Genomic DNA, 288,358 nt, shown 5'->3' with positions numbered 1-288,358 from the left:
AGTGTACGCGACCATTACACAAAGTTATAAAAAATTTGATTTGTGTTCTTTGCCTTATTTCACAGAGAAATTTAATTTGACAGTGATGTGGTTTGCCGTGCAGGCTGGCTGCACTCCTCTTGCGTACTGTCTGCGGGTGTTTCTGTGTAGGCTGGTTGCTTTTGGCTGCGTGCTGGCTGCAGTATCTAGTGTGAACATGCCCGTGTGTGTGTACTCCTTTTGGCTGTATCGTCTCCCTGTGGGTATGTCAGGTTGGTTGCACTCTTGCGTACTAGCTGCGGTGTCCCATGCATGCTAGTTGCTAGGGATAACGTTCTGTATCGCAGCTTGGTATGCTGTGGTTTCTGGTTACCCCTGACCTGATTTGGTACCTCCCTGTTTGGTTCTGAAGGGGTTAACCTCCCCTGGTTTCCTGGGTGTGTCCTTTCAGGTGCGCTAGTTAGGCTGCTATCTCTGCCTTTGTGCATGGAGTATTGAGGTCAGTCTTGGTCAGTCTGATTTGTCTTGTCTTGTTGGTGTTTCACCCTTCTGCTCTGTGTAGTCTGTCTGTCTATGTTTGTCTTGCCAGGTTTTGCCTTTTGCAGCTGACCCAAGGGGTCCTACCATCTACACCTTGTTGTGTTCCGCCTGGTTCTGTATTGTTGTCTTCTGGCACTGTACCTTGCCTTGTACTGCTTCTGGTGTTCCTGTATCTGTATAGCCTAGCAGAGCTTATCTGCGTCTGATCTATGTTCCTGTTACTGTCTGTCTGGCAGTCCTTACTGCTTCTGGTGTTCTGTTCATGTCTGTCCATGTCTGCCTTCGGAAGAGGGCTCCTGGTTTCCCTGGAGGGGGAATACCCATTCTCTGTCTCTGTGCAGCTCTTCCTGGGGCCACTAGGCCACTTCTATTGCTTGGGGCGCAGGTGCCTGCTTCTGTCTCTCTTCCGTTTTTCCTGCCTGTCTATGGACTCTTTGTACTGTTAGTACCTTGTCTGGTATCTCCGTGAAAAGAATTACTTCATCATGAATCACATTTCATTGTATGTAGCACCACTCAAATGCTGCATTTATTGCTGATGGCAGCATCTGACATTAACCCCTGGTGTGATGATGTCATCATGTTATCACTCTGGCCAGGTGCGGTGAAGTCACCTTCAATCAAGATGGGCGCGATGGCCTCTCCGTGAGCAAATGGATGAGGTGAGAATATTTTTTTTTCACCGCCGTTTCAAGAAAACTAGATTTGTTACCACGAAGCATGAGCAAATTCAGCTTAGTGGTGAATCACATTTTTCCTGAAATTCGGAACGAAGTCAATTCGTTTGACTTCAATTGACTATGGTCGCACATTTCCAGCATGTATCAGGTTAATAAATTATTTTGATTACACCAAAATCTGCAAGTGTGCATCTTTATGGGGACACTAAGGTAGCTGTCACCTGAATTCTTATATGCTTTCTTTAATGTGACCAGTAGTGTTGAGTGAATCGAGCTTCGGATCATAAATCTGGAGTCGATTCGGTCACAGACTTTGGGGGTCATTTTTTAAGACTGACCTTTTAGATGCCGGTCTTAATAATGCCCCTGCACTGGCTGTGGATTGCTAAATTTATGTGGAGGTGCCAGCCTCTCCATAACTACGATGCAACCAGCACCAGTTCTTAATGCAAGACAGCTTCCTAGCTGGTTTTCATGTAGACCATTTTCTATGCCTAAAACAGTGGTGGAAAATGATGTATGAGATGGGCCTGCCAGACCATCACCTTCCCCACCCATGCCAAGCCCTTTTTTTTTAGACCTGGCGTGAGCAGGGAAAAGTCACAGATTGCAACGTATTTCAGGCTTTCAGGCTAATAAATGACCCCCTTTGATTTTAATGCTGTCTCTGTACAGCATTAAAATGTATTGCCTCTGTGGAGGCAAAATTAGTTTTAGCCGAAATCGCCCAAGACTTCGTTGAATGAATTTGGTAATCACATCTGCGTCCTAAAAAACAATTTTAAATAGCATTTCGAAGTTGGGTTTTGGTACCGAGGTACAAACCGGTATCAAAATCAACTTCGGATTGCTAACTTTAAGGCCCCTTGCAGACGAGCGTGTCCGGATAAGGTCCAGATGTGATGCGGCAAACCCGTGTGAGTAGGTACCTGATTGCAGTCAGTTGTTTAGTTTTTAGCGCGCGGGTGCAATGTGTTTTGCATGCGCGTGATAAAAAAAACTGAATGTTGTACCCAGACCCGGACTTCTTCACAGAAGTTCAGGTTTGGGTTCGGTGTTGTGTAGATTGTATTATTTCCCCTTATAACATGGAAAACAATAGCATTCTGAATACAGAATGCGTAATACAATAGGGCTGGAGGGGTTAAAAAAATTAAAAATAATTTAACTCACCTTAATCCACTTGTTCGCACAGCCGGCATCTCTTCTGTCTTCTTCTTTGAGGAATAAGACCTTTGATAACGTCACTGCGCTCATCACATGGTCCATCACATCATCTTTTACCATGGTGACGGACCATGTGATGAGCGCAGTGACGTCATCAAAGGTCCTTTTCCTGTGCACAGCAAAGAAGAAGATGGGCTGTGCGATCAAGTGGATTAAGGTGAGTTATATTATTTATTTATTTTTTAACCCCTCCAGCCCTATTGTACTATGCATTCTGTATTAAGAATGCTATTATTTTCCATTATAACCATGTTATAAGGGAAAATAATAATGATCGGGTCCCCATCCTGATCGTCTCCTAGCAACCGTGCGTGAAAATCACACCGCATCCGCACTTGCTTGCGGATGCTTGAGATTTTCACGCAGCCTCATTCACTTCTATAGGTCCTGCGTTGAGTGAAAAACGCAGAATATAGAACATGCTGCGATTTTTATGCAACGCACAAGTGAAAATCACTGCTCGTGTGCACAGCCCCATAGAAATGAATGGGTCCGGATTCAGTGCGGGTGCAATGCGCTCACGTCAAAAACTGCACCCATGCGGAAAACTCGCTCGTGTGAAAGGGGCCTAAATGTTTGTAAAGATGCAGAAATGAATACTAAATTCAATTACCAAAGTCTTGAGGGACTTCGGGTAAAACAAATTTTGCCTACATCAATGCAATACATGGTCTCCATACATCATTAAAACCAAAGCATTAGAACAAATAAACTTCGGATCTATGATTCGAAGCTCGATCTGCTTAAGCCTAGTGGCCAGGTGTAGTCTGCAAGGTTAAAACGGGAAGAGGTCCTAGCAGAACATGGTGGAAGCAAGGGGGAACTCCTAAGTGTCCATCTAGGAGCTCTCTAGTACTTTATTTGTGGTCCTGGGCAATAGACACTGGTTGCATAAGAATTTGCTGACATATTACTTTTTCAACTGTGAACTGAACATTATATAGTATTCAGTTGAAACCAGAAGTTTACATACACTAAATAAAAAGACACATATGCATGTTTTTCTCAATATCTGACATTAAATCAGAATAAACCTTTCCTGTTTTTGGTCAATTAAGATTACCATAATTATTATTATTTGCCAAATGCCAGAATAATAAGAGAGAGAGAATGTTTTAAGGCATTTTTATTACTTTCTGCAAAGTCAAAAGTTTACATAGATTTTATTAATATTTGGTACCATTGCCCTTAACCACTTCAGCCCCGCTAGCTGAAACCCCCTTCATGACCAGGCCACTTTTTACACTTCGGCACTACACTACTTTCACCGTTTATCGCTCGGTCATGCAACTTACCACCCAAATGAATTTTACCTCCTTTTCTTCTCACTAATAGAGCTTTCATTTGGTGGTATTTCATTGCTGCTGACATTTTTACTTTTTTTGTTATTTATCAAAATGTAACGATTTTTTTGCAAAAAAATGACATTTTTCACTTTCAGCTGTAAAATTTTGCAAAAAAAAAGACATCCATATATAAATTTTTCACCAAATTTATTGTTCTACATGTCTTTGATAAAAAAAAAATGTTTGGGCAAAAAAACAATGGTTTGGGTAAAAGTTATAGCGTTTACAAACTATGGTACAAAAATGTGAATTTCCGCTTTTTGAAACAGCTCTGACTTTCTGAGCACCTGTCATGTTTCCTGAGGTTCTACCATGCCCAAACAGTAGAAAAACCCCACAAGTGACCCCATTTCGGAAAGAAGACACCCTAAGGTATTCGCTGATGGGCATAGTGAGTTCATAGAACTTTTTATTTTTTGTCACAAGTTAGCGGAAAATGATGATTTTTTTTTTTTTTTTTTTTTTTCCTTACAAAGTCTCATATTCCACTAACTTGCGACAAAAAATTAAAAATTCTAGGAACTCGCAATGCCCCTCACGGAATACCTTGGGGTGTCTTCTTTCCAAAATGGGGTCACTTGTGGCGTAGTTATACTGCCCTGGCAATTTAGGGGCCAATATGTGTGAGAAGTACTTTGCAATCAAAATCTGTAAAAAATGACCGGTGAAATCCGAAAGGTGCACTTTGGAATATGTGCCCCTTTGCCCACCTTGGCTGCAAAAAAGTGTCACACATCTGGTATCGCCGGACTCAGGAGAAGTTGGGCAATGTGTTTTGGGGTGTCATTTTACATATACCCATGCTGGGTGAGAGAAATATCTTGGTCAAATGCCAACTTTGTATAAAAAAATGGGAAAAGTTGTCTTTTGACAAGATATTTCTCTCACCCAGCATGGGTATATGTAAAATGACACCCCAAAACACATTGCCCAACTTCTCCTGAGTACGGCGATACCAGATGTGTGACACTTTTTTGCAGCCTAGGTGGGCAAAGGGACCCACATTCCAAAGTGCACCTTTCGGATTTCACCGGTCATTTTTTACAGATTTTGATTGCAAAGTACTTCTCACACATTTGGGCCCCTAAAAAGCCAGGGCAGTATAACTACCCCACAAGTGACCCCATTTTGGAAAGAAGACACCCCAAGGTATTCCGTGAGGGGCATGGCGAGTTCCTAGAATTTTTTATTTTTTGTCACAAGTTAGCGGAAAATGATGATTTTTTTTTTTTTTTTTTTTTTTTTCATACAAAGTCTCATATTCCACTAACTTGCGACAAAAAATAAAAAATTCTAGGAACTCGCCATGCCCCTCACGGAATACCTTGGGGTGTCTTCTTTCCAAAATGGGGTCACTTGTCGGGTAGTTATACTGCCCTGGCAATTTAGGGGCCCAAATGTGTGAGAAGAACTTTGCAATCAAAATCTGTATAAAATGACCGGTGAAATCCGAAAGGTGCACTTTGAAATATGTGCCCCTTTGCCCACCTTGGCTGCAAAAAAGTGTCACACATCTGGTATCGCCGGACTCAGGAGAAGTTGGGCAATGTGTTTTGGGGTGTCATTTTACATATACCCATGCTGGGTGAGAGAAATATCTTGTCAAAAGACAACTTTTCACATTTTTTTATACAAAGTTGGCATTTGACCAAGATATTTCTCTCACCCAGCATGGGTATATGTAAAATGACACCCCAAAACACATTGCCCAACTTCTCCTGAGTACGGTGATACCAGATGTGTGACACTTTTTTGCAGCCAAGGTGGGCAAAGGGGCCCAAATTCCAAAGTGCACCTTTCGGATTTTGCAGGGCATTTTTTACACATTTTGATTGCAAGGTACTTCTCACACATTTGGGCCCCTAAATTGCCAGGGCAGTATAACTACGCCACAAGTGACCCCATTTTGGAAAGAAGACACCCCAAGGTATCCCGTGAGGGGCATGGCGAGTTCCTAGAATTTTTTATTTTTTGTCACAAGTTAGCGGAAAATGATGATTTTTTTTTTTTCTCTTTTTTCCTTACAAAGTCTCATATTCCACTAACTTACGACAAGAAATAAAAAATTCTAGGAACTCGCCATGCCCCTCACGGAATACCTTGGGGTGTCTTCTTTCCAAAATGGGGTCACTTGTGGGGTAGTTATACTGCCCTGGCAATTTAGGGGCCCATATGTGTGAGAAGTACTTTGCAATCAAAATCTGTAAAAAATGGCCTGCGAAATCCGAAAGGTGCACTTTGGAATATGCGCCCCTTTGCCCACCTAGGCTGCAAAAAAGTGTCACACATCTGGTATCGCCGTACTCAGGAGAAGTTGGGGAATGTGTTTTGGGTTGTCATTTTACATATAACCATGCTGGGTGAGAGAAATATCTTGGCAAAAGACAACTTTTCCCATTTTTTTATACAAAGTTGGCATTTGACCAAGATATTTCTCTCACCCAGCATGGGTATATGTAAAATGACACCCCAAAACACATTCCCCAGCTTCTCCTGAGTACGGCGATACCAGATGTGTGACACTTTTGCGCATCTAGGCTGCAAAAGTGCCCAAATTCCTTTTAGGAGGGCATTTTTAGACATTTGGATCCCAGACTTCTTCTCACGCTTTAGGGCCCCTAAAAAGCCAGGGCAGTATAAATACCCCACATGTGACCCCACTTTGGAAAGAAGACACCCCAAGGTATTCAATGAGGGGCATAGTGAGTTCATAGAAATGTATTTTTTTGGCATAAGTTAGCGGAAATTGATTTTTTTTTAGTTTTTTCTCACAAAGTCTCACTTTCTGCTAACTTAGGACAAAAATTAAAATCTTTCATGGACTCAATATGCCCCTCAGCAAATACCTTGGGGTGTCTTCTTTCCAAAATGGGGTCAGTTGTGGGGTGTTTGTACTGCCCTGGCATTTGAGGGTCTCCGCAATCATTACATGTATGGCCAGCATTAGGAGTTTCTGCTATTCTCCTTATATTGAGCATACAGGTAATGAGATTATTTTTTCCGTTCAGCCTCTGGGCTGAAAGAAAAAATGAACGGCACAGATTTCTTCATTCGCATTGATCAATGTGGATGAAAAAATCTCTGCCAAAAAAAAAGGAGGGGAATGGCGTCTGCCAGGACATAGGAGCTCCGCCCAACATCCATACCCACTTAGCTCGTATGCCCTGGCAAACCAGATTTCTCCATTCACATCAATCGATGTGGATGAATAAATCATTGCCGGGATTATTTTTTTTATATATATATATATATATATATATATACAAAGTGCTTGCCAAAGCATAGGAACGCCGCCTCCTCCTCAGCTCGTATGCCTCGGCAAACATATCTGTCACTGCAGAGGAGAAAATCCCGTCTTGCAGCGCCGCATACACCGACTTGCGTGTAATCTGACAGCAGCGCAATGCTTCTGTCAGAATGCACATCGGTGCTGCAGCTAGTTCATCGGTTGGTCCACCTGGAAGGTAAAAAAAGAAAAAAAAAAAAAAAAGAAAAAACCAGGCCGCAACGCAATAATTTTATTAACTTTGGAACAGAATGCATAAACTTTAACTTTTTGAACTAAACATTAACATTTTGCTTACTGGTGTTTTTTTTTTTTGTTTTTTTTTGTTTTTTTACCTTTATAGAACAAACCTCTCCTCCCCCATGGGTCAATGTGCAAAGCGCAAATCGCCCAAAGATGTGGCGAAGTGCGTTATGCACTTTGTCCCATGTGAAAGGAGACGTTTGCAGCAGCTGTGTGAGTGAATGGGCCCTAATAGCCCTGTGTGCCTATCCTGGTGAGATGTGATCCCTATGCTAGGTGTACCTGTGTGTGGTACTTTCGGAAACAATCCCCTAAGCATAGGGCAGGGTGGTCAGGACAGTCAGGACAGAAATACCGGGTGTCACGCCTTATTCCACTCCTGCTACAGACACGACATCTTTTTCGGGGTGACGGTTGGGTTGAGGTACCAGCAACGACATTGGGGAAATGTCGCTCGTGTAGACGGCTAACTACACTGGTGGATGGGGCCACGGAACCTTCTGGATACAGGAGGTTCTCAATGATCTCTTCCTGAAATTTGAGGAAGGATCCAGTTCTCCCAGCCTTACTGTAGAGAACAAAACTATTATACAGCGCCAATTGAATCAAATATACAGACACCTTCTTATACCAGCGTCTGGTTCTGCGGGAAACTAAATACGGAGACAACATCTGGTCATTGAAGTCCACCCCTCCCATGTGGAGGTTATAGTCGTGGACTGAGAGGGGCTTTTCAATGACACGGGTTGCTCGCTCAATTTGTATTGTCGTGTCTGCGTGAATGGAGGAGAGCATGTAAACGTCACGCTTGTCTCTCCATTTCACCGCGAGCAGTTCTTCGTTACACAGTGCGGCCCTCTGCCCCCTTGCAAGACGGGTGCTAACGAGCCGTTGGGGGAAGCCCGCGCGACTAGTTCGCGCGGTACCACAGGCGCCAATCCGTTCTAGAAACAAATGCCTAAAGAGGGCCACACTTGTGTAAAAATTGTCCACATAAAGATGGTACCCCTTGCCGAATAAGGGTGACACCAAGTCCTAAACTATCTTCCCACTGCTCCCCAGGTAGTCAGGGCAACCGACCGGCTCCAGGGTCTGATCTTTTCCCTCATAGACACGAAATTTGTGGGTATAGCCTGTGGCCCTTTCACAGAGCTTATACAATTTGACCCCATACCGGGCGCGCTTGCTTGGGATGTATTGTTTGAAGCCAAGGCGCCCGGTAAAATGTATTAGGGACTCGTCTACGCAGATGTTTTGCTCAGGGGTATACAAATCTGCAAATTTCTGGTTGAAATGGTCTATGAGGGGCCGAATTTTGTGGAGCCGGTCAAAAGCAGGGTGGCCTCTGGGACGGGAGGCGGTGTTGTCACTAAAGTGCAAGAAACGCAGGATGGTCTCAAATCGTGTCCTGGACATTGCACCAGAGAACATGGGCATGTGATGAATTGGGTTCGTGGACCAATATGACCGCAATTCATGCTTTTTTGTCAGGCCCATGTTGAGGAGGAGGCCCAGAAAAGTTTTAAATTCGGAAACTTGGACTGGTTTCCACCGGAAAGGCTGGGCATAAAAGCTTCCCGGGTTAGCGGTTATAAATTGTGTGGCATACCGGTTTGTCTCTGCCACGACTATGTCTAAGAGCTCCGCAGTCAAGAACAGCTCAAAAAATCCCAGGGCCGAACCGATCTGAGCTGTCTCAACCCGAACTCCAGACAGGGCGGTGAAAGGGGGAACTACAGGTGCGGCTGAAGTTGGGGGCTGCCAATCAGGGTTTGCCAGCACCTCTGGGATTCTAGGGGCTCTACGGGCACGTCTTTGCGGTGGCTGCGACGGGGTCACTACTGCTCGTGCCACCGTACCAGCTTCAACTGCCCTTCTGGTGCTCGCTACTTCACCAGGTTGTACGGCAGTGCTGGTACTAGGTCCAGGATGGGCTGGTCTGCTGGTGTATGCCTCACCACGTAATCCGGCAGCACCAGCCCCACTCTGATGCTCTTGAAGCGGATCCTGCGCAACCTGCGGTCTAGCAACACGGGGCCGGGTACGCCTGGTTCTATCAGGGACCTCAGCCTCCTCGTCCGAACTTTGGGTCAGAGAGCCGCTGCTTTCTACAGGTTCGTATTCTGACCCGCTGGATTCATCAGATGAGGGTTCCCACTCCTCATCCGACTGGGTCAGAAGCCTGTAGGCCTCTTCAGAGGAATACCCCCTGTTTGACATGTGGGCAACTAAATTTAGGGGTATTCCCTGAGACTACCCAGGTAAAAAAAGCAAGCCTGTCTTACAAAGGGGAGGCAAACGAAGTACCGGAGGCCGCTGCGGTTGATAAAAAATATCAAAAGTGATTTTTTTATCGCTGCAGTGCGTGTAAAGTGGATGTGCAGCGATCAAAAAAAAATTTTTTTTTGTCACTGCGGTGGGGCGGGTGTGGGCGAACGCACGTGTGGGCGACCGATCAGGCCTGATCGGGCAAACACTGCGTTTTGGGTGGAGGGCGAACCTAAAGTGACACTAATACAGTTATAGATCTGACCGTGATCAGTTTTGATCACTTCCAGATACTATAAAAGTACAAATGCTGATTAGCGATACGCTAATCAGCGAATAACGGACTGCGGTGCGGTGGGCTGGGCGCTAACTGATCCCTAACTACCTAACCAAGGGACCTAAACTATACCTAAAACCTAACGGTCAATACCAGTGAAAAAAAAAAGTGACAGTTTGCACTGATCACTTTTTTTCCTTTCACTAGTGATTGACAGGGGCTAGAAGGGGTGATCAAAGGGTTAATAGGGGTTCAGGGGGGTGATCTGGGGCTAAGTATGTACTGTTGGTGTACTCACTGTGAAGCCTGCTCCTCTGCTGGATCCAACCGACGAAAAGAACCAGCAGAGGAGCAGGCAGCCATATAACAGATCATATTTACAAATATGATCTGCTATCTGGCACTGCGATTGGTTTTTTTGAAAATCAGCAACCTGCCAGCCAATGATCGCTGGCTGGCAGGTCCTGAACCCAAGCTTTAACTTCCTGGCTGATGTCTTGAGATGTTGCTTCAGTATTTACACATTATCTTCTTTCCTCATGATTAGAGATGAGCGAATTTTAAGAAAATTCGATTCTGCCGGTTTGCTGAATTTTTCCCCAAAATTTGCTAAGATCCGAATTTATTTGTGGTGAATCGCGTTAAAAACAGATATTTCCTGGCTGCAGAGAGCCTTTATAGAGGTGTCTGCTGTGGTAGTGAAATAATACTGTGAGTCAGTATGACATACAGATGACAGGCGTTGCTCTTAGAATCACTGCAGACTTCACTTATTTGGGCAGTCACGGGGTCAAAACTGACCAAATAACTCAGCCTTACAGGTCGATGTTAACGCCAAGAAGAAGCGCACTCATTTTACACTGTTGTCAACTGATTCCACATAGATTTCTACAGAACCTGTTCTATTAAAAGCTTATACAAGTAGAGCCCCCCCCCCGACAGAGTGGAGAGGGTGTCAGCAGTAAGCTTGTGTTGACATCACCGTCAGAACAATAACCTCCAAAAAACTGATCCTGTATGTGGAGCATCCGCCTTCACTCTGTTAGCATTTGGTCAGTAATCCATCAGTATTGCTAATACCAACAAAAACAGGAGTGGATCCAAAACAGTGATGACACGTGAATGGAATATTTGCATGTCTTCTGTGTTTTGTACCCACTCCTGCTTTTGGCTACCAAATCACAAGCCAATTCTTTTTTTTTTTGAACGGGGGAGAAAAAAAAACATTTATTTCACAAACAGGACATTAACACACATACACTACAACACAGAAAGGGCAAAACCACAAGATTTAAAAGACAAACTGAATAAAAAAAAGTGCTTCATCAACAAGAATGGATTAACGACCAGTGTCGGGGTGACCACGATGGTAATGCATAATGATCATGAATTGTATGGGGTTATGGCTGATAACTGGAGGACAGTCCAGAAAACAAGCCAACTCCAGCTTATTCCTCCAGTGCAGGCTACACAGTCACAGCTGGAAGTTAACTGGTAGGTACAGGCAACACCCGAAAATCTTCATAAATAAGCCTTAGTATGTGCAGGTCTCACACCCACTGAAACAGAACGGTAAGAAGCGATATAATATGTAGTAAGCACTGCAGGGATCATGTCTAAGACATGTAAGACGTCCAGGGGGTCCAGAATAGAGATGAACAAATCGAAGTTGACAAAGTCGAATTCGTTTCAAATTTCAGGAAAATACTATTCTGAACGATTGCGAATTTCCTCACGCTTTTGTGGTAATGAATCGCAATTTTTCCTAACATGGCAGCTAGCCGGCTACAATGGCGGCTATAATGGTGGCTACGCATGTGAGGACATAAGGCAAGGAACTCTGGGAAGGCGGGATGCCAATCAGCAGCCAGCCCTGTGATGTCACAGCACTATAAATATGGGGGCCATCTTAGAGTTTGCCATTAACTATCGTACTTTGCTCAGGAACAGATGTGTATGCAGGCGCTAGGGAGAGTGAAAGAAAAACTAATTGTACAAAAAAAAGGAAAGAAGTGATTTACTAGTGCAGGGAAAGGATAGTGAGAGGAATCATTTCACAGGCAGGAAGAGACGTGTGCAGATGCTAGGGAGAGTCATAGGAAAATCCTCATTGTGAAAAAAAGCGATTTACAAGTGCAGGGAAACATTACATGGGGATGAAGATAGTCTCATAATACAGCTCTGTCATTCCAGCAATTAGTTATTGGGGTGCAAGTGCCATGTTGAAAAGCCTTTAGTGGCTTTTAGCTGGGATAAAAAGATAAATATATACTCAGGTCACTTTTGCTGTTAACTGCGATGATATCATTTAGTGGCCTATTTCAATACAATACGAGAAATATTTGTGCAGGTCACTTTTGTTTTTATTTGCGCTAAAAGCGTTTATTGCCATATTTCTAGAGAAAAAAAGAAAAATAGACTAAGTTCATATTTGGTGTTATTTGCGCCAAAACCGCTTATTGCCATATTTCACTACAATACGAGAAAAATAGGTGTTATTTGCGCTTAAAGTGTTTATTGTCATATTTCTAGAGAAAAATATTCAGTTCACCTTTTCTGTTATTTACTTAGCTAAGCATCTCTGGGAACTCCTTCAAGACTGTTGGAAGACCATTTCAGGTGACTACCTCTTGAAGCTCATCAAGAGAATGCCAAGAGTGTGCAAAGCAGTAATCAAAGCAAAAGGTGGCTACTTTGAAGAATCTAGAATATGACATATTTTCAGTTGTTTCACACTTTTTTGTTATGTATATAATTCCACACATGTGTTAATTCATAGTTTTGATGCCTTCAGTGTGAATCTACAATTTTCATAGTCATGAAAATAAAGAAAACTCTTTGAATGAGAAGGTGTGTCCAAACTTTTGGTCTGTACTGTACGTAGTTCACTTTTGCTGCTATTTACACTGAAATAGTTTTATTGCCAATTTCAAATCCTTTAGTTGCCTATCTCAGTAAAAAAAAGAAAAATATATTTGCCACTTTTAGGGGTGTTTTAATTTGCTTTTAATTTATTTAGTTCAGCTAAAAGTATGGCAGACAGAGAAGTGCCGGGCCCTGCACAGGAGAGTGTCAGAGGTGTAAATGATTCTAGCGCAGGCACAGGTTGCAGCGTGCACCGTGCCACTCTGTGGTATCATGCTGCTGCTGTTGGTGCCATGTCCACAATATGTCACATGCCACTCTGTGGCCTCCTGATGCTGCCATCTCCACACAAGGGCAGACATGTGCAGCTGGTTCGGCTGCACAGGGGTCCAGTGTGGGAGGAGGGCCCTTTCTGACCGGCAGCAGGGCAGCAGAAGTGATGATGAGCGCTTCCATTGTCCATCTCTATATTCATTTGCATTGCCGTCCTCAGGACAGCGATACAGATGAATGGTGCGGCGGGCAGGGGAGAGGAGTCTCCCTTGCCCGTTCCTCTGATAGGCTACAGGCCTAGTGCCTGTAGCCTATCAGAGGATGGTGCAGACTGGGTGCGATGACGTCATCACGCTGCCTGAGCCGTGCAGCGCGGGACACAGGCCGGAAGAGGCCTCCATCACATAACTGAAAGCAGCATGGAGGTAAGTATGTAAGTTTGTTGCTTTCATTATTTGTTGTATAGTATAGCAAGAAGGGGGTGGGGGCCAGATATACTGGCACATTGTGGGGGGCCCTATGAAGAAGGGAGGAAGAGCACTAAGAGGGCATCTACTGGGGGTCCCATATACTGGCACATATTATGGAGGGGCACCATGGGGGCATCTACTGGGGGCCCTATATACTGGCCCACATTATGGGGGGAACTATGGAGAAGTGGGGGGAGCACTATGGGGGCATCTACTGGGGGCCCTATATATTGGTACGCATTATGGGGGGCACTTGGGAGAAGTGGGGGGGCACTATGGTGGCATCTACTGGGGGTCCTATATACTGACATGCATTATAGGGAAGCACTATGGAGAAGTGGGGGAGAGAAGTGCACTATGAGGGCATTATATAGGGGCATATAATACTGGCACCCATTTTGGTGCCACTATGGAGAAGGGAGGAGAACAGTATTATGGGAGCATCTATGTGGGGCAGTCTATAGGGGCATTTTATGCTTGCATATTATGGAAGGCACAATGGGGACAGGGAAGGAGCACTATGGGGGCATCTTCTGGGGGGCACTATATAGGAGTATTTTATACTGGCACAAATTATAAGGGCACTATGGGCACATAATCTCAACTTTTGGCACTAAGTGTTTTTTGTAGTGGCACACAGTACGGTCATTGGAACACATGAGGGCACTCTGGGGACATTGGCTCTACTGGGGGCACTAAGAGGAGGTATTTTCTTTTACTGCCACACAACGGGGAATTTTTTGCACTGGCGCACATTATAAGGGGAGCGTTTTTCTACTGTCACACATTATAAAGAGATCTATTAGTATCGGGGCATTATTGTCACACACACAGGAGGTGGGGTAGTGACCACTGAACTCTACCCTCACTGCTGTCCCTGCCTACTTGCCTCGCAAGTCCTAGCGACAAGGGACAACTGGTCGACAAACCCTTAGCTAGGATAGTGCAGGGAAGACAAACAACACATAAACAAAAAGGTCAAACAAGCCGTGTCAAAACCAAGAGAGCAGAAAATGAAAACCGGAGGAGCAAGCAGAGAATCGTCAGGACAAGCTGAAGTCAAAACAGGAGAGCAAACCAGAGAATGAGAAGGATGGGAAATCGGAAGCCAATCAGGAACAAACAAACCAGGTGAGTATTATGCAGGAAAGACCTCAATCTGAGGCCAGCAGATTGCCTGTTTACATAGAGCGCTGGTGGAGTCATGTGACGTGACCAGCGTCACATGACTCCTGAGTTCTGATGCAGCTGAGCGCCGAGTGATCAGCTCGGCACTCAGCCCTATTGCAGTTTTCATGGGAAACAGGCGACGCCGCATCCGCGTTGTGACAGTACCCCCCCTTCACGCGGGGCCACCGGACCCAAGGCCCCAGGCGACAGCTTCTCAGGATGTTCCAAATGAAATTTTTTGACAAGCCTAGTGGCGTGAACATCCTTAGCTGGTACCCAGGTCCTTTCCTCCGGTCCATAGCCTTTCCAGTGCACCAGATACTGTAAAGAGTTGAGGATTCTCATAACATCCCAAATTTTTTAAACCTCTAATTCCTCAGACTTATTAACCAGTACTGGCAGCGGAGTGGGCTGTGAAGGAACAACAGGAGTAACACGTCTTTTTAGCAGAGATTTATGGAAGACATCATGGATGCGGAACGAATCAGGTAACCATAATTTAAACGACACTGGATTGATTTCCTCCGTAATCTCGTATGGACCTATAAAACGAGGTGCAAACTTTTGGGAGGCCACCTTGAGAGCCACATTCTTAGAGGACAGCCACACCGGATCCCCAACCTGAAAATCCATCCCCCTAGAACGTCTCTTATTAGCTTTGATATTTTGATTATTTTGAGCCTTCTCTAGGTTCGACTGAACCCGGGCCCAAACTGTGCACAGTTCAGATGAGACCTTATCCGCCTCAGGGTTAGATGAAGAGACAGATGACCTAGAATGAAAACAAGGATGGAAACTGTAGTTACTAAAGAATGGGGAGACACCAGCGGAGGAATTACCATGGTTGTTAATCGCAAATTCTGCCAAAGGAAGGTATTTAACCCACAACTGTTGATCACCAGAGACATATGACTTGAGAAATTGTTCCACAGACTGATTAAAGGGATTCTGTCACCAGGTTTCACCCCCTCCAGATAAAAATATGGTTATGTTCAGGGAGCTTTAACCATTCCTAATGTGGTCTTATAAATGTAATCTGTAGGCTCATTTTGCTAGAAATACGCTATTACTAACCTGTCAGTCATAAAAATAAAGTGCCCAAGAGGATGTCAATAGCTCCAAGCTGCAGCCCTCACCTGCTGCCGTTCGTGCCCAGCTCCGCCTCATAATCTTCTGTGACGCCTCCAGCTCTTCCTCTGTAACATGCTGTGAAGGCCCCCCTCCTCCCTCCTCCCTCCCCCCTCCTCCCTCCTCCCTCTGTAACATCGCTTTGAAAGACTCCTGCTCTCCCTCCCCCCTCCTCCCTCCTCCCTCTGTAACATCGCTTTGAAGGACTCCTGCTCTCCCTCCCCCCTCCTCCCTCTGTAACATCGCAATGTTAGAGCAGCAGCAGGAGGAGGGGGGAGGGAGGGAGAGCAGGAGGCTTTCAAAGCGATATTACAGAGGGAGGAGGGAGGAGGGGGGGGGGGAGGAGGGAGGAGGGGGGCCTTCACAGCATGTTACAGAGGAAGAGCTGGAGGCATCACAGAAGATTATGAGGCGGAGCTGGGCACGAACGGCAGCAGGTGAGGGCTGCAGCTTGGAGCTATTGACATCCTCTTGGGCACTTTATTTTTATGACTGACAGGTTAGTAATAGCGTATTTTTTTAGCAAAATGAGCCTACAGATTACATTTATAAGACCACATTAAGAATGGTTAAAGCTCCCTGAACATAACCATATTTTTATCTGGAGGGGGTGAAACCTGGTGACAGAATCCCTTTAAGTCACTCCGTCTACCCATTACTCTCAGGATGATAGGCAGACGAGAAAGACAATGAGATTTGGCAGAAGGCTCTTCAAAATCTCGACACAAACTGGACACCCCTATCAGACACAATGTTCTTGGGTACACCGTGCAAACATACAATTTGTTCCACAAATACAGAGGCCAGAGTCTTAGCATTCGGAAGTTTAGCAAGGGGGACAAAATGCACTGTACCATCTTTCTGAATCTGTTGACCACTACCCAAACCACAGTTTTAATCTCAGCAGGTGACAGATCCGTGATGAAGTCCATAGAAATATGGGACCAGGGTCTACTGGGAATGGGTAGGGGTCGCAGTTCGCCAGCAGGACGAGACCTAGGGGTTTTGGACCTGGCACACACCTCGCAGGCCGACACATAGGACTTGATATCCTTGAACAGGGTGGGCCACCAATAATACCTGGATACCAGCTCTTTAGTACTCTTGATACCAGGATGTCCACACAAAACAGAGTCATGACACTCACCCAACAGCCGGAGACGGAACTGTTCAGGTACAAGCAACTTATCTGTTGGTGTGAGTGCCGGAACCAGATGTTGGTCTGCCTTAATAAGAGCCGTAAGATCTTGGGACACGGCTGCTAAAAAGACACTAGCTGGCAATATGGTTTCAGGCAGTGCGTTCGTGGGTTGGAAAGTACCGAAACTCCAGGATAGAGAATCTGCCTTCACGTTCTTGCTTCCTGGCCTGAAAGTGATGGCGAAATTAAAGCGTGTGAAAAAAAAATCTGGCTTGACGGGGATTCTTAGCAGACTCAAGAAACATCCGATTTTTGTGATCAGTAACAACGGTAACACAATGTTTAGCCCCCTCAAGAAAATGTCTCCACTCCTCAAATGCCCATTTAATGACCAGCAAGTCACGATTCCCCACATCATAATTTCTGTTGGTTGGAGAAAATTTTTGGGAAAAGAAGGCACAAGGCCTTAGTTAGACTAGCGGGACCTTGAGAGAGGACCCCCCCCCCCCCCCCCCTCCATCCTTAGAGGCATCTACCTCCACAATGAAAGGATCTCTCTTGATCCGGCTGAATCAAAACTGGGGGTAGCTGAAAGCCTTCTTAAGTGTCTCAAATGCTTCAGTAGCATCAACAGACCAGTTCTCCAGGTCCGCCCCTTTTTTGGTGAGGTCAGTCAAGGGCCTAGCAATTACTGAAAAATTCTTTATAAATCTACGGTAATAATTAGCATTGAATTAGAATTGATTCTTCCTCAAAACCTCAGTTTCACATGAGGCACATGACTCTCAAAATCAGGGGAAAAAAATCAAAACATCATCAAGGTAAAAAATTACAAATTTACCCAAGAATTCCTTAAAAATATCATTCATAAAGTTTTGAAACACAGCTGGCGCATTGCTGAGTCCAAAAGGCATATCAAGATATGGGCTGAGTTCCGAGCTGATCACTCGGTGCTAGGCTGCATCAGAACTCAGGAGTCATGTGACGCTGGTCAAGTCACATGACTCCACCAGCGCGCTATTTAAACAGACAATCTGCTGGCCACAGATTGCCTGTTATTGAGGTCCTTCCTGCATGATACTCACCTGGTTTGTTTGTTCCTGCTTGGCTTCCAATTTCTCGTCCGTCTCATCCTCTGGTCTTGGCGTTCTCTCCTGGTTTGACTTCGGTTTGTCCTGATGATTCTCTGCTTGCTCCTCCGGTTTCATTTTCTGCTCTCTTGGTTTTGACGCGGCTTGCTTGACCTTTCAATTTATGTGTTGTTTCTCTTCCCTGCACTATCCTAGCTAAGGGTTTGTCGACCAGTTGTCCCTTGTTGCTAGGACTTACGAGGCAAGTTGGCAGAGACAGAGGTCTCATCATCTTGTGAAAACATCACGAGTTCCCAGTCATCATGGAAATTAAAAGGAGGTCATATTATATTTTATTAATTTAATAATAAAATATTTAATACATTTACTAATAAAATTTCAATTTTGCCTACTACAGGAGAGAATCGGCCAGTCTTCTGTTTATTCAACGACGTGGTGTTGCGATGGAGAAAGTATGCAAAGAAAACAATTCTTATCCACCTGGAGACGAATCCTGTCAAGATTGCTGCAAGTACTGTATTGGCTGCTCATCGACCAAGATACTTCTGGGGGAAACCTGCTTGGCATGAACAGGCCTCCAGACAAAGCTTAAAGATAGCTTGGAGCCCGGAAGAGTCGCAAAGTTACTCAAGATTCAAACCAACCAACCAGGCCCCGGTCTCTTTGTCTGGTGAAAACATCACGGGATCCCAGTCATCATGGAAATCAAAAGGAGGGCATCTTGTGGTGCACAGAGATGGAGAGGGTTTTCGGATTCCCCCTGCACTATACGGACGTCTCAGAAATGAACCGCTGCTCCTGACAGCTGCTCCTTGGAAGGTCTTGGAGCGTACCGGTTATTCGGCATCTATTCGCCCCACTGAAGGATTATTTTGAAAGTGTGTAGAAGTCGACACTGGGCCCCCACACTGCAGATTTATCATGGAGAAACTGGATTTTACAATATTAAATTATTATTTTGTGCATTAGCAATACTGATTGATATATTGAGAAAATGCTTAGTGAGTGAAGGCGTATGCTCCCCAGACAGGAACCGTTTTTTATGGGTTATTGTTCTGACGGATCAGAGGAAGGGCAAATTAATCAGTAATGTCAATGCAAACTTACTGCTGACACCCTCTCCACTCTGTCGGGTAGGCTCTACTTGTATAAGCGTTTAATAGAACAGGTTCTGTAGACATCTATGTGGAATCAGCTGACGAGGGTATAAAAGGAGTGCGCTTTTTCTTGATGCTAACATGGACCTGTAAGGCTGAGTTAATACTTGAGTTATTTGGTCAGGTTTGGCCCCGTGACTGCCCAAATAAGTGAAGTGTGCAGTGATTCTAATAGTGATGCCTGTCATCTGCATGTCATACTGACTGATAGTATTATTTCCTACCCCAGCACACTCCCTATGTGTGTTACTGCAGGGCACAGTGTTCTACACCCATATAAAGGCTCTATGCAGCCCAGAAAAAGCAGTTTTTTATTGCGATTCGTCGCAAATATATTCGGATCAAAGTGATTTTTTTCTGACAATTCAGCAAACCGGCCAAATAGAATTTTTGAGAAATTTGCTCATCTCTAGTCCCGAACATTGTGGACAAGGTCCGAGATGAGAGTCGTCCCTGTGTACAATACTGGATGTTATTGCTGGCATGGTCCATGATGAATCCCAACACTCGGATTCGGTTATCCTTACTGAGGAACTTTACAATTACTTTTCCTTCACAATGCGCTGATGCCACAGATGCCGTCACCTTGACGAGCTTGGTTGCTAATAAGTGGATTCTAAAGAGCCTGAATAAATGCGATTAAAGACGTTGGAATAAATTGTCCACTTCTTCCAATGTGACCTTGTCCTTTGATTCATGAATATCATTTCCTAAAGTCTTAAAGACCTCTGCGTGGATGGCATAAGAAATGTCCATGCGAGGTTCGACGGGGACAGAGAAAACAAGCTCTGTGGCCAACACTGATCCAAACACATCCTACCCAGTCCACATCGCTGCTAGCCATGTAAGGTCCTGAGAACTGATCATCAGATTACCGAAACAACAGTCAAAGTTTCTTTCGAACCATGTCCCTACGATAGCCGTGAGCCTTGGAGCCGTTATAGAGAAAGAGCGGGAGGCAAGTAAATGTCTCTGGTAACACATCCAACAGATCGTCCTCTGTGTACATCACCCAGAACCAACCTGTCCACACAATCAGGTGCTTGCCTTGGTGAGTGGAGGCTTGGATGAAATCTGTATGAGCATAGCCAGTGGATCTCTGTCCTTTCCTTTGAGTCCAGGTAAACAGGAAAATGTGGCTTTTAGGTTCAGCTTTGAGCCCCCTTGAATGGAAAGACCCTTCTGCTTCTTGGCAGCTATGTGGGCAGACAGGTGCTTGGAATACTCTTTCAGTCTGGTGTATGAGAAATTATACATCGATGTCACACTGTACAGAGTCCATTGTTTTTGAAGGAGCAAAGCAGCCTGTGCTGGATCAAGAGTTTCCTCCAAGGGGGGTGCACTGCAGGATTTTTCTTTTAGACAAGCATCACAATGCAGACCGTCGATGTGCAGAGGTCAAGCTTCCGGGAGGATACCTCGAGCTGTGAAAATGACTGCTCCTTCGTGCCGATGACCTACTTCGGAGGGTTAACACCCCATCGGTAGGCGTTTGCATATCCTTGTGATAAATGATGTTCCCGTTCGCTGACTGTAAACAGAAATCTTGACAGACAAATGCATCAAACTTTGCCGCCATCTTTCTAGGCGCCACGTCTTCAGTCCCCTGACCAGCCAGATTTACCAGCATCTGTTCCAGGACTTGAAGCAGTGAAATGACATTGTTCATCCCGTAGTCCTGGTAACTGACAAATAATGTGGCCTCCTCAAAGGGCCTGAGCAAATGGCATGTATTACACATGAGCTTCCACTGGCTGACATCGAAGTTACACAGGGGAGTACTCCTGTCTGCTTGGATCATCAATAAATCATTTATGGCCTTTCTCTGTTCTTATAGTCGGTCCAACATGTGGAGCGTGGAATTCCAACGGGTGGATATGTCACATATCAGCCTAATCAGCCTATGTTTGGGGATGCCGATCTGCAGCTCAAGGGGGGGGGGGGGTTTGCGGTGTACGAGTGGCTGAAGTGCATGCAAAGTTTCCTAGCCATTTTTAGGCAGATGGGTGGAAGACGTCAGGAACCGCTTGACAACCAGATTGAACACATGTGCCATGCAGGGCGCATGGCTCAGCTCTCTTTGACACAGCGCCGACACCATGTTCTTCCCGTTATCGGTCACCATGGTTTGAGTTGTCACAGAGAAAGACAGGATTCAGTTTCTTGATGAAGGACACGGAGCTGTTTCTCCCCGTGTGACTCCATTCACCCAGGCAAATGAGGTGTAGAACAGCATGACACCGCCGTGCCCTGCACATGTGGTATGCTGGAGGAGCACTGTGAATTGTCCCTGCAGTGGAGGCTGAGGACACAGTGGAGGATGAGGAGGTAAAGGCAGACATTGTCGCAGAACCAATGGCATGAGAATGTGTAGACGGAAGCAGCGTCACATGACCAAGTTGCTGGTGTGTCTGGGCAGAAACCACATTTACTCAGTGACCTTAAAGGACATATATTGTCCTTAACCCCTTAAGGACACAGGGCGTACAGGTACGCCCTTGTGCCCTGGTACTTAAGGACACAGGGCGTACATGTACGCCCTGTGCATTTTCGATCACTGCCGTGCGGCTGGCAGTGATCGGAACCCGGTGCCTGCTCAAATCATTGAGCAGGCACCTAGGCTAAATGCGCGGGGGGGTCCCGTGACCCCCCCATGTCGGCGATCGCGGCAAACCGCAGGTCAATTCAGACCTGCGGTTTGCTGCGATATCTGCAGTTTATGATCCCCGCGGTCCCTGACCGCGGGGATCAGAAACTTTAGGATTCAAAACTTTGTCCAGTATTCCTCCCCCTGCACCCCTGAGTTATTTGGGCACGGTGGGAGGTGCAGGGGGAGGGTTGCGGGCGGTGCGGGCGGTGCGGGAGGCGGGCGGTGCGGTAGGCGGGATCGCGATCCCCCGCCCGCCTCCCATTGCGTAATCGTTGGCGTCTAGTGGGTATACCAGGGTGCCAGCACATTGCTGGCACCCTGGTATAAACGGCTGACATCGGTGATGCGATGTCAGCCGTTTAACCCTTTCCATACAGCGGTCCGTACAAACCGCTGTATGGAAAAGGTTAACAGTAAGAGGGAGCTCCCTCCCTCTCCCATCGGGGGGCTGCTGTGCCTTTGCAGTCCCCCGAATGGAGAGGGAGAGAGCTCCCAGGCAGCCCCCCCAAGCCCCGTCCTTACCCTTCCCCGTCTGCGCAGTTCTGACCATAACTGAGCAGACGGGGAAGGTTCCCATGACAACAGGACGCCTTCTCAGGCGTCCTGCTGTCCATGGTTCTGAACAGATCTGTGCTGAAAGGCATAGATCTGTTCAGACAAAGTGTAAAATACAGTATAGTACTATATATTGTACTGTACTGTATTATGTAGACATCAGACCCACTGGATCTTCAAGAACCAAGTGGGTCTGGGTCAAAAAAAAAGTGAAAAAAGTGAAAAATAAAGTAAAAATCAAAAAACACATTTATCACTGATTAAAAATGAAAGAAATAAAATTCCCTACACATGTTTGGTATCGCCGCGTCCGTAACGACCTGATCTATAAAACGGTAATGTTACTTTACCCGAACGGTGAACGCCATAAAAATAAAAAATTAAAAACTATGATGAAATTGGAATTTTGCCCACCTTACTTCCCAAAAAAGGTAATAAAAGTGATCAAAAAAGTCGCATCTATGCCAAAATTGTAACAATCAAACCATTATCTCATCCCGCAAAAATCATACCCTACCCAAGATAATCGCCCAAAAACTGAAAAAGTTATGGCTCTTACACTATGGAAACACTAAAACATGATTTCTTTTGTTTCAAAAATGAAATCATTGTGTAAAACTTACATAAATAAAAAAAAAGTATACATATTAGGTATCGCCGCGTCCGTATTCACCGGCTCTATAAAAATATCACATGACCTAACCCCTCAGATGACCACCGTAAAAAAATAAAAATAAAAACGGTGTAAAAAAAGCCATTTTTTGTCATCTTCCGTCACAAAAAGTGTAATAGCAAGCAATCAAAAAGTCATGTGCACCCCAAAATAGTGCCAATCAAACCGTCATCTCATCCCACAAAAAATGAGACCCTACTTAAGATAATCGCCCAAAAATTTAAAAAACTATGGCTCTTAGACTATGGAGACACTAAAACTTTTTTTTGTTTTAAAAATGAAATTATTGTGTAAAACGTACATAAATAAAAAAAATTGTATACATATTGGGTATCACCGCGTCCGTGACAACCTGCTCTATAAAATTACCACATGATCTAACCTGTCAGATGAATGGTGTAAATAACAAAAAAAAAAAAAAACGGTGCCAAAAAAGCTATTTCTTGTTACCTTGCCGCACAAAGTGTAATATAGAGCAACCAAAAATCATATGTACCCTAAACTTGTACCAACAAAACTGCCACCCTATCCCGTAGTTTCTAAAATGGGGTCACTTTTTTGGAGTTTCTACTCTAGGGGTGCATCAGGGGGGCTTCAAATGGGACATGGTGTCAAAAAAACCAGTCCAGCAAAATCTGCCTTCCAAAAACCGTATGGCATTCCTTTCCTTCTGCGCCCTGCCGTGTGCCCGTACAGCAGTTTACGACCACATATGGGGTGTTTCTGTAAACTACAGAATCAGGGCCATAAATAATGAGTTTTGTTTGGCTGTTAACCCTTGCTTTGTAACTGGAAAAAAAATATTAAAATGGAAAATCTGCCAAAAAAGTGAAATTCTGAAATTGTATCTCTATTTTCTATTAAATCTTGTGCAACACCTAAAGGGTTAACAAAGTTTGTAAAATCAGTTTTGAATACCTTGAGGGGTGTAGTTTCTTAGATGGGGTCACTTTTATGGAGTTTCTACTCTAGGGGTGCATCAGGGGGGCTTCAAATGGGACATGGTGTCAAAAAAACCAGTCCAGCAAAATCTGCCTTCCAAAAACCGTATGGCATTCCTTTCCTTCTGCGCCCTGCCGTGTGCCCGTACAGCAGTTTACAACCACATATGAGGTGTTTCTGTAAACTACAGAATCAGGGCCAGAAATAATGAGTTTTGTTTGGCTGTTAACCCTTGCTTTGTAACTGGAAAAAAAATATTAAAATGGAAAATCTGCCAAAAAAGTGAAATTTTGAAATTGTATCTCTATTTTCTATTAAATCTTGTGCAACACCTAAAGGGTTAACAAAGTTTGTAAAATCAGTTTTGAATACCTTGAGGGGTGTAGTTTCTTAGATGGGGTCACTTTTATGGAGTTTCTACTCTAGGGGTGCATCAGGGGGGCTTCAAATGGGACATGGTGTCAAAAAAACCAGTCCAGCAAAATCTGCCTTCCAAAAACCGTATGGCATTCCTTTCCTTCTGCGCCCTGCCGTGTGCCCGTACAGCAGTTTACAACCACATATGAGGTGTTTCTGTAAACTACAGAATCAGGGCCAGAAATAATGAGTTTTGTTTGGCTGTTAACCCTTGCTTTGTAACTGGAAAAAAAATATTAAAATGGAAAATCTGCCAAAAAAGCGAAATTTTGAAATTGTATCTCTATTTTCTATTAAATCTTGTGCAACACCTAAAGGGTTAACAAAGTTTGTAAAATCAGTTTTGAATACCTTGAGGGGTGTAGTTTCTTAGATGGGGTCACTTTTATGGAGTTTCTACTCTAGGGGTGCATCAGGGGGCTTCAAATGGGACATGGTGTCAAAGAAACTGTCCAGCAAAACATGCCTTCCAAAAACCAAACGGCGCACCTTTCACTCTACGCCCCGCTGTGTGGCCGTACAGTAGTTTACGGCCACATATGGCGTGTTTCTGTAAACGGCAGAGTCAGGGCAATAAAGATACAGTCTTGTTTGGCTGTTAACCCTTGCTTTGTTAGTGGAAAAAATGGGTTAAAATGGAAAATTAGGCAAAAAAATGAAATTCTCAAATTTCATCCCCATTTGCCAATAACTCTTGTGCAACACCTAAAGGGTTAACAAAGTTTGTAAAATCAGTTTTGAATACCTTGAGGGGTGTAGTTTCTTAGATGGGGTCACTTTTATGGAGTTTCTACTCTAGGGGTGCATCAGGGAGCTTCAAATGGGACATGGTGTCAAAAAACCAGTCCAGCAAAATCTGGCTTCCAAAAACCATACGGCGCACCTTTCACTCTACGCCCCGCTGTGTGGCCGTACAGTAGTTTACGGCCACATATGGGGTGTTTCTGTAAACGGCAGAGTCAGGGCAATAAAGATACAGTCTTGTTTGACTGTTAACCCTTGCTTTGTTAGTGGAAAAAATGGGTTAAAATGGAAAATTAGGCAATAAAAGGAAATTCTCAAATTTCATCCCCATTTGCCAATAACTCTTGTGCAACACCTAAAGGGTTAACAAAGTTTGTAAAATCAGTTTTGAATACCTTGAGGGGTGTAGTTTATAGAATGGGGTCATTTTTGGGTGGTTTCTATTATGTAAGCCTCGCAAAGTGACTTCAGACCTGAACTCGTCCCTAAAAATTGGGTTTTTGTAAATTTCTGAAAAATTTCAAGATTTGCTTCTAAACTTCTAAGCCTTGTAACATCCCCAAAAAATAAAATATCATTCCCAAAATAATTCAAACATGAAGTAGACATATGGGGAATGTTAAGTCATCACAATTTTTGGGGGTATTACTATGTATTACAGAAGTAGAGAAACTGAAACTTTGAAATTTGCAAATTTTTCCCAATTTTTGGTAAATTTGACTTTTTTTTATGCAAAAAAAAATATTTTTTTAACTTTATTTTACCAGTGTCATGAAGTACAATATGTGATGAAAAAACAATCTCAGAATGGCCTGGATAAGTCAAAGCGTTTTAAAGTTATCAGCACTTAAAGTGACACTGGTCAGATTTTCAAAAAATGGCCTGGTCCTAAGGTGTAAAAAGGCTGTGTCCCTAAGGGGTTAAACATAGTTATAGCTACTGACAAATATTTCCCATAAAGGCTGTTTCACCAAAAAAATGGCACCAATTAATGGCTAATCAACGTAATTTGGTTCATACAGTAGAAAATCTACACCCATCAATTTTCCCGTATTCTTTTTCCTATTAATACACCCCAAAAAAATAAATATATCACAATTCACAGCAGAATGGCTAATAGAACATACGTATTTATCCTATTAATATATCCTGTAAATGGCTGTAGTACAATGGAACTTCACAGCTGATCAGAAAATATTATTTTTTGCCACTAATACACACTAGTGTTGAGCAAGCACCAAAGTGCTCGTTTGCTCCAGTAGGACACTTTGCGATGCTCGGGTGCTCTACAGAGCACCTGAGCACACAATGGAAGTCAATAGGAGAACCTGAGTAAACTAGGTACCTCTGCTCTGAAGAGGGGTGAATGTCGGGACTCTTGTTCGGCTTAGGAGTCCCTGCTCTGACTCCATATATAGCTATATCTATATATGAAGTCAGTGCTTTGGGACACCCAGTGTATTTAAATATAATTTAGCCACTATTTCTGTAACATTTCTGGCAGGATTTAAACTCACAACCTTCTACATTACAGCCAAGAACCTTAACCACTCCACTATAGAGCTGTATAGCCGGATATAAAAAAAAAGTGGCCATGCAGCTCTATAGTATAGTAGTTAAGGTTCTTGGCTATAATGTAGAAGGTTGTGAGTTCAAATTCCATCAGAAATAGAGGCTAAATTTAATTTTAACATATATATAAGTTTTTAGCCATAATATATTCACATATATTATTATATATTTAGAATAAATAATATATGTAAATATATTATGGCTAAAACATCAGTAGCAGTTTCCCACATATTATGCATTCATATATTTTATATATATATATATATATATATATATATATATATATATACAGTACAGACCAAAAGTTTGGACACACTTTCTCATTCAAAGAGTTTTCTTTATTTTCATGACTATGAAGGCATCAAAACTATGAATTAACACATGTGGAATTATATACATAACAAACAAGTGTGAAACAACTGAAAATATGTCATATTCTAGGTTCTTCAAAGTAGCCACCTTTTGCTTTGATTACTGCTTTGCATTATCTTGATGAGCTTCAAGAGGTAGTCACCTGAAATGGTCTTCCAACAGTCTTGAAGGAGTTCCCAGAAATGCTTAGCACTTGTTGGCCCTTTTGCCTTCACACTGCGGTCCAGCTCACCCCAAACCATCTCGATTAGGTTCAGGTCCGGTGACTGTGGAGGCCAGGTCATCTGGCACAGCACCCCATCACTCTCCTTCATGGTCAAATAGCCCTTACTTTCAAAGTTTTCCCAATTTTTCGGCTGACTGACTGACCTTCATTTCTTAAAGTAATGATGGCCACTTGTTTTTCTTTACTTAGCTGCTTTTTTCTTGCCATAATACAAATTCTAACAGTCTATTCAGTAGGACTATCTGCTGTGTATCCACCTGACCTCTCCTCAACGCGACTGATGGTCCCAACTCCATTTATAAGGCAATAAATGCCACTTATTAAACCTGACAGGGCACACCTATGAAGTGAAAACCATTTCAGGTGACTACCTCTTGAAGCTCATCAAGAGAATGCCAAGAGTGTGCAAAGCAGTAATCAAAGCAAAAGGTGGCTACTTTGAAGAACCTAGAATATGACATATTTTCAGTTGTTTCACACTTTTTTGTTATGTATATAATTCCACATGTGTTAATTCATAGTTTTGATGCCTTCAGTGTGACTCTAAAATTTTCATAGTCATGAAAATAAAGAAAACTCTTTGAATGAGAAGGTGTGTCCAAACTTTTGGTCTGTACTGTATATATATATATATATATATATATATATATATTATTATTATTTTTTTAATAGTAATTACACATTTATTTTGTGCCATACATTTTTTACAATTAAAATATATACATTAAATTTAGCCTCTATTTCTGAAATATTTCTGGTGGGATTTGAACTCACAACGTTCTACATTACAGCCAAGAACCTTAACCATTACACTATAGAGCTACATGGCTAGTTACTTAAATTTTTTTATAAATATGAGACTTCTGCTGTATAGTAATACTACTGGTAACTGGTATTCCTATACAGCAGAAGTCTCATATTTTATTTTATTTTTTAGCAACTGGCCATGCAGCTCTATAGCGTAGTGGTTAAGGTTAGATTTAAATGCACTGACTCGAGCATTGCGCTCGAGCACACGCAATATTCGGCCAAGCATGCTCCCTCAACACTAATACACAACAAAAAGGGCTGTAATTTTCTCACTTCAACACGTTGTGGCTAATAAGCCCTTTTTCTTTTTCCCCACTAATACACACCAAAAAGGGATTTAGAACATGTCCGCAGAAAAGCAAATATATATATATTTTTTTGGAACTAATACAAGACAAAAAGGGCTTTAGAACATATAACTGCACTGCAAACGGCAAATATATATTTCTTTTGCCACTAATACACAACAAAAAGGACTTGAGAACATATAACTGCACCGCTGAACAGCAAATACATTTTTCTTTTACCACTAATACAAGCCAAAAAGTGATTTTGGACATATAACTGCATTGCTGAATGCCAAATATATTTAACTTACATTCTTTATCATAACAACCAACGATTTATGCAGGAAAATCATGACAATTAACAAGGGTTTCCCAAACTTTTGCATCCCACTGTACACCTACCTCCTGGAGAGTGTTCTTGATCTGGCCAACTGTAGTGTAGGGTGTTTTCTTCACCAGGGAAAGAATTCTTCGGCTATCCACCACAGTTGTTTTCCGTAGTCTTCCAGGTCTTTTGGTGTTGCTGAGCTCACCGATGTGTTACTTCTTTTTAATGATGTTACAAACAGTTGTTTTGGCTACGCCTCATGTTTTTGCTAACTATCTGATGTTTATTTTCAGCCTAATGATGGTTTGCTTCACTAATAGTGACAGCTCTCTGGATCTCATCTTGAGAGTTGACAGCAACAGATTCCAAATGCAAATAGCACACTTGAAATGAACTCTGGACCTTTTATCTGCTTATTGTAATTGGGATAATGAGGGAATAACACAAACCTGGCCATGGAACAGCTGAGAAGCCAATTGTCCCATTACTTTTGGTCCCTTAACAAGTGGGAGGCACATATGCAAACTGTTGTAATTCCTACATCGTTCACCTGATTTGGATGTAAATACCCTTAAATTAAAGCTGACAGTCTGCAGTTAAAGCACATCTTGTCCGTTTCATTTCAAATCCATTGTGGTGGTGCATAGAGCCAAAAATCTTAGAATTGTGTCGATGTCCCAATATTTATGGACCTGACTGTATATTTGCCGTTCAGTGGTGCAGTTATATGTTCTAAAGCCGTTTTTGGTGTGCAATAGTGGCAAAAAAATATATGTATTTGCCGTTCAGCAGTGAAGTTATATGTTCTAAAGCCATTTTTGGCGTGTATTAGTGGCAAAAGTAAAATATATTTGCCGGTCAGCAGTGCAGTTATATGTTCTAAAGCCTTCTGTGGCGTGTATAAGTGGAAACAAATAAGGGCCTATTTTCCGTTCAGTGGTGCAGTTATATGGTCTAAAACCCTTTTTGTGGCGTGTATTAGTCGCAAAAGTAAAATATATTTGCTGTTCAGCGATGCAGTTATATGTTCTAAAGCACTTTTTGGCGTGTATTAGTGGCAAAAGAAAAATATATTTGGCGTTCAGCAATGCAGTTATATGTCCAAAATCACTTTTTGGCTTGTATTAGTGGTAAAAGAAAAATGTATTTGCTGTTCAGCGGTGCAGTTATATGTTCTCAAGTCCTTTTTGTTGTGTATTAGTGGCAAAAGAAATATATATTTGCCGTTTGCAGTGCAGTTATATGTTCTAAAGCCCTTTTTGTCTTGTATTAGTTCCAAAAAAAAAAATATATATTTGCTTTTCTGCGGACATGTTCTAAATCCCTTTTTGGTGTGTATTAGTGGGGAAAAAGAAAAAGGGCTTATTAGCCACAACGTGTTGAAGTGAGAAAATTACAGCCCTTTTTGTTGTGTATTAGTGTTGAGGGAGCATGCTTGGCCGAATATTGCGTGTGCTCGAGCGCAATGCTTGAGTCAGTGCATTTAAATCTAACCTTAACCACTACGCTATAGAGCTGCATGGCCAGTTGCTAAAAAATAAAATATGAGACTTCTGCTGTATAGGAATACCAGTTACCAGTAGTATTACTATACAGCAGAAGTCTCATATTTATAGAAATTTTTAAGTAACTAGCCATGTAGCTCTATAGTGTAGTGGTTAAGGTTCTTGGCTGTAATGTAGAGTTCAAATCCCACCAGAAACATTTCAGAAATAGAGGCTAAATTAAATGTATATATTTTAATTGTAAAAAATGTATGGCACAAAATAAATGTGTAATTCCTATTAAAAAAAAAAATAATAATAATATATATATATATATATATATATATATATATATATATATATATACAGTACAGACCAAAAGTTTGGACACACCTTCTCATTCAAAGAGTTTTCTTTATTTTCATGACTATGAAAATTGTAGATTCACACTGAAGGCATCAAAACTATGAATTAACACATGTGGAATTATATACATAACAAAAAAGTGTGAAACAACTGAAAATATGTCATATTTTAGGTTCTTCAAAGTAGCCACCTTTTTCTTTGATTACTGCTTTGCACACTCTCAGCATTCTCTTGATGAGCTTCAAGAGGTAGTCACCTGAAATGGTTTTCACTTCACAGGTGTGCCCTGTCAGGTTTAATAAGTGGCATTTCTTGCCTTATAAATGGGGTTGGGACCATCAGTTGCGTTGAGGAGAGGTCAGGTGGATACACAGCAGATAGTCCTACTGAATAGACTGTTAGAATTTGTATTATGGCAAGAAAAAAGCAGCTAAGTAAAGAAAAACAAGTGGCCATCATTACTTTAAGAAATGAAGGTCAGTCAGTCAGCCGAAAAATTGGGAAAACTTTGAAAGTAAGGGCTATTTGACCATGAAGGAGAGTGATGGGGTGCTGTGCCAGATGACCTGGCCACCACAGTCACCGGATTTGAACCTAATCGAGATGGTTTGGGGTGAGCTGGACCGCAGTGTGAAGGCAAAAGGGCCAACAAGTGCTAAGCATTTCTGGGAACTCCTTCAAGACTGTTGGAAGACCATTTCAGGTGACTACCTCTTGAAGCTCATCAAGATAATGCAAAGCAGTAATCAAAGCAAAAGGTGGCTACTTTGAAGAACCTAGAATATGACATATTTTCAGTTGTTTCACACTTGTTTGTTATGTATATAATTCCACATGTGTTTATTCATAGTTTTGATGCCTTCATAGTCATGAAAATAAAGAAAACTCTTTGAATGAGAAAGCGTGTCCAAACTTTTGGTCTGTACTGTATATATATATATATATATATATATATATATATATATTATATGAATGCATAATATGTGGGAAACTACTACTGATGTTTTAGCCATAATATATTTACATATATTATTTATTCTAAATATATAATAATATATGTGAATATATTATGGCTAAAAACTTATATATATGTTTAAATTAAATTTAGCCTCTATTTCTGATGGAATTTGAACTCACAACCTTCTACATTATAGCCAAGAACCTTAACTACTATACTATAGACCTGTAAGGCTGAGTTAATACTTGAGTTATTTGGTCAGGTTTGGCCCCGTGACTGCCCAAATAAGTGAAGTGTGCAGTGATTCTAATAGTGATGCCTGTTATCTGCATGTCATACTGACTGATAGTATTATTTCCTACCCCAGCACACTTCCTATGTGTGTTACTGCAGGTCACAGTGTTCTACACCGATATAAAGGCTCTATGCAGCCCAGAAATAGCAGTTTTTTATTGCGATTCGTCGCAAATATTTTCGGATCAAAGTGATTTTTTTCTGACAATTCAGCAAACCGGCCAAATTGAATTTTTGAGAAATTTGCTCATCTCTAGTCCCGAACATTGTGGACAAGGTCCGAGATGAGAGTTGGTTGGTTGTTATGATAAAAAAAGTAAGTTAAATATATCATATAGGAGACACACACAGTGATATTTGAGAAGTGAAATGAAGTTTATTGGATTTACAGAAAGTGTGCAATAATTGTTTAAACAAAATTAGGCAGGTGCATAAATTTGGGCGCCACAAAAAATAAATTAAATCAATATTTAGTAGATCTTCCTTTTGCAGAAATTACAGCCTCTAAACGCTTCCTGTAGGTTCCAATGAGAGTGTGGATTCTGGTTGAAGGTATTTTGGACCATTCCTGTTTACAAAACATCTTTAGTTCATTCAAGTTTGATGGCTTCTGAGCATGGACAGCTCTTTAAGTCACAACACAGATTTTCAATTATATTCAGGTCTGGGGCCTGAGATGGCCATTCCAGAACGTTGTACTTGTTCCTCTGCATAAATGCCTTAGTGGATTTTGAGCAGTGTTTAGGGTCGTTGTCTTGTTGAACGATCCAGCCCTGGCGCAGCTTCAACATTGGTCTCCAGAATCTGCTGATACTGAGTGGAATCCATGCGTCCCTCAACTTTGACAAGATTCCCAGTCCCTGCACTGGCCACACAGCCCCACACAATGATGGAATCACCACCATATTTTACTGTAGGTAGCTGGTGTTTTTTTTGGAATGCTGTGTTCTTTTCCCTCCATGCATAACGCCCCTTGTTATGACCAAATAACTCAATTTTAGTTTCATCAGTCCACAGCACCTTATTCCAAAATGAAGCTGGCTTGTCCAAATGTGCTTTAGCCCACCTCAAGCGGCACTTTTTGTGCTGTGGGCGGAGAAAAGGCTTCCTCTGCTTCACTCGCGCATACAGCATCTCCTTGTGTAAAGTGTGCCAAATGGTTGAACGATGCACAGTGACTCCATCTGCAGCAAGATGATGTTGTAAGTCTTTGGTGCTGGTCTGTGGGTTGACTCTGACTGTTCTCACCATTCGTCGCTTCTGTCTATCTGAGATTTTTCTTGGTCTGCCACTTCGAGCCTTAACTTGAACTGGGCCTGTGGTTTTCCATTTCCGCAATATGTTCCTAACTGTAGAAACAGACAGCTGAAATCTCTGAGACAGCTTTCTGTATCCTTCCCCTAAACCATGATGGTGAACAATCTTTGTCTTCCGGTCATTTGAGAGTTGTTTTGAGACCCTCATGTTGCTACTCTTCAGAGAAAATTAAAAGAGGAGGGAAACTTGCAATTGACCCCCATAAATACTCTTTAGCATAATTGGATTCACCTGTGTATGTAGGTCAGGGGTCACTGAGCTTACCAAGCCAATTTGAGTTCCAATAATTAGTTCTAAAGGTTTTGGAATCAATAAAATGACAACAGTGCCCAAATTTATGCACCTGCCTAATTTTGTTTAAACAATTATAGTACACTTTCTGTAAATCCAATAAACTTCATTTCACTTCTCAAATATCACTGTGTGCGTCTCCTATATGATATATTTAACTGAAATTATTTTCGTAACAACCAATGATTTATACAGGAAAATCATGACGATTAACAAGGTTGCCCAAACTTTCGCATCCCACTGTATGTGTGTCAAAGTCAACAATCAAGAGAAGAATTCACCAGAGTGAATACAGAGGGTTTATCACAAGATGTAAACATTGGTGAGCCTCAAAAACAGGAAGGCCAGATTAGAGTTTGCCAAACGACATCTAAAAAAGCCTTCACAGTTCTGGAACAACATCCTATGGACAGATGAGACCGAGATCAACTAGTACCAGAGTGATGGGAAGAGAAGAGTATGGAGAAGGAAAGCAACTGCTCATGATCCTAAGCATACTACCTTATCAGTGAAACATGGTGGTGGTAGGGCATGTATGGCTGGTTCTCTTGCATTTATTGATGATGTGACTGCTGACAAAAGCAGCAGGATGAATTCTGAAGTGTTTCAGGCAATATTATCTGCTCGTATTCAGCCAAATGCTTCAGAACTCATTGGACGGCTCTTCACAGTGTAGATGGACAATGACCCAAAGCATACTGCAAAAACAACCAAAGAGTTTTTTAAGGGAAATAAGTGGAATGTTATGCAATGGCCAAGTCAATCACCTGACCTGAATCCGATTGAGCATGCATTTCACTTGCTGAAGACAAAACTGAAGGGAAAAGTAGAGGCCTGGCAGATCATCGCCAGGGATGAAACCAGCGTCTGGTGATGTCTAGACTGTAATTGACTGCAAAGGATTTGCAACCAAGTATTAAAAAGTGAAAGTTTGATTTATGATTATTATTCTGCCCCATTACTTTTGGTCCCTTAGCAAGTGGGAGGCACATATGCAATCTGTTGTAATTCCTACACCGTTCATCTGATTTGGATGTTAATACCCTAAAATTAAAGCTAACAGTCTGCAGTTCAAGCGCATCTTGTTTGTTTCATTTCAAATCCATTGTGGTGGTGTATAGAGCCAAAAATTTTAGAATTGTGTCAATGTCCCAATATTTATGGACCTGACTGTACTTTTCTTTTGCCACTAATACACAACAAAAAGGGCTTAAGAACATATAACTGCACCACTGAACAGCAAATATATTTTTATTTTGCCACTATTGCAGCCAAAAAGGGCTGTAATTTTCACACTTCACCACACAACGGCTAATAAGCCATTCTTTCCCCGCTAATACAAGCCAAAAAATGCTTTAGAACATATAACTGCACCACACAAGGGCAATAAACACTGTTAATGGTTGTATCAAACAGCACTTGCACCCCAATAATGAGAACAGTTTGCTGGAATTACAGAGGTGTATAATGGCAATTTGGATCCCCAGTCAATGCAGCAAGGTGTAATAGCATTTTTCCTATTACCCAGGCTGTAACCTAGCCTACTGAACCCTGCTCAAAATAAATGCTGTGAAATGATTCCTTCCTATCCTTTCCCTACACCTTGAATAATATTTCCCTGAACTTGCAAATCGTTTTTTAGCACAATTACGTTTTTTATAGCACTGTCCCTAGCGCCTGCCAACGTTTCTCCCTGCACTAAGTACACTGGAAAATGGCAGAATCCAAGATGGCTGAGGCTATTTATTGGGCTGTGACATCACATGGCTGGCAGGCTGCTGATTGACTGCATGCATGGCATTATGGATGATCCCGCGATCCCAGAGTTCCTTGCTTCATGTCCTCACACTTGCAGCAGCCATTTTAGGAAAGAATGTGATTCGTTACTACGAAGCGTGAGGAATTTCGGATTTGTGAGAATAGAATTCTTCCTGAAATTTTGATCGAATTCCACTTCATCCACTTCGATTCGCTCATCTCTACTCATGATGCCATCTATTCTGTGAGCAAAACATAATGCTGCTACCCTCGTGTTTCACAGTTGGGATGGTGTTCTTAGACTTTCAAGCTTCTCCCTTTTTCTTCCAAACGTAACAATCGTCATTATGGCCAAAAAGTTAAATTTTTGTTCATCAGACTACAGGACGTGTCTCCAAAAATGTAGGTCTTTGTTCCTGTGTGCATTTGCAAACATTAATATGGCTTTTTTATGTTTCTTTTGGAGTAATTGCTTCTTCTTGGCAGAGTGGCCTTTTAGCCCATGTTGATAAAGTACTTGTTTCACTGTGGATATTGGCACAATCTTACCAGCTTCCACCATCATCTTCATAAGGTCTTTTGCTTTTGTTCTTGGGTTGATATCCACATGTCGGACCAAAGCACTTTCATCTCTCGTCTCCTTCCTGAGCGGTATGATGGCTGGACATTCCCATCTTGTTTGTACTTGTCTATAATTGTTTGTACAGATGAAGGAGGCACCTTCAAGTATCATGAGATTGGACCCAAAGTTGAGCCAGACTTATGCGAATTTACAATGCTCTTCCTGATATCTTGGCTGATTTCTTTAGACTTCCCCATGATGCTACACAGTGTGTTTCAGGTATGCATTTTAATATATCCACAGGTGTGTCTCTAATTAACTCAGATGTTCCCAACACATGACATCATCATATGGGCAGTCCAGAATTCTTTAAAGGCATAGTAATTTTAGTGTATGTAATCTTTTGGCATTGCAGAAAATAATACAAATGCCTTAAACATTCTCTCTCTCATTATTCTGGCATTTTGCAAATGATAATAATTATGGTAATCCTAATTGACCAAAAACAGGAAAGGTTTATTCTGATTTCTTGAGAAAAACATGTATATGTGTCTGTTTATGTAGTGTATGTAAACTTCTGGTTTCAACTGTAAATTCCAATATGTAGCCTTCACCACTAGGGAAATATAGGAATTATGCATAAAGCTGAACACTACTCATACACTCCGAGGGAAATACATTAAACATAACATGCTATTTTGTTACCATAAGATTGAAGTCTTGAAACCAATAGCAGGCAAAGCGAACAACATTTTGTCTTCAGTCTACAGTATATCAGCAAAAGCATCAAGACTGGCCTCCAGCTTTAGAATACAGATAAGAAAGATGATGTATTGTCTATACTTAACTGGGAAATAAAGTACATTTGGTCCTTGAACTCTCCCATGTTATGAATGTTAGCTATGTTGTTTCCTGGGTAATATTTATTACATATGATATCACATGTATTCTTTGTCTTACATCTTATGTCAACATATGAAATGTTAATGAGACTACATTGACAGGCTTATTTATACACCTTTGATCAACATATGGCATGGCTATTTGGGAACCTTTGTGCCCTGGGCACATGGCTTGAATATGCACAAGAAATCTTCAGTGAGGAAGCAATGGTACAGATTTTTGGTACATCATTTAGACAAAAAGTGTGCCAGCTCCAAGGTGATTTAAAAAAAGTGGTGATAGTATAAGGCCCTGTGGCCTATTGTGTCGCAAATAGAAATTTTTGTGTCACTTCTTCCCTTTAGACTTAAAAAGAAAAAAAAAACACTCAAACAACATCACAGGTTTAGCTAGACTTAACTATCACTGCCTGTACAAGATTCTAAAAATCAAAATAATAAATCTTTATTGAGAATCAAATGATAAAAATGGGGAAGGAGGGAGCCCATGAAGTGCAAATAGTGCAGACTAGCCCTCATGATTGAGAGGACTCTACAGGTACCAGAGTGCCAAACTATGGCGAAGGTGGACTATCCAGGGATATCTTGGTGTCAATGGTAGCCTATGTGTAGACTGAGCAACTACCAATTCTCAGTTGCTCTGAAACTACACCACAGTCCCTATACAGAGTTGCAGGTCTAGACATAAAGCACTGCCCATCACATAAAGTTGTAGCGACAGCCACAACATTTTGGTGACTATTTGGTACACTACTACAGTGAGCGCCTAGGATTAACCAAGATTTGTTTCAATTAGATCTCAAAGATGAGCACATTATCATCAAGAGATCATATAGTTGCTGGCACAAAAACAGTCACCCTGCAGGAAATCACAGATGCACACTAACTAAGAAAATCCCCCTAATCTGTCCCTGCAAAACAGTGACTACAGCAGAGTTCTATGATGTAGAGAACCAAACCGTAATGCAGCAATAAGAGAGTATACTGTTTGGAGTAACTACAGCAGAGGGTGGCTATTGGATTTAAGGTTCAATGTGTTTCAAAGTTAATATCATCAGGAGCCAGTTACCAAGTGTATAAACTGATAGGCACAGCGATACAGACAGCCAGCCACACTAGTGGTGTGTAATGAGGCATGCAGCACTAGTTTGGTCGTGAGCAAGCGCACCGCATGCCTAGAAGATAAGAAAGAAGGCCCACCCACTGGGTTTGACGGGAGTAGCAGCGATCGCTAATAAGAGGTGGGAAGTGGGACGAGCCCTTGTGAGCTTTGCCCCCTCAACTGGCGCTCGGCATGTACACACTACCGGCCAAAAAGAAACAAAAAAAAAAAAACACTGTGACAGCGGTAATAAGAAGCGGCTGAACCCTGCAGCAAGGTGGAGAATGTAAAAAGGAAAGGGGGGAGGAATTGAGAACATGAACAGCCCAGAGAAAGGGGCTGGACTGAGGTGTGTATTGGCTATAAACACTGTGACTGTTTCAAAGGATAAAAACTAGATGTTTAATACCCCGATGCATCATAGTAAAGAAATGATAAAAAGGATCAAAGATTAATACACAAACCCTATAAATACCAGTGCGCTAAATGCATCACTGGAAAAACAGATTGATGAAAAAGAAGAGACTAACAAGAGGAGGGCTGACAGAATAGATAAACCCATCCAGAAGTGGCACCCATCTAGAAATCTATAAAGGGGGTGCTTACCAATCATGCATCAATCCCCAAAGTGGGGGGACATGACACATAAAAAGTGCACCCATATAATAGATAGAAGAGAAGCCTACTTGTGGTGAACATGACCAGAAAACGGCTTCAAAATAAGGGCATATCGATGCAAGTGCCCGTAAGAAAAAAGTCAGCCCTCTAAAGCAGAGTGGCCAAGACCGCCACATATGCAAGAAGGTATCTAGCTCAATTGTCAGCCCCCTAGAAAAACTGACCGGACAGCCACATAGGCCTGTGAAAGTCATGCTCAGTGATCTACAGAAAAATGTGTGGCCCACCCAAGGATCCGGAAACACCAATGGACCACCACCAGAAATAGGCGACCTCATATAAACGATTATATGAAACATGAAAATGATACAATCTCGTTGTAACAGCGACTGCTGTGCCATGCTGTTCCCTTGCTTACTGCCGTGGTCCCGGGTGCCGTGCTCTTTGGTGATTGGTGGCCAGTGCTTTCTAGTTACCGCTGCAGTCCAAGACACTCTGGGTGAGTGATGTTGCTTCTGAAGATTCCGCTCCACAGCTTTCATTCAGCCCTGCACACAGCATGAGTTCGTCTGGTTTTATAAGTCACTGCTCTAAGGCGGTACGCATAACTTCCTGGGCCGGGCTGGGTTGGGTCATGTGACCTTGTTGACCAACCCTGCCTCTCCTACACATACTTAAGGTGCTCAGCCGTTTTCCCAGATGCCTGAGTGTCAAGGTCCTCCTAGTCTGTTGCTAAAGAGCCTGATAGCCACTTGTGTTCCTGACCTATACTTCGTCCATGGACTCCGCTTATCGTCTGATCCCTGCCTGCTTGCTTTGTATCTCCCGTTGCCGACCCGGATTGCCTGACTTGTACCTGTGCCACCTGCCCTGACCTTCTGCCTGTCTGACTACGCCTCTGCCTCATCCTTTAGTTCCTGCTTTGTTGCTCCTGGTAACGACCCTGCCTGTCTACCACGCCTGTACTGCTGTACCTATCTTAGGTATCTTCTGGTCCGCCTGGACCAGCTGCTACTGACTCTGGGACTGCTCTGGAGTGGCATCTGGCAACTACTCTATTGGCCCAAGTCTATCCTCACCATCAGAGGCTCTAGCGAAGACTATTTAGTTGCTTACTCACGCCCCTCCAGGGTATAGCCAGTCAGTAGCACAGTGGGTTCACATCCGCTGATCCATGACACTCGTTGAGCCCAATGGGTTGGGCAGTATGGAGGCGAAATCCATTGCGCCTTCTTCTGTAGTAGAATTTGGTCCAGATCACAACCCCGTGGTGATGGTCGAATCCTCTCAATGCCATGAAACTGTAATTGGAGGGAATCCCCTCCATGACAGGCATGTACGTGAAAAGCTATCGGGGTGTCTATTTAGTTTTGGACATCGCTGAGATGCTCGCCAATCCTTCACCTGAAATTGCGGATGGTTTTACCCACGTATTTGGCCCCGCACCCACAAGAAATTAGGTAAATTACACCTGTGGTGCGACAATTAATGAAAGAACATACGTCAAATATTTTAACAGATGACATGCCTTTAAATGTGTTGCCCGTGCCAATAAATTTGCACGCTACACAATTTCTGCATCTATAGGTGCCTGTGAGGCCATGGGCCAGAAAAGTATGAGAGGTGGAAGATTCGTAGAGGCTGTGCACCAGTCGATCACGGAGGTTACTGCTCCGTATAAAGGTGATAGAAGGAGGATCCTACAGTGTGCTCAATGTCCGGATTTGCTTGTAATTAGCCCCAATATTGCTCAAGGATGTGTTGCACATCGCGATGAGCAGCATCAAAAGTGCCGACAATCTAAGTGGGGCCTCCCACCTCCTCTTTCTATTTGGGGTTGAGAAGCTGTTCCCTGTTGCTACAGAGGGCATGCTGGTACGCTAACTTTAGTACCTGAGATGGGTACCCGCGCCGTTGGAACCTATTTCTGAGGTCACTAGCGGCTCTCTGAAAGTCTGAGATGGTAGAACAGTTGCGTCTGACCATCAAAAACCGACCCTTTGGGATGTCACATTTGAGAGGTTGTGGGTGCCAACTGTCCCATCTCAAAAGATTATTGGTGGAAATGGGTTTGCGATAGAGATCAGTTACGACACAACCGTTGGGTTCTTTAATGATCCGTAGATCTAAGAAGGTGATGGTAGTGTCATGTATTTCGGAGGTAAAATAGAGGCTCAAGTCATTGGCATTAAGGGCCCCCATGAAACAAGGAAATATCCTCCTTCGACCCTTTCCAGAAGATGAGTATATCGTCGATATACCGAACCCAAAGATTAATCAGAGTGGACCACTGTGTTAAATCTTTGCCAAATTCGATCTCTCTCTCCCACCAGCCCAGGTTAGCAAAGGTAGGGGCACAAGGGCTGCCTATGGCAACCCCTCTGAGCTGGTGGAAGAGGCGACGATTAAAGGGCTTCTGTCACACCCAAAACTATTTTTTCATTTTCGGGCATATTAAAATCCTTATTGTACAACTATTCCCTATATAGGGCTCTTACCTTGTTCTGTGGCTTGTTTCATAAAAAAATCAAGCTTTTAAAATATACAAATTACTTTACTAGCAGCAAGTAGGGAGTCTACTTGCTGGTAGCCGCCGCATCCTCCTTTTAAAAAAGCGCCCCCTCCTCCAGTTGATTGACAGGGCCAGCGAGCGCTCTCCTCCTTCGGCTGGCCCTGTCTGCAATTCAAATCCCACGCCTGTTCCTTACGTGTGTTCATTTGGCGCAGGCGCTCTGAGAGAAGGACGCTTGCTTCCTTAGCACTTCATCAGTGGCCTGCGCCGATGATGTCTTCTCTTTCGGGTTTAGAGGTGACATCATCGGCGCAGGCGCACTGAGGGAGTGCTGAGGAAGCGAGCATCCTTCTCACAGAGCGCCTGCGCCGAATGAAGACACGTAAGGCACAGGCGCGGGTTTTGAAATGCTGACAGGGCCAGCCGGAGGAGGAGAGCGCTCGCTGGCCCTTTCAATCACCTGGAGGAGGGGCTTTTTTTTTAAAAGGAGGATGTGGCGGCTACCAGCAAGTAGACACCCTACTTCCTGGTAGTGAAGTAATTTGCATATTTTAAAAGCTTGATTTTTAATGAAACAAAGCCACAGAACAAGGTAAGAGCCCTATATAGGGAATAGTCGTACAATAAGGATTTTAATATGCCCAAAATGAAAAATAAGTTTTGGGGGTGACAGAAGCCCTTTAAATAGAAACACGTTGTGTTTCAATATGAGCTGCAGTAAGGATAGGATAAGCTCATTGTATGGACAACGTTGATCTTCCCTTTCCCTGAGGAATATGCTGATCTTATCACATCCAGTCTGATGGGGGATGTTACTGTACAGGGCTTCAACATCCAAACTAGCCAGATACGTGCCATATTCCATGTAGACGCCATTGAGTTTTTTTAGGATGTCCATGGAATCCCTCACGTATGAGGTGAGGTGACGAACGGATATGAGATAATATCAACGTAGGTACCCACATTGTGTGTGACACTATCCGTCCCTGCCACTATGGGTCTACCCTTGAGGGGATGTGTTCCCTTGTGAATCTTGAGCAGAGTGTAGAAACAGGCGATTTTCGGGTGAGGGAGTAGCAGGAATGCAAATTCCGTCTGACTGATGAGACCCTCATCAAGAGCTTTCTTAAGGATGCACTTTAATGTTTTATGATATTCATTTATATGGTTTACAGAAATGATCCAATAGCATTCCTTATCCCCCAAGATGGTCTCACACATGGTAACATAGTCCCCCGTGTCCATAATAACGATATTGCCCCCCTTGTCACATGGATTATTAACAATGGTAGGGTCACGTTCAAGCGACACGAGGGTTTTAATCTCTGTCGGGGTTAGATTATTTGGCCCACCTTTAAAACCCTTCAACTGAACAAGTTGGTCGGTGACCACTTTTAAGAAGGTATCTATAGGGATGTTATCATTAATGTGGGTCATTTTAGAAGAGACTGATCTTAAATTGGCAAATGGACCCTGGCCTCTATCTCTTTCCCCATCTTTCAAGTGGTCCACTAGGGTTCGTACGTCCTGTAACTCAGTGGTCTCTATCCCTAGTTCCTCACACTGTCAACGGTCATGAGTGGCGAAGAATTTCTTCCACTTAAGCTTCCTGCCAAATAAGTGTAAGTGTTTCACTTATGGGTCGTGCTATGGGCAGTGTTCATGTCTACCACTGCAACTCTGTATAGGGACTGTAGTGTAGTTTCAGAGCAAATAAGAATTGGTAGTTGCTCAGCCTATACATGGGCCACCATTTACACCACGATATCCCTGAATAGTCCACCTTCACCATAGTTTGGCGCTCTCGTACCTGTAGCGTCCTCTCAATCATGAGGGCTAGTCTGCACTATTTGCACTTTGAGGTCCAGAGGTAACTTCTTTGTTTTATTGTCTAGCCTTTTTTCATGGGTGCCCTTCTTCCCCATTTATATTGATTGATTTATTATTTTGATTTTTAGTGTCTCGTACAGGCAGTAATAGTTTTCTCCAACAGACGCATACCCTTTGACTATTCGTTAATTGATTAGACAAACTTAACAAACCTCTTTATAAATTTGGCACAAGGTAAGAATGTAACAGGCACATTATTGTTGTGCATAATGGTACTAGCTTAATATACCTACCCCAATTAGTAGAATGAATGCAGGAACAATAGAAAAAAAGTTACAGTAACAGAGAAACCACTTACCTTACCTATGCATCCTGCTTTCTATACAAAATTAATCCCTTCTGGACATCCGTCATACTATTACGGCACAGCAGGAAGTGACTTCCCTGCAATGACAGGGAATGGTGATCAAGCTGAACCCCATTATTTAACCCTTCAGATGCCATGTTCAACAGTGATTGTGAAATCAGTTAGGTAAGGCAGAGGGATGCAGCCAGTCGGAGCACCCATAGTGAAATTGCGTCGGTTACCATGACAGCGTGGGAGCTGCTGAGGCTTCCCAGGGCTGTAATAGTAACCTTCCTTATAAGCTGTGCATGAGGCACAGCTAAGCAGAGAGTGCAACATAATCCTATTCATCCTAATAGATCTCTATTAGGGTGAATAGGACAAGGTAGCAAAAGATCCCATGTTATAGCCCCCAAGGGGCTAATAGTCTATATATGTAAAGAAGGACGTATGTATGTATGTATGTTCTGCGATCACTCAAAAACGCAACAATCGATTTCAACAAAACTTGGTATATACATCCTTTGTTACCTGGAAAGAAATATTGTGGGGGTCACAGCTCTCTAGCACGTACCGTTCCTGAGATATTCCCAAAAAATGCAAATAAGGCACATCACATGACCTACATTAGCCAATAGAAGCCTTCAAGTGTTTCTCTTCATATCCTAACTGCCATACACACGGTCACATGACCATTATCAGCTAATAGAAGCTCAGGGGCAGGTAGGGTGGCCATTCAGGCCAACCTCAAAAGAAGGACTTAAAAACCCTGCCCCATGTCCCACTAAACCACGCCCATCCCACTCCGCAGCTGATGGGGATTTAAAAAATGAAGGTAAAAATCAACTTCTGTCAGCTGCAGGGGATCGAGGGAGGGTGAATTTCTCCCTGCAGCTCATGCTCAGACAGCACAGTGCTGCTGTCTGAGAGTGAGCTGTTCAAAGAACATCCCTGTGTCCTTCCAGGCCCTTCGTCGGATGGAGAACAGGGAGTCTGAAAGCCGGACTGTCCAGCCTAAAACCGGGCCTCTAGCCACCCTAGAGGCAGGCTGCTGTGGAGGTCACAGTTAAGGGGTCGGTCCGCTATGGAGGTCAGTGTTAACCTGTTACGGACACAGGGCGTACAGGTACGCCCTGATGTCCTGGTACTTAAGGACACAGGGCGTTCCTGTACGCCCTGTGTATTTGTGATCACCGCCGCACGGCGGGCGGTGATGGGAACAAGGTGCCTGCTCAAATCATTGAGCAGGCACCTTGGGTTAATGCCCAGGGGGGTCCTATGACCCCCCCCCCCCCCCGTGTCGGCGATCACAGCAAACCGCAGGTCAATTCAGACCTGCGGTTTGCTGCGTTTCTGGGTTATTCGGGTCTCTGATAATACACCACCAATCACCGTCCTGCGATCCTCAGGATCGCTGCTGATTGGTTGGCGGAGCGGCAGTTTTGAATTGCCGGAGCTCCACTCTCCGCTCATACCGGTCCGTTTTTTTTGTGCCATCAGCCACAAATCAGTGTTTTTTGGTGAGGTAGGGAGAGGCAGGGATAGTGAGGGAGAGTTAGGGGAAAAAAAAGTTTTGTTTATTGGGTTGTAGCACCAGATCGGGTGTCTGGGGTCCACAACACTCAGTTGTGTGACCCTAAACCCCCTAGGGGTGCTGCAGCTTGCCCCCCGCCCCCCCCCCCCCATGCACACTTTTTTGGGGTGCAATAATTTTTTTGCTTATTTTTGCTTGCGCTGACTGTGTCCGGCACTCTTAGCGTCCGGCCACTGCTGGCGCATTTTCTATTTTTTTTTTGTTAGTTTTTTTTTTTTCTGTTAGGTGTAGGGCAAAGTGAACACCCGTCCCCCACACACGCACACTGAATAAAGTTTTACACGCACACACACACACACACACACACACTCCCCTATGGCCCACCAGACGTTCTCGGCCGAGGAGGCATACGCCATGCTAGGGACCCTAGCCTAACAGTTCATTGTTCAACACCCGGGCTCCTTTTTGGCTATGGTCGGTGGCTGCACTCCGGTCAGTGCAGCCGAGATGAGGACGTTTTGGGGCCTCATGCGGCACATGGGCCTAGTCAAAAAACCTAGTGTCAGGCATTACTGGAGTAGGGACGTCCTCTACTAGACCCCACTTTACAGTACGGCCATGACACGTTCCCGGTTTGAGGCCATACGGAAATGCCTGCATTATGCAGATAATGCAGCATGTCCCCCCCAAGGTGATCCTGCCTATGACCGCCTGTACAAAATCAGGCCGGTCATCGATCACTTTGGGGCCGAATTTTTGGAGGCCTATGTACCTGGAAGGGAGGACGCGGTTGATGAGTCTCTCATTGCTTTCAAGGGGAGACTCCTTTTCCGCCAGTATGTTCCCTCTAATTGGGCGATGTATGGCGTGAAGCTGTTCAAACTTTGTGAGAGTACCTCAGGGTACACGTACACGTACAAGATTCCCGTATTCAACCTCCAGAATGTGCCCCCACTCTGGGTGTTAGCGGGAGACTTGTGTGGGACCTTATGCACCCACTTCTAGATAAAAATTACCACCTGTATGTGGATAACTTTTATACTAGTATCCCCTTGTTCCAGTCCCTCGCCGCCAGATCCACGTCCGCTTGTGGGACCGTGTGGAAAAATCAACGTGGCCTCCCAACCCACCCCCTCCAGGTACCTATACCCAGGGGTGAGGCCCGTGCCCTTATCAGTGGAAACCTGTTGCTGGTCAGATAAAAGGACAAGAGGGATGTCCTTGTACTGTCCACAATTCACGGTAATGGCATCACTCTTGTCCATGTGCGAGATACCGTGGCAACGGTCCTCATGCCCGATTGTATTGTTGACTACAATCGGTATATGGGAGGAGTTGATCAAGTCCTCAAGCCTTATAATGCCATGTGCAAAACCCAGGCATGGTACAAAAAATGTTGTGGTCTACTTGGTACAGGTTGCCTTGTACAACTATTTAGTGCTGTCCTGGAGCGCTGGCAACACAGTGAAATTCCTTCAGTTCTATGAGGCAGTCCTCAAGGCCCTGATCTTTTCTGACCAGGAAAGAGCAGGCCAGAGTACCTCGGGAACTGGAGGTGCAGAGTGTGTCACAGGAGGGGGATACGGAAGGACACCACCACTACTCAGTGTGACACGTGCCCCGATCATCCGGGCCTCTGCATTATATGTACACTTTCATTGAGTACTACATTTATATTCACTTTCCCCAATTTTAATTCCATTTAGCCAAGGAAAAAAAAAAAAACTATGGTTCTCAGACTAGAGACACTAAAAGAAAAAGATTTATTTTTTAAATATTTTTTGTAAAACTAAAATGTTTTTTTTTGGTTTATAAAAGGATAATATAGTGTAAAACCTAAATATATAAATAAAAAGTAGACATATTAGGTATCGCCGCATCCGTAAGAATCTGCTCTATAAAAATACCCCATGACCTAACCCCTCAGATGAACACGGTCAAAAAAATAAAATAAAAACGAGGCAAAAATAGCAATTTTTTAGCAAATTTTCAATTTTAAACCTTTTTTTTCCAGTAACAAAGCAAGGGTTAACAGCCAAACAAAACTTAATATTCATTACCCTGATTCTGCAGTTTACAGAAACACCCCATATGTGGTTGTAAACTGCTGTATGACCAAACGGAATGGTGCAGAAGGAAAGGAACGCCGTATGGTTTCTGGAAGGCAGATTTGGATGGCCTTTTTTTGGCACCATGTCCCATTTGAAGAACCCCTGATGCACCCCTAGAGTAGAAACTCCATAAAAGTGACCCTATCTAAGAAACTACACCCCTCAAGGTATTCAAAACTGATATAACAAACTTTATTAACCCTTTAGGTGTTCCTCAACAGTTTATGGCAAATGGATATGAAACTTCAGAATTTCTATTTTTGGTAATCTTGCCTCACAAAAATGTAATATGGAGCAACCAAAAATCATATGTACCCTAAAAATAGTCCCAACAAAACTGCCACATTATCCCATAGTTTCCAAAATGGGGTCATTTTTATGGAGTTTCTACTCTAGGGGTGCATCAGGGGGACTTCAAATAGGAATTTAAATAAACCAGTCCAGCAAAATCTGCCTTCCAAAAACCACACAGTGCACCTTTCCTTATACGCCCTACTGTGTGCCCGTACAGTACTTTATGGCCACATATGGGTTGTTTCTGCAAAGTACAGAATCCGGGCAATAAATATTAAGTTTTGTTTGGCTGTTAACCCTTGATTTTCCATTAACTCTTGTGGAACACCTAAAGGGTTAAAAACGTTTGTAAAATTAGTTTTGAATACCTTGAGGTGTAGTTTCTAGAATGGGGTCATTTTTGGGTGGTTTCTATTATGTAAGCCTCACAAAGTGACTTCAGACCTGAACTGGCCCTTAAAAAGTAGGTTTTTGAAAATTTCTATAAAATGTAAAGATTTTCTTCTCAACTTCTAAGCCTTGTAACGTCCCTAAAAAATAAAATGTCATTCCCAAAATGATCCAAACATGAAGTAGACATATGGGGAATGTAAAGTAATAACTATTTTTGTAGGTATTACTATGTATTATAGAAGTAGAGAAATTAAAACTTAAAAAAAAAAATTTAAATCCATTTTACCAGTGTCATTATGTACAATATGTGACGAAAAAACCATCTCAGAATGGCTGACCACATAAAGTGACACTGAAAACGGTTTGCTGGTGGCTCACCTGGCCAATACAATGTGTAGGTGCTCTAGGTTTGACTGATTCACCCAATCAGGAAGGAAGGTTATGTAATAAAGTATATGTGGAAAACCGGCACTCTTCACCTGGTAGTACACTACAAAGAGCAATGTAGACAAGTTGGTGGGTATAAATATGTATTTATTGAGTATCAATATCACTAATAGAAATATCACTAATAAAGATATCAAAATGGTGTGCATAAATTCGATTTAAAATTCAGTGATAGTGATCACTTAAAAATGGAAGATAAGAGGTAAAAGGTAAAAATAAAAATAAAAATCAGGGGTAAAAATATATAAATATATAATTGCAATTGCAATAGTGGTGGTGCAGATATAGTCATTTAGCACAGAGTTCACCTTCAATCATTTGCTGTCACTCTGGGTAGGTGTCCCAGTTGGTTGGTAACAGTAATAGCAAAGTAAAAAAATGAATGTAAGGAAAAAATGTAGCGAGGTGGAAGTCTGTTACTTGTAGTTTGTCCCTGTTGGGGATAATAAAAGATTTTGTGCAGAACAACATATGCTATGCAGAAATAAGTAGCAAGATGAAAGTCTGTTGCTGTTAATGTTTCCCTGTTAGGGATTGTTGGCCGGTCACTGGTAATAAAAATAAAAATAATATGCAGACAGGAATGGTAATATACCAGTAGGGTGCTGTACCTAGTGTGGCGTCCCACATAGTGAGGAGGGCTGAACCCTGACTGTGAGTTACCTTCTCGGTGAGGAGCTGGTGTCTCTGGTATTCATGCATCCTTACTGCGCTCTGTGATGGCCACTTCGATGTTTCGGCGTCCCACTTGGATATGACGTCACTTTTTTGATCCAATAGAGGGGTAATGACGATTAATCCGGAAGTTCTTCCAGGATAGTTTTATGAGCAGGTTTAATCGGAATTGACAATACGCGTTTCGAAGGTCTGAGCTGCCTTCTTCATCAGTGGTAACCTGCTAACTGCCATTGTGTAGGTTTTTATACTCTGTCTTTTGATATTTCGAACAACTGGACTGGATTTCGATTGTTTGGACGTGATGTTCCATATGGTGAAGGTTGTGTCCTTCTTTTCTCCTCTCTGGCATTTTTGATTTTTGATTGGGTGATGTTTCTCTTCATGTGGGGGTGATCTCCTGTTAGGGATTGGCATATTTGGATAAGAATTCCATGATTATACCGATCCTGTGTTTTTTGCTGCGTTTTTTTATTTTTTGCTGTGTTTCTTTTGCTGTGTTTTTTTGCTGCTGATGCGGTTTTTTTTTTTGTTTTGGTCAGTATTATTAAACAATATAGTTCAGTCCCATATCCAATTGAAAAACACACATGAGTACTGGAATGCCACTAATTGTTCTATCTTAGTATAATGTGTATCCAGATCTGAGTACACAAAGTGCTTCACGTAGGTGACTTCTCCTATCCAGTTAATAGTCCTTATAAAATGTATCCAGTCTCCATGATGTTAGCAAAACATTGTTGTGATTCATTCGATTCTGTTAAATGGCTGGAAATGTTCTTAGTATATAACCGGGTGCATTAATTTCTTATTTAATGTATTGCCTCGTAACTTTTTACCCACTATGTGGGCTTACCTTTGCCTGGTTCTCAAGTTCGCTGGGACTAGTGAATCGACTTTTGCTCCAGGTTGGTATACCACTGAGGAAGGGGAAAGCGTCTCCCCGAAACACGTCTGGTGAATATTTGGAAATATACCCCATTCTCCGTGGACAAAAGTGCACTATATATAAAGAAGAAGAATAAGGATTTTCTCTACCTTAGAAAGACCTCAAACACGTCATCAACCTGTGCCTGAAGTACGTGACTCTCATAACGAGTCAGCCCTCGGAAGTAACTGCGAAATACACGTGGGACACGACGAACTCCATAGCCGGGACGCCGGCATCCAACACGGAGCAAAAGTCGATTCACTAGTCCCAGCGAACTTGAGAACCAGGCAAAGGTAAGCCCACATAGTGGGTAAAAATTTACGAGGCAATACATTAAGCTAATAAGACGGAGAAATTAATGCACCCGGTTATATACTAAGAACATTTCCAGCCATTCAACAGAATCGAATGAATCGCAACAATGTTTTGCTGACATCATAGAGACTGGATACATTTTATAAGGACTATTAACTGGATAGGAGAAGTCACCTACGTGGAGCACTTTGTGTACTCAGATCTGGATACACATTATACTAAGACAGAACAATTAGTGGCATTCCAGTACTCATGTGTGTTTTTCAATTGGATATGGGACTGAACTATATTGTTTAATGCGTTTTTAGTGAAGTGGTGACACATACCTTCCCTCTTGAAATTCATTTATAGGAGTTATATTACCTATTTCGTGAAGGCTGCCTATACAATATATCCTCCCCCCTCTCATTGTATTGGGAATCACTCCAGTGAGGATTCTTGGATTAGCGACCTCTATCCAAACGGCACCCATTTTCCTATATATATCTCACCACTATATTTTATTACTTTCTTGTATTTTATTGTTGTCTTGTAATATATTAACTTTTTATTCTATGTTTTAATAAATTTGTCCATATTTTCCGTATATGAGTGCCCATTCATACTCTTTTTTACATTAGCTCCTAGTAAAACCCTGACCAAAATCCTGACTGACTACCAGTATGAACAGACCTCAGAGGTAGGTGTGTTCATACGCAGGAATACCTATAGTCCTATCTAGCCCTATAGTACCCTGGCACTAATGGCAGGGATAAGACTACCTGTTCATCCAAAAGGAAGGACAAATAGTAGTCTCCATCAGGCCTAATGCAAACAAGAGGGAAATGCAACACGCAGAACCTAAACAAAATACAAAAGGGAAAGGAAAGACTTAACTTCAAAGGGGCTATGGAAGCACCAGGAACTCAGCCAAGATCTAACCAGCAAATATCCTTGCCTTGCATAAGAAAAATAAAAAATACACCTTAATAGTACCATATTCACTGGATTACTGAAGTTTCTATATTGATACTATTGAGGGCTAGGAACCCACGACCCCAGCAGCCACACAACCAGGACAAGAGTGCCGCGCCATCCTACCTACCTATAGATATTTTTCTACCCATGCCTTTCTGCAAATTCAATTAAAGACTCCAATTTTTCACAATACAGATTCAGGACACTCCACACGTCTCCACATCCTGTCTCAAAAAACCCTTGGCCTACTTCCGTTTCATTGATGACATCCTAATAATCTGGACCAACTCTAAACATGAACTAATAAAATTTCATGAACAATTCAACAAATTCCATCCCACCATAAACCTGACCCTCAACTATTCCCACACAGAAGTCAGCTTTCTGGACACTACCATAAAACTTCAAGACAGCTCAATACAGACATCCCTGTATCAGAAACCTATTGATCGGCCTACATACCTCAAATGGGACAGCTTCCACCCCAAACATATTAAAAAGTCCATCATCTATAGTCAAGCCTTCAGATATAACCAAATCTGCTCCAGCCCATTAGACAGGGATGAGCATTTACAATATCTGAAAAGGACATTTTTACACCAGGGCTATCATCCTGCTTCAATTGAAGATCAGATCACAAGAGCCACCAAGATCCCCAGAAGTCAACTTCTCCAATACAATGAAAAGAAACAGAACCAGCGCATACCTCTGGTTGTGATCTACAACTAGAGGTACTGAGAAAAACTGCCCAAAAATTACATCATGTCCTACGTAAGGATGAACGACTAAAAACAATCTTGCCAGACCCCCCCCTTACTAGCTTACCGACAACCTCCAAATCTAAGGAACATTCTGATCAGATCAAGTTCAAGGCCATGTACCACAAAAAAAGGAACCCATCCCTGTAATATAAGAAGATGCAAAACCTGTTCCCATATAATAACAACAGATAAGATCCGGATCCCCAATACACAGCAGGAATATAGGATCCCTGGGACAATCACTTGTTCTACATCTAATGTTGTTTATCTGATTCTCTGCACTAAATGTCCTGTTAGAGGCCTCTACGTTGGAGAAATCGGACAGAGACTCAATGCAAGGATGAGGTCCCACCGCCACACAATTAAAGAGAAGAAGCTACACTTTCCTGTGGCTAAGCATTTCTGTAGCCCAGGACACAATGTAGAACACATGAAAGTTCTCATATTAAAAGGTAACTTCAAATCCCAAAAAGCTAGAAGAATTTGGGAATACAAATTTATAACACTGCTTGACACTTTGAATACTGGACTGAATTTGTCCCCAGGATTTATGACACAGAAGAAGATCTAAAGAGTCTTCTATAGACATAGTCGGGGCACCAGGTCTCTGAGATAACATCAATTTAGAGACCATGAAACTTTCACACCCCTTTTCTGTAAGATATATAAGGACTCATTCTCAAGATCTTTAATATGTTGTTCTGTTTTTTTTTCAAATGTCCATTCATTCCCCCCATGCCTCTGTTCTTATTGTATATACAGGTCCTTCTAAAAAAATTAGCATATTGTGATAAAATTCATTATTTTCTGTAATGTACTGATAAACATTAGACTTTCATATATTTTAGATTCATTACACACAACTGAAGTAGTTCAAGCCTTTTATTGTTTTAATATTTATGATTTTGGCATACAGCTCATGAAAACCCCAAATTCCTATCTAAAAAAATTAGCATATCATGAAAAGGTTCTCTAAACGAGCTAATAACCTAATCATCTGAATCAACTAATTAACTCTAAACACCTGCAAAAAAATTGTGAGGCTTTTAAAAACTCCTAGCCTGGTTCATTACTCAAAACCGTATCATAATCATGGGTAAGACTGCCGACCTGACTGCTGTCCAGAAGGCAATCATTGACACCCTCAAGCAAGAGGGTAAGACACAGAAAGACATTTCTGAACGAATAAGCTGTTCCCAGAGTGCTGTATCAAGGCACTTCAGTGGGAAGTCTGTGGGAAGGAAAAAGTGTGGCAGAAAACGCTGCACAACGAGAAGAGGTGACTGAACCCTGAGGAAGATTGTGGAGAAGGACCGATTCCAGACCTTGGGGGACCTGCGAAAGCAGTGGACTGAGTCTGGAGTAGAAACATCCAGAGCCACCGTGTACAGGTGTGTACAGGTGTGTGCAGGAAATGGGCTACAGGTGCCGCATTCCCCAGGTCAAGCCACTTTTGAACCAGAAACAGCAGCAGAAGCGCCTGACCTGGGCTACAGAGAAGCAGCACTGGACTGTTGCTCAGTGGTCCAAAGTACTTTTTTCGGATGAAAGCAAAGTCTGGAGGAAGACTGGGGAGAGGGAAATGCCAAAATGCCTGAAGTCCAGTGTCAAGTACCCACAGTCAGTGATGGTCTGGGGTGCCATGTCAGCTGCTGGTGTTGGTCCACTGTGTTTTATCAAGGGCAGGGTCAATGCAGCTAGCTATCAGGAGATTTTGGAGCACTTCATGCTTCCATCTGCTGAAAAGCTTTATGGAGATGAAGATTTCATTTTTCAGCACGACCTGGCACCTGCTCACAGTGCCAATACCACTGGTAAATGGTTTACTGACCATGGTATTACTGTGCTCAATTGGCCTGCCAACTCTCCTGACCTGAACCCCACAGAGAATCTGTGGGATATTGGGAAGAGAAAGTTGAGAGACGCAAGACCCAACACTCTGGATGAGCTTAAGGCCGCTATCGAAGCATCCTGGGCCTCCATAACACCTCAGCAGTGCCACAGGCTGATTGCCTCCATGCCACGGCGCATTGAAGCAGTCATTTCTGCAAAAGGATTCCCAACCAAGTATTGAGTGCATAACTGAACATAATTATTTGAAGGTTGACTTTTTTTGTATTAAAAACACTTTTCTTTTATTGGTCGGATAAAATATGCTAATTTTTTTAGATAGGAATTTTGGGTTTTCATGAGCTGTATGCCAAAATCATCAATATTAAAGCAATAAAAGGCTTGAACTACTTCAGTTGTGTGTGATGAATCTAAAATATATGAAAGTCTAATGTTTATCAGTACATTACAGAAAATAATGAACTTCATCACAATATGCAAATTTTTTTAGAAGGACCTGTATATTGCTGTTTCTTCATATATTCTTGTAGTACGCCTGATGAAGAGACTGGTGATGTCTCGAAAGCTCGCTATGTAACATCATTACTTCTATTTTTGTTAGCCATTAAAAGTTATCAAACCTGCAATACTCTTATTTTGTTTCTCTTAATGAGAGTACTACTAAACTACTCCACATCCTAACACACTATTCAACAGGCTAAAATAAACATCACAGCCACTGGATGGCCACATTTAGACACCTATAGCATAAACAACTCCTAACAGAGTATCACGAAATCTTTTTTTTTTTTTTTTTTTTTTTTTTTTTAACCTGATCATGTAGCATGGAGCCAAGAGGAAAGGTAAGGAAGGATACATTTTCACTTTCATGTTTTGCTGATGTCTTATATCCCCTACAGTGAACTCTTTACCATGACTTGTGAGTATGCTGAAATTAGGCATATTACAAGTTTAGGATATATACTTTTCAGCATTTTAAAACCTTTACTAAAATGTTTTCCATTAAAGTATTATCCTCTTTTTTTCCACATTTACTTTTTCACCTGCATACTTTGCCTCTGGCGTCTCATGTTAAAATTAGATAAGCTTTTATAGCAACTTTGAGAAAATTCCTTTTTTAACGGGAAGAGTACATTTAACACAGGAAAAATAACTGTACTTGTGAAAGAGTGGCTAATTGAAACCCTTGTCATGTCACAGCGCTGGTGTACAATGCAGACATATTCAGTCTTGTAGAAGACAAGGTTAAACTGTAAAAAGTACAGAATGTTTAATAGTGGTAACTTAAAGGTGTTTTATCATCATATACAATGAGGGCATAGCGCTATGATATGCCCCCATTGTCTGATAGGTGCGGGTCCCACCTCTGAGAACGGAGCAGGGAAATGAACGGAGGGTACACTGCGCATGCGCAAACAACCTCCATTAATTTCTATGGGGCTGCCTAAAATTGCCGAGCGCTGGCTCGACTATTTCCGTCTGCCCCATAGAAATTAATGGAAGCAGGGGCCGCACATGCTCGTGCTCCTATTCACTTCTATGGGAGCAGCAGGAAGCAGCGCTTGGTGGTGGACGGACCCTGGGATATCCGGGGTCCTCCAGCTACAGCTCTCCCCGCTCCGTTCTCGTTGTAGGTGTGGGTCCCAGAGGTGGCGAGTGATATGCTCCTATTGTCTAAGATGGGAATACCTTTTTAATTATTCCTGACCGTCTATCTGTATTAGATTTGATTAACTACTTTATTGATTGATTGATTAATTGATTACTTCATTAACAGAGTGTTTAGCCCAAGGGGCCCTGGAAAAAAACCTAAAAGTGGCCCCATGTTATAGGCAGGACTAAATTGATAGAAGGCAGGGCAACATAAGTAGGCAGGGACAACAGAAGTAGACAGTTCCGGCAATAGTGCAGCACAACGTACCGCCGCAGCAGAATCAAATACCACAGTGCAGCACAATATACTGCCGCCCTCTCCACAGTATTCAACTGTATCATTGTCCTGAGGACATGGTAATCCAATTGAGTTCAGGAGGGTAACTGTGGCCGTTGAGCACCAGATCATTATGTACCTGGCTTGCGGCCATCAGGAGAGCTTTTGTGGCCCCCTGGGCATCGGCCCAACAGGAAATTTCCATATAGGGCCTATGGCCAATCCGCCCCTGTTTACCCCCTTCCTTATCAGGCCAATTTGTCAATTAACAATGGGCCTATCAATCTGAAACTATTTAATTTCGGAGCCAAACTACATGTATTTGATATTATTTTTCACATGTCACATTAGACTATTCTTTCGTGTCATTAGATGACTGATATAATATTTTTTTAAAATATTGAAGGAAAAACTGTAAATGTATATTTCTCCTTATCAATTTTTCCCAACTGTTACAAAAGATTTCAAGACAAAACATTTCTAAAACCATTATGTATGACAACTGGATTTTGACGGCCTATTTTCTATTCTTGATTCTATGGCACAGAACCTCCCGAACAGATGTTGTATGCTGTTAAAACATTAAAAACTCCTTCAAAGTGACAATTTTTTTTTATGTTGACCTCCTAAGGTCTGTTTGGGAAATTTGAACATTTGTTTTGGCTTTTTTTTATTTTATTACTATAAATGAAAAAAATATGCAAGCAATTGTATATTTTACATCCGTCCCAAAAAATATATACCAAACATACAGTGTCTCACAAAAGTTAGTACACCCCTCACATTTTTGTAAATATTTTATTATATCTTTTTATGGGACAAAACTGAAGATATATAACACTTTCATACAATGTAAAGTAGTAAGCATACAGCTTTTATAACAGTGTAAATTTGGTGGCCCTCAAAATAACTCAGCACACAGCCATTAATGTCTAAACAGCTGGCAACAAAAGTGAGTACACCGCTAAGTGAAAATGGCCAAATTTTGCAAAATTTGCCATTTTTCCTCCCCAGTGTCATGTGACTTACAAGGTCTCAGGTGTGAATGGGGAGCAGGTGTGTTAAATTTGGTTTTATCGCTCTCACCCTCTCATACTGGTCACTGGAAGTTCAACAAGGCACCTCATGGCAAATAACTCTCTAAGGATCAGAAAAAAAGAATTGTTGTTCTACATAAAGATGGCCTAGGCCAGTGATGGCGAACCTATGGCACGGGTAACAGAGGCGGCACTCGGAGCCCTCTCTGTGGGCACCCGCTCATTGGAAAAAGTCTATGGCGTACCAATATGCTTTAGACTTTTCCTGCCATTCATCAGCACAGGACGCACAATGAACAGCACAGGCGGCTCACTGAATGTAGGCTATTAAGCTATTATAGCTAAATTATAAAGTACATGGAAGATATACTATATTGGTATTCAGGTTAAATTGCCCTGTTGGCACTTTGCGATAAATAAGTGGGTATTTGGTTGCAGTTTGGGCACTCGGTCTCTAAAAGGTTCACCATCACTGGCCTAGGCTATAAGAAGATTGCCAACACCCTGAAACCAAGCTGCAGCATGGCAACCAAGACCATACAGTTGTTTAAGAAATCAGGTTCCACTCAGAATAGGCCTCATCATGGTCGACCAAAGAAGTTGAGTGCATGTGCTCAGCGTCATATCCATAAGTTATCTTTTCAAAATAGATGTATGAGTGCTGCTAGCATTGCTGCAGAGGTTAAAGGGGTGGGGGGGGGGGGTCATCCTGTCAGTGCTCAGACCATACACCGCACACTGCACCAAATTGGTCGACATGACTGTTGTCAAAGAAGGAAGCCTCTTCTAAAGATGATGCACAAGAAAGTCCACAAACAGTTTGCTAATGACAAGCAGACTAAGGGCATACATTACTCCAACTGTGTCTTGTGGTCTGATGAGACCAAGATAAACTTATTTGGTTCAGATGGCGGCAACCAGGTGAGGACTACAAACACAAGTGTGTCTTTCCTACAGTCAAACATGGTGGTGGGAGTGTTATGGTTTGGGGCTGCATGAATGCTGCCAGCTGTACAGTTCATTGAGGGAACCATGAATGCAAACATGTACTGTGACATACTGAAACAGAGCATAATCCCCTCCCTTCAGAAACTGGGCTGCAGAGCAGTATTCCAACATGATAACGATCCCAAACACACCTCCAAGACGACCAATGCCTTGCTAAAGAAACTGAGGGTAAAAGTGTTGGACTAGCCAAGCATTTCTCCAGACCTAAACCCTATTAAACATCTGTGGGGCATCCTTAAACGGAAGGTAGAGGAGGGCAAGGTCTCTAACATCCACCAGCTCCGCTATGTCGTCATATGTTAGTGGCTTCAACCTCCACTTTTCCTCCTCCGCCCCCTCCTCTACTTCCACCTCAGAATTATCTTCTTGCAGCACCAGTCAGTAGCTGGAAGCAGTGTAGCACTGCAGTGGGGAAGCAGAGTAGTTCTATGGGCAACCGAGGACAGGAGATGAAGGGGACACACAGCAGTTCCAACAGAGACAGGGCAACACTCTCTAAAGCCTAGGACAGTTTCATGACACCCCACCAGCACCCTCACCCTGATGCATAGCTTAGTGTCTCAAGCAGGGGCGGACTGACCGGCCAGCCGGGATGGGGGCCCGCCACAGAATAATATGTGCAGCGACTGCTTCGGGTCTATCCCTGCAGAGCTGACAGGCACACGCTCTGAGCTATGAGGCCCTGGTGTATTTAAATCTTATTTAGCATGTATTTCAGAAAAGTTTCTCCTGGGATTCAAACTCGCAACCTTTCACATCAGAGGCAAGGCATTTACCCACACAGCTATGACAGCTTTATTACTAGTTACTTTAAAAAAAATTAAATTATATATATATATATATATATATATATATATATATATATATATAAATATATATATATATATATATATATATATATATATTGTGGGGGATCAGCTCAAACAGTGACTTCAGGTGTCATTTAAACAATAGTCTTTTATTTTGCTCAAACACGGCTTTAAACAAATGCTCGCTTACTTCAGCGGGTAAACACAAAGAAACACAGTTCATATGAAAAATGGTCTAACTCACAGTCCTCTGTAGCTCCAGAGTTCCACCACTTGCTGGAGAGGGGGAAAAAAAGATTAGGCCACGGCAGGCTTATCCACAGCAACACACCACACACCTTTACTTCCAGTCTGTTACACTTCCAGACTAGGAACCACACCCCCAGCTCTCCTGGGATTCCTGGCTTAAATAGGCCAGCCAACACCTGGCCTGGATACGTGGGAGTAGTCATCCCACCCTGCTCTTTGACTACTCCAATGAAACCCGGCCCGGATCAGCTGCAGCTAGCAGCTAAACTACCTCTAGCAACTGTCAGTAACCTAGGGTTACTGACGAAACATTACCGGTTCATTTCACTGAGGCCAGGCACCTCGGTGACACGTATCTATCATCTATTATGGCACCTTGTGCCTTCTCACATATCCCCCCCCCCTCTGTCCAAAGCTGGGGGCTTGGACATCTCGAGCCCCCAGACTGTGTACCCTGGACAGGGCGTCCGCATTCCCTTGCATCTTGCCTGGCCTGTGTTCTACTGAGAAGGAGAACTCTTGAAGTGCAAGGAACCAGCGGGTAACTCGGGCATTATTCCCCCTCTTCTCTCGCATCCACCTTAGGGGAGCGTGGTCTGATACTAACCTAAACCTCCTTCCTAGTAAATAGTACCTCAGGGAGTCTAGTGCCCATTTTATGGCCAGACACTCCTTCTCAATGATGGCATAATTCCTTTCTGCTGGGGACAGTTTTCTACTCAGGTACATCACTGGGTGCTCTTCTCCATTCACTACCTGAGACATGACTGCACCCAGACCCACATCGGAGGCATCGGTCTGAACCACAAACTCACGGGAGAAATCCGGGGCTATCAACACTGGTTGCTTACACAGGGCCTGTTTAAGCTCTTGAAAGGCCCTTTCCGCTTCTGGAGACCACTTCACCATAGCAGACTTTGTGCCCTTTGTCAGGTCAGTCAGGGGAACCGCTATTTCTGCGAACCTGGGGACAAACCGCCTATAGTAGCCCACAATACCCAGAAATGCCTTGATCTGCTTCTTAGTTAGTGGACGGGGCCAATTCTGAATTGCTTCTACCTTGTTAAGCTGGGGTTTAATCTCCCCTCTCCCCACTACGTAGCCCAGGTATCTGGTTTCCTCCATGCCTAGGGCACATTTGGCTGGGTTTATCGTAAACCCCGCCTTCCTTAGAGCATCAAGGACGGCCTGAACTTTTCTGAGATGGCTTTCCCAATCGCGACTAAAAATGACAATGTCATCTAAGTACGCCGCGGCATACTCCTTATGGGGCCGTAGTACTTGGTCCATAGCCCTTTGGAAGGTGGCAGGGGCCCCCTGCAAGCCAAACGGCATTCTTACATACTGAAAAGACCCCTCAGGTGTAGAGAACGCAGTCTTCTCCTTAGCCTCTTGCGACAGTGGGATCTGCCAGTATCCCTTAGTGAGATCTAAGGTGCTAATATACCTTGCGGGGCCTAGCCGTTCGACCAGATCATCTACCCTGGGCATAGGGTAAGTATCAACTGTGGACACTTCATTAAGCTTGCGGTAGTCATTGCAGAATCTCCACTCCCCGTTTGGTTTTGGCACTAACACTATGGGGCTGGACCAGCCACTTTTAGACCTTTCAATCACCCCTAGCTCCATCATCCTCCTAACCTCTTTGGAAATCACGTCCCGGCGGGATTCAGGGATCCTATAGGGTTTTAAGTTCACTCTCACTTGGGGATCTGTGAGGATCTCATGTACTGTCACATTGGTACGGCCAGGGGTTTCTGTGAAGAGATCCGTATTCCTCTGCAGCAGTTCCCTAAATTGTTGTTTTTGGGAGGGGGATAGGGTCTCTGAAATTTTAACAGCTTCAATGGTGGACCCTTGTTGAACCACCAGGCAAGAAGCTTCAGGTGGGTCTCTCTCCTTCCAGAGTTTGATCAGATTGACATGGTATATCTGGTAGGGCTTTCTCTTCCCTGGCTGGTGTACCCTATAATTGACCTCTCCCACTTTTTCCACTATCTCGTAGGGACCCTGCCATTTGGCTAGGAATTTGCTTTCGACAGGAGGGACTAACACTAACACCCTATCTCCCGGATTAAACTGTCTTAGACAAGCGGACCTATTATATACCCGGGCCTGTGCCTCCTGAGCCTGAAGCATATGTTCCTTTACAATGGGCATCACCCTTGCCATCCTCTCTTGCATCTGTGCTACATGCTCTACTACACTTTTGTAGGGAGTAGCCTCACTTTCCCACGTTTCCTTTGCCACATCCAAGAGACCTCTGGGGTGTCTGCCATATAGTAATTCAAAAGGTGAAAAACCTGTGGAGGACTGGGGCACTTCTCTAATAGAGAACAGTAGGTATGGTAACAGACAATCCCAGTCCCGCCCATCCTTCTCTACCACCTTCCTCAGCATGGCCTTTAGGGTCTTATTAAAACGCTCCACAAGGCCATCCGTCTGAGGATGGTATACGGAGGTTCGCAGCTGAGTGACTCTTAGAACTTTGCACAGTTCCCTCATCACTTTTGACATAAACGGGGTCCCCTGATCTGTAAGAATCTCTTTGGGAATACCCGTTCGGGAGAAGACCTGGAACAACTCCCGGGCAATATTTTTGGACGTGGGGTTCCGTAGGGGAACAGCCTCGGGGTACCGGGTAGCGTAATCAGCGATTACGAGGATGTACTGATGCCCCCTAGCGGACTTCACCAATGGGCCTACCAAGTCCATTGCTATCCTTTCAAAGGGGACCTCAATGATTGGTAAGGGAACGAGAGGGCTACGGAAGTGTGCTACTGGGGAAGTGACCTGACAAACTGGACATGATTGACAGAATTCCCTAATCTCTCGGTAACACCCCGGCCAATAAAATCGTTGTAGGACCCTCTCAAGTGTTTTGTCTGCACCCAGGTGACCACCTAATACATGGGAATGGGCCATGTCCATAACCATACGTCGATATGGTCCCGGGACTAGTAGCTGCTCTATCACTTCGTCCCGTATCTTGGTCACCCGGTATAATAGATCCTGATTCAGGGCAAAGTGTGGAAACCGTTGGTCGACCCCGGGCTCTTGCGGAACCCCATTAAGGACCTCCACATTCTCTTTTGCGTCCTGCAGGGCAAGATCATAATAGGCCTTTTGGGGCTCCCCAGTTAAATACGGGGCCAGGACTTCAGCCCACTGATCCGGTGGTAGCTTTTCCCGGTCAGCCACCCGCTCGAACACCGTGAGGAAAGCCTCGACGTCATCCTCCAGGGTCATCTTTTGTAAAGCTTCCCTCACAGTCCTCCTGACACGGTGACTATCATTCGGAGTGGGAGGAGTTAAACTCTCCCGGGTGCGAACGGCGTCGGTCAGAACGGCCATCTGCTGGATGAGCAGCTTGTTGGTCTCTTGCTGGGCTTGCATGGCATCCGTATGTGCTTTCTGTTGCTGCAAGTTTGCCTGCACCAGGTGCTTAATCACTTCCTCCATGGCAGCTGGTGTGGGTTGGCTCTGTGTTGCAGCTTTGACCCAGGACATGTAATTCGACCGCGGGTTTATGCCCGCATCCGACACCACTTGTGGGGGATCAGCTCAAACAGTGACTTCAGGTGTCATTTAAACAATAGTCTTTTATTTTGCTCAAACACGGCTTTAAACAAATGCTCGCTTACTTCAGCGGGTAAACACAAAGAAACACAGTTCATATGAAAAATGGTCTAACTCACAGTCCTCTGTAGCTCCAGAGTTCCACCACTTGCTGGAGAGGGGGAAAAAAAGATTAGGCCACGGCAGGCTTATCCACAGCAACACACCACACACCTTTACTTCCAGTCTGTTACACTTCCAGACTAGGAACCACACCCCCAGCTCTCCTGGGATTCCTGGCTTAAATAGGCCAGCCAACACCTGGCCTGGATACGTGGGAGTAGTCATCCCACCCTGCTCTTTGACTACTCCAATGAAACCCGGCCCGGATCAGCTGCAGCTAGCAGCTAAACTACCTCTAGCAACTGTCAGTAACCTAGGGTTACTGACGAAACATTACCGGTTCATTTCACTGAGGCCAGGCACCTCGGTGACACGTATCTATCATCTATTATGGCACCTTGTGCCTTCTCACAATATATATATATAAAACTTCTACTGTAGGTAACTTTGATACCTAGTGTACATACACATGACAGCTGCCCCAGCACACTGTGTAAGGAAGTAGAAGAGCTGGGGTGTGTTGAGGCAGCTGTCATGTGTATGGTCGTACACTATCAAAGTTATCTACAGTAGAAGTCTTATATATATTTTTTATTTTTTTTAAAGTAACTGGCTGTATAGCTCTTATGGCTGTGTGGTTAGGTACTTTGCCTCTGATACAGAAGGTCATGGGTTCGAATCCCATCTTAAACTTTTCTGAAAAACAGGCTAAACAGGAACACGAGCACCAAATCTTCAACACTAGAGGCTACTGGGAACACAGGAAGAGGAAGAGGCTGACATGGAGGTAAGTAGAAAAGTTTTTAGTTTTTTTTTAAATACCGGACTGTTACTTTACTGCCATGGGGGGGGGGGGGGAGGCTATTGGCGCCATGATACTGGCACATGGAGGGGGGAGGAGAGAGGCACTTGATACTGGCATATTAGGGAGCAGGGAGAGAGGGTGGCACTATGATATTGGCACATGGGGGGGAGAGAGGCACTTGATACTGGCACATTAGGGGGCAGGGGGAGAGGATGGCACTATGATACTAGCACATGGAGGGGAGGAGGAGAGAGGCACTTGATACTGGCACATTAGGGGGCAGGGGGAGAGGATGGCACTATGATACTGGCACATGGAGGGGGGGAGGAGAGAGGCACTTGATACTGGCACATTAGGGGCAGGGGGAGAGGATGGCACTATAATACTGGCACATGGAGGGGGGGAGGAGAGAGGCACTTGATACTGGCACATTAGGGGGCAGGGGGAGAGGATGACACAGTGGCACTATGATACTGGCACATGGAGGGGGGGAGAGGCACTTGATACTGGCACATTATGGGGCAGGGGGAGAGGGTGGCACTATGATACTGGCACATGGACAGGGGAGGAGAGAGGCACTTGATACTGGCACATTAGGGGCAGGGGGAGAGGATGGCACAGTGGCATTATGATACTGGCACATGGAGGGGGGAGGAGAGAGGCACTTGATACTGGCACATTAGGGGGCAGGGGGAGAGGCTGGCACTATGATACTGGTACATGGAGGGGGAGGAGAGAGGCACTTGTTACTGGCAAATTAGGGGGCAGTGGGAGAGGATGGCACTATGATATTGGCACATGGGGGGGCAAGAAATGGACATGAATCATGAGGGGCAGAAATGTGAAATTTGGGGGGATGGGGGGGGCGCCAAAATGTAGATTCGCTACCGGCCCTGGATAGGTGTATAGTGTGAATCCAGCACAGTAGTGTGTGTGTGGTGTATGTAGCAGAACTATATGTGACAGAGGCATGTATAATGTGCACAGCACGCCTGTGTATGTAAAATGTGTAACACAGTGATATATAATGTGCCACTCAGAGCTGTGTTTGTAGCAGAGCTGTGTACAGTACAGACCAAAAGTTTTGACACACCTTCTCATTCAAAGAGTTTTCTTTATTTTCATGACTATGAAAATTGTAGATTCACACTGAAGGCATCAAAACTATGAATTAACACATGTGGAATTATATACATAACAAAAAAGTGTGAAACAACTGAAAATATGTCATATTCTAGGTTCTTCAAAGTAGCCACCTTTTGCTTTGATTACTGCTTTGCACACTCTTGGCATTCTCTTGATGAGCTTCAAGAGGTAGTCACCTGAAATGGTTTTCACTTCACAGGTGTGCCCTGTCAGGTTTAATAAGAGGGATTTCTTGCCTTATAAATGGGGATGGGACCATCAGTTGCGTTGTAGAGAAGTTTGAGTTCAGGACCCGAACTTGACCCTCAACACGAACCCCATTGAAGTCAATGGGGACCTGAACTTTTGAGCACTAAAATGGCTGTAAAAATTTCATGGAAAGTGCTAGAGGGCTGCAAATCAAAAATTTGCATCAAAATGGGGTTAAGAGCATGGCAAGTGCTCTGCAAACAAATGTGGATAGGCAAATGACTTTGAATAACATAAAGTACGCAAAAATCAAAAATAATATACTTGATCTTGGAGGACGAGGTCCATATGGAGTAGGAGTATATATTCATATATTGTATCACATATGGAGTAGGAGGTTTAGGAGGCGGTGGATGTGGCGGTGTAGGTGGAAGCGGCGGTGGAGGAGGAGGAGGTAACCTACACTGCTTTTTGGTTTTAAATGTATTTTTTTATTTTTATTAGTGTACACCCCAAAACATTGGCAAATATAACCTGTGATAACCCTCTCCAGTTCGTGCTAAACACACGTTCAGACAATACACTGGCTGCAGGGCAGGCCAGCACCTCCAAGGCGTAAAGGGCAAGCTCAGGCCATGTGCCCAATTTAAAGACCCAGAAGTTGCAGGGGGCAGAACCATCAGTCAGTTCGTGTACGCGTGTGCAAACATACTGCCCCACCATGTCGCACGTCCCCCTGATGTTCACGATCCAATTGGATATCTGCTCTATCAACTTTCGATGTTCTTTTCTGCGCCTACCATGTTGATCACGGTTAGCGGTGAATCAGGGTTCCACTCCGGAGAGGGAGCGTGAGAAACAGAGACCACATTCAAGGGAGATAAATGGATGACAATTATTTGTGATCGAGCGGAAATGTGGGAGAAGCTATTAAAACGGAAGAATTGAAGGAAAAGAGGGCGCACACAGCAATTACCCACTCCCGACTCGGGGAGGTAGTGACGATAAATAACAATACATGACTCTTAAGAAGCCCTGTTATTTGAATGATTAATTCAAAATTACAAAGAATGTCACTGCTGTATTTTGTATTAGGACAGGAGAGGCCCTGCTGCCGCTTTGTTGACTCTAGATAACTTCTGCCTGATCGCACGTCCCTGTGACGTCCACCATTCATTTGGATATCTTCTCTATCACTTTTAGATGTTCTTTTCTGAGCCTACCATGTTGATCACGGTTATCAGCGAATCAGGGTTCCACGCTGGAGAGGGAGCGTGAGAAAGAGAGACCACATCCAAGGGAGGTTAATTGTTTCAAATTAAATTTGATAGAGCGGAAATGTGGGACAAACTATTGAAGCGCAAATGTGGGACAACTTGTTAAAGTTTAAGCATTGAATGAAAGGAGGTGGTGCCCATCAATTAAAGAATAATTTCTGAGATTTTATTCCCTGTCACCTATGCAGAGCAGGGGTTTCTATCCGGCAAAATTGGTAAAATGTCACCTGACAATGTAACAGACAATTTTTTAAAATTTATGTTCCTGTCACCTATGCAGAGTTGTTCCCGTGATGTCCACCATCCATTTGGATATCTTCTCTATCAACTTTCGATGTTCTTTTCTGAGCATATTTGTCTACTAGGTAGAGCGGTGGTATATCACACACAAAAATTTGTGAATTTCACCCGAAAATGTAACAGACAAATTTGTAAAAATTTTTAACCTGTCTACTAGGTAGAGCAGGGGTCTATCACAGCCAAAAATTGTTGAGTGTCACCCTAAAATGTAACAGACAAACTAGTGATTTCTTTTTTTATCTGTATACTAGGTATAGCAGTGGTATATCACATCCAAAGATTGGTGAATTTCACACAAAAATGTGATAAATTAGTGAAATTACATAAAATACGTACAAATTAAAAATAAAATACTTTATTTATGAGGTGGAGGTCCATATGGAGTAGGAGTTTGAGGAGGCGGTGGACATAGCGGTGTAGGTGGAAGCAGCGGTGGAGTTGGACGAGGTAGCCAACACTGGTTTTTGGTTTTAATTATTATTATTTTTTAATTAGGGTGCACTCCAAAAGAGTGTGAAATATCCAAAATACAAGAATAAGCAATTGCACTGTAGTATAACAATGGCTGGTTAAGGCCGGTATACATGTCTATTCTGCACAAGGAACGGACAAGTCCTGTGGGATCCATGCCTGGGTGCCACCCTGCTGTGAACAAGGTTCCTCCATCTCCTCCTCCTCATCCTTCACCTCGTCATCCTCCAGAACTGTGCCCTGGCTGGACAATTGTGTACCTGGAATTTGTGGGTGCAGGAACCCACCCTCTGAGTCACTTGTGAATGACTGGCGGAAACCCTACGAAATGATCCCTCTTCCTCCTCCTCCTGTGCCACATCCTCTTCCATCATCGCCAGCAGCATTTTTTCAAGGAGGCATAGAAGTGGGATAGTAACGCTGAGAACAGCGTTATCAGCACTGGCCATGTTGGTGGAGTACTCGAAACAGCGCAACAAGGAACACAGGTCTCGCATGGAGGCCCAGTCATTGGTGGTGAAGTGGTGCTGTTCCGCAGAGCGACTCCCCTGTGCGTGCTCCACGTCTGCACACTTTCGAAAGCCCCAGCAGTTGGTACCTTTGTTTTGTCATCATCTGAGACGTGCTGCGATGGTCCTCCCATGTACTCATCTTGAAACATAAGTGGGGAGCATCGGTGCACTCAATCTCTTCCACTTCTGGGGCAGGGATAGGTGGATGGACATCGGCTGCAGGTGCCAACTCTGATCTTTCAGCAAGATACTGGGTGGGAGACAATGTGAAGGAACTGGAGGCACTGTCAGCAACCCAATCTACTATCGCCTGTACTTGTTCTGGCCTCACCATTCGTAGAGCCGCATTAGGCCTGACCAAATACCGCTGCAGGTTCTGTCGCCTACTCGCACCTGAGGAAGGGGTTTCACATGTGTGTGTAACTGGCACAGATCGACCACGTCTTCTCCCTGCAACAGGAGCTGCACCAGCAGCACCATGACCTGGGCCACGTCCCTTATTTGACGCTCTCCTCATATTTCTCAAATTTAGGATCTTGCCCTAAATGGGTGTTTCACACATGCAGATGCAGCAAGGGCTGTAAAATTGTGTATTTTGCCCAAAAAGGGTGTTTTTTAAAACCCAGAAAATTATAGCTGTATTTCTAGCTTAAATTGCACATTGAATAATGCTGCAAAGGCACCAGATGTAGGATATTGCCAAAAAAGGGTGTTTTCTTTTAAACCAGATTATTATTGCAGTATTTCAAGCTTGGATTTATATGTCACAAAAGCACATATGCAGTGCTGGTGCACTGAGCTTGGATAAAATGGCCGCCGCTGCCCACCTAACTAACAGACGAATAAAAGTTATTTTTCTCTGTCACTGGGCTCAGTGCAGGGTAAAAAGATTGTGCACTGCACCCACACAACTAAATCTATGTAGATTGCTAAATTCAATTGGAGCTCTGATTAAAGATTCTGTCCTATTCTCCCCCTCACAGCAGCAGCATTCTCTCCCTACACTAAGCACAGCAGAGTGACGTGCAGCGCTACGTGACTCCAGCTTATATAGAGGTTGGGTCACATGCTGCACTGGCCAATCACAGCCATGCCATTAGTAGGCATGGCTGTGATGGGTTCTAAGGTCACACAGTTAAACGCTTGTTGATTGGCTGCTGTGCAGCCTTTCAAAAAGCGCCAAGAAAGCGCCGAACTCGAACCCAAACCCAAACTTTTACTGAAATGTTCGGGTCCGGGGTCTAAAAATCCTAAAGTTCGCTCAACCCTAGTTATTATCTCCCTCTTCATCTGTATGGACTCCAGTGATCTATAGATGACCTGTCAGTGACTATATACTGTTCATTCTGTGTATACTGAGTCTGCTGTTTGCAGGTTAGTATTCCCTTTCTCCATTATTATAGAATGAAAATATCTGTATGTCTTTTATCTGAATATTTACTCATCTCGGGTGCTGCTGTTGCAGGAGAATAGGAGTGGTAGTGTTACAATGCTCTGTAGGGTCAGTGCAATGCAAGAAGGGGGTACCCTTTGTTGTCTAGGGACGCACCTTGGTTCTGGGGCTCATGCCTGATGGTAGTTGGAGTGACTGTGACGTTAGGTGTTTGGAATGGTGCAAGGCAGAATATGGTAAAGTGTGAAAGCCAGCGTATGGTGTAGGATAAAAAGAGGTAGAAGAATAAACATCTGTGTTTACTGTAGCACAAAATGGGAGTTGTAGTACATCTAACAACAGCAAAACACCGTTCCAACTGTACACAGTGCTATTCTCTCCCAGATAGCAGTGCATGGATTCAGGCAAAGATGGGAGTTATGGCCCTGTTTGTTGTCTATCTTGCCAATGTCTCTCAGTAAAATCTATGGCAGTTGACAGTACTTTTGCAATTATGCCTGTAATGCACATAGTTTCATATAGGCTGAATGATACAATTGGCTGGATAGTTCCTTATATGTGCAACTGTAACTGTATTACCCTGAATGACTGTTGCCTTACTGACTGACTGAAAGTTTTCCTTTCTCTCATTATCTTTCTTACTGTAGATCTTGTAGCAATTTTTTCAGAGATCTGTCAGTCTCTGGAACTTAAGGCCTAAGAAGAAGGAGCACATGGACTTTGTCTTACCTCTACGAGCTCCCTGCTCAGACTCCTAGAACACCGTAGGGTTAGGTTTAACAGAAACCCAGCCACCACCTAGCAACCTGCTGCAAATGGCTGTGTCTTGTGTTAATTAACTCTATCACTACCATGTATAGCTATGCTGGGAGTATATAACATTATATTACAGCTAAGAACAAACCATTTGCAGGTACTCCCTGTACTGGGATATTGCATATAATGCCCTCCCGCATCACTGTAGTTGTTCTGTGCCACGTATACTCACCATGTGCTCATTCATATATTATCTAAAATGGTGGATAGCATAAGATCGAAGGGACTACATGGAGCTTCATTCTTTCATATATTTTATATAGAGAATATGGACATGGTCAGGGCTGTGAATGGGCACACCCCAATATTGCTGCTGGATCTTATTCTGTAGGATACATGGCTCCCAGCACCATATTCGCGTCATGGTGTATGTTAATTTACTGATGATTATATAGCATGCAGACCTTGCAGTCACAGGTAGCTAACACACTTTCAGGCAATGTTGGACCTAAATATTCATGTGTAGCTGGTGACTTCAGAGTATTGCCTGTCTGCATCTAGATGAGCAGACTTCATACTTGACTGATTAATTATTATGCCATATAACGCATCATCTCCCATCACTGCCGATAACATACTATGTGAAGGGATAGTTTTGTGGTTTTACTTTGTTTCTGTTTATAAATGGAGCCTCCTGCCATCACTATGGTGATGGTCGGGGTGACGCCTATTTGTAGCACGTCGGTGAGCAGAGACGTCATAGCGGTCCGATGAAGTGCTAGTCCAGCGTGAAACGGCTGTCACCGCCGATCCCCGGTAATGGGCTTGTTCCGCTCCCCTGCCTGTCTGTTGTCTTCATTTATGAAGGAATAAAGCCTTGAAGTTTTATCAGCAACTTGGTGAGTGACGCATTTATCCTCTCTTTCTTCACTGCCTGTATTCAGACCTTTTGTCCTGGTATGCTGCGCCCCACAGAAGAGGTTGCTTAAATGCTGAATGGTCGGGGTCTTACCATTTATTGGTGTTGTCTCAGCTAATCGAAGTAGTGCCGCCGTTTTCCACTGTGCTTTTTATTCATTGATAGTTTTCCATCTCTCTCTTTCTCTCTAAGGCCTCTTGCACATCAACGTATTTTCATTCCGTGTCCGTTCTGTTTCTTTTGCGAAAACCATTAATTTCAACGGGTCCGCAAAAAAGAACAGAAGTTACTCTGTGTGCATTTCGTTTCCGTATATCCGTTCCGCAAAAAATAGAACATGTCCTATTATTGTCCAAATTACGGACAAGGGTAGTACTGTTCTATGAAGGGCTAGCTGTTCCGTTAAATACGGAATGCACACGGATGTCATCCGTATTTTTGGTGGATCCGTTTTTTGCAATCACTAAATACATATGGTCATGTGCAAGAGGCCTAAGGGTCTGTTAGAGTAAGCGGTCCTTAAAGTTGCCTTTAACAAAAATTAATTATAAATACCAAAATAAATCAAAAACCTAAGTGTGGAAAGGATTTATTCCACTAGCCTATGTTTGCAGGATAGGCAACCAAATATTTAATAGGCTGTTAGGGCAGTATCCTTGATTCTAGCCCTATTATTGTTACCCTGCCTGCAAACGGAATAGCCGCCCCGATAGGGGCGACCCTGTGTCTTGTGCCTCCTATTGATCCCTAGTAGGCCCTGGCGCGGGTGCTGGATACAGCAATATGAAATGCTGTCCCTAAATTGAGACCTAGGCTAATATAAATATAAAAAAAATAACAAACAACATGCATCAATAGCCCCCCAGTGAGGTGGCAAGAGACCACCTATTTACATACAGTGCAAGAAGAGTGATAGTACGTGATATAACAAATAAACAGGTCATGTGTCACACTGACACTCCTGACCATCCTGTTCCTGCATCTGTTATAATAAAATATTATTAGCACTGTAAAAAAAACGAAGAATAGATATTTTCATGGGTCCTTGAAGTTTATAACTTGGCCAGTAAAGGTAACCATTTTAGGTATGGCCCCCTGATGTGAAAGGGTAACCATCTCAGTTATGTCCCCTGGTCGGCAGGAGTAATTATTTCAATATTACCCCCTTGTATGGAGGGGCAAGCATCTCGGTATGACCCATGTGAGAAATGGACAACCTGTCTTATAACTTTTATTCTATTTATTCTACTTTTAATCTATATTCTGTGACTCTATATAGCTTCATGCCATTCTGTAAGATTGTCTGTATGATGCCATTCAGTCTGGACCTGTAGGAACTAATCCTTTGATAGGATTCAAATTAGAGCCTCATGGTAATTCCTGACACGTCAGACATATTGGCACCGATGCACAGCAGACATTTAGGTGCCTTTCAGATGGACAAACAGAAAATGAAGAAAATATATCATAAGCTCATCTCTGGTACAAATCACCTATTAATTATTGTAATAATTGCATTCCATATAATCTGGGAGTTATAGGGAGTCCCAACATTTCCCTCCTGACAGCCAGCATTCCTGCGTAATAAGAAACTCTTATTATGGGACCCCTTAGACCGGTTATATTTGGTATCAAAATGATCAGCCTGATGTAATATACGTTATTAAAATATGTTGGGGCCTGAATATCCATTAATGTGGATGGAAAGTCATGTTTTATTAATATTTTATGCTTGCCAGCCGAGGGATAGGGGTGGAGCACACACCCATAATGAAGGTCTTCCTAGAAAAGCTGGACCAAGGATGGGTCCTCTCACCTCCACGCTCTGCCGATGGGGGATAAAAATGTGGGATTTGGAGCCTTTTATTGACACAATTAGGGAATATGATCAACATTGGGTTGTGTTCCACATCCTCCTGTCCCTGGAACCAGAACGGACTCAATTCGTTGAGTAGTAAGAACTTTTCTGTTTTTTCCTTTTATTTTTAGAACTATTTTGTGCACATTTATGTATGTCTCTTATTTCTTTTAATTTTTATAACCAAGTGCTGTACTCTTTTAACTACATTAAAGCACATCTTTAATGGCTTTGCCTTGAGGCCAGAATGAGCCCAGTAATCTCTTTTTCTAAGTGTATGAGTGTGGTTTGCATTACCGTGTATTTGCTATAAGTGTGGCCTGTGGTACTATGAGCCTGCTTGCAAGTTGAGCACTGTGGGGTTTTCTATGAGCGTTTAATTAATAGGTATATTAACGTAAATGTCATTGATGGTGGCAGCATGTTGGGGTGCATGAAAGGCTGTGTTGGGGTGTGATTTAGGTTCAATCTGAGGCCTGTGGGCAGGGGTGAGAGAGATTGAGTGCATGGAAAAGATCGACCCTTGGCAGTCACACCCGGAGTTATGAGACAGCTGCCTTCTCTAGAAGTCTCAGGCTAGGCCACCTAGAGTGAAACAGTACAATGATGTCATAATTATAAAAACATATTCTGGTGCTAATGCTACGCTTATTTTGTAAATGTGAAATTCTTGGCAAATTCATTTTTTACAAAATTATTTAGGCCCATCTGCCGGCATCCAGGCGATCTCTATAAGATGGGAACCTAACACTAAATACTACCTGTTATGTGCCATACTGGCCACCATAAAATTCAGGGAAAGCAGGTTCCACATGCATTCTGGGTCCACTCTGCCTTTTACCATTTTTGGTATGCAGGTACCTAAATGCATGCCGAGCCCACTTTATACCTCTCCCGGTGCCAGACGGCCTCCAATGAATGCAATGAGAGCAGGCTATAGCTTTATACTTAATCTAAATAAAATCAGCCTATGGGGCAGACAGGCTGGCGAGGGGTGCAAGACTAACAGGAGTCAGCCACACCTCTGCAAGAAACTGCAAGAAAAAGGGGTCAGTCATCACATCCCAATGTGCAGGTTCACGTCGCAATGGCTAGAAACACAAAGAAAAAAAACACAATGCCATCTCAGGTATGACTCTGTAGTGTGGAGGGGTGGCCATCTCGGTATGGCCTCCTGGTGTAGAAGGGTAGCATCTCAGGTATGGCCTCCCTTATGTTGAGGGGAAACCATTGTAGGTATTGCTTCCTGGTATTGAGGGGTAACCATCTCAGCATGGCTCCCGGGTGTGGAGAAGTATACATCTCAGGTTTGGCTTTCTGGTGTGGAGGGGGGTAGGCATCTCAGGTATGTCCCCCTGGTGTGGAAGGGTAACCATTTCAGTATCATCCCCTTGTGTGGAGGGGTAACCATTGTAGGTATGGGCCCCTGAGGTGGAGAAGTAACCATCTTGGTATGTACCCCTGTTGTATAGAGCAGTGTTTCTCAACAAGTGTGCCTCCAGCTGTTTGGCTGTGCAGGCATGCTGGGAGTTGTAGTTTTGAAACAGCTGGAGGCACACTGGTTGGGAAACACTGGTATAGAGGTAAGAATCTCAAGTTTGGCTCGCTAGTGTAGAGGGGAGCCCATCTCAGGGATGACCACTAGTGTGGAGGATTAACCATTTCCAGGAAGGCCCCATGGTGTGGAGGTGTAACCATCTTAGGTTTGGGCCCCTAGTGTGAAAGGGTTGCCATCTCAGGTTCCCAGGTTGCCGTCTTCCTTCCATTGCCAGATTCTCAACTTCACCCCATTGACTGACCATGAAGTCCATTGGATGCTTTCCGGCATAAATGTTGGGTTACGAATGGAAAAAAATGCTGCATGCAATGTTTTTTTTGTTCAGTCGACATTTGTGCCTGAACAGGCAGCCGGATCTCCTTGACGGAGATGTGAACTAGGCCTTAGGCCTCATGCACACGGCCGTTGTTAGGCCGTTCCGTGCATTGGGGACCGCAATTTGCGGTCCCTAATGCACGGGCAATATCCATGTGGCGGCCGGGACGGATCAAGATCCATTCAACTTAAATGGGTCCATGATCCATCCGCACCGCAGAAAAATAGAACATGTTCTAGTTTTTGTGGTGCGGAGGCATGGATAGAAACACCATGAAAGCACTCCGTAGTGCTTTAGTGGGCTTCCAATCTGTGCTTCCGTTCCGCACCACATCTCCCGGATTGCGGACCCATTCAAGTGAATGGGTCCGGATCCATGATGTGCAGTGCCCGTGTATTTACGGACCCACTGGATGAGGGCCGCAATACGGCCAAGACCGGGCAACGGCCGTGTGCATGAGGTCTTAATGAATTCACATGTGGCAGTTTTGTTGCAGAAATTGGTAACAGTGTTTATCTTTATGGGGCTTTAAGTAAACCATGTGTTTGCTGTCAAAACAGCCCTATTAAGATAATGGAACTGATTTAACTCATAAAAATGTATTTAACAAATTTGCCTATAAATACCTTTTATGTTTGCATCCTAATTTTTTAACCTGTGTTATGTCTGTCCGAGTGAGTTACATTCTAGGGGTATTTGCAGTGTCCTACTGTTATGCTTTGAATTAATGCAGCATAGAATGAGCCTAAGGGGTAATTCGATGTGATTTATTTGAATAGGGAGTACTTTGCCTAGAAACGGATGTAGAGCAAGATAACATCTATGTTCTTTCCACAATAGGGAACATTTCAGTTATAATTTTTTCCCTATAGCTGTGTGAAGATACAAGTAACACTACTCTCCTCAAAAGCATAGGCCTACTGTTCAGACTGTACATATCAACCAGCTTATAATTGTCATGTTCAGGATGGTTTAATGCCTTCAAGCCTCAGGAAGATATAGGTATAAAAGGTAAAAAGGTTTATTCAACAAATAATAATACAAACGAGTGGAAGAAACATATTAGATACCTATCTACAATGTGAATATCTTAAAAAATCTAATATCTATACATAAAGATTTAAAATAGGGAAAACAGGCTTCAAAAACATAACTTCAAAAATACATAATAGCCACGAAAACACATATTTTTCTTAAATTTAAATTACTCCTACTGCATATTACATGATAAACTAGCAATACTGTGACAAATACATAAAACATATAAGTTAGCATTACTACAATGGCTTTTATGAACAGACATATAATCACATCCATTACTCATGTACCGACCAGTCTTCTGCTTCTACATTAAGACCATTACCTTTATCCACATATGTAATGATGTATTGTTCCAAGAAAGAAAATTGTATTTTATATAAGATATATATAGAAATAGCCACTTCCTATACAGTTATAAGGATGTGTATGTAGCCTCTTGTGTCCCAATGCAAAATGGTAACCAGTGCTCCCCCTATCCAAACTGATACATGCTATGGATAGTAGTGCTGTCCTGTCCCAAGTGCCAGCAGTGATGTAATCCCTCGTTGCATGGGACTTAAAATTATAACATCATTTTCAAAATATAGATGCAAATAATGTGAAATAGTACAAAATACATATAAACAGATAAAAAAAAAAACAGCATCTGTTAATAGTCCATACCTGTATTGCATATTGTTATAGCTGTTTTTATTACATATACTTTAAAGGCATAGCTATGTAAACCATAATACTCTTACTTGTATAATAAAAAAATAAAACATAAGATGGTCTTTTGCACCACCAGAAAGGAGGTATGTGGGCACATTAGGGAATTTTCTCATGTCTGATGTAGGCCTCTAATACTTTCATGAAGGTTTCTGCTAGGAGCAGTCTGAAACAATAACGCTTGAAAGCTTGGAGAAATCGATTTCCCATCTGCTTCCTTGCCCCTGTCAACAGGCTGCAGATTGTGTTTTTTTTTTCTTCCCCAACAAATCATCATGATTTGTCAATGAGATCTCAGTATATCATTTGCTGCTCTTGCCTTTCAACATGCGGCAGAAACAATTTGGTAATATTGTTATATTAGCAGATCAGAAATAATACAGTTACTGAATAGCTCAGTCAGACAGCCCCTGGATCACCGGGCTATTTTTTTGTTTAAAAAAAAGAAATAACGGAAACTTTGGTAGGTGATTGGCCACTTAGTGGCACCGGGGGAGGATTGTGAATAAGCGCTTTTACATTCCCCATCAGCAGCCCTTTCTGTTATTCAGATGCAAAGCTTTGCAGAATAGCCTGGTGATATGTAAATTAAAATTATTATAACTATTTTATTAAGCAAAGCCGAGGAGTATGTGTAGCATGTCTATAATGCTATAATAACATTTCAGTAATGGTTTGGTAGATTTTTGTAGAAAAATAACTGCAGCAACAACCACATAAGGCCCTGGAAGGCTGTTCTGGCAGAGAACAGCCTGCCTGAGTTCTCTGGATCCAGCATAGCTGGATAGTGCCGTGTGCCCGCTGCTCCCTATTGACTATAATGGGAAGTGGCAGGGATCTGTCTACTACCTGGCATATTAGCCGGGATTCTGCCAGAGAAAAAAAATTGCTGTACGCAAGTTTTTGTCCAGCTGAATCCTGGTATATATGCTAGGGAGTGGCTGAATACCTGCCGCATACCATTATAGTCAATGGGGTCCACCGGGCACACGGCACTATCCAGCTATGCCGAATCCAGAGAACTCAGGCCAGAACAGCCTGTCAAATCTATTTGCTCCATGCATGAAACTAGCTTAAGTTTCCATGTTTTTTCTTTTGTGGTTTTCTCTAAATTGCAATCATAGTTTGTAACATAGGCACTGTTTGCTTTGGTTCACACACTGCTATTTTTGCTGCATTTTTCAATGTGTGTCCTAGAATTAAAATACATATTTGTACATTATGCATTGTATATTATATTCAAACCTACAACCATGATGATAGGAAAACTGCAACAACATGCAAAATTCAGTTTATATTTTGAATCAAAATGTAGGAATCCAAGGTCTATCATATATTATATATTCCTAGGATTGTGTAAAAATTGTATTATGATTTGTGAGACGTCTTTTTTGGGAACCTCAGCATTTATTTTATTTTATACCAGTTAGTGCAGCCTGGGTCTTCTAAATTGCAAAATCGAACTCTTGTATGAAAGCTACATTTCATGGAATGATAGTATAACCAGCCAGGGACCATGTTTGTCAATGTATGTACCTAAAAGTCCCTGCCCAGAAGGGTATAAAATAAGTAAATACAAATACTTTTTTAAGGAATGTATTAGAAATCCTTTCCTCATTATATACTGCTGTAATTTTATATTCAATATATAGTACAAAAATAGACATATTTTAATATGTGCCTAAGACACTTAGGAATGCATAGTGATTTAGAAAGATATCTTGTGAAAAAGGCAATATTAATAAAAAAATAAAAAACACAATTTTCTATAATAAAATAGAACATCCATAAAATTGGAAAATATCTGCCTCTACATAAGTGGATCTGTGCAAACTAAAAGTAACCAAATGAGACCAAATGAAATCTTGTTCATAATAAGAATACAGCTAAATGTTTTACAGAATATAACAACCTAATCTCACAACTTGCACCAACCACACATCATTATTTTGTGGCAAGACTAGTCACTATGGTTTTCCATGCCCTAGTCTAGCAGATGGATCCAGATGAGAGAGAGAACGGCTAGGTCTGGGCATTCTAACTCCATGATTTCGAGTATTGCTCTTAAGTGGACTAGGGCCTACAGTAACATGCTCATTCTTCAGAGAAGAGGAGGTCTCACTGGTGCCACCACCACAAGTCCTGCTAACATAGGTTGCTTCTTTAGATGCACTCAATAATTGTATCCCCTGTTGCATAACATTCACAAACATCTGTGCATTTTGCTGGTGATGTTGTGACATTAATAGCAAATTTGAGGCAATTTTTTCCAAGATTGCATTCTGCTGCATGATGAGTTCTGAACTGGACTTCTCTGAAGCCACAATCTGCTTGAGGGATTTACTAATATCCTTCACATGACCATTAAGGACATTTAACTTCCTGGACATTGTTTTGCGGAACTGGGTCTGTTCCGAGTAAATAAGCGCTGTGTGTTCACTGATATCATTCCTTATTGGTGGTGGTACTTGATCACTGTTGAAGGTAGACATCATGGGCAGTTCATTGAACGTCTCATCAGAAACAGCCTTTTGAACGTTTGTGCTATGTTGCTCTTCTTTTGCAGGTTGTATATCTTGTAACATGAAGTAATCTTTCTGTTTGAAATGGCTTGAGAGTGGAGCCATATAAATTTCAGCTTTTTCTTCTTCTTCTGTGTCACTTAATTCTGACTTGTCTTGAAGAACATCAGTCAACGCCATACTGGTCGATACTCCTAAATAAAAGCAACGAAAGAGGTTATATTTTAACTTAATGGATTACTTAAACATAAACTAGAAATGTACTTTGGATATTGGTTTAAATTATCTAGTTAATACATTTAGCATTTTAGTATCAGATACATTTTCTGTAATAACAGCATGAGAGACATTAAAGGAAGTTTAAATCCCAAAATAAGCGTTATTTTCTGGAAAGAATAAAGGCAGTTTTCAAATAAAACACATGTTCTTAATGTCCGACACATTCCTCCTTGTGAATAAACTTCAAATACTGTACATTCAGTTCTGTATTTCTATACTTTGCATGTATGTAATACATTCAAACATAAGTAGTCATCATAATTTTATGTATGTTATTTCATATCTCAGAATGCTATGTTTTAATACCCTCCTGGCTGAAGTTATTGACCATCAGACTGTGCGCATGTACATATACTATAGGATCAAGACAAGAATTTTAAAACCTTTACAATACATTTACTTTGCAATTTGTTCACATTTTGGAAATATTATGGGAGGAATTTATCAAACCCTGTACTCCAAAATTATGTCTTCAAAAAGTTGCAAATAGGGGCTTTGCAGGTTTTTGGGGTCATGTACAAAAATGTTGCTACCTTTTGAGCCCTGCGCCTTCCAGTACCAATTCTAGATGTGGAGTGAAAAGTTGGTTGGGATTTCACAGTAGGTCACTTTTGTGTCACATTTATGAAGGGCAACTTTTTTGGAGGAAAAAAAACTCCACATGAAAATGAAGCCTTTGGTGTAATGAGGACATCACCATTGCTCTTGTTGCACCCAAACTCCACTACTTTCTGTGGTGTTGCTGTAACGCTTGGGCCAGGCAGTGGCAAAGCAACCTGAAAGGGGCTGGTCAGAGAAAGGAGTGGAGCTGTGGAGTTTGGGTGCAATGAAAGCAATGGTGACACCCGAATTGCACCAAAAAGATTTTTAATTAAGAGAGGTCTCTGATGACAGATTCCCATTAAGAATTAAAAAGCTAAATGTTGTGAATAGAGTCCACAAATGGCCTTAAATTAAAAATGTTATACTTATTATTTTCCATCCACGTTCTCTGTGCACTACTGGTCCAGTCCTCCTGCTTCTACTTTTTTATAAGCTGAAGTGGGAACATGCCTGTCTACAGCATATGACTGCTGCAGCCAATAACTGCCCTCATCAGTCTACCACTAAGGACAGTGATTGGCTGCAGCAGTCACATTCCTTAGGCTCCATTCACATGTCCGCAATTTCGTTCTGCATTTTGCGGAACGGAATTGCGGACCCATTCATTCCTATGGGGCAGCACGATTGCGGATCCGCACTTCTGGGTCCGCACTTCTGTTCCGCAAAAAAATAGAACACGTCCTATTCTTGTCCGCAAATGCGGATAAGAACAGGCATATTCTATTAGTGCCGGCGATGCGTGGTCCGCAAAATGCGGAACATACATTGTCTCTTTCCGTGTTTTGCGGATCTGCGGCTCCTTGTATCCGCAAAACACGTTGCAGACGTGTGAATAGAGCTTTACACTGAATGTAACAGAGACAGTGAAGTTCAGGTGTATGGCATATCACCACTGCAGCCTATCACTGTGGTCACAGTGGTGGACTGCAGAGGACAGTGATTTGCTGTATACTGGCAGGCAGCAGAAAGAGGACAGGACTGGAAGCTCACAGAATGGTGCTAGAAAAGAAGGTAAGTATATATATATATATATATTTATTATTTTATTTTAGACAATTCAGGGGCTTGTCTGAGATTTTTAATTATCTCAGACAACCCCTTTAGTTTCTGGTGATTCCTTTAGTGTAGTTATACAGAATGTGGTTGCAAATCACTAGGCTACAGAAAAATGTAACATAAATTACATTTTTAATTACAAAGTATCTCACAGTGAAAGAAAAGCTTAACTGCATGGTCAATTTATGTTTGCTACACCATACGCGCATGCATATATAGAGATATATACTTTATTGTAATAAATAATGACCTCCTACACACTTTAACATTCATTGGTGCAATATTCTTTAATATATTCTATGAACACTATGGGGGCAAGTCATCATGAGGGGAATATTTTAAGTCAGTTTCACTTGAGTCTGCGCTGGAGTACTTTGAACCCAATGTATTAAATGTCACACTTTGTTAAATTTAGTGTATCTTTAAACCTAACACTTTGTCCAGAAAAGTTCATCCAGGTTTTTAGACCACCCCCACCGGAGTGAGTTTGTGAGAAAAAAAAATCGAAAAAAGTCGCAGTGATAAATCTGGGGTGAAAGAAAATAACATAGCTAATGGAGTCCACATTTCTACCTGGTTTTAAAACTGAAACAAATGGTGTAGAAATGCAAAAAAAATTTTTTTTTTTTGCATAAGTAACTATATATATCCAGGAACCTGACCAGGAAAGGGAGGAGCAAAGGTGCACAGAGCGGCTTGCACCCACCCTTAGCACAGTGGTTAGCACTGGAGCCTTGCAGCAAGTTTGAATCTACCAAAGGACAACAGCTGCTTGGAATTTGTATTTTCTCCCTGTGCTTGCATGGGTTTCCTCCCACACTCCCAAGACATACTGATAGGGAACTTAGATTGTGAGTTCCATTGGGGATGGCAAGTGATGGCAATGGCTGTAAAGTGCTGCGGAATATGTCAGCGCTATATAAGTGAGCAAAATAAACAAAACTTATGGATTAAAAGCAACAGATCGCTAATTGAAAGGTATCATTACATTCAACTGTGCTAGCCCTTCAATGGTTTGTGTCTGGTTTAACTGTGAATTTGATGGTGACAAATTCCCTTTAAGAAGTTTGTGCTTTAATACACAACACAGGATCGGATGAAATGCTCTTCAGATATGATACTGAGCTGAAACAGAGCATTTCTGTACTAGGGCTAGAATAGGATCAGACGATCTATAGAAATCTTTTGTCGAATTGGATAAGCTTGAGAGAAAAATATAATATTGATTTTTGGCAACTCTTACAATAAAAAATTGAATTTTTATTATGAGGGGAGAAAGTCTTGCTGCTTTTTCTTAAGCAAAACATAACCAAACATAAAACTAGATTATTTTGTTATCATTTGCTTTGACAAGGACACAGTCAAGTGTTGATTTGTTACCAGCAAGAATCATCTCTTTTATGAAGGAACATATGTATCATGTTCTGAGCAGAATTAAGGTTACAGGTGTTATCTCTCTGCTATTATCTCGCTATTCATTGCAGTTCTATAAACATTCTTTCACTGGAAGTTTTGGAAACAGTGTGAATCATAGAAAAGAAAAATACAAGCACATACTTTAATCAATTGCAAAGCTCCAAGTGAAGAAAACACGACCAGACTGATAATAGAAGTCTGGCCAAAACACAATCTCCCTTAGCTATTCCGAGTTGAGAAAATCAAGATAGGTTCTTGGCAATGACAAAAAATGTAGGAATAGGGCAGATAACGGTTATGATACAATTCCACGGCCCGAGCCGAACCGGGTGATAAAAAAACGTAAGTACCAATGTTTATCTATTCTGGAGATGTCTTTTTTTTTCTTCTTAAAAATGACCCGTACATTCAGATATTCGATATCAGAAAATGTTGATAGTTCTCTGTGAACCTATTTTCGATTATGCTCAAGGGCAATGGCTTTCTATGCAGATGGTAATAAACATTTTAGTTGTAACTGTTTTATTAAATAGCATAAAGTGCCAAGCAAACTTTTTTTTTTCACAGCTGTTGAACTTCTAACTGCAATATGAATGGGGAATCAAAACTCCCAGCTAATTAAATTAACCGTTCTGTTAAATAAAGCAAAACTTTGTCATGAAATACTAAACAGATGTGTCGCTGATTTGTTCTGCAGCCCCAGAGTATGACTATGTTGCTTTCAGGCCAAGGAGATGATGTGGATGATTTGACATTACATTGATTTTTATGTTTTCCTATTTCTCTGCTATTACCCTTCTGGATATGTTGATGGCCTACTCAGAGAAAGGGGTATAAATAAACAAGGGCCTGCTTGAACAAAAGTCATGACCTGGATAGTGATAACATGTAATGGAATGCAGATGTGCTCCCCTCTTGTGCTTACCGTTGCCTTCAGATTATCACTTTTTCTGAGCAACGTCAGAAGAAGCTAGTACTTATTAATAGAAAACATAGCGCCTGCTTCAGTAGGCTGTGAAAGAGTCATCCTTGATATCTGACGTTGAATGAATTGTATCTGCTTTTAGATGCATCGTAAGTGCCAAAACAGGTAGAAAACTTGTGATGCACGTACTTTGGTGTCATGCCACTATGGCATTTTTACACTAACTTTACTCATTTGCTTGCATTAATTTTCAGAATGCATTAAAAATATATATTGTATCACTATGTATCCTTTCTTGTTTCTTGTTGAAGTATAAAGAGAAAATAAAATACGTGGCGTAAGTAGAATAAGTCTTATAAAAAGAGTCTGCCTTCTGACAGCTAAATAAAGTGGAGTAAAGATGAGCACACATTTGTGAAGTTTAGGATTTTCAGAAGATTTCAAGCAGCACCTCAGGCCATTCTTGTGCTTGCCAAAACAGATTACATTGATGCAAGTATAAGGTCACTTAAGATAAGTTAATGTTCGCGGTTCTGCGAAAATGGTCTACTAGCAGAGTCAACATACTTAGCTTTTCCATTCTTTTCTCACAAGGCTGTAGAGTGAAACTGACTGTTTTTAACCAGAGATATAAGCATTTGTAGGCATTGGAGTATTTCAATAGACTGCTCCTCATTTCAACTGTCTTCCATGAAGGAAATTAATGCCTAGCAATGTCTTCAACTAAGTAAATAACGCCTATTCATCAGAGCATATATATGCATGATCATACTGTGTGCATATAAATATCCTACAATTTGTCTTCAAAGCTCTGATCTTCAGGATTGCCAATACAGAGAAGAACACCTATATAAAGATCTAAGTCTATTTCTATTGACTGCTGCCTCTGTACAACATAGCATATTGTACACACTGGGTAGAGGCATCAGTAGTGTTGTAGGGTGTCTTCACAAAATTTGCCAAATTGATCAAAATACCACACTTGGTATGATGAATTTGGTGCAATTCTTCCTCATGTTTCCACATATTTCCACATTTACACCCTGTATCTTAGACACTTTCATTGTGTCCTCTGTTGAATGAAGGCCCATGGAGCAACCAAGTGTCGGGAAAGAAGTGTTCCTTCCCAACAGTCGGCTGCTTGCTGAGTGAAGGAGACGCTGCATTTACATGGTGGTGATTGGCAGTACCTGGATGAACGACAGGATTACCTGATGAGCAAACGTTTTGCCAGATTATTGGGAACAAGCTTCCACAGTAACGGTCATTCCCGATAATCTGGACGATTATTGGTTTGTCTATATCCTGCAGTCATAGTACATGAGGGTGGCCATATGCATTACACCTAGGTTGACTAAACCCACTCATATTTGTGGGACTGGTTGTCTATCTAACGAGTATGAAGTGCTTTGACGACATTCAGCATATGTCAACCAAAGAATCGATTGAGCATGTAGATTTTTAATATGCCCACTCTTTTGTTCTCAAAGGAGATGAGCTGTTTTCATTGGTTTCTGGCAACTGTGGTCGGCAGCTATGAATATTGTATGGCTGACTTATGATTTTTTTTTTTTTTTTACTTTCGACTACATGTTCTACTGAGCACTCGAGCACAATGGAAGTCAATGGGAGAACCCCAGACACCCCCTGCTCTGAAGAGGGGAGGGTGTCAAGACTATAGTTCGGCTTAGGAGTCCCTGCTCTGACTCCATAAATAGCTTTGTCAATATATGGAGTCAGTGCTTGGGGACACCCAGTGTATTCAAATCTAATTTAGCCTCTATTTCTAAAAAGTTTCTGCTGGGATTAAAACTCACAACCTTTTCTATTAGAGGCATGGCACTAAACCACTCAGCTATAATAGCTGCATAGCCGGTTACTTAAAAAATAAAAAATAAATATGAGACTTCTACTATACTGTACTTCTACTGAGACCATAATATATTTACACATATTATATATTTAGAATATGTAATATATGTAAATATATGTAAATATATTATGGCTAAAACATCAGTAGTAGTTTCCCACATATTATGCATTTATATATCAGAAGTATGAATATATATATATATATATATATATATATTCATATATATATATATATATATATTTTTTTTTAAGTGACTGGCTATGTAGTTATATAGTGCAGTGGTTAAAGTTCTGGGCTATGATGCAGAAGCTGAGAGTTAAAATCCTGTCACAAACCTTTTCAGAAATAGAGGCTAAACTTAATTTAAATATATATATATATATATATATATATATATATATATATATACATATATAAGTTTTTAGCCATAATATATTTACACATATTATTATGTATTTAGAATATATAATATATTATAATATACGTAAATATATTATGGCTAAAACGTCAGTAGTAGTTTCCCACATATTATGCATTCATATATATGATTTTATATATATATATATATATATATATATATATATATATATATTATTTTTTTTCTAGTAATTACACATTTAGTTTGTGCCATACATTTTTTATAATAACAAAAAATATAAAATATATAAATTTAAGTTAACCTCTATTTCCAAAAAGGTTTGCAATGGGATTTGAACTCACAGCCCCTGAATCATAGCCCAGAACTTTAACCACTACACTATATAGCTGCATAGCCAGTCCCTTAAAAAAATAAAAATAAAAAATATATGAGACTTCTACTGTCTAGGTCTCAGTGGAAGTACAGTACAGTAGAAGTCTCATATATATATATATATATATATATATATATATTTTTTTTTAAGTAACTGTCTATGCAGCTATTATAGCTGAGTGGTTAAGTGCCTTGTCTCTAATGCAAAAGGTTGCGAGTGCGAATCCCGGCAGAAACTTTTCTGAAATACAGGCTAAATACACTGGGGTGTTCCCAAGCACTGACTCCATGTATGGACATAGCTATATATGGAGTTAGAGCAGGGACTCCTAAGCTGCGGACTCACACTGGGGGATTACCTCACTGTACAGTGATCTTCTGCATAGAAATAGATGCTAAATTGGATTTAAATGCACTGACTTGAGCATCATGCTTGAGCACATGTGGTGTTCAGCCGAACTCCGCAATGTGCCGAACATAGTGATGCTCGAGCCGAACTAGTGTTCAGCCGAGCATGCTCGCTCAACACTAATGACAGGTCCCCTTTAACTGCTTGAAGAATAAGTCGGATGAGGAAAAGATGTCTCACCAAGCTGAACAATAAAATAGTTAGAGGATGAGGCTATTGAAAGTATAGAGAGATTTCAAGAAAATCTATGCATATGTTTAATGGACCATTAGAGAAGCAAATTACTGAGAACGCAAAAACACAAATGCAATCGCACTCTGCAACCAGCACTCTTCCCTGCCTCTATGCTGGATGTTGAATGAGGCATTAATGTACATTTTGGCCAAAGCGTAATAAGCCACTCACCACGTCAAGGTCGCCTCCATGAGTGGTCCCTAACACTAGTTCCTGGCTGTCATGGCCCATAACAGGTAGGAACTAGTGTTAGGGACCACTCCTGGAGGCGACCTTGACGTGGTGAGTGGCTTATTACGCTTTGGCCAAAATGTACACCGATTTCTTTGTATCAGTGAAATAATTAGTGCAAACAATTCCACAATTTAACCAATTCAACCTGAGAACGTCATTAAGACTTAATCAGGAAGAAGTTATTGGACACAGTGAAACCATACTGTAAAAATAACGACCTGCTGGAAGCAGAAACGTAGTACATCATACTGATAGTGTTGTCAGTTAGTGACACTTCTGTTTTATAGAAAGTAATGTGTAAATGATGGACCCTGGATGGCAACATCACTATGGACATAACAAAAGCTCTTCTTCTGACAATATATATATTTAGATTTCCCTCCCGCACTGAACACCTGTATTGTTTCTGGGTACAGATGGTATGGTATCCTAGACTACACCCATCAACTAGTAGGTCACTCCTTAGATTGCCTTGAAAAAGTATTTTTACTCTTTGAACTTTTCCACATTTTGTCATATTACACCCACAAATTTAAATGCATTTTATTGGGATTTTATGTGATAAACCAACACAAAGTTGCAAGTATGTGTGAAAAGAAAATACATTGATACATGGGTTTTAAAAATATTTAATAAATAAAAATCTGGAAATTGTGGTGTGCAATTGTATTCAGCAATCCTTTGTCAAGATTTTGTAAGACCACCTTTTGCTGCAATTATGGCTTCAAGTCTTTTGAAGTATTTCTCTACCAGATTTGTACATCTAGAGGCTGAAGTTTCTGCCCATTCTTCTTTGCAAAATAGCTCAAGCTTAGTCAGATTGGTTGGAGATCATCTGTGAACAGGAATTTTCAAGTCTTGTCCACAGATTCTCAATGGAATTTAGGTCTGGACTTTGACTGGGCCAATCTTAACACACAAATATGCTTTTATCTAAATGATTCCATTGTAGCTCCAGCTGTATTTTTAGGGTTGCTGTCCTGCTGAAAGGTGCAAGGGTCAGGAGCGATGCATGCGACGCGGGTGCTGGAGAGTGGGGTAAGTATAATCTATATGAGGGGGGCAGTATGGTTGCAAAGCTAAAACGTAAAGGAATTGACGGAAGGGCACCACCAGGAGTGGAGCGAGCGGCTTTATTTGACTCAATACAGGAAACCTCACCCGGCCCGGACATGGAAAGGATTGACAGATTGATAGCTCTTTCTCGATTCTGTGGGTGGTGGTACATGGACGTTCTTAGTTGGTGGTGCGATTTGTCTGGTTAATTCCGATAGCGAACGAGTCTCCTCCATGATAACTAGTTACGCAACCCCCGGCAGTGAGGATTGTGTTGACCAGACTCTTGGATCGTGAGACTAGACTTGTAGGTGAGGGCCTGCTGGTGAGCTGACCCTCTAAAAAATTATATGCGAGGGCCTTCAGGTATGCTGACCCTGTAAAATATTGTAGGTGAGGGCATGCTGGTGAGCTGACCCTCTAAAAAATTATATGCGAGGGCCTTCAGGTGAGCTGACCCTGTAAAAGATTGTAGGTGAGGGCATGCTGGTGAGCTGACCCTCTAAAAAATTATATGCGAGGGCCTGCTGGTGAGCTGACCCTGTAAAACATTATAGGTGAGGGCCTGCTCGTGAGGTGACTCTCTAAAAACTTATATGCAAGAGCCTGTAGCTGAGCTGACCGTGTAAAACATTATATGCGAAGGACATACACTCACCTAAAGAATTATTAGGAACACCTGTTCTATTTCTCATTAATGTGATTATCTAGTCAACCAATCACATGGCAGTTGCTTCAATGCATGTAGGGTTGTGGTCCTGGTCAAGACAATCTCGTGAACTCCAAACTGAATGTCAGAATGGGAAAGAAAGGTGGGTTACAACAGCAGAAGACGCCACCGGGTACCACTCATCTCCACTACAAATAGGAAAAAGAGGCTACAATTTGCACAAGCTCACCAAATTTGGACTGTTGAAGACTGGAAAAATGTTGCCTGGTCTGATGAGTCTCGATTTATGTTGAGACATTCAAATGGTAGAGTCCGAATTTGGCGTAAACAGAATGAGAACATGTATCCATCATGCCTTGTTACGACTGTGCAGGCTGGTGGTGGTGGTGTAATGGTGTGGCGGGTGGTTTTCTGGGCACACTTTAGGCCCCTTAGTGCCAATTAACCATTGTTTAAATGCCACGGGCTACCTGAGCATTGTTTCTGACCATGTCCATCCCTTCATGACCACCATGTACCCATCCTCTGATGGCTACTTCCAGCAGGATAATGCACCAAGTCACAAAGCTCAAATCATTTCAAATTGGTTTCTTGAACATGACAATGAGTTCACTGTACTAAAATGGCCCCTACAGTCACCAGATCTCAACCCAATAGAGCATCTTTGGGATGTGGTGGAAAGGGAGCTTTGTGCCCTGGATGTGCATCCCTCAAATCTCCATCAACTGCAAGATGCTATCCTATCAATATGGGCCAACATTTCTAAAGAATGCTATCAGCACCTTGTTGAATCAATGCCACGTAGAATTAAGGCAGTTCTGAAGGCAAAAGGGGTTCAACACCGTATTAGTATGGTGTTCCTAATAATTCTTTAGGTAAGTGTATATGCGAGGGCATTATATGCGACAAATATGCATGTTGATATGATGGAAGAGGAAAGTAGAATGAAAAAAGGAAGATTCAACCATATACCCTTGTTTGTGGTGGAAGGGTTGCATGTATTCAGTACATTATGAACAACACATTCAAAGTGCCATTATGTTCATCAGCTTTCCTCTAGTGGAGTCGAGAAGTCATGGTGAATCCAGGCCTTGTTTATTTTTATAAAGTCGAACTGTCAGTTGACAGGCCGATATGCTTATCTGTTATAATGCCACCAGCACCACTAAATACCCACTCAGACAAAACCCTGGCGGCAGTGCAGGCCAGCACCTCCAAGGCGTATTGCGCCAGTTCGTGTCACGTCTCCAGCTTGGACACTCAGTAGTTTTAAGGCAAAGAGGGATAATTGAGGATGCTGACACGGTCTGCTATGTACTCCTTCACCATCTTCCAAAATTTTTCCCTCCTTGTGATACTAGGCCGTGCATAAGGGTGAGGGTGCTGGCGGGGTGTAATGAAACTGTACCAGGCTTTGGATAGTGTTGCCGTGTCTCTGTTGAAACTGCTGTGTCTTCCCCTTGTCTCCCCTCCTCGGTTGGAGCAATTTTTCAACAAGGATCTACTGGTATTGCACTGTTTTGCTCGTCCTCTCCACCAGAGGAATAAGAGATGAGAAGTTCTCTTTGTAGCGGGGGTTTGAGAAGGGTGAACAACCAGTAATCCGTGTTGTCTAAAATGCGTATAAAGCGCGGGTCATGGGAAAGTAAGCTTAACATAAGGTCAGCCATGTGTGCCAAAGTACCAACAGGCAAGACTTCACTATCACCATCAGGAGGATCACTCTCAATCTCCTCATCTTCTTATTTCTCTTCTGCCCACGCTGAACAGATGGAATTAAACTTCCATAGGTACTACCCTCTGTAGCGGAGGCAACCGTCTCCTGCTCCTCCTCCTCTTCATCGTACAATTCGCTCTGAGAAGACGAACTGAGGGTGGTCTGGCTATCACCCTGTGTAATGTCTTCCCCCATTTCCACCTCTTCCACATTAAAAATGTCGTCCTTAATTGCGAGCAGCGAGCGTTTGAGTTGACACAGAAGTGGGATGGGGACTCTGATAATAGCGTTATCGCCGCTCACCATCTATATTGATTCCTCAAAGTTTCTTAAAACTTCACAGAGGTCAGATATCTATGCCCACTCCTCACTTGTGAATAGCGGAAGCTGACTGGAAAGGCAACGACCATGTTGCAGCTGGTATTCCACTACTGCCCTCTGCTGCTCACAAAGCCTGGCCAACATGTCGAGATGCAGCGTGTCCTCACATCGCTCAACAGCTGGTGAACTGGCAATTTCAAGTGCTGCTGCAGCCTTGACAGACTGGCTGAAGCTGTCAATGACTTGCGGAAATGTGCTCAGGCAAATTGGGGTAGGTTTTGAGAAACCGCTGAACCACTAAGTTTAAGATGGGCTAGGCATGGGATGTGTGTGAGCTTGCCGAGCTTCAAAGCTGACACCAAGATATGGCCATTATCAGACACAACCATGCATGTTTCAAGGTTGAGTGGCGAGAACCACAGCTTAGTCTGGTCTTTAATACCCTGCCACAGCTCTGCGGTTGTGTGCTGTTTGTTCCCTAAGCATATCAGCTTCAGCACGGGCTGTTGCCGCTTCCCCACTGCAGTGCTACACTGCTTCCAGATACCGACTGATGACTGACTGGTGCTGCACGCAGATAATTCGGAGGTGGAAGTGGAGGAGGAGAAGTGGAGGTCAGAGCCACTAACGCAGGTGCAGGCGGAAACCCTGACCGACGTAGGGCCCGCAATCCTTGGCGTCAGTAGCACCTGTGCCATACCAGGGTATGACTCGCTCCCGTCCTCCACAACATTCACCCAGTGTGCCGTCAGGGATATGTAGCTTCCCTGGCCGAATGCACTTGTCCATGTGTCAATGGTTAAGAGGACCTTCCCAGTAACTGCGTTGGTCAGGGCACGTGTGATGTTACAGGACACATGTTGATGTAAGTTGGGCAGGGCACACCTTGAAAAATAGTGGCGGCTGGGGACTGCATAATGCGGGATGGCCACTGACATGAGGCTGCAGAAGGCCTCAGTGTCCACAAGCCTAATTGGCAACATTTCCAGGGCCAGTAATTTGGAAAGCTGCACATTTAGTGCTATGGCCTGTGGGTGGATGGCTGGGTATTTGCGCTTGTGTTCAAATGCCGGGGGTAAGGACATTTGTACACTGTGCTGGGACACAGAAGTCGATGTGGTCGCTGATGGTGCTTGCGAAGGTTCAGGTGCAGGGCGAGAGGCCTGCGCCTTCGACAGGTGATTGGCCAGCATGTAACACAGGGGAAGGGGAGGCAGTGATGTGACCCGCAGACACAGATTCTGGACCCAGGCGTTCGGCCCACCTATTACGGTGCTTGGATGCCATGTGGTGGATCATGCTGGTGGTGGTGAGATTGCTAGTGTTCATTCCCCTGCTCATTTTTGTATGGCACAGGTTTCAAATTACAATTCTTTATCGTCCGCACTTTCCTTAAAAAAGAACCAGACTGCGGAACACCTACCCCTTGGCAAGGGAGATTTCCACAAAGGGGTGCTCAATGGAACAGTTGCGGGCCTGTTTGTTGTGGCCCGCATTCTCCCTTTTGCCAACCCACTGCCTCTTCCAGCCTGATGCGGTGCTGTGGATCCCTCCCCCTCTGTTCTGCTGTCCTCACTCGGCTTGCCACCTTCCCAGTTTGGGTCAGTGACTTCATCGTCCACCACCTCCTCTTCCATTTCCTCACTCTGCTCATCCTTCTGACTTCTTGACCTAACCACTACCTCAGTGATTGACAACTGTGTCTCATCCGCTTCCTCAACCTTTTGAGACAGTAATTGCCCTTGAATTATTGACAACTGTGTCTCATCATCATCCACCTCATTAAACAGTAATTGCCGTTCCCCACCGTCATATTCTTGTGATTGTGGATGCTCAAGAGTTTGGGAATCAGGGCACAAAATCTGTCCCTCTCCAAGCGTGCTTGGCGAGGGGGCCAAATCAAAGAGTGGTGCAGAAAATAGCTCCTCGGAATATCCGAATGTGGGATCACTTCTTTGCCCAGACTATTCATGGTGGGAGTAAGGAGAATCAGGGTGAGGATTGGGTTGAGCAGACTCTTGGTTACTGAGACTGGACTTGGTGTCAGAAAGGGTGGTGCTTAACCGACTGGAAGCATCTGCTGCAATCCAACCGAACACCTGGCCGCACTGGTCTGAATTCAAGAGTGGTGTCCTGTGCAGCCCTGCTAACTGGGACATGAAGCTAGGTATTGTGGATGATTGTTTTTCTTGTGCTTTGGCAGCAGGCACAGTTTCACCACGCCCAGGGCAACGGCCTCTGCGTGCACCCGTCCCTTACTGCTTGCCTTCTTCGTATAAAATTTTATATATGATTGAAAGTCTGTCACATGTACAGTAGTGTAGGATTTGGAAGTGCATCCGCAAACAAATTTAAAAAGGAATTTGGGATGTTGAAACGTCACACAGGAGATATCCCACAGATAATGTTAATGCTGTCACAGGTATTTGGGATGAGGAAACGTTATACAAGAGAGGTACCATGGGTAATGTCACTGTACGCAGCATCTAGGCAAAAAAATTACACTATATGGCGCAGATAAACTTTTGAAGCACACATGTTACACTGCTTTTTAGGATGCGCACACTTTACACATGAGATGTGGGGCAGCTAATGTCACTGTCCGCAGCGGACACCGTCTATTGAAAAAGTACACTGTATGTCACAGATAAATTTTAGAAGCGCACATGTTACTCTGCAGATGTGGCACTGGCAATGTCACTGTCCGCAGCAGACACCGCCTACGGAAAAAATAGACTGTATGTCACAGATAAATGTTAAAAGCACACACGTTACACTGCAGATGTGGCGCTGGTAATGTCGCTGTCCGCAGCAGATACTGTCTACGGAAAAAGTACACTGTATGTCACCGATAAATTTTAAAAGCACACACGTTACACTGGAGATGTACCCCAGGTAATGTCGCTGTCCGCAGCAGACGCCGTCTATGGAAAAAGTATTTTTGGACGCGCACACTTTACACTGGAGATCTGGCGCAGCTAATGTCACTGTCCACAGCGGACACCGTCTACAGAAAAAGGACACTGAATGTCAGATATTTTTTGGATGTGCACACTGTACACTGGAGATGTGGCGCAGCTAATGTCACTGTCCGCAGCTGACACCATCTACAGAAAAAGTACACTGGATGTCAGATATTTTTTGGTGCGCACACTGTACATTGGACATGTGGCGCAGCTAATGAGGCTGTCTGCAGCAGCCTAACTTTTGTATTTAGGATTTTGCTGCCACACACAATAGTCCTTAAAATAACTTTTGGGTCTCTGAAAAGTTTTGGTTGTAATAATATTATTAAATCACTCCCTACAGAGTTTGTCCCTTCCTCAGCACAGCTCTCCCTGACTAAGAATGAGCCAAACATGCATCGTCAGGTGCTATATTGCACCCAATGATGCGTTACTGCCAGACAATCACTGTAATGCCATCAGCCAACATGGCTACGGCATTACAGTGAGGGCAGCACTTACCTGCAGGTTTATTAGCTGCATAGCAGCCAAGAAACGTGCGAGGCGGAGACTCGAGCATTGCGCTTGAGCACATGCGGTATTCGGCCGAATACCGCCATGTGCCGAGCATCGAGATGCTTGTGCCGAACAGGTGTTCGGCCGAGCATGCTCAATCATCACCAATCTTGATGAACAAAAGATTCAAGGAGAAAATCTTTACCGATATAAATTAAGTAATTTGTTGAGAACAAAATGTCTTATTAACAGTCAATGGAAACCAAAATCATCAACCATTTGAAGGATGGATTTCAAATCACCCTAAAAATCTGAGCAAAAAGTTCAAATTGTAGGCTGATCTGATTTGTGTGAACTTCATTATATCGACTGATAATGTAACTAAGTGGTGTATATTTCCCCCACTTCCCTGCATGCATCTGACTCAGGACTTCAGTGAGCTCCTTGATAGTGATGCCATAGTGGCATCAGATGCACTGATACAGAATGTTTCAAAGGTTCTCATTTGAATTTATCTCTGGTAAATGTGAGAGACAGTCAATGGCATCAATGCCTTCATCATCCAGGAACTGCCTACATACTCTGTCCACACGATGCCTGGTACTGTCCTGCACCGAAAAGAATACATGGCCCACTGTATCAGTGTAAGGACTTACAACAGCTCTGTGGATTTCATCCTGGTACCAAACAGCAGTTACGGTACTGTTGGCTACTACATGGAAGTTTTTGAAACCTATAAATTTATGAGACCATCACTTACACACCCCAAAAATGGTCATGCTGGATGATGTTACAGACAGCATAATGTTCGTCATATCCAGACTCTTTTACATCTATCACATGTGCTCAACTTGAACCTCATCTGTGAAGAACAGCAGAGCTGCCAATTGCAGTATGTTGTTCTCTGGCAAATGCTACTTAAGTTGCATGGTGTTGGATCTGTGAGTGCAGGGCCTCATGCCAACCTCATAGAGTCAGAACCATGTAGACCAGTAGCCGACGGGAAGTAATTATGTAGGGCTCTGGTGGTGCTGCTCCTGTTCCTCCTCACACAAATAAGCATATAGCTGTTCTGATGCTGGATTGATGCCCTTCTACTGCCCTGTCCAACTCTCCAGGTGTAACGCAAATGTCCTGGTAGAATCTCCATGCTCTTGAGACTGTGTTCAAACCTTCTTGAAATAACATTTTGGACATGACATCCAGAACGAGCAGGACTACCTGCGCATCTTATTAGGCTGCAGGTAACACTTTATGTTATTAGTAGTGACATAGGACACTAGCAAAATGCAAAACTAGAATCAGCCAAAAAGTATAGGAAGAGAATTATTGTCTGTAGCTACCACTGTATGTTGGTGGTGTCCTGGCACACTATGGAAATGAATATTTGATTTATATATATTTTTTTTTCAATAAATCCTACATTGTGAGATATGAACACAAATGCAGAAGACAAGGCTATAATTTTCGTACTAGGACTTTTAAGCTATTCATGTTACCAATGGCACTGTCACTATTATGACTAGAGATGAGCAAAGTTTAAAAAAATTTGATTCGGCAGCTTCGCCGATTTTTGCCTAGAAATTCAATTTGTTACGAATTACTTTGTCAAGAATCGCTTTTCATTGTATGGAGCAGGCACAATGATGGGGAACGGTGATCATGCAACCCCCTGTTAATGAACCCCTCAGAGGCCGCATTTAACCCTGATCATGACATCTTTGACTCACATTCAACTGCTCAGGTTTTCTGATCCATTACATGAAGGACTGACTAGAAAGTCATAATTAGGAACAAGGAAAACTATATCGAGACCCAAACTTATGAAAAAATAACAGTTAGGGGCTCAAATATTTTTGCACAGGGGCCCTCTACTGGCTATGTCGACTCCTGGGTAGGGTAGACCATTCTATTTTGAGGAAATGTTGTAGGAGGGGAGCATTGTACATGTTCCTTGGCTTGTAATGGATATAATAGATCAGTTAACCATTGATTAATGTTCTAGCAAATTATCTCTGATAGTTTATATCACCCACAAAGGAGAAGAAATTGGTCAGGTAACTTTCAAACTGTCCTATATAAAGACTATAGCTAAAACCAGTCATATGCTGGATAACATAAAATATTCTTAAAGAGATAGATAATTATAAAAATGGACAGTTCGCCCAATATGAAATGTGATTTCTGCTCTCTGTGGAAATATATGAGATTAAAACAAATGTTACTAAGATCCCAAAGTAAATGATAAATTCAGAGAATTTGCAGCGTGTAAGGAATTGTCACAGTTAATTACCATGGAACAGAAGAGACTGATCAAAGTACATTAAGATACATATTTAATTCATCCATTATGCTACAGAAAATCCACACAAGAGTGATTGGATCTGATGGCGAGCAGATTCTAAGTACTCTCAGTTCTAGTAAAGTATCAGCTGCTGTCTCCCTCGGTACCACTTGAGGTTGGAATTTTTTTAAAACCTGGAACACCATCTTAGATGTCTATTTCTATGATCTATGAGACAGATACAGTGAAGACAAGAGGCAAGGCTTGTTGAAGACATACTTAGTTCAAACATCTTAGTCGTGTGGAATTGCTTTAGGAAAACGAAGAAATTAGAAAACAAAGGCATGCAAGTATCCAAAAGCAACTCGCTGGCTCTTATATTCTACATGAGTTACATTTTCCAATCTTATAATAGTAGTGAAAGTGGAGTTGCAAGAATAGCTTTTTTTTTTTTAAATAAAATCATCAACAGTTTTAAAAGGAGTGGTAGACATAACAGAGAAAGAAAGTAGCATCGGATTTGCTGTAAATTAGTCAAAAGTGTTGCTCAACATAAACCCTCTTTTACTTTCATAAGTCAGGAATTGAATTTAAGTTAAGAGTGGGTCAACATCTGTGCCTCTCACCATTGCCAGGAATGAGGGCTCCAAATCTTTTTTCTTGGCTGTAAAGAAGGACAAGCAAGTTATTTCTTTCTCCATAGAGATAAATAGGAGCATCCAAAATAGCAGAATGTGCTCATTAGGATGTTTCCAACTGCCCCATGTGCAAAGGGAAGACATATGATCATTCTGCTCTGTACTTGAGAACTAAGATTTTAGACGCCTCATTCTTGACAGCTGAGAAAGCCTGTCCAGCTTTTAAGGGGTAAAGAAAACATTATCCGCCCCTTATTTAAGAAGACCTATAGTAGGTACAGTTAATTTAAGGGAACAAAATGTATTGGGTTGTGACGGCTCATCTCGTTGTTCTATATGGAGCGGGTGCTCCAACCAATATAGACACACACTGTCTATGAGGTAGAAAATAAATATAAAATGTAGCTTGGTTGTGTACACCTCATATAGAATATGTGTGTATATATATATATATATATATATATATATACAGAGGCTTCCTTATGTGCGTATTAAATATTTATTGTACATATAAGAAAATGTATTAAAATACTGTATAAAATCATGATATTCAAGATATTCGTCAATGAAGGTCTTGATATATGGTAACCAAAGTGGGATAAAAACTTTGATATGATTCGATCCCTGGGATGATTATCTCTTAATAAGACCTGATATTTTGCCAGTGAACTAATAAACCAGGGATCAAAAAATATCAGGTCTTATTAAGTTGTCAAAAGAGAGTAATATAGGAAATAGCTACACCCACTTGCAGTCACTAAGAGGTGCTCTAGTCTATAAGTGACTCACCCTTCGCAATTGCAAAATATATATAATACTGGAAGACTGGCACTCTCAACACATGGAGTCGTATGGTTTAAATGCAGGTCACAATATTTATTAGTAAATATATAAAAGGTTAAAAGGCTAAAATATGTTAGTACATATATCGACAATCAATTCTCACAATATGGTGCCAGTGATGACAAATATATCAAAGTCATATATTTCCTTGATCTATATTGCAGGTCATTCCTAATAATAGTCCACAATTAAATGCCTGAAAAGAAAGAAATACCTGTAAAGAAAAATATCAGAAGGGAATGGGGAAAAGGGACAGTCCTTCTTCTTCTCCTCCCTAATAAGTGGAAAGATCCAATGATGTGACTGTTCCGATTATACTAGACTTTAGATATAATGTTTCTTTTTATGTCTTATGCGAAGTTTGCAATTTGGCAGCTGGAATATGCCTAGTGATAACCCACTATGTGGGCTTACCTTCTCTTCGTGCCGATCAATCACTTGGATGTATCGGGATCCCGCTGAAAGTCGGCGTCCCGGCTGTTACTTACTCAGCATCCCACGTGAGTTCAGAGACGAGTTGGTCGCTCCGGAAGTGACGTATCGGCACTCAGAATTTCGCTTGTTGGTTCTTTCTTCCGATTTTTTTGAGGCTCAAACTTTAGTTGTCACAGCCAGTCGAATTTAAAGTGCACTATTTTTTCGCAAGGTATAAAAGATATCTTCTTATAAGTGGGTCATGCTTAGATCTTTGGTCAGATCACTGGAAACCAAACGCGTTTCGGGGACGCTTCTCCCCTTCCTCAGTGGTAAGTTTGCCAATTACCACTGAGCAAGATATCTTTTATACCTTGCGAAAAAATAGTGCACTTTAAATTCGACTGGCTGAGACAACTAAAGTTTGAGCCTCAAAAAAATCGGAAGAAAGAACCAACAAGCGAAATTCTGAGTGCCGATACGTCACTTCCGGAGCGACTAACTCGTCTCTGAACTCATGTGGAACGCTGAGTAAGTAACAGCCGGGACGCCGGCTTTCAGAGGGATCCCGATACATCCAAGTGATCGATCGGCACGAAGAGAAGGTAAGCCCACATAGTGGGTTATCACTAGGCATATTCCAGCTGCCAAATTGCAAACTTCGCATAAGACATAAAAAGAAACATTATATCTAAAGTCTAGTATAATCGGAACAGTCACATCATTGGATCTTTCCACTTATTAGGGAGGAGAAGAAGAAGGACTTTCCCTTTTCTCCATTCCCTTCTGCTATTTTTCTTTACAGGTATTTCTTTCTTTTCAGGCATTTAATTGTGGACTATTATTAGGAATGACCTGCAATATAGATCAAGGAAATATATGACTTTGATATATTTGTCATCACTGGCACCATATTGTGAGAATTGATTGTCGATATATGTACTAACATATTTTAGCCTTTTAACCTTTTATATATTTACTAATAAATATTGTGACCTGCATTTAAACCATACGACTCCATGTGTTGAGAGTGCCAGTCTTCCAGTATTATACTTATTAAGTTGTCCACTGAGAAGCCATTGGTGGTCTGGAAGTTGAACTGAGCAATAGGGTGCCTGAGGATTATCTGTGCTTAGAATTCGATAAAACTCTGACAATGGTACCACGCAGTAAGGCAGTGTATTGTCACAGAGTCACTGGGTGAAGAAAGTTTTCTGTGTAGTGCTGGTGATAGGTCAACTTTGAGAGACTGTATGGAATATCAGATACTTCCAGCCATGGGAGGATCTAAATAGGTAAAACTCTATGGGCCATTTGATATCTTTAGTCTTGACAGTCAGAAATTCTGTAATGCCTCTGCGGTCATAAGGACTATTTTCTAGGTTTTACAACTATTTTTAAAGGAATACTTCATGAAACCATCTCTCACAGATTTCCCATAGTTAAACCGTGGTATACATTTCTAATCAGAGGGTACATGTACACACAACATCAGACATTGCAGAGTAACAAAGTAATCAACAATTACTCTTAATAGATCTACCCCAGGGTATTTTCTGGATACATTTCCCCAATGTCTGTACTTAATGATACATTATGTTCCAGCTAAGATAAAAATGGAAGCGACAGCTTGGTTACCCTGATAAGTATATGCTTCCTATTGATCCTGCTACTCCCAGGGCCTCTACAATTAGCATGAAGTATAGAGGACCAATTATTATAAGAAAGGAACACTACAAAAAGGATAAACTGGCTAAAACCTGCTTACAGGTGTAAAATTGTAAAACCCTTACTTCAAATAATTGGAGTCATTTATCAAACTGGTGTAAAGTAGAACTGGCTTAGTTGTCCATAGCAACCAATCAGATTCCACCTTTCATTTCCCAAAGGAGCAGTCAAAAATGAAAGGTGGAATCTGATTGGTTGCTATGGGCAACTAAACTAGTTATACTTTACACCAGTTTGATAAATGACCCCAAAAAATGTTTATAGTCAATGAGGTTATTGGCTTTAAAAGTACATAGGTCCACAGTGTATTGTTCAGGAATATTTAACTATATTCTTTACAGGAATGACTGCTTTCCAAATGTCCAGAATGAAAGCATGTTAGCAAACTGAATGATTATATATATATATATATATATATATATATATATATATATATATATATATTCCAGTATTAGACAAAAGGAACTTGAATAAACACATTATAACTTTTTTGAACTATTATTTCACATGGACCACTCATGGCCCATAATTCTATTACCATCCACTCCTTAGTGTTAAAAGCAATCTGTTGACAGAACTTTATACTATAAATTGCCCAATACAGATCATGAATTATCTCTGGTTTGGAGGACTTTGGCAGGATCAATTCAAAACTATAATTTACTCATACCATACTATTGCTGTGTCTTTAATAGGTGCAGCACAGTGTATAGCATTGGAGTGGGTTATACGTTAATAACTTGTTTCAGTAGGGAGAACTTCATAAAAACAGTAAAAGCCTCCGCTTTAAGACCCCTTTAAATGGTCTGGCAATCAGGGAAACTTTCTGGAAGGAGAGTTTCTAGGAACAATTGTTCCTGATGCTTTCCTTGTGTAAAGGTGCTGCCAATCATCTTCTTGTTCATTGGGTAAAAGAATTGTTGATGCAGAAACAAAAATAATAATTTCTTGGCATAGGATCATTCTGTCTAAACAGGGACAAATAATCAGAGCAGTGATGACTAGTCCCTATACAGAGTAGATATTGCATATACATGTAGCTCTCACATCTCACTTCCTGTGATGTGGAGGGAATTATCAGGTATGAATAGTTAATTCCCTATAATTGCCTGCTGAGGAGACCTGTGTAGATAATGTTCCTGCTTCATTGTCTAATGTTTTTAGTGCAGACAACATATGTTACTAGAATCCCAATGTTAAATGGGTTGTCCAGTTTGAAAAGATTCAGTTTATATGTGTTTAAAGAAGTTGTGCACTAATATAAAAGTATCACACCCAACAGATATCACTGTTATCAGGGGCGGACACACCACCTGTGCAGCTGGTTCAGCTGCACAGGAGCCCAGCATGAGAAGAGGGCCCATTCTAACCGTCTGCGGTGGCAGAGCCAAGGTTAATGAGAGCTTCCACTGTGGAAGCACTCATCTCTCTATATTCAACCGTATCGCTGTCTCCCTTCCCTGTTCTTCTGATAGGCTTCTGGCCTAATGTATGTAGCCTATCAGAGGTCAGTGCAGGTGATGTCATCACACACTGTGTGCCAATAATTACTGAAGAGGACACTAGCTGTGTGGTCCTAGTACAGTCCCTGACAAAAGTCTTGTCGCTTGTGTACAAATTGACCTGAAGTGCTTCTAAAATATTTTTCTAATCAAGATTATGTTACAAGGGGGGGGCGGAGCTAGCGCCGGACAGGAATGGACGTGCGTGTCTGAGCTCTGCAACTCAGACCCGGCTTCACAGCAGCTAAGGCTACTTTCACACTAGCGCTTGATCGGATCCGTTCTGAACGGATCCGATCATATTAATGCAGACGGAGGCTCCGTTCAGTACGGATCCGTCTGCATTAATAACTTAGAAAAATTTCTAAGTGCGCAAGATGCCTGAGCGGATCCGTTCAGACCTTCAATGTAAAGTCAATGGGGGACGGATCCGCTTGAAGATTGAGCCATATGGTGTCATCTTCAAGCGGATCCGTTCCCATTGACTTACATTGTAAGTGTGAACGGATCCGCTCGCCTCCGCACGGCCAGGCGGACAGCTGAACGCTGCAAGCAGCGTTCAGCTGTCCGCCTGGCCGTGCGGAGGCAAGCGGAGCGGAGGCTGAACGCCGCCAGACTGATGCAGTCTGAGCGGATCCGCTCCATTCAGACTGCATCAGGGCTGGACGGAGGCGTTCGGGTCCGCTTGTGAGCTCCTTCAAACGGAGCTCACGAGCGGACCGACGAACGCTAGTGTGAAAGTAGCCTAACTTTGGCAATTTGGCTCAGAAAATGGGTAAAATAGGCCAGCAAAGATCGGGGACTCGTCCCTATCACACAAGCAGACTTCAAACTGCGGGGACATGGACAAATTTGTAAAAAAGGCGGCGGCAATATGCGCGGCAAGAGAAGCAAAGATGGCGCCGGATCCCCACAAAGAAACTGAGGAGAGCGATTCAGAGCTCCAAACTGATGGCAGCGATGCGGAGGATCAGAGACATCGTAAGCACCTCCCGATTTCCAGAAAATACCTGGATTCAGCCCTGCAAAGAGCAATGGAGCCTCTGGTGAGCGAGCTGTCTTCCCTCAGACAAGATGTCAGGCACGTGGGCGGCAGAGTAGAAGCCCTTGAATCTAATCAGGCCTCAATCCTGGACTATCAGTTGGCCACTACTAAAAGCCTACAAAACTGCCAGACACACCTTAATGACATATTTAACTCTCTGGAGGACCAAGAAAACCGGGGGAGAAGGAACAATCTCCGTTTTAGAGGGGTCCCTGAGACGGAAACCCCACAGGACTCTGCCGAAATTGTCAAGGAGATTTGCGTAGGTCTCCTAGGCCCAGAAAGATCCGCCTCAATTATCATTGAAAGGGCTCACCGGGCTCTGTGTCCAAAACCTAAAGGCAATGAGCCCCCTCGAGATATTATATGCCGCTTTCTACATTTTCAAGATAAGGAGGCCATAATCAACACAGCAAGAGCACCGAATGGAGTGAAACACAACAGGGTGCCCATAAGTATTTTTCAAGATCTGGCCCCAATGACCCTACAGAAAAGGAGGACCCTCAAGCCTCTTACAGATTGGCTCAGAAACCACAAGATTCTATATCGCTGGCAGTTTCCTTTTGGATTAGCCTTCTCATTCCAAGGCAGGAAATTATCTATCAAATCTCACCAAGACTTGGGACCTGCATTTGATATCCTGGACATTGCTCCCATAGAAATCGAGGACTGGGACACAGTACAAGATCTTACATTGTTACCGGAGCTTCCTAGGATCCTGCCCTTTGAATTGAGAGGCACACCTAAAGCCCAAAGACAAAAGGAAAAGAAAAGGAACCAACCTCTCACCCCAAGACGTATCCCTACAGATGTAGGTTGAAACATAGAAACATGAACTGCAAACTTCTCTTACCTCTCCGTTTCGCATGCTGAGTATATGAGGCAAAACTACCTACCTCTGTCTCTCCCTTTTCTACCTTCCTACTTGCACCCCTCAGTACACTATGTAATTCCACCCTCTCCTCTATCCCCACTATATATTCTCTACAGTCTCTAATGGTGCTCCCGGCTGCACAATACCTCTGTGCCTTCTTATGAGTGCGCTGTTTTGATGTGTAGTCGGCAGCAGAATATAATCCCTACTCGTATTCCCTGGGTTATGCTCCCTATATTCCCAGAGGCCTATAGTTTATGTACAGCATAGATGTGAAGTCAGCTAGAAATATTGTATTCGAGACGGGGTGATTCCATCTGGTAGTCAGGGATTATTAGCATTACTCCCGACCTCACAGTGCCTCTGTGCTTAGATATGTATGCGAAGATCCAGTGTTAGGCCGGCAGTATACTCTCACTTTTACTCGCACAGCCCAGTATGTTGTATTTTATTTTCGTATCCAGTTGCCATACGATTATGCGCATGTCGTTTCTACAACCTCTCATAGATGCTACTTTCGTGTTTAGGTCGCTTCGAATGGCACTCAAAGATTTTTGGCGGTACTCTCGGCTCCATAGTGCCGGAGCGCCTACTATACCTGTATGAGGAGCCAGTGTGAAACCGGTAGTTCGCTATTATAAATATTCGCATGGACCAAGATACCTTATCTTTTTACCCAGCGGCTTTACGCTCATATGTATGTCATATTAGGAAATCATATACGGACACTATTCTTAGAGCAATGTAGATCTAACCTGCAATCAGCGGTCCCTGACGGCGCTCCCGGCTGTGCTCTGTCTCTGTGCTTTCATATACATGCGATGATTCAGTGGACAGCCGGCAGCGTAAGGGTACACCCATCCGCGCTGCAAGTGCCCCTCGTCTACAGGTTCTTTGCGACCATAAACTTATATTCAAACCATGATAGAACTCACCTATAGATACCAGGGTTACCGCTTGGAGGCTCGGTTAGGCACCCAACAGACATTAAAGGTGCTCCCGGCTACACATTGTCTCTGTGCTCCCTATCTATGCGATGATTCAGTGAGTAGCTGGCAGCACAGAAATGTACCTTTTCCGATTTATTTTATCTTATCCTATATGTACTCAGCGGCTTTAGGCTTATAGTTTCGATTTAGTTAGATTAAGATTCTTAAACATCCCCATTAAATGAGGTTTTGGCTTGTACCTTATAACCACCGGGGATGAAGACGACTACACATCATCCTTATGCACTTTGTTTCTGCATAGATTTCATGTGTAGCTAGCAATATAAGGGTTCACTATCTCATTAACACTTAAGTTTTGTTCTATTTCTATGTATCCAGCGGCCCCAAGCTTCATTTTGGAATTCCTGAGAGAATTAATCCTAGACACTATGGATACATTCTTCCAAACCTATTTTTCCCTAAAAGATAATTAGCTTAATTCTCTAATTAAGCCCGCAAATATAAATGTGAACCGGGTCTATAAATGGCATTTGCCACTCCCCCCCCCCCCCCCCACTTGATGGGTCATTTAAGACCAGTTTAATATGATCCTAATAGGTTCTTCTCTGTTCAATTTATATTTGTTCTTTTTTGTTCTGCACAGGTCTCTCATTATCCTGTGGTGCATCCATCCGCAACGGCCCATCCTACCTCTGAGACAATGGCTCTTAATTCATACGTCTTACTCAAAAGCTAAGTACCCTGAGCAGCTCACATTCCTCAAACGCTACCTCAAGTGTCAGATGCGTCGCTCTGCCACTCCTCGTCAACCCCATGATGGCTATTTGTATTGCCTCTTACTGTCACGGCTGGCGGTGGGGAAAACCCCCAGCCGTGCGGTGCCAGGAGAAGGTAGGGTTACCACTTGGCCGGGACCACAGAGTTAGGGGAGCAGGTCACCTCCTATAGCGTCCCTTACGCTGACCCTGTCTCCTGTCAGTATGAGCCGACCTTGGTGGTAGGAGGGCTCATACGCCGGAACCTAAGAGTCCCTACAAGCCCTCAAGTCGGCCCTGAACTAGGGGACAGAGTAAGACGACCTGCTCCTCCTAGACACGGAGGAGCAGGAGTCTCAACGGCCAAGCAACACAGGGGGAACATCAACAGACATATGGAAATGACAGGTAAGTGAGACTAGTCCTGCACTTACCTGCCACAGACACACCAACCTGGAACCCATGAACAAGTGCTGATGTCCACAGCAACATAAAGGACACAGCACACACCAGACATACAAGGGAAACCAGGAAACCATAAGCTGCACTAACAAGATAACCCCGCACACACCTAGATAACACCATGAAACACAGAATAAACTGACAGAGGTTTATGACCAGAAGGATGGTCCTCACCAGGCAGATGGAGGAGACAGGAGGCTGCTCCAGCCAGCATGGCTGAGAGCAACCTACTGAGCCCAGCCAGGGACTGAGGCTTTATAGGCCAAGAGGCCCCACCCAACGATCAACCACACCCAGTGACATCACACACACTGGGAAGGAAGTTAACCCTTCCAGCACACAGAAGGGAAAACACACATATAAGGGGAAGTGCACATAATACATAACCTCGTGCACCACAAAACGACAAAGGGAGTGCACATAAAACACGTTGCCAAGGGCAACCGCACGCACACTTGTTGTCCGCGGCAACCGCACCTGAGGCAAACAACTAAGTGCCCCAGCTGCGGTTGACGAACTCCCAAACCGCGGGCAACAGCATGCGGCACCCAAGGAGTCACGACCATGACCAGGGGTCGTGACACTCCCTCCCCTCAAAGCCCCCTCCAACCGAAAAGGGAAGCTGGTGGGACCAAAACAACAGGGAGGGGGGGAGGGGCAATGCCTGATAACCACCAGTGTCTCCCTCCAGAGCTGCCGCCAACGGACCTGGACCGTACACAACAGTCCCAGGTCGCCAGCCAACAGAGCAGACTGGAAGAGAGAACACTGGAGGCACTGCCAGATAGATGCCCGTATCTCCCCCCGGAACTGCCGCCAACAGACCTGGACCGTACACAACAGTCCCCAGGTCGCCAGCCAACAAAGCAGTCCGGAGGAGGAACACAGGACACCAGACCGATGCCCGCATCTCCCCCCAGAACTGCCGCCAACAGACCTGGACCGTACACAACAGTCCCCAGGTCGCCAGCCAACAAAGCAGTCTGGAGGAGGAAAACAGGACACCGCGTCCAACTCAGGAGGACGTTCCTACTCCAGGTCGCTGCCAGCAGACACTCCCCAACCAGCACACCTGCCGGAACACCGAAGGAATGCTGCCAGCAGACGACCAGAGATAGGAACCCTGAGAGGGACGAGGGGTCACCAACACGGACACGGTTAGCAAGGTGGCGGGGAAAAGCCACCAACCGCGCCGTTAACGGTGAACCCCGTAACGCTCTCCCTCCGGAGAACGCGCATGCACCCCAACGGTCAATGGATGCATGCTTCACCCTCTTTCGAGGGAGACCAGGTGAGGTACCAGTTCTGGTCATACTGTCACGGCTGGCGGTGGGGAAAACCCCCAGCCGTGCGGTGCCAGGAGAAGGTAGGGTTACCACTTGGCCGGGACCACAGAGTTAGGGGAGCAGGTCACCTCCTATAGCGTCCCTTACGCTGACCCTGTCTCCTGTCAGTATGAGCCGACCTTGGTGGTAGGAGGGCTCATACGCCGGAACCTAAGAGTCCCTACAAGCCCTCAAGTCGGCCCTGAACTAGGGGACAGAGTAAGACGACCTGCTCCTCCTAGACACGGAGGAGCAGGAGTCTCAACGATCAACCACACCCAGTGACATCACACACACTGGGAAGGAAGTTAACCCTTCCAGCACACAGAAGGGAAAACACACATATAAGGGGAAGTGCACATAATACATAACCTCGTGCACCACAAAACGACAAAGGGAGTGCACATAAAACACGTTGCCAAGGGCAACCGCACGCACACTTGTTGTCCGCGGCAACCGCACCTGAGGCAAACAACTAAGTGCCCCAGCTGCGGTTGACGAACTCCCAAACCGCGGGCAACAGCATGCGGCACCCAAGGAGTCACGACCATGACCAGGGGTCGTGACACTTACAATGTTAAGGGATGTAATTCGCCTTCTAAGCGGAGCCAGATTTTTTGGAGTGTTGAGGAGAGCCAAAGCGAACGTAATTTTCTTACAAGAAACACATTTTAAATCTCAGCACTTTCCCAATCTATCCTTCTCATTTTACCCCACTTGGTTCCACTGTGGTTCCCCCAGTTCAAATTCCAAAGGAGTTAGCATCGGCTTCCAGAGTAAGTTACCCTTCATCCTAGATGACCAGCTAAGTGATCCTGAGGGTCGTTTCATTATGATCAAAGGCAAGATAGGTCAACACCTATACACCTTTATAAATGTCTACGCCCCAAATAATCGCCAGATTCCCTGGCTAAAGTCAATTCTACTAAAAATAGAATCTTTTAGAGATGGCATCACAGTAGTTGGGGGAGACTTAAATCTGGTCCTAAATCCTCTCATTGGCTCCACATCACACAAATCGGCCCAATCTCAAAAGGGCATTCGCTCTTTAGTGAGGTCACTTGCCAAAGCTCACCTAATTGATGTCTGGCGTACAATACACCCAGACTCTAGAGACTATACTTTCTACTCATCATTGCACAGATCGTACCAACGCCTTGACCATTTATTTATTTCAAAGGAACATCTTCACCTGTGTGCAAGGGCCGAAATAGGTTCCATAATCTTATCTGATCACGCTCCCATATTTCTTCATATGAACTCCCCCCTTAACCATAAACCCTCTAGCCACTGGCGATTTAATGAACAACTTACCAATATACCAACCACTAAATCTAAACTGAAAGACCTCCTTGAAGAATATTTCAACACAAATTGTTCCCCCGAGGTATCGCCTCAAATAATCTGGGATGCCCACAAAGCATTTATTAGGGGCCACTGTATTAGCTTGGGGGCGCATCTAAAAAAAGAAAGACAGAAACAACTAGACGCCCTCTATGAGAAAATTAGTCAGCTGGAGGGTGTCCATAAAAAATCCCAATTAGAATCGCATTTAATAGAACTATCTGCATGTAGGGCTGCCATCAAAAATCTATTAAATACGGCCTCTGCTAAATTATACCTACACTCCCAATACAAAATATTTGCTCATGGAAATAAAGCTTCTCGATATATGATGTCCAGACTAAAACGCAGGAAACTAAACAATTATATACATAAACTAAAGACCCCAGAAGGTCCATTAACCTTCGAAACAAGTAAAATTGCTTCCCTATTCAGAGATTATTATGAATCTCTTTACAATCTAAACTCGACGCAACCTCCCTCTGGCAATACGGTGATCCCTCCACCCCTTACCTCATATTTTAGCGGCTTGTCCCTCTCCTCTCTCTCGGAACAGGATAAGGTTCACTTAGCCTCCCCTTTTTCTTCAGAAGAACAAGCCATTAAAAACTCCCGAAAGGGAAATGCCCAGGCCCGGACGGGTTTCCAATACCATATTACCAATCTTTCCATGAAATATTGATCCCACACATGATCCCAGTATACAATAACGCCTTACAAGGTATTCCACTATCGACGGACATGACCAATGCCCACATTACTCTAATTCCCAAGGAAGGCAAAGACCACTCCTTATGTCCTAACTACAGACCCATCTCCCTTCTTAACATTGACTTAAAACTTTTAGCTAAGATGCTCGCAAACAGGTTGTCAAAGCTTCTTCCCGCATTAGTCCATAGGGACCAAGTGGGTTTCGTTAAAAATAGAGAAGGGAAAGACAACACGGCCCGGATTCTTAACATTATACATTATGTTAAGAAAAAGGGCCTTCCTCTGGTCCTTCTCAGCACAGATGCTGAGAAGGCATTCGACAGAGTTGACTGGCCCTTCATGTATGCGGCGTTGCAATCTCACAACTTCCCCCTCCCCTTCATAGCAGCGATTAAAGCAATGTATCAACATGCCTCAGCCTCAATTAGGGTCAATGATACTTTATCAAAACCATTTAAGATCAGTAATGGCACCCGGCAAGGCTGCCCCCTTTCCCCCCTCTTGTTCGTCCTCGCCTTAGAACCCCTTCTACAAACTATCCGGAGGGATTCTGACATCCTGGGAATAAATCTGGGTGACCAACAACATAAAATAGCCGCGTTTGCGGACGACCTGCTCCTAATAACAAGTAATCCTGAAAAAGCTCTCCCAAAAATTTATGGCCATTTAGAAACATATGGTTCACTTTCTAACTTCAAGGTGAATCATAATAAATCACTAATTATTTCTACAGGACTTAAAAAATCTCTGAAGACCCATCTAGAAGCAAACTCGCCATTCAACTGGTCATCCTCTTTCCTTACCTATTTAGGTATCAAAATGAGTACAGATCCCAACCAGCTCTTTAATTTGAACTATATTCCTCTTCAAAATAAATTGGCAGAAGATTTGATTTCCCTTGATATCCCCACACTCTCGTGGTTTGGGAGGAAAAACATACTAATGTCACTCATCATCCCTAAACTCATGTACCTCCAACAAACTTTGCCAATTCCCGTCCCCTCCATTTACTACTCTAAACTTAAGTCCATGTTCCGTTCCTTTATATGGAATAAGAAAAAGGCCAGAATGTCCTACAGATCTTTGTCTTACCCGAGAGAGAGGGGAGGGATTGCGTTGCCAGACCCGGAACTTTACGGTAGAGCTATTTTACTTACTAGAGTGGTTGACTGGTTGACCGCTCCCAAGCAAAAATCCTGGGTCCCAATGGAGGAGACGCTGCTGGGAATTCCGTTCAGAGCGGCTTTACTGGGCCGCATGTCGCCTCTGCCCCCTCACCCTGATATCACCCCGGTTATGAGGGCCACTCTGAATGCGTGGTACACCTTACAAAAATCACCCTTGTGCTCCCCACTCCCATCTCCAATCCTTAAAATAGAAGACATTTTCCATCTAGCCCCCCAAGCCTTACAGAATAGCATACCCAATGAAATTGCACGGTCTACTTTGAAGCTGACGGATCTTTACAAAGATGGTAAACTACTTACCATAAATGAAATGAGCGATCTCTTAAAAAGCTCACGCCCTAACTTTTCAGGGCTCCATTTCTTAAGAGCATACATGTCTCAAAACATACAACTTGGTTTGAACACATCATCTGCCAAGACTCTACCCCACAAAAGTTGATCTCACAATGGTACAACAGATTAAGAACTCCCCCTGAAGCCCTAACGCTGGCTTTTATAAGACTTTGGGAAAAAGACTTAAACAAGACTCTTTCTTCAGAAGATACTAACATCATTTTTAACTCTTCACATAAATCCTCAAGGTGTGTCAGGGTTCAGGAGAATAACTATAAAGTCATCTCAAGATGGTATAAAACCCCTGACAAGACATGCTTATATTCAACTTCAGCTTCTGACACATGCTGGAGATACTCAAAGGAAAGAGGCGATTTTATCCACATATGGTGGTCCTGCCCAACTTTACTCAGTTGGTGGGAAAAGGTTTTCCTAACCTGTAATAAGATTTGCAATACCAGCATCACCCCGTCCCCAGAGGTTGCTCTCCTGAATCTTTACCCTCGCAACCCCTCTCCCCCGAATCTAATTCTTCTCAAACACTTAGTGAACGCCGCAAAATTGCTGATTCCTTTATTATGGTTGTCAACCGAGGTCCCCTCTATGGACCAATGGTACCAGAAGATTGATCAAATCTTCCGGCTAGAAGAGCTATCCTCATGGGAACTGAGATCTCATCATAAATTCTTAAAGATCTGGAGCCAATGGATTTCCTTTAGAAAATATTAGATGAAAGTTAACACAGTTAGCATGTTCCCTGGGTTTACAGCATTAGGGTCCCATAGCAGCTAGCTCCCCATTCACTCCCCTTCTGAATTCCCTCACATTATTTAACGTTGAGCTGCTCAGATGGTAATGTTACTTAGGTTTTTGGCCGTCCCGGATGGATCAAAACACTTAGATTTAAGGTACTTAGCAGATTTATCTACGATAATAAGTGCTACCTGCTCATTAAGCATGATTATTTAAAGTATACCCTATATTGGAGACCTGCTCTGCTGATTAGCCATTGAGACTATGTATTATCTTATCTGATGTATAATTAATACCTGACAGACCTGTACTCTGTTTCTTTGTATTAAGAGCAGAGGAGTATGTTACTTCTCTTCCGCTCTATTTTTGTATTGTATTGATTTATTCAATAAAATTTTTGAAAAAAAAAAGATTTTGTTACAAGAAATGGGTCATTTTAATCCCAACAGCTTTTGTAATAATGTTTCAGTGCAAAACGAAACTGACAAAAAGTATTCTAATATTCACAGCTTGGTAAAGCCCATTGAGTCAATTTTTGCCAAGACATAAGTGTTGTCGCCTTGTCATATGAGCTTCATCTGTGACTAATAATGGATCAATTAGGTCTCAGGTGTGTATAAAAAGAACCCCAGTACACTAGACCTTCGCATCAACGGCAACTAGACCTCTGCAAACATGCCTAAGATTCACCCGGAGACTAAAGTGTTGATTATCAAGAGGCTAAAGACCAGATCCACTGATAGACACCTTCAATGTGTCTCAGCATCAAGTTCAGAGGATAAAAACAAGATTTGAAGAGACTGGAGACATTTTGGACAAGGCCAGGTCAGGCCGACCCCGCAAGACAACTGCTCAAGAGAACTGTTTGTTGGCTCGAAAATCCAAGTCCAGCCCATTTTCGACTGCAGCAGAGCTCCATGAGACCTAGTCACCTGAAGTCCCTGTGTCAACCAGAACAGTTTGTCGGATTCTGTCTCGAAATGGCCTCCATGGTCGAATCAGTGCCCATAAGCCAGCACTAAACAAGACAATTGAAAAAACGTGTGGCATTTTCCAAGGCCCACAGCCTGCTAAAAGGATGGACGCTGGAAAAGTGGCAGAAGGTGGATTTTTCAGATGAATCTTCTCTTGAATTACACCACAGTCGCCACAAATATTGCAGGAGACCTACTGGAACCCACATGGAGCCGAGATTTACCCAGAAAACTGTGAAGTTTGGTGGAGTCAAAATCATGGTCTGGGGTTACATCCAGTATGGGGGTGTGCGAGGGATCTGCAGGGTGGAAGGCAACATCAATAGTCTAAAATACCAAGAAATCTTAGCTACCTCTTACATTCCCAACCATAAATAAAGGCCAAATTCTGCAGCAGGATGGTGCTCCATCGCATACTTCTATCTCCACATCAAAGTTGCTTAAGGCGAAGAAGATCAAGATGCTCCAGGATTTTCCAGCCCAGTCACCAGACATGAACATCATTGAGCATATATGGTGTAGGATGAAAGAGGAAGCATGGAAGACGAAACAAAAGAATATTGATGAACTCTGGTAGGCATGCAAGACTGTTTTATTTGCTATTCTTGATGACTTCATCAATAAATTGTATGAATCCTTGCCAAACCGCATGGATGCAGTCCTTCAAGCTCATGGAAGTCATACAAGATATTAAATTTGGATCTCACAGCACCACTACTTAATTTGCTGACATATTTTTGGATTTGTAGTAAAGTTGTTCAATTTCTGTATAGGCGACAAAACTTTTGTCTTGCCAAAATTTGACCTTTCTGTCTTGATTAAATGATAAATCTTTTTTCTGTGAAACTAATTTATTTCAGTGCATTAAACATCATTTGGGAGGGCTTTAGCTTTTCATATGAGCTATTTCTAACACCAATTGATTAATTAAAAGTCAGGTTAATAGCAGGAGTTTCTACAAAATAGAGAAGCTACAAGACTTTTGTCAGGGACTGTATTTCCAGGGGGTTCATATTTTTCTGCAGTATAGTATTGGGGAGCACAGTGGGCACAGTATTGAGGGGGTGGCACAATGGGATGTTGAAAAGGGGGGGAGGTTGATGGAATAGTAGGAAATCAAAATGTCTGTTTGTCAAACTCTGCAGAGATGAATGATGGGCGAATTTTTTTTAGCATGGTGGTCTGGTCTGAAAGGAGAAGATGAGGACAGAGAACATCTAACTCAAAGGAGACATCACTGTATGTTAGAGGTACTATATGTGGCACTGTATTAGGCTACTTTCATATTTGCACATTTGAGTGATTCAGGCTGTTCTCTGCTGGAATTCACCGAATCCAGCACTGGAATGCCCGCTGGCCCCATTAACTATAATAGGGTCCGGCAAAGATCCAGCCACACTCTGACAAAAATGCTGAGACTTGGCAGGACACAAACTGCTGCATGCTGTGGTTTGTGTCCGGCTGATTCCTTGCATTCTTTGCCAGATCAGGTGGCCGGATCATAGTGCCGCAGGTGTGAAAGTAGCCTTATCCTGTATATTTTGTATTGCTGTATGTAATGTAAGGAGGAAATAGGTTAGGTTAAGGATTTGCTATGGGGAGTGGGGGCGGCCCAGGCACATTTTTTTCACAGTGGCCCTCTGCTATCTGTGTCCGCCCCGACTGTTATATAACTTTCACCAAATGCCATGATTTATAAAACTACCCAATTAAAAAGTTATTAGCCTACCATTGCACCAAATCTGTTTCGATATTCAGTTGCTGTAGGTTACAGGAAGCATCATTGTTAGGAAAAAGCAGCGTTAGTGTCACGCGATCTGCTGATGTCAGGACACATCTCACTGCCCTGAGGCATGCTGGGATAGCAGACACATGACAAAACAGGAAGTAGGATTCAAGCATGGGGGATAAGAGAAAACTGTAAATTAGGTAAATCTGAAAAAAAGAAAGTATCCAAGGAGGAGTGGGAGCTCGAGTAAATAAATACACTTTAGAGTTAAAAAATAGTTTAATAGTATATATTGCAACATGATCAGTGCTGTGCGTGAAGGGGGTGATTAACTGGCTTATTTCAATAGTTATGCCAGCTCCTTTTGCTATTGTAATGAGCCCATCACATGCAGCACTGGCCATATGCTGAGAGCAGGAAACTCTCTCCTGTGTTGAATACAAGTCGAAAGAGCTGCCATGACCTGGACCAGCACTGATATCTTAAAATCATGGTACATGTGTAAATCCAAGCATATTAATAAGTGGTATCACTTCTACTTTAAGCATATATAACAGATTTTGAGTTGGACAACCCCTTTAAAATTGGTGCCTACTACAAATTCCAAGAAATGCAATAAGCTAAATGTTTTATCTGGTTTCAGGCTGACATTTAATGGACCTCACATGTATGAAACTGGATAACAATCAGACAGCAAATATTAAATTTCCCATCCATTTTATCTAACTTTAAAAGGAAAATGAACTTCCCAGGCTAAAAATACAAGAAACATATAAACATGGTTAATTTGGAAAGCAACAGATCAAGAAACACTTGGCAAGCAGATAGCTAAAGGTCATCAATGGATAATGAAATAAACTAAAATGGGTAAAAATTATGGGAAATTTATGAAACTGACAATTTATTTCTCTTTATTCTTTTAACTTGTTCAATACTGCTAAAAATTTGTAAATATGTATCATTTTGTAACCATGGTGCACATGTCCACATCACTGACAAACCAATTATAGCTTACCAAAGTGGTACCAAAGAGGAGTTTTGACATATGATGAAGAAATGAAAAAATAATTATGATCAAAATAAACCCCAGCAGAGGAGAACATATAAAATACTAATTTACAGCAGCAGCACAAGATCACTTATACTTTCCTTTTCTGTAATACATAGCAGTGTAAGCACACCACAGGGCGAAGAGCTTCTATACAAGTACCTACATGTCCTGATAGTCAATGGAGAGGCAACTATTAGCTACAATATTTATACTTCAGGACACCAACCTACAAACCTCACACTACATAATTTTATATTTATATATTACTAGCGTATATATCCAGCAATTCCCGATATACATCTATATAAATATTTTCTAAAGCTATTTCATATCCGGAAATGTATTTAATTCTCATTGTTGTCTTTGGCCCAATTATAATATATCCATTTTTTTAATAATTCTTTTTATGTTTTTTATTTAAAAACCTCCATACACATTAGTGTATTTTTGGCCAAACCTATTGTTCTCAATGGTTTTGGTCAACAGTTTAATGTGTATGGGAAGCTTACAAATTTCAGGGGATGATGTCAGGGAAAAAGAAGGATTGGGCAAAATTAATATTTTCAACTGGTCCATTTGGTCTCCTGGGAGATAAACCACTAACATTAAAATACACATACATGTTCGGCCGATCCAAAATGTGTATGCGTATGGGTTTGCTGGGAGGGAGTCAGCAGAGATAGTAGATCATTTGTAGTGTTGATCGCAAATATTCTTATCGCAAATTTTTGAATATCGGCACTTCGAGAATTCGCGAAGATATAGAATATAGTGATATATTCGTTATCGTGAATATTCTAGATTTTTTTTCATCGGTACCCTCACTGCTTCTTGCTTGTGGGCCAATGAGAAGGCTGCAATATCTTTGTCAGAGCTTAGCAACAGCCCTAGCAACCAATAGGAACCTACCCCTTTACTATATAAGAACCTCCCCAGCAGCCATTTTCTGCAGTTCTGAGAGAGAGAGAGAGAGAGAGAGAGAGAGAGAGCAGTGTCATTGCTGTGCTCTGTGCTTTCATCTGGATCCTATTCCTTATCCAATTATATTAGATAGTTAGTTAGCTTATATCTTCTAATATATAAAGCTGTGTTTGTGTGTGTGTATGTCCGCTAAAGGAATCCGCACTGTTGCATTTACAATCACAAAATTTGGCACACAGGTACATCAGGTGTCCGGGAAGGTTTTAGACCAGGTCTCAGCTCTCTAGGATGTACCGTTCCTAGGATATTCCCAAAAAATGCATTAGCTAATAGAAGCCTGGTCACATGACCCTTATCAGCCAATAGAGGCTCACAGGTCCTCCAGTCTCCACATACACAGTTTTACTCCAGGTTTTCATAACAACCCAGCAAATCTTTCACCAGGATAATCGCTATTGAAGTAAAGCCAGTCCTAATAGCACTTAGTACCTTATTTCAGGATGTGCCTTTGTTCCAGCAATAAATATTTGTATCCTCTGAAAATGCAGTTTATTTGGTATTCAAATGAGCCAGTAAGGTGCCCAGAAGGGCGTCACTCTTGCAGGATAGAGCTCAGACACGCCCCCTGCCACAATGTGTCCACCCTCAAAATGACTTTAAACCAGTTAGGCCACGCCTCCTCCCACTCCTGGGCCAAATGGGGTTGAAAAAATGAAGGGAAAAATCAACTTCTGTCAGCAGCAGGGGTGGAAGAGAGGGTGACTTTCTCCCTGCAGCTCACACTCAGACAGCACAGTGCTGCGTTGAGCTGTTCAAAAGGACACGCCCTTGATCCAGTTGGGCCACGCCCCCTTCCACTCCTCAGCCGACTGTGATTGAAAAAATGAAGTTAAAAATCAACTTCTAGGTCCCACTAAGCCACGCCATGATCTGGTTAGGCCACGCCCCTTCCACTTCTTACCTGACAGGGATTGAAAAAATTAAGGTAAAAATCAACTTCTGTCAGCTGCAGAGGTGGGAGGGATGGTAGCTTTTTCCCTGCAGCTCACACTCTGACAGTACAGTGCTGCTGTCTTAGAGTGAGCTGTTCAAAGGGACACGCCCCCGATCCAGTAAAGGCCACTGTTAAGGGGTCAGGCCCCTGTGGAGGTCACTGTCAAGGGGGTGGCATGCTGTGAAAGTCACTGTGAAAGGGGAAGGCTGCTGTAAAGGTCAAAGTTAAGGGGGTGGGCTGCTGTGGAGGTCCAATTTTAAGGGACGGGCACTGTGGGGGGCTCAGTGTTAAGGGGTGGGGGGCTGTGGAGGTCACTGTTTTGGGGACGGGGTGCTGTAGATGTCACTGTTATAGTAGATAGTGTTGAAATCTTTTAACGACACACACAAACATTAAATGAAATAGATTAAATATACCCGAGCGATACCAGGTCCTTCAGCTAGTCTATAATACAGATAGTTAGTGGGAGATAGTCAGTGTAGATTAGATAGTGATATAGTGTAGCTGATAGGTTCCAGTGCAGGGTGTTAGGTAGTGTGATAGGAATTACTGTTTCTCTTCTGTCCATACCTATATGCTACAGACATAGTGCTGTGTTGTCTCAACAATAGCTAGTGCACCAATCAGTAATATCTACTCAGACCTGATAAAATGTGAATTTGCATGTATTGCGCCAAAAATATGCGCATCATTAGTGCCGATTTGCGCAATCGCAAAAATAATGACGAGATCACAAATTCTAGAATTCGCTAATTTATTGCCAACAGCTATTGAATGTATATGGCCACCTTCATAAGTTGGTCATGCCTACAGACTTTGCAAAACCTGCTACTGTCCAAGGTGCCCATTTATGGAGGGAACATCTTTACACCTGTTTTGGAAGTACCGCTTAGCATAGAATCTGTTGGATCTTAGATATTTCAGTCTGCCTCTCATCTCCCTATACAGTGGGATGCGAAAGTTTGGGCAACCTTGTTAATCGTCATGATTTTCCTGTATAAATCGTTGGTTGTTACGATAAAAAATGTCAGTTAAATATATCATATAGGAGACACACAGTGATATTTGAGAAGTGAAATTAAGTTTATTGGATTTACAGAAAGTGTGCTATAATTGTTTAAACAAAATTAGGCAGGTGCATAAATTTGGGCACCACAAAAAAGAAATTAAATCAATATTTAGTAGATCCTCCTTTTGCAGAAATTACAGCCTCTAAACGCTTTCTGTAGGTTCCAATGAGAGTCTGGATTCTGGTTGAAGGTATTTTGGACCATTCCTTTTTACAAAACATCTTTAGTTCATTCAGGTTTGATGGCTTCCGAGCATGGACAGCTCTCTTTAAGTCACACCATAGATTTTCAATTATATTCAGGTCTGGGGACTGAGATGGCCATTCCAGAACGTTGTACTTGTTCCTCTGCATAAATGCCTTAGTGGATTTTGAGCAGTGTTTAGGGTCGTTGTCTTGTTGAAAGATCCAGCCCCGGCGCAGCTTCAGCTTTGTCGCTGATTCCTGGACATTGGTCTCCAGAATCTGCTGATACTGAGTGGAATCCATGCGTCCCTCAACTTTGACAAGATTCCCAGTCCCTGCACTAGCCACACAGCCCCACAACATGATGGAACCACCACCATATATTACTGTAGGTAGCAGGTGTTTTTCTTGGAATGCTGTGTTCTTTTCCCTCCATGCATAACACCCCTTGTTATGGCCAAATAACTAAATTTTAGTTTCATCAGTCCACAGCACCTTATTCCAAAATGAAGCTGGCTTGTCCAAATGTGCTTTAGCCCACCTCAAGCGGCACTTTTTGTGCTGTGGGCGGAGAAAAGGCTTCCTCTGCTTCACTCTTGCATACAGCATCTCCTTGTGTAAAGTGCGCCGAATGGTTGAACGATACACAGTGACTCCATCTGCAGCAAGATGATGTTGTAGGTCTTTGGTGCTGGTCTGTGGGTTGACTCTGACTGTTCTCACCATTCGTCGCTTCTGTCTATCCGAGATTTTTCTTGGTCTGCCACTTTGAGCCTTAACTAGAACTGAGCCTGTGGTCTTCCATTTCCTCAATATGTTCCTAACTGTGTAAACAGACAGCTGAAATCTCTGAGACCGCTTTCTGTATCCTTCCCCTAAACCATGATGGGGAACAATCTTTGTCATCAGGTCATTTGAGAGTTGTTTTGAGACCCCCATGTTGCTACTCTCCAGAGAAAATTAAAAGAGGAGGGAAAGTTACAATTGACCCCCTCAAATACTCTTTCTCATAATTGGATTCACCTGTGTATGTAGGTCAGGGGTCACTGAGTTTACCAAGCCAATTTGAGTTCCAATAATTAGTTCTTAAGGTTTTGGAATCAATAAAATGACAACAGTGCCCAAATTTATGCACCTGCCTAATTTTGTTTAAACAATTATAGCACACTTTCTGTAAATCCAATAAACTGCATTTCACTTCTCAAATATCACTGTGTGTGTCTCCTGTATGATATATTTAACTGACATTTTTTATCCTAACAACCAACGATTTATACAGGAAAATCATGACGATTAACAAGGTTGCCCAAACTTTCGCATCCCACTGTATGTGCTGTTCAAAATACAAACTATTTGTTGACCACAGCAACTAATCACAGCACAGATTTTTTTTTTACTCATATCAACCAATGACAGCAGTTTTTATTTTATGACAGCCTGAAGCCATTATGGCATGATGGGAGATGTAGTTTTGCAACAACTGGAGAGCCACAGGTTGGTAAACATAGGTCTCACGCTCTATATTATAAGTAGTGGTGTAGTAAAACGGAAGCTGTCCTGTGATTGGTTGCTATGGGCAAAAAACTGTGTCTTTTAGACAGCACATACTGGCGGATTACCACTCTGAGTCACTAAGGGCTTGGGGGATAATTTATCAAACTGGTTTAAAGTAGTACTGGCTTAGTTGGCCATAGCAACCAATCAGATTCCACCTTTCATTTTCCAAAGGAGCTGTGATTAATGAAAGGTGGAATCTGATTGGTTGCTATGGGCAACAAAGCAAGTTCTACTTTAGACCAGTTTGATAAATCTCATCCTTCTTTTCTGACAATAAGCAGAGAGAGATTGAGAAGTGCTGAAGAAAAATAAAAGGTTGTGCTGTGATTGGTTGCTATGGGCAAAAATGAAAGCTTTTTAGATAGCACATGTAGGGAGATAAGAGGCAGACTAAAATGCAGGGGAGGTGAGAAGGAGTGCCTTAGCAGTTTGTTATATTAGTATATTGATTTTAATGCACACTGCATCAAAAACACACTATTTTATTTATCCTTCCAGTACCCGGCTGGATTTGCCAAGCTCCAATATTTTAAGTTGGATCATGAAAAATATATGCACAAAATTTGTTGAGATCCATCAAGGCACATAGGAGCCTATGAAGAACAATATATATATGTATATATATATATATATATATATATATATATATATATATAGATGGTATGGTATCTCCATAATGAGGTAGAGTGTTTTCATAGTATTCTACTGAGATTCACATTTGATTCAGTCAAGTGAAGCCATCTTAACAAACAACAATAAACCCTTCAACATACCTTTTCGTTTGACTTGTATTAAAAGGCACCTTTCACTTCAGTAATCTATAGCTAAATATACATTTTTTTCTGAAACTTTAACCAAAACGATAAGATATAGGAGATACTTTACTTCCATTTATTTTATGTAAATTGACTAACTATGGATCCTAGGAGCTCACTTCAGCTATCTGATGCAATATAATGCTGGCTGAACTCTCAAGCAATTTCAGTCTGGTTTTTGAACTCATTCAAGAAGAATACACCTACAGTTACTAACCGATAGCATCAGTAATTTAATTTATCTAAAATATTGGTATAATTGGTTAATGTTTACTTTAGTGACTGTCAAATAGCCTGTATGTACTGCCCTCCCATCGTATTTTCCTCTGGTATATTACTGAAATTCCAGAGGGAAACTCATGATGAAACTAGTCCCATATTTTACAATAGGAGCCGTTTTGTGTCCAGTGGCATGAATTTGATTTGGCTGCTTCTCCGAATTTAACAAAGAAATTTGATTAATTACAAATTACTTTATCACGTAGCGCCTTCCATTGTATGTAGCGGGCGCAATGACGGGTAATGGTGATCACGCCCGCCCCCTCCTCCCAGTCATCGAACCCCTCAGATGCTGCGTTCATCGCTGAGCCTGGCATCTAACATTAAGATTGAGGCATTTCAGGGGTTAATCAGTGGTAAGAAAAAAATATATATATACTCACCTCATCCATTTGCTAACGGAGAGGTCGCGGCCATCTTAATTGGAGAAACTATGCAAAATCTCACGCCCTGACATGATGACCCTGGCCGGGTGTGGTGATGTCATCATTATTTTCCACACTTTCTTCACTCAAGATGGCCACAACTGCCACTTCACAAGAAAATGGATGAGATGAGTCTTTTGTTGTTTTTTTAACACAATTTCAAGAAAAATTGATTCGTTACCACAAAGCGCTTCATTGAGAATCAAATTTTTCCTGAAATTCAGATTAAAGTCAATTATTTTCATTTTGATTCGCTCAACACTAGTTATAGACACCAGTTCAGTGACTTTGTCATTAGTCTATCTTAGGCATAAAATACATGACACAATTGATACATGTGAACCAAGCCTAAGTAGGTGACCTGTCAGCTATTGACCTGATAGCTATTGTGAAAAACTAAAAGATTGTTATTGCATGTCCTGCCTAGTGACAGTTACTTGCAGTAGCCCCCAAAAGCTATAAAAATGAACAATTGAATGATATTTTTAAAGTGGAGTATTATAACCCCAAAGAGTCACATTACAAACCACTCAAAAATGTTTTTTTTATTTTTTTATTATAGATTTTGAATCTTTGGGGTAGATTTATACAATAACAATCTCAGAAGCCAGACTGAGGTTTGTGCCTCAGTTCGGCTTCTGATTTTGAAACATTATTTTATGAGCAGAACCGAACTGTAACGTGACATTACAGGCACAAGACTAAGCAAGTCTTGCATTACTTGTGGTGACTCTAGCAAGAAGAACAAGGCCTCAGTAGAGCCAACATTTTATTGCAGTATGGAGCGCATATTCTAAACAAAGTTTTCAAATGAACCGGGATCAGATAGAGTAGTCGGAACCCGATTCCTATCAATTGCCTGCATATTCGACCTGTTTCAGTGGTCTTTAGTATTGAATTGATTTAAATTGAGAAATTAAAGGGGTTAACCCGTTTATGGATCATTTTACAAATGTGCTAACATCAGCATTATAGTCAACTTACTAACAGGCTGTAAGAAGAGCATTTCTGCTGCTGTACCCTTCACTGCAGTGCGGCCCCTTGTCCTGAAAGTCAGCTCCTGCATAACATAATAATATTTCCCTCAACATGGCCACTGATGGAGGGGAACCTGACTAGACCTGTCCAGAAGCAGCCTCCATAAAATATTACTGAGCATGGCTTGAGTAACTAGTGGATGAGCAGTGCCATGCACAATGTTACTAGATGGAGGCTGCTGATGGATGGGTCTAGTCATGTTCCTTTCTATCAGCAGCCATACTGGGGAGGGATAGTTATTTTTAGGCTTGTTTTACATTGTCATTATTAGTTCCAGCAGAGAACAGTCTGCTGGAGAACTCTGGATGCAGCATTGCTGGATGTAACCGGAATGTCTGCCAGCCTAATTGACTATAATGGGATCTAGTGGATAGCCCACCGAGACACAGAAAATTTGCTGGGATTGAGTCATACAAAAAACACTGCATGCACATGAGCTGCTGTGCATGTGTTCCTATGTGCACTCCCACAGTCCAGGCAACTACACAGGCTGGCACTCAATATAATAAATGTATAATGCAATGAAAAAATGAATCAAGCCAGTAAAGGAGGCAACATTGATAATCACAATACATTGGTACAGGTAAGTGTCTACATAATAAATGCCATTTACTGAGGTGAGACAATCTCTTTAAGCATTATTATTATTGCTAATCTTTTTTTTTTTTTTGCTAAATGAAAACAAGTCTGTCAATTAACTCCATTAATTTCTATGGGAATATAAATGCCAAAATATTTCATCCACATGAATACTAGACAATAGGAATGAACAGTTCTACAGAAAAGATCTGTCCCTGCATCCAGACTGTACAATAAGATAAACAATTTATAAAAGTAAGATCTTAACAAACTCACTGGAGAAAACGATCCATAATGAGTCCATTAGTCATGAAGTGGACACAGACAGCTTGGGACATCCCTTGCTATGCTAGTTCGAATGTGAGGTGCTCATCATATAACTTCTTTCTAGCAAGTCCTTCAATGGCGTAGCAGTTCCTCTGGTGGATTGTAATGTATACTGTAGTCATTTTCAATCTAGTCAGCAGAAGAGAGCTTGGTTTCCTTTTTAGCTAGAGATAGGCCCCTTTGTCTACAGGACTTGTGTTACAACTGTCCTGATCAATCACAGAGCCAATTTCCCTCTACTTTTGACAACCTACCATCTCTTGTCTAGATATTTTTAAGAAAAGTAATTTAACAGACTACACGTAAGCCACAACCAAATTTAGAACAGTCTTTTTATTACATTATGTAATAAAGATTTTTTTTTTTCATTTTTGTACAACATACATTAATTTGTGTATCAGATGTTAAGGGATATGAAGATGAAGAAATAATTTGGTGACATCACAATATCTTACAACAATACACAATTAGGAGTCTGAATTTGTTCAATTTCTCTGTGTATAGCAAGGGTGGATAGCAAAGGCACACATAGGTTTATGTAAAACAAGATAAAATCTTAATAAAAATAAATCCAATGGTAGAAGGAAAAAATAGACACTTGTGTAAAAAAAAACTATGTTCAAATGTTTCCATCAGTGTAAACTTTTGGGAAAAATTTGTATATTCCTTAATTTTTTGGTAAATACCAATGCCATTTAAATTTTTTCGTGACTATATAAATTTACATGTAAATTCATTAGCATACTTTTAATGTTATCTATAAGGTCCTTTTAAAATGTGACCTAGTTTAGTCATACAATAGGCGTGGCCAGTCGTCTAGGCATTTAAAGTTTTTGTAAAAGTTTTTGTTTACAATTCAAATAAATGTTAATCTTTAATTTTGTCATATACCAGCTTAAAAGATTATTTAGTAGTGGGGAGATGGAGGGGACGAAGAGCAAGCAACCCGATAGCTCGCCTGGTGGATTTTACAGCTTTTTGCTGCTTGCAATGTACTGTAAAACATAGAACTCCAGAAGCCAAACCATTTTGTTAAAAAATAATACAAAAAACGTTAAAAAAAATTGTATGTTCATAAAATTATGTATGCTTATGGTTTTACTTGCTGGCCTTATTCTTGATTCTATAAAAGAGCAGCGTACTGTCACATTTGCTTTTCCTACTACATATATTTCTGGATGCAAACAATCTTCAATCCATGTATGAAGCCTAACCTACCTTATACAGTATACACATACAGTAATATCACATTCCGATTCTCCAGTCATAAAGATACCATAATGTTATCCATGTATTACAGTAATTGCTACCTTTTTCTACATCATCACATTAATCTAGCTTTTTCTTGCTCCTTATTTCTTTCCTAATGCTTTGTAGCATGCATAAAGATGACCCCCCACCACCACCACTACACTAGGGCAGCTGGGTAAACAAATTGCCTAGGAACAGAAATATATCTCTGGCACATTGAGGATTGTCAATTAAATGTTCCAGTAGTTAAACAGGAATAAATACAAGTATAGTGAGTGTAACATGCTGAAGATTATGTAAACAGAGCCATAACAGCCTGATGGACATTAAAGGAACTTCAGGAAACAGAACGTACACATTAATCCAGATAAGGAAAATGGAATGATATGCAACCACCCTTGTTATACACAATGTTCTAAACCATCTTGATTTTCTAAAAATCACACCCTAATGGGACTTAAAGTAACTCTTTCCAGTCAATGAAAAATAAAATCTGAAAAAAACTGGTATAAAAGCCAACACAAAAGCATTATCTCAGGTAAAAAAAAAGGAAAAATACAAGGTCTCTAAAGTATGATGATGTTAAAGGATCTTAATATACCCAGACACTAATCAAAGGGCGGAAAAAATCACCAAAAGGGATTTTTTTTTCCAAGTAATTTCCTTCAGGATTTCCCTATTCTAGCAGTATTCGATTATAGCAGGAGCCAGCCCGCATTAAACTATTTAACTTCATTTCAGACTGTACATTTATACTGTGAGTGTGGTTAGGACGGTTCTTAACGGAAGGCAGCTAGTCGCATTCCGCATTACATCCAGTGTGCACACTAGACATGAAGACACTACATTAGTTGATGCATTATATCACCATACTGAAATGATATGATAGTGTAGAAGGGAGAAGATTTAGAAAGGAAGATGCCACCCACAATAGTGGACATGCTGTCAGCATGATACAAGGGTGGACTGAGGACAAAATTGGCACATCCAGAATGATCACATGAATTACCAGCTGCAGTTTTCTTTTAGGGATGATGGAGTTTTGTATTACCTCTACATTCTTCTCCAAATTACCATGGTATAACCTCCAACATACCCAGCAACTACTACAAGCACTGGTCAGGAAAAGGGGGGTATGGGTAAATAAATATCTGTAACTGTCAGGAGAAGGATTGGGAACTACAACTCACAAGTACACAGAACTCGGGGTGTAAGGCACAAATTTACATGTGGAAGAGAAGGTTATTCACAGATAGAGTCTTCTCATAAACAACCTGTGAGATCAGTCTTTGAATGGTTTAAAAGCTGGCAGATTACTCATACTTCACACCATTGGTGGATTTCAGTTGTTGACTTACATGCAACATGAAATAGGATGGCACACCACAAAATAGTGCCTTCACAAAAAATAGTCACTACTGACAAGGCAATGTTGACAGCAATGGTATATGCAAAGGAGTGCATAATAAGTCACAAAGAGGATTTTACAGATCCTACTTGAAGTAAAATTAAAATTAGATTCTGGCTTGTGAAAAAAAAAAATCAAAGGCCCAGCCAGTGATTTATTCCAACAAATCAATATGCCCCTTTTAATCCTGTCCGGTCTAGATGGTTCTGTAACATACTCTTAAACAGTAAGTCACAAACCCCTTCCTGGATGTGAAAGAGTTAGATTTTTGAAAAATGGTGATGAAAAAGAAGGAATGGAAATTGAGAGTAAAACATAATCCAAACACAAATTTTAGAATGCCAGCTCAAAATTATTTTCCTCTGACAGTTTATTGGAAAAAATAATAATAAAATAACTCAACTACTCCAGTTAGCAGTGTCATGTTAAATAAGAATCATAAGTTCGTTGTCATTTATTTCTTTATTTTTGTCCACAAAGCTGCTCAGAAGGTGATTTGCAGGACAGTCATTTCCTTAGGAAAGACAAAATGAACAATAAATAATTGAAGTTACTATTGTTAACTGGTCACATGTTATTCATTAAAGAAGAGTAGCAGAGATCGAGAATAGCTGTGCCCAATTTTTCGTCCATCTGCTAATCAAGTGGCTGTAACACTGATGGGCATTTCACAGTATCTGCTTGTAGTAAACGTCCGCCATTATTAAGTATGCGTTAGATCATCTGAAGTCATGCGTCTAGTTCTCCTTCTTGTTGTCTGTTACTCTTCTACCCTCCACCTTGGAGTCCAGGAGGAATTTCAGGAAGTAACGTTCAACATTCAACTTTGTGCTTTTGGCTCATGAGATGTGATGTTCTGGGATAATGTCATTAACAGTGAAAACTGTTTAGATTGTGTGCAAGTCCTGCAGTTGCAAACATAAACCATACATCACATAATTTCATAAGAAAATATCTCACTTTCCTTTCCAAAGAGTCCTTAGCTTAACAATAGCCTTCTTGGAAATTGAAGTTTATTGATGAAGTTGCAGTACACTGGCTCAAAATGGCAAATTCTTTTCAGCTGGTATTCTGCTCCAATTATGTACATGCATCATTGGGCATAAGAGATGATGAAAATGAAGGTTTGGGTGGTACATCTGGCTTTAAAGAGGGAGTACGTTTCACCCCTGACCTGGGCAGTGAGTTATAGGCATTGATACTAGGTTGCCTAGTAAGAGTCACTGTCTGCCCTTGAGCAGCATTGAAATGTATAGAGTCTACTCTTTGAGGAGCAGGAGGAGGATTATCCCCTCTACCAAAACTCTGATGTCTGGAGAGATGAGAAGAGTTTGATGAATTAGTATTGTTTCTTTTGAGGGTTGATGACTGATGAGTTCTTGTGAGTGAGTTTGTAGGGTAGTTTCTCTTGTATTCCACACTGTATGCTGAAGCATGCATGTCAATGCGCTTGCCCATTCCATTCTGTGACATTGAAGAACTTGGAGGACCTAAAGAAGCCTCTCTTTGTGGCACCTTTGGAGGTATGCTATCTAAACTGTCCACCAAGTTGACACCATGATTAGGACTTTTACTAGCAAGATGTTCTTTAATTGTTTTGTACTCCAGAGTGGAGTTCTGGTTTTCAATAGAAATTTGTGCCACCTCTGTTAGTTTTGGCTGATCTACATAATCATGTTGGTAACCTTGCTGTGTTATTGGCAGTACTACTACACTTGGAATGTGGCTCGGGGATGCACGAAGAGGCAAATCAGTGGGTATAACTGGTGACGGCATAGGTGGTATGTCTTTTGTACAGGCATTGATAATGTTTTGGTTTCTTTCCCAGTCTCTGCTACCCCTGCTAGGCTTTCTCTTCTGTTGTAAAGTTGGTGTGGACTCAGGAGTTGGTAATGCTGCCAAATCAAGGTGATGTTGTTCAGCTTTAATTAACATCTTAGCGGTTGTACTTGGTGTGGCAAGTTTTCCATTATGCATTAATGGTGTAAGAATAGCCTCTGGCTTAGGCTCCTTGCCCTGACCATCACCGAAGAGCCCACTTAACTTGCTAACACTTGCCATTGATCCTCGACGTGAATGACTCAGGTCTTTGTCCTTCCTCTGGACTACATCCACATCTCTTCTACGATGGTCACAGATACAGTACACAATAATTCCAGAGAAGACAGCACCCATGACAAAAGCTAGAATTACAGCAATGGCCAAGAGTGTGACAGGAACAAGTTGATCATGACCTTTTAGATAACTTTCACGAATAATTCCTGCAATAAATAGAAAAAAAGAGTATGTTAATAAAATATACCTGTGATATTGACCACTTTTATTTTGTTCTGCAAAGTGCTTATAGCTAATTAATATATATTTTACTTATTTGCAATCTAAATAAAAAAATATGAACATGTGAATATGTTTTTCCTCTTACAATATCTACCTATGTAATGTAATAAACATATATATTGGGGGTCAGCAATGGTGAGGACCAAATTCAATTCACATTTCTAATCATGTAAAATGCACTGCAACTACACATATGTTGGCCAATCATCTACACAGCAGAGAAAATTAATGTGTCATATTGTCATGTTTCATTAACTAAAGAAAAAATAACATATACTATTCCAAGTGCCATAACAGTGACCTGGGGAGAATTTCATGTACCAAATGTAATCCTGACAGCATTGTAATTTATGTAATGAATTATGTACAGTATACAAATTGTCATACATTGTCAAAATAATCATTTATGTCAGAATTACTGCAGAGTTTATAGTGGGCTATAGGTAATTGGATTATTTTGTGCATGAATAAACATAACACTAATAATAATAAATAGCTATATTGTGATTGTATATAAGTAATATAAATGCACTATATATCACTATATATAAACTATAAAGCCGACTACCAGATGCTATTGCTTCTAAAACTAATGAAACATAGATTAAATTATTATAGATTATGATGATTTCTAAGCAACATTTGAGACCATATTTAGGCCAAATACTTTTCACTTTAAATATCATTATGTTTTGATGGGTAAACATCTCATTGGTGATTATGAAATAACTTTGTCATCTATAATAATGAGAGACTGTGACCGGAAACATTATGATGCTATAGATTGATGGATCACTTGAAATTTCGCTCATAAAAATATGGAAATACCCTTACAATCTATAGTGTTCTATTTAGTGGACTATGATGCACAGAAAAATTGTTGTACTGCACTGTCATGCCGTAATTTTGGGGTAAGGGTGTTGGCAAATAATTTATGGTATTTCTATGGTAAATTGTGCATATGGCCTGCACAGTAGCCAGACTCGACAGAATAGAAGTATAGGATATATACATATAACAAGATTTTTTTTTTTTTTTAATTACAAACTCATACAAATGGAATTTAATCATGAAAACATGATTGCGTACTGGGAGTAAGAAAAATATGAAGAAGAAAAAATATTTGCAGTAATTTGATCATTCTAAAGTGATTTGTTTCCCTGAGTGATTATTTTGTCTATTATTGTGTGACATAAATTTGATTATATAGTTTTTCATTCAAAAGGTGCCCATACACTTTCAATAGCTGACGGATGCTCATTCAGCCGACAGATGCCCAGATTGGTTGAGCTTGTATGTGTTTTAAATGGGCGAGGAGAGAAGAAAGACCCTACCAGACACCTCTGGCGGTGACTTATCTTCTGGGAGAACAAAAGGATTGGATGAAAAAAATTCTATTTTCCTGATCCTCCTCTCCCTCAAACATCATGTATCTGAGAAGAGTTGGGAGCTCCCCATACACATTAGATTGTTGGCGGTCCTGTCAAAAATGGCGAGTTCGGCCAACAATATGCTGTTTCTGAGGCCCTAAAGGCATGATTTATACAAAATGATAATTGGATGTCCTGACAACTTGGTAGACTATTGGTCTGGGTAAAGGCATATTATGCTAGATTGATAAAAGGAAAAGGTTTGCCTTCTGATCGCTGTTTGCAATCAAGGTGGACAGAATGACACATTTTCTTCACTACCTAGAGAATGCTCAGATCTAATGGATCCAATCATTATGATTACATGTAGCCATGATCTATACCATCCTACATTCTCATCAGGATTCTCATCCACAAAAAGCCATTTAAGTAAAAAAAAAAAAAAGCAACAATATTTTCAAAGAAGGAGGCAATAATGTGCTCAATCTCCTAGAAATTTTTCTGATACTTCTTCTTTTTCTTTTTTTTGGTTGTTCTTGATTGAGGTCAATGAGGGTCGTAATAGAAGTACAATAAAAATCTGACTTCTGGAATGTGTTAAGTGGCTCTTATGGTTTAAAATGATGTGTTATATTGCTTTTCTAATAAAAAAAAGTTACAGAATATACAGGTTGAAAACTGAAACAGAACACCATAGTTAAATAAATAAAAAATATCCATAAAGCACTGTGGAATATGCTGGAGCTATGTAATAAATAATGCGTAGGAGTATTTTAAATTAAAGGGGTTGTCCTATCTTATAGGACATGGCACAAATGTCAGATAGGTGTGGGTCCAACGAACCTAGGTGTACACAAACCTATCTCTAGAATGGGACCGCCAAAGTAAACAGGGGCTCACTTCACAAGCACTCTCCATTGACTTCTATAGGAGCTCCAAAAACAGCAAGAACCAGCTCTGCTATTTCCAGAACTCCCATGAAGAGGAAATTCAGAGGTGGCCGTCTTGCATGATGTGCACACCATTCACTTCTATGCTACCAATGTGTGAGATGGGCCAACCCCTTTAAATATATTTGATCTTTGTAATGAATTGTTATATAAATTATTAATGATGAACGTTAATGATCCTTTTATGAATTTGCATTTACTACACATCTATCTACAAGACATTAAATTTGGTAAAATATATAAATAGTGAGTAGTGTCCTGTAACTTAGGTGAGATGATTTAGGTTAATAGTTATAGTAAAAACTGCAAATAAACCTAAAGTACAAGTTTAGCCAATAAAATAAACTACTTATGCCATTCACAAACATTTTTTAATTATTCAGTTCAAATAAGTTACCTTATATGAAACTCATGCTAATTCACCATAAGTTATAGACAATTGTTATAGGTTCTATAAAGATCTTTATTGGTGTTCTCAAATGGACCCAGTCCACAATGTACAAGTAAATATACTCTGTGAACAAAGCCTTATCTTGACTATTGACTTTTTCTATTTATTTGTGAATGATATTAGTAGCAGTTTTATATGAACCACTTGTATTTTAGGTTTACAAAATCTACAATATAATCCTGTATAAAAGATAGAAAATCATAAAAACTAAAATGAAACATTTACAGTAAAATAACAAAATGGTTTGCAGTACCCACCTAATATTTCTGTGTTAGCGTTATTTGTGTGTACGGTCCCCCTTTTCTCTATGGAAAGTAGTAATGGAACAATGGAGCCACAAGAGTCTACAAGTCATATCCTGTAGACTTCTTTCACATTTGCGGTTAGATGCAAAAAAGCTGCATTTTTAAAAGAAACTGTTCGCGTGGACGTTATAAAGAAAAAGGTCTCAGTGCCAGTTGAAAAGAACGCTTAGGACGGTCCGACGTACCAGTGGATTATAGGAGCGAGTGCCTTTAATGGACTAATCAGATTTAATTAGGTGCATTTAGGTTAAAAAGTTTAGCTTTCAAAAAAGACAGTTATAAGGATAGAAAAAATAGGAATAGAAGATATGGAAAAGTTGGTGAAACTAGGAGCGGTTTAAACTTGCACTTTTATTCACGTGCAGGAGCCCAATGTTTTGAAACAGAAAACGAACACACCCAAATACACCTGGAATATTATTATTTATTTTGCATTTTTAATTTTCTTAATTTTTTATTATAGATATATAAAAAAAGAAAACAAAAAGTATTTCCTTGTGATTTGGGATAACATCTGTGTACAGTTGGGTGTGACTTAAAATGTTTGAATTTTAAAGTAATCCTGAGAGGCATGTTCATATGTGAAATACATAAATAAGTCATAAGAAACCTGCCAATTTTGTAAGAAACCTGCCAAGACTTTATATATTTTTTTTTTCTGCCAAAAAACAATATCAGTTGATTCAAGGAATTCATTTACCGAAGAATACAAAAACAAGATCATCTATGACAAAACATCCTGACTGACCAGATGAGATAAAAAAGGAGCGTAAGCTCGGCTCTAATTCTATCGCAGCATGTTACATCAGTCACTGCTGCTGTTATTTTGTACAATCTTAAGTGAAGAGCACAACCCGTGAGAAAATGAAAAAAAAAAAAGCTGATCAAATCTTATAAAACCATTTGACAATAGAGTTTAGCAATATTCCATACCGGAACGTATCTTTTAGGGGGTGCAGAGGTTGAAGTCACCAATGCCCTGGAACTTAAAAAGGGTTGAAAAAAGGTTTTTCTTCCTAATATTAGGAGACCAGTACTGTAAGTGATGTGTTATTATTGGTGTGCCCTAGAACATCAAGTAATACCTTGAATGTAATGTAAAATAATGTAAGTAGCATGTGAATGCAGCTCTTTACCTACGCTGATGAGCAGGCAGCTATTGGGAAAGAACAGTCCCTTTCCAATAATTGCCGCTCAGTCAAGCAGTGTAAGGCTACTTTCACACTAGCGTTCGTCGGTCCGCTCGTGAGTTCCGTTTGAAGGGGCTCACGAGCGGACCCGAACGCAGCCGTCCAGCCCTGATGCAGTCTGAATGGAGCGGATCCGCTCAGACTGCATCAGTCTGGCGGCGTTCAGCCTCCGCTCCGCTCGCCTCCGCACGGACAGGCGGACAGCTGAACGCTGCTTGCAGCGTTCGGGTGTCCGCCTGGCCGTGCGGAGGCGTGCGGATCCGTGCGGATCCGTCCAGACTTACAATGTAAGTCAATGGGGACGGATCCGTTTGAAGATGCCACAATATGGCTCAATCTTCAGGCGGATCCGTCCCCCATTGACTTTACATTGAAAGTCTGGACGGATCCGTACGAGGCTATTTTCACACTTAGGCTGCTATATGCTAAAATAATGCAGACGGATCCGTACTGAACGGAGCCTCCGTCTGCATTATTATGATCGGATCCGTTCAGAACGGATCCGATCGAACGCTAGTGTGAAAGTAGCCTTAATCAACCTTTATTGTTCACCCTGATTTGTTTTGAGTATTAAAACCTACTGCTAACCCCAGTAAGATGGGCATGACATCTGTATGATTCCTATAAAACATTGCTTCAAACTTTAATTCAAACAATAGCCTTATATAACTGAGTTCATAAAATAAAGTCTGAGCGCTCTTAGCAATTTGTAAGACACCCCCTAATCTTATCCTTCAAGGGGGTATCAGAATGTATTCTATTGATCATGCCCGTTATACTGTACATGATTGATGTGTCAGTCACTACCCAGCATAGATATGATAAATAGAGATTTGTGTGAAGCTACGCAAGTGGCCAGTGGCCTCCCGGAGGTCGACAAAAGCCCTTTTGTGTCTAGTATACATTCATATACAAATACACATTCCATTCATTGAAATAGGTTGAATCCCTATGTCACAAGTACCATTTCAACATAGGGCTTCTTTTTAAAGATTCAAATTAGCTACAGTGATTTCTTTTTAGACCTGGCAGTGCTATGACACTGAAAGACAAGACGCGCATTTGTCTGTGACTGCGGCTACATCATTATTGGAACTGTGTGACTGGAGTAGCCACTCTGCACAATGCTAATCATCTTGGGAAAAGAATATTGAATGTCGATCTACTGACAGGTAAGGTTGGTCACAGACATGTAGTAATTGTCAGGTGAAAACGTTACCAAAAAGGGAATTTAGTAAGCATGTTTTCCTATGCGGACCGAGTTAATGTGGGAAACTGCACAGTAAAAAGTATAGAACACCAATATAAGAGCACTGGCCCTAAAGTAATGGCAAACCAGATAACCCCTAAAAATACACTACACAGCTACTAATAGTAGAAAACAAGTTTATTGTACAATTACTAAATATAATAAAATACATGTATATGTGGCTATACAGACACAGGACAAAAAACAAGGACTACATAAACTTTGTCAATAAATAATTGCAGATAATACCAAACACTCACAGTCTACCTGCAAGAGAGAATCTCACTATACAGGTATATAAAGTGCACAGTGCATAAGGGAGAGAGTAACCAAGGTACAATCAACTGCTATTTGTATACAGACCAGTGTAGTCCAGGCACAGACACGCGTTTCGCTGTCGCTTCCTCAAGGGGTACCTTGGTTACTCTCTCCCTTATGCACTGTGCACTTTATATACCTGTATAGTGAGATTCTATCTTGCAGGTAGGCTGGGAGTGTTTGGGATTAGCTGCAATTATTTATTCACAAAGTTTATTTACCCAAATTTACATGTATTTTATTATATTTGGTAATTGTACAATAAACTTGTTTTATACTATTAGTAGCTGTGTGGTGTATTTTTAGAGGTTATCTACAGTAAAAAATTTAACAACAAATTGTAATGTCCAACTTTTTCCCCAAAGAACATCTCGCAATGATATGTAAAAGTCAAGGTTGTGAAGCCAATAAAATACAAATAAAGTAAATAATATCCCTCTCTCACATACATATAGCCCACTCTAACCACCACCCAAATCTAAATAACCAAAGCCTATTTAAAGGGGATGTGTACTTAAAAACTGACCTATTGTTTAAATCATGTTTTTATGTCAAACATATTTTTAGATATATTCTTTTTCCATGCCACTATATATATATCTTAAAAATGTATACAATACAGAAATATTTTGCACTGGCCACTTTGCCTCATAATTAACATGTAGTTTTTCAGTAGCCATTGCATTATCATCACAGGAGGGACTAACAATGACACAGATAACACAGGATCCAGCATTCACAAAAGGTGTTATCACAGCTTATCTACTCCCCCCTAAACTCTGCATAGGTCACAGAGCATGCCTAGAAAACTCTACCATAGAAGTCAATGAGGTCAGCTCCAAACTATTGTTGCCCATGTGGCTGCTCTCAAAGAACAGGGAGTCTTGACGCATTTTAAGTCTACTAGCTTAAAAAATATAAATCACATTGTTTACCAGTAGTAAAAGAAAAATAAATAAATGACTAAATTGCATGAAAACAGTTCTGTGTCGCAAAAAAATGATGTAAAAATTATTTTGGTAGACCAATAAAGACCACTTGATTCCATTAGACCTTTTCCTGTAAGCATCTTGCATGACCTGGTGAATAGAGATGGTCTTGCAGTTCGCCGGGCGGTCATTTCGCGGCAAACTTTGCATATTCGCGATTCACCGAACATGCGAACATATGGAGATATTTGCACCCGCCATATTTTTTTACATTGTAAAGCACTTTGACCCATGACACATCCATCAGGTGGTACAGGACAGCCAATTGAGACGTTTCAGCACATGGACATACCCCCTACCTTATAAATAAACCTGATCTGGCCGCCATTTTACATTCAGTGTTTTGCCAGTGTAGGGAGAGGTTGCTGTGTGGAGCAGGGACAGGCTGTTAGGGACACCAAACGCTAGCTAATAGGGCCACTGTGCTATTGATAGGTGTGATACACAGAGGTATGCGATATACTTATAATATACTTTTATAATGAGTCAAAAACACATAGATCTATATAGTGATCATCTGGAAGTCAGGGGCCTAGGGGCTAGGGGCTTACTAAGGCCATTTTTATATAGGGTAAGGTTCCGGACAGGGTCACTCTTATCAGAGTGGTTGGTCTGTGGTTTGGCTATCAGGGCCAGAATAGCACCCCCTGTAGGGCAATATCAGGGACAGTTCTTTACCCACCCTGCCGTTCAATACCACATCATCATCTAGCCCAGGGATAGATGTTTTTTGCTTTCCTTCCAGGATTCATGGATGTGCACTGGAACCCCCCGGATTGTGGTAGGACATATGGTTTCTGATTTGGTGCCGCCGAGCACCTGATTTAGTGCCGCCGAGCACTTGTTATTGCCTACCACATCTATGCTTTTTGCTTAACTTTAATAATTTAATAATTTATTTATTTTCATTTTGAGGGATATCTTTTCCATTCACACGTCCGCAAAATGGGTCCGCATCCGTTCCGCAATTTTGTGGAACGGGTGCAGCCCATTCATTTTCAATGGGGCCTGAAGTGCTGTCCGCATTTGCGGATCCGCATTTCCGCATCCGTGCTTCCGTTTCCGCAAAAAAAATAGAACATGCTTTTTTCTTGTCCGCAATTGCGGACAAGATTAGGCATTTTCTATTATAGTGCCGGCAATGTGCAGTCCACAAATTTGCGGAATGCACATTGCCGGTGTCCGTGTTTTGTGGACCCGCAATGCACTGACAGACGTGTGAATGGACCCTCATAGTAACATTATTAAAGGTTGCGTTTTATCTTTATGTATAGTCTAATGAATTGCCTTCCTTGTACAATGTTATAATATACTTTCTATGTTAGAAAGTATATTATAGTGCATTTGTATTGTGCGGCAGTTGTGTGCGGTTCTGCTGCGATACTGCAGGTATATAGAGGGACCAGCGTTACCGGAACAAATAATTTCTACTGGTGTCGTGTGATATTCCAGTTGCCCCCCCAAAAAACTGATTGAAGCGGGGTGTTATATACCAATATACTTTCTTTATAGTACATTTGGTTACTGTATAGTGCATTTGCGCATGCGAAAATTATATTGCTGATATTTTGCATTGAAAAAATTCATGAATGGGTATCGCAAATTTGAATAATACATCTGGTATGTCACTGTCCATGTTGTGGGACTTCTAGTAATTACTTCTTGGCTGCAAATTTGAGCTGAAGGCTTTTCAGGTTCGCCTGCCATTAAAATGAATGGGACCCGCCGCAAACTTGCGGTTCGAGAACATTTGATCGCGTTCGCGAACCGTCCCGGCAGATGTTCGTCCATCACTACTGGTGAATAGTTACCACTTCAGTTGTGTAAATGTCTATTGCTAAAAAAAAATCTATGCTGTAGACATGATAATAAACATGAATAAAAGGGAAACTTTGACAGCTCTCTTAAAGAAATTGCAGGCCTTGATGCAGTCTATGGGCGGAGGTTCGAACAACAAATACAACAATTGTTAAATCTCACTTCTAAAACTGAGAATACTCAGGTTAAAATAACATAGTATGAGATGGATATAAGCTAAATGCCGAAGAGTGAATTTACTGCTAAACCACGGCATTGTACTGTAAAATTTCACAGTGGTGTGTTAATGATCTGAGGTTAAGAAGATATACAGTCCTAAAGAGGCTACTCGGGCGGCCGCTGAATTCAAACACTAGTGAAGAAACTATCTGATTTTATACCTTGTTTAATACGCTATGAGCGAGAGCATCCAGTCAAAAATGTGCTGAGGTTGCTGAAGTCTTGACAAATGAATGCGCTCAACTGTGCACTGCTCGGGTTCTGCACATTTTGTGTGCATGTACACAGGGACACATCATAGCGGCGTGATTATTTGGGAGATTGTAAAAGAAAGCTCCGGTATTATTAGGATTCTGAGCAAGGATGCATCATCTCCCTGATGCGAATGCTGAAAAACCCTGCAGTTCGGTGTAAGAATGCAAAAAACAGGTCAACTCCCTCTTAGAAGCATTAATCATTAACAACAGGGGACAGTTACTTGGCGCTAACACAATGTTCTGGTTGCACAAAGCCAAACCTTTCTAACTATATAGATTGATATTTCAGTAAGAAAAGGAGATTGATAGTTAAACTGCAGATTGATCCTACATAAAAGAACTCTGTGTAATAGTCCAAATCCGATTACACCAATATGTATCATTTCGCAGCACAGCAATATTCGTAGTTTATTTCAAGTAGAACCTACAAACGTAAAAGCAGCTATTTTGTATGACCTGTATGCCAATAATTTGTATAGCTGTATTGTAGGAAAAGGGTAGTCTGATGCAGAGCCCAAGGCTAGTTTCACACTACCACTTTTTACATTCAGCAGACTGTTCCAGCAAGGAAAAGCCTACCAGCTCTCTCTGTATCCGGCATTGCCAGAAGCTACAATAACGATAATGGGGACAAGCGGAGATCCGGCCGCAATATGGCAAATACCCTTTGTTCAGCCGATTGTCTGCATATTTGCTAGGTTGAGGCTGGATCTCCGCCGGTCCCCATTATAGTTAATGGGGCCAGACAGCAATGCTGTATACAGAGAGCTGTAACAGATACAGAGATATGTAACCAGCACTAGTGTGAAACTAGCCTTAAATAGAGAGGGGAGCCTCAGCTCAGGTAACAGATTTCTAGGACAGTGTCAAATCATGTGGGACTCAATGAAAGCAAGAGGCAGACTGACCGGCGGGTTACACTGATCCTAAAAGATGGGATAGAAATCAGGCCTTCCAGTCCATGGGCTGAGGAGTGTGATGTTATTAACCGGAACAAAGAGACAAACTCCTAATTTTATTTTTGTGTGTCATCTTTTACATATAACTAGAGATGACTGAAGTTTCAAAAAATGTGATTCAGCGGCATTGCCGAATTTTATTTCGATTGAAGATCAAGCACAAAATCTCACGTGGCACATGATGACATCATCATGTCGGCCAGCGTAATGGCATCATACATCACCGTGAACAAGATTTTGTGTGGGATTTTCATGAAAGATGGCGCCGGTGGCCTATTTGCACTCAAATGGATGAGGGAAGTATGATTTTATAAATTTCTATGGCCATTTTAGGGAAAATTGATTCGTTACCATGGAGCACGAGGAAATTCGGTTTTGCAGTAAATAATTTTTTTTATGAAATTCAGCTCGGAGTCCACTTTGTGATCTTTAATTCGCTCAATACTACATATAACCCTATCACTTAGCTGAAAATAATATTTTCTCTAAGGCATTTGTAGTGACTACAACACAGTTAGGCTAGGTTCACATCTGAGATGGGACAGAATGAATTGGATGAAAAAAACTAAATTTCACTGCAGAACTGGACTTCGCCTTAACATAATTGAAAATCAGTTCAGACAACCAGAGGATGAAAAATATACATAACAATAAAAAAAAAACGTGTTGAATGATCTGAAGTTTGAAAATTTATTGTTGAGCATATAGTAATCATTTTTCGAAATTATTTTAATGCTGAGTGCTGGACAGTATTCAACAGTTTGTGCAGTGCATGAATATCAGATGGGAGGGGGTCCACTTCAAAATTACCCGCGTGCCGTATCGCTTGTAGTGGTGGTGCAGTATTATTACAACTGCTCTCTCCATTCAATGAATGGGACGAGCAGTTGTAATTACACTGTGCCAATGTTGCAGAGGAGACTGTGTACAGGTGATTTTGAAGAGGAGGCAACACTTGCAGAAGCCCCACTACCTCTTCAAACAGCTGATGGGCAAGGGGCGGCAGGAGTCAGACCCGGACGATCTGATATCGATGACCTATTCTGAGGATAGGCCATCAATAACCTAGCACTGCACAACCTGCTAAGTATTGTGAATGATACAAGCAGCAACCTGATAGGTCAAGGCTGGACTATTATAATCATTCAGAAATAAGCAATTGGTAATACATGATTGGCCACAAATGAGTAAATGCTGCATAAAAATTATGCAAAAAAATAATTGTCTGCATCATATTGCCCTGGGTAAATCAAGATGCTCTGTGCACAAAAAATGAAACTGTATGGGGATGAATGATCGTAGTAGCAATGATTATATAATATACGTAATCACAACTAATTGAGCGAGCAACGATCGGGAATTGAAAATTAATTCTTGATCATTGCCCTGTGTATTGGCCCATATAAAATGGGCCTTTAAGAGGTTTTTAAGTAGTCCAATAATCGAGAGAACAAGTGTTCATAAGAACGCTTGCCCCTGATCATTGGCCCATGAAAACATGTTACTTGTTTTGCCAGCTGAGCACATCTTTTAAGAGGACCTATAAATCATTGTTGTCGGCAGCACAGTTGTCCATGGAAATAGAAGATCTACTGCCAACAATATGCAACTATACGGGAACCAATCGATAATACTAACCATCGTTCATCCCCCTTGCATTTTGCAGAAGTTTATGTAAAAAGCCCTTTAAAGGAGCACAGATCAACTTGTTATATCGTCAACCGATGCTCATCCCGAGCCTGAAATGGGCCAGTGTAAAAGTAGGCTAAGTTGTCTCACTTCACTAAATGGCATTTATCATGTACACAACGTTAAGGAAAGGCACTTACAAATGTATTGTGATTGTCCATGTTGCCTCCTTTTATGGTTTGATTTTCCCATCACATTATACACTGCTCGTTTCCAGAGGTTACGACCAGTCCGCAATTCAGCTGCGGTGCTCTATAGGAAAATGCACCTTTTTTCTATAGTGAGCAAGCACAGCCACCACTGATGGATTGCAGGGTAGTCGTAACCATGGAAACAAGCTGTGTATAATGTGATGAAAATTTTTATCACAATACATTAGTAGGTGCCTTGTATTAACTTTGTCTATATGATCAAGTGAGATAACCCCTTTAAGTGTACGGTCTCAAGGACCGTATGAGATCCATCAGAAGACCTTAAACACAGATTCTGGCATCTCGTTTGGAAAAGCTGCCAACATCTTATACACACTACATCGAAAGACTGATCAGAGGCAATCTTAGTTAACCATGATTCTCTGTGGCAGAGAAAATTGCCAGTGATAACTGTCTTTAGAACATACAAATTGCATAAATGTATATTTAACACAGTCAAATGACAGTACAATTTGTCTGGAAAAAAGTAAAGTGTAATTTCCTTGAATCTGTACTCTACAGCGATATTATTCCAGAGAAATCCCCTTTGTGCTGAGAAAATTGATGCAGTCATAAAGGCCAAATCAGGTGTAGCGATGAATGGGTTAGTCATCCTCGTGGCGTTTGTTCCACTTGAGCAACTTTTAAAGGGGTTGTTCAGGATTTTTTTTTTATGCTACCTGCTCCCAGTGGGACCTGAAAAGAGAGCTAGATGTAACTGCTCCCTGTCACTCCCTTTGGGGTCTGTGACTCCCTGTCCTCACTGAAACACCCCCACATGTAAACTTCCTCCATGGTCTGGGTCAAGTGCCCTGCTGCAGCCAATGAGTGGCCTCAGTGGTGACTTATTCCCAAGTAGCATGTGACCCAGCAGTGACACACTGCTTAGGGACATGTCACTGCTGAGGTCAGTCATTGGCTGCAGCCAGTGGCATACATAGAGAAGTAAGGCCCCCATAGCAAGGATTAATCCAGGCCCCCCACACAGGTCAGAAGGGTTTCTGCCTAAACCCTTTTCAATGACTCTTGGGCCATGTTTCCACTGCTTCATTTGCTAAAAGTTGTTCGTTTAGAGGGTAGAGTCCTGGCCAAGTTTTCACCTCCAGTAGAAGAGGAGATAATCCCAACTTAGACTGGGCCCACTCTTGCCCTGGGCCCCATAGCAGTCGCATGGTCTGCCACTATGGTAGTTACGCCCCTGGCTGCAGCGGCACAAGTGACCCTGTCCATGCAAGAAGTTTACATGTGGGGACAAGAATGGATGCTATGGAATCCAAATGAGCGGCGGGGAGCAGATAAGTATAGGTTTTTTTCACAGGTCCTGGATAATCCCCCTCTAAGATATAGTGACACATGGCAGAATTATAGCAAAAATTCTGTCCCATACATGTGAATGGGGTTTGTTACTGCAATATGTGTAGACTCCTTGAAACCACTTTCAGATATTTCGAACAATTCCAGACATTTCTTCTACAAATTTCCATGTGTGAATATACCCTTATGGGGCAGAAATACCTTATGAAATATAATATACTTTTAGTAAGTCTCTCACATTGGCATATTACGTAAAACTACAATTCCACAATGTCAAACTGCTTCATTTGCTTCCTGACCCTGTTAGCACCAAACTAAAATTCGTTCTCCAACACTTGTGGCTTCAACCTGTTCCGCTAATCACTGGGCACTGTTAGCTAAATGCAAGACCAATTGGAACCAATTGAAAAAAAAAAACTATTTGAAGAAGCCGTCTTCACTTTAGTGCTTAGACAGTAATGTGGAACAGATGGTATTGTATGAAACTTAAGCATTGGCAAATGGACGTGGAATGCCATAAATTAGAGACAGGATTTTTTCACGAAGCTACTAATTAGTTGCAAACTTCCAATAATGGAGCGTGTTGCAGCCAGTAAGTTTGCATGCAGTGGGTGTTAAAGCTATTTTCAGCGTTTCATCTTCAGGCAAAGCTAAACTAGGATAAATGTGATTCAGCCCACTTGCCTTCCTACCACCTCTAGATATCATTTGCCTGTCGTGCCAATTATGATCTGTGCAGCAGAGATATTTCTGTGACATTGTGTTCAATTATTTTGCATTTCGATATTCCTCATTCATACGATTCCATTCAAGTGTTAGCACTGAGAGGCCTGTTGTATTTGGAGAGTAAAGTCGTCTTAATGCCAGACTCATAACACAATTACAGGAAACATGCGGAGAATTAGGTAATATAGTCCCAGATGTGTATAGCATGAGTCTGTGCTGAGGCCTCTGATGAAATATGCATTAGTCTATCACTGCAATGGATAAAACAGCTTTAAAATGTTTAATTCAAAGACTGTATGGCGCTTCACATTCAAAGCAAGACAAAAGTGAATAATAAAAAATTAGCTTTTTTTCTACAAATATTGCCTCTCTTGTATTATTCTATCCCAGTCCTATCTTGCAGTACTAGGCACCTCCTATGGATAAGAATGGGGTCATATTATTAGTCTCATACAAGTCCTTTAAAGGGGTATTCCCATCTGAAACATTGATGGAACATCTGTACGAAATGGAGCCCATGAAGGGAAGAGAGCAGCTGCAGCACGCAACTCTCCATTCACCACCACGGCGGTTTCCAAAATATCAGAGTGATGGCGCAACTATTTCCTGCAGCACCATAGCAGTGAATGGAGAGCTGTCTACGTTTGTACAGTGTGCTCCCCTTTTACCCCTCTGACACTCTTGAAAATAGCTGAGCGTGAAATTCCCATAGCAGTGAATGGAGAGCAAGCTGCACATGCGCAGTGTGCTTTCCTTCACTTTGGGGGCCACATTCTGGAAATAGGAGCGGATCCCAGAGGTGGGACGGCCACCTATCTGACATTGATGGCATATCCTAGTAATATGCCATCAATGTCCCAGATGGAAATAACTCAGAGTTTAAGCAAATCTGCTACATTCTGTGTAGATCCATTAAAATGCATTTGACATGTTTATACCATTCTACAGTAGGGTACATGTTAACCTGTGAGCTGCTGCTGTAATAGCATTTGGAACGAGACCACACTTAAATTCTTACTGGAGTTCCCCTTTAAGTCCCTAATTTTATGGACGTCTTTTGGTTTTATTTGAGTACTCTTTACAACCCACATTAAGAGAAAAATGTGCAATGTATTATTCAGGTGCTTCAAACCTTCACCTGGAGACAGAAAGCACGCTGAAGGTCTAGAGGAGGTTTTTTAAAGCTTGGCTTACCAAGCACTGGGACAAATGAATCATCCGGTGTCCTCTGTGAATACTCCAATACTACATAAATAAACCTGATGCCTCTCGAAAGTCTCTAAAGTGTCTGCTTGACAAACCAGATAACGATATATCTGTAGTAGCCTGAAGATGCATAATACAGACATAGGGGAAGGTTTATCATTTCCTTGGGCCACTTTTCTGTGTAAAAAGTTGCAAATACTGTGTTTGCGACTTTTTATAAATTTTGTAGCTACTAGAGATGGGTTGTTGATCCAGGGAGTTATTCTGATTGCCTGATTGGAGTGGAGAAGGAATTTTTTTCCCCTTAAGTGGGGAAAAATTAGCTTCTACCTCACAGTTTTTTGTTTTTTTTTGCCTTCCTCGGGATCAACTTGCAGGATAACAGGCCGAACTGGATGGACAAATGCTTTATTTGGTCTTCTAAACTATGTTACTATGTTTATTAAAATTGTGTTGTAAATGCCGTTTTTACACCACCCTCCCCATTTTCTTAAAAGGCAGTGTGGCGAGGGAGGGGGCCAGTAAACCAGACAGTGATGACGTAGCTACAGACGCCCAGCGTGATCACGTGGTGATGTCATCACACTCCCCACAGATCCTTTGGCGGGTTTTTTTCACTCAAGATGAGAGCAGACGGCCTCTCCAAGAGCATCTGGATGAGGTGAGAATATATATATTTTTTAAACCCTGATTAACCCCTGAACAGCTTAATGTGAGTCTCAGATGCCACGATAGGCGTTGAATGCGGCATCGGAGGGGTTTAATGAAGGGGAGACGGCGGCACAATCACCGTTCCCTGTCATAGTGCATGCTGTATACAATAGAAATCGATTGGTGACAAAGTAATTCGTAACAAATCTAATTACTTGTTGAAGTTTGGTGAAGCAGCCAAGTTGAATTTTTCAAAACTTTGCTCATCTCTATAAATAATGTAACCAATCTGTATGAATTGTATAATATCGCATCCTATCATGATATGGTGCCAGCTGTGACTCAGCTGTGCTAAAAAAATTGTATTGACCAGTTGGCACATCTATCGCAGACAGCTGGTAATCACAGGAGGAATAGTGATGATGGATACTTGGCTTATCGGGCAAGGAGACACTTAAACCAAAACAGGGCTACCCCAGAATGTGTTGACAGCAAAGCCAATTCTAATGCTGCCTTATCCATATAGACTAATATAATAGTCATTACCCCTTTCTCCCTTTCAGATGGAAATGTGCCATTAAGAGTGAGGGCATCTGATCCTCAAGTGTCGCAAGGTCCACAACGAGAGTTCTGCAAACATATGCTTCTTCTCCGAAACTTATCAGATCTCACTCGAGCCCTTGGACTGAATTCTCTCTGCTGATACTGCAGACTGCACTGTTTTGCATCTGGGAAATAGAATAATATGTGCATATGCTAAGCACGTCAGCCTTTTGGGTATACGGATACAATGTCCTTGTAGGAAAGTGGATCACATCGCCTTCATCAATTTAAACCCTATTTGCAGAGTCTGAGTTGACAAAGAAACACTGTTTCTCAGCACATAATAAGGTTACCACAATACGGGCACAGTATGACAATGGTGACTGTGTTATGTACAGAGGTGTAAAGCTATCTGGAAATAAAAATATATAGGTCTTTAAACAGAAAGGTAACGGAAAAACAGCAGGTCTCGTTTTTACTGAATGGAAAGCTGGAGACTTCCCTGACTTTGCTGGTATCCATTTCAGTTTGGAGAGACATCTGCTTCCTGAAATATTTATCAGTATTATCACAGGTGCCTGAGCCAGGCAGCTCACTGACAGATGAACAGGACACTGCAGCTGACTATCAGCATGTGTGAACAGCACCATTTGGCAGCCATTTTTATTTCACTAACAATAACAATGGATTAAAACCCACCATATGGACGCTCCAAACATGATTATAATAGACAGTATATACTTTACTTCATTGAGGTCCACAAACTGGGTAATACCAAAATTGTTCCATGTCAGTTTCTCTTTGGAGGAGAAAATGGTAACATGACCATTGTCGGTTCCTTCCCTAAAATTGTGTCATGCACACAGCTGTGTCCTGTGAAGTTGGGTCCTGTGGAATAGGTGTAGCCCTTTGGAGGATTTTTATGTCAGCTATTTCAGATGACTATGTAGCAGTGACTTCACTAGAAATTACTGGGCCCCACAGGAAATTTTAGAACGGGGTAACTTCCAGTAACTTCTTCGCAACCCCCTCATCCTGTGCATCCCCCACCCCTGCGACTAGTCAAGTCCGTTCTTCCAGACCAGGCCCGGCAGTTGCTCCATCCATTTCTTACACATATACAGTGTATGTCATTTCACTGTATATAATTATTGTATAATAGTGTTAAAGGGGCCCTGACAGTGAAATATTTTAGTCTACCTCCTGGACAGGCCCCTTCTGAGTAAGGGGCCCCATAGCAGCTGCTTCCCCTGTATCTACTATAGCTATGCGCCTGCTATATAGTACTCACATCCAAATAAGAAACTGATTTCTTCTACCATGTTACTATTGGCATCATGCCCTTTGTGAATTGCATAGATGGGGAAAACAGCTCCTCTGCTGAAGATGCTGCTGCCACAATACAATGAATATGTTTTCTAGTCTTATGATATATGAGATTAGAAAAAGGGGTTGCTTTTGTTTTCCAGAAACAACACAACTCGCCAATAGGCTGTGCTTGGTATTGCAGTTACAGAGATGCAATACTAGACATAACTTAATAATAGACAAATCTGGCACTGTTTCTGGGGGAAAAAAGCTTTATTTAGCAGTCTCCGATAGCCCCTCAAAGCGGTTTTCCAACACGTTTTAACTGATGATCTACCCTTTGGATATGTCCTTTGGATATTAAGTGCATGGGGATGAGTTGCCATACCAAGCATAGCGACTATGCAATGTATGGCGCTGTGCTTGTTAAGCTGCGGGAAGGCTGTGGTGCTCATAGGATTGCTGGTGCCTTCTCAAAGAGCTGATTGGCAGGGGTCCTGGGTGTTGGACCTCCACCAGTCAGATACTGATGACCTATTCAGAAAATAGGTCATCAGTTAGAAAGACTTGGAAGACCCCTTTAAATAATTGTTGCGAAGTGCATGGGCATCTGAAGTGAATTATATTATATGACCGATCACTTGGATGAAAGCGTTTGGACTTTTAGACAAAGCATTTAGACAATTTGATTAGTAACCATTAAAATTCGACTTGTCATATCCGGGGCATCCTCTTTTTAATTAGTTTCAAATTGACATCCATGGGTTTTATTTCCTTTTCACTAGGCAGAGGTTCGTGATTTTTTAAATTTAGAGACATGGTTTTGAAGACAGCTTTCATAGATAGTGTGAAATATATAAAAAATGGGGGTGATCAAACATGACTGGTGGGAATGTGCCAACTTGTAAGTCACAACATTGCCATTGTCAGCACTACAGAAATGGAAAGAAATACCATTGTGCCAGCAAAATGCCAACTTCAGAGCGCTTCTATATGAGTATGAAATAAGAATCATACAAGTGACAGATTACCTTTTACATGTCAGGCATTTTGTTACAGGGGTTGTTGAGTTCAGATTATTTTTTTTTTGTTTGATTGTCTGCTTAGAAAATTTGAGTTAATAGTTGGGTATACCCCATTAAGGACCCTCATATATTAGCTATAACAAGGAGCAGTCACAAACAGTGTCTCATGTTCTGGAGGACCCAGCGGATCTGTTACTGATGTCAATGGGCACTGCATTTCCTCATATGGTGACATTGACAAAAACCTGATTGGCACTGACAAAAAAAAAGGTGGCCTCTTCTAACAAAATGCTCCTTTAAGTCTATGCAACTGAATCCATAGGTAATGCAGAACATCTTAAGCTGAATTAACATAACATATACAAAAGTCCTCTACCGTAAACCAGGTTAGTGAGTTAGTACTGGACACATGCTAGGTAAAAATTCACAAAAAGGGAGAACATTTATAGAAACCTACAGTAAAACATATTTTTTTTTTAATTAAAGAGTTTTTCCAGGAGTAAAATATTGATGAGCTGTGCACAGGATAGGTCATCAATATCTGATCAGTAGAGTTCCAACTTTCCTCACCCCCAATGATCAGCTATTTTAAGAGGTCAATGCACTAGCACTGCGGTCTCCTATCAGCATACCAAGCACAGTGCCGTACATTTCATTGTGGATGTACTTGGTATTGCAGCCCAGGTCCATTTACTTGAATGGAACTGAGCTGCACATAGGCCAGTGACGGGTGAACGTTATGTCACTGGCCTAAGAAGAGGCTCACAGGAGAATAACAACTGATAATTGGGGGTGCAGGGAGACAGACCCTCATTGATGAGATACTGATGACCTATTCTGAGGATAGGCCATAAATATTGGACTAACAGAAAACCCCTTTAAAAAATGGTAGGTGAAAATGGATGGCAAAGATGTTGCTCTTCTTCCTTTCCAAGATATGTTTTTTTAGCCATTTTAGTCATGATTACCTAAAGCTGTTCTGAGTACAGTTTATATGTTCTATTCACCAATCTCTACAGATATACTATGCTTTAAGAAACACATTACACCCCCCCCCCCCTCTCTCCTAGTTCTCTGGGATGTGTCAACTGAGCTGAAAAGTATGCAAATGTAAAAATTACCATTTTCACATGTAATATCACAGTGCAAGAGCTAATTCATGTAAATACATCACAACTCTGACAAGCCTACTTATCAGCGCTGCATCCACATGTTTACCCCTGATAAATATTCTTGGGCAAACATTGATTTAAGCATGTGTCATCTTACATTGTGTAATGCTAATGCATGAGTTGAAATGAGATGTCCTATTTTATTAAGAGAGCTGAGCACGTCAAAACCAGGGTTGTGATCCTCTGTGTCACAGTACTGGAAACATTGACTGCGTCGTCAACACAAAGACCAGTTACTTCCTTCTAAAAAGCTGTTTACTCACAAAAACTAATGGGCCTGGGCATGTACATTAACTGCTGTGGGAAATAAATGCCGGAAAAGAAGATGTCTCAAAATGTAATGTGGCACAATGATTTGACCATAGGTGGGAACTGTTCTGGCAAGGTCTAGCCTAGAAATGTAACTTGCAGGGCAAAGATGTTTTTAGACTGCCCAATGTCTGGGCAGATTCCAGCAAATTTGGCATGATCTCCTGATGCCACCAATTACGCTGGTTCATCAGGTAGTAGGTTCTTTGGTGTGTGCGCCTAAATCATCATTTGCAGACATCAGAGTGTGGCGTCTAAACAATACGCTGCTGCCAGCAAGCAATGATTCTGTATGGGGACAAGCGACGGCATTAGTAATCACACCTTCCCATACTGTGGAAATGTAAATGCAGCTTTCTCCTCCACTAATGAGCAAGCAATTGTCAAAAAGGAATGCTTCCTTCACGATAATCATCTGTTCCATTGAGCAGTGTAAAGGGCCTTAACTTGTATTTATTCCAGTGTATCCTAATTAGAGATGAGCGAATTGAATCCAACGAAGTGGAATTCAATCCGAATTTCAGGATAAATTCAATTTGCCTGGAAGCCGAATCTACTCGTGCATCGTTTGCATGGGACAGGCCGGCCACGGCCATCTTGCTTGAAGACATTGAGCGAAATCTCACATAGCGCGAGATTACAACATCACTCCAGCCGGCGTAGTGACGTCATACGTCACCACGCACTGGATTTCAGCCGAGATCTTCAATCAAGATGGATGCTGGAGTCCTGTCGCGAACAAATGGAGGAGGTAAGTATGATTTTTTATTTATTTTTTACACTATTTAAGGTTATGAAATAATGTAAAAAACCTAAAAAAATCATACATCCTCCATTTGTTCACGATGGGCCACCAGCCTCCATCTTGATTGAAGATGTCAGCTGAAATCCAGTGTGTAGTGACGTATGACGTCACTACGCCGACCGGAGTGATGACGTAATCTCGAGCCATGTGGGATTTCGCTCCATATCTTCAAGCAAGATGGCCGCGGCCGGCCTGTCGCAAGCAAATGGAGGCAGTAAGTTTGATTACTTTTTTTAATGTTAATTTCACACTGTTTTTACACTCTGATGCCGTGATTATGTATGAACGCGGAATATGATGGGTACAATGACAGGGGGCAGTGCTATCGCTGCCCCCTGTAATTGCACCTGCTACTTACAAATAAATGCGCTTTTTGACAAAGTTATTCAGCACAAAGTGAATTTTTTTGTAAAATTCGGCAAATTAACTGACATCAAAATCGAACTTTTCGTAAATTCGCTCATCTCTAATCCCAATGCACATAACTGGTTATCCCCGAGTGGTTTATTCCTCTGTTATTGTAAAAAGCAAAATGATGCTACGTAAATAAAAAATATAATATATTTCTGATGAAAGACTTTTTTGCTTCGTTGTTGTGAGAGATTTCCTCTCATGTAGCAGTCTACAGGTCACTATAACTCTCTGCTGACTGCTTGTATGCTCAGCCGAGCATCTGAGTATAATGGAAGTCAATGGGAGACAACCAGGCACCCCTTGCTCAGAAGAGAAGAGGGTGTCTGGTTCATAAAAAAAAGTTAAAGGGCTGCACCGGGTGTACATGTGATGTCATCGGCACAGGCGCAATGAGGATGGAGCGGCCGAGCGAGCGTCCTCCACTGAGTACGCCTGCGCCAACTGAAGACCGGTGCGAGATTTAAAATGCAGACAGGGCCAGTCAGAGAACGAGTGCGTCCGCTGGCCCTGTCAATCAACATGAGGAGGTGGTGTCATTATGAATGGAGGATGCGGCTGCTAGCAGCAGGTAGTCGCCCTACCTGCTGCTAGAGAGGTAATTTGCATATTATAAAAGTCAGTTTTTTTTATATAACTACTGAACCAAACGGAGTAATAGCCCTATATATTGAGAAATCGCAGCATAAGGATTTTAAGGAGACAAAAAAAAAAGAGCTTAGTGGAGTGACAGAAGCCCTTTAAAAATTGATGGAAACCCCATCAAAATGGAAACAACATTAAGAAGATAGCTGGATGCGTCTTAGACTCCTATTATGTACGACATACAATAGACAACCACACAAATGCTATATGCCAAAATTCAAGGTATGTGCAAGCCATCAATCTATCCATGAGACAGATGACAAGCAGCCTTGTGCTGTGAAAGCTCTGTGCAACCAGTCACTTACTTGCTCTGCAGTGACCTGTGTAGTATTGTAGTATTACATGGTGCCCATTCATCACCATCCATTACCATATGACCAGGTTGAATCCACTAGCAGAGCAGGAGACACACTTTCTAGCAGATCTTGTGTTGGTCATACAGCTTCAGGGCTGGCAGCTGAATTTACTATCCTTCCAACTGGAGTTCCTATGTTTTCCCCATGACTGCGTGTATTTCCTCCCGGTACTCCAGTTTCCTCCTACACTCCAAAAATATATAAAAGGGCAAATTTGCTTCCTAAAAATTGACCATAGTGTGCGTTGTGTGTTGCGGTAGAGTGTCTATATGGCAGCCACTGACTTCCCAGGGAGCCGTCCCAGACAAACAACCATCTCTGCACTTTGAGTGCCTGTGAGAAAAGGGCATTACTAATTTTTGTCATTGTCATGTGTTCTTAACGGCGAGAGGGGAATAAGCTTCTGGCAGAGACTATCCTCCCATAAGAACAAATGATTAGGCAGGTTCAAATTCAACTGTCCAATACCTGAAATTATGTGGGGCACATCCCCATACACAGTCAGCCTGTCGTAATCAACTGACTTTAGAGAATTCATCTATGGACAGCAAATAAAGTGTATTGATAGGATAATATAAATTAGTTATATAATTTTCAAATCTCATTTGTCTACCAATTTCTTATGGTTAAAAAGTAACCAAACTTTTATTCAACTTTTTGGTTTTTTAAATGCCCCAAGTGCCCTAAAAAAAAAAATTCTAATATTCTTTGGATGTTGCCTTTTTACTAAAGAAATTTACACCCTAAGTCCTGGTTTTTACTCAGTTTTAAATTCACTAGATTCGCACATCACTAACTTTCAATCTCAGCTGTGTACATGTGCGCTTTTAGCTAAGTGAAGCAGACAAGGGCAGGAGCCTGCTCTGCTCATCCTAGCATAGAACATTGCTACATAGTACCCATGTGCTATATCAGCCAGGCTCAGGCAGGAGCAGCAATGTGTGCTCCTGCCCGCACAACATTTGCTGCGGGCCCCAGTGCAAAGAATCCGTACTCCAGACAATGTTAAGATGGGTACCCTGTAACAATAAGCTATGCCAAGATTAGCTGAGCAGAGCAAGCTCCTACCTGTGCCCACTTCACCTAGCTAAAAGCTCACATGTACACCACTAAAAAGTCATCCACAAATATAGTGAATTTAAAGCGAGGTAGAAATCAGGACTTTGGATGTAAATTTATGGTAAATCGTTTAATAAAGTATATTAGACAAATGATTTTTATGGCATTTGGGACATTTAAAAAAAGTTAAATAAAAGTTTAGTTGCTTTTTAAACATCTCTGCTTGCAACCACTGAATGAGAAACACCACTGTTTACTTTCAACCTAAAACAATTCAATGTCTACCAGACTACACCATTTTTAACACTAGCATTACACAATTCATTAAAGTCCAGGCACCACATATCTCTGGCACATCAGCACATAAGATCAAAATGAGTTGGATAGAGCAAAAAATCGTAAATACGCCTTATGTTTGCATTGAACGCTCCGGACCTTTTCTTGCATCTCCTCTGCCTCAAGTTTTCTGTGTGAGGGATACAAGAACTATTAGGCTAACACTACTTGTCATCTCGTTCTGCTTGTTTATTCTAAGCTCTGACCTCTGCGTTCACTAAGGAAAAGTCAGCTCCAGTAAACATCAATATAACCGACTTAGCCTAATGAAAGAGAACTCCAGACAGAATGCCCCAAGGAAAGTCAGCATTCAATCAGTGTATTTACCACTCTAATGAACAGATCTGGGGGGTGGTTTATCAAAAGTTTAAACTTTTGATTTTGAACTGGGGCAGAAAACCCATAAGCGCCAATAAAAATAGTCCATTACATCCATTAGCCTCGATGGAAAAAGAAGGCACAGTGGAAATGGAGCATGTCATGAAAACTAACACCGGGCATTTAGAATGGGAATGGATAGGGCTATGCAAGCAAAGTCCTAAGCCATTAGTCTCTGTAAGTCTATTATAACTGAATTTCTCAATAGCGACCTACAAGAAGTTTAATTCACAAATTTAAATGCTATGTTTAAAACTTTTGTACAATTCATTTATGGCCGTTATTCCAATGTACTAGCCAATATATCTGCTACAGTCAGTTTAGCATTATTAATGAAAAAATAATGGTATGATTAAAAATAATATTTTTCTAACCTAAAAATCAATTTTTCATAGCCAATTTATTTGATAGATTCGTATTTTTTATGTTTAGTTTACATTCCAATGGAAAATCTGACTTTCCTGTTCATTCGGGCAACCCTCCAGTAGAAATTTTCCAATACATCTGCAGAGCGTTAATTCTTATCATGTCATTGGACAGGAACAGGTTTCCTCTCCCTGAAAACATTTCCATTTCCTTAGACAGTGATCACAGAACACTTGTGATATCTTCATAAAGAATGACGTCTATGCATGTATACAGATGTGTCCACCCTTACCTTTTACTCAGTTTAGTTAAGGACTTCAATTTCTCACAAAACAAATTTGATGCAATACAGCAAAATGTTAGCAAGACAACTCGCAGGCTAAAATTTAAATCCCAACCATTGGGTGGCCACACATAGATTTATAGAGAATAGACATATTGTGACACAGTATTGCAATATCATGTTTTTTGTTTTTTTTTAAGCTGGCAATCTCGCACCTCACATCTCGGTGTATTTATAGAACCAAGAGCAAAGGTAAAGAATAACACATCTGTAGGTTAATATATAATATGTATAATATATAGCGCTGTCTGGACATGGGTGTTTAAACCACTTTTGATTGGACTTGTTTCACAAAAGATCCTAGATCTGTTTCTTATGGTTGGTAATCAATATTTAGGTATTGCAGGACAAATTTATTTCATTTTGGAGTGTTGTTTTCATAGAAGAAATTTATAAATTGATACAGCTTGAATTAGTATAGAGTGAAGTCTCGACAAAAGATCATCTTTAGTGGATGATCACCCTCTTATCTAGGCTATATGCAAACTGGCCATCTTCTTTGAGAATGGAAACCCATCCCCCTAGGTGACCTCTTTTCAACTTATCTCAAAGAGGTTTCACAGTATTTTTTTCATGTGTTCTACATTATACATGTTTAAGCTAGAAGCTCCTGGTCCATTATATCAACTCTCTAATGTAAATTAGGCTATCAATTACATACAATATGTAGGCACATAGCAAACAATATATACTATAACAAAGACCTTGCACCAAACGTCTAATAAGAAGTCTAGATCTTAGAGATGAGTGAATCAATGTTTTAGAATCGAAATTTGACTCAAATCAACCTAGAATCGATTCACACCCAAAACAAATTTCTGGGCCAATTCTGAATGAAAAGAATTTTAGGAAATTTGTTCACCTCTACAAGATCTGTATAAACCACTTATTCCTTAAGAAAACTGTGCTTGTTTCCATATTAGACAATAATAAATATCATGCACCATTAAACTAATGTCTAGATATCAGCAATGGGTAATTGCATATATTCTAGAAGGTTTATAGCTATTTTTTAACAGACTAAAAAGTTAAGTCCCATTTTCACTCACGAACATCATTAATCTTGATTTGTCAACTGTGAAGAAGAATGTAAAGCGTTCTATGTGTAATTATTTTCCATGACAAAATATTAGAGAAGCAGAAAGACAAAAAGTGAATTGTTAGAATAAACCTGGAGTTCACGTGTGCGTTTCATAAGACAAAGGTCCTATTACTTGAGGCAAGAAAAGAAAAGTCTGAACCTCCAGCAGCTCACAACTGCTGCTAATTTACCAAGCTCATTAAGTTTAAGCTGGGAAGGCTGCAGACACTTGGAGACATCATGATAAAATGGAAGTTGGCAGCAGTTACCTATAAGTTATAAACATCTAGAGAAATGTGCAAGGAGAAAAGAGACCAGACAAGGACCAAAAGGGAAGGTCATGGGAAATGCAGCTTAACGAATGAAGAAAATGAGTTAATTTTCCCTTCACTGCATTTAAGAGTTGTTTCTGACACCCACAGGTTCGGTTAGTAAAGCTATTACACATACAAGCAGTATGTCATTAACAATAGGATAAAGCCTTGGAATATATCACAGAGAGACTGGTTGTTTCGATTCACCTGACTTAAAAGTACAGTAACACCTTTATATAACATAGACCATTTATTCTTAGCCCATATTTGTAAAATTGCTTAATTTTTCTAGGCATAAAGTTTGTCTTTCCATGGATGTATACATTATTATTGTATGGCATGCACTGACCATAGATATAATGATGTGACCATGATCCAACAAATTTTCCAATATTTTTTTTTTTGTTCAGTCAGATGGGGCCACAAATGAACAGATATTTCCCACAAAATGATAATTAGCATTTTTGGAGATACTACCCTTGTCGACTGTTCAAATTAGTATATATTAAACTAGATGCTACAGATTTTTTTTGACTAGATACAATCATTAGTTTGAGGGTTCCATTAGGATTGATCATAATTTTTGCTTCAACAGAAGCAAATATAGTCCTTAATGAGCCAAGATATAGTCGTTGCATAAAGAAATATTGCTATGATCATCTTTGCAAACCAACTTAAAGAGGACCTTTCACCGATTATTACACTGTGAACTAAGTATACAGACATGGAGAGCGGCGCCCGGGGATCTCACTGCACTTACTATTATCCCTGGGTGCCGCTCCGTTCTCCTGCTATGCCCTCCGGTATCTCCGCTCACTAAGTTATAGTAGGCGGAGTCTGCCCTTGTTCTGCTCTAGCGCTTGCCAATCGCATTGCAGAGCTCACAGCCTGGGAGAAAATAACCTCCCAGGCTGTGAGCTCTGCGCTGCGATTGGCCAGCGCTAGAGCAGAACAAGGGCAGACTCCGCCTACCATAACTTAGTGACTGAAATCTCCGTCTACTATAACTTAGTGAGCGGAGATACCGGAGGGCATAGCGGGAGAACGGAGCCGGGATAATAGTAAGTGCAGTGAGATCCCCGGGCACCGCTCTACATGTCTTTATACTTAGTTCACATTGTAATAATCGGTGAAAGCTCCTCTTTAAGTGCTTCACATGTAGTGGTAGTTCCATTCATTTGACTATTGATTGCTATGTGTTGTACATATAAAACATGTAAAAAAAAATGGTAATTTGCTAAAACACACACTAGCACTATGCATGAATCCAACCTCATATATTTCATAATTTTAATTTTGACCCACTCATGCGTCAATTGTTCATAGACAGTCATTAAGACATCTAACTGCCCACTGAACTTGAACCAGCTGTACTAGAGGTTAAGCTGATAACATCTGGGATCTAATTCTTAGTTTTATATGTAAAAATTGAAGAAATCATTACCAACAAGCACTTTGAAGCTCAAAGACTGTGGCTACACCTACACTTTTTATCGAACTATAAAAATCACTGTGAAATCTTTAGAAAATCGATGTCCATAGGGAATGCATTGAGTAGCTTGAAAATCACTTCTAAAATGCTGCAGCCCAATAAGTACAGCTGAAGTGATTTAATTATTAAAGATAAAATCACTGTGACTTCAGAGCAATCTCCACACCACTTTTTCTTCCATAGAGTAACATGAAAATCATTAGCCAATAAGGTCACTGAAATCGCGTTTAATCTCTAGTGAATAAACCGCTAGGGCAGAGTCTAAACGCCAGCAATTTGGAACCAATTTTCAAGCTACTCAATGGGCAGCAACTTCAAATCAATTTTTTGCAGCTTGACAAAAAAATGCCAGTGTAGTTGCAGCCTTAAGGCCCCTTTACTTGATTGGGGCAATTATCAATAATTATTAGAAAGGAGCGAATCGAATCCCACAAAGTGGAATTCAAACAGAATTTCAGGAATTATTCCATTCGCCTAAAAGCCGAATTTCCTCATGCTTCATGTCAGTGAATCGATCAATCCTGAAATTCAAACTTACCGCCTCCATTTGCGCATAAAGGGCTGCCAGCCTCCATCTTGCAATCCCGTGCGGTGCAAGATTACATCATTACGGCGGCCGGCGTGATGATGTCATACGTCACCACGCCGGCCTGCGAGATGGCGTAATCTCGCGCCGCATGTGATTTTTTATGTTAATTTCACACTGTTTGTACACTCAGATGCTGCGATCATGTAGGAACGTGGCATCTGAGGGGTACAATGATGGGGGCGGCGCTATTGCAGCTCCCTGTCATTGCACCCACAAAGTAATTTGTCACAAAGCAAATATTTTTGTGAAATTCAGCAAATCAGCCAAATCGAATTTTCAAGAAATTATCTATAATATAATAATTATTCCTGATAACTGCTCCATGTAAACATGTCAGAAATTGTTCATTGGGTAAATTCACTGATGATGTAGTCATCAAAATCACTGGGGATGAATGAATCGACTTTGGATGTTTCATCCAAAGTTGATTCACATTAAAACTTCATTGTAATACTGTATGGTGCAGGAGCGCCGTACAGTTTTAGAATGTATTGGCTCAGATAAGCTAAAGTTATTACTTTGCAAAATCTCGCGAGACTTTGTGTAATAACTTTGTGAATTTATTATTATGTAAAAAACCTTGGTAATGAATTCGGGTTCGGTTCCAAGTGGTACCTTGGAACCGAACCATAGTTCGGTATCAAGTTTTTTTTGCATTAATAATTAATTTCCAAAGTTATTACACAAAGTCTGGTGAGACTTCGCTAAGTAATAACTTTGGCTCATCAGAGTCAATACGGTGCAGTATTACAACAAAGTTTTATGCGAATCAACTTTGGATGAAGTATCCAAAGCCAATTCGCTCATCCCTAGAAATCATAATTTCTGGCGACCAAATCAGCCTGTCTAAACAGCAATAGGCTGCCCATAAGCAATAATTTTCTAAGGGGATGAGTGATCATAGTAGCATCATACAGAGAAGATTGTTGCTGCAAGTAAATCCAGCTCTTAGCTTCTCTGACAAGCAGGCACTTATTGGGAATGTACTATTCATTTATCTGGCAAGCAACATCTACATGGAACATTTTGTTGGATGCAACCCCATTTGCAATATTGGCCTTGCTGGTAAAGGGAGAGTTCCCAAATGCAGTCTCATTCCATCCATTAGAAGAACAAGTTTTATGCCATAGAGTTTTAGAACCAAGAAGAAGTCACTTTAACAAATAGTTGCTAAGAATGCATGGTGAAATTTTTTGATGTTAATGTCACTTTAAAGGAAGGAACCAAGGAGGGAGGCCAAGTACAATGGTAGCAGGAGGAGGGAGAAGGGTTAGTGAAGGAAGTGATTTTAGGTAAACTTACATATGTGAGAAACACACAAAAGTCTATGGAAAATAAAAATCACTGCACAGAAATGAAACATACACTGGAGTTGTACAATGGCAATTGCTTCTGCTTGTATAGAAGATAAGAAATGAACAGCAAGTTCACTTGACCTGCTAAATGCAGGAAGACAAGCAAGCCGTCAGCGGCAAGCAGCAAGTATGCTGCATATATATACATTTTTTTTTCTCTTGCGTTGAAATTTATTCTGTATGCACAACAACTCCAGAGTATATTTAGCTAATTAAGCCGTGGTGTACAAATGTCACATCCCAATGAGCCAAGCAGTTTCAAGGGCCACCTAGCACATCCTTATTCTCCAGGTACCTGAGCTTGTGCATATGTCGTACATATGGATGTGACATCATCAAACCACTAGTGTCATTGCAAACCAAGCAGCAAGTGAATTAAGAATTAGTACACAGAAGGAATTCACTGTCAGAGTGAAAATGAAAGAAGACACCTTCCAAAGGAATAACACTTAATAACACCACATAGCACTTTGCAAAACAAAAATTGAAAAAAAAAACTGTAGTTGACAAAATCAAAATCATTAGCAAAAGTGAAAAAAATATAAAAAAGAAATTAAAAAAAACAAAACATCAAGCATTTCACCGGATCTTGTGCAGAGCACGGTTACTCGTTGTCTTCCTGTTTAATATCATTCGTGAATAAGTGCACAGACAGACAAGGAGTATTAAGCACACAAATGTGATAATGATAAAACACCCATGCGTAACCTCTGCCACCATTGTGTGAGTCCTCTTACTCTTTACATGTTGGTGTGTGGGATGCTTTCAGCTTAGTCAATATGATATACACAATACCGTTGATGGAAGACCATCCCCCAATAGCACTAAAATATCCCAAATAAGTAATTCAAATCATTATGCAATATTACCACCTAGAAAACACTTGCATGTGCAAATTAATTGCCTTAATGACTCTTCTCTATATAAGATTTTATAGAAAACAGTGACAAAAAATCAACACATTCTTAGCCAGTCCCTGGGTTGCTTTTCTATTTGCAGTACAAGTTTTCTGGTTCAGCACCTTGTTCATTAATCATGTCTTGCTTTAACACCCATGAGAAGCAGTCGAGCACAATGTGATATCTATTATTTGCTGTAATGACAGGAGAGAAGCATCAAGATAATGTTAAAATTAGTTCTTTGGATGATTCGGAAGAGATAATGGGCTGGTTCAGTGTGCTTTTTCTTCATGAATAGGTCAGAAACCATAAAGAGGATCTGTTTCACATTTTGTACCCTTTCACAGAAGATGATAGAATTACTAAATGCATAAGGCATTCAACATGTCTTCATGGGTTAATAATCTGGGGGCACTACTTTAATCAGTAAGAAAACTACATTAGCCATTCTGTTCTTCTGTGCAGTCGGTGTCTGAGCATATCTCCAGTCAGGGGTTGATTGCTCTAGGTTACAGTTCAATAACTTTCATATTGTAGTCATTGCCTTTTTGTAATAAAGAAGGACATCGCCCTTTCATCCTACCAAGTGCCCTTTATGAGGTAATGTGTTTTGAAAATGGGTCACACATGGTAAGTGCTCTTAACCAAATGTTGACAGCAATAAAGACATGGTAGTCATTATTTCCTTAAACAGATAGCCATTATCTCCTTTGATAGGTTAGAGAAGTGGGTGCATTCAATTAGTTTACAGTCACAAAAGAGTTTAGGCTTAATTTTGCTACAGTCTCGAGTCTTGACCAAACAAATTTCACATTTGCAGTCTATCATGGATGTATAGAGATAAATTGAATGGAATGCAAATAGAAAGAGTTCTGATTTTTTGGGACACCTTCCACTGGTTGCATTCTCGTGGTATTTGGTTTTATGCAGCATATACATGCTGTATATATTCATAAAAAGGAACAAAAATAAACATTTCAGGACAAAACAAACATCAACATATATTTTTGCATTCATGTACATAGCCACTTATTTGAAGACCACCTGATTTTTCCATCATATTGAACTAATCCAGCTGAAAGCATCCACACCATGTAAATCACCTCCCTCCCCGATTGACTTCTCATTGTGCAAAAGTTTTTTCCTTTCCAAGGCCTTACCCTTTTTGTCCGGGTGATTATGGAAAGGGTCAGCCACATGGGGGTCTGTGTTCTCAGAAGAGTCATAGGTATCCTTCCAATCCATGACCGTACCCCTATCGTAACTCTCGTGCCCTCTTGAGTGGGAAGTTGTACTGGGATCTAAGGAATTTGAGCGTTCAATTTCATCAGATACATTGTTAGCAACAGATTTTAATGAATGATTGATGCTTTAGAGCAATGCCTACATGAAACAGACATATTTTCATTATTCTATTGTAGTTTTATGAAGGTATGTATAAAACTTATTATCACTAAAGGGTATTAGTCTCTACAAAAAACTATATTATGTTATTTTCTAAAGTATGTAGCATTAGCTTTTTACATGGTAGAACCTCAATAAATAAAAAAATAAAAAAATCTGTGACCATGAGTCATTGTGGTGTCCTTATCTGTAAAGTCATCAAACATCTGTAAATCCATTTAATCTCTGGGAATGCTTGATGACAACCAATATGGTGGTCAGTAAAGCTTCCACAAAGTCATCACCATATTTTTTAGAATCCTAAATAACCGATCCACCTACTTACAGTATGATGGAAGTGAAGCATAGTCAACTGATGGCATTCAGGAAACTGAGTTAAGTTCTCTGTAGGATTTTTAATGCCTGCCATATTATGGACACACAACTTTGAAACAGATATAAATCAGAAATGGTCCAATATTTTAATGAAACTCAGAACGCAAGGTGGGGGATTTATTAAAACCAGTGTAAGAGAAAACTGGCTTAGTTGCCCATAGCAACCAACCAGATTCTACCTTTAATTTTTCAGAGCTCATTTGGAAAATGAAAGGTGGAATCTTATTGGTTGATATGGGCAACTAAGCCAGTTCTACTTTACACCAGTTTTGATAAATCTTCCCCAAAAACTTTTTTCAGGTGTCCTTTTCTTGTTGTGGAGAGATAATTAATCTCATTTCGTCGGCCTCTTTTCTAGTTTAATTTCCTTGAATTATACTGCATTGTGATTTCATAATACAGCTTATTGTTTTTCTTTTTAAGTTTGAGTATCATTATTAAGGTTTCTCACAAACAATTGGGATGCTAACCTGGAATGAATAATTCCTTTTGCCTCCATTAAAACATAAAGTGACAACAGCAGTTTGGCCATATTTTGTGACTTAAATCATCAATGTATCATATTAATTGGATCTTAAGAAATGAAAGAAAATGATCCTGAGCTGTAAATACTTCATGTTTTATGGTTTTGGAGATGTCTGTGAAATATTAATGCTCAAAGTCAACATTTGCAAACTGCAGAATTTTAAACAAAGCTTTTGTAATTTGAATCTAGAGGAGATTTATCAAAACTGGTATAAAGGAAAATTGGTAGGCTACTTCTTATTTTTGCATTTTGAATTTAGGTTTTGAGATCCGGCAGGTTTTTATTTACCCCAACTACTTCAAGCTTAATAAAAGGGCCATTTTAAAGATTATGGACTACTTAATGCACCTGGCCTTGGGCGAATGTTCTGTATAGAACATACAATTATTTGGTCAGAAACTACACTACTTCAGGTGTCACTGAATATGAGAATGGCAGCAGTGTGAGATAGCTGTGGGTAGTGGTGGGCAAGATTTGATGGATGAAAGGTATATATGACTTTTTTTTGTATCATTTATTTTTTTAGACGTACTCTTTATAGATATGTTCAGTTTTTCTCCGGACACCACTATGCTGCAACTCTTCATAAAGCCTAGGTTCTCAAACTGTTGTACATCTACCTCAGGGAGGAACACCAGCGCTCTACTTTGATGTAATGAATAGTTTAAACCTGGTTTAAACACTACTATAGATCAATTTGGATTGTCTTTTTTCTGTTGTCTCAGGTCCAAGCTCACTAATATGATCTCAAAGCTGGCAATACATTTTATATAGCTGTTGGCTGAATGTTCATTCATAGAAATCTCTCCGGACTGCCCCATAGGTATCCATGCTTGGCTCAGTCAAGACTACATATATTCTGAATAGGAAGAGGGGTGTAAGCCTCATCTGGGACCTCTGTGGTGTTTTATCATCCCAAGAACAAAACAATTGGTCCTGCTGAATACAACACGCTCTATCCTCATCTCCCCTGACATGTGCCATCAGGTTACAGTAACAGTTGAAACCCTCACACACTTTACATGGTCAACCAGTCCGGTTTGGCTGACATTAATCTAATGTGTATGGTCAAATTTAGATTTGTCTGTTACATATAGGAATAGATTGTTTTGGAGGGTGTAGTATTGTATTGTTAAGATTGGTTGTGTATTATTTTGATGTAGTATTGTTCTCGTTGTATCTTGCTGCATTATTTCCTTGGTTGCTTGCCTGGTCATTTTTCACTTTATTCAACACATGTTAAATATTCTGATTACTTTAAAATACTATTCTAGTTTCTTTCAAGTCATTTACATCAGTTGAAAACGGCAAGCTTTCTACATGAATTCCCTTAAGCCATATGTATAATTACTATTTGCATTCTCTTCATTACAGTATTTAGGCTTAAAAAATTGCAGCATGCCATGTGCATCTTCCTCGGCAAAACAGGTTAAGATAAATGAATCAGTCAATACCCGGAGCAAGCTATGCTGCTTGTGTCTGCTCGGACTATTGTGCTTTCAAACATCTGTCAGTAATGTTCCTTGTAGAGTCAATAAAATAGAAATCTTGCTACAATGAAACAAGACAAATGCTACAATGTATGGCCCACTTGTGGTGTAGCTTTTTTTGCAGGTAACAAAGGGACACCCTTCCTTTTACCGACAAAAAGTCTTTGAGAGGGAACTAAACACAGTGTAAACAGTAGAGCTTGAATCTGAAAGACTATTGTGTTATGTACAGAGAAGAAAAACAACGGAGCACAGCATGATACCGACTATGTGTTTGGCCATTTACGGAGAACACAAGAAAAGTAGAAACATCTTGTGTGCCTCTCTATCTTTGTTTGAATTGTACAGAAACTAAAATGGGCTCATCCCATAAGAGGCAACCTTTATTTTTTTCTTCTGTAAGATTACACTGCCATGAAAAAGAAAAAATTTCCAATTAAAGGTCTAAAGGTTCTCTGCTTTCGAGGGAATTATTTACCCTCTGTATGTTCCACTAGCAAGAAGTGGAGAGGGTTTTACTTTAAATTTACTCTTTGATCTTACATGTTTTTATATCACACCTTATCTTAAATTTTCCTCTACTAAGAGATTAACTTAATGGAAGTGTTACTTTCCCAGCTATAATTTCCTTGAGTTAATGGTTGATATCAGCCTCATAATAAATCAATGCCATATATGAGAGATTGGGCTATTATAATAATTACATGAAATCATAATCTTTATCATGATTAGATTGATCACTCAAATTTCATCCAGCTTAACCTGTCTACAGTGATTAGTGGCAGAATAGATAAAATTGTTTTAGATATTTAAGGGGAACCTCCAACTAAAAGATGTACTTACCCTTGTATTCCTACCTTGAAGTACTATGCCTCCATAATTTTTCAAAATGGTGAAGCTAACCATAGTTACAATAGAAAAAATATAACTTATTTTTGGCTGCTATGGGAAGTTCTTTTACCTTTGTTTTGAGTTTTTTTTATGTCCCTATATGTTCTCACTGAATGAAATGATGGAGTTTATGGTGTAGAATAATGGCATACGATGTATCCTCTAATTATAAGAATTAGGCTAGGAAAAAATTCAGTCTAAAGTTATAAGATTCCAACATGCATGGATTGAATTACAATATTGTAGTTCAGTACAATTTATATATGTCTGGATCTGTTTAATCAGATTTTCCCCTAGGTGTTTGATAAGTTGAAAACATGGATAACGAAAGGAAGGAATAACATTACAGGTAAGGGGCACTGATGTTTTCTGCCGTAAACTTTCTTTTATAGTAAGTACTGGCTCGAGGCATGCTTTACATTTGAATGTATTGCAGTGAGTGCACCTGATCTCAAAGTCCTTAACAGATATGCTTTTGAAATTGGAAATAATGTATGCACTGTATATTTACTTGACGTCTCTCCAGCTGTTAAACAGCACAATCCAGTAAGCACAGTGAAATCATTATAATTGTAGCTTTCAAGGCTTGTTGGGAAGTGTTTATCAACAAGAGCTCGAAAGACATATCTTGGATCAACACTAAAATAGATTTAGATCCTAAATAATAATTACTATTTTGCTTTTTCATGCAATTGAATAGTAACAGAAAATCTCTAACATATGACTGAAATATAATATGTTATTTTAAACAACCTCTGGATTACTGAATTGGCTCAAGCTAGATTTGGTTTTGTATGCTAAGAATTGGTTCCATCACTTAAAATGGTTATCCTTACTGCCCAACAACCCAAGATATTATAGAACAACAAGGAAGAACATGGTTACTAAAGAGTTATCTTAAGTAAAGGCACATTGCTAGGATATACTATTAATGTTCTACTGGTGGGTGTCTAACCACTGTGACTATTGCCGGCTTCACTTTCCTAGCGATCTGCCATCAATGTCTTTGCTGAGACAATCCATTTAAAAAATAAATACCTTCTTGGCATTGATATATAAGTTAGCATTTCCCAAAACATCAATGTTTTAAAATTTTTACCACATGGCTAGAATACGACTGTAAGGTTTGAGGAAAATCAACTATTCTAGGCACACTACTGTTGTACTAAGACTATTCATTCAATGGTAGTACATTTTCTATACATTATATATTAGCAACTACAGAAATCCAGTTAGATGGAGGATGAGTAGTAATAAAGAGGAAAGGGGTTTTTAGTTGTGATAATGGTCCAAGTCACCAAAATTGCCTCTTAAGGTGCCTATACACCTATAATAATCTATCTCTGCTCAGATAACTAACTCAGGTATCTCTACTGATTCCCACATGTGCATCATCTGTCGGGAGGTGTGGGGGGGGGGGGTGGTAGAGTCAGGAGCTCCCCATACACATTAAAGGGCTTGTACAGGGGGGTTTATTTATTATACTCACTTATATAGTGCTGACATATTCTGCAGCACTATATAGACATTACTAGCATTTGCTGTCTACAGTGGCGCTCACAATCTAACATTCTCTATTAGTATGTCTTTGGAGTGGGGTGGGGAAACCAGAATACCTGAACAAAACCCAGTGCTAACTACTGTGCCACTGTGATACCACACTCTTTCCTCAGGATAGATCTCTAATATCAGATTGGTGGGGGTCCTACTCCTGGGATCCCACCTGTTAAAGAAGCTACGCTGCTTGTGCAAGCGCTGTGTCCTTTTCGCGATTCAACTGCACACTATTTAGCTTGTAACAGTGGTACAGTTTAATTAGAACTGTTCGTCCTCTTCTAGTGAATGGGACGATGAGTTGTAGTTACACTGCACTATTGCTATACACTAGACTTTGTGTAGTTAAACAGTGAAGAGGACACAGAGCTCAGACAAGTGCCGCGACCTCTTTCAACAGTTGATCGCCGAGGTGCCAGGAGTTTGGCCCCCATCAATCTGATATTGACATACTGATGACTATCACAAGGATAGGTCATCAAAATACAAGGACTGCACAACCCCTTTAAATTGTTGGCTGGACCCTCAGTGGGGTTGGCTGATAAAAATGTGTATGGGGCCTTTATCCAATATAAAGTCATAGGAGCAGGATAGACTGTGACCCCTTTTTAATATTGGCCTAGAAAATGTACACTGGTGTAAAAATGAGAACACAACCTAGTTGCATGTTTTCTGCCTATAAGAAATACTGCAGAAGTTAGAAACACATACCACACTGTATTTAATTAGAGATTTTCACTGACAATGTCTTCACATGCCAACTAAACCCATCAGAAACAATAGGGAGCTGTCTAAGAAGTACTGTAGGTTCTGTATAAATTTAGATATGCCATTTATCCACCTACATGCGCAATAGGAAGAAATATCATTTTTATTGTTAATTTGTATGAAAATACTGTCAGAGAAGCAATTTGGAAGGTCATTATCAGATTAAAGGAGTGGAATAAATTATTAATGTAATATCAATTTATTAGCTTTGTCTGTGGCAATGGATATCAGACTTTCACAACCGTTCCTATTTTCACTTAAAAGAAATATTTTTCCTCTGCCTGCAATGTTTCATGTTTCATATCTTATATCCCCTTATCAGTGAAATATGAGACTTCTACTGGGAGATAAGTAAATATTAATACGCCTGCTACGCCGCGTTAATAGCTTGGGAGGTGTTAATGAAATTTCAACCTCTAAAGATCTTTGAAGGAGGAAGACTCTTAATCTGATATATCAAACATTTTGAATATCTTTTGTCCAATTATTTTAACATTTATTACTATTTTGTTCTGTGAGCTATTTTCATGTAATATTTTTTTAAATGAAAATAATAGTCCTAATAAACCTGACAAGAACTATATTTCTAAGAAATGGTGCATCTTCTTAAATGGCAATTTTGGTCAACTCCACATCACAGATACGGGTGTACAAAAGATCTAAAAGGAACACTACGTCTATGATTGCGGTTACTTTCCCATTTCCAGTATGAAACTCCAACATGGCTGTTCCAGCAGACAAGAGGAGAATCAGCCGGACACAAACCACAGCATGAAGCGTTTTTGTGTCAGGCCAAGTCTCCGCCTGTCTGCAGTAATGCGTACGGATCTCCGCCGGACTTCATTACACGTAATGGGGCCGGAGGAAATTTAATTTGCAACCAGCAGTGCTGGATCCTGAGAATTCCAGCAAGCTGTTTTCTGCTGGAACAACCTGCCAGAATTAAAACTGGAGGAGTGAAAGTAGCCTCAGGCTGCTCTAAGAATGATTTACGAAACAAGTATAAACTGACCATACACTGTGTAAAAAATTTCCTGATCTGGAGCTGCAGTTGAAAACTCTATGGAAAAACAGTGAAGGGTGAATTTGGTAACAAGAGGATTAAAATAAATAATAATAAAATAAGTAAAGCAAAAAATAGTCTTTTTTTTTTAAGCTCAAATCTAAAAAAGCAGATGCAAATCTGGTATTTTTTTTTTTCTTACCATTTAATGCCACAAAAGAATCTGGAAAAGAAAAAAAAAAGAAGGAAAATGTTACTTCTGCTTCCTCTGTACAGCATATGGTCTATGAAATCTAACACCTTCTTTACAGTCCACCTATTACTTCTGTGATTTTTACCACATCAGCTCAACACTATAAATGCCCTCTCCATTTCCCCTTCTGCAAACATCGAGGTTCCTTTTCATGTCAGAGTCACAATGATAGAATTCTTTCAGCTCATTAATGCAAAGTGTCTTTCTTATTATTGTTGCAGGTAATGTTGACTCTGGGAATTTAGAAGGCTTATTTCACCCAAAGTAAACACAGGGTTGATTCTTTGCTTACTTTGGCAGTCGCCTAGGCCGTCTGTATTGCCATGCTCTACGTCTTGCTCAAATGGCACTCTGTGAAGAGGGAAGAAAAACACAGGATTAGGAACCCCAGCACACAGGCTACGTGCAGCTGGTGTGGAAACATCAAAAGCTCCATGTGCACAGTTTGGACAACATAACAAGAGTCAAAAATGCTAAACTAAAAGATAAAAAAAAAAACAAGATGCATAGAGTCATGGTGACCTTGACCATATTCCATTAAAACAAATGTAAGACAACGTCCAGAATATTGTTTATGGGACATCGTTTTATTTGTCACAAACAAATAATCTTCTTTTGATGTCCTGCAATAAAATCGTTTTATATAATTATATCATTTTTTAACTGTGATTATTTTAGACTTTACTTGCAAAAGTGAACATGGCATAAAGCCCTTGAGAGCAATCAAAGTTTTTACAAGCATGATGTCCAGTGGTGAGCTGATACACATTATAATCCAGAGTCTAGATAACACATGCCACCATGAAATGCAGTGCCATCTGCAGGCAGCATGTTATAGGGCAGGAGGAGCTGAGCCGATTGATATACAGTTTTATGGGAAATGATTCAACAATACTTGTAATTTATACTGTATCTCTCCTTCTTCTGAGCCCAATAGACATGTGGGCAGTCTGCGATTGACTACCTTCCCTGTACGTGTGTAAATAGTGAGAGCTGTCAATGAAAGACATCCCACTTGGGTAACTGAAATTAGTACAAGCATAGATTTCAATGCATATGTCAATCTTCTCAGCTCCTCCTGCCCTATAACATGCTGCCTCTAGATCGAACTCCCTTTAAATTCCTGCTTGAACTTGTAAAAGCGCCTCAAATAACTGGCCTCGTTTTGCCATTAAAATAGACATTCAAAGTGCGAAATTATGCCAGCCATATTTGTTTTTCCCTAAACTTTGAGAGACTGTCGCCTGGAATGTGTGACAATTGCATTACTACGGGTAACCTAAATGTAGTGCATGCATGTTAGTGGAGGGATGAATTGCCTTATAAAAAATATTATGTTATCAGTAAGCATACTTTCCTCCATATTTTTTCATTATGTTAACTATATATGTCAACAGTTCAGTTTCATATAGTCTTAGTAAGGTTATCTACCCATCATTTAACTAGGTTTTATTTTAGGCTAGGACCCAATTTGTTACTAATCTGGTAATTAAACGGGTTGACCTAGTATTTAATATTAATGATCTATCCTCAAGATAGGTCATCAGTATGTGATTGGTGGGGGGTCTGATGCCTGGTAACCCCACCGATCAGTTGTGTGCAGAGGGTGCAGCACTCTGGTGAGCTCCATGCTCTCCTCACAGCTTAAAAAGCACAGCACCATACACTGTATAGTGGCTATGCTTGGTATTGCAGCTCTAACCATATCATATGTAACAGATGAATTATCTATAGAAATAGCAGTTCTGTTACCAATAGGAGACCCCCTGAGTAGGTTATACAGTCATAGTAATCCAACCTGAATCCTAGTTTTAAAATTTGACCATGGACAACATCTCTATGCAGTTGTTGCATGGAGTTCCTCCTGATACTCTTTTCCTCCCACACTCCAAAAACACTCCATTTTTGTTTGCCTATGTGTGTTGATAATAGTAAATTTAGATAACGAGCCCCAGGGGGAGACAGGGATTTATGTGAATGGTGACTGTCTCTGTACCGCACTGCAGAACATGTTGGTGCTCTATATGCAACATATATTCAGTAAATAAAAGGATTAGGTTTATTGCTAATTAAAACAAATCTTTAAGGATTAATGGATTATGTCACCTAGTAATATCAGGTAGGACTAAGACATCCTCCCAGTTGTTATCAAGATGTCACAAATCATAGTGTCATGAGTTGTCAGTCTTAAATCCATGAAAATAATGAAGCTTGTGAATTCTATAGAAGTAAGGAGAGAACAGCATGTGTCACCCAAACAACCCCTTGCACAATAATCATATTGTGTCTATGCACCAGGCTTCGTCCTGTCAACTGTGGTTTGGAATGCTGCTCAGATGTCCAAGTATTTTTAGAAAGTTACTCCATATGTTAGTCAGATGTGAGTTCTCTACCCAAAAGTATTTGCTTCTAATTTAGTTTTGTTAATGAAATCAATATGGAAATGACTTAAGTGTGTGTAAAGTGGCTTCTTATTATTCTTCACAGTAAACAAACTCGACTTGTACACAGCAAATATTCACATTGGAAGGAGATTTACTACAGCAATTATGGCTTACTACATCCCAAAAAAACAACCCAAAGTCATTAAAGGGAACCTGTCACCTGGATTTTGGGTATAGAGCTGAGGACATGGGCTGCTAGATCACCGCTAGCACATTCACAATCTCCAGTCCCCATAGCTCTTTTATTGTGTAAAAAAAAAACTATTTTATATATATATGTAAATTAGGCTTCTAACGTTTCCGGAGCCCAGCCGTGCCCCGCATACTCCGAATCTACTCCTTGCTCCCCGACGTCACAAAGCTAGAGGGCCATAATCTCGCAATGCGCGAGCTAGCACATGCGCAGTATCGGCATAGTGTTCCTTCCCTGTGTTGGCATCAGCCTCAGGGAACGAACTGTGCATGCGCTAGTTTGCACATTGTGAGATTACGGCACTCTAGCTTTGTGACGTCAGGGAGCAAGGAGGAGATTAGGAGGATGCGGGGCGGTGCTGGGCTCCTTCACTGTGAGCATGGCTGGGCTCAGAGTCAGAGAATGCTCGACTCCTCTCTCAACCATGGAGGAGACAGGACTCATCTAATGTTAATTTACATATCTATGAAATCGTTTTTTTGACACAATAAAAGCACAAAGAGCTATGGGGACTGGATATTGCAGATGGACTAGCGGCGATCTAGCAGCCCATGTCCTCAGCTCTATACGCAAAATCGAGGTGACATGTTCCCTTTAAGCTTCCAGTGGGTTATGATGTAACAGGCTGCCTTGATTATGAATATTCCCACCTGCTTTGAATTCACAACTTTACAGTGCCTTGTAGAGGTTATGGACCAATAGTATTTTATTGGTCTAACTATTCATGCAAAGGCCAGATTGTAACCAAGACACCAACACCCACAGGAATAATAGCTGCCCATAATCACACAGATGTTGCAAAGAGATATCTCCCAAGAAAGAGAACCATCTTGCCAGCACCACCTATTGGAAGTCGCCTCCTATGAGTCAAGATCCAACTTTTCAACAAGCCTTGTGATTTTACAAGGGAAAATAGCCAAGCCAGATTCCCTCCGATCCACCCATCGCTGTTTTTGGGTACTTGTCCCTCATCAGTAGGAAGTAGGATTCTGGCTTGCTGAGTGCGATGCATTGGAAGCAGCTGAGGTAGGGTGCTGAATCTTCTTAAAGAGACCAAGCCTTTAGCACTCCATGGTATGGCGACTTATTGGCAATGCTCCATGGGAAATTATTATGCAAAGAGGTATTTCACAAGAAAGAACTATCATCAGTATGCAGTGGCATTGTAGCTGGCACAGTGTGATACAGATGGATATCTGGCTTGGCTATTTTACCTTGTCAAATCCCAAGGTTTGCTGGAAAGTTGGATCTTGAATCTTCTAATAGGCGGCGTTCTCTTTCTTGGAAGCACTGCCAATAACTCTCTATATTGTGGAGTACTTTTAGTAACTCTCCATACAGAACTGGTCTGTTTAAGGAGATTCACCAAACTGCCTAAGCACACATGTTGAAAATCTGCCTGCCAGTGACCTGTAGTGATCATGGTCAATGGTCAGCTATTCTATTAAGCCCCCAGAGGATCCACACATTTCAAAGACTTGAGAATGTGTGTGGCCAAATGAATCAATCACACTATTCTCTTGAGCGCAGTTTTTAATGGCAGCAATAAAGGGCATCTTCAATAACAATCAGACCCTCTACTGTGTAACACACAAAATAAGATATTTTAATGTAAATCCTCCATCTTTCACAACAAAGTCCTCATGTGGATATTAAGCTGAAAAAAACAAGTTCAAATTGTTTTCTTTGCTTTAACTTTCAGTTGCCTATTCTACTTTTACGGCAAGGATAATCAGTGGTGGCTCCAAGCCGTTCCATGTATTGAAAAGTCCTATTATATTCTTCATAATTATAGCTCTCTGGCATGGAAGCACCTGCTCGCCAAGGACAACTTAGTCTTGTCACAGAACTTGTTATATTTCTTAGGCATTTCTTATATTGCAGAATGGAAACATTGTGTCATTGTGTCAGGCTGGCTGTACATTATGCATTCTGTTTTTTTTTTTTTTCATTATTATAATTACCAGTGTTTCACAGCAGCCAGACCTCCTAGACAAAGTCAATTGCTTATCCAATTAAAACATTCACTGACATAATCTCCGGAATAGTTATATCTTGTGATTTGTGTCAACTTACTTAGTACCAGGTGACAGCTGTGAACATGTTCCTGCATCTCGCAACCAAACACAGTATGGGTCTCTGGAAGCAATACAAGTCCTATACATAAGGGATACAGAGCGCAGAATGAGGATTTCATCCTAGTTTAACCCAAGAGCATTCTGTCTACTCCAGGACCAACAACAAAACACAAATCAGCATACAATCTCCTACAGGCAAGCAGCAAGCACGTACTTTTTACACTTCATATGTCGTTCACATCTTGCAAGAGGTACCCAGATGACACAGGTGGAAAATGCAACGTAGAGAGCACTGTTCTGCTTGTCAAACTGCATTCCAATAATCCTCTTGTCCTCTGTACCTTCGTAGTTACACCTAGACAAAAGAAACATTTTATACGGTTGGAAATAATGCTTCTTATTGTAATATATATTTCCATAATTACTGGAAAAGGGCAAGAATTCTTCAATATCTGGCAGGTTACTATGAAGTAAAATGGATTTAAAGTTAATATTGTTTAAGCCTGCCCCAAAGAACGACTGTCCATAGGCAATTTTCTGTCCACGAGATTCATTTCACACCATAAGATTTTTCAAGTCATCTTCTGGTGACATAGTCCTTTCCCTTTTTATATGTAAGAGTAGATCATAGGTGCGATGGAGGTTTTAAGGGTTTTCCCAAAGGACACTTGAAGCATATTCACAAGCTAGGAAGGTTTCACCTTTGAGGAGGCTTTGGACCCCCCGACCCCAGTCAGCCCGTTGAGGCCACAGCTGCAGCCAAGTGAAGACTGAATGGAGCAGTAGTTGCATATATTCATAGCTCCATATTAGTTATGAGAACAGATGAACCAGCTTGCTTAGTGTCATGTTGGGTCTATTCCGTAATGTTACCATCATTATTGAAGCACTGATACGTATTCCAACATAGCTTACACTGGAGGAACAACTGTTGTTTGTGGTTTAGTAACAACTTTGCACCCAAAGTAGTAATTTAGCCCTAGGCAAGTGGATGCTACTTCAAAAAATTGTTAAAAAGCATCTCAAAATGTGGCAACTTAAATGACACATGATACAGTGGAATAGGACAGAAATGGAACAGTATATTCAGTATAACTAATAAAATTTGGATATGTTTTCTTCATTTGAATATTATATTGTGTTAGATAGCTCTAACTAGCTCTCACAAGTATAAACTGTTTATTCTTGGGTTATCAGGGAAGCAATAAGCTTCACACATATCACCCACATATCATCTATTTAGAGGCGGCTGTTGAAAGCTTTTCTTACACCTAATAGGGATGCCAGATTAATTGCCTACACGCCTGTCCTACATCACATAGGGAACAGCAGTACAGCAATCAGCTTGCCTGATCTTACATAGGATATTATCAAGCTGAGTGGTCTGATGTGCTGTGTATTGCCATTAGATATCAGTGGCATAATTACACAGATCTGTAATCACATGGACTTGTATTCACTTGATTTCACACATGGGTTACACACTTCTTCATATTACAGGCAGTATAGACACAAGGCCCCGGTCAATATGTATCTCCTTACTAAGAGAGTTATACCATCATAGTACAAGTAATTAAAACATATATACAAAGTCAAACCGATACCTACTTTTCAGCATTGTACACATTCATCTCCTCCAAAAAGAGACTGTCACTAAGAAAGCCACTGTATCCGGTTCTTGCCAAAAACTTGAGCACAACGCCCCTCTCTGAACCCAGAAACACCACTGTGTTATTTCGGTATGGACCTGCAGCAGTGTCAACTGCAATTTTTGTTAGGCGATATCTGGAAATAAATGGTCAGAAATTGATTTGCTTGATAAGTGAATTTTTTTTTGTATGAGAACTCTTCAAAAACAACGAGGGTCATTTATTAAGCTTTTTAAAAACTGGTCATAATAACCCCTATATCCGGCTGTGGATCCAACAAAGTTATAAGGAGGTGCAGGCCTCTACATAACTTTAGCTTATCCAGCGCCAGTCTAAACGTAAGCCAGTTTCCTAGCTGTCTTACATTTAGACCACTTTCTACACCTAAAACAGGAGTAGAAAATGATGAATGAAACGGGCCTTCCATTCCCATCCCCTTCTCCGCCCATGCTCACTTGGTGTGAGCAGGAACAAGTCGCAGTGGTGCAACTGACCATTGTTTTGCAATCTGGGCCTGAAATACACCTCCTCTGTATGGAAACAAGTAATCGTTACTGGCATCACTTGTCCCAACAGAGAATAACTGTTGATGGGCAGCATATCCCTGTTTAAACAGCACAACCTGCTTCCCAGAAATGATGAATTAAGTTGATAATTTGCTCAATTATGATCTCAGCTGCTTTTTTTCACGGGGCAGTTATCAGGAATAAGCGTTCCTAGGAATGCTGCTGCCCAACCTTTGCCTCAATTGTTGATTCATGTAAAGGGGCCTTATATTAGTAACTTTGAACATTGAATTAATGGTAACACTTTCAACATAAAGAAGAGACAAAAATATTACCTAGCAGTGTAGCTATAGAGGGTGCAGAGGTAGCAGTCACAACCAGGCCCAGGAGCTTTTTAAGGCCCACAGGGACCTTGTGCTACATAAGAAGATACCAGTATTATAGAAAGCCCATGGTAAATGGGGGCACTGTTACAGAGTTTGCACTAGGACCTAGTATCTTCAAATTAGGCCTCTGATGTCAACTAGTTGTTTTCAGCAAAATCAGAAATTAAGTTTATTTTCAATGTTTGTGTTAATCAGTTTTAGAAAACTCTATATCTTTACCCATGGTGATACCTCCCAGCCGTGCCATTATTGTTTTTGTGCAGCTGTTTCATGAGTCTTGGAGGATTTATTTGAAACAGTGAATTAATTTAAAAAAATCTGTAAATCTCATCAAGAGACAGAGGGTAATGGGACAAAAAGTAAATTGGGCAATATGCTGGAGATGAAATTCCCCCCCCCCCCCCCCCCCCACAAGCACCATCAAATCTCATGAGGCAAACTAATAATGAAGGACCTCCTGATCTCTATCTTCACTGACATCTGGTTTTAGCACAGCTGAAATGACATTTCATATCTTGAAAGCAGCCGTGGGACGTTTGTGGCATCTGCCCTGAGCTCTCATCACTTTGTGTTGGAGAAATGCCAAGAACAGCAGATATGTTTACAGACCTTCAAAGTACCTGAAACGAGTTTCGGAACATCAGTGCATGCACTGTGCTTTACTGCAAGGCACTGGACACTGCTTACCTAACCATGGTCCGCAGAAACAATGGCTTGTTTACTATAGAGGGCACTGCCTCATCCATAAGGGGGTGCGTTTTAATGAAATTAAGAGTGTCATCTGGCAGGTCATTGGATGCGGCATATCTTTCGACTGTTGCGGATCCAGCACAGCAGCCTGGCCTGGAAGAGAAAATGGAAAAAAAATATATATATGTCACAAAGCACGTAATAAAGTACTGTACAAACTCTGGTTTCCTAAGTTCAACCTCAATAAGAGATGTTTACTAAGAAAAACAAATTGTAATTGTAGAAAAATTCCATAAACAGGGCTGTAATTAAATCCTCTTGCTTCAAGACCCATATAAAACTAAGCGACGCAATCATTCTTCAGGGAGTGACATATACTAATGTGGTCAAATCCTGACAGAGCGCTCATTATCATATATTCCACAACTAGCAATTAGATTTTTATTAGAATAAAATGTCAGAAGAGACGTTTTTATTGTTTTGTTTTATGTTTCAAGTAACAAACATTTTCTCCGCGTTTTATAAAATAAATGATACATAATGTCAAGTTTTATGGGTAAATCCAATATTTGATATTTATTGTTATATACACCATTTGTAGCTTTCATTGGCCAATCACCAAATAATATAATAAGAACGAGAAACTATATTTAATAGTTTTTTTATACGATGCAATTTTGAGAATTTATGGCACATGATTAAAGTGTAAAGTTAACCTATATATTTGGTATATATTTCAGAAAACTCAACAAGGAGCAATCCCCTAATATACTGTATAAATAGCAGGAGTATTTCTAACTTTACAAGTTGGAACACACAGCGAGGCGTTCCTTTACCAATGAAAGTCATCTGATAAAAAAAAGCTTTCTGGGCTACAAAGAATTAAAGGGCTTGTCTATTTTTACCTGGGCTTAGGAACACGCTCATCTGGGACTGGGGTCCAAGTGGAATCTGGTGATTTCTGTTCCTTGAATCTCCCAGTAAACACGCTGGCGATGTCAGCCATGTCGTAAGCGCAGACAGCAGATCCAGGGATGCTGCAATGTGACATTTCCTAGAATTTGTTAGTCATTCCACAGTTATGCATACAATTTGTGCCTGAAACACATGCCGCATAGAGGCCTTACTGGCACAGAAAGCTTAGCTCTGAACTTGTGACCCTTATCTATTGACAACTGAGGGCGATCCCATGTAAAACAGACAAATGTAGCGCCAGACGAGTTCCTGTTAGCAGCCTTTTTCTCAATGGCGTCTAAAAAAAGACCTAATTATAGGCAAGCTAAAAGAAAGAAATCTCCTGAGAAAACATCTCTACCATGGGGTTTGCACAGCAGGTAATGGGCTGCTAGAATTATGGCCTATTATATTGAAGTGATGGCCTGTAGACATTATCAACACATTTCTAGAGTTAATTCACAAAAAACTGTGCCAAAGAGACCAATCTAGACTTGTAGTGAATGCTGCCTGGTATTAGAGCGGCCAATTAAGACTTTCCCAAGATTTTGACTGGAAAAAAAAAATAGGCCAGTTTACTAGTTTTTTTTTTTTTTCAGGATGCATGGGACTTTGAATTGCTGCTGTGTCCTATTTCACACCACATGCTAAACCAACAGCTATAAGAATATAGATCCCATCAATGATTTGAAGGGGTATTCCAGGATTTGATTGACTTACACCCCATACCCCAGCAATCAGCTGTTTCAGAGTAACTCCAGCGCCAACTGTGTAGTGAACAGGGCTGCTTACAGCAGCACTGCTCCCATTCAAGTGAATTCGAGCAGCACTGCAGTTACCAGATCTGTCCACTACACAATGGATGGAGCTGTATAATTTCACCTCCGGAGCTACTCTGTAAAAGCTGATTGGGGGGAGTGTGAAGTGTCAGACCCTTGTCGATCAGATCATCTGTCCTGCAGATACACCATCATTATTAAAATACCGGAATGCCTCTTTAATGTACAACATTATTATTTGTGGCAGATTGTGACTTATGTCTTCATAACATTCAGTTTGTTGCTGCTGTTGGTAAGTAAATGTCCTTCAAACTAAAAATGAAGGGTCACAGTAGAAATACTGGATCACCAAGTTCCCCCTTCAGTAGAAAAGTTAGTGGTTCTGGCTGCAAAATTAGGAACATTTTGGTCTGTATCACAATGGATTGTGGATTTTTTCCATAAGCTCTTTAATAATGGATCTGGATGGTACCAGGGGGAAGGGGACCAATGGTGGTAGTCTACCTCACATAGCTCTTCTTTAGAGGGTTATCTTACTTTAGCAAATGGCATTTATCAGGTAGACAAAGTTAATACAAGACATTTATTAATGTATTGTGATTGTCCATTTTGCCTCCATTGCTGGTTGGATTCGTTTTTCCATCACATTATACACTGCTCATATCCAGGGGTTATGACCACCACTGCAGATACTAGGTGGCCAGGATCGGAGCTGCTGCACATGCATGCCTAGGTGTGCTCCCACAGTCCCGACCAGAAAGGGCTAAGGTTTACGGCACTCAAGTATAGAAAATTAAATGTTTATTGAAGCCACCCTTAGTTTTCAATATTTATGGCGAACGTTTCGGTCCCTCCCGGACCTTGTTCACGGCCTACAAAACATGATATACATTTGTAAAACTAATACAAAAACTAGAAAACATAATAATAAAAATAAAAAGAGTAAAAAACAAAACATAATTTGATTACGTTCATTTAAGATTTATTGTTATTTTTGTCTTTTATGTTTTGTTTTTTACTCTTTTGGTTTTCATTATTATGTTGTATAGTTTTTGTATTCATTTTACAAATGTATATCATGTATTGTAGGCCGTGAACAAGGTTCGTGAGGGACCGAAACGTTAGCCGCAAATATTGAAAACTAATAGTGGCCTCAATAATTTAATTTTCTATTTTCTGCCGTGAACCTTTTTCTTATATCTCTGGGATATCCCCCCGTCACTGAGCACCAAAGTTCATTTATATGTGGAGTGCCAGCCATCTGGTCGTTGCCGACTAAAGAGGTTGGCGCTTTTTCCTATAATGTAGAAGCATGACCACCACTGCTGGATTACAGGGTGGTCATAACCATGGAAATGACCAGTGTATAATGTAATGGTAAAATGAATCAAGCCAGCAAAGGAGACAATATGGACAATCACAATAAATTATTAAGTGCCATGTATTTACTTCCTCTACATGATAAATGTAATTTACTTGAAGTGAATCAAGTCCTTTCACCATGATCTCAGAAAACAAACTCCTTAAGAAAAATTCAGAGTGGAAGCTTACAGAAGAGTTCAACACAGTCGGCATTACCTGTTGTATGGCGTCGAGAATGTAGCTAGCACAACATCCCGGCCATTAATATGGATCACATCAGTAACAGCTTGCAGTATGTTGAAGTAGAAATGGGAATCACCAGGAACAGAGCAATTCAATCGAGCTTTAAGAAACGAAGTCCACTGTTTCTCAAGCACCCTCTGAGAGCCTCCCATGTCATTCTTGCAGACCTGGGCTACTCTGGGAAATACCACCTACAGAGCAAAACAATATTTCAGCGACAGTGTCAGAAAATGCCAGGATGTGTAATAGGATACAATAGCTACAGTATATAATCCTCCGGAGAAAAAAATAGCCACCAAAGGCAAAAATTCAGCGCTGGAAGCATGTGCTGTAGAAGATAAGAATGTGCCATTTAAAGCAGTGCAATAAATCCCCTAAAAGATCAGATGTCTGCAATATATAAATTAATTTCTAGAAAGACTGCTTAGCTTTCCATTTCCACAGACAAAAGCACATTCTGCTTGTACAGAGCAGATTACTCAGAAAGCTGGATGCTTCTCCGAATCTCTACCCTCTAGAAGGTTTAGAAGATCTTCAGTAACTGTTTTTTTCCATGACCTCCAACAAATCTTTCCCTTTCAGCTTCTGCCATCTCATTCGGTTTTAATAAGCGGAGAGTCTCAATGATATTTCAATCACTGAAGTCATCCGAATAGTATTTTGTTTTGGTTTAATTAAAGATTATGCGGAATTAGCATTTGCACTTATGAATTTAGAAGCTTGTTTTACTAATCGTTTCAAGCGCTACAGATTCCCCACAATATGTGTCAGAGGATCTATACAAATGTGCCGTCTCTGCTCTCTACATACTAACCAAACACAAGCTGACTCCACTGAATAGAAATTCAATCAGAGACTGCCATTTAGCCTTTCTGCCTCCATTTTCATTGACTGGTTACACTGTTTGGGGCCCAGGGTTTGATTCGGAACATTTTTCTGTTTGTAAGGGTTTTAGCAAGTTCAAGGAGGGGAATGAGCACCATAACAAAATCTAATTGGGGATTCTTCTGATTCTGTTTCATGCCATAAAAGGACCGAAAGGGACTGGTTTGTACTTTTTCCTTTATCATCCCTGCAGGTAACAGTCAAAACGGCAATACCTGTGGACAGGAGATAGTCCTGTATAATATCACCTATATGGAAGAGGGGTAAGGCCAATTTAAAAGTGAACCCCCTATCCAAGGACCTATTGGCACATGTAATCATGAAAAGACTAAAAATCTAATTTTACTTTCTATATTACTGATTTGTGGTTGAAATTATTATTATTATTATTATTATTATTATTATTATGCAAATATTTTTACAGCTGATTCTGAACTTTATTGTGCAATATGTACTAATAGTGCAAGCTAAAAATTGTAGGGCCACTCACAGCCATGAATTCAAATCCATAGCCCTCTAAAAAAGAGAATCCCTTGATAAGAGAGCAAGGCTCCTGGTCATTTACCCTGCAGGAAGTTATATGTATACTGGTACCATTCTGAATTTAACCAACTGGAAAATTAATGCCTCGCTGTAGTCACACGCTTCTTTTCTTTTATTTCTACACATCCATATGGCATTGAACAGAAAAGCAACCTCCAGAAACCAGAAAGTCATCAGATATCCCATTAGCATCTGACATCATAGCTTAAAAAAGAAAGTTTATTTTTGATTTTTTTTTTTAACGTCTGACTTCAATTTTATTTCCAGCTCCATATTTGTTTGATGTCAGCATATGTTGTAAAGAAATATGGGCTGATAAGTAAGTGTACTGTAGAGTGGAAACATGAAGTGACAGGAGATCATATTCCACTGCTCCTTCTGGTCACTGTGTCTTGGTTAGATATTCTCGCTCCAGACAGTTCTTAAATAGAAATTTCTACAACTGTCCGGCATACACTACTGCAGCCATCCTACCATACTTTTTAAAAACTTTATTATAGGCTTCATGGATCTGCTTTACTGGGGCATACGTAATAAATTATCTTTATTTTATGAACATTTTTACTACTTGTCCTAAAATTTTAAGTTAAATTACCAGGATGTCTCTTTCACTTACTACGAGACTCTACTTTGTGGAATGTCGCCACAATATACTGTTTCTGGCTTATATGAATATTATAACAGGCAATCAGAAATGGTCAAGAGCGGCAGTGTTACAGTGCAGAGCTCTGGGCGATCCCTGTCTCTGACTCAAACTGGACAAGTTATATGCTTCAATTTTTAAAATCACCAGGTGGATGGCAGGGGCGGACTAGGAATTTAAAGCGACCCTGGAAAAAAAAAAAAGGGGAGATACAGTTGAATTCAGGAGGGCACTTGAGGCCACTGGCCGGGTGCATTGGAGAGAATCAGATAGTTATGTACATGGCTGGTGGCTGTGAGGAGGGCTATGGCCAGTAAGTCCCTGTAGTTCCTTGCACAGCTTTCAAATGGCCATTAAATGGGTTGTCTGGGATGTTGATACTGATGGAATATCCTCAGGATAAATCATCATTATCTGATCAGTGGGGGCAGACCCCCAGCACCTCCGTCAATTCGCTTCCTGAAGACTGAAATGCTCTGGTGAGTTCTGTGGGCTACTTTCAGCATACCACGCACAGCCGCGTACAATGTTTCTTGGCTGGGCTTGTTATTGCAGCCCAGGTCCATTCACTTGAATGGGAATGAGCTGCACCTTGGCCATGTGACCAATGAATGTGGCGTCACTGGCACACGAAAACTGAAGCCTGAGTGTCATGGCCTCTTCAAAAAGCACGGTCGGTGTGGGTGCCAAGAGTCGCTATAAATCAGGTATACCTGTACATCATGGTGGCTGATCGAATGTACGGAGTGGACTGCTGCAGTGAGCCCGTTCCATACGCAGCGGGTGCCGGCTGTATCATACAGCAGACACCCGGCTGCAATGACCGGGAATTGCGATTCCACTGAACCCCATCATTTAACTCCTCAGATGCCGCGATCAACACCGATTGTGGCATCTGTGAGGTAAGGCAGAGGGATGCGGCTCCCTCTGCCTTCTGATCTTAGCCCCTGCAGTGAAATAGCAGTGGAAAGCATATTTCTGGATTCCTGAATGAAGAAAGCTAGGGTCAGCTTCTACCCAAAATAAAATGGCTGATACAGATAGGAACAGATTGCATCCAGCTGCATAATAAAATAGATAATATAATAAAATGGCAGCAATCCACACATAGTTGTCTGAAACCATGGCAAAACGGATAACAACATAACCACTAGAGTAGACATTTTTCTCTTTATACTGGCCTGAATTACAGCCTTTGAAACTTCAATAAAATAATGGATCCAAATATGCATTCCATGACCTTAATCAATATATCACAAGGTGCTTGAATAAAAATGATTGTCTGACATGTGTCCATACATTTAAGAGTTAAACATATCCAGATACAGCACACTATGTATTACTAACTATAATGACATTTCTATAATGAAAATTTAATGTAGAACCTATTATTTGTGAAGGACAGTAGCTTAGCCACATATCTAGTTTCTAGTACTGTGGAGTTTCAGTGCATGCTATCTCCCTCAAGCAGTAATATCCTACATAAGAGTACTACACTTGAAAGACATTATAAAGTTTTAAGATCTGCAATGCAATCTTCCCAAAAGGTGGCCTTGTCATGGTGATTAATGGTTCTCGTTGCAAGGTCTCTTATTGCTGGGATGACATAAGAGCAGTTGCACAGGTAATTTACGTCCATTTCTTGCCCTACCTTTCCCATGCTGTTGTATTCAACTGCAATTTCACGATAGAAAAAGTAGATAAGGTCTCCATAATCCACGGCGTGTACAAAGTATGGCTCTGAAAACAGACAAGGTGGATATAAGGCCAGGAAACATTTCCTATGTCATTGTTATATATCTGTATAGCAGCTTTTTATGACTTTCTGTGACAAATATGTCATACACAATGGTAACAGATGCTGGATGACACCTACTAATGGCAGTCAGAATAATGGTGATAGAGCGTGTTATGACCATAATAATACACATGCTTTCAGTGTCTGAATCAAGGATGTAACACCAGGACCTCACATGGTTCTATGGAAAAGAATGTAGAACATCAATAGGTTCAGTAGAACTCTGAGTCTACATAGTGCAGCCATAATATGAAAACCACAATGTGGTCATATTTTGGCCATGTGAATCCAACTCCAGACAGATTCCATTTGGTATATAAATCTCCATTATTATTGTCCAGAGTTCCTTTTTAGGAGGAATGTGCTTTTCTTTTCACAAATTACAATTTAAGATTCCTTCAGACTGCAAGATGTCCCCTTCTTACGACGTTACATTTTGGTAAAATGACAGTATGCAGACTGTTGCTAAGGGGCATGTGACAGCATTCTGAATGCCATGCTGTAATCCTTCCATATTACATGGATATAAATTTTGCCTATTTTCCTTTGACATGTTCCAAGGCTTGTTAAAAAATCTGATGTTGACTTATAGGAAACCATTTCCAGGATCTCTTTCTGTAGTAGACACCTCTTTGCATATTATTTTGCATGGAGCATTGCCACCAAGTCTCCATACACAGTTGGGCTTCTTAAAGGGGTTATCCAATATTATAAACTGCCCCCCCCCATATGCCAGGCCCCTCACAGGGAATATACTTACCCCGCTCTCTACATAGCTCCTGGTCCCTGCACCGCCGCTGCTGCTTTTTCCCATGCACCAATGAAAACATCCGGTGTTGGGGGGAAGCAGCCAATGGAAGGCGGGGATGGGGGGGCCTCCCTAGCATCACGAGTGCCATTGGCTGCTCCCGACACCGAGTAGAAGCTGCAGCGGCAGTGCGGGGACCAGGAGCGGGGTAGGGAATGGGGACCCAGGTAAGTATATTACCTGTGAGGGGCCCGGCATATGGGGAGAAGTTTATAGTTATTGGATAACCCCTTTAAGGACAGCCAGTACCTCCCCTAAGGATGAATGGTATATAAATGCTACTAACCTTTCAACCATTTGGAATCGTATTTCACAGTGCGCAGAGTTGGGCTGTCTCCTAGACTCCGGTAAATGACGGCATCAATCGCAAGGAAGTCAGTCACAGTTGCAGAATAAAGCTTTCCATCTTGAAAAGAGAAGATGAATTGAAATAAATATGCCACAGGCTCAATTTTCCATGAATTCATATAATGCAGCACAGCAGACTAATGAAACTTTGTTCAAGGGAACAACTAAAGACATTTAAGGTCATTTATGATCTGGCGCACATTCTGTCTCACGCCATGGTGCGGCAGAATCTCAGAATCTTCTTCCCTGCTTACACCAGATAGAAAAAGTGGGCGTGGCTTGGGTGGGGAAGGGGCATGGTTTAGGCATAGAAAATGGTTTATGTAGGACAGCAAGGAAGCCCGCACCTCTTCATAACTTCAGCGAATCCACTGCCAGATATAGGGCTTATTAAGACCAGCGTCTAAAATGCTGGTCTTAATAAATGTGCCCCATTGTTCTTCTGACAGGTTCCCTTTAAAGGGTGTTTTTGGTTCTTCAAGTAAAGATATTTTGAACATACCGAAATGTCCAATCATTATAATAACTAATTAAGACCCTATAGTTCATTCATCCAGTGAATATTAGGACAATTAGGTCAATTTTTTTCTCAGACATAGTTTTCATATAAGAGGCCTAACTAGTCTCAATTCAGTCTCTCAAATGTGATCTCAAGGATCATGGCTCAAGGATTTATGAGTTTGTTCACATGTAGCTCTTCCATGAATGACGACTGCTTATATAGTGAAATATGGCATTTGCCTGATAATTTATCAAATTGGTGAAATGCGAATTGGGTGAACGATTTTGTTCTTCTGTAATCCAGGTTAATCCTAGGACAGAATATAACAAAATACTGCAAGGGAAGTCTACCACCCAGATTGTCATAGACTTCTATGGAGAACAGATGCAAGACATCCTGGTGCCTTCTACTGTTTTGGGAACTGGCACAACAAGCTGAAAAAAGGAACGGGGGATGACCTGTGTACAGTATTTCCTGAATGTCAGACATTGCACAGCATCTTGCGGACTACAAAATTTACTGACAAATTTATATAGTCCCTTTGAACAACCAATAAATTCCCGTTCTAGAAATAGAAAAGTCCAATCTCCAATTTTAGCTATGGACCATGGGGAGTTGGTATGCAGCAGTTATGAAGAGGAACCCATGACTAGTTTTTTCCTCTATGCTCACACTACTCTCTGGTGTATGCTTGATATTATAGTGTCTCCTATGTGCTCAAATACATTACAATGAATACTCAAATGTCATTTGTACTGAGCAAATGGACTAAATTCTCATATTAGCTAGGCTCCAATTTAAATTATACATGCACATGACTGCTCACAAAGTTCTACATTACATTTGCTTGTTTACAAAAGTTTATGAGGTTGAAGTATTAGGGAAAAAATGTACAACTCCACGTAAAACTAATGAGCTCAGGCTTCCTATGGATTTGTGTCTATTCGATGATTGCTTCCAGAGGAGTTCAGGATAAAGCAGATCCCTGTTCAAGCTGGCAATAATCAGAATACACCCCGACAGGCGTAATATTCCAGATTTCCAGTGCTAATTTAGATTTTAAAGCCATGTATTATGTTTCATTTCACTCATACACATCTTATCCTTTTTATATTACATAAGGTAGAACTTAGTGGCAGGAGGCGTATGATGAAAACAAAGACAAATAAAGGCTACACATTTTTGTTTGGTTACTGCTGTGCTGATCAGTGCTCTGAACCTCACTAAATCTGACATAGCAATTGCTATTTTCCAAAAATAAAGACAAATCCAAGGAAACAGTTTCAGAAAGGTTTATGTTATCACAGAAGCTGTTCTTGCTAACCGCTAATTAATTGCATGTGAGGTTTGATATAAATCACCACCTCAAGATCCTGGTGTCGAAGCTCTAGGTAAAGCTGTTTCTAATGTACCTTAAGTTAAAGAAGTCATTTTTTTTATAACTGGCTCATATTTCTAGAGGTTAGTTGAAAAAATAGATGTTAGATATGTCAACGTGGGGTTATTAACAGAATTTCTAGAATAATATATAATGATTATAGTATTGCATAGCATTTTTGTCATTTGCAACATGATTACCAGAAGCAGTATTTGTGATAAAATAGAGTAAAGGCTGGCATATAGCTTCAAGAACTGCTGTCTAAACAAGTATGTTCCCCATAAATATACACGTTCATCTTGGCTAAATGTGTATGTGTTTTCAGTGGGGATAGAAAAAAAAAAAACTCTGGCAGCAGGTTATCTCCAAGGAGAACAAAAAGATGAGGCGCTGAAATTCAATACACCCAATGTTTCTCTCCACCGATATCAGTCGGGCAAAAGTCAGGAGCTCCCCACACACAAGGCTGTCAGCCGGTAATGATGCCACCCTGCATGCAATATGCTATCATGGCTGGGCAGCCTGACAGGAAAGCTAACCAATGTGTTGTAACTGCTAGTGCCATAGCATATTGTGCAATATGGCCCCACCTCTCACCACCTCGGCAGCTCTGCAACAAGCCCTGCTCATATTATACAACTGGTTCCTTGCAGATATTTTTATTCAATCTCAGAGAACCCTTTTAAGGGTGGTCCAGCAACTTCAACATGACAAGAAAGATTGGTAAAAAAAAAAATGGCATTCGGGATATTGTTAAAACATGTTATTGAATGATCTTTAATTCATTCCAACAAATTACGATTGGCAATTTCATCAATTTTCATCCTAATAGGACAATTTTCAAATATATTTGACTGCATGTGACTTATGTTTTTAAATCAATTTAAATGCCCTATTGTAATAATGGGTTCATGTGTCGCTACGCAAAGAAAAATCTTTTAGCCAGTTTTGTGAACCATTGATCTAGATCATCCAATAATATAATAAATGTCTATCATATGAAAATGTATCCATTACAAAGTACCTTTGTGCACATACATATCACTGTGATTTGTTATAGTGTTGCTCAACCTTCCCTCCTTTTGAAAAATTAATTTAAAAAATGTAGACGTAGATCCCACAATAAGCTCCAATACTAGACTTTATACACTGCTCCCTTTTTATGCCAAGAAATATTAAGATCATATTGCAGATGCAGTCAATTAAGTTCTTACGTACATATGTTTACATGGTCATTTTGGACCATGCTAAACACTAGTCGAGTCATGGGAAATTATCCTTCTTTCCACTCTCATTATCCCCTCTGGATTATTTTTCTTTCCTACGTATTCTTCATTTCATTGTACATGCAGTAGAATAATGAGAAACAGCTCATGGCTTGGCTCTCCTCTACATTAGCCAGGGATAAGTGTCCAACATCCAATTGATAAATATCTTTGAGGCATATTTCAGTGGTGGTCGAGTATTATACAATACACATGCTAATGGAAAGAGGCATAAAATGGCATCTAAATCACCATAAAAAAATATAAAGTTTCTGCAAGGCCACTTGGGGTTAGTACTGAAACATCCACTGCATATAATATATAATGTGATAGACTGCCCTGGGGTCCAATGCAGTGATGAGTTCTTTCTATTTTGCCAGCAATAAAACTTCATTTAGACACATGCATCTTGGCTTTAGAAAATAGATTTGTTTTATGTCTCAGTCACTGTACTGAAATGAACAGCATTGTAAGTGTAAGGTCATATGCCGAAAGTAGAGCTACAAGAAAAATGACACGAAAATCATGAATAAAGGAGAAAATAAGTCCATTTTTTTTTGAAAATGAAAGCCCTATTTGTGTTCTCCTCTCTTATGCTGGAATTAGAATAAAATTTATCACCAAACAGATCTGATCAGTTCAGATGTGTCTGTCCTGGGTTTCAACCAGTTGACTGGCCTTCCCCTCCAGAGTATTATATTCCTATATAGAATGTCTCCTCGTACTGTATTAATCAGAAATCCAATAAAATATCTGACCTTGGGATTTAGCATAGAAATGATGTATTGATCTTTCTGAACTTTTAAGGTAATATTTCCAATTAAATCTGACATTTCATTTAAACAATGGAAGTTTTATATATTCACAAAACTGCACTTCCAAGTCTAATAGAAATTCCAACCAAATGGCACAAATCTATGTTAGCGAGAGAGGACAAATTTCAATATACTCCGCTAAAAATGTAAAGTACAACATAAAGCTCAAAACAGAGTTTAAGATGCATAAAAAATTAGGCAGTTGATTACATTCCCACTTTCATTGCCTTTTTTTTAATATACAACTTGGCAGATGCAACATATGTTAGAAAGCAATAATGAGTTACGGGAGGTAATATGTAAGTAAACAGTCGATAATGACTATATCAATATTCTACACAACCTCTCCTCACTTGCTGCCTGCTGAGATATGCTCTGCTACCACACATGCCCCAAAAGGCTTTATACACTTTTGTCAACCATAGTTTCCACAAACTTCATAGTGATCTATACCACATACAGAGGTGACTAATTTACTATGAGCATGTAAATAAACAATTTTAGTAATTTGAACTTTTACAAGTCATACCTGCAAATAGAGCAACGTTGGAATGCTTGGCATCATATGGACATCTGGCCATGCCGCTTATTTCTTCATCTAAAAACTCAAGAGTATCCATCTGATGAATAAAGCAACACGTTATTAACAAGACATTTCACTAGAAAATTAAAACTGCTACATCTCAATATCCATGTGCAAGAGAACATTGTACCAGTTGAACTCAAGACAGCTGAGACAGATGTTTAAATCCACATATTATATTACAATCTACAGGACTATATGAATTATGCTACATGATGAGGGTTTTGCCTGTAAAAACCAAATGATGCAGTTACTAGTAAGCCCCGCTCATGATGGCCAATTTTAAAAGCACCTAACACACTCATAATTGTACATTTGCCAATAGTAATTCTCTCTCTTAAACTTTGGCTGATATGTTATCCCTTGATGGGATTTCTTCTGTGCTGTGTCTGATTATGTGGTCTCTGGCAACTGGCACATTCTCAACACGCAAAAACATAATAAAGTCCTCTCTGTTCAAAAAGTACACACTGGGAGAGCTATCAACAGGAACTGTGGAGGAGGCTTGTCAATGAACTGGTTTGGTGATGTCATAGGGGCATTGAGCTAGTGTCTCAGCAATTCTAATTATTTATTCAAAAACAAGATAAAAATCTTTCAAGGTAATCTGGACAATTGTGTAAAATGATTTCAATGAAAGAGGTTGGATTGGACAAATGCAGGTAAAAGACCCTTTAGGCTGAGTTCACATCAGCCTTCAGCCTTTCCATTCTTCTGCACCGTTATAGAAGCAGAAGAATGGAAAGTACGGATTCAGCACATAACTGAGCCAAACAAAGCCTATGGACCCCATAGAGCAGGACCTTTGTCTTCTCTTCAAAAATCTTCTTCTGAGCAGAAACAGAACGGACCCCATTATAGTCTATGGTGTCCGTAGGCTGCGTTCGGCTCAGTTACAGTATGTGCCGAACCCGTCCTTTCCGTTCTTCGGCTCCTATAATGGAATGGAAAGGCTGAATGCTGATGTGAACTCAGCCTTAATTTACCCTTGGTAAATCTCCCACTGTTCTTCCACAAAAGTCCTTGCTAGGCTTTGATGATTACACCACCGCTGAGACCAGTGATTGGCTGCTGTGGTCATGCATTTTTAATGTGACAAGTAGGCAAAGCCTGGCGTGGAGGAGCGGAATCATGGTGCTGAGACATCTGGTGATCCACTTGGTAAGTAATGGGTTCTTTTAATTATTTTGCCCAATCTTGGACAACTCCTTTAACTCCAACTCTTGAAAATACATAGCCGACTCTAGTATTAAGAAGTTCTTGGTACCATAACAACATCATCTAAGCTCCAGGATTTAGTGCAGAATGTGATGGTGGAATCTATAGGAAAGTATATATCATTCCCAGCTATTTTGTACATTTGAATGTAATCTATCACACAGGTACATTCAATAGATTAGTGTACCTGGCATAAATCAGAAAAGCGCTTACAGCTCTTAAGAAACAACCTTCCTTGCTGTACCAGGCAGCAATTAACTTTTTACCCATATTGTACGAAGCTTTCATCATTCAGCTGAGGAGTGGACCTGTCATCATTTGTTTCCTGTCATGAATCTTCCGCTGTCCAGTCTTTCAGAAAGCAATTACTTTTCTAGGCAGCACAATTAGGCTGTGCTATGAAAGTGTCAGTATGAAGAAAATAAGCAGAGCTCATTCTGCATAGGAGCACTACAATATCTGATGCCCATCTGCATTTTCACTTTACAGCCCAAGAAGGGGCTCTGTCTGCTGTTTGGAAGTCAAAGGTTGATGGAGCGCCATCTGTACAGCTAGCAGAACAGACAAGCAGACCACAGGTGTCCATGTTAACTTGTGTGAGTTCCCCTTGCACATACCACTTGTGTTCCAAATGACATGGGCAGCAGGTGATGAAATCAGCAGAGGCAAGAGATTATTGTAAGGAAACATCTGTGAGAGACGATGAGATGGATGGCTTCTATTGTGGACATTTTTGTGCCAAAAAATAAAATAAAATAAAAACTAGTAGAACAGGAGTGACTTCTTGGGATTTGTTACATGCATTAATTCTAACGAACGAGAATGAAGCAGTGACAAGGGGACTTAAAGTAGTCACTGCTTGGACAGTTATTGGAAAGCCAGATGCATTCTGCTCCCTGCTACAAGCAGAGAATGGTGGAGAAGTCGAAGAAGATATGATTTTCTAACAAAACAGTGCAGACAAAGCACTGTAAAAGACAGAAGCACACTCTGTATCTGCTGTAAAATAACTTGTCTATTCACTGCTGAAACAGGTGGCTATGCTCATTTCTGCTCTCCATAACAAGTGACAATCTCAATCGTACCACTCAAATACTAGCAAAAAAGCTAGAGCTACAGTATATCAGTAATCAGTTTTGACTTAAAGGGGTTGTCCCACTTCATAAAATAGGTTTTATCTAATCTATTTACCCCCACACAACATATCTTCCTATCCATGTTATTATCCAAAAGCTACCTTTCATTCAAAAAATCATGTAAAGCGATTCCTTTGTTGTTTTCTGTATCCCATGGATACGGCCTCTTTCGTCCGGCCGCATCGCTGTGCCGCGCCTGCGCACAACAGCTGAACCAGTACTCGGGCCGCCTCTCCATTCTTACAAGTACGCGCACGCCCGCGCATGCGCAAATACAGCAGGCGGGTGCCGGAATCAAATAGCCGGCACCCGACCTCTATGACAGGGAGCGGGACCTTAGGGGTTAACTGCCGCTGATCGCAGCCCCCTATCATAGAGGTCGGGTGCCGGCTATTTCACTCCGGCACCCACCTCCTGCATTTGTATTAACATTGGTGGCGCAGTGCGCCCCCCCCCCCCAGTATAATATACATTCAGTGTGGCCACCCCCCCCAGTATAATATACATTCAGTGCGCCCCCCCAGTATAATATACATTCAGTGCGGCCACCCCCCCCCCCAGTATAATATACATTCAGTGCGGCCACCCCCCCCAGTATAATATACATTCAGTGCGGCCACCCCCCCCAGTATAATATACATTCAGTGCGCCACCCCCCAGTATAATATACATTGGTGGCGCAGTGGGAAGTGCCAATGAGGGTTAAAAAAATAAATAAAAAATTAACTCACCTCCACCAATTGATCGCACAGCTGCCGGTCTCCTGTTCTATCTTCAGGACCTGTGGTGACGTCACTGAGCTAATCACATGGTCCATTACCATGGTGATGGATCATATGATGTACCATGTGATGACCACAGTGATGTCACCAAAGGTCCTTTCACAGGTCCTAAAGATAGAACAGGAGACCGGCAGCTGCGCAATCAATTGGAGGAGGTGAGTTAATTTTTTATTTATTTTTTTAACCCTCATTGGCACTTCCCACTGCGCCACCAATGTTTATTATACTGGGGGGGTCCGCACTGAATGTATATTATACTGGGGGGGGGGGTGGCCGCACTGAATGTATATTATACTGGGGGGGGGGGGGTGGCCGCACTGAATGTATATTATACTGGGGGGGGGGGGGGTGGCCGCACTGAATGTATATTATACTGGGGGGGGTGGCCGCACTGAATGTATATTATACTGGGGGGGGGGGGGCGCACTGAATGTATATTATACTGGGGGGGGGTGGCCGCACTGAATGTATATTATACTGGGGGGGGGGTGGCCGCACTGAATGTATATTATACTGGGGGGGGGTGGCCGCACTGAATGTATATTATACTGGGGGGGGGTGGCCGCACTGAATGTATATTATACTGGGGGGGGGGGGGTGGCCGCACTGAATGTATATTATACTGGGGGGGCGCACTAAATGTATATTATACTGGGGGGGGGGCGCACTCAATGTTTATTATACTGGGGGGGGCGGGACCTCACATACGGCTCCATGTGGATGACTCATACACATGAACGAGCACGCAGGGTGAGTCATGAGGAGGCGTGGCCTTCACTCAACTGCCTGAGAACCAGGAAGTTATCAGGACATCTACTGCTGATAAGATTAAAAAAGCAAAGTGGGACAACCCCTTTAAAGGAGTTTTCCAAGACTAAGATGTTGTTGACCTAACCACAGGATATATCTTCAATATCAGATTGGTGGAGCTTTGGCACCCAGAACCCTCACCAATCAGCTGTTATCAGCAGCCACTTGAATAGGAGCTAAGTGATAGTACCTTTGAATGGCGACTACACAGTGTGCAGAGCTTCCTGGAACCATGACTGCATGTAACAGATGATCAGTGGGGGTGCCAGGTGTCTGATCCCTACAGATCTGATTCTGATGACCTATCCACTGGATAGTAGAAAGTGTAAAGTGAAAACAGCACCAACGTACCATCCAGACTCCTTCAGGAATGCCTCAGCCAATTAACGACCATGGATCGTTATCGATCGCTCCATAAATAGTCCAAACAAAATTGACGGCAGCATATCCTTAAAGGGTTCTTTATTCAAGTTGAGTCCTTAAAAATGTACTAAAAGTGCCAAAGATAGTGCAATGTTTGGGCTACATCGTAGTCTTTATCAAGCTTGATAAAATATTATTTATGTAAATGAGGGTTCAGTGCACCAAGGGGCGTGGCCAGCACTGGAAAGCTAAGGTGCACTGGGCCGTGCCCCTCCATGCACTGAACCATTAACAAATAAAAGTATTTTTTCTTTGGAGAACCTCAACCAATTTTTTACTAGACAGGTAGCATTTAAATCACCAAGGTCAAGACTACCAGACGGTATGCCAGGCTTGGTAGGTTTGATCCTGCTGACATGTGCGATATAACATTAGCGATAGACATTTTTACATGCAGTTATACAAAACATCTACCCCACTGGATGCTTCTCTTTCAATTTACATTAAATATATGGGGTCTGATTTAATTACTCACATTTCTTTTACTTCTATTAAAGCAATTAAAATCTGCATACCATCATAGCTAAAAGCAATAAAAGCTCTTGATTATCAAATTAAATAGCATTTCAAACCGTGATAGCAAAAATTTTTTATATGTCTTCATAGCCTCGACTATGCTACAGAAATTCTCAAAGAGGCTGTAAACAATTAGCTGCCGACCCCCATGGCTATGGATAATTATCAGTGAAACAGACAGCCCCCCAGCAACAGGATTTTTTTCAAGGCCTGCAGTTGTAGAAGACAGATAAGAGGGGAGATAGGACATTCCAGCACATACAGGTGTGCCTCCCGCCCCAGAAGCCGGTTCTGCTCCCTGCAGCGGATGATGCAGTGCTCCAGCTGATAAGCCTTATACTTTGCTGAGAGATATCATACAGAAGCAGATCATTAAATCACTCAAGCAATTATAAGCTGCATCTAAGAAACAGAAATGGCTTATTAAAATCTTACATAAATGGTTTTTCTTTGCTTTTTACCATTTCTTTATTAACTATTACATGGATTTATTCAGTTATTTGGAGCATGTGAATGAACCACTGCATATCTATATTATCCTTTATTAATTTTGTTAAGCTCGCCATACACAAGGCTAAAGTTGGCTGCAATGGGTGATTTCAGCATGTGGCTCTAAATCGGTAGAAGGATATATGCCATTGCTAGACACAATTAGATGGTTAACTGGTTCCGCCAAAATCAGCAAGTTCTCCCAAACATTTGTCTTATTTCTATGATCCCCTTAGCACTCAGTTTCAGAATTCTTCACAAGAAGAATGTCAGTGGTTGCTATACTTAAAGAAGCACTCCTTTTTATCTTACATACCGTATACTGTTAACTCACCACCATTATTCTACCAGTGTCATTTGTTACACCCTAACTCAGTTGCATCCATACATTTTAAACTATTTCATTATGGGAACTTGGTCATGTCACCTCAAGTATGACCAGCAGCCCAGAGCTTGCTCTAATGCACAAACAGGAACTTGGTCTCTCCCATGTGGCTGCCTTCCTGTAATTACAGGATGACATCAACACCAATCAAATCCCTTCTGGCACCTCTCGGGCACCGCCGTTCCCCACATTGTATATCTCTGTATTCGCCCACATTCTCCCATATCTAAAGGACAAGGAGCAGAGATATATAGTAGGTGAGTGTATACAGTGATTAGCTGCAGTTATATATAAAATTTCTGACTCACACTGCCTGTACTATCTGTGTGTGCTGCCTCTCCAGTGTAGTTCTATTGCAGTGGTGGTGAACCTATGGCACGGGTGCCAGAGGCGGCACTCAAAGCCCTCTCTGTGGGCACCCACACCCTGGAAAAAGTCTAAGGTGTACCAATATGCCCTAGCTCTATAATGCCCTGCCTAAAAACGGAATGGCCGCCTTGATAGGGGCGATCCCGTATCAGGAACCTCCTGAGCGCCCTAGAATGGCCTGAATAGGGGAAAAGCTAACAGCTAGTATATGCTAACTGAAAAAATGCCACTACCACGATTAGTAGCTTAAAATACAAAATACAAAAAAAAAAAAATACACAATCATAAATGTGTAACGCAGTGGATGAGGCACTGCATATAGTGGTCCTGTGTCACAGTGGCAGAGTGTCCGTGGTGCAGAGCGATGATTGTGTATTATTACACTGGGCTCCTGCAGCAAAGCGTTTGCTGCTTTGCAAGTTAACTCCACCAGCTCTCCCGTATACCACTGTATATAGCGCCTAATTCATGTATAGGTGGATTTTTGTCTACTGCTGTCCACCTCGTGACTGATATATCAGGGGGCGTGGCACCTGTACAACAGTATCATCCGATCTTTACCTAGTGGACACGCAAGTAGCCGATTGGTTTATTTTCATTGAATAGTTCCCGGTTATTGGGAGAATATACCATATTTGTGAGCTGTTATAGACATCTCCTATACTTACTCTTTTGAGACTTACCATTTCCAGTTTTGTTCTATAAACTGAAAATATCCTACTGGTTTACTTTAAGTTTTCAGATCTAAGTCTTGACCTGATCCTGGTCAGGTATCTATCCAACAGGTCCCCTGATGAGCCCAACTATGTATGGGTGAAACGCGTCGGGTAGATGACGTGATAAACTAAGACGGCATGTTTTTGCGATAATATCAATTTTACAGCTATCTATAATCAGGATCAGTTTATGGTAGTTATATACAAACTTTGATTCTTATTTGTTTCAACAATTAATTATTTACTGCGGATATATATATAATTTTATTTTTTTAGAATATATTGAGCTACTAATCGTGGTAGTGAATTTTTTTCAGTTAGCATATACTAGCTGTTAGCTTTTCCCCTATTCAGGTGAGGTTCCTGATACGGGATCGCCCCTATTGGGGCGGCTATTCTGTTCTTAGGCAGGACATTAAAGAGTTAGGGCCAGTTTGAGGGTCAGAGCCCATAGGATATTATATTTGGCCCGCACCTGCCTATCGGTGTCCCTAAGTGCAGAGGATTGACTCATTTAAATCCATATATTTTCTTTCATTGTTTTCTTTATGTTATCACTAGGTTTATTTGTTTTTATTTTATTTTAATGCTATATAATAAAGGCTATGTTTTAGCGGTGGTAGTCTGTGACTGCTGATGTTTATTATTGGATATTTGTCTCCATATAGTCCCTATTGCACCTCGAATATCTAAATGCACTCATGTCCAGTTTGTAACACATCTTCTATATCAGCAAAAACAACATTACAAGGACTTACCCTGTAGTTTCGACACGCAGGATTAAAAGCATTTGTTCCACAGACAAACAACGTTTCTTCATCCCTCTTTAGTAAAACCTTTATAAAATTATGACATTCATCCTATGGATAAGAAAACATGCATTTAGATAGTATACAACACTATACAACCTAATAATTGCTCTGATTTATCCACTCCTACACCGTGGTTCCACCAAGTCTATTTCGACTGGATCCTAGGTTTTACATGGCCTAGCATTTATAGCACTTTGCCTAGATATTACTGACAAGACTAACAGAATATATAAGATTTTGTATTCTTCATTTCATTACTAAATCCCATTGGGAATCATGTCCCCTCTTCTCTAGGTTGGGGTCTGCTCTCTTATAAAAAGGAGATGGGAATGACCTATTTATCATGTTGGGGAATTCTGGTTACCCTTTATTATTTTACATTATGGCATCATAATCACATTCAGGGGCAAGCACCTTTCTTAAGACTATTATACAGAATTCATTTTAACATGATATTTTGCAATAAACAAATATCTATTGTGCAAATGAAAGTCACTGAGTTCATGTAAAAAGCAATTACATGGAAGCAGTGTGGGCTGTGATCCATAGCACATGGCAGGCTTCGACCACAGGTAACTGTCTGAAGGCTAAACCCTTGGTGCCAGTGAAAGAAATTGAAAACTGCCTACCTTATGCTTCCCCTTCATCCTGCAGGTGTCTACATCCGGCTGCTTAGATTTCCATGTCAGTTTCTGCAAACACAAAAGAGACATAAAAAAATCAATCTGAGCCCCTAAGGCAGCGACGTCTTTGATTTTTAATGTCAGAGTTGAAGTGAGGAAACAAGCGGCAAGATAGAAGTTCGTGTGTTGCATCTTCTGATGGTCATCTATGTAAAGTAGAACATAACGTCATGTTTAAAATGTCCGATGCTTCTTGTCCGACAGGTGAATAGACGCCGGGGTAATCCTACAGACCAGTCCTAGGGGACTTCTCCATTCACATAGACATAAACCTCATCTTACATTTTTTACTGGGCGATGACATATTTACTGCTTTTGATGAGTCTGTCAGTTTTAACACATAGATGCAAGAGCTAGGCACCAAAAGGTTGACTTACAATGTAAAGAGGTCGAGGACTGATGTATATCAAAGGGAAAGATAAAGTTCTGTTCACCATAGGCACATCAATATGCTAATGATGCATGCAGTTCTTGCAGGCCGTATAGAAGTCCCTGGGTAGACTTTCACGCCATCAGCATAATAAAACTGATAGAAGCATAAAGTTGAAAAAAGAGATACTCAGCATTCCACGAGCAGATTCCAAGTGCTTTGATGTAAGCTCTGGCACTAAGGCTAGGAGTACGGCACCTATGCATATTCAGGAGATTTTAAAGAATTCTTAGTTGGCAATAACATACCGTATCTCTGGTGACAGCACATAAAAAATAAGTCACTTTCTACATGCGCATTGGCACTTCCCAAGATTGCGTGCCATAGTATCCTAGTAATAAGTACCAAAATGTGAGCAGTGCTGGGGTCCTAGGGTTCGAACCCGACCAATGATAACATCTGCATGGAGTTTGTAAGCTCTCCGTGAGTTTCCTCCTACACTCCAAAGACATACCAATAGTGAACTTGGATTGTGAGCCCCATTGGGGACAGTGTGATGCTAATGTCTGTAAAGCACATCAGAATATAATAGTAGTGCTATATAAGTGTGTAAAATAAATAAATAATCCTCTCAGCAATGGGACAATTGTTTGGATCCAACCAAGGAAAAGTTTACATTTCTCTTTTTCCATGTTGTCTTAAATTGATACTAACGAGAAATGAGGAACTACGTTGTGTGTGTGTGTGGGGGGCGGGGGTATATATATATATATATATATATATATATATACATATATATATACACAGATATCAAAATACTGACAAAACAGAAAGTAAAGAAAGATGAAAAAAATGTGTAATTGTGAATTTTTAGCTTCATGTATCAGATTTCATTGAATGTTGTGTTTCATATGAATGTTGTAAGTATGTAATATACTGATAAATCATGTGCAATGCTGTAGGAAGAACTGTAGGGCAACCTCACATTACCATGGATTTGGGGAGTGCTGCTGCACCCGCAAACTCAGCAGGAACTGGGAGTATGGCGCAGAATGTGTTTGAGCACACACAGAAAAGTCTGGGCGAAGTGGCGAAGTCTGACAAAAGGTCCAATGCATATACATATAGTGCAAAGAAATGTATAGCTGAATTCAATGACATTTTCTGATTTCTACATATAAATTCTTGCATGTGGTTCCCGAGCTTGCCTTTCTTTTGTAACATGAGAGAGGATAACAGGTGGAATCGCATAGTGTCAGACCAAAGAGTAAAAGCCTTATGCAAAGAACAAAAATATCATCCGGACTGTCCTATGCAAATAACTTACCAGTCGAGTGAAATGAATTCTACTAAATGCGTTTGTATTTTCTTAAATCTGGATTAGGAAGTATGGGGTTTGTTTGCTTTCTGGATCATATATGCTTTCCTCAGCCTTTGACTTAAACATACTTGATTTTGATTTAAAAAAAAACACCTAACAATTAAAGGGGTTATCCCGTGACTAATGTAAAGAAAATGACAATCAGAGATCATATAGCACATGACAGTCTCTTTGTAACAAAGCCAGAACCAGCCCTGTACCTCACATGGATCCAGAGATCTCCACATTCATTGCTCTGCTAGATTTATATCAAGCTGACAGCTCAGGGGGAGTGTATTTTCTGCTGCAGCTGAGGGGCGTGTCTCAGCTCTCCCTATCACAGCTCAGGGGGCGTGTCTCAGCTCTCCCTATCACAGCTCAGGAGGCAGCTGAAGGATGAAACTGAGCATGTGCGGCCTTCTCAGTGAGCAGGTCAAGGAAATAAGAAAAAGAACAAACAGCAGGTGGCATTTTATTGAATAACAGTAGCTATATTTAGATTATTTAGATGCAGGTGCCGGTTTGAAAACTGCTGAATATTTTTCATGGGACAACCCCTTTAAGCTCATACATGGCACTTCACTGCAGCTTTCCTGCAGTCCAGATGTTACATGATGTGAATAAGATATGTTGCTTGTTGTGTTATTTTTTCATTTTAATTTTTTTTAAACTATGGTTTATTATTTTTTAACAGGGTATATTATCTGTCATGGCTAGTTTTGCAGCAGTTCTTCAATAATATCACTGTGAATGACGGATAGATTGATGGACAGATAGACTGGTAGTCATAGTGGGGAGGGGTTATAAAAGGGTATCTTTACCTCTGCTAGACTAAGCACATTTATGGATTACACATAAAACCCACTGATTTCAATGGGCAACACATAATACTTCATTCTGTACATATCAGTAAGGGTTTGCACAGCAGAACACTCGTTGATTTTTTTATTTTTATCAGCATATTACTGTTATTTTGTGCACTTGTGATAAAAGAGGTATTGTGAAAACTTGGCAACAAAAACGATATCTGCTGATTGTAGTAAGGTCATGAGAAAATCACAATGATTTTAGCCCTTCATGGTATGGCTTTGTGACCTACCCTAACATAATCTGGCTTGAAGCCCTACTTGTCCTAAACATTATTATTTTTTTCGTGCAGATTGAATATCCCATAAGATGTCGTGAAAATTCTAAATGAGGTAGAATTTTTTTTTAAATGCAATTCCACCATGGGATATGGGATTCATTTTTACAGAGTTCACAGAGGTAAAAATGACACATTACCTTTATTCTGCAGGTCAATACGATTACAGCAATACAAGATGATATACTTTTTGTTATGTTTCTTTGCCTTGCCATATTCTGACATTTCTAAGGTTTACATTTCTGTTTATGTGGGCTCATTTCTTGTGGGGTGATCTGCATTTCGGTATTATAACTTTTTGATCTCTTTTTATTCCATTTTTTAAGGAGGTAAAGTGACTAACAACAGCTATTTGGCTATTTTTATTTTTATTGTTACATTGTTCAAAACGTATACAAAATGGGGAAGGTGGGTGATTTAAAAATGTAAATTATTTTTGCTTTTCTTTTCTATATTTAATTTTTATTTTTATTTTTTTTACTATATGTTTAGACCTCCAAGTGGACTTCATCATGCAATTATCAAATTGCTTCTGTTATAGAATGCAATGCTTTACCATTGTAGTATATGGGGAAATTGATATGTTCTTATTGAGCCCTATCTGAAGCAGGGCTCAATAGGAACTTAACTACAGCAGGCCTGGAAGCCTTCAGAAGGCTCCCGAATGCTGTAGGCTCCAGGGATCTCATTGCAGGGGGCTGTTCTGTCACCAGGAGCTCCCAGTTAATAACACCTCAGATGCCATGATTGCAATTGGCCATGGCATCGGAGGGTTTGAATTCTGTGATCAGAGTTGTCCCCCATTACGGGCAGTGGCGGCAAATGTCTGTTGTGTACTTATGCTCAGCTTCTTTAAAGACTCGACTTTTACCATAAATGTATGGTGGATATTGGGAAGGGGTTAAAGTACTGTATTAGATGTGAACCAGTGAAAACTCCTAACTTAATCTAAAATATATATATATATATATATCTGTTAGAATTTTACATTTTTGGTTCATTTCAATAAGCCTCTATGCGTCTACAGTGTAATTCAGTAGATAACCAAAGTTGAAGGTAAGTCAGCAAAAGAAACATGTACTAAGACAACCACTTATTAACTGTGAGAGTAAAGATTGCTACACTGGCTGCTTGTGTTTTAAGCAAATGTTAAAGCATAATGCATCTGCATAACTCAGCTGGAAGAAAGCCATTTGATGGATAATCCTGCAGAGAGTCAGAGACATTTCCATAAAATGCACAGGATAAGCCGTCTTCACAAACGCAGGTATTAAATAACTGTGTTTTTTTTCTTCCAATTTTCAAAGGTGTTTTGTCATGGAGTTTGATGGGTACAGCCAGTATGAAAAGGCATCCTATGGGGAGTGAAATACTAAATATAAAATTGTCTGGCTCTTTTTAAGTTTAGAAACTGTGCACAAAGTGCCTCAAACCTTGCTATAACTTCTTGAAGTCGAGAGTCACTGGATTTAATATGGGATGCAAAATTTTACATTTTTGATGCCCTTCTAATTGTGTAAGCACTAATATTTAAGATACGTGATGTCATTTATTCACAGATTTAATGTTTAAAACATCAAGCGCTTTACATTTTTTAATTATTGATTTTAGTAGATGAATTTACCATTACTGTATTAATATGAAGAAGAAGAAGCTCCTATGTGGTGTCTCAGTAATACGGTAGGATATGCCACAGTTTGTGTTTCTGCATACTATATATATCAATATGGCCCCATAAACGTATGTATAATAGTGTTGGGCGCAAATATTCGAATAGCGAATATTAATTGCAAATATTGGCACTTTGAGAATTTGCGAATATTTAGTATATAGTGATATATAGTCATAATTTCAAATATTCTAGATTTTGTTTTCATCAGTAACCTCCCTTCTTGCTTGTGGCCAATGAGAAGGCTGCAATGTCTTTGTCTGAGCTTAGCAACATCCCTAGCAACCAATAGAAAAGTTGCCTACCCCTTACTATATAAGAACCTCCCCAGCAGCCCTTGTATGCAGTATTTTGCAGATCTGAGAGAGACAGCAGTGTTATTGCTGTGCTCTGTGCTTTCCTGTGTCATTACATTAGATAGTTAGTTAGTTAGCATATATATAATACAGATAGTTAGTGGGAGATAGTCAGTGTAGGTTATATCCTGATATAGTGTAGCTGATTCTGCTGTCCATACATACATGCTACAGACATAGTGCTGTGATGTCACAGGTTCCCAACAATACTTAGTGCACCAATCACTAATAAGTAGTCAGACATGTTAAAACGTGAAGTTACTCGTATTGCGCCATCATTAGTGACGATTTCGCGATCGCAAATATATTGGAGCGCCTGACTCTATCTGCATATAAAGCTATTGTAATGTTCTGCCGTGCCAACCATTTTCTCCAGTTTCAGGAAACTTCTAGCAGCTTGAAAAATAAAGCTATAGTGACCCACACCTGTATTTCACGCACATTACGCGAATATTACATTGCTGATTTTTTGCGATCAAGAAAATAATTTCGAATTCGTGAATATATGATGTATAACACACAGCTTGTATACAGTCATAATACAGCTCATGAACCTCCTTGAAATACAATAGCTTAAAGGGGTTCTGACTTCAGTAAATGGCATTTATCATGTAGAGAAAGTGAATACAAGGTACTTACTAATGTATTGTAATTGTCCATATTGCCTCCTTTGCTGTCTGAATTCATTTTTTCATCACATTATATACTGCCCGTTTCCATGGTTACAACCGTCTGTAATCCAGTTTCGGTGGTCGTGCTTGCACATTATAGGAAAAAGCACTAACCTGTGTGCACTCCAACGGTCCTGGCCAGTGCTTTTTCTTATAATGTACAAGCACGACCACCGCTGCTGGATTGCAGACTGGTCGCAACCATGGAAACAAGCATTGTATAATACAACAGAAAAAAATAATCCAGCCAGCAAAGGAGACAATATGGACCATCACAATACATTAGAAATTGGCTTGTATTCACATTATCTACATGATAAATCCCATTTGCTGAAGTGAGACAACCCCTTTAAAGTAGACATGTAACCTCTCCTAAATGTCTTACTAGCTACTTGCATCCTCCATGTGACACCAATTCTGGAGCATCCATTCTTATAACTTTGTTTTATGCCATTCCTTGATTATTCCTGCTAGAAGTTATGAATGATTTGCTAGCAGTATGCCATGAAGGTCCAGATGGGTGTTACCATCTGGGGGTTTGTCTGACACTGGCAGCACTGATTGGTAAAGTCAGACTATGCAAGGACAAACCCTAACTGGCAACACACATCTGGAACTTCTCTGCAAACTGCTAGTAATTCATTAATAGCTTCTAGTAGGAATAATGAAGGAATAGATGTTTTAGGATGTTATTACATAGGTTATGCAAGTAGTTACTAAACCAGACAAGCCAGGAGAGGTGACAGCTCCTCCTTAAAGTGGTTTTCTGGGAGTTTAATATTGATGACCTATCCTGAGGATAGGTCCTCAATGTTAAAATCCTGGAAAACCACTTTAAGAGTTACCTGTGTACTGAAACATGCAAATATTACTCACTTCAAGTTCATAGGAAGGAGCCATCCTATTGATATGAATGGGACGGCTTGTAATTACACTGGCTCACCGCAGTGCTGTTGACGGCGAGCAGGTAAACAAACAAGAGAAGGCTGCGCGGTCTTCCCTTCAACCAGCTGATCGGCGGAGGCGCTGGGTGTCAGACCCCTGTCGATCTGATATTGATGACCTATATTAAATTCCCGGAAAACCCCTTTAAGAGTGCCTGTGTATTGAAACACACAAATATTACTCACTTTATTGAAATAAATTTCTTCTGTGTTCGATGTGTCCAGGTCTATCGTGTAGATGTGGTCCCTAGTAATAAAAGAACATTTTTAATATGACACAAATTATATTTTAGCAAGACAAGTATTAGGGTCCATTCACACGTCCGTATATGTTTTGCGGATCCGCAAAACACGGACACCGGCAATGTGTGTTACGCATTTTGTGGACCGCACTTCGCCGGCACTCTCATAGAAAATGCCTTTTCTTGTCCGCATCTGCGGACAAGAATAGGACTCGTTCTATTTTTTTGCGGAACGGATGTGCAGATCTGGAAGTGCGGGTCCGCAAATGCGGATAGCACGTTTCGGCCCCATTGAAAATGAATGGGTCCGCACCTGTTACGCAAAATTGCAGAACAGATGTGGACCCATTTTGTGGATGTGTGTATGGACCATTAATATCGATTTTTTTTTTTTGCCAAAACAATGGCGTAGCAGATTTGATAAATGCCCCGCTATATGTGCCAAAAACACAATAAATGCTATAGATTAAATACATGATAAATTAATATTTAAAGCTCATTTGATTCAGCAAGCAGTAACATATATACAAGTAGGGCTGAGCGAATCAAAGTATCCAAAGCGGACTTCTATCCGAATTACCTCAAGCTTATTTATAATAGCTGAAATTGCGTAAAAATAAACAAAAACATACTCACCTCCTCTATTTGAGCGTGACCATCTTGATTGAAGACCCAGTGTGAAATTTTGTGCACAGTGATGTATGACATAACCACGCCGGCTAGCGTGATGTCATCATTGCGCACCGTGAGAGATTTAGCGTGGGATCTTCAATCAAAATGGTCAAGACGGCCTCTTCATGCTCAGGGGCTGTCTCACTTCAGCAAATGGCATTTATCATGTAGAGAAAGTTTATACAAGGCACTTACTAATGTATGGTTATTATCAATATTGCCTCCTTTGCTGGCTGGATTCGCTTTTTCATCACATTATTTACTGTTGTTTCCATGGTTACGTCCACCCTGTAATCCAGCAGTGGTGGTCGTGCTTGCACACCATAATAAAAAGCGATGGCCTTTTTGGTGGCTGGGACTGTGAAATGCACATGGCTAGTAATTTTTCCAATACTGTGCAAGCATGACCACCACTGTTGGATTGCAGGGTGGTCATAACCATGGAAATGAACAGTGTATAATGTGATGGAAAAATGAATCCAGCCAGCAAAGGAAGCAATATGGATAATCACAATACATTAATAAGTGACTTTTATTAACATCTTGTACATAATAAATGCAATTTGCTGAAGTGAGACCCTTTAACTGCTAATAGCCCAATTTAATCTCAGATGCCTCAATCAGCGATGAACGCAGCATCTGAAGCGTTCAATGATGGGGGCAGCGCTTCATGACGAAGTAATTTGTTACAAACCGAATTTCGGTGAAGCAACCAAATCTAATTTTTGTAAACTTCTCCCAACACTACCTACAAGCATAAAATGGTGCTTACTATACCAATGTCCAAAGAACAATACAGTAGATTAATTGTGTCCAGTTGTATAGAGCATATTAAGAATATGTCCTTCCATTCTAATAGCTCCATATAAAATTATCAGAATAAAGTAATAGTTTCACCATCCTCAGACTCGTATCCTGCAGTCTGGAGATTTCTCCCTAGGTCTGATGAAACATTTGCCCACTCACGTCCTCTAGTATCTGGAATGGTCATTAGCAGATCTAGCATTTGATCTAAGTCTGAACAAATAATTACTATGAACATTTTTTGCACTTTTATCTAATCATGTTGATCTAATCACGGCCGCGATATGACTCCATTGAGATCAATGAGAAGAGGTGCAGATGTTCATGCATGCAAGCCACCGCAGAGAAGCCAATTCATTTATCAGTGGAGACCCAAATAAAGAATCGAGGCTGTCTATGGCAAGCTGTATAACACTTCTCACGTTGTACTTGTTCCTATAGTAACTTTTTCTTAAGGCTGTGGAATAAATTTGAAGAACTGGCTTTAAACAGGTTAATAGGGAGCATCTGGGAGCAAAGCTAGTAGTCCATTTACATTTTAAACCACGTGCCAAAATAACTAGAAATAAGTTAACGATTTCCAACAACTACTTAACGCTTGTGGCTAAATTCTTTTGTAATTAGGTTTTGTTGTCTGCCAAATGTTGCAATATGGAGTGTTCTGGATTTGCTGAAGAAAAGAACTTCTGTTTGCTTCCTAGGAGCTGGACGCTGCACTTTATCATGCAGTTCACTTTAATGGCTAAACCACACTCTGGGTCATTAGAAGAATAACATTAGCTTTCTACTTAATTTGCTGTGCCCATTTTCTTCTTCTGCAGAGCCATGCTGTACCACAACAGATAAAATAATCAGGCCGACCGTTTTTAGCTAAATGCTACAAAGTGAGCATTAATGGGCGCCCCCTCCATGTTGTCTGGGCTCTGCCTTTCCAGTGTTAATTGACGGTTTTCATTTTTGTTCTTACATTGTGCTTGACTGAATCAGAATTAAAAATCAGTCACAAAGCTGCAATATAGGTCTACTCACTTGGATACCTCAAAATTGCCAAGGAATCCTCATTAATATGGCCATATTGAGAAGATCTAAAAACCTTTCTGCTTGGTTTGCTCTCTCACATATTGCTAAGTCCGGTCTGTGACATAAGCAGCCCCGTCTCAATGAAACCTAATAACAGTATAATTGCACTTCCCATCTCTGTTTGCTAATGCAGTCAGAAGCCTCCATTCCTGGTTTACTAACAAGAGTCTTTTCCGTTCTCAACAAAAAGACTTTGTTTTGCCCAAACACGAAGTTCCATAAATTGTATGCAATAAACTTGCTTTTTAATTCCGCTTCTTTAGCACAAACAGAAACAAAAATTCTCCCTTTACACATCTGTCAAGCATTGCCAGATTTTGTTACCATGACATAGACTTTCTCAGGAAGACTATTCTGCTGGAAGACTATTCTCCTGGCTGTCTGTGACCCATGACCACCCCTATAATGTATGTCTACAGGAGTTGTGCTGCAACAGCTGCTTAACCAACAAGCCTGAAGCTTCCTGAAAGGGTGTGAATCTTTTGACATGTGGTCCTGTTCACAGTGGGAAACCATTCGGAGCTTTAGGCTAGGTGGGTGTTCAGTGTGTTAGTGCAAATACTTCTGTTTTAACCCATTCATTGCTCATTGTGGCATTCACATATTTAAAATAATAGTGAAACTTGTAGGAAGGAGGGCAATTAGATCAGGCCACTGGTCGCTATATCTATCAAGTTCAAATGGCCAAATTAAATGGCAAAAAGAACATTTGTTCACTCACTGGGTTACAGTCAATTTCCAGTTAACTTTTCTCTTATGAAGCTGGTTCTTGTACTGGTTCGGGACAATGATCAAGCATGGTAAAGATTAGGCATATTTTGTTCCTGGCTAGGAGGTCAACTCTTTATAGAGTAGACTCAAAGGGGGGGAGGTTATCAAAACTGGTGCAAGGGAAAACTCGCTTAGTCGCCCGTAGCAACCAATCAGATTGCACCTTTTATTTTCCAAAGGAGCTCTCAAGTTTTCCCTTCCACCAGTTTTGATAAATCTCCCTGATAAAAGGGTTATCTTAGAATGATAAAAAAATAAATAAATAAAATGTAATGTTGGCTGAATCCACCAGTTTTGACATGACCATCTGCCATCTTATATGTAGGTCATAACGTCTGTGCTTACTCTATGGAAAGAAGGATTGGGCCTGTTGAAATTCAACACCCAATTATTAAAATTTCAAAGGGAGATAAGCCACCGGTGGAGGTGTCTGGTAGTCTTACACCTGTAGAAGATTCATGCCTCTTACATTGCCAACTGGTTATAATTTCAATAAAATTAGGTTGTATGTTATTACAAGAAGGAAAGGTCAATAGATTCTAAACTCTAGGAAGAACAATTAAAGGGGTTATCGGGGAATTTAATATTGATGACCTATCCTCAGTATAGGTCATCAACATCAGATCGGCAGGCATCTGACTCTTGGCACCCCTGCCGATCAGCTGTTTGAAGAGTCAGCTACACTCATTGGAGCTCCAGTGAGTGCTGTGGCTTCTTCACTGCTTACCAAGCACAGCACTGAACATTATATCGCATCTGTGCTTGGTAGTGCAGCTCAGCTCCATTCACTTGAGTGGAACTAAGCTACACTGAGGCCATGTGACCAATGTACGGTGGTGTCACTCGCCTAGAAAGAAACCTAAGTGCTCACAAATCGGCACGGCATCTTCTAACAGTTGATTGGCAGGGGTCTCAAGTGTCGGTCCACCGCTGATCTGATATTGATGTCCTATCCTAAGGATAGGCCAACAATATCAAATTCCTGGAGATTCCTCCAATATTATCTTATGGCAGGAGAACCATAAGGTAATTATTCTAACATATAGGTATGCCAATGAGGAAAACAGTATTGAAATCATCTAAGGGCAAATTATTGAATGCCTAGAAAGACAGAGAAATTCTGTTAACATTATTTTCATGCTTCAAGCAACACTGTAGGCTTAAAGCTAACATGAATTTCTGCATTATTACTTTATCTCTCAATTGAGTGCAGATTGTACGCTTTGTTAAAAAAAAAATTGATAAATCCATATGCATGATTGACATGAACATCTCAGCTGGTAAATAATCATCTATAAATTACATTCAAAGGCCGGTAATTACAACAAACCCGTATCTTTGCATTTATTCTTGTCTGCTAACACAATTCGAGCAAATGTTATCACCTCTATTGTCTGCTATGGTAATTAACCAGGTTCTTTTAACTGGTACAGTATTCTGCAATAGAAGTGGTAAGAGCAGTGAGACGAAACCGCACCCTGTGATAATGAGACGAATATCATGCCAGTTAAAACTCTAAAGCTCACAGGAGATAAAAGGAGATAGATACTTCAATATAGATGCCACAGTGATGGGGATGATCTGTGCGCATCTCTAACTTACATCTTGTAATGGAAAATAAAAAAAAAGTTGTGTCAAAGGAAGATGCCTGCAATAGCCAATCAAAAGAAATGTCTCCTATGTCTGCAATGGCATAATGAGGTCCCAGAAGCTGCATGAGGTCTATCAGATCTCATCCACACATTCCTGGACAGTGATAGACAAACAATGGAGTTTTGCAAAGGATAGATGATATTTTTTTTTTTTTTTTTTGTGCAACAACAAGTCGTTAGGAATCAACTCTAGTGAATGAAAATAAGAAGCAGGAAATTGTGCATTTTTTTCCCCATTATGCCTTAAAAATCTAGCAATAACACAGCAGACTCATTGTATCAACATTTAAATTTCAAATCTTCCACTTCAGGACAGATCATCAGTATGTGATCGGTGGGGGTCTGACTCCCAGGACCAGCTTTTTGAAGACGCCGCAGTACTCTTCTGAGCACTGCGGCATCCTCCACGCAGCTTGCTAAGCATTGCAATGTACATCATATAGCTGCTATGCTTCGTATCACAGCTCAGCCCCATTCACTAAATGTGAGGTCACTAGCCGTGGCCCCTTCAAACAGCTGATGGGCGGGGTTGCCTGGGATCGGACCACCAATCAGATTCTGATGACGTACCTGACAGGTCAACAGTATAAACCTCCAAGTGGAGAGTCCCTTTAATTAGATTCCAAGACAGTATACGCAATGGCTACTTGGCAATAAGGAAAATATTAAATGTATTTGGATATTAGTCTTCATTGACTAGGTAAACTCCAATACAACTTGGTGGTTGAGCAAATATAGGATGCAATATATAATTCAAATTTGCTTGGCCAAGCAGTGATGTAAGACAAAGGGTTTACCAACCTAGCAGCTATGTACAGTGTCCGATTCATTATCATGATCTGTTGGATATCCATTTTGTGCTTCTGTGTGTTGTTTCTTCCTGGTTTGTGCCCCACAAATACCGGATACTGTTTTGTATCTGCAAGGAAATAAATGTAGCAAAGGGTCACACAAAAACATATTTCTTTGTCAATGTTCTAGTACAGACCTTAAGACTTTCCATATACAGAACTGACCATGTTTCGTGATGTCATGTACGGTGCTAACAATTGAAAGGCGACACACTGGAAATTTAAGAATCTCCACTGAACAATACATCAAAAGGAAATTGCTCTCAAGTAGTAATTCACACTGGATTTCACAAAAATTTAAGGAGCTTAAGGGTTTCATGGATCAGCTTTCTTGAAAACCCCTTTTAACCCATAACAATTATTTAAGATTTATGACTAGAAACCTAAAACTAATAGTTTGATAAATGACATATGCTGAAATATTCCATTTTAGGAAGTGTACATGTCTTTTACAGTTAGTTTAAGAAAAATATATTATAAATTAAATAGAGGCATGAGTGTGTTATAATCCATATACTTTTTGTACTTTGTTAGGCTGAGGGTAATTTTATTAAAAGGGCCAAAGGGGTATAACATTGATCGAGTTACACAAAATTAATGTAAATGATTTTTGTATTTATTGTAAATATTTGAAAAAAAAGAATCAGATTTCATTACATGCTCTAAATACATGAACGTTCCTAAAGTTACAAACTTATAAGGCTGACTTCAGATTCGGATCATCTGTGTATATGGTACCAAAATGTCTAGAGATGGATTTCACCTGGGCTACTATATCCTAATAAAAGGCTTTTTTTTAACCTTATTTGCATATGGATTCATATTTTACTTTATTATATAAAACACATTTTACTTCCTTAAATTCAACAATAAGCTATTTTTTACTAATGACTATTGCATCTTATCTCTTATAATCCAACATAAATTAGTTAATTAGTTCATCCATTAACATTTAATTCATGAGGCTACTTGCCAACTTATTCTCAGTTAAGTGCCATCGTAAAATGATATTATTCAATTTTTTTTTAAATCAAAGGGCAATTCATTTAATTAGGATTTCTATAAGAATTAGGACCAAATATGTTAAGATCATTTTTACAGAACTCGAGTTATTCCTTTCTAGAATTCCTTATTCTCCGAACAAGGAATTTGTCTGCTACTTGCAGCAAACCTTGTTTTAGCATGTAAAGTCTCATTTGAAGTCAACATTTACAAGAGAACTTTAATACATTGAAAATGAGCCAAAGATTGTGCATTTTTAATTTTGCTTCCAGAATTTCACAAACATTTAGCATGTTTTGTTAATTTTTTCCTGTCCCCATAATTTTAGTACATGTAATTAAATTTATGTTTCCTAATATCTCAATTATAGTTTAGTAGTTGCATGAAAATGAGTTTTGCAAACATCATAAGATGTCTTTGGCTTTTGCATAGGCTCAGATAATGCAGTGAATTCATCTGCATACAAATCCATGTTAAGCCAGTCGGAAGTGCACTTTTCAGCAACACTAAATCTATTCTACAGGCAGATAATGCTCAAAAGTAGAGGACTGGTCATGTTCTTAAGAACCTACAGCTTTTAAGAAGGTTAGTCGAGAAGATTAACAGTAGATATGCCAAGAGTTTATCCGCTGTACAGACATAAGATTTTGGCTTGAGTCTGCAACTTAAAATACTTTTCCAAGAAAGTTTTAAGCCTACAAGGCGCATTACATTTAATAAAAGAGATAGACACTATGCTCTTTATTGGATAGATGACATACGGTATTTTAGGAAGTGAGAGACTTTATGCAGATCTATCTGGAGCTGAATTAACAGCAATCACTTATTACATACTTACTATCAGTCCCTTTACAAGAGGAAGTAATAAAGTAATAGATGATGCAGGTAATACAAATTCCATGTAACTTCCTTATCAGTTTATCTTATGACAGCTTGTATCAATTGATCTGAAGAATACAAGCTGCAGTAACATATGTGTGCATTTTGATCACAGATTCGAAAGGCAAGATTAACATATTGTTGTGGGCTTGGAAATACCAGACATCAAGTAAAAGTCCCATAAAAGTCTATGTGTGCCACATTAAATCTCTATAGCACTCGGAGGTTGAACAGAGCCTTAAAGGGGTTATTCCATGATTGATTGAAAAAAATGAAAATTTAGATATCATATAGTATATGACAATCTCTTGTACCTCACATGGATCCAGATATTTCCACATTCATTGCTCCAATTGTTCTGCTAGATTTATTTCAGGCTGGTAGCCTGAGTGCCCTTTCTTCTGTAGCTCTTTCCCTGTAACTGTCACAGCTTCTAACAGACAGTGACAGTTAAAGATTTAAACTGAGCATGTGTGACCATTTCAGTGAGGTGGACAAGAAATAAGGAAAAGCAGATTGTGCTATACAAATACATTTTACTGAACAGCTCAGTGCTTATACTATTTTTTTTTAAATACATGCAAATGTGATCAGATCCAGGTGCTGGTTAATACAGCCGGGAGTTAATACAGCCAGGAGAATGATGGCTAAAACAATATTTTTATTTAGATTAATCCTTCATGATCTTACTCTTTTTGTTAAAGGGTTATACTTATCTTAGACATTTATGTCTGATAGAATATAGAACCACCATCCTAAGAACAGAGGTCCTCCCACACCATTCAGGTGGCTGCGGGCCATGCATGTAGGCCGTTAATGAATGCTGGAGTGGCTTAGCCCACTGTGATAATCTGTTTTCATAATGGCCATAGCGGTAAATAAGAGTTAAGTAAGTTTGTTGTGCTACACTGATTGTATAACTCATATTCACTCCTACGGGAGTTACAGAAATAATGTAGCACAGCAGGCATGTCTGTTTCCCTAATACAGGCCACCTCTTCATTAAATTGAGCCTGGACGCAGTAGCCAGTTGCTGCCTGGACGTTGTGGAAGGACCTCATCTACCAGACATTTATGGCATGTCATATAGATATGCTATAAATGTCTACCCTATTAAGTTACTGTAAAATTTCTATACTTTGTGTTTCAAGTGTGCATTGAGGCATTATTTTATAAATCATAGGTTATGAACTTATTTTAATATTCCCTCTTAATAATGTAATTGTTTAAACAGTCTTGTAGAACATTTTAAACCAAGTACAAGTGCAGTTAAAAGTAGCACTTGACTCAAGTGCCACTTCAACATTTATAAAAACAAGTTTGTAACTTGCTTTTCTCATTTTACATAAAAAATGACCATACTGTAACTGATGGACATACCTAAGACAGTCTATGTCCCAGAAGTGTAGATAATATTGGTTGATGCATCAGGCAATATATTGTCTTGTTGATTAAAGGGGTTGTCCAAATGTTTAATACTGAAGATCTATCCTTAGGACCGATCATCAGTATCTGATCGGTGGAAGTCTGGCTCCCGGAGAGTGCCTCCAAGAAGCTGACAGAGCACAGTGCTATCCATTGGATAATGGCTGTGCTCTGTATTGAAGCTCAAGCCCATTCACTTGAATGAGATTGAGCTGAGCCTAGGACATGCGGCCGATGAAAGTGACATCACTGGCCTAGGACAAGGCCATGGTGCTCACCAAAGGGCTATCGTTTATTCAAACAGGTGATCGATGGAGGTGTCGGATCAGATAATGATTACCTATCCTGAGGTCATCAGTATCAAACACTTGGACAACTCCTTTAAACTGTATAACAGTTATATAAAAGTATATTTTACCCATAATGCCCAGGGCTATAACTGTAGATATAATGCTAGGACATTCCATATGATATTGCCTTTGTAAGATAATATTTCACACCACATACTTGTATGTTTATTTGCTTTGAAACATGAGGAAACATCCTCCACCCACTTGAATGTGCCTATAGGACATAGGTGAGGAATGTTAAGCTACATTTCCTTAAAGGAATGTTATCGATTGACAACACTAAAAAGACCCAACCTTTATATCTACTTTAACATTTCTTTTATATTTGTTACTGTGCTCAAACCAAGATATTAAAGATGTTTCACTCACAGTTGCCATGCGAAATACTGATTGGCTCAGAATCTTCTGGGAATCCAGCCCCAGCAACTTGCAGTACTGTGAAATATAGCAGTAAAGCTTCTGACCTCATAGTAGTTTAGCTCGAAGACTTTACTTGTCACTTCACCCTGTAAGAAGACAAAAAGTACAAAAATGTTTTAGTTCTAAAGACCTACGACTTGAATATCACATTTGTGTGTGCATACCAAATAACACCCAGTGAAGCTATACGGAATTAATGGCTTGCATAGATTAAGGGCAAATTAATAATAAATGCATTTTACTTTATGTAAAGATAATACATTTTTTTTATTTCAGACTCTCTTTTAACTATTTCATGCTGCAGGAAATAGCGCTGTCTTAGATATCCACCAAACAGATGAACATATTAATATTAATGCACTGCAAAATAAACCAAACCTAGCAATAAGCTACTAGTCAAGAGACAACCTAAAGTCTCAAAATGATAAGAATATTAAAAAGGTGAAAAAGATCTCTATATACAAGATTCTAAATCAAAATGGCAATGGCTCCTATCATATAGATAATTTAGAGAAACCAAAAAGAACAAAGCAAAAATCATTGAAGTCATAAAATACACTGGGAACAGATTACAAAATATTTGTCCTAATCAGAAATGTTTGACACTTCCAAACAGGGGATTATTGTTGAGTCTGTCATAATTCACTTCACGTTTAGTATACTAAGCATTTATAAATCTCTAAACTGCCATTATACAAAAACTGAATGTGCTTTTCTGTCCTTATTAAGTCCTACACATAAGATACTCAGATATAATTATGTCTGAACCCAATTATTACAGCTTGAAGCTTCTCACTGTGCAAACATTGCTATATCAAATCCAAATAATGCTTATTGCTTGTCTTACACAGGCACTTACACTTATTTTACCTGACGCTGTGGTACCGCAGCGGTATCGCCACCGCTGCTAATCAAAGAAAATGATGTGTGAAATATATCTATTAGGTACTGCGCGATGTGCTTTCTGTATACCTCCCCTACCTGTCAGTACTCAAGAGCCCACAGTATACAGTAACTCAGATACCCAGAGATTGGTAAATACCTGATTCTGGGTGTTCTTCAGGGTTAAACTCTGAAATTGAACTATTTGCATTCGAATAATTCATAAAACGAATGCGCAAGGGGTGAAGGGGTTAAAAAAGGGAGGAGATACAGACCTTTAAAAGCAGCACCAGGAGCCAGACTAAACATCCCTGACGAAGAATAGCGTACTAGCTATTGCCGTCATCCTAGCTCTTGCCGTGACATCACGCTCCGTGCGAGCGCGAGTAAGCGGCCTTTTCAAAATTGAGCTGTGCCACCAGCCAGGGCAAGCTCAATATCAAGCCTAAACCAATAGGGTCCAGCCTCCTATATTTCCCTTCATCCTGGACGTGAAAAAAGAAAATCAAGAAAGACGCAGGACAGACAGTCAAACAGAAGAAACCCAGAATCGGGTATTTACCAATCTGTGGGTATCTGAGTTACTGTATACTGCGGGCTCTTGAGTACCGACAGGTAGGGAGGTATACAGGAAGCACATCGTGCAGTACCTAATAGATATAAATCCAAATAATGGGTGACTGGACTTTAATGACATGCTTGCATCTCAAAATGAAAGGTGGCAGAATCCCTATTCTAGGTCTAGTTGGTTCACATCAGCTAGTGGGCTTGGTCCAAGCAACCACATTAAACTCAAAGGCCCAAAGGTGCTGGCAATGATAGCTCTCCAAATACAAGTTATGTCCAGAAAAAGTGAAGATGTATTCCACTAAATGTGACGCTACAGCTACTGGACAGCCTTTGGCATCCTTGAAAAAGGCTGTCCATAGCCAAAACATAAGTGATTCAAATGTCTCCATAAATCAGGAATATTCACTTCTCTGCTCACAGATATTATATCTAGACGTAAAATAAAATCATGCATGAACCTGCTTTTACCTTTGATAATATACACTACATGCATCCTAATTTATTTATTGTTGAATACAATACATCAGCATATTAAATACACCAACATATTCCACAGCGCTGTACAAAGAGACAGATCAACGAGCATTCATAGGAATGCTTTAGCGAAAATTTGGTTGTATAATACAGCCCTAAAAGTGCAGCCGATTATGCAATGAACAGGCAAGTTCATTGGGCAATCACAATTTTTAAGCATGCTTAAAAATTGTCATTGCCGGCGGCAGTACATGCTGTCTAATCACAATCTGCTGCCAGCAAACAATGAGTTAGTATGGGGACAAGATGGCATTAGCGATTGCTCCTATATATACTGTGTGAAGTAGATTACTGCATGTAAAAGAAGCATTCTCCTCCACTAACAAGCAGACGATTGCCAGGAAGGAACGGGAAATTTGTCTGCTAAATCTTTTAATGTAAAAGGGTTTTCCCACAAACAAAAAACAAAAACAAACAAAAATAATCAGTTTAACTTTTCCCTGGATAGAATGTGGATGTGCTGTATAAACTATAATAGTTGAACTTTAATACTTTAATATAACTAGGGGCTATTTTTTAAGCCACTGTATATATACTGTAGTTTCGGATGTAGGTGGCTTAATGTGGATTTTCTTCATTCTGTTAATTCTTCTTTTGTCAAGTAAAGGGTAATCTTTTAAGCTCAGCACAACATGGCGTTGGAGAACTTCAAAGAAGGCCAAAGTAATTAACTGTAGACTTCCATCAAACCTCTTTGACTGGAACTCATACCAATGACCTATTGTTCAGTAATTTATATAGGTAGGGGGCAAAAACACAAAAGGAACATAGAAGAGGTATGCACAGCTGAATGGGGTGTTTTCAAGAGTCCTTTTTAAAAGCACTGAAATGTTTAATGTAATGTCTCTATTTGTGTACTGCAGCCATCTAAACAGCCAATATAGCCTTCCCCTGAGGGTTCTGGTTCCTCATGTATGTCAACGAGTTATTGCTGTCAACAAGTTAAGAACACACATATTGTGGAACAGACAGCCTCGCTGAAAGCAGCACACAGAGATCTTTCACGTTCTAACACCTAGGAAGCATACATCTGCTTGTCGGTCTTGTGTTATGGTTAGGACATATTAATTGTGCATTGCTTTCCTCCTTACAATCACTGTGCTATTATGGTTAGGACATGGATGCATAGGCAATAAGAAAAATGAAACACTCTGAAATACATATCACTTGATCCCAAATGTAGCATCCCTGAAAGTGGGTGACAATCTCTTGAAAACCAACCTGCGATTTTTAACCTTTTATTTTTATAACTGGTTGAGAACTTGTCACGTTGCACATGCAGTCCTATTTGTGGTCAGCATGTTATAGTGCAGGAGGAGCTGAGCAGATTGATGTCAAGTTTTGGTAGGAAAAGATTCAGTACAACTTATAATTTCTAAATTTTTGAACCCATGCTCATTCAGGGCTTAGGAGTCCAGTGGGAAGTCCTACTCAGCGACATATTTTTGAATGACAGCATACTGAGATAGCCTACCTGATTCATATGTATAAAACGATTGTGCATTTTGTGAGGGTTAAGCCTCCATGTTTGTATTTCATACTGCCATTTTTTGTGTAATGAACTGTGAGCTTCTTGTGGAAGGTTACTGTAACTTCAAGGTCACACCTTGCCCCCACCAACCCTTGTTAAAAAGGAATCTTAACAAGCATCAGGAATACTAGTATGTGGATAGCACCCACAGTTAAGATTAAGGAGACGTTCTAGGCCTATAGCCAAGAAGATGCTCATTTCAGATTGTGTTTTTAATGAGTTAATGATGTAAATGTTTGACTACGTCTTCAGTTGGAAATGATCCAGAAATTTGCTTTATAACTCTGCTTTCTTTCAATAAAGTTTAGAAAAACTTGATACACAGACCTATGCCTGTGTTGGTTTTTCTCTATGGATATCCATAACTTCTAATTTGGAGTCCACTGCTCATCTGGCATTGGGGTATTTGCCATAACAGAAACTGGCGCCCAACGTGGGGCATGACTATGTCCTTCCTGCTGAGACCTCCAACACCTGGACGTGTCAAACCGGGCAAACAGACAAAAATCAGCACTGAGGTAAGAGCTTTTTCTTAGAAGTAGTCTGTACCTCCCTGTCTGGCATTTGTCTTGTTCGAGGGTCCGGCAGAGTATAAGGCAACTTTACAGTCATGCCTGATTTATGTTTAAGAATCTGTGACCCTGATAAAGGGCTAGTAGATAAGTGCATGAGTGGTGGATGAATTTAAACCAGGATTTTAGCTGGGAATTGATAGGGATTGTTCTGTGAGTAACTGTGTATGTATTTGTCATTGTTTATTGTGTGTGTGTAGAATCTGGCAGGAAACAAGGGGAAGGGGCCAGAAGCTCAGAGAGGCTTTGGCTTTAATATAGAAGGTACACCTGAAAGGATAGGGTGGGGAAGCCTTTTATGGAGAAAATAGAAGTCTAAGTTTCCCCCTAGTAAGCACAGATTCAGGAATAGACCATGGGTTATCGGAACAGTGTTCCTAAAGAGTATGAGACAGCTAAACAACTGGTAGGAAAAACAGGTGACAAAGATGCGTTAAAGAAAGTTGACAAAGTGTTGGAACAAAGCAGGTATGAAACATGGAAACCTTGATTTAGAGGTTTGGGAAAGGTTCAAGCATGCCCACAGTGGGTGGATTAAGGATCATGCATGTGAAAATGTAGTTAACATCTGGATTAAGGTAGCAAGAGAGATAGAAACAGAAGGTTGGAAGCCACAAGTTTACAGGGGGAAGTTGTACTACAAACCCCCTGAAGAGGAAATTGAAAAGGTTATATCTGGAGGTCCACCACCTTATAATCCTTCAAGGGCACATGTCTCTCAATATGCGGGACCTGTGGGAATCAGAATCCAGATTGGACTAAAACCTGCAGAGTGTGTGGTAACCCCAGATACAGCACTGGATTATATCCAGTGCTATTATGAACAGGGATGATACCACAGGTCCCTCAGGAGCCTGCCGCCGCTGATGGAGCTGGTGGTGGAGATGGCCAAGATGGCTAACAGGCAGCACTACCTCCTCAGACTCCCCATTATTTTCAACAGTACTTTATACAGTATGTACCATGGAGTCCTAAGGACCAACTGGGACTATTGTCAAAGATACCTGACCCACTGACGTGACCCGTGGCCACATCCTGAATGTTACAACAGATACAGGCCACTTACAGAGCAACATGGGCATACTTATTAAATTATTTGGTAGCCCTGAAGTTAGGGGAGGCCCAATATAGCTCAGTTAAGAATACCCTAGAGGGAGACAGAGTGACAAATGACCCAAATGTGGCCTGGAGTGACTGGGAGAAGACAGAACAGTCAGGGACAGAGTACTGCAGAACTTTTGGTAGATGGGCCAGGACAAAGGAGGATGAGAGCTCACATTGATGTGCTTGAGCAGAGTGTGTAACAGGAACAAAGGTAGAAAAGACTATGAGACATGTTGAGATGATCCCTCACACAGGTGCAGATATGAAGAATCTGGGAAACCAGCAGCAAGGGGAATATCCAGCTGAAGTATGTGTATCTGACACCTGTGGTCAGTGAATATCTCAAAATGGGGGAATTGTGAAGATTAAGACTCCATGTTGTATTTCATACTGCTATTTTTTGTGTAATGAACTGTGAGCTTCTTGTGAAAAGTTACTGTAACTTCAAGGTCTCTCCTTGCCCCCACCAACACTCGTTAGAAAGGAATCTTAACAAGCATCAGGAGTACTAGTATGTGGATAGCACCCACAGTTAAGATTAAGGAGACGTTCTAGGCGTATAGCCAAGAGGATTCTCATTTCAGATTGTGTTTTTAATGAGTTAATGACGTAAATGTTTGACTATGTCTTCAGTTGGAAATGATCCAGAAATTTGCTTTATAACTCTGCTTTCTTTCAATAAAGTTTAGAAACACTTAAAACATAGACCTATGCCTGTGTTGGTTTTTCTCTATGGATATCCATAACTTCTAATTTGGAGTCCACCCCTCATCCGGCAATGGAGTATTTGCCCTAACAATGATACCAGCCTAGAAATGAGTTATCCATCGAGGCCTGAGTTCTTCTAATGTCTGTCATCAGCTTAAGGTTGGTTAGGCCCATATGTAGACAAAAGATTCAATGCAACATAGGTTTGAATTTGTATTTAAAATTTTTCGACAAAAATAATGGAAAATTCAAATAAAAGATAATGAAATGATAAGGCCTCCTCTGTCCCATTACACAATATATTACTTTGGTAGATCAACCAGTATCAGAGGGATATTCAAACTTCATAAAAATTTTTGGATGCCATAAAAAACACTTTGAGTGTCTGCTCCGAAGGTTAAAAAGGCTTGTCTGATTCTACTGCTTTCTCAAAGATAAGCCACGTGTGAAGCATTTGGCAGCCATTGTATTGTAATACAGTAGGACACATTGTATCACTTTAGACTTACAATGGAGGTACATTTCTTCTTGAAATCATGTTTTACTGTTAGAGGGGTTGTCAGAGACGTTAATATTGATAGCCTATCCTAAGGACAAGTAATAAATATTAAAATGCTGGATAATCCTTTAAGAATTACCATATAATTATATTTTTCCTGTTTTACAGGTAAACTTCCGTCTACATTTTCTGAAAATGTTAACAGCTTACAAACGTTTAGCCTCATTTCACATGCAACTGCTGCAGAAAAAACTGTTTTGGTAATGCACCCTGTAATGAATTTCTTGATATCTAATTTTTTCCTAGACTGTAAAAATAACTCCCCCTAGGTATTGTCACTTGGCTTTCCAGGTTTTGCTACAATATCCCATTATGAAATCATTATAATAAAGCAGATTTGCCATTGTGGTTACCTTCCTGAAACCAGAGTTTTCTCATCAGTAGAGAGACTTATCAATCTTTTACTCAATAAAACCTTCTTTATTTAGGACCTCTTGTATCAGAAAATATATCAGTAAGCAGGTTGCATCTGGGCTTCTTAACAGAGAATGGGAACCTTAATAAATGCAGTTCTAATGAGATGCTGCCACTTTGGGCAGCGAAGACAAACAGCCCACACTGAAATTGAAAACGGCTAAAGGCGATCGATTCTGGTTGTAACCTTTACTGTAAAAAGTCTCCTGGGATCCCATGAGCCACCTGTTCACTGATATTTGCATTGATATATAGCCGAAATAGAAATGAGAAAGCAGCTACCAGTTTTTGATAAAGCATCTGTTCCCCTCCACTTCTCATGTTTTCGTTCAGAGATGCTTTTCAAAAAGGGGGAATTAGAGTCGGGTGAAAATCCCAAGGCGTTATAACTCATCCACAGAAATAACAAAACCTGCTTATTCAACTCAGCAAAAGAAGGGTGACGCTCATATAACAAGAAATAAAACCCTTGTGTGAGGCTGCAAAACCCTTTGTACGTGTTGCAATCAAACACTGAATTTCTAAGTGTTATCCTGCTCACCTTTAACACCTTTCAACCACGTCATGCCAACCACTTTTGATGAGGCTTTCAATACTTCAAACACTTTCTGTACTATATTGTAAAACAAAAGATAAAGGGCTACTACCTGTAACAGAGAACCAAGCATTCCCTGAAAGCACCCATGGTGTAAAGTGTCACCTGATAGTAATATAACTTTATATCACTATAGGGATGTGGATCTTTTTGGCCAGATTGGATCAGATCTGGTTCAATATATGTGACTATTGAGTAGGTTCAGACCTGTATATCAGACCTTAATATGGGATTAGTATCCTGAAGCATATCAGCAGTTCCATGTTACTAAATGCATCATTTTTGAGTAATCCCACTACAGCCCTATACATCCAGAGATGCCAAGAAGAGAGTAAAAAGCTGATGACTAGGTACAAAAATACCATTGTGGAGAATTTTTGATGCCATTAAAAGCCAGTTATCAGGAAGGTTCTGGCAAAGCATATAGATTATTAATATGTATTAATGTCATCAAAACATTATTATGCACACATTATTATGGTTTCTTAGATAAACGGGTTGTCGACAAAAGCAGACTAGGCATTTAAAGGGGTTATTCACCTGTTAATATTGATGAACTATCATCAGGATAGGACATCAATATCTGATCACCAGCGGTCCAACTCCCGGCACCCCCTCTGATCAACTGATCAGAGCAACACCTGTTCATTACACAGCACTTTGTCTTGGAAATGCAGCGTAATACAAGTGTTTTTTATTACACTATGCCACCGCTCCACAGGAGACGAGACATAGTGTAATGAAGAGGAAGTGGTGCTCGCATGGGACCCCTGCCGATCAAATGTTGATAACCTATGCTGACAATAGATCATCAATATGATGGCTGTACAACCCCTTTAAAGTGGCCCTGGAAATGACCCTAAAAGAGGCCCCTTGTTGAAGGCAAGTCCAAATGGCAGGCCAACATAAATAAGCACGACCAATAGAAGTAGGTGGGGCCAGCAAGACCTTAGAATATGACAAAATACCACCCCAGCAGAACCAAATACCACAGTAGAGCAGAAAATACTGCCTGAGCAGAACCAAATAACACATGCTGCCAGTTTAGTGCATAAGTACATGGTGCTAAGAGCATCAGATGTTTATGAATACGGTCAGCAGCCATAAAGGCAGGCTCTAGCAGCCCTCTAAGCATCGGTCACTCAGAAATTTGCCTGTAGGCTCTATGCCCAGTCATCCCCTGGCTGTCCCATTATGACACTAGAGTACAAGCTCTCTGCTATCTCAGGCAGTCCCATACACTCCGGCGTGTCTGCCATTCCATTTAAATGGGAAGTACTAGCCCTTTATTGCCCACAGCAACCAATCACAGTGATGCGTTATTGATTCCACATTATGACAGTGATTGGTTGCTGTGGACAGGAAGGCTAGTTGGAGATTCAGAGGCAGACTTTTTGAATGATGACTGACAATTCGACACCTGTTATAATTATTACTCAATGAAGGTTTTTAGAAGATTACTCTTAGCTAGGTGTAAAACTTTCATGCTTTTTTCCTCTGAATGCATTTTTTTTTACTTGTCTCTCACATGTGAATTATTCTTAGAAGCTTTATGTTGTTCTGTTCCTTGCACAAATTCATCCAGAGCTCAATATAAATTCATGACTAGAAACGTAGTATAATGTGTATATATATATATATATTGTATATTAGCATATTTGTGTATATGTGTAAATCTGTATATGTGTGTGAGTATATGTGTTTTTGTGTGTCTTTTCCAGATTGCAGACACCTCCGCCCTCTCCCATGCAGTTGTTTTTGACTAAAAATAGTTTAACTAAAGCAACATGTTATAATGAAACCAACATGAGCGTGAACAAAAATTTATGAAATTCATAGACTTGAGCTCATATTACATCTCATATCTGAAATACACTGTATAACATGCCATAAAAACAACACACAAATCTGCATAACACCCCTAGAATATACTATGCTGACAGGACAAGTTTGCTTTATGGTAACTTTCGACATTATATAAGGGAAATGCCTATGGCAGTCTGTATTCTCTCGATGTACTGCGTACAAACACTCATAATCTACCTGAGAGTTTGACATCAGATTATGCATGGAGAGAATACAGGCTACCATAAACAGCATCATATACTGAGCGGAAGGGTTCAGTTTGACATGTGGTTAGAATTGTTATCAGTAGAGATGATTGAGTCTCAGATTCAATTCAGCCAAAGTGGTCTGGCAATTCAATTCGGGGGTCCAAATAAACTCCACCTGAAAAAAAGTTGTGGATGACATTCTGGGGTCTCCTGGGACTGTATACAATTCATTATAAGCTTTAACGCCAAGCCTGCATTAGTAATCTTAAAGTGACAGTGACATATATGGCTATAGCTTTCTGACATTTTTTAACTGATGACCTTTCCACTCGATAGGTCATCAGTATCTGATCATGGGGGTCCAACACCCAGGAACCCCACCAATCAGCTATTAGTGAGGATACCGATGCTTGCAGTAGCGCCATGGCCTTCTTCAGCTTTGCCTAGGCCATGTGATGTCACCTTCATTCGCCACATGGTTTGGGCACATCTCAGCCCTACTGTAGTGAATGGGACAGAACCACAAGTCCAAAAATGTGCTTTTTGATGGCACAAACACCATCTGGTAATCCTCCTTCATCCTTTATGACTTCTGCCCTGAATTTTTTTTTAGAAATTGTGAGTAATGTGCCCAAAATGAATCTCCAGAAATTCACATTTGACACACATAAAAAAAAAAGTGGGCTAAATTTGATTAATTTAGAATCAATTTGCTTATCTCTATCAAATATCTCTCAAGTGATCCATTTCTAAAACTAAATTATGGTGTCAAGCATTCAAAGTGGAATTCAGTCTGAAGTTTAGGAAAACTTTGATTCGCAACAAATCAGAATTTCCTTGTGCTTTGTGGTAACTAATCAAGTTTTGCTAAAACGGCAGATCACCCATAATGCCATGCAGCAGCAGATAGTTACCCCCTGTGATGTCACAGCCCTATAAAACCCTAATCCCATGTCCCTGAGCTGAGCAGAGGGATAGACTTGGCAATCGCTCATGCGCTATGGACAGCGTTGCTGAAAACAATCAATAAAATAATTCAATACCAATAAGATGGAAGCATTTATTATTCCAGTGTCCAGCATGCCAACCAATACCATCCAGTCTGCATTACTTAGGGGTGCCAGGTTTTAATGATGACCATTAGGGATGAGCGAATTGACTTTGGATGAAACATCCGAAGTCGATTTGCATAAAAATTTGTTCTAATACTGTACGGAGCAGGAGCTCTGTACAGTGTTAGAAAGTATTGGCTCCGATGAGCTGAAGTTTTTGCTTCTACTTGAAACTGAACCCAAGTTCGGGATATGTTTTTTTACAGTACAAATTCATTTATGAAGTTATTACACGAAGTCTCGTGAGACTTCGCAAAGCAATAGCTTTGGATCATCGGAGCCAATACACTCTAATACTGTACAGAGATACTGCTCTGTACAGTATTAGAACTAAGTTTTATGCAAATTGACTTTGGATGTTTCATCCAAAGTCCATTCGCTCATCCCTAATGACCATCCTCATCTTTTGCCGGCTTTACTTCTTCCAAATCATCCTTTAAAGTCTTCATGTCCTAAAAAAAAGTCAGCAAGATGCAGAGAGAGGAGGCACTGGATGTTCCTGATAACATATTCTCATTGATATTAGAGGATGTGGAAAACTAGGAAAAGCAGATGGCAAAAGAAGGGCTCCCAACTGTAAGGCAGGAGAGAACTAGGGTTGGAGAAGTGGATATGCCAACATATTGTCCTCCCAACCTAACCAGCCAAACTTCACACCAGCAACAACCCCTGTTTAACAGTGTTGTGTGGTCATTAACAATGAAGACTTGCTATACAGTGCGGTCTTCATTATTAAATGAAAGGCAGCTGTAGGCTAATTGGCCGCACGGGGCAACCTGCCCATAGTACAGCCGCTCTGTGTGGCCATACCCTAAAGCAGAGTTGCCTGGGTATACCTAATTTATAGTAATTTGTGACTAATTAATTTGTAACAAATCAAATTTCTTGGTGAACTTCGGCCTAATCAAATTTTTTCAAAACTTTGCCCATCTTTAATTATGGTACTACTATTGACACTGCAATTGACATAAAATGAAGCTTCACTGTAAACGATAACACAAAAGGCCTTAAAATATATCTTGGGATGCAATCACACTATTGCAATACAAAGAAAACTAGCAGATTTACTTGAAAACTTTATTCTTTTATTTCTCTTCATAAAATCCATTTTAGTTATGTCATATTCCATATAGCTGGTGATAACCGTGTGATCTGCCAGTTCTCCCATTACTACATACATAATGAATGTGCTAAGCGGTAATCAGCGTAGGCTGAAAACATTGCCTGGGGGAAGGGGACCAAGCAGACGAGTGACCTACATTACTGCCCTTTACAATAATATCATATTATGTAGGAGGAAGACAGCTATAACTTGGTGTAAGGGACTTTGCTCTACCTCTGGCTAGGTTGCCCATTGTTCTTGCACTATCCTCTATCAATGTGGCTTTGATGATTTCTTTGTAGGAGACTCTCTGCTCCACTGACCTGGTACGTGGTATAATATGGTATAACAAGAAAGATGACATTTCATAGACACGTTCTCTCTCCTAAACTCTTCTTGGCTCTGATAAATGATGTTTTCAGATAATCTGGACGAAGATCAACTTATTTCTCACTGCCAATTTCATCATGTTTAGCACGTTATCAAGTACAAACAGCAGACTGTAATGTAGACCATCCACTGGAAAGCTTGAAATAATAAAAGGCACAAAGGAGAATTGTACGAACAGGCCGGTAGAGAGCAAAATCTAGATAACCGTAAAATCAACCAGCTGTATAAACCAAATACCTCATTCTCAATGTGGCAATCATTCCCGGCTCAGCGCTAACGCTCATTATAAATATTATTCTACAGTATTGCGGTATAGTTTTACTATACCTATTTTACCTGGCGCCTACTAAGGTTAAAAGGTGTTACTAAGCCTACTACCAGAAACTGCTGTATTGTACGTTGTCAATGGTTTTGTATGTGTCCCACTCACAGTGAAGATCTAAGCAGTTTTGGAGAATGCCCTACTTGCAAAAGGCATATCAGGGCAGGATTAGCCGCAGATAAGCTCAACTTTCTTTACTGTCTGCGTGCAGCATAAACACATTGCATAAAGGTTGTTAAAAGAACTGCGAGACAGCGAGATGTGTGAGCAAAGCATACCATGTATTCATCTTGATCATTGATCAAGATCATTGATCATTATGTCACGATTAAGGACTAAGATTCAATTGTCCGAAACGTGTATACCTTTGGTGTCAATGTATATGCTTTTACCGCTAAATAAATAAAGTTATCGTTTTTATGGGAAGCTGGATTTCATCCTATTTCTTCACATCACTTCAGCCAAGTCCGAGCTTTAATCCGTGCCTCCCATTAGCGAACACAGGTGAGCGTTGCAGTTTCTCTTCTCTTTCATGTATTCATCTACACCTGGGATTAGCAACCTCCAGCACTCCAACTGTGGTAAAACTACAACTCCCAGCATGCACACGTGTTTGGCTGCTCTCCCGTAGAAGTGAATGGAGTATGCTGGGGGTTGTAGTTTCACAACAGCTGTAGGTTGCTGACCCCTGATCTACACCCAGGGTTGCCAATCGTCCATAAATTTCTGGACAATCCATAAAAATAGGCGACTTTTTTCCAGTAAACAGGAAAAAAAAATGATCTGGGATTTTTTCGAGACTGGTGGTACCTGACTAGGTTATTTTGGGTTAATTATTATTATTAATATTATGTTAACGCTCACAGCAAATGCCGGTAATGAGTTTTCATCAGTATATTAGGATATAGACATGTATAATCTTTATCATTATGGTTTTCCAATTTGTACGTAAAAAATGACGACTGTCCGTGATTTTGGGATAAGTTGTCCAGAAAAAAGAAAAATTCTGGTTGGTAATCCTGTCTACACCCATATGATCTAATTATATGTCTCTGTGCATTTAGGACTTTACCTTGGAATGGAAAGTTGCCAGATTCACAAAATTACAAAATACACATTGAATGGGCAGCAAAATCCAAGTGTTACATGGAGATTTGTGGTAGATTTTACCCAAGCATTGCATAAACTGACGTACTGAAGATTTAAAATCTGCACCGTGTGCATGAGATTTTGTACAGTTCTGCAGCAAACAATGTACAGACCATATGCCACGTATGAACACTGTGGGGGAGATTTATCAAACTGGTGTAAAGTAGACCCGGCCTAGTTGCCCATAGCAACTGGTCAGATTCCACCTTTCATTTTTCACAGCTGCTTTGGAAAAGAAAAGGTGGAATCTGATTGGTTGCTATGGCCAACTAAGCCAGTTCTACTTTACACCAGTTTGATGAAATCCACACAAAGGATAACTGCACACAATGTTGATTATGTGCGTTTTTTTCCCGCAAATATTTTCATGCAGAAAAACCCCATAGACTTCAAGGGGTTGTTAAAATTCACTGAAAATCTGCACCAAAAACATAAAAACCGCACAAAATCCGCAATAAATAGTGTAGATTTTCTGCATACAAATCCACACAGTGTGCAGTTAGCCAAAGTTTTTTCATCCACATTGTAGAAAGAAAAGTATTGAAGTCAATTTTTGCTGTGGTTTCCAAGTGGCCACATGTAAATTAGCCCCATGTAATAAGACTAAATCTGTGTGCAGACCCGCGGCACGTCAAACTAAACGCAGCAGAAAATGATTAGACAGCCTCCGATTTCTGCTGCAGACTCCATGGTGGAGAAAACCCGCTGTCTGAGCAGACTTTTTGGGTGGGTTCATTCACATGTAGGCCTTTGCTGGCATTTCTGTGCACTTTTCCATTTTTAGAGGCTGCATTTATTACGGTAAATAAGCCTTGTCCAGATGTTAGCTGAAAGTCTATGAGAACTATGGAACGCAGGTCACACAGGAATTGGCGTTTTTGTTCATCAGGTGGTGTGTTTTTTTTCTCTTTTTGTCTGGCTACTACTTAAAAAAGCAGCATGCTGGAAATCTTGCTATTTTTTCAGGCATTATCACATTACCTTCTCCACAGGGGAAAAACGTCTTATAGCAGATGCTAGGGGACAAACACACAGTTCGCAAAAAATGTCCCCCCCCCCCCCAAAAAAATGCTGTAAAAACTACAAATGAGGCTACTTTCACACTCACGTTTTGTTCGGCTCTGTCATGGATGGATCCGTTTAGATAATACAACCGTCTGCATCCGTTCTGAACTGATCCGTTTGTATTATCTTTAACATAGCCAAGACGTCTTGAACACCATTGAAAATTAATGGGGGACGGATCCGTTTTCTATTGTGCCATATTGTGTCATTGAAAACTCAGTTTGGCTCAGTTTCATCAGACGGACAAGCAGCGTTTTGGTGTCCGTCTCCAAAGCAGAATGGTGACTGAACTGATGCAAACTGATGCATTCTGAGCGGATCCTTTTCCATTCAGAATACATTAGAATGCAAACTGATCCGTTTTGGACCGCTTGTGAGAGCCCTGAACGTATCTCACAAACGGAAAGCCAAAACGCCAGTGTGAAAGTAGACTGACAAAAAAGATGTACATGGCTATTCTGGAATTTTTTACAGACACACAAAATGCTAGTGTAACTTTGTGTTGTTTAGGGACCACAACAGAGCTGTTTCTTGTATAAAAAAAAAGCAGACCCTTTTTTTTAATTACATACAGGACAACCTGGACTATTTTATATAGGCTACTTTCACACTCACGTTTTGGCTATCCCTTTGTGAGATACGTTCAGGGATCTCACAAGCCGTCCAAAATGGATCAGTTTTGCCCTAATGCATTCTGAATGGAAAAGGACCCGCTCAGAATGCACCAGTTTGCCTCCGTTCAGTCTCCATTCTGCTTTGGAGACGGACACCAAAACACTGCCTGCAGCGCTTTGCTGTCAACTTGACGAAACTGAGCCAAATGGATCCGTCCTGGCACACAATGTAAGTCAATTGACTTTCAATAGAGTTCAAGACGGATGTATCTTGGCTATGTTACAAATAATACAAACGGATCCATTGATGACGGATGCATGCGGTTGTAATATTGTAACGGAACCGCGTTTTTGCAGATCCATGACGGATCCGCCCAAAATGTGAGTGTGAAAGTAGCCCTAGCTATTTTTGTTCACTTGCATTGATAGCAGATATTGAACTACAATCACTACTACAAATTATAGTCACAGTTTTCCCCTTACATAGCCCTCATTCTCCTATGTAAGGCTAGTTTCACATCTCCGGCAGCAATTCTGGCTCCGGCACTGCCAAATGCAACCAGAGTGCCCGCCGGCCCCATTAACTATAATAGGGTCCGGCAGAGATCAGACTCTTATCCGGCAAAAATGGTGAGAATCGAACCGACAGAAACCGCTTCTCACTGCGATTTCTGTCCAGCCAATTCCCGGCATTCTCTGCCGGAACTGGCTGCCAGATAAAAATGCTGGAGATGTGAAACTAGCCTAAAGGGTGTATTAGACTGCCAGATTTTCTGGCAGATGATCGCTAACGAGTGTTCCTATGAAAGCTCCTTTGAGATCATCTGTCAGTCTAATAGTGCCTCGAAATGCCAGCTTGTTCCTCGGGAAATTGTGATTTTTAAGCATGCTTAAAAATCACAATGGTGCCGATGGCAGATCACGCTGTGCAATAGTGATCTGCCTCCGGCACACCATTGCCCTGCATGGGGACGAGCGATGGCATAGAGATCACTCCTTCCCATGCCACAGAGGACATCGTTGCATGTAATAATAGCAGCTGTGTCCTCTGCTAGCTATCTGACGATTGCCGGGAGGAAACGCTTCCCTCCCGACTATTGTCTACAGCATCGGGGTGTCTAATACACCCTTACGCCTACAGCTTACTACAGTTCTGGAATTCTAATTAAGGATAAAGATAAGGATGTATAGAACAATCGGTCTCGTCCTCATAAAAAAAGTGCCGCAATGGATGGAATTTTAGAAAAATAGATACATTTGGAATGTGAAAAATGTGATCAACATGTTTAAATAAAACAAGTTCACCATCTGTGGTTCCAATCTATGGAATGGTCTTTGAGTTTGAATCGACAATTGAATCTAAGCCATCATAGAAAGTGACATTCAGAAGTAATTTGAATCTGAAATCATATGCAAGGACCTCAACTGTAAAGTTCTATGCAGCGAAGACCAAAGAGGAGCTAAGAAGGAGGGTTATGTAAATCTTCACCTTTACCTCCATTGTTCTGTCACCAAAGGACATAATCTCTCTCCTTTTAAATTTCTACTTATTTACTATGTGACATTATGGAAGTCTCCTCTGAAATGGCTCATTAATTGAATCAGTGGTATCACGCTCCTCAAACTGAATTATTTCCATAGCAACAATGGACGGCTCGCTGGGAAGCCAGTGTCTGTTACATTGTAATCACTACGATGTAAATCGACAAAGAATAACAGAATTTTGAAGAAAAAAACGTCCATTAAACAAAAGCCAACACCATGGCCACATTTCACTTTTAGCTCGGGGGTTGGCTACTGAGGTTGGACAGCTTTTGTAGAAGCAGATCAAGTCATCATAGATATAACCCCCACATGTCAAGATGTGCTAGAAACCCGGCAGTTGGTAATGAAGATAATAAATTATGCTTCTAGAGAACACACATGTCAATGCACTGAGATCTAATAAAACAAATTTAGTTTTCAATCTAGCTGGCTGTGCTCTACTGCAGAAGACCTGCAAGCCTTCGGCTGCCACCAATTATCCAGCCTGCATGAAGCGCCGATACTCCCTACAGCACTAACCCCACAGAACAGCTCTTGTGAATCATCACTAATCCTTTGTCATAAAAAATAATAATTCTATATACCTAATCCAGCAAACGCAGGTAGACTGCATGAATGGAGCGAGTAATAGAAGTCGAAGAACCCAGCGTGTATAATAATGCATACACACATTTCATTCAGAATTAAGCTGTAACTTAACCTCTTCTGTAAAACCTGTCCCACGGACAAATTCACAGCCCTACATCCTGTTTATAAGGAAACACAAAGAACAACATTCTTTAAAGGAACTAAGGAAGCTGCCTGTATACAAAATATATATCTCTTACCTGGACGCAGGGCAAAAACTTTGACAAATCTTTAGGGAAAAGTGCAAATTTACCAGTGAGTGGAAAACCATTCATGTGGACACCCTGGTACAATGGAGACAGTCTGAGGAAAACAGAATATAATGACATGACTGAGACAGAAGGTACAACCGGGCTACATTCACATGAAAGCCATCACATGGATGTTTTAAAAGCAATAGTAGTCTATGGGGTTATTCATACGACTGTTTCCTTGACACCCTATGAATAACGGCCATAAAAAAAAATAGGACATATCGTATTTTGTCAATTTTCATGATAAATAGCCCCCATACAATTAAAGAGTGAAGTTTTTAATGCCCATTTTAAGAAAGCCATTAGTGAAAAAAAACTGCCTTTTTTTCAGTTGAGTGAAGGTAGCCTAGTCCTGCCATTGGTTTCTTCACTGAAATTAGTATTTTCACAATTCATGATATATGATACAAGCAAATTTTCCTTTTAGATGGCCATGCACATTAGTCCAAAAGGGATTCAACCAAAACGATCATTCGTCAGGTGAAATTTTATAAAAGATTTTTAGCCAACCGATGATAGGCCATTATCATTGGTCCTATAGGATGCCAGTCCTTTAACGACCTTGTCAGAAAGATTTTTTTTGTCCTTTGCCTGGTGCCATTCAACATGGATGTAAATGAAATAAAAAATTGAATAGAACCCCAAGTTTTACTATGGCACCTCATGGTTACTTCTGTTGTTTGCATTATCTCTTCTGTGCGGCATTACTTTCTGCATTCTACTTGTGCTGTGACATCACTATTATTCCTGTATGTGACATCATATGTGCATTATACTACTATGCAACATTACTGTTTGTATAATTCCAGTGTTCAACGAGTAGATTATTCCTGTACACAACTGCCTTTATTATCTCCGTACTGTGACATTACTGTGTATATTATTTCACTATTATCACATCACTTAGTGCATTACCTATGTACTATGACATAAATGTGCTCACTCACATGTGCCAATCATAAGCTTTTTTGAACATGTTGCTGAAAGTCATCATGATGGAATGGGGCCACTCTCAACGTTTTGCTATGAGGCCCCATGATTACTTGTTATGCCCGCTCCATTCTACATATTTAGACTATAATTTGTATGGCTGTGTTGGCATAATGTTAATTTAACAGGACGATTGTTCATCTAACCATTTTTCAACCATCAACCTATTACACTTCAATCTTATTTGTATAGTCACCTTCCCAGGGGTGCACCACCAATGAGGCCAGGTAAGGCGATCGCGTCAGGCAGCACCAGGTAGGGCAAGAGGGGAGCAGCAGAAGGGCCATGGTCAATCAGCGCCTTCATTGTGGCAAAGGAGTTAGGTTAAGAAGTTGGCATTGGAGGGGGGCCATGTATCAGTTTTCTCCTCAGGCAGCAGAAAGGCACCCTTGCACCTTCCTATAGGCAAATCAACAAAGGCAGTTTATGTGCTTCTCAGTCATGGTACTATCATTCAGAGAAAAGATACTCTACAGAAGCAAAAGACCTTAGTGGACAATTGTATTGGAGATACCAGTTTTTTTTGCGCATAGCCAGCTTAGGACACCTATACACTCAACAGCAGAAATGTCATGAAAGATGGTCCTATGTATCATCAATGCCATTTCACAAGCCTAGCTGTCCCCAGCAGCAGATGATCAGTGAAAAAAAGGACACATTTGCTACATATTGGTAAATCGCCGTTACCAACAAATGCTTGCCATATATTACACACCAGATTTCAGATATAAATTGGAAAAGTCCTATTGGTGTCCTTTGGCATATGCTCCCCCAGAAAACATCTTTACATCTGTGTAAGACATTCCATTAGGAGCCTTCTTTGCAGATTCCATCAAACATAGTAGACAAAATATTACAGTGCAGCATGATGAGCTGTTATGTCCACTAAAAAGATGAACATCATTATAGTCAATAAGGTCCATCAGGTGCAACCGGTGTCAACCACTGCTGTCATTTTCGTTGTTTTGCAGGAGCAGAACAACAATAATGAACAAGGCAGATATGAACATATGTGGGTTTATAAAATGGAAACCAAGATAAAGCATGAAAATCTTGTTGCCTAGCATAACATTATGCCTGAGGAGTTCTTTTTTTCTTCAAGACTATTTTGTGCTTCTCTTATTGTCCAAACTTGTTTACTGAGCATTCTAGTTTTTTTTTTACTAACATCTCATTTACCCCTTGATCAGCACGGAATCTTGTTTTATCACTGTAATTAAATTGTTCCTGTGTTCATCTTCTAGTTATCGTGGCTTTATCATTATCGTGGCTTTATCATTATCATGGCGAAGCTTCCACAGGTCCTCTACAGTATCTAGCAATATGTAATTTATCTGTACAATCAGACATTTAAACACTGCTTCATTGCAAAGGAAATAAGAAAACCAAATGCCCTTCCTGATAGACTTATTTAATAATGGTGCACTCGCCTCCTACACTGTATGAACCCTATGTCTAATTACAGGTCTGAACATATCACGGTTTCAAATGGAGCACATGCTGTGTCACAGAAGTCAGCACACCGATGGAATTCCGTCTACATATCAATTTTTCACAGATTAGTTCCCTGTGGTGTATGGTATGGAATTTATTAACTAGTTTGTATCATACATGTCACAGCATAGCAAGGCCAGAGAAGAATAAAAAAATGAAAACAGGGGGTGGCCTTCTAATGGATGTTTGCCATATTGAAGCAGTTCATTGTTTATTACCAAATACCTGGCATGTGAGGGCACACATGAATTGCAAATTGTTCTTTATATGCAATGACTGAATTTCACAGATGAATTAAAATACATCCCAAAAGTTGCTGTACAGTCTCAAGATTTGGCTTGTTTATGGTCATAGACAACTTAGTTAAAAATCACATAAGACCTTTGAAGACAATGAAAGTTCCCAACATCATCAATAGCTGTGAGCCAAATGTTTGTTCAGCCCACAACTATCTCTCCCGATTCCCCTATAGACATACATGGTCAGCTGACCATGAATGTGTTTTTAAAGAGAACAGAGAAGAAAGCCACTGCCAAGACCTCTGGAGGTGGCTTTTCTCCTGGTAAAATAAAATTATCAAACATTACCATCCAATACATTATTTTTCCCCCAACATCATCATCATCATCATCATCTTTAGAGCTGAGACTTTGAAGGAAATATGTTCAATTACTTCAAGATCATCAATTCAGTTGCAGATTGCACACTGGACCTTATATGAATTACCAAAATGGCACTGGTATCTATTCTCTGCAATTCCTTGTCCTTCTCTTAATTTAAAGTAACTGAATGAAGATACAAAAACCAGAAGCCATAAATTTTATAAAATTCTTTATATTGGAAAATAATGCAAAAAAGAAGCACAAGTCAACAAATGACAAAGGGGCAAATGAAGTAAAGGAGTGCCACTTCACATCTGGAAGGTTTCTAAAGCTGATCCCTCAAACACTCTATCCGTCAAGGTGGTTATTGCATAAACACTGGTATAAATATAGGAGTGCCAGCCTAGACATTTCCACTGCTTTGATTATCATTTTCATGTATCCAGTCAAACCAGTTAATTCTAATTAGGCCTAATTATTAGTCTCCTGACAGCTGGCTCCAACAATAGCACACCTGTTGTTATCAGGAATAAGACTGAAACAACAAATCTTGCTTATAACAATGTCTCAAATCATATCCCATAGGACTTACATGAGGTACAAACTACATTCTAGATTCTGCGTTTGTGTTTTTGCTGGGGGAGAAAGCATCTGTGAACACATTATTGGCGTCATTTATCACAATAGTGTCGCACAAATGAGCAGAAAACGACTGTGTTCTCTGTTACCGCGTCCAAACTGAGAAAAGAGAATGGAACTGCTAAAGTATTACTCCGAATCATACAATATCATTGGTTTCTTCCATTGGCTTGACAAGGTACAGGACACAAGGGTATTTGGCATGACTGCAAAGCAACCTTTATGCTGGGAAGTAATACTGTGGGTTGCACTCCAACTACTGCAAAATATCTGATTGGGACTCTCTATAGCTCTAGCCAAAATTAGATTCCAAAAGCCACCATTAATTGACTGCATAGAAGCAACTATGTGGTTCCTATCATAGTCATGTATCCTTACCATAGCTGAACCTACTTTAATAATTGCCTACACAATTAATGTATAATATTTATTATGGTTCAAGTGGTTATTTTCTATCAAGTTTTTTTAAACTAGCCATTACATGACCCATCTTTCCTAGACATCTGAATAGCTCTGTTTAGGTACATTTTAATATTGCCCATTCCCAGCAGTGTAACTATAGGGGATGCAGGGGTTGCAGTATCATCTGAGGCCTGGAACCGGGCCCACTTGAGTAGACCAGAACCATGAATTATACATGTGGGTTCCTGTTGCAAATTTTGTAAAGGGCATAGACACTTCAGGTATTGCCTCTGCCCTTCCCTAGAAGGCTGCTAACAAGGCAATTTGCCATTCAGAAGTATGGGAAAGCTGGATGACGGCTCCTGTTATGTTGCCGTTTTACACTTCAAAATTAACACATATAACAATGAAGCTGCTTTATAGATAGCCTTTTTTTATGAGCCAACAAATACTGACCAATCAAAGACTCGTATGTTCTGATAGCGTTTTGATTGTAGATGAAAATAAGCTTTAGTTTAAGGGGTTGCCTCATCTGAGACATTAGTGGCTATCTCCAGAATGGGCACTCAAAAGTGAAAGAGAGTGCGCCACGCAAGCGCAGCCACTGCTTCATTCACTTCAATGGAAATGCTAGAGAAACCACCGGATGGCTACTTTCGGCAGTCCCATAGAAATGAATGGAGGGTGACTACACATGCGCGGCTTGTCTCCATTCACTTCGAGAGTCCCGTTCTGGAGATAGGTGCTGGTCCCACTTTTTGGACCCGATCATATCTGACATTCCATGCGATATGCCACCAAAGTCTCAGATGAGGCAACCCCTTTAAAAGAGATATTTTTTTGCTTTCTGCAGCAAAATGCATAATTACGGGTAAGAATCAAATAAAACACAAACATAACACGATAGGGACATTTTGCCTTCAAATTAGTCACTTCAATGTAACAACCTATAGCAGGAAGTGCAAACTGATTCTTTGCAAGTGCTTTCATGTTCCAGGCTCAAGCTAATAACAATCAAATGCACAGACAACAAAGTGGATGATTAAGGGGAAATTTTGCATGCTAAAAATAAATGAGACTTAATTGCGTTTGAGAATGCATAGCATTTACTGTGAACTTGAGTTTTTGTCTATAAGTACAATAGCATGGCTTATGTGAGCCAAAATTTAGCTGCTATTATTCTTGCTCTCATTAGACATGGAACGCCATCACCAATTAAGTAAATGAATAGGAAGCAGTAGCTTGCGCATCATGGAGCATTCGATTATTAAAATACTTATACTACATGCTTGGACTAGCTAATAATTTAACGTACAGGGAAACTTCATAGAGATATATTAAAATTGGAGGTACTCTTTAAAAGGTGGTGCATTGGACAGATTTGCATATGGATAATACATTCACTTGATGTGACACTTGTTGAAGGGTTGTTGGATTTTCAAAGATGATAGCCAATATAGCGGCCATTACAGTGTTTATGTTATCCTAAAAAAAAATAAAAAAACGGATCCGTTTTTCTGGATGACACCGGAAAGACGGATCCGGTATTTCAATGTATTTGTCAGACGGGTCCGCATCTGGATTCGTCTTACAAATGCCATCTGTTTGCGTCTGGATTGCAGGATCCAGGAGGCAGTTCTGGCGATGGAACTGCCTGCCGGAATCCTCTGCCGCAAGTGTGAAAGTACCCTTAATGTAGTAATTTGGATACAATATTTATGTCTTAAACTTTATAAATGTAAAGGTGACCATACACATAAGTAGTAGGTTGATGGTTGAGCAGCAGTTGCACAAACATCTGCTGAACGTTTTCTGCAGATGTGGACCTACACATTTTAGTAGTTCACACTGGCCATACATGTTCAATGAAACTGGGACATAGACAAAAGACCTTTCTGGAAATGTTCTTTTTAAAGAAAGATCTTTTGTCCACAAGCAATAATTCTTTCAACGAAAGAGCTTTCTTTCAGCCAACTATTGTACGAAAATACTAAACATAGCTGACTTCTTTTCAGATGATAGCGAATTATCATTGGTTGGCTAAAACAACAATTTGTTGTTAAATTTCATTTGTTTTGATCAAATTTAGACAAATTTGTAGGGACACCTTAAGGATTGCTGGTGGGGCCCTTGGTACCAAGAGAAGCACAGTTTCCTAAGGTGAAAAAGTCGTGTGGAGGGTATTTCATGTTATTTGGCTCAGTACTCACCTCAGTTGGATATACACCTGTATTGTTATGGAATGTGACTATTGTAAATCTAGCAATTCACGGACTATAATATAAGTAAGGTGCCACCTCTCACTGAATAAATTAGTTCACGGAAAACAAGGGAAAAGAGAGGTGGGTGAAGTCTATAAAACTATAATTTTATTGTCTGTGAAGGTTCTCATTTATCCAGGTCATGGTATACCTGTAAAGAATAAATCAAGGCAACTGGACGTACTGTAGATTTCTTGAAAAACGTTTCACTCGTTCTTCAAATGAGCTTTCTCAATTCTGAGTGACTGTATAAAAATTCTGGGAATAAATATGTAACTGAATCAACATCTGGTAATTATACCCAGCACTGGGTCAAAGGTGTTGATTCATTATCCTAATTGGAGTCAGTAGGTGATAAAGACTTCCCAGAAAAAGGTGTCAAGACAGCATTGTATCTCCATTGTATATGGACAGTCAAGTACGTGTTCTGGATAAGGAGGTCGATTGGTACAAACGAGGCGTGAAAGAGGCCATCTACGTAAAAATGGAGAAGCCAAGCTTGAATAGAGGCGGTGGGGGGGGGGGGGTTAGACATCTATTGTCTGCCACAATGTGTGCTGTCTTGACATTGTATAATTACCAGATGTTGATTCAGTTACATATTTATTCCCAGCATTTTTGTACAGTCACTCAGAATTGAGAAAGCTCGTTGGAAGAACGAGTGAAACGTTTTTCAAGAAATCTACAGTACTTCCAGTTGCCTTGATTATTCTTTACAGATATAATTTTATTGATATACACCATGAATGGTCACCCTGCGGCTCTCCAGCTGTTGCAAAACTACAACTCCCAGCATGCCTAGACTGCTTACAGCTATCAGCCTACAGCAGGGCATGGTGGGAATTGTAGTTTTACAGCTGGAGAGCTTCAGGTTGGCCAGCCCTGATATACACTAAAAACAGGGGAAACAGGAGTGAAAACCTAATAGAGCATTCCCAATATGGAACAATGCAACGCTTGAACACTCAGAGGACTTAAACACATAGGTTATGAACAGCACGGGTAGGCTAGAGATGGATGTAAGCCAAAACCTACACCACCCGCTATCGCCCACAGGGGACTGTATATGTGCTCCACTGGTGAGAGATATGTGACCTATGTGATTAAGTCCTTTGAGCGTTCAAGCGTCGCATCATTCCATATTGGGAATGCTCTATTAGGTTTTCACTCCTGTTTTTAGTGTATATCAATACAATTATAGTTTTATACACTTCACACACCTCTCTTTCCCCTTGTTTTCCGTGAAATATTGTAAATCCAGGGCTACACATGGCCTATGGAAGGCTTGGTTACAACTTTTATGGGTACTGAAATGTTTTGCTTCACTGCTTGCCACTGAGGGACTTATAAGTATAATATAATAAAATATTTAAACAATTACTTAAAGAGGACAAGTCAGAATTTTTTTTCCAAAGAGTTTAGTGGCAGCAAACAGTTAGTAGATCAAAAGCAGATTTTTAACTTCTAATTTAATTAATTCTTAAATCTGACCATAACAAGACTTCTCAGGGAAACGTGTAAGCTGAGGTTTTAACAGGATATATCCAAGTTTAAAGAAACCTTTCTTTCTTTCTTCCCAGAAAATTGAATAAACAGAATTTAGCTTGGACTTAGTTGTGCATTGTGCAAAGGAGCAGTTCTTTGGGACAAGCAAACTACAGCTGTGTTTTTCTATAAGAGATGGCTCTGCTGTTTTAGTAAAATAATATAACTATAAGAAGAGGTTTTCCATATACAATGTGTTTGTAAAGATCCCATTTGTAAAATCATTAGGATTCAAAATATTCCCAAGACACTCAAGATAAACACTGGAGAGGGCTCTACTGTGGCTGAGGTATCTAAATGTTCACATGATCTGAATTTAGTGCTACCACAAAGCAGAAATATTAAACTCACGTCTCACAACTAACAATAATACCCCTATAAAGTTAGTGAATTATAAAAAATAAAAAAAACTATTATACCCTAAAAATTACCAGGACCAAAAGTATTTGAAAACAATATTCCTACATTCTAAAATACTACAATAAGGCTTGAGCTGTTCACTTGAGGTTTAGGACTTCAGGGGAAACAAACTTTGCCTCCACGGAGGCAATACATTTTAATGTTGTACAGACACAGGTCTCTGAAAAAACTTTTGAGGTCCAGCTCCAGATAAACAATGAATGTATATATTAATTTATCCTGATATTTTATTTTCAAGGAAATGCAGCCGGAAAAGTTGATCAGTATGCTTGTTTGCTTGAGAAAGACCGAGAGGTCGAAACGTCACAATTTTTGTTGACTAAACCAGCATGAATTGACGACCGGCGAGTGCTGCAGTTTTATTTTTGATTTAGTCTGGATGATTTGGGGATGCTACAGACTGGTATCTAATACTGCGGGCACCACCACCATAGACACTTTTTGCTATAGATTTGTAAGTGCTGTTACTTTTTTTCTTTTTTGAGGAAAAGTTGATCAGTAGGTTTCTGCTTAATGAGATTAAAAATATCATCAGTTATTAGATATAATGAGACAAGAATAAATGCATTAAAATGAAGGCGCTCCACCACAAGCAGTCCACATTCCTTTAAATGTATGGCCTTAATTAACCATTTATCATTCAATGTCCTCATTGCTAGGTGGAGAACTGGATTGGCACTTAGACCTTAGAAGTAAAGCATTGGAAATTAGCTTAATGAAAGAGAACACCGGGTCTCCTTTTGCTTTATACCAGTTAGTTTCAAATATCCACTCAGCTAATTAGAATATAACATGACATGACAGCACTGTCTTCCTGCATTGTTGCTTCTATAATGCAGCTTGCTTTATGCAAGTGACAACGCTTACAATGGTATATAGCTGCAGACATGAATTACTAATCTAATTACATGGCACAGTTCATTAATCTGAACTACTGGAACCACAGTAGTACGTCATACAAACCAGATGTGCAGTTTTTATATACGTGACATTCTATATTATGGTTTCCACCGCAGAAGTCAAGAAGTACATGAAGTGCTCCATGCTGTGATTTTTTTCAAACTAGAAATTTTTATTCCATTTTTACTGACACTGAAAATAAGGATGTAAGATAACAACTTTGGTAGGTTTTATACTGCTGCCTGCCAGACCCCATTGACTGTAATGGGGTCCGGCGGAGATACGCCAAATATGATGGAAATCGGCCGGACAAAAAATGCTGGATGCAGTGGTTTTTGTCCCGCCGATTCCTGGCATTCTCTGCTGAAACACCCTGCCGGAGACAACAGAGATATGAAAATAGCCTTAGGCCTCTTATACACAAATTATTTTGTCTTTGTTTTAAAATATTATTAAAAACATCATGGATTTATTTTATTACATTCTAAACATCCATTTTTGTCGTCTACTATAAGAATGGCCAAAAATAAATAAATGCTGTGCATGTCAACATCTGGCTGTAGCATCTTGAGCTAAAAAAAAATGCAAGTTATAATCACCAACTAAATGCAGCACGATGCTATTTAGGAATCCAGCATTATGGCATGTGGATAAACCCTGTACAATGGCAGTGGCTAGTATTCTACAGTGATGGACATAGAGACTGCTGATGGACAGCTATCTGATTAGAAGGTGCCCCAACTGGCCTGAATATTTGTGTATGGCACACTGAGGTCTCCTAGGACTCATATTGTTTTTGTCTAGTCTCTCACTTTCTTTTTTTTTAATTTGGATTCTGATACAACTTTGTACAAAATTTGGGTCAAATCCTACTGATTTGAAATTGAGCTGCTTATCTCTGGTGGTCACCATATTCAGGAGATGAGCAGCTTCAAAAATTTCTAGAGCTGTTTCCATGATTGGCATTTTCATATTGATTTTTGTCTTTGCCTTATGTCAAGTGCAATATATAGTTAAAAGCAAGTTTCATCAGAAGAAAACACAACTCTGTAGGTAGCGCAAGATCAAAACAGAATAAACAGATGCTAATCACTTTGATGCACCGGCTGCATGTTGCACCTACATTGGTTCACTCGGGTCCCAGCTGGCAATGCTCCTTAAAATAGACTGCTTTAGCTGTACAACTCCTCTCATTAAAATCAGCTGTATGGCTCGATGCCACCGGCTTGCAGACGACTTAATCACACATTGCCCTAGTCAAGGCAAATAACCACTTTAAATGTCACCAGGGAGTGGGTGTGCCAGTAAAGACGCTGTTCTCCTTGTTATCAACATTTCATCAACATATAATAAGATTAAATAAAAACCCTAAGAAAAAAATGCAGTATTGTTATTATACATGTGTGACTTTTGCACAGTTAAAAATATTCTTGGAAAACTTTATTAAAGGAATTTTCTAGTAATTAAATATTGATATTCTATCCTCAGGCTGTGCTTGGCATTGATTGACATTGCAGCTCAATCCCATTCACTTGAAGATAGATGTGATAGTAGTGGCTAAGGATTAGGCCACAGCAGTCACTGGCGTGCCATTGTCAATTCCAATAGCTGATCAGCGAGGTGCCAGGAGACAGAATCCCACCAATGAGATACTGATGACCTAGGTTGTCAAAGTCCTGGAAAACCACTTTGAATACTGAATTACTTGAATACTGATACAAGATGACCATGGCTTTACTTGCTACTGTGAGTCCATATGATCATCTATTATGTACAATGGAGAAGGGGGGTAAAAAAAAATATACACTGCATATAATGGAGGATGTGGTCCACCGGCAGCCCTGAGGTTGAGCAGGATCTGGAGCTAGGGACCTCTGCCCCACTATATTTGCTGAACCTACCTTAATACGGTGTATATTAATGGTTTATCTGCTTTTATATGAGCATCACTGCTCCAGTTCACTGACACAAGTGTGTTTGACAGGGGAGTACAGCATTTATATATAGAACCAAAGCTCCATTTGTGTCAGTAGCAGTCTGTTTTTTCAGGTGTCTCTGGGCTCAGTTAAGCTTGAACAATTCAACTAGACAAGTCCATGCAGGGAGCAGAACTGCTGTTGTTACCATATCTCCTATCTGGACAAAGACATATAAATATAAGTGGCCTTCCACTGACAGGTGTTTATACAGTGCTTGTTGGAGAAGAGCTGAGGGCTTTCATTACGAGTCCTTATATTAAGGGTTAGAAAGCACAGTAATGAGTCAATCTCTGAGGCTTCGAGTACAATTAACTAGGGATTTTTGTTACAAACCACAAGTGTGACAGTCTAGGCGTAAATGCGTTCTCATTTATAGAAGTATAAAAATTGCATCAAATTCCTTAGAGATTGGTTGCAGAGTAGGCCGTAGTAGAACAACACAGTTCAGAAAGCCTTAACATAACAGAATTTAATTTGCTATCACAAGGCATAAAAACATGCAAGGCATAATTGAAACTATATTCTGGTACATGCATCAGGTCATAATATAGACAGAGATTGGAGAAATAATCACTAGGATATACCACCAATTGGTGGGTTTTCAACTATTTTCAACTGAAACAAAGCAGCAGATGTGCTAGGAAAGTGGCCACCCACTTAGGGTCTATTCACACGTCCGTTGTTTCTTTCCTGATCTGTTCCGTTTTTTCAGCAAAAAACGGAACAGATCAGGAAACAAACAACGAACGTGTGAATGGACCCTAAATCTCCTGTTGGCTTTGCTCAGGTTTGCATGGCTGACCCATTAAAGGGGTTGTCCGAGTGTTTAATACTATTGACCCATCCTTAAGGAAAAGTAATCAGTATCTGATTGGTGGGGGTCCAACTCCTAGCACCCCAATCGATAAGCTGTTTGAAGAGACCACAGCTGCAGCCTCTTCCTAGGCCAGTGACATCGTGTTCACCTATCGCATGGCCTAGATACCGCTCAGTCAATAGGGCCGAGCTGCAATATCAAGCTGTCCAATGCATGGTGCTGTGCTTGATATTGCAGCTCACCAAAGTGCTGCAGCCTCTTCAAACAGGTGATCGGAATGCGTGCCGATAGATCATCTGTATTAAACACTTAGAAAACCACTTTAAAAACTAAAGCAGACCATGTGGCCATCCAGAAAAAGCTAAGAAAAGGAAACAAGTGCCTCAGCGCCACAGGGGAGGGTTTCGGCAGTTGGTACTGATACAGACTTTTTAAATAATTTATTAATAATTTATTAGTCCCGCATTAGTCGACAAGATGGATATTTGATCTTTTTCAATTGGTGGTAATGTCCATTGTTGAATTGGACCTGCTTTGGTCAACTGAAAAAGGTAATTGCAATGAAACGAACCTAGTCCAATGACTCTCAAAATAAAGAGGCCTTTGGTACATCTAATGTGCATAGTTAATTTATTCGATAACCACAATAATAATTAGCTTAAAAATTGTCACATATGCTATATATTTGCATTACGCAGTATCAGATTTAATTTTGACAATCTATTAAGCCAACTGATAGCAAATGAAAATTAACATCAGAATAATTACCAGAACCTGGTTGAAGTGACTTGGCTTAACAAGGTATTCAATCTATTGACATAAAATCAACACATAAAGACCAGTTACTGCCTCTCTGTTATAAAGGAATCAGGATCTCACAAATCATGAACATCGCCAGCTGGAGGACTTCGCAGTGGGTGGCAGAATTCTACTTTGCCAGCTTCATGAAACACAAGCTTTGCATATTGGTAGTATGCCAAACACATCTGATTAATAGTCAATTTAGCTGTCATTTTGACTGCTAATCTAGTCATTTATAGGGATTTTTGAAGAGGTGGACTTTAGTCAGAGATGAGACATGGACTCATAGGAGTCTGATCTTAATTGGGTTCTGTATGACTATGTAAAAAGGTATACAAACATTCTAATATTGTGCATGTTTTATATGGCCCCAGAGTGCTAATCTTGAGGCTATGGCTAACATGGTTTGTCTACATTTGGCAGATATGTGGACAATGTGTAGGTATACACTCACCTAAAAAATGATTAGGAACACCTGTTCTATTTCTCATTAATGCGATTATCTAGACAACCAATCACATGGCAGTTGCTTCAATGCATGTAGGGTTGTGGTCCTGGTCAAGACAATCTCCTGAACTCCAAACTGAATGTCAGAATGGTAAATAAAGTGATTTAAGCAATTTTGAGCATGGCATGGTTGTTGGTGCCAGACGGGCCGGTCTGAGTATTTCACAGTCTGCTCAGTTACTGGGATTTTCACGCACAACCATTTCTAGGGTTTACAAAGAATGTTGTGAAAAGGGAAAAACATCCAGTATGCGGCAGTCCTGTGGGTGAAAATGCCTTGTTGATGCTAGAGGTCAGAGGAGAATGGGCCGACTGATTCAAGCTGATAGCCCCAACACGCACAACCTTGAGGCGGATGGGCTACAACAGCAGAAGACCCCACCGCGTACCGCTCATCTCCACTACAAATAGGAAAAAGAGGATACAATTTGCGCAAGCTCACCAAAATTGGACTGTTGAAGACTGGAAAAATGGTTTCTTGAACACGACAATGAGTTCACTGTACTAAAATGGCCCCCACAGTCACCAGATCTCAACCCAATAGAGCATCTTTGGAATGTGGTGGAACGGGAGCTTCGTGCCCTGGATGTGCATCCCTCAAATCTCCATCAACTGCAAGATGCCATCCTATCAATATGTGCCAACATTTCTAAAGAATGCTATCAGCACCTTGTTGAATCAATGCCACGTAGAATTAAGGCAGTTCTGAAGGCAAAAGAGGGTCCAATACCATATTAATATGGTGTTCCTAATAATTCTTTAGGTGAGTGTATATACTCTCATCCCAGTGGCTTGTAATTGGCTCTAACTTACACTAAATATAAATGAAGCACATATGGAACAACAAATAGTTAAACACATGGAGAACCAGTTTGTGCAACTTCACTTTTTGTAAGGTCGGACAATAGAAAAAGTTTCAATATTACAAGAATTTGCTAGGAAAAGGTCAAACACTCCATGGAGCAACCTGGCAAAATCCCAGTTTTCGACTTCTCTGAAAAGCGCACACTGTTAGTGTTCCCTGTGGGTTATATACTGTCAACAACAAGATGTTCTTAGTCAGCACTAGACTGCCGGATGCCTAATACAAGAAACAAATGAATGTTTGACCAGCTTTTTTCAAGCAAGCATGGTGTGACAGAGCTGGTGTTCTTTTGTACTCAGTTTACAGAGCTTCATGGAAGAGATCACAATGGTTTAGATGCAAGAGGGTTATGCTACTACCCTAAAATATTGAAAATGGAATGATAATTAGCAATTTTAATCAATGACCTCATAAAACAGACACAACACATAATTAAATTATACCACCACCATGTCATTACAGCAAAAAAGTGCCAAAATGCATTCAAACTAAGCAAATTGAAAAACTCTTCATGGCATGTGATATTATTTTGTCTGTAACACGAGCAAGCATACAAAGCAGGCAGTGATCATGTTCATGAGTGAAAGAATCTTGGCTTTTATAGTGAAATGTATATGAATCCAGATTAAATTCAGGATTAAAAGGCATATCCGCCCTAAAGACTTAATGCCCCGATTACTTTGTTAGTTTATCCTTGATTTACCTGTGCAGTGGTCTTATATGTAACCTTAACACATCAATAAATGTATAGTATTCACTTATCTACTCAAGGAAGCATCTATTTCATAAGAAAAGCTGGCCATACACATTCAATAGCTGCAGCTGAAAGACCAGTAGCCAGCCAATATCCTAACTTCCTCCTGGTTTCCCTTATACACATTCAGCCTGGCTGAGCATGTACAGTATGTGTATTCAATGGGGAGAGACAAGAAAGCCTCTATCAGATACTTCTGGGGGCAACTTATCTCCTGGGAGAACAAATGGATCGGGGGGCCATTTCTCCCCTGAAAGACCAGAAATGTTGTATTTCAATGACTGATCCTTTCTTTCTTAAAGGAGATAAAAAGCTGCCAGAGGCCATGTACAGTGGCATCGACAATTCAAAACCCAGTTTTGCAACTTTTTAAATGCCACTTGATTACATTTTGTGGCAACCCTTTCCAGTTTCTGAAAGAGTGTATGTAGGTGTGGCCTATGGGTCCGGCACATTTATCATCATTTACACCATAAATTGGCATAAATGATGACCCAAATCTACGCCAGTTACGAGCTAAAGTAGATTTCAGTCTGGTGCACGGACAGGCACAAGACTGACATAGCACATGCCGATCTTCATAAATCAGGGCCTATATGCGTCTGTACGATATCAAAGGCATACATCATTATTCTAGGGAACTATAGATTTTCAGAAGTGACATATTCTGTTTCTGTACAACCCTGAGGTTGCACTGAACTACAAACTGCTAGTGACTGTGAGCTCTGAGGATTCTAGAAGTGGGCTTCATTGAGTAACTTAAATTAAAAATGTCTATAATTTAAAAAGAAAGTGCATATGAACCATATACGTTGACGATGAAGGTAAAACTACATTTCATCATTGTGAGACCTTGTATGTAGAGTACAAAAATTAGCCTGTAAGTAGAGCAGCATCGGCAATATTAGAAACTACTAAGCTGCCATTATAATATTAATATTCAACATTATATAACTAAGTGTAAAAAATTATTTTTTGATCCCCACGCTCTCATTTTTAATTGTCATATAGCATTTGATATGTTCAGAGCATGTCACCCAGCAAAGACAGAGTTAAGTGCCGGGTAGAATATCCCAAGCTATTTATAAGCAGCTAATTGCTTTCCAGTGAATATTGCCATCAGCTGCGACATGGGCCTTGGAGAGGTCAATAAATGCAGCTTCAACAATATGGCCGAGATGCCTTTTATAGCTACATCATAATATGTTATGTAGAATGTGGTGACTGCTTAATGGCTTTTTCTAGAGCCTAAATGTGAAGAGATGAATCTACAGTATTTATGTTGTGGAGCTGAGCATGATAATGTTATTAGAGCAAGCTAATGCCTCGCAGGTGTCACTCCCCGCACACAACATCTGTATAGTCTGCGGTGATTTGCTGGCGTCTAGTTATTGTCTTGGTACTTGGGGATAATGCTTTATGCATTTTATACGGAAACCAATGTTACGGTGTAAAATAATAATAATCTGAAACACAGAACACAGAACACAGAGCAGAGGAGAATATATGGTTAAGGACTTGGACGCTAAACCTACGAATGTGAACCTCTTTTTGGTTTGAGGTTAATGATGATGCATTCAGTGGTCAGGTCTGACTGCGTGCTTCGAGGATTGAGATGGGATGCTGGTACAGGCAAGTACAAATATAATCTAAGGAATCTGAGATTTACTGTAAATGACCACATCTGTTTAATGGACTGGAGGCAGGATGGAGTGATTAAGAGGAAGGCAAGCCATATATAGAACCTAGCAAAGCCTTATTATAGCTGGTAATATTTACCCCATTACTACAGATTAATATTCCTTTTCTATCAGGATAAGTGTAATAATAATAAAAATTATAATTGAGGAGGTGGTAATAAAATTCATCATAGCAAATCAAACTACATCAAGGGCACTAGCAGCCACCCCATAGCCATCATATAACTATCAATAATGCAAGTGTATGGGGTCTTAAAGGGTACCTAAACCTTCACGCAAGCCACAAAATGTGCCGTGGCCCTCAGAGTCATCTGCACCTTCTGCTTGCATTAGCTCTGCTTTGCTTATAAAGGATAAGGATAATAGGATGTGTATTCCGCCCGCCTGCTGTAGAAGCGGAGCAGATGCAAGCAGGAGGTGCAGACTGCTCGGAGAAGCCCTGCTGTACAGCCCACACTTTGCGTGAAACTTTAGGTACCCTTTACATTTCAATTCTTGAGGTCCAGCCAGTTATGCTGTATAACATAGCCATATAAATGAGACACCATTACTGAGTCAGCATTTTAAGATTTCACATTTTTTTGAATTTGCATAGGATTGTATGCATTCTAGTAATTTATAATCTAGCTATGATTAGTCCAGAATTTTATGGCATTTGACAATGTTATGAAATCCCAACCTTCTGCTTTATCACACTAGTTTACCAGACAAGTAAAGGGAACTTTTTCAATTTAGCCATTTAATATTTGTCACATGTCATTCCCAATGGAAAGAGTAACAATGTCAACATGACAAAGAATACAAAGAATGGTTCACGAATTGGTGAACAAATAGGAGGTAAAAAGAAAAGCAGTAACTCTTTGCAAGGAAAAATCAATTTGCCTGCTTTAAAACAATGCGATGTTATTGCAGCGTCTGAATGTCAATACTTCAATGGCAGAATTGATTAATGCAGCAGTCTGAACGCCTTACTACCATTGTTTTCCTCATTCACTAATGTAGGCTAATTAAAATAAGAGGCCCTTCTTCACTAGACTAATTCTGCAACACGTATAGATTATTGGCACAAACCAATAGATTACATTTTCTCTGTTGAGGTTTAAATCCACTAATTCTAACAAATGAAGAAAATATATAGTCATTAAACTCATTCATTAATGTCAGAGGTCACATTCAATAAAGAGAGGAAATTGCAGTGTAACTTTTCCTTTAATATAAAGGGTGATTCAAAAACAATGGCGCTAAATTATAAACTCGGAGAACATTAGTAATGAGCGGCAGGGGCTATATTCGAAGTCGCGATATTTCATGAATATTTTGTAGAATATTCATCTTAATTTCACGAATTTCAAGAATTCAAGATTATTTTATTGAATGCGAAAAATCAGGCGTGGGTCACTTTGGCAAAAATTTTCAAGCTGCTAGAAGTTTCATGAATTTCTCCTGAGACTGGAGAAAATAGTTGGCACGGCAGAACATTACAATAGCTTTATATACAGATAGAGTCAAGTGCTCCAATATATTAGCGATTGTGCTAATCGGCAGAGATTCGAATATTTTTTCGCACTACGTGCAGCTTCACATTTTTGCAGGTCTGACTACAGATTACTGATTGGTTCACTAAGTATTGTTGTGAACTTGACATTGCTTCCTTCTCATTGGCCCACAAGCAAGAAGCAGAGAGGAACTGTGTTCAGATAGAAAAAAATGCCGGATATTCGATATAACAAATATATAGCACTATATTCTAAATATTCGTGAATTCTCAAAGTAGCGATATTCACGATAAAAATTTGCTATTCCAAAATTTGTGCCCAACACAAGAACATGACACAAATTTAGTAACAGACAAAACACACTATGTATCCAAGTTTTACCTATACACTAAATATGTTTTATGTAAGCTCCACTGGTGACATGGCAGATGTCTAGGTGTAGTCCAGTTCTGTCCAGTGCCAGCATATCCTCGAATATGGCCTCCACTTTTTCAGTGATGCATTGTCTCAGGTTGTTCAGAACCTGTGTCTTGGGGGTCAGATACACAAAATTCTTGATGTAGCCCATTGAGAGTAAAAGTATCCTCATCACTGAACAGTTTTCCTCTCCCAATTGGCCCTGCAAGTCAAAGCAAAAGTCATGGCATTTTGGTTTATTGTCCGGTTTCAGCTCCTGAAGAATTTATACTTTTCACTGTCCCTAATGAAGCTTTTTTGGGGCTGCCTGAACTTTCCCCATGACAAACAGCCAGTGGTTTTGATTTACTTCACCCAATGAGAAATGCAGAGAACATTTACCAAATTTATTCTGAAAGTGTCTCTGTACTGTCATAAAAAAAAAAAAAATCTTGATGCTGTCCCCATCTTAAACCCTATCTGCCCCTTTGTGTCGACATTTAAACTAACCTGCGCTCAAAGGGGCAGATTCCAACGGTCTAAAAGGACACTGATTTAATTGGCCATAGCAACCAGGCAAAGCTTTCATTTTTCAGAGCTTCTACTTTTGCACCATCCTTTTTGAATCGCCCTGTATATGCAGTAAACAATGCTGCTAACCATAGCAGGTGTCCACACACAGATTAGCCCTATTGAATGGATTGTGGCATACAAAATGCAAAACCAAAGCAGAAGCCCAAAGGTCAGCCTCGCATTACTGCCTCAGTTTCTGGTGGCAAAATATGACTTGTGAACATACCCTTACTGTTCAGCAGAATGAGAATAACATCTTCAGATAAAAATCTTCACCTTCATTATACTGCAGTTCAATCCTTCCACAGCCATAATACAGTATGAACACCCAAATCATAGAGTCAAATTTGCATGGGTGAAAACACTTTGACCTAAAGTTGTTCAAACAGAATAATTTACTTTCTTGAAAAAATAAGTAAAACTCCTTTCCCAAATCAGGTGCAGCCATTAATAGGTTACAGATGCACTCAGCCCACATCTTGGCACTGTTCACCTTGAACCTGCCAGCGATGATTTATACAATGGCATGTCTACAGTCACCCATATCTCTGCTACCTCTGATAACTGAAGGAATACACAAAGCTACAGTTCTTAGCATCTGAACTTCAAAGTTTCAAAGTAAACGCATTTGATGCTGCACTTGGCAGAACAAACAGAAAACAGACTGCAATTATGTCTGCGGTAATAGGATTTCCGTGTTTGATAAAGTTCTAACTTCACCCAGTCTCTGTTTGCCCAGATAGGATATGGCACCAGTCATACCACTTATCATTTGCAGTACCTTAAAAGTCAGGTATGGCAGAAATCTATGCCATGTAGATTACATTGTCCCTTCAGAACTGCCCGATTCACTTGGTGAACATGTCAGTGCCAACAAAGTCAGGGACCAGCAACAAAAATTTTTTTAAAGAAAATGAATTGCAGAGCTAAAATACTCACAGTCCTTCTATCAGACAGATGTCTAAATGGCTCAGTTATGTTTCCAAAAGAAATCTGTTTTCCAATTGCTTTTGAAAGGTCATTAGCATGATGCCATGCTCGATGCATCGTAGACACAGTTCTGCTATTATATTGTCATTTTAACTGAGCATTCATTCTAATAAAATAAATCCAATTGTTTTGTGCTTACAGATGCGACTTTCAGACTTCCGTTTTGGGCGGATCCGTCATTGACTTACATTATGTGCCAGGACGGATCCATTTGGCTCAGTTCCGTCAAGCGGACAACAAAACGCTGCTTGCGGCGTTTTGGTGTCCGCCTCCAGAGCGGAATGGAGACTGATCGGAGGCAAACTGATGCATTCTGAGTAGTGTTAAGCAAACTTGTGTTTTAAGTTCGGCGTCTAAAGTTCGGGATCAGGTTATCGAAGAATCGCGTTATGGATTCCGCAACCCCGGACCAAGCTATGGTCCGTGGAAGCGGAATCCATAACGCGATTCTTCGATAACCCGAACCCGAACTTTAGACACCGAACTTAAAACACAAGTTCGCTCAACACTAATTCTGAGCGGATCCTTTTCCATTCAGAATGCATTAGGGCAAAACTGATCTGTTTTAGACCGCTCGTCAGAGCCCTGAACGGATCTCACAAACGGAAACCAAAACGCCAGTGTGAAAGTAGCCTTAGGCTTCATTTTATCCCAAAAATGTCTAAATTGAATGTCTTATTTGAAACATGACTATTCTGTGGAGACCCACTGTTTATGAGAAGTCAATTAATTAATTATCTTGTAAACATGTCATATCAGAGATTGATATATGTCTCTCCCCTAAAGGCCCTTTTACATGGTCCCTTTAAGGAGGAAAAATCAGTTCTATTCATCTAGAGGTTGATTTGTTGGGAGGCACACATTCAGGTGAATAAAAACAACAAAATCTGCCGTGTGTGAAAGAACCTTTATCGGGAACATGTACAAAACAATTGCTACAAAAAAACAATATGCATAAAAACGGTAAAAAAAAGTCTTAATCATTAAGAAAAAAAAACAATATTGGGATAAATGAAGGACAGCCACGAGGTGGAATGTGTCTCCTGTGTCATGAGTTGTGCCAGCATGTGTAGCATGCTCCTTTTTGATAAATTGAATACAATGTGTTCAAATATAATCCCTTTTATGGGCCAAGGATAGTGCTCAAATGCCCAAACAACAAGCAAATGCACATCTTTTATATAACGCATAAATGTATCGTTTGCCAGCAGAACCTTGCCTTGTGTAAATCTGGATGTGTTGCCGGCAAAACATGAATCTGTATGGGGACGAACAGCATATGTCAGCAGGATTAACCCTATTAACCACTTAAGGACCACAGGTTTATACCCCCCTAGTGACCAGGCCCTTTTTTACAAATCGGCACTCCACAACTTTAGCGGTTTATTGCTCGGTCATGCAACTTACCACCCAAATGAATTTTACCTCCTTTTCTTCTCACTAATAGAGCTTTCATTTGGTGGTATTTCATTGCCGCTGACATTTTTACTTTTTTTGTTATTAATCGAAATTTAACGATTTTTTTGCAAAAAAATGAAATTTTTCACTTTCAGCTGTAAAATTTTGCAAAAAAAACAACATCCATATATACATTTTTCGCCAAATTTATTGTTCTACATGTCTTTGATAAAAAAAAAATGTTTGGGCAAAAAAAATGGTTTGGGTAAAAGTTATAGCATTTACAAACTATGGTACAAAAATGTGAATTTCCGCTTTTTGAAACAGCTCTGACTTTCTGAGCACCTGTCATGATTCCTGAGGTTCTACAATGCCCAAACAGTAGAAAACCCCCACAAATGACCCAATTTCGGAAAGTAGACACCCTAAGGTATTCGCTGATGGGCATAGTGAGTTCATAGAACTTTTTATTTTTTGTCACAAGTTAGCGGAAAATGATGATGATTTTATTTTTTTTATTTTTTCTTACAAAGTCTCATATTCCACTAACTTGCGACAAAAAATAAAAAATTCTAAAAACTTGCCATGCCCCTCACGGAATACCTTGGGGTGTCTTCTTTCCAAAATGGGGTCACTTGTGGGGTAGTTATACTGCCCTGGCAATTTAGGGGCCCAAATGTGTGAGAAGAACTTTGCAATCAAAATGTGTAAAAAATGGCCTGCAAAATCCGAAAGGTGCACTTTGGAATATGTGCCCCTTTGCCCACCTTGGCAGCAAAAAAGTGTGACACATCTGGTATCGCCGTACTCAGGAGAAGTTGGGGAATGTGTTTTGGGGTGTCATTTTACATATACCCATGCTGGGTGAGAAAAATATCTTGGTCAAATGCCAACTTTGTATAAAAAAATGGGAAAAGTTGTCTTTTGCCAAGATATTTCTCTCACCCAGCATGGGTATATGTAAAATGACACCCCAAAACACATTCCCCAACTTCTCCTGAGTACGGCGATACCAGATGTGTCACACTTTTTTGCTGCCAAGGTGGGCAAAGGGGCACATATTCCAAAGTGCACCTTTCAGATTTTGCAGGCCATTTTTTACACATTTTGATTGCAAGGTACTTCTCACACATTTGGGCCCCTAAATTGCCAGGGCAGTATAACTACGCCACAAGTGACCCCATTTTGGAAAGAAGACACCCCAAGGTATTCCGTGAGGGGCATGGCGAGTTCCTAGAATTTTTTATTTTTTGTCGCAAGTTAGTGGAATATGAGACTTTGTAAGGAAAAAAGAAAAAAAAAGAAAAATCATCATTTTCCGCTAACTTGTGACAAAAAATAAAACATTCTAGGAACTCGCCGTGCCCCTCACGGAATACCTTGGGGTGTCTTCTTTCCAAAATGGGGTCACTTGTGGCGTAGTTATACTGCCCTGGCAATTTAGGGGCCCAAATGTGTGAGAAGAACTTTGCAATCAAAATGTGTACAAAATGGCCGGTGAAATCCGAAAGGTGCACTTTGGAATATGTGCCCCTTTGCCCACCTTGGCTGCAAAAAAGTGTCACACATCTGGTATCGCCGTACTCAGGAGAAGTTGGGGAATGTGTTTTGGGGTGTCATTTTACATATACCCATGCTGGGTGAGAGAAATATCTTGGCAAAAGACAACTTTTCCCATTTTTTTATACAAAGTTGGCATTTGACCAAGATATTTTTCTCACCCAGCATGGGTATATGTAAAATGACACCCCAAAACACATTCCCCAACTTCTCCTGAGTACGGCGATACCACATGTAAGACACTTTTTTGCAGCCTAGATGCGCAAAGGGGCCCAAATTCCTTTTAGGAGGGCATTTTTAGACATTTGGATCCCAGACTTCTTCTCACACTTTCGGGCCCCTAAAAAGCCAGGGCAGTATAAATACCCCACATGTGACCCCACTTTGGAAAGAAGACACCCCAAGGTATTCAATGAGGGGCCTGGCAAGTTCCTAGAATTATTTTTTTTTTTGCATAAGTTAGCGGATATTGATTTTTTTTTTTGTTTTTTTCTCACAAAGTCTCACTTTCCGCTAACTTAGGACAAAAATTTCAATCTTTCATGGACTCAATATGCCCCTCACGGAATACCTTGGGGTGTCTTCTTTCCGAAATGGGGTCACATGTGGGGTATTTATACTGCCCTGGCTTTTTAGGGGCCCTAAAGCGTGAGAAGAAGTCTGGAATATAAATGTCTAAAAATGTTTACGCATTTGGATTCCGTGAGGGGTATGGTGCGTCCATGTGAGATTTTATTTTTTGACACAAGTTAGTGGAATATGAGACTTAGTAAGAAAAAACAAAAACAAAAACAAAAACAAACAAAAAATTTTCGCTAACTTGTGCCAAAAAAAATGTCTGAATGGAGCCTTACCGGGGGGGGGGGGGGGTGATCAATGACAGGGGGGTGATCAATGACAGGGGGGTGATCACCCATATAGACTCCCTGATCACCCCCCCTGTAAGGCTCCATTCAGACATCCGCATGATTTTTTACGGATCCATAGGATACATGTATCGGATCCACAAAACGCATGCGGACGTCTGAATGGAGCCTTACAGGGGGGTTATCAATGACAGGGGGTGATCAGGGTAATCAAGGTGATCACCCCCCTGTCACTGATCACCCCCCCTGTAAGGCTCCATTCAGACATCCGCATGATTTTTTACGGATCCATGGATACATGGATCGGATCCACAAAACGCATGCGGACGTCTGAATGGAGCCTTACAGGGGGGTTATCAATGACAGGGGGTGATCAGGGTAATCACCCCCCTGTCACTGATCACCCCCCCTGTAAGGCTCCATTCAGACATCCGCATGATTTTTTACGGATCCATGGATACATGGATCGGATCCACAAAACGCATGCTGACGTCTGAATGGAGCCTTACAGGGGGGTTATCAATGACAGGGGGGTGATCAGGGAGTGTATATGGGTGATCACCCGCCTGTCATTGATCACCCCCTGTAAGGCTCCATTCAGACATCCGCATGTATTTTGCGGATCCTATCCATGTATCCATGGATCCGTAAAAATCATGCGGACGTCTGAATGGAGCCTTACAGGGGAGTGATCAATGACAGGGGGGTGATCAATGACAGGGGGTGATCAGGGAGGGTATATGGGTGATCACCCGCCTGTCATTGATCACCCCCCTGTAAGGCTCCATTCAGACGTCCGTATGATTTTTTACGGATCCATGGATACATGGATCGGATCCACAAAACGCATGCGGACGTCTGAATGGAGCCTTACAGGGGGGTTATCAATGACAGGGGGTGATCAGGGTAATCAGGGTGATCACCCCCCTGTCACTGATCACCCCCCCTGTAAGGCTCCATTCAGACATCCGCATGATTTTTTACGGATCCATGGATACATGGATCGGATCCACAAAACGCATGCGGACGTCTGAATGGAGCCTTACAGGGGGGTTATCAATGACAGGGGTGATCAGGGTAATCAGGGTGATCACCCCCCTGTCACTGATCACCCCCCTGTAAGGCTCCATTCAGACATCCGCATGATTTTTTACGGATCCATGGATACATGGATCGGATCCACAAAACGCATGCGGACGTCTGAATGGAGCCTTACAGGGGGTTATCAATGACAGGGGTGATCAGGGTAATCAGGGTGATCACCCCCCTGTCACTGATCACCCCCCCTGTAAGCCTCCATTCAGACATCCGCATGATTTTTTACGGATCCATGGATACATGGATCGGATCCACAAAACGCATGCTGACGTCTGAATGGAGCCTTACAGGGGGGTTATCAATGACAGGGGGGTGATCAGGGAGTGTATATGGGTGATCACCCGCCTGTCATTGATCACCCCCCTGTAAGGCTCCATTCAGACGTCCGTATGCTTTTTGCGGATCCGATCCATGTATCCGTGGATCCGTAAAAATCATACGGACGTCTGAACGGAGCCTGACAGGGGGGTGATCAATGACAGGGCGGTGATCAATGACAGGGGGGTGATCAGGGAGTTTATATGGGGTGATCATGGGTGATCAGGGGTTTATAAGGGGTTAATAAGTGACGGGGGGGTGTAGTGTGGTGTTTGGTGCGACTGTACTGACCTACCTGAGTCCTCTGGTGGTCGATCCTAACAAAAGGGACCACCAGAGGACCAGGTAGGAGGTATATTAGACGCTGTTATGAAAACAGCGTCTAATATACCTGTTAGGGGTTAAAAAATTCGGATCTCCAGCCTGCCAGCGAGCGATCGCCGCTGGCAGGCTGGAGATCCACTCGCTTACCTTCCGTTCCTGTGAGCACGCGCGCCTGTGTGCGCGCGTTCACAGGAAATCTCGGCTCACGCGAGATGACGCCAATCGGCGTTAGCGTAGCCTGGGAGCGCCGCGGAGATGACGCCTTTCGGCGTTAGCTTAGCGGTAAGTGGTTAAACCAGCCATACTGATCGTTTACAAACTGATCAATATCCCCTTTGCTTCCAGTGAATATTACATACTCCGCTCCTGTCTTCAATGTCATATGGTATACATGAATAATATGAGCCTACTCTTCCAGAGGTTGTCTAAGATTATATCGTTTACACACACACAAATCTGATTACAGGGGTCCAATATTGACTTTCTACTGGAAATTCATTTTTTGATAAAAGGATTTTAAGACATGAGGGAAAACAACGACAGCTTTGTCATCTTTTCCTTATGTACACTGACATCAGAAGACTAATAAGAACATTATGAGCTGGGGAACACATTGCTCCTTTATGAAGGCTATGCATGATAATAATTGTACAATACCCCCATGCCACAGTCAGACAAGTAATTATATCACATTCTGTATCACTGTTTTTGACCACTTGAAACTTCTGCAGTTTTCTCAGAGTTGAAATATTGGTCCATTTGCACAAACTAAAAGTCTAATATCATTGTAAAAGGTTAGCTGTCAAAGTACATAGAGGCTCTTGCTTTTAAGGAACTGATTTAACAATGTAGGTCGATCATGTATTTCTCAATGTCAGCAATGTTTACATGACACTGTAAAAGGTTATACAGAGGAATATTAACTACATTGTCCTATTATATTGTATGTGTAAAGGGTCTACAATGGCTGCAGGAAAAAAAATTATGGGCATCTGTCAGTAGATTTTTACCTATAAAACTGGCTGACCTGTTGCATGTGCCCTTGGCAGCTGATGGCATCTGTTTTGGTCCCATGTTCATATTTCTCTACATTGCTGAGAAAAATTAAGTTTTAATATATGCAAATGAGCCTCTAAGAGCAACGGGGGTGTTGCCGTTACTCCTAGAAGCTCTGCTCTCAATGCCATGCCCTCTCCACTTTGACTGACAGGTCAGCCAGTTTCATAGGTACACATCTGCTGACAGATGTCCTTCAATACATTTGTCTGTAGAGGAACTATGTATCCTTCAGTCGTCATCAGTGATTGCAAATCATATAGTTTTAAATGTACTATAACAGTAAGGGAGGCCAAGTAGTATATATCTCACCAATATCAGTGGTTGGGGAGCCATCTACCAGTCTTTGAACAACCTATGCACTATGACAGCAAATAAGTCTTTTCTACCCTATAGCTCTGTGAAAAGTGAGATTCTGACAAAAGCCTCCAACACAGATTCAGGCATAAAAAATAAATCACAAAAATACAGCTGCCCACAGCAGTACTTTGGCAAACTAATTCTATTCATGTCAGAAACGCAATGGTCAATGGGATCCATCGGGTGCTGGACTGTGGAGTTCATTTAGACCATTTTAGGTACCAATTAGATATTTTTAGTGACCCGGAGCTTTCATAGACATAGAAGGGAAAAAAACATTCAAACGTTAGATGCCAGCAGCAAATTTTTAGGGGCAATAGCCAATCTCATACTTGGGGTTATTCCAGTTCTGAGAACAATGTTGCAGCCTTCGGGTTTGACACCCTATACTGGTGTTCATTGAAGGGTCCATTTACACGTCTGCAGCAGTTTTGCAGTCCGCAGATTGCGGTTTTGCAAAACACGTATACCGGACATGTGCGTTCCGCATTTTTCAGACCGCACAAGGCCGGCACTATGATAGAAATGCCTTTTCTTGTCCATGGCTGCGGACAAGAATAGGACATGTTCAATTTTTTTGCGGGGGGGGGGGGGGCTGGGGCGGGATAGAAGTGCGAATGCGGACAGCATTTTGCAGCCCCATTGAAAATGAATGAGTCTGCACCCGTTCCGCAAACTTGCGGCAAACATCTTGTATACAGTTTGCATCTGTTAGCAGCACGTCTCCTGCTTACACAAGTCGGTATGCTGCTGACAAACTATGATTTTTATGTCCACATCAGCTGACAAACGATCAATGCTCATATGTAGGCTGATCGTTGAGCATATTTACACAAGCAGTTGGTTAGGAATAAGCATTTGTATGGCCCTTCGTTCAACTAATCATCGGCCTATGTAAAAGGGCTTTAAAACTCTAACTGCAAAATAATTGTACTATGTATTATTACAGATAGAAGATATAAAGACTGTAGATTACAATTATTCTCACTGCATCTAAGGTACCCACCTTCAATAGCTGTTGGCCAAATATTCGTTTGGCTGGCAGCCATTCTTCCTGATTCCACCATACACAAACACACTAAGTTTGCCCCCCCAAGCATGAGTTCTTAATGAGAAGACTTTAGTAAGACACTTTAAAACACCTCTGGTGCAGCTTAACTTCCTTGAGAAGAAATGGATACAGTGTTTGCCTGATCCTTCTTTACCGCAACATCCCCAATCCAGGAGAGTCGGCACACTCCTCACACATACTTTTTAGTACATGATAGGTCATCAGTATGTGATTGGTGGGGTTCTGCCATCTGGGACACCGCCGATCAACCGTTTGAGAAGGCACCAGCGCTCAAAGTAGCAATGTGGCCTTCTCACAGCTCACCAAGCACAGCAGCGCACATTATATAGTGGCTGTGCTTGGTATTGCAGCTCAGCTCCATTCACTAGAATGAGGTTGAGTTGCACTTTGGCCATGTGATTGTTTAACATGATGTCACATGGCCTAGATTAAACTGTAAGAAGGCCATGGCACTACTGCAAGCGTCGTTGCTTTCTCAAACAGCCGATCAGTGGGAACACCAACCGATCAGATGCTGATGACCTATCCCGAGGGCTGGTCATCAGTATACAAGTATCAGAAAACCATTTTAACAGAACACCCCTCTACAGAATATGAACAGTATATTTTTTATACACACAGAGAAAGATTAACCCACATCGGTTCTTTAACAAACAAATCCCATAATAAGATTTTCTAAATTCCTGTTTGACTTGCATTGCATGTGTGCCTTACCCCACATTACATAGATCTAGTTCCTAAATGTGACCATACAATCTTCTATTATTTTACTGTTTATCAAAATCAATAATAAACCAGATGGATATTAATCTCTTAAATCTTTCACAGTTGGGTCATAAGAAACAGAAACCTCTCATTTGCTTCAAATCCTAAAAGCTCCCAAACCATTAGCAAAGTGTAGTCAGAGGACAAGATATTGGAGACATTGCGAGCTTTGTCTGCTTGGCTCATTAGTATGGCAGTCATACATAATTCTGTGTCCCATTTCATGAAAGAACAGAATATCTGAGATGAGAGTTATGATTGTACATGCAACAGCAGTGATAAAAGACAAGAATAGAGAGACAAGAAAGCGTGTTGTCTTATTGAAGTAAACAATTCTACCAGATATTGTGCTATAAATGAGATATGGGTTCTCAATTGAAACGGGGAGACAATGGATTCAATAGCACCGAGCATCGCCAATTCAACTTGTCCCAGCTCTTTTAATCAGGACTGTTTTCCATGCAAGTCGTAGTAGAAGGGAAACAATCAAAGCTCTTACATTCTGAATGCTATCACGTTCCAAGGAGCACTGCACCATGAATAAGCCAATTCAGACATGGGTCATAAACAAACACTATCACGGGATTTAATAAATATATTTAGTGATAAAAAATGTGTTCATGCCTTTGCCTTTATTAATGTTCTTTCTTCCTGTTTTGAATATAATCATTGTGTTTACTGACAACAGAAAAGAGGAGGATTTTTTTTTTACCGATTTGAGAAAGTCTCCGGTAATGGCGATGTTGTCCTGTCATGCCATCATGCTTCCATGTACATAATAGATGGTATTCAGGCTGTGTTCTGATACTGCTTGGCAAGCCTGCATTTTCATCCATAAGGAATTTTAAGATATAGATTTGAAAATTGAATGAAATTAAATAATGAATTATCACATACAAGACAGGGCTCAGGGCACTGAGGCTGTAAAGTTTTAACATACGGAGTCATCCAGGCCCCCTTTGGTGCCATATGTCCAAAGCTATTCTCTGCTGGATGCAATTCATCGTGAGAAACCCCTTAAAAGTGTATGTTTAGATTTGGACACCATTTTAATATAACTGCCTACCATTCGCATTAGTTGTCCCGTATTATATGCCACGTTATAGCCTTTATTCTAGTCTTTGCATTGACAAATCCACCAGCATTCCTGTGATTTGCATTATGAAAAGTGTAGCTTTTATGCAAGGCAATGCACTTTCATTGACTGTAGGACAACCAGCTGTCCCACTTCATTTTTGGATTTCAGTTATGTTGTTAAGGGAGTGCTGAGTGTTTCTAATATCAGCCAGCAGAATTGTAAATGCAGCTCTGGGCTCTGTTCGGTAATGCATTTCTAAGGTTACTTGGTTTATATGAAGATTCCAATATAATTTTTGAAGTTTGTCCAAAAAAGCTCTACTGCTAAAATGACAATGTAGTGTGTTCATATCAGTTATCAGTTCACAAGGTCAGCCATATCCATGCCACGAACACACCATACCGATGTGCAAGTTCACAGGTGTATATGACATAGTGATACTGTTTCATACGCAAAGTAATCTAACTTGTTCTCAACTTGGCTCTCATACTCTTGTGAAAGAATTTTTATTATACTAAAACAGCATTTTGGCTTCGGTCTACATTCAGCATATACAGTGTAATGGTAACAGGCGACATAATGCTGCCAAAACTTTGAGTCAAAAGTGAGTGAAATAAGTTGTGCCTATTCTCATCCTCCCCGCTGTACATCACAATATACATTTCAGCGCTATTGATCTCCAACATTATTGAAAGTGACTACATCCACATATTAAACCCTGAAACCGGATATAAACAGGGAAATTCTCAATCCGTACATGAATGTATCCATACGTTTGGACATGTTCCACATTCTTGAATCATAGGAAAACCTGGCACAACCATAGTAATCTGTAATAATTTAGGGATTTACACGTTTCATTAAAAAGAAGTCCAAGAAAAAAACAAAAAAACTGATGATTAATTAGAAACAGCTCCTTCCCAGAAAGGTTGTTGCTGGTGTTCAGAACTCGCTATCTTAGGTATTAATGAAGGAGGTGTTGCTATAGATAGTTTTTCTTTCACAAAACCATACAACCTTTAGATCTTGAGATGAACCAAAGGAATAAGGCAAATCACATTTTAGCTTGGTTCTTTATTTAGTGTAGTAATTTACATAATGTAACTTACTGTAATATTCTATATCTATTAGCTACCAAGGAAAGAGAGCACGTGAGTGTATGACATCTACCCGTTGTCTGCATGGAATGGAGTATTTTAACCATAAATAATTTAAACTCCTTCCAAAATAGATTTTAAAATATCCGTTACATGTAATGGGAGTGTCGTATCAATGGTAAGCAGATTTTTTTATGGCAAATTCATAAAAATACACAGTACCAGCTTTAAAACTCAATGCTACCTATAGTCACATCTCAAGAAATATTAGGATTTTATCCTAATGAGTAACCAGTCTGTACAATGCTGCAAGTCAAGGCATATTCCTTGACTAATGTTTCTATTTGACTATTGAGAACCATTCAAAGGCTAGACAGTTCTTGTGGACTGTTTGAAAAGAGTATATCGTTTCACTGGTGATAAGCTGAGATGCAAATCAATGCACTCCAATTTGCAAATACCCTGAGCCTTTTGACACATACAGGTCAACCATTAACATTTCCTTCTAAAATGTAATCCCCTGACATTGAATATTTTAACTGCTCTTTCGACATCCAGAAATGCCTAAGTACTGCACTATACCACGCAGTCGTCAGCCAGCATGACAGCCATTATTTTACACTGAATGACAACTTCTTGACAAGTCTGAATTCCAATTCGTATCAATTCCTACTTCTCATTTAAATCGAAGACTTTAATTAAACACAATATCTTAAAATATGTAACTTGTGCCTGGGTGAACACGAATTTTCAGTAAACTTGGCAATAGTCTTATGAATTAATAGCAGGCTGCCGGGCACATCAGCATAAATACATTGCACTAGGAAGCCAGTTAAATGGATTCTATCAATTAATTTAAATAATAAACCAAATCCAACTCACTGTGAAATCTTACGCTTGGAGCTTATAAGGCATGCGGATTGCCTTTTACAGATGCCCTTTTCAGAAATCTGTAACACTTAAAGGTCCCTTAGACTATTACATTTTAATAAAATGAACAGCCAGATCTAGTGTGAACAAATGTTTATGGGTTTACCTAAAGTTCCAAAAATGCTGAATTTTGTAAATCTGAACTTGGTGATTTGAGAATTGGGAGGTGAGTGAGAGGGGGAGAAGGAGATGAAGAGAGAGAGAGAAAAAGTGAGAGACAATAGAAGAAATCCTAGAGTACTTAATGGTGTCACACACCAATTTTCAGGTCACTTGGAGCACTTTAAGTTTGGGTAGAATCTATTAGGATCTAAAACTAATTGGTCATCCATTTCAGCCAAATAAACCCAAGTCAAATTATTAATGATTCGCTCATCTCTAGTGAAAATTTATGGCAGGGCTGAAAAAATGGCAGAAGCTAGGAAGCCAATGTGCATAGAAATTTGCTTTTGGTGCCTACATTTGTGAGTTGTTTTCTATAGGGATTGATGGAAGTTCTATATGACCTTAGTAAACTGACTCCGGAAGGGGTCTAAAAGTGGCCATTAATATTAGATTAACAGATGACCCAATGTTTTCTGTGAAAATGGCCAACCATCTAATGTGCATGAGGGGAAGTGATGTCCTGATGGCAGGATCGAGCATTTAACCAAAGATTATGATGCCTAGGATTAATAATTATCAGCCAAATGATCATTCAGACGACAGGCATCCAAAGTATATGACCAATTAACCTTCCTTCAATAATAATAATAATAATAATAATAATTTATCAGCTCCAGATTTATGGGCCTTTTGTTTTGTTAAAGCCTTAGGACATAAGCATATATTGGATATAATTCAGAATTATTTCAGCATGTGCATAGAAGAAGAACCATTATTAATAGGTGACTGTTCAACTGTGAATCTCAGGCCCTTTGAAGATTTCACAAATCAAACTAGTATTTGGATTTAGCACAAAAATTGACAAAAAGAATGAAGACTGCTTAATAAATAGTTTTCCAAATGGTTCCTAAATAAATAAATAAATAAAGAAGAACACATGTAGAATTGATTATTACATTTTTTCCAACCACACAACTGGAACACAAAAGCATCCAAACAAAACAATCTCCTACAATCTGCTTTAACAATGGGCTACAAAAAATCGTATATTGCAGACAATAATAATGGTTTTCAGTTAAATGAGAATGAATATGGACACGTGAATTATCTGCTCGTTTATATCAGGCAGACACAGTGCTAATATAAAACCTGTTGACACTGCCACCCGAAAAAGTTATGCAATAATTACATATTCAAAACAAGAATACATATTTTAATGGTTGTTCGAGAAGTTGTATTCGGAGCTGAAAGCTGGCGCATGAGACTGCAATTCCAGCATTTCCATAAAGTTAACAATGGAGAACATTTCCCAAGCACTTCTTTTATGGCTATATTGTGACATTGCAAACAGAATTTCAGTAGTGAAAGAATACTGTAATCAACATATAGATCCTAATTTACTGAATATTAATGGATATTAATATTTATGTGCTCTTTTAGGTGAAAAATAATGTAACACAAATCAGTCAAAAACTGTAAAAAATACAATAAAATGCCTAACAAATAAGGTCTGTTGGCATACATGCTGAGAAAATCTATTAAAGTATATTTGAAGTCGCATTTTCTCGAGTCTGCAGCGGCATAATTGTCACAAAATGTATCAAATGTTCCACATTGTTTGCTAAATATGTTTCACTTTTGTCTAGAAATGCAACTCCACCATTTCTTATACCTTATATCAACACCACCCCTCTTCCCCCAATGGGTGGTTTTGTGACTTTTTTGTGACAAAATCTGGAGTGAAAGTAATTAATCTAGCTAAGCACATCCACTTCTTTACCCACATTTCAAAACTGGAGTGACAGGTATAAAATTCAAAAAGTTACAAAATTTGAAGCAGGAATTCTAGAGTAAACATAGTCATAAATACCCCCAGACTTTAATGTACTAACAAAAGAGCCAAACGAGTATCTTTTTGACATCCATTTGCCAGTATACATCAGGATTCCATGGTCCCAACAGTATTGAAAAGACTGAGACATATAATCTTTCCAATCTGCTGTATAACAAAACACATATATCACAATCAAAATCCTATGTGCAGCATCAAACTGCAAGTAAAACATAAAGACCAAAAGTGGGAACTATCAGGGCAGTAATGACAGTACAGATGTCAGGAGCCCATACCAAACATGTAAAAAATAAAATAAAGGGGCCCACCTAAACTACCTGCTGCTCGCTGCATTTAGCGCTAGTATGCCCCCCCCCCCCCCCCCCAAATCAAACTTACAGGCTGATGATGCTGTCTCGTCCTTCACATTGACATGACCTGCATAGCCCTATGAGGAGTGGAGAAGATGAGAATGATGAGGAGGAGGAGGTGGGGTTCTCATAGAATGCAGTGGAGGGAGTGAGACCACCATACTTAGACCACTGGGACCTTAAAAGAGACATCTGGTATCCACAGCAAGCAGTAGCTTTTACAGTAAGTAATCATGTCTGTGTCAGAGTACTGCACACTGTAAGTTGTATGGTACTATGTAGGGTAGACTGTGGGAGTGCCGGTACTGACGCTGCTGCCTGCTTGTCCCCCTTGTTCACCCTGCCACTACAGATGTGATGTAGTATAAGTCGGGAGCAGGATCTGTTCTCCCTGCCCTTCCCTCTTAAAAGAGCCTTTGTCACCTACTGTATACCACCAGCACCCCATAGCACCTCTGCCAAAGTGTGAATTCTCCCCTGCAGTATTCTAAATCCATCACTCCATTGTTCCTGAACACTTTGCTACTTTATCTGTGTGACCCCGTCACCTTGTGTCTTCCCCATGCTGCTGCCTCCTTCCTTAGGGCATGCTAACTTATGTCCCTGCACATTGGACCACTACCTCTTGCCTCCCCCCACTTACCCTACTCACCACCGCCAACATCTGCCTCCTACTTAAAGGGGTTGACTGGTTGTCAATCAATGGTTTCATTGGTCTCATGAGGCCAGCGATTGGCTGCAGTCGTCTAATGCAGTACATGGGCATATGATCACTGCAGCCAAGAAGATGACATCAAAACTGCAGTGGCAGGGGGATTGGAGCACAGGAGGGTGCTGTTTAGGATTTTTTTTTAAAAGCTTTTAAAAAGGTAGAAACTTGTCAGCAGGGCCCCAGTCAAGTAGTTACTATTAGAGAAAATAACAGGTCGTGGAATGTAATGGGGCCCATTCCTTTCTCCAAAATAACTGGCCAGCAACATCCAGCATTAGGAGTTTGAGGCAAGAGTTTGAGTTAAGATTTAAGAACTATGATCCCTCTGCATTCCTGTGCAAAAAAAATAAAACAGTGATGCTGACACAATTAATGTGCATGCCTAAGCATTCTAAATTCATCTATCGTAAATCTAAAATTACATTGCTGACTAAAAGCAATATGCATCAGCAAAAGCAGTGAAGACACGAGTACGACATAACAAGGGTAAGTGCTTGGTGCTCCTGATATTCACTATCTGGTTCAGCTTGCAAGGTAGGCAGAAGAGGCAGTTGTCCGAGGCAAGTCAAGATGCAAAAGTACAAATACTATGCTAAAAAACATTGATTCATGTCTGGAATATCATTAGCTAGAGTCCTGTCTTCTGAATGCACATTAGACCAGAGTATTATCTGCATAGAGAACTCACCCCATGTTCAAGACCCCTAAGGCTGTACTTAATTTAAAAGGGGTTTTATAAGAAAAGAAAAAATATATGTTTCAAGAAAAAGCACCACACTTGCCCATGGGTCGAGTATTGCAGCTCAGCCTCCATGAAGTACATGGGGCAGAAGTGCAAACCTAGCAAAAGCATATGGGCAAGTGTGGTGCTGTTCCTAAAACCCTTTTTCTAATCTCATACAATCCATTTATTAACTGCATTGAAATTGCTAGGGACTTCACTGTCAACTAGGTTTGTACTTTACTGTCATTACCCTTTTTCTTAATATATTCTAAAAACCTCTACGATCGAGGGACAAGTTAAGCCATTACAGGAACATATATTGAACCATAAGGGAAAAGGTCATCGGTGTTCTTACTGAACAATATCACTTTCCATCTGCTGCAGTAATGAGGAAAGCCATCATTCATTTGCCAATCCTTGAGTCTGTTCCAGACATAATGCATCCAAGGCTGGAGTGAATACATTTCATTCTACTTTAGTAGGTCAACACATTTTCCATGCAGGACCCTCACCCAATAGAAGTCATTCAATGTCAATAGCTTCATAATGAACAATATGAATTAGCTCTGGGAATCTGAATGGATCTGCTAACATGTTAGCTACAGCTATTTGCTACGGGGGAAATAAAAACCTAGAAGTACAGTTTCCTTGTATTTGTTGCTTTACATGTAACATGCTTATTCCAGTTCCCTTACTTTCACAATTTAGTAATCACACATTTGGTAATTGTCAGCAAAGGTAAACTAAAGGTTATGGCTGAGAATTTGTTACATGAGAACATGTCCACTGACCAGAAATAACTCATCTTCTGGGGTCAATGAGCACAAGCTTTGAGAATTTGCGAAAATCTCCAGCAATCATAACTCTGCCTCGCTGCTGCTCCCAGTGAGATGAGAGCCAGGCTTTCCAAACATTTCATCATGAACATCGGCTAATAGAATGTGTTTTATGTACATATGAAAATGAATGAATTTTAACCATAGACATATGTTTGTCTTGCATTTATAATTGTTGCTCGTGAGGGGGATCTTCAAACGCAGTGGATTTAGACTGCCATACATATTAAATAACATCTGGTTGTCACCTATCTGTCCCAACTCCCTCCCGAATCCACTATATTCAAAACATTTAATTTGGCCAAATGTATATATAGTATATATTTAATAGGTAGCGAGGAGAAAGACACTGCTAGACACTTCTGGCGGTGGCTTATCTCCCAGTAGAACAAAAGGATCAGATAAAAATATTCACTTTGGCTCATCCTTCTCTTCCTCAACATCATTTGTCAGAGGAGAGTTGGGAGCTCCCCATATACTTTAGACTGTTGGTTGAACCCCCTATTCTCTTCAGAATCAGCCAACAATAAACCAATGTGTATAACGTCTTTAAGATCACTTATCTTAGCTAATAAAACTAATTTAACTAGAATTTGGAGTCCTCTCAGTGCTGTCATTTACTATTTAGTCCTTGATTGCAGTGTTCCTCAAGATCTCCCATATTTTGACAAACACAACAATTTGTACAGTAAAATTCCCTGAGATTTCTGCTCAGGAACTGAATTTTAAATGCAAACATAAATATCTCTGAGCCAAAAGTTGTCCATAGACCTTCAAATGAGTGTTTGACCAGCAACCATCTTCCCTACTTCACCACACACAAACATACTCAGCTAGGTCAAGCATGTATGTGTTTTTGGAGAGAGGTGAAAGCAGACACTTCTGGTGGTGACTTATCTCCTAGGAGAAAAAAATATAGTGTTGCAATTTAACACGCCCAAACCTTCTGTTGGGAGAGTCAAAAGCTCCTCATACACATTAGTTTGTTGGCTGGTCCCTCCAAAAATGGTTGGTTTGGCTGACTTGTGCGATGTGTAGGGGGGCCTCATATGCCAAATGGCATATTGAAGCTCTGCAAACCTCTGACTTGTATGGAGCCATATTATGGCATCAATAGTCTACGTGGCTATACTGTACCTTCATATATCTCCAATTTCGTACACATATTCTATAATCTTCCATATTCCAAGTAAATGCAGCAGCAGAATGAAATCATGTATCACATAGGCACCATAAAGAAGCATACGGAGTGCCTTCTGAACCATATAACATTGCTACTGTGTGCATTTGGCCTTACTTATTGAAATTGGAATCTCTATAGAACAATATATCTCAGTTTAGAAGTCAACTGTCCATGAAATTCAATCATGCATGTCCTAGCCTACCAGCATATGTGAAAAAGTGCTGTTTTCTCTTAAATTCAGCTGAATCTCCACATTGGCATTGATAGCATTGCAAAAAGCTTATGCTTTCTTCGAAAAGACAGGCAGACCCTTAATCCGTCAGCATTCTGCCTACTGTGGCAGATTTTTTTATATTTGTTATACTGCTAACTATAGGTAGTTTAGGTGCTGTAAATAACAAACCTCCCTATAGGACTAGGTAATAATCCCATTCATTAGATAATACCCACACATGACCTTTATCTTACCACACCAAAACACCTGAATCTATCCAATTAGAGACTGACCATGCAAGACTGACGAAATTGGACATTAGGGTCATGGTGACCACATATAAATAGCGTTTTTCCTCCAAGTATAGGCTATTAAGTCTACTCTCCGTGTACCCAGCTAAGCCTTATTCCAAAAAATGAAAATATGGTGATGATGCAAGAGAGCTGACTAAAATCATCTGTTCCCAAGCTTAGAAGACAACATCAGCTAATTAGAAAGTACAGATAATTCTCAAGTTTGTGGTTAGATCCTACAACATTTGTAAGCTTTAAAATGTGTTGTTCACACATTGCAATTAAATTCAGATGCTAACACATGATATGTGCTTTTTCCCTATTAAAAAGGGCATCCGAGAAGCTTAATGTTAAGTTTTTATTGCATATTTCATGCCAGGAGCTGTTGTGGAGCACACAGTATGCAGAGTGAGGTGTTGCTCAGAAGATATGATGTGGCTAAGACAGCACGCCAACAATTTCATACTCCAACTCCCTTAAAACAAGGGAGTGCTTTGTTAGACCTGCTCTGCAACAACCAGATCATCACAGCTCTATTGTCTTATGGTTCGGTAAGCTTCCAGGACTGTAATAACCATTGTCAGCAGATTTGAAAATGTATTTCTTCCTCTGAGAAACATATTCTGTTTCTGCATAGTTGAAAAAGAAGACGCTACCACATTATTCTAGACAGGAAAGCCACATGCATAATTACCTCCCTGAATAAAGGAGATTAGCAATTATTAAAAACAGTTTTGTTCAAATGGAACTAAGTAAAAAATATTTGATTACATTGAATAAGCGATGCATATCACCTGGCATATTAGGGACTATTTGGGTAAACTCACACATTGGGGATTTTTTTTTGTGTTCGCGCATAATCTGTGTTCCCAAATCTGCAGCATAATGCATTTGCTGTGGAATTACTGCGGATTTAGGGCAAGATCTCCAGCCACATGTGGACTTAACTAGGCAGCACACTTTAGATGTATGTTGGCCAAAACTACCGATTTTAGTGGGATAGGCCATCCATCTCTCCCTCAACATCTGTGATCAGTAGAAAGAAAAACGAGGCTCTTGAGATTTACCATGCCCTGTTCTCTTGTTCTCAGGGGATAAACGCTGCCAGGCAGTTGTCAGGCAGGGGCTACTTCTGTCTCCCCACTAGTGCATGTTTATGGGGGGTCTGGAGAGATAGCTGTGGGCTTAAAGATTGTTCAACAGCTATCTAGCGTGTATGGCCAGTCTTAACCTTTAAAGGGATTTTTAATATCCAATCAGTGGGGACCCAACACCCTGCTCCCCCACTGATCAGCCATTCTCTGCAGCTTCTGGTTATGGAATTAACACTTTGAATGGAACAGGACGCACAGCTCCTTTCAACGTGTAGTGGTTGTTCCAAGTTACTGCAGCTCAGCTCCTATTCACGTCAATGGTAGATGAGCTTCAGTAGCCCAGCCCTGCCACTACACTTTAAATGGAGCTGTACTTCCTGCTTTATTCAAGAGCCAGTTCCGAAATTGGAAGCTACAGGGAACAGCTGTTGGTGAGGGGGAGGGCTGTCAGACCCTAATCCATCAGGTTTGAATGACCTATCCTGAGGATAATTCAATATCAGGAGCCTGGCTATTCCCTTTAAAAAATCAAAGGCACAAATTTGCCCTATAGCTATCAACTCCTCCAATGGTCTTTCAGCATAAGGCAGATAACTTGTAACTGACAGTATAGATTATATTGATTTTTTACTAAATTACCCTGCTTTACACCAAGATATTATCTGACCAATATGTGATCTGTGTGTGTAAACGGCCATCTGACCAATAATTGGTCAGGAAATTAGTCAGATAATCGGTTGGTGTAATATAGCCCTTATGGTCAGGTTGAATTAAAAGTAAAAACATGTCATTAGGTAATGGCTGCCATATGAATTGTGCATTCATTATATATCGATTACTTCCTTCTGTAGATATTGCTATATTAGTAGTATTCTATACTAGAGTTTTTTTTTTGCGAAATCCTGTTAATCAAATGCACATTATTGGCCAATCAAAAACGTGGATGAACCAAGAAACAATGAAACAGTGACTTTTTGTTTAGCAACTACAGCCAAATTAGCATTGGGAGTTGGGACTTCTTTGAATTCACCCTTAGACCACCTCTTTGAGACCACTCATGCATCTAGACCAGACTTTCTGTGATACATTTTGCGCTCCATTACATGCTAGGCATAATCATATTTTAATGAAATTTTGGGTGGCCATCTTAAAAAGTTTCACTGTATATCATACATGTATGGGGAACAGAGCATGTTTCTGAGTCACTTTTCTACGGATGCATGGGTGGAAATGAAACTACAAAAGTAAATGCGGTGAAGAACCCCATGCACATTTGATTGACAATCTGATCATTTTAGTAGAATTTGATAAATTAATAATTATAGTGTTTTTCCAAGCTACTTGTTTTGGACTGAACTCATCTTATGTATGTGGTTAGTTTTCATTGCAATACTCAGTTGGTTAAAGGCTAACAAGTAAGGGACTTCATGCAACCACAAATGTTGCATAAACTTTAAATCCAGGTACAATATCTAAATTTTAAGAGAAATATTGGAGAAAAAGGTTCTCAGGTGAAGCCATGCTGCCAAGACTATGGTTTGGTCAGCTTTGCTATTTTTGTAATATGACCAAGACAGATCCATTTTCCAAGGTTAGTTCATTCATTCATTGCACAGTGAGTAGGATAAGTCAGCACATGTTTTCTTTTCATAGTAGCTGAGGTTTGGGTGCTAATTGCAGGCTACGGTAAAGTCAGACGGCGAGATCAAACACTACTGTGGTGCTTAAAAGCGCGAGACTACTCCCCAAAGAATTTTGGCGTCTGGGATTCTAGGGTAGCAAGTCACAATAAAAGCCACATTATCCTGTTTTATTGGCTTTAAAATATTGCACTTTCTTTTGAAGCCTCCAGATTTTCAACGGTAGAAGGGGGAGCATTATATGTATAATGGAATGAAAAGCAAATATGTATTTACATTGGCCAGTGTTAAGACTTGTATTTCGACGAAACAATAGCATACTGATAAAAAAAAAGAAGGAAAAATACAACAGCAACTAATAGTAGACATGCAATGCAAAGTAAGTTGGACCTAAATGAGTTTTCAGATATATTGATTGGGGATCGAGCAGCAGAGAATCCTAAGAAATCTAAGGATTGATAATGCCCTGTTCAGCATTAATGGATGAAGCGGTGACCACACATGAGGGTTCATGCTATACTGAAGTAACAGGGACTTATGGAACCCTTTAATACTGCACTGACATCTCTAACAAATATATCATACAAAGCTTTTGACATAAAGTCCCTTTAATGTCACCAAATAAGTGGATGGAAATAGGGATCAAAGGGTTGTTCAATAAAACCTGAATTGACCTAACTCATTTCCCCAGGGTGTAACCCATTTCATGTATATTATATTACTAAAGCAATCTAATGAGAATGGAGCTTAATGTGAATGTTGAGCAGCCTGCAGGCATCATATCAGCTATAGGCACAGATTACACTGCCACAACCAGCAGTGCATACTATATATATTACACATGATGCTGAAAGAGGAGGTCGCCATACAATCTAATGCAGTCTGCAGGCAGCATGTTATAGAGCGGGAGAAGCTGAGCAGATTGATATATATATATATATATATATATATATATATATCAATATATTTGTGGGAAGAGATTCTGTAAAACTTGTAAATGAGACATTCATTTGCTTTTTCTAACCTCTCCAGTGATTAATAGCATTCTCTGTGTAAGTGTGTATACAGAGATAGCTGTCAGTCATTGGTAATACCTCCCCCGTATACTGACAATGGTTCATAGAGTTGGTCTTAAAGGAGTTGTGCCACTAATCTAAATGTATCCCACCAGATATTGTCGTTAGATCACTTTTCCCAAATATGACCATTTATTAAAACTACCTTATTCTATAGTTATTAGCTTATCATTGTAACCTGTGGCAAATCCATTTTCAGTTGCTATTGGTAATGCCCTGCATTGGAGCCTTATAATGTTGGAGGTAGGAAGCCTCATTGGTAAGAACAAGGGGTGTGGTTAGTGTCACATGACCTTCTGGTGTCAGATCTTACTGCCCAAAGGCATGATGGGACAGCAGTCACATGACAAACCAGGAACATGGGGAATAGGAGAAAACTGCAAAATAAAAAAATATAAAAAAATGGGAGAAGGAATGGGATTTAGAGTAATTATTGAAAATACACTTTAGAGGGAAAGGTAGTTTATGGCACAAACCCTTTAAGTTAGAAAAAGCTGAGATATAAATGTATAATTTATAAGTTTTGCTGAATCTTTTCCCACAGACATTATATCAATCTACTCAGCTCCTGCTGCTCTATAACACGCTGCCTGCAGACTGCATTGCATTTCGCGGTGACATGTCCTCTTTAATGAAAACTTACAAGACATCAATATTAATATATCTATTATTCCATGTAAGAAAGCATTTCAGTCTGCCACGGCTGAGTGTCATTTACTTGAGGAAGTCTAGAATTCTTGCGGCCATGTTCACTCTTCTGACATATCTCCAGAAACATTTATGTACCTATTTGAGAATCTATCGCTGGCTCGTTTTATATAATATGGACTTACATTGTGATAAAAATTTAATAGTTTATTTTGCATATTCGGCCTGTCCTTTAATACTAAGGCACAATGCCATAAAATAACAGGTTTGTCCAATGCACGCTGTTCCCGAAGCAAGAATATGTCATTTTACAATCAATCACTTGTTTTCTGCATCCAGAGTTCAGACGGCTAATACAATATTTATTGACAAGCTTACCGGTGAGTGCTGGAATAACATTTCTACTCAACTAACAAAAGCATGTGATTTTCAACAGAAAGAATGCAATTAAAATCCACCTTTACAACTAAAAGGCCATGTTATGTTTCTGAATGCCAATCTAAAAGTGAAGTAAAGTACACTGCAATTAAAAAGACAATTTAGATGGTAAAAATAAGATTTCAACCACTTGTAAACGATCGCTTAGGTGAAAAATGCAACATAAGTAATTCAGCATGCTGTATGGATAATGTTTCCTGTTTTGTTCCAAGAACAGTATACTCCATAACAACTCACCTCAACCTATCACTCCAATCACCATTTTGCTTAATTAACTGGTAAGAAATACCCCTGAATGCTTTGAATGAAAACCAAAGTGCATGTGCACACATAGATAAGATATACAGAAAGACCCCTTAAAAGACTGGGTTCACATCTGTGCTGTGAACTTAGTCTGTTTCGCCAGAGGAACAGACTGCAAGAGTTCACCGTATCTGGCATTGCCAGATACCCCCATGCACCACCAGATCCCTAATCACTGTAATGGGATCAAGCGTTTTGTGGCATATATGCTGACTTTTGGCCGGACCAAAAATGTTGCGTATAGCATATACGCCAGATACAGTGACCGGATACAGAAACAACAAGACAGTATAGGGAAGAGGGATGGCAATAGCTGGAGGATATCGGTGCATGTAAATGTAATGGTCTCCTCCACTAGCGAACAGCAGATTGTCGGGAAGGAACGCTACCTTCCCAACAATCTGCTTGTACGTCGTTACATATAAAGGGGCCATCGTGTGTATGGGGGCTTTAAGAATAGGTCATTAATACGCAAGTCTTTGAGAATCCTTTTAAACAGTTGTTGAGGGGCCTTTAGCACATTTTGTTTAGGGCCCCAGAGTCTCAAGTTATGCTTCTGTAGGATCCTTCTGTATCTTCAATACTTTAAAATATGATGTTCTTATAAATATGCTTCTAGTAATCCCCTGCCTGTTGAGTCAGGTTAATTTAGAAGCTCATGAAAACTGGATATACTGTATTCTAAAGGTTTGCATCACTGATCCAACTGAAGAAATTCTAATTGTTTCCCTGACAGATATTGTTGGTAACGATAGATTGAATTCAATTGTAGCAAAAAGTAAGAAATACAAATTTGTGGTATTTACACCACTGTGACAACCAGGAACTTGAACAATCCACAACTTGGTCTGGGACTTCCATTAGTCTCAGGAAGCTTTTCACCGAGGACCAATAAACATCTATTCAATACTCCACATTCACAGTTCCATACCATAAGACTTGAAATAGGAGCTACATGTTACCAGTCACACATTTCTTGGATTAAAGAAAATTTAAGGACACAAGTCACAATGAAAATGTCCAATTCCATAATGTAGTGAAATAATACAATACTCAGAAGCTGTTTATGGATTATTTAACTATGGTTGAAATGAAGACATATTCGGCACCAGAGGTGAGATTACAGCCTCCATGTCATACTCCTATAAAGGCACTAAACCCTATCTCTTCAGTAATGGAGACTGTCTAAGCAGATATTGAATGAATGAGCAATGGGATTCTTACCCTATGTAATTTCATCCTTCTGGCGGATAAGGCCAGTTGCTTAAAGGAACATCCTAAAGAAAAAAAAGAAACAATAGGATGCATACTGATTACACCTGGAGCGACTGACACTACCCATTTAAGTAAAGGTCTTGGAAAATGGGAGCAGATGGGAAGCCGAACGCAGCAGGGGTTGAATTCATTAATATATCTCTCTACACACAAGGCAAGGCAGACCAAAATACAGGAAAAACATGTGTCCCCAATACGTCACCACCATCAAGAAAAATGTAAAGGCAAATTATTTATTTCTCAGTGAAATGAGTCATGCTAGTTAAGAAGATAATAGCTAGACTAACTAGCTTGCATGAGAGTCATTGACTTCAAATAATGCTTAATATCAGTCAAAGGTTAAATTAACTACTTATATCCTGCTGTCATCCAGCTGTCTATGGAAAGGGACTAAATAAAAAAAAATGAGGCTGATTTTTGGCATCTCCAAGTAAACACGGGGGAGACAAAGAGCAGCTTATGTCAGAGCTTGGACTGTGATGTGTTTACGCAACAAAATTGGTAGAATTTCCCTGTGAGGCCTAAATTCTGTCATTAGCCTGGAAATTTATCACTGGGAGTGATAAAACGCATTCCCTGTTCTCGCTGATAGATTAAAGTCACCTCTACTCTCTGAACTGTGTTTCCTCTTTTCATTTCACGAGAACAAAGAAAAAAAAATACTCCAGAAAAATACATATCAGCTGGATGTTCACATAACAAGGTCCACAGAGACACATCTAGGAGTTGCCTCTTTTAATCCAATACTGAATAATGTTGGAGATTGCTCTCTGTTCTTTTCAAGCTATGCTACTGCCAAAATAACTGCAAGGCTTGCAAGTCCTCTTATACAGAGAGCCTTCCCCAAGGCACCCCAACACTATCTGAGGCACCGCCGCTATGGCAACCGCATAAGAAAGTAGTTTCCATGATTAATAGATGAAGATCAGGCTTACGGTCTAGATAGCTTGCTAGGCCATCATTTGAAGATGCTGAAGGAATTAACTAAAGAGCAAAGCATGTAAAGCAATGTCAGCTACAAACACAAACGCCGAATATGGATTTCAGCAGTCAATATATCAGAGTTACATGCCATTATCTGCAAAGTTTGTTTTTTAAAAACAGGAACCACAAAGTCAATAACCCCTTTGTTCCTCGTAAAAATCCACCTGGAAATTACACAGGTATGAAGGCAAGGCGAGAGCTTTTATGAATGGAGCTCTCTTGCTGCCCAATGATCTCACTAATGCCACTCAATACAAATCCATGGACAGAAGAGCCATGCGGTGCCTCATGCCAGGGCTTCATCGCTGGAGGGTCTTTTAACTCTTATTTAAAATTAATGAAGACTGAAGCGTTATATGCATGAATGCAAATCTACTGGAACACATTTTAGAGTGGATAATAAAATGTAAATGTGAGAAAGATTAAGACTGTATCTGGTTGGAGCAATTTTACATTTACAATTATTTAAAGAAAATGATATTTTGATTTGGCTGACTATTGCTCTAGAATGAGGAGGGCTGAATTTGATTATTATTATGTGCAGCATTTCTTTTTAGTGAAAGACCACTAATAGTTGTAAATGTTTCATAGCCTATTTAAGCAGTGTAGTAATTGCATAGTGCCTCTAGTGGCTAGCACTGGTACCATGGTCAAAAAAGGGATTTATATGGAATACAAACTTGTAACAACACAAGCGATGTGGCTATATCTGCTTCTTAGTATAAGTATTAGCCAATTACGATGCTTCACAACTGCTCAGTTGCTACATCTGCTGATTTAAGCCTAATAGCCTTAGCAGAAGTATGAACTAATCAGCCGAGCCAAGACCATCAGCTTGGTCTCATACTTCTTGGCGTCTTATGTGTTCCAAAATTAATCTTCTCCTATGACCTTTGTATATGACCATCTTAAAAGGAAATCAATTTATCTATATTACCCTGACTAGATTGAAAGTCTACCTCCTAATATATGTGTCTACCATCATGCTTCAATTAGAAAAGAGGACAAGAATCTCCATATGTTCTTTATCATGGATAAAGCCAGAATGTAAAACGATGTCCATGTTAGAACGACCAGTCTACTATACCAAAACATCTCCTAGGTGTTCTGTTCCATCTCATCCACAACAGCAAAAGGATAAACTATATTTGTCTGAATGCTGCCTTATCAATCCATAAAAACTCATGAGATCACAAAGGTATGACAGTAAGATCCAGCTAATAAAATAACTGTTCCACGGTCACAGATCCACCTATTAACAAGATATTAGATTTTCTTATAAGACCAAAAATATACATATATATATATATATCTGTATAGGTCAGCATCCAGACATGTCTGCAAACACTTAATGCTCCAGAGGTTTCATTAAAATTGTTTTAATACGGTTCATTTCTGCAACCGCCAATCCAAGTGATGTGATATATGAGAGCAGTTGGACTACAGGGTAGATGGTCATAATTACATGTCCAACAATACATCATGAAACCAACAAGGCTTTGGTGGTCTATGTGCTTGTTTGCAGCTTACAAAGAAAACATGTGGTCAGAGTTATTCTAATAATTGATTCTTCTACCAAAGGAAGACCATCAAGTCTACCAATTAACTAACTCATTTAGCTGCCAACACAAGTAGCACAAGCAACATAGGAAACCATGCTCTGGACTCCATCAGTGATGAAACCGTATCAACTACTCATTTATTCATTAACTAAACAGGAGGGTCCGCATTTAACACTTATATAACTTATGGAACTACTCGTAGCCTGTTAAACTAAAAATGCTAAAACTTTGCACAAAAGCAATAGTGTTGAGAACTGAAGAGTAATCCATCATTGCAAATCACTGTGTTGCCACCAGGGGAGCCACAGACAACTCATTGAATAAAACCTACATTTCATTCCACATGCTTTGTTAGCCAGTGAAAAATGCTGAAGCATAAAGTCCTATCTGTACACAGGGCTGCTCTTTAAATGCCGCCATTTTATCCAAAATCTGTCATTGAAACTGTATTAAATTACAGAGGCCACCGTTCCATGCTGTGTCTTTTAAAAACCAGAAGAGAGACAATGAAAGCAGGTTGGGTGTGGAATTTTCTTGCATGCTTCCAACAGGGCCTCTTTCCAGTGAAGTGTTATCACAAAATAAATTAATTCTCTCTTTGATATAACGATGAGTGACAGGTAAACAAAGGGCGGCAGTCGCCCTATCTGTTTGCACTGCCCCCACTTAAATGTCAGACTGAGGAGCTAGCGTTGAAATAGAAGTTCCTTTTGAAATTTAAAACAACCAAACAAACAAATCTGCTGTCATTTCCCCAAACGCACCATTGGATTTATCACAGGATATCCACGCTGACTGCTTTAGCAATAAAGGCACCTACTAACCCTAAAAGACCCCCGTCCACTAGATGCATTTAGCAGACAAGTCTCCCACACATCAATTAGCAGCCCAGGAAAGAGCCACAATCTGCTTTTATCCTTAAGTAGCAATGTCTCCCAAATCCATGCTTCCTAAAAAAATAAAAATAATGTGTGTACACAGATATACATTTCATCTGCTGTCTCTTGTGAGTGTAAAGAGCTCGCTGAAGCTTATCACTCAACTGATCAAAACTAAACAACTGAAGAGCATGGGGCATGTGACCGGCAGTCTGTGGTCACAACTGGAAGAGTTCTTTGGAGGTCCGAGTCCTAGATCCTTGATTATACAGGTTAAGTCTTGTAAATGAACGCTTCCTTCTAATCCATGCACAATGTGATCATTTTTGCAGATGTTTCTTACAGATTATCAGCCTAATTTGAACATCCATTAGGATTTAGCAATGAAAACACTGAATGTTCCTATTGGGGGAAGCAATACTAAATGTGATAAGCAGTTTCAAAATAAACAAGTGAACCAATAGGTCAAGCAAAGTTATCTTTCTTGCTTCTAGGGTGACCTGATATCTCTAGGTATTAGGTTAATCAATGTTAGAGTAATTCTCTTGGCACCAGTTGAGTAAGATAAGTGTCAATGGTTTTTATTGAAGGTGTGATAAACAATGTAGCAATAAAATATACACAATCCTACAGGCCAATATTTATACAGCATGGTCTCCATCTACACAACACTGCCAGTATCTAGACTTCACAGGAAAATGAAAACTTCTTGGATCCTGGACAAGACCACAACTTCCAGATAAAGGTTAATCAATGGCATCTACCTCTGAAGATTGGAGACACAGTTCTGTCTGGTTAAAGTTAATTATTAACTTTTATAGCACTTGAGCTGGGACAGGACAGAAGCCAGCACAGGGCAGCCAGCATGGGCTAACCAGGCGGTGCTTGTAGACTACTGCCCTTTCTATTTCAGTTGACTGCCCTATAACAAACATACAGTAAGCACTATACATGCTATTAATATTTTATAATTGGTGCCTGGGCTTTACCAACAACACAGCAAAATGTGCTTTTAATCCCAGTTCAATAAAAAAGAAAGGAGGACTGAAAATGGCGACATTGGGTATTAAGTGCAAAGCATTGATCCAGAGGAGATTTAAACAAAGCCTTCTCTATTTTACATGCTTGATAGTTTGGAAATGGGAAAGACAAATCAAACCTTCCCAAAGCAATAAAGAAAAGACTCCTGACAGAGCGGCTAAAAACAGAAGCACACTTAAGGGAAATAAGCACTTTTATATTGTATTGCCATTAAGAGATTCACTGCTGTGGGCACAATTGACTTCCTAGGAGCAGTGAAACCGCTGGGTGTCCAGATTACAAGGTACTGCAGACACAGAGCAGACACAGAGGTTTTGCACAATTAACCTTTGTTGTATCTTCCAGGCACCACGTGTGTGTTTTCTACTTTACCAAGTAAAGAAAAATCCATCTTAATCCGATCAATGAAACCCAAATGTCCCTATTCCTCTGAAGTCATTTGTTCTGCACTGGCTAGATTCCTTCATTAAGCACAAATATCTGACTGGTCACCATGTCACTGCCCCTCGGTACTATTGTAGGATAGCTATAGGGGTTACGTTCAATTCAAGGTACAGAACAGTACAGAATTCTGCACATATGGCTTTCTGGATTTAACATGGCATTGCCAGTGGGTGCTTAGCACCAAGTCATGATATGTGAGAGCATGCAGTAATTGATGACATAGAGCTACCCATACTTTCCTGAGAGCCATCCTGGGTATTTGATTGTAATGATCTCATTTTGCTTTAGGGCCCCGAAGGGAGGGAAGCAGCCCACCAGCTCCCTGACTTTCTGCTCCATTTCAACAAACGCACCAAGCAGAACCACGCTCCAGAAGGCAGCCGGGAAAAACAACACATGGGGGGATTCGCAGCCAGGTTCCCAGAGCTCCCACCATCTCTCCTTCAAATTCACAGCCAGTGCACTTAGAGAGCATTACTCTCCGCTGACTGCCTCTCATACACATGGGAAAGCAGGGCATCGGCTACCTTGCGCTTGAGCGCCAAGCATCCGGGCTCTGGATGTATCTGACAGCCCATTCTGAGGGCATCTACTCTGGCTGGCATCGTCCTGGATTGATTACTGATTATTGTATTACATATAGCACCAACATATTCCTCAGCCATGTACAGCAAAGTACATACTCCATCACCCTCAGTCCTCACACAGTAGGAGGCAATTTCTAGGAAGACAATTAACCCTGGAATGTGTTAAGAAAGGAGAGTATCCCTGGAAAACCACAAGAACGTATAAACTTCATGCCTACTGTAGATTGCCCTGGTCATATTCTAACCACTGGCACACGTCATCTTCCCATGGCACTTAGATGCGCCACACAAAGTTATCAGGTGACCTGATTTTACTACAGTAACATGCACCCAATATGCATGATATTAGGTCATAATCAGATTTTTCTAGCTGACTGGATTATCTCTGGTTGGCACAGAGTTGCCCTCTAATTGCAATGCATGATAATATGCACTGGAGAGACAGATGCATAGGTGGGTGTGCCAGGGCTAAAGAGCCATTCAGCTTCCTATTCACTACACACAGAGTTAGGATGAAGCCTGGCACATGCTTGTTTTAGGGAATTTTAGGTAATAAGCCATGCCATTCACAGTGGCTTGGATGGGGGCAGGAACTATGCCCTGTGTGATGGGCTGATTCTTTTATTTTACTTGCGTATATATATATATATATATATATATATATATATGTATATATAGTGCTGACATATTCCGCAGCGCTTTACAGACATTATCATCACTCGCTGTCCCCAGTGGAGCTCACAATCTAAATTCCCTATCAGTACTTCTTTGGAGCTTCCATTCTGCTGAGCCTGTAAACGCTGACGGGGTCTGCGCTGCTGTAGAGAGCCCACCACCCCCTAACCCTCAGACAGGGGGGCACAATCAGCCGTTCAGCAGCAATTAGCCACCCTTGGGCCACTCACAAGTTTCTTTAACACTCGCATTTCCACGCTTGGTTCCAAGCCATTCACTCACAATAGAAGAGGAAGAAGATCTAGCCAGACCATCCCCGTCTTTGTATCTGAGAGAGCAGCCGGGGTGCTGCTAACCAGGGGAAGACCGATGGGTAGAGGGACCAGCCTGTGCCCCCCCCCCCCCCCCCCCCGCTGTGGTCTGTGCTCTCATCTCTACACATGAAGACATGGGCATGACCACTATCTTCATTCATTCCTTGAGACACATGCAATAGTCACACAACAGTAATAGAGAAACAGCAGAAGACCATACCTTGGGAACATGCAGAAGCAGTGCAGAATCAGGGCTAGCTCACATAGAGTCCCATTAGTAATCCACTGAGAGGGTTCTCTCCAATCCACTGGGTTCTCCTGAGCAATCCTTAGTCATTACTACACGTGACACAATATTACTGCAAAGGCTGCACTTTTCTTCTCTATGCAGAAGCTGTTATTCCTTCTAGTACAATCCAGATTCCACAATCACTCCACTGTGAGGTCTCCTTCAGTGGCATAGGAGAACAAGTCCTATCAGGGCTGTGATGAGTGGGGTAGAGGGTTCACCCAAACTCCTGTGATCTCTCCTGATTCCCAGCAGGAACACACAGCTCTCCACACACTGACTGCTGCTGCTGCTGCTCATTGAACTGGATTTGGAGAGGAGTTGAGCTCTGCCTCTCTGCTCACAAGCCCAGCCTACTCCCTACTGAGGGCTCCTCACTCCTCTGCTACTGGCATCTTGTGCAGCAGGCAAATCCTGGAGTGGATCAAGACCTATCAGGTCCATGTGTTCAAGTGTTGAAATGAGAAACGCAATAAAACACATAGGAAAGAGGGAGACATTGCCATACATTTGATATAATATTTAGCACAGCTATAGCTCATTTCTCAGATTGCCTATTCAGGGAGTGACTCATTTCTTTCCCAAAGGTTGCATTAGATATATTCAGAAAGTGGCAGCAAGAGGTTCCATTTATTGCTGCAAACCTGATTCTTGGGATGGATGAGTATGACTGAGTAATATTCAGCCTATTATCCGTTTCGCAGAGATAAGCCCGCGCTTATATAGAAAAGAAACAGCAGTAAGTCATATGATATTTATTATATTTGAAAGTGCATTTACTGGTTGTAAAGCAAATATTTTCCATTATCCCTTATCTGCTCTAAACATATGCAGCGCATGAGACTTTTTCCCATTAGCTTATTGAGTTCTCCTTTTTTTCCTCTCTAATGGTGACAAATACTTGCAAAACAACAGCTTAATGTATTTTCAGGAAGACCAGGCGAGCAGATTTGCTCTATCCTGAATGTATTTTGGGCTTTCGCCTACATAAAGAGCCGTCTGTATGGGTAGTTGTAGTTTTTACTGTTGGCCTGCAGGTGTCGCCAGTCTAGCTGAACAGAACAGATCTACTCAGGCTTTTGCTGCCTATGGCTCATTGCACACAGAGCCCTGTGCAGCCAGCAGCAGGTGCCAGACAAGACCAGCTGTATGAAAGCAGCTCTTCTCCCATTGGCATACCACTGTCTATTGGGACTGACTGTGTGTACTGGTTGATCAAGTCTCATTTGTAGAAAAAAAAAAGAAAAATAAAGTACTGTACAAGAAGTAGTACTACCATAAACATACACCAGGGAGGATGCAAATCCCAATGCAAAAGAGAAAAAGTCTAAAATTCATTTCTATTCGGTTGCGGCTGATTAGTGAGTGTTTCTTTTTGCATAATAATCATCTCATAACTATCTGCTATTATTTCCAATATCCATCAGAGAGTTTGAGTTTCATGTTTCTTCCACTCCTTATCATAATATAATTACTTCTAGACAGAGTTGCACAGTCACAGAAAATAATGCACTAGAATAATAGGCAGGTTTAGCATAGGTACCCGCCTGAACTGAGACCACCTTGGCGCTGGGTAGGTAGGTGGGTTTAGATGTGTTTTGATCAAAATAAATTGACCAAGTGTCTCAGATTTTATCATCAGAGTGAGGGCTTAGGCCATATGATATGTTTGCATCTATTATAGTGCAATATGTTCTGTGACTGTATAAATGTAGCCATGCACATCTGCATATTTACTATCGTATCGTGCAGGATGTGCTGTAACCCTTTTTTTCTGTGATTTGTTTAATTTGTCCTGAAGGAGTGGTCCCTTCAGGTGTGAATACGCTCCTACACTGGGAGTAGCATCCATGTGCACTTTTGCCCCACCTACCTAATAGGCGACCTTGATTATGGTGGTACATATAGGTGTGTGCTCCTCCTCCCACCCGTTGCTGATGCACATGGAGGTGACTAGGGGGAACACACCATATGTGCGGGGTCTGCGCTCCTGAACATACATGCATAACGGCATAGGTAGGTTTAGCGTAGGACCTGCCTGAACTGAGACCACCTTGTCGCTGGGTAGGTGGGCTTAGATGTGTTTTGATCAAAATGTATTGACCAAGAGTCTCAGATGTTATCATCAGAGTGAGGGCTTAGTCCATATGTTATGTTTGCATCTATCATTATAGTGCATTATGTTCTGTGACTGTATAAATGCAGCAATGCACATCTACAACATTCATTATCATATCGTGCAGGATGTTTTATTGTTTTATTTTTTCCGTGACTTGCTAGACAGAGTTGCAATCAGATTATCCATATTCTCTGCGGACGTGGAGAGAAACACCAGCAAAGTGCAGCGTCTGGATCACTGCAGTCTCAGGAGCACCGAGTGCAGTGTATTGTCTGCTCATAGTCATCTTCTGATGACAGATCTAAGGATTAGGTTTCCTCTCCAATATGTATGTGTGAGTGCTTAGATCATAATGCTCGCTTTATCATCTAATGGGAAGTATAGTTAGATAAGCAAATAGTCTACAAGTTAAACTCGTGTCACTGATTTAAACGGGAATTACTATAGAGCTATGAAAATGCTGCAGGTATTTGCTTGTAATTCATGCTGTCAGCGTCTTTTAATGTAGATAATTGTCGGTATTTAGACAACTGCATTCATGGCAGCAGGAAATAGTCATTTTGCTTAATCTGTCTGTCCAGGTTGGCTGTAACCTGCATGCATTTGTGGAAGCAGTTACCTTTTATAAAGGAGTTTTGTGACTGGGTGGCCTTGAGCAAAGGTACAAATAGATCCACATATTGATGGATCCTTGTATTTGGCAACCATAGGCGCCATCAAGTCCCAGATTACTAACTACGGTGGAATATTTGATAAATATAATATCAAGGGAAACAAAGGTAATTCAAATCATGGCTTTTGACCATATCTGATACAAAAGAGCCTATTGTTCTTTCATCATCTCCGACTAAGGTGACAAAGGGGTTTTGTTCTCTACCTGTGACTTGTCAGTTGAAATACTTCAGTCTCCTTCTCGCTGCCTTGGGGCATGCAAGTCTTCATTTCACTCCTGACATCTGAAAACCATTTTCATGGGCTAATGAGGGATTGCGGTGTACCGGCTTCTCTAAATGTGTTTCCCCAGGTTTTAGTTCATAAGGATTAATAGGCAAAACTCACAAAGAACTTGCTGATGAGTACTGTGTTCCCAATCCACTGTCTCTTCATTTTCAGCTATGTCTTAGCTCTATGGCGGTTTTCTGGAGTAGAAAAGTTGCACATTTTGTCATAAGTGCAGGTTTGTGACAAAGTTCTCACACTTTTACAAAAATTTGGAGGAGCTTGAGTGTGAGAAAGTGGGTGGGGACCACCACGGCCTGACTCATTTAAGAACACGTGCACCAAAAAACTGCTGCACGTTACATCCCAAAATGTACTCCAGCTTTCATTTCTGGTAAACGGGCAGCTGAAAATACAACACATTTATTAGGAGGGTACACGTCTAAATTGGTTGGCTCTTCCTCCGCAGTTGTGAAACGCTCATGTTTGATAAATGACCCTCAATGTCTGTTTCTCCAGTTGAAATGTCTATGGATGTCTGTAGATGTAAAGATGCATGTAGATTTTTAGACCTTTTTTACCTTCTGTTTCTCAGCAATCTTTACGTTCTGGTGGGTGATTACTGCACAGATGATTAAACTTAAAGGGGTATAGCCATCAAAACATACAGTCCTGATCAAAAGTTTAAAACCACTTGAAAAACGGCAAAAAATCATATTAAGCATGGCTGGATTTTAACAAGGTTCCAAGTAGAGCTTTAACATGCAACAAGAAGAAATGGAAGTGAGACAAAACATTTTTTGAGCATTCAATTTTACGAAAACAACGAATAAACTGAAACAGGCTGTTTTTCAGCTGATCAAAAGTTTAGGACCACACCTCCCAAAAAAAACTAAACCCCCCAAAACAGAAATCCAACTTCCAAACATGATCTCAGTAATGAGTAGCTCCGCCGTTATTCTTTATCACTTCAAAAATTCGTTTTGGCATGCTTGATGCAAGCGTTTCCATGAGGTGAGTGGGAACATTTCTCCAAGTGGTGAAGACAGCCATCTACTGTCTGGAACTGTTGTCCATTTTTGTAAACTTCCCTTGCCATCCATCCCCAAAGGTTCTCAATTGGATTTAGATAAGGGGAACACGCAGGATGGGCCAAAAGAGTGATCTTATTCTCCTGGAAGAAGTCCCTTGTCCTGCGGGCATTGTGTATTGTAGCGTTGTCCTGTTGAAAAACCCAGTCGTTACCACACAGATGAGGGCCCTCAGTTATGAGGAATGCTCTCTGCAACATCTGGACATAGCCAGCGGCCGTTTGACGCCCCTACATTTCCTGAAGCTCCATTGTTCCACTGAAGGAAAAAGCACCCCAGACCATTATGGCGCCCCCTCCACTGTGGCTTGTAGAAAACATCTCAGGTGGGATCTGCTTGTCATGCCAGTAACGTTGGAAACCATCAGGACCATCAAGGTATAAAAAAATCTCATCAGAGAATAAAACTTTCTTCCACTTTTGAATGTCCCATGTTTGGTGCTCTCTTGCAAAGTCCAAACGAGCAGTTCTGTTCAAGGAGACGAGGTCTTTGAAGACGTTTTTTGTTTTTGAAGCCCTTCAATCTCAGATGCCATCTGATGGTTATGGGGCCTTAATTTGGGTCGATGATCGTCCAATGTCTTGACGGCAGTGGCGACTCTAGGAACAATATATAGGGGGGGCACAAAGATACCACAGTCAAAAATGGGGGGGCACAAACAAAATAAGTATATATCAATAAGATTACAAAATACGAGAGAATTGCGATATGCAGGGATACAGTTATAATAAAGCAATTTACTTACAAAAGAAGCTATTCAGTCGTCTGCAGTGCCGTCCTCTGCTTGCTTCCACGGATTCTTTCCCCTTCTTTCTGTCTCTCGTCAGTGCACAGGCGCACTGTTATGGTGGATCTGTGGAAGACACACTGTTATGGGGGCATCTGTGGATGACACATTATGCCTCTCATTAGCCCTCATTATGCCTCTCATATCAGCCCCCATATCAGCCCTTATGCCTCATTAGCCCCCATATCAGCCCTTATGCCTCATTAGCCCCCATATCAGCCCTTATGCCTCATTAGCCCCCATATCAGCCCTTATGCCTCATTAGCCCCCATTATGCCTCTTATTAGCCCCATTATGCCTCTTATTAGCCCCATATGCCTCCTATTAGCCCCCATATGCCTCCTATTAGCCCCCATATGCCTCCAATTAGCCCCCATATGCCTCCAATTAGCCCCCATATGCCTCCAATTAGCCCCCGTATGCCTCCAATTAGCCCCCATATGCCTCCAATTAGCCCCCATATGCCTCCTATTAGCCCCATATGCCTCCTATTAGCCCCATATGCCTCCAATTAGACCCCATATGCCTCCAATTAGCCCCCATATGCCTCCAATTAGCCCCCATATGCCTCCTATTAGCCCCCATATGCCTCCTATTAGCCCCCATATGCCTCCTATTAGCCCCCATATACCTCCTATTAGCCCCATATGCCTCCTATTAGCCCCATATGCCTCCTATTAGCCCCATATGCCTCCTATTAGCCCCCATATGCCTCCAATTAGCCCCATATGCCTCCAATTAACCCCCATATGCCTCCTATTAGCCCCCATATGCCTCCAATTAGCCCCCATATGCCTCCTATTAGCCCCCATATGCCTCCTATTAGCCCCCATATGCCTCCTATTAGCCCCCATATGCCTCCTATTAGCCCCCATATGCCTCCTATTAGCCCCATATGCCTCCTATTAGCCCCATATGCCTCCAATTAGCCCCATATGCCTCCAATTAGCCCCATATGCCTCCAATTAGCCCCCATATGCCTCCTATTAGCCCCCATATGCCTCCTATTAGCCCCCATATGCCTCCAATTAGCCCCATATGCCTCCAATTAGCCCCCATATGCCTCCAATTAGCCCCCATATGCCTCCTATTAGCCCCCATATGCCTCCTATTAGCCCCCATATGCCTCCTATTAGCCCCATTATGCCTCATATTAGCCCCCATATGCCTCCTATTAGCCCCATATGCCTCCTATTAGCCCCATATGCCTCCTATTAGCCCCATATGCCTCCTATTAGCCCCAAATATGCCTCCAATTATCCCCCAAATATGCCACCAATTATCCCCCAAATATGCCACCAATTAGCCCCCATATGCCTCCAAATGCCCCCATATGCCTCCAATTAGCCCCCAAATATGCCTCCAATTAGCCCCCATATGCCTCCAAATGCCCCATATGCCTCCAATTAGCCCCCATAATGCCCCCAGCAGCCACATTTTCTATAAAATAAAAAATAAAAACACTTACCTCTCCTGCTCCTGGACGGACGCCGCCTGCCATTTTCTCCTCAGTCGACTGTGCTCTAAACTGGCGCGCACAGCGTGAGGTCACAGAGCGACCTTACGCTGTGCGCAGCCCTGCACAGCCGACAGCCGAGGACCAGGAAGTGGTGAGTACAGAGCGTTCACCACTTCCTGGTCCTTCGGTACTAATGAGCGCTTCCATAATGGAAGCGCTCATTAGTATTCACTCTGGGGAATCAGCGGGGGGGCACCCGGGGGGGCAAGGGACAACATAGGGGGGGCAATTGCCCCCCCTCGCCCCCCTCTAGCGACGCCACTACTTGACGGAGAGCCAATTGGATTCTCCGGCTCAGTGCTGATGACATTTTTTGGGGGTCTTCCACTTGACTTTTTTATTCCATAACCCTCAGGATCATTTAAGAAATTCCAAATAAATGTCTTACTGCGTCCCACCTCAGCAGCAATGGCACGATGTGAGATATACAGTTCAACAACCCGACCACGTTCAAAAAGGGAGAGTATTTTTGTCTTTGCCATCACAACGTGTGACTATGTGACAGAAAATGACAATGAATTCATATATTTGCACAGATTTGGCCTTTTAAAGGCATGTGGTCCTAAAATTTGGTTCAGCTGAAAAGCAGCCTGCTTCAGTTTAATCGTTATTTTCAATTAATTGAATGCTCAAAAAATGTTTTGTCTCACTCTCATTTCTTCTTGTTGCATGTTGAAGCTCTACTTGGAACCTTTTTAAGATCCAACAATGTAAAATATGATTTTTTGCCATTTTTCAAGTGGTCTTAAACTTTTGATCAGGACTGTATCTACAGTATATTCCAGAAATGTATAATAGATGTAGCTACCATCTTTTAGATCCACACCTATCTCTGAAATGTCCAGACATGACTAGCCTCGACATGTCCAGCCTAGATGCAATGGCCAGAGGTGGTTGGAACAACAGATACGGCTGAGCTGGCTATGCCTATGCCGCTGCTCAAGCTCCAAAGCAAGGGAACAGAAGTTATG

At 40.8% G+C, this 288,358-nt stretch overlaps 1 protein-coding gene across 5 annotated transcripts; it reads right to left on the bottom strand.

Moving 5' to 3' along the window:
* Positions 1–74,549: 74,549 nt before the first annotated feature.
* SEMA6A (semaphorin 6A) lies at positions 74,550–281,278 on the bottom strand. Of its 5 annotated transcripts, XM_044275904.1 has the most exons (20): positions 280,864–281,278; positions 229,309–229,411; positions 211,609–211,745; positions 207,534–207,651; positions 201,698–201,758; positions 194,944–195,006; positions 194,261–194,362; positions 186,605–186,695; positions 182,054–182,173; positions 180,813–180,901; positions 177,064–177,281; positions 174,658–174,789; positions 173,750–173,905; positions 172,130–172,306; positions 170,736–170,876; positions 170,520–170,600; positions 166,099–166,157; positions 165,756–165,776; positions 158,703–158,843; positions 122,232–126,828 (listed from the first exon to the last, which is right to left on the bottom strand). In XM_044275904.1, the coding sequence occupies exons 3-20, from the start codon at positions 211,706–211,708 to the stop codon at positions 125,648–125,650; spliced, it is 3,051 nt and encodes a 1,016-aa protein (XP_044131839.1). In that variant the 5' UTR covers positions 211,709–211,745; positions 229,309–229,411; positions 280,864–281,278; the 3' UTR covers positions 122,232–125,647. The 5 variants fall into 5 exon arrangements, with proteins under 5 accessions (XP_044131841.1, XP_044131842.1, XP_044131839.1 ...); XM_044275906.1 differs by lacking the exons at positions 122,232–126,828; positions 229,309–229,411 and adding an exon at positions 74,550–78,005; XM_044275902.1 differs by lacking the exon at positions 229,309–229,411.
* Positions 281,279–288,358: the final 7,080 nt, after the last annotated feature.

Source organism: Bufo gargarizans, chromosome 1 (genome assembly GCF_014858855.1).
Source record: "Bufo gargarizans isolate SCDJY-AF-19 chromosome 1, ASM1485885v1, whole genome shotgun sequence".
NCBI lineage: Eukaryota > Metazoa > Chordata > Amphibia > Anura > Bufonidae > Bufo > Bufo gargarizans.
Note: the sequence above shows the minus strand (reverse complement) of the source record. Positions and strands in the feature narration are given on the sequence as shown.

Coding starts and splice junctions, on each gene's coding strand:
- SEMA6A (XM_044275904.1), bottom strand. CDS start 211,708: ATGAGGTCAGAAGCTTTACTGCTATATTTCACAGTACTGCAAGTTGCT. Junction 201,759..207,533: donor ACACTGTACATAGCTGCTAG/GTTGGTAAACCC, acceptor TTTTATTACTAG/GGACCACATCTACACGATAG. Junction 182,174..186,604: donor CAACGTTGCTCTATTTGCAG/GTATGACTTGTA, acceptor TCTCTTTTCAAG/ATGGAAAGCTTTATTCTGCA.